The sequence below is a fragment of the Myotis yumanensis genome, unplaced genomic scaffold, assembly GCF_028538775.1.
Source record: "Myotis yumanensis isolate MYYU_CA2020_CCGP unplaced genomic scaffold, mMyoYum1.0.hap1 SCAF_13, whole genome shotgun sequence".
Classification (NCBI taxonomy): Eukaryota; Metazoa; Chordata; class Mammalia; order Chiroptera; family Vespertilionidae; genus Myotis; species Myotis yumanensis.
Window position 1 is genome coordinate 50,004,272 of NW_027223764.1, and position 285,533 is coordinate 50,289,804.

Genomic DNA, 285,533 nt, shown 5'->3' on the forward strand with positions numbered 1-285,533 from the left:
TCAGAACAAACATTAGGTGTATTAGCGTAGCACTTCTCACGACTTATGGGCATCCAAATCAATTTCCAGTCACTGGATCTGGGGTGGGCCTGAGATTCTGCATTTCCAAGTGCAGATTCTACATCGTGTCCAAACTGCTGGTCCAAGACCACATCTGGAGCAGTCAAATGCCAGAGCAGAGTTCCTCAAACTCGGCACTACTGGCCTTGGGCATTCTTTGCTGTGGTGAGCTGTCTTGTGTGTTGTAATATATTTAGTAGCATTCCTGGCCTCTACTTACTGGGTGCCTGTAGTACACACACACACACACACACACACACACACACACACCAATTGAGCAACCCAAAATGTCTCCAGACATTACCCAATGTTCCCTTGGGGGAGGGTGGCCACCTGTCCCCAGTTTACCTGGGCCTGGGGAGTTTTCCAGGACACTGAACTTTAGTGCTAACATTTGTAGGCAAAGAAATGTGAACGCTTGTCCTCTGCCTGGGAACCCTTATGTCTTGGACGTCACAGTCTGTGTGAAGTAAGTTGTAGCCTTTGTTGACTTTAAGTGACTCCGTGCCATTTGCTTCAGTATTAGATGACCCTGAGGGCTGTGATCTGTATGGCGATTACTTCAGGTCCTTGCTGTGTAATGGAAAGTCCTAGGGAAAGTGGACTGTTGGTCACCCTACCTCAGGGACAAGATGACCTTCACTTGAGCCCACAGTGCTAGATGAAAGTCAAATCTTCACATGGGTCATTAGTAACCATTTTCTTTTATACAAAACTAGAGGCCCGGTGCACGAAATTCGTGCACTGGGGGTGGGGGGAATCCCTCAGCCTGGCCTGTGCCCTCTCACAGTCTGGGACCCCTCGCTCCTTACCGCCCGCCTGCTTGCTGCTCCTCAGTGCTGTCGCGGAGGTTCCTGCCACCTCCGCTGCACTCACCAGCCATGAGCCCGGCTTCTGGATGAGCAGCACTCTCCCTGAGGAAACTCATTGTACCTCCAGGCCCTGGTTGGTGTGGATCAGTAGTTAGATTGTCCTCCCATGCACCAAAGGGTCATGAGTTCGATTCCAGGTGAGGGCACATACACAGGTTGTGGGTTGCTTGGGCAACTGATCGATGTTTCTCTTTCTCTTTCCCTCTCCTTTCCTCTTTCTCTAGAATCAATGAAAAGAACATATCCTTAGAGGAGAACTTAAAAAGAAAAAAAAAATGCTGGTTTGGTTCAGTGGATAGTGCTTCTGCAGGCAGACTGAAGGGTACCAGGTTGGATTCCAATCAAAGGCATATACCTGGGTTGCCGGCTTAATCCAGGGCCCTGGTAGGGGATTCAGCAAGAGACAACCATTTGATGTCTCTCATTTTAGTTTCTGTCTTTCTCCCTCCCTTCCACTCTCTGTAAAAAAATAAATAAATAAACAAAAAAATCAATGCAAAAATGTCCTCAGGTGAGGAGTAACCAAAACAAACAAACAAACAAACAAACACCCATTCCCAGTGTGATTATTGAAGGAGCATATGAAGTATTTGTTGAATGAACGGGAAGGGATGAGACTTTGCTTTCTAACTGTTTTAGCAACTCTGCAAGCCAGAGGGTTTATTTTTATTTTTTTTAAATATATTTTATTGATTTTTACAGAGCGGAAGGTAGAGGGATAGAGAGTGAGAAACATCAATGAGAGAAAAACATCGATCAGCTGCCTCCTGCACACCCCCTACTGGGGATGTGCCCGCAACCAAGGTACATGCCCTTGACCGGAATTGAACCTGGGACCCCTCAGTCTGCAGGCTGACGCTCTATCCCAGTGGTTCTCAACCTTCCTAATGCCTCGACCCTTTAATACAGTTCCTCATTGCAGATCCCGGGGCTGCAGGCACAGCTGCACTGGATGCCCTGTGTGCCTCCATGCCTATGGCCCCGCCCCACCCTTTGCCTGGCAGATCAGAGGGCCACAGGCAGGCTGCACCCTGGGCCTGCACCCGGTGCCCAGGATGCTGCCATGCCTGCTGCCCAGCCCCTCCCTTCATGATCACATATCCGGGGCTGCAGGCACGGCTGCACCTGGTCCCCCGGGTGCAGCCGTGCCCGCGCCTGGCCTCTCCCTTCAAGATCGCAGATCAGGGGACTGCAGGCACAGGGGCACCCAGTGCCAGGGTGCCGCTGTGCCTGGAGCCTGCCCCTCCTTTCTCCATAGCAGATCAGGGGGCCGCAGTCCAGTCAGCACCCCTGCCCTGGTGGTCCTACACCCTGACTCTCTCTTCTTCCGGGGGGGTGTCGCCTGGCCTGCTGGGCTTTCTGATGGCTATCACTGGCTGCCTTTGCCCTCCCCCCAGCTCTTGCCTGCCACCATTCTTCCATCTTTCCCCTTTTGCCTCCCATCATTATGCCTATGTATGCAAATTAGCCGCCATCTTTGTTGGTGGTTAACCTCCTTCTTGGCTGGCAGTTAATTTGCATATCGCCCTGATTAGCCAACGGGAAGGGTGGCGGTCGTACGCTAATTACCATGTTTCTCTTTTATTAGATAGGATGGTGGGTGAACTTGGGAGGAACAAATCATTTGTTGGTAAAGATGTGTGAAACACTGTGATTTGTATGTGGTTTCTGATTTACTGCAGGTAATTGCTGTGGTAATGGAAGGGTAATTTGTTTTGTTTTTTACCTGAGGTCAAGAATTGCTGGGGTCCAACCCCAACAGGTCCAGGGGTCCCCAAAGGTGTGGATGGAGTTGGCGAAGAAGGAATGACATGGAGACAGAGTTCAGTTGATCAGCAGCCTAGCCAGGATCTCCAGCCAAGTTCTGGTTAGGAACTCCAGCCAAGTTCTGGTCTGGATCTCCAGCAAAGTTCTGGCTAGGAACTCCAGAGAAGTTCTGGCTAGGAACTCCAGAGAAGTTCTGGCTAGGAACTCCAGCAAAGTTCTGTAGCCAGGTTCTGTCCAGGATCTTTTGCCATGTTCTCTTGCTAGGTTCTGTCTCTATGTTCTGTCTCTAGGTTCTGTCTCTTGGTTCTTCAGCCAGGTTCTCTCACTAGGTTCTGTTTCTAGGTTCTGTGTCTAGGTTCTGTCTCTCTCTAGGTTCTGTCTCTTGTTGTCTTGTTACATCTCTATTTATACCAGTTGATTTTAATCCTGTCAATTTCTATTCCAAATGTTAGGGCCTTGTTTCTTATCTCCATTCCAGGGAGTAAAGATTATGTAGCTTAAGCGTGATTGTTCTTAGTTAAAGTGATTGACTACCCGCCTGGCACTTAGTTAAGGGGCTTTATTCCCTCCCTAACTTCAGGGAAAAATTCCTACCTGGGGAAACAACCTTTCTCAGAGAGGTGACCTTGGTTAAAACACATAGCTCCAAGAAGGGGAGCAAACATATTAAGAACAGTATGCCATATACGCCAGGTCCCTTGAAACATATGCTGTGCAGATGTTTCTTCTCGGCAGCGACTGTGTCAAACAGCAAGGATGGACTGGCTCCCTGCAAATTGGGGGGTTGGGGCACCGCCCCCTGTCACACTCAAGGCAGGGCCGATAGGGGAGTTGGGGCACTGCCCCCTGTCATACACAAGCAGGGCAGATCAGGGGGTTGGGGCGCCTCCACTCTCACACTCAGGGCAGGGCCGATGGGGAGGTTATGGCTCTACCCCCTCACACACAGAGCAGGGCCCGTGGGGGCGAGGGGGCGCCGCACCCTGTCACACACAGAGCCGCAGGGCAATCAGGGGGTTGGGGAGCTCCCCCCTATCAGGCACAGAGCAGGGCTGATCAGTGGATTGGGGCGCCTTTCCCTGTCAGGAACAGAGCAGGGTGGATAGGGAGGTTGTGGCCCCGCCCTCTGTTAACACATAGAGCCGCAGGGCGATCAGGGGGTTTGGGCGCTGCCCCCTGTCACGCTGATCCGGTGCCAGGAGGCCTCGCGGCTACGCTAATCCCGGTGTTGGGAGGCATATTACCCTTTTACTATATAGGATTAGAGGCCTGGTGCATGGGTAGGGGCTGGCTGGTTTTCCCTGAAGGGTGTCCTGGATCAGGGTGGGGGTCCCCACTGGGGTGCCTGGCCAGCCTGGATGAGGGGATGATGGCTGTTTGCAGCTGATCACACACCCTTCAGGGTGGGGGTGCCCACTGGGGTGCCTGGCCAGTCTGGGTGAGGGGCTGAGGGCTGTTTTCAGGCTGGTGGGTGACTGAAGCTCCCAACCGCTCCTTTTTTTTTTTTTTTTTTTATTCTGGGCCAAGGCCTCTGCTGCTGAAAGCAGGTATCTGGTTTGTTTGTTTCAGTTCTATAATCGAAACACTGTATTATCTCCAGCTCTGAGATCCCGGCCGGCTGAAAGTTGGTTTCTGGAGTTTTGTTTAGCTTCTATATTTGTTACAATGTTTCAAACTGCCAGCTCAGAGGCTGGCAAGGCAGGCAGGGAACGTTGGAGTCCTCCTTCACTGAAGCAAGCAAGCCTCATGTTCGCTTCCAGCTGCCTGGCTGCCGGCCGCCATCTTGGCTGGCAGTTAATTTGCATATCACTCTGATTAGCCAATGGGAAGGGTAGCGGTCGTATGCTAATTACCACGTTTCTCTTTTATTAGATAGGATTGATTTTTTAGAGACAGAGAAACATTGATGTGAGAGACATGGATTAGTTGCCTCCCACACCAGCCCTGACAGTGGGGCCAGGGATGGAGCCTGCAACTGAAGTACCTGCCCTTGACTGGAATCAAACCCAATACCCTTCAATCTGCAGGGCAGTGCTCTAACCACTGAGCAACCAGCTAGGGCTATTGTGAACTTCCTTGTACATGTATCTTAGTAAATCTCTGTGATAGAACTATGACTTGCTAAATTGAAAATACAGTTGATCCTTGAGCAACACAGGGCTTAGGGGTGTTGACCCTTCACAGTAGAAAATCCACCTCTAAATAACATTTGATTCCCCCAAAATGTTACTAATAGCCTACTGCTGACCTGAAGCCTTACCGTTAACATAAACAGTCAATTAACACATATTTCCTATGTTTTATGTATTATATACTCTACTCTTACAATAGAACAAGCTGCAGAAAAGAAAATGTTATTAAGAAAATCATAAGGGCCGAAACCGGTTTGGCTCAGTGGATAGAGCGTCAGCCTGCGGACTGAGAGGTCCCGGGTTCGATTCTGGTCAAGGGCATGTACCTGGGTTGCGGGCACATCCCCAGTGGGGGTGTGCAGGAGGCAGCTGATCGATGTTTCTCTCTCATCGATGTTTCTAACTCTCTATCTCTCCCCCTTCCTCTGTGAAAAATCAATAAAATATATTTTTTTTTTAAAAAAAGAAAGAAAATCATAAGGGAGAGGAAATATATTTACAGTATTTATTGAAAAAGATCCAAGTATGAGCAGACCCATTCAATTCAAACCCATGTTGTTCATGGGTAAACTGTATTTGCATTTTGGGAGGCAAAAGACATAAACAGACATTCACCGAAAAGTATGTACACATGACACAAGGTGTGAATATACATTCAGCATCATTAGGGACATGCAGATTAAAATCACAGTGATGCATTACTCCACACAGTTCAAAAGTGGTGACACCCCTGACAGGTGGCTCAGTTGGTTGGAGCTTCATCCCGTATACCAAGGGTACAATCCCTGGTCAGGGTTCATACCTAGGTTTCAATCCCAAGAGATCAATGTTTCTCGCTCTCTCTCTCTCTCTCTCTCTCCTTCCCCGTTCCCCTCCCTCTAAAATCAATAAATATATCCTCAGGTGAGGATTTTAAAAAATAAAATATAAAGTAGTGACAACAGTAGTGATGATGAGGGTGAACTGGATAACTCATACTTGGCTGGTGGGAATGTAAAATGGTACCATTACTTCAAAAAATAGTTTGGCAGTTTCTTATAAAAGTAAACGTGCAACTACTGCCTGACCCAGCAATTGTTCTCTTGGCCAGTTATCCCAGAAAAATTAAAACTTATGTTCACACATAAACTTGCATGCAAATATTTATAAAAACTTTATTCAGAATAGGCCAAAACTAGAAATAGCCCAGATATTCTTCAGCAGGGGAAGAGTTAAAGAAATGAACTATTGATACATGAACTTGGACGAATCTGAAGGAAATTATGCTGAGTGGAAAAATCTAATCCCAAGAGGTTATATACTATATGATTTCTCTTGTATAATGTTCTTGAAAAGACAAAATTCCAGAAATGGAGACTAGATTAGTGATTGCAAGGTTAGGAACAGGGCTTGGGGGAGGAGGGAGAGGAATGTAGTGAAGTCCCTCTTCCCTCCCCGGGGCGTGTGTCAAGGTCAAGCCAGTGCTTGTGCTGCCCCCTTCTAGTGGACATATTCTTTCAACCGGGAGCGGAATGCCTTCCCTCAAGGGACAGCATTCCACCCCTCTCTCCAAGATAAGCACTGTGTAGCTCACTCTGACCAAGCTTGCTTTGCTCTTATTGAGCAACTGAGACTAAATTATGACAGGCTGTCTTACTTTCCCTGTCTCCTAGTTCTTGTGATTGGCAGCTCTCTTCACCTGACCTGTCTGTCCATTAGGGCAGCTGGTGGGTGGAAGCAGTAAGGGATTCAGTGCTGAGGATGTGGGAGGTGGTCAGTGACCACAGCTTGAGTCCAGTGCAGGGAGAGATGACGGCAGAAACAGAGGCAGGGGAAAGGCCAGGGGAACAGCAGGTGCAAAGGCATGGAGGCAGGAGCAAGGCTCAGGGTGAGAAAGGCTGGGGGGAGGGGGACTTACAGTGAATGGGAGGGAGAAGCCTGGAATAAATTCAACTTTTATTTGCTTAGGAAATTAAGGGGGCGAGTACATTTTCCTACAATAATGCCTGCCTTAGAAGTGACTTTCTTGGCAGGACCATTTCAAAGAGCTAGAATCTGTCATGGAGCAGGTCTTCCCCGAAGCTTGTGTGCTCATCACACTTCTAGGCTCTTCTAAAGGGAATGTGGAAGTTTCCACTTGCCACTCAAGTTTATTCCTCCACACCTGGTTAGGAAAGAGACAGACATGGTTTAAAAGCATTATCTTAGTTATTTGACTTACGTTGGATGTTTAATATGTGCCAGGCACATCGCATTTAATTCTCACAGCGCTCCGAGAGTTGGGCCCTTTAAAAAGCCCCAGGCACAGATGAGGAAACCACCAAGGGTCAAAGGTTAATGGCTGGCCTGGGGTCAGACTCCCAGGAGGTGGCACTCGGGCTCTCTGTCAGGAGCCCACACACCTGAGCGCCAGGCCCCAGGCCGTGCTGCCCATGCTTTCTAATAAAGGACGTCTAACTCCCGCGTCCGCTAACATGTTGGTCCAAGTCAGTTAGTCTTTTTCTTACCTCTTAGACTTAGATGAAATGAAATCTTCAAAAAGCTTCCTAAGGCTCATTTCCAGAGCATTTAAGTTCACTTAAGCATATTTTTTTAAATTATTTTTAGTTAAGGTATTACAAATGTGTCCTCATGCCCCCCCCCATTAAATCCCTATTCTCCCCGCCCCCCCCACACACACACACACACTCATGCTCTCATCCCCCTGTTGTCCATGTCCATTGGTTAGGCTTATATGCATGTATACAAGTCCTTTGGTTGATCTCTTCCCCTTGCCCCCTCCCTCCCCTACTTTCCCTCTGGAGATTAATAGTCTGATCGCTGTTTCTCTGTCTTTGGATCTGACCCTGCTCATCAGTCTGTTGTTCTCTATATTCCACAAATGAGTGAAATCATGAGGTATTTATCTTTCTCTGACTGGCTTATTTCACTTAGCATAATGCTCTCCAGTTCCATCCATGCTGTTGCAAAAGGCAAGAGTTCCTTCTTTTTTACCACAGCATAGAATTCCATTGTGTAGATGTACCACAGTTTTCTAATCCACTCATCTGTTGATGGGCACTTAGGCTGTTTCCAAATCTTAGCTATGATGAATTGTGCTGCTTTGAACATATGGGTGCATATATCCTTTCTGATTGGTGTTTCTGGCTTCTTGGGATACATTCCTAGAAGTGGGATCACTGGGTCAAATGGGAGCTCCATATTTAATTTTGTTGAGGAAACTCCATACTGTCTTCCATAGTGGCTGCACCAGTCTGCATTCCCACCAGCAGTGCAGAAGGGTTCCTTTTTCTCCACATCCTCTCCAGCACTTGTTGTTTGTTGATTTGTTGGTGATAGCCATTCTGACAGGTGTGAGATTATACTGCATTGTCATTTTGATTTGCATCTCTCGTATAATCAGTGACTTTGAGCATGTTTTCATATGTCTTTTGGCCTTCTGTATGTCCTCTTTCGAAAAGTGTCTATCTAGGTCCGTTGCCCATTTTTTGATTGGATTGTTTATCTTTCTATTGTTAAGTTGCATGAGTTCCCTGTAAATGTTGGAGATTAAACCCTTATCGGTGATATCATTGGCAAATATGTTCTCCCACGCAGTGGGTCTTCTTGTTTTGTTGATGGTTTCCTTTGCCGTGCACAAGTTTTTTATTTTGATGTAGTCCCATTTGTTTATTTTCCCTTTAGTTTACATTGCCCTAGGAGCAGTATCAGAGAAGAAATTCCTTCGGCATGTTTGCGATTTCGCTGCCTGTGGATTCCTCTAGTATTTTATGGTTTCCCGTCTTACGTTTAAGTCTTTTATCCATTTTGAGTTTATTTTTGTGTATGGTGTGATATGGTGGTCTAGTTTCATCCTTTTGCATGTATCTGTCCAATTTTCCCAACACCATTTATTGAAGAGACTGTCTTGACTCCATTGTATGCTCTTGCCTCCTTTGTCGAATATTAATTGGGCATAGTGGTTTGGGTCAATTTCTGGGCTCTCTATTCTATTCCATTGATCTACATGCCTGTTCTTGTGCCAGTACCAAGCTGTTTTAAGTACAGTGGCTTTGTAATATAGTTTGATATCTGGTATTTAGATCCCACCTACTTTGTTCTTCTTTCTCAGGATTGCTGCAGCTATTCCGAGGTCTTTTTTTATTCCAGATAAATTTTTGGAACATTCATTCTAGATCTGTGAAATATGCCGTTGGTAGTTTAATGGGGATTGCATTGAATCTATAGATTGCTTTGGGTAGTATGGAACTTATGCATATTTTATTTTCTTAATTATCAGCCAAAATCAGCCAAGGCTCTAAGCCAGTTGTTCTTAACCTTGGCTGCACATTAGAATCACCTGGGAAATCCTGATTTCTGGGCCTCATCCTCCGGAAATTCTGTTTCTTTGTTACTAATGTTGTGGCCCCACCCCATAACAAAGAAACAGAATTTCCGGAGGATGAGGCCCAGAAATCAGGATTTTAAAAAGATTCCCAGGTGATTCTAATGTGCAGCCAAGGTTGAGAACCACTGCTCTAAGCATTTATAGTCCCAAACAGGATACTTCAAAAATTCATGTGAGGTCTTTCCAAGACACAGTTATAACCATGTAAGTGATGAAGTCCACATATTCAAGTTCTTCCTGGTGACAGAATAAAATCTTCCAGTGAAAACATTCTTTAGAATAATTACTACTGAGTGATATCATTCTTATGATCCTTATGTAGATTGTAAATACTTTTTTCTAAAGGTTGAATAATATCTTGTGGAAAAATAAACCACCTTTTTCTATCTTTAGGAAGGGAATAAGAATAATATGACTTTTGGGAAACTAATACAAAAGCTGTGATATCACACCAGGTATTTTCAGAATCTGAGAATAAAATGGCTACATCAACTAAAAATGTAGCTATGAGAAGATGCTTGTGCCCTAGCTGGTTTGGCTCAGTGGATAGAGCATCCACCTGTGAACTGAAAAGTCCCAGGTTCAATTCCAGTCAAGGGCACATACCTGTGTTGCGGGCTCATCCCCTGTAGGGGCCATGCAGGAGGCAGTCGATCAATGATTCTCATCATTGATGTTTCTCTCTCTTTCTCCCTCTCCCTTCCTCTCTGAAATCAATAAAAATAATTTTTTTTAAAAAGAAGATGCTTGTCAGCAAAGAAAGACTAGTGAGGGGTTTTCGTGGCGGGACTAATATTTGTGGTTTGTATGAAGGCAGTTCGAGGCTGGAGCCAACACAAGGATGGCTCGCAGCTGAGCCAGGGGCACATTTCCTATTAAAGGGGAAGGTTCTCGGGGTCTTTCTGCTTTCATGTTTGAGTTCTGTTTGCCAAGAAGAAACATCTGATGTCTTTCAACAAAAGGCAAGTCCAAATGCATGGAGGGAGGAAAATCTCAGGAAGGGTCCCCAGAAAGCCATGGTGAGAGTCGTGCTGGCACTAACTTGGGTCTGCTGTCCTCTACCATCCTGATCAAAAGGTACCACTTCCCAAGAAATTGTTAGAAAAGGAAACATTCTTCAGTTGCGATCATCAGAAAAGATGACCCTCTGAAATAAAATGACAGGATCCAAAGATCTCTTTGTCTGAAAATATCACACTTGTGGATAAGTTTAGCTGAAGTGGAATGGAATAATGAAAAAGATCAGGAGACGTACAGTTCACAGATGAGGTTATTGGGGCAAAAATTGCTTCACAAGAGGCACCAGAAAAGAAAGGATCCATGTGTAATTCCAAGAAAGGAGGAACTGGTGAGAAATCATTGCCCCTAGTGACGAAACCCAGCCATTTTCAGCCAGGCTACAGTTACCTCCTCACCGCCCCACCCCCCAAAGTCACCACTTGAGGGACATATTCCAAGACCATCCTGGGCCAGAAGGCAAAACTTCCAAATCATTTGTCTGGAGAAATTAACTCTGTGGATGCAACTAGCTGAGGAGAGACTGCAAGAATTATCCCCAGGGAAGGTAAATTCTTCAGATGCGCCTGGCCGAGAAAATCCCTCCTGAAAAATGACCCATAGAAAGCAATGTTATGAGAAAAGCTAGCCAGAGGAAAATTCCTCCTTGTTCACCACTGTCACCATCAGTGCATAAATCAGTGTTTATGAGACGCCTCAAAAACCAGTTGCTCAAAAAAGAGATTCTATGAGTAAAATCAGCCACAGAATAATTAGCCCAGGAGGGTCCCTTGAAGGTCTGAGATCTTTGGTTAACTCTGCAAGACAAGGCTCTTTAAGATTCAGACAGAAAAACCTACTATAGGAAGGAAGTTTTAGGATGCTCACGTCAGCCTAATTTGAATTAAGGAGCTTTAGGCAGGAGCCTTTTAGCTAGATACTCCCTGTATCATGGTTTCTTGGGTCGCCTGGCAATAATTTGCCTGCCATGTGTGTTCTGCTCTTCCTCAATTATCTGTAAATTGCCCAATTCTCACTTCTAAAAACTAAGACCCCATCCCCCACCTTTATTCCTTTGTCCAAAATGTCATATATACCTAATGTTGCCTCACTGTCTTTGCAATTTTCATGCTCATGTGAATTTCCCATGTGCATGTATTAAAATTTGATCAAAAAGCAATGCTTAAAATATATAAATATATATTTATATAATACATATTTAATATATAATTTTATTTTTCATTTATATAATTTTTAATAAACATATACTTAAATATATATGAATATATATATTTGGCTCATTATACATGAGCTCATTGAAAAAAAAATAGACCCCGGCTGGCTCAGTTGGTTGTGCATCATCTTATGCTCCAAAGGGTCACAAGTTCAGTTCCTGGGCAGAGCACATACCCAGGTTGCAGGTTCGAGCCACGGTTGGGGTGCATACAGGAGGCAACTAATGTTTCTCTCTCACATCAATGTTCCTCTGTCTCTAAAATCAATAAAAATAAAGAATAAAAAATAATTTTAATTTTCATAAAAGGATAGGGGCACATTACTCAAGTGATATCAATGGCTATCTCATCAGTGGACAAATGGAACTGGGGTCCCATTCCCCAAGCAGCTTTTTCAGGGGGATTACCATGTAGAAAAGAGATTGACCCAACAAGTGATTCCTCACACCTATTCAAGAGCACTGAGTCAAATTGACAGAGAAATCCAGGGGGAAAGTCCCCAAAAATTCTGGTCTGGAAGAAGCATTTCCAGTGCTACGTTTAGAACATAATTACTGAGAAAACGGCCTTAGAAAGATGTTGGGGTCCAGCCCCAGCAGGTCCAGCGGTTCCTAAAGGTGTGGATGGAGTCGGCAAAGAATGAAGGACACGGAGGCAGTGTTCAGTTGATCAGCATAGCAAGGTTCTCTTTATTCTCCTATTTCAGCTATATTTATACCATTTGACCCTATAACAGGGGTGGGCAAACTATTTGACTCAGGGCCACAATGGGTTTTTTAACTGGACCGGAGGGCAGGAACAAAGGCATGGATGGAGTGTTTGTGTGAACTAATATAAATTCAAACTAAACATCTACACTAATAAAAGAGAAACATGGTAATTAGCGTACGACTGCTACCCTTTTCATTGGCTAATCAGTGAGTATACGCAAATTAACTGTCAGCCAAGATGGCAGCCGGCAGCCATGCACTGAAGCGAACAGGGAGGCTTGCTTGCTTCAGTGACTGCAGACTCCAACGTTCCCTGCCTCACTTGCCGGCCTCTCAGCTGCAACTCTAAGCAACTATGGACTATGTTGCAAATAAGAAGCTAAACAAAACACCAGAAACCAGCTGGACTGAAATCCAGCTGGACCGAAACATTGTATCGATGTTTTCAGCAGTGAGGCCTCAGAGCTAAAGCTGGCCCAGAATAAAAAAGAAAAAGAAAAGAAAACAAGGAGAGGTTGGAAGCTTTAGTCACTCACCAGCCAGAAAACAGCCCGCAGCCCCTCATCCAGACTGGCCAGGCACCCCAGTGGGGACCCCCACCCTGACCCAGGACACCCTTCAGGGCAAACCAGCCAGCCCCTACCCATGCACTAGGCCTCTATTCTATAAAGTAAAAGGATAATATGTCTCCCAGCACCGGGATCAGCGGAGCAGCGAGGCTCCCGGCACCGGGATCAGCATGACAGAGGGCAGCACCCCAACCCCCTGATCAGCCCTGCTCTGTGCCTGTTAGGGGGGAGCTCCCCAATCCCCTGATTGCCCTGAGGCTCTGTGTTTGACAGGGGGGAGCTCCCCAACCCCCTGATTGGCCCTGCTCTGTGTGTGACAGGGTGCGGCGCCCCAACCCCCGCGCCCCCCCCCCCCCACGGGCCCTGCTCTGTGTGTGACAGGGTAGAGCCATAACCTCTCCATCAGCCCTACCCCAAGTGTGACAGTGGTGGCGCCCCAACCCCCTGATCGGCCCTGCTCTGTGGGTGATAGAGGGTGGCGCCCCAACCCCCCTCCACGGGCCTTGCTCTGTGTGTGACAAGGTAGAGCCATAACCTCCCCATTGGCCCTGCCCTGAGTGTGACAGGGTGCAGCGCCCCAACCCCCTGATCGGCCCTGCTCTGTGGGTGATAGAGGGTGGCGCCCCAACCCCCCTCCACGGGCCTTGCTCTGTGTGTGACAAGGTAGAGCCATAACCTCCCCATTGGCCCTGCCCTGAGTGTGACAGGGGGCAGCGCCCCAACCCCCTGATTGGCCCTGCTCTGTGAGTGACAGGGGGCAGCGCCCCAACCCCCTGATTGGCCCTGCTCTGTGAGTGACAGGGGGCAGCACCCCAACCCCCTGATCGGCCCTGCTCTGTGTGTGACAGAGGGTGGCGCCGCAACCTCCCCATTGACCCTGCCTTGAGTGTGACAGGGGGCGGTGCCCCAACCCCCCAATCGGCCCTACCCTGAGCATGACTGAGGGTGGCATCGCAACCTCCCGATCCGCCCTGCTCTGTGCATGACGGGGCGGTGCCCCAACTCCCCAATCGGCCCTGCTCTGAGCCTGACCAGGGGCTGCACTTAGGGATTGGGCCTGCCCTCTGCCACCCGGGAGCAGGCCTAAGCCAGCAGGTCGTTGTCTCCCGAGGGGGCCCAGACTGCGAGAGGGCACAGGCCGGGCTGGGGGACCCTCCTCCCCCCGCCCCCCGAGTGCACAAATTTTTGTGCACCGGGCCTCTAGTCATTACATAAAAGGATACGGTCTTTTTTTTTTTTTTTTTTTTTTTTTTTTAGTTTTATTCATTTCAAACAGGCCAGATCCAGCCTGCTGGCCGTAGTTTGCCCACGGCTGCCTTATAAGCATGCCTCTATAATCACATCATGGTATGTTTTGGGTAACGTTCTACAGTTCCTTGTTTCTTATCTGACCTTTGCCAAAAATCCTGTCTCTATCTAGTTCTGTTGATTTTAATCTTGTCTAGGTTAATCTCTGTGTTCCATTACAAGGACTATTCCAAGGCCACTGCTCTACTGATAAGCTACAAGGAAGTGACTGAAGGAGATTATCCTACCCAGTAAAGGTTATGTCCTCCCAGCCCTGCTGCTTGCCTTCCCTGGGAATCCCTTGTGTCGGTGGATCTCCAGGGCTATAGGCTTTGGTGCTTTCCCTGGTGGGCAGACCCCTGGGGATGTGGGCCCAACAAGTCCCAAATTTATTGCCAACAGTCTTAGTCCAAGTTCTTCATAAGTAGTACATGGTATTTCTGTAACACTAGGGGGATTTACTGATTTATTCTCTTCCTTAGTCCTGTTAATCCCTAACCTGGGGAAACAACCTTTCTCGGGGAGGTGGTCCTGTTTAAAACACATAGCGCTAAGAGGGGGAGCAAACATATGCCATATACGCCAGGTCCCTTGAAACATAAGCTGTGCAGATTTTTCTTCCCTACAGCGACTGTGTCAAGCAGCAAGGGTGGACTGGCTTCCGGCAAATTCTCCCATTTTTATTTTTTAAATGACAGCGCGGTGTAAATCAGCGGCCACCTTTCGGATTGGGTTGTTTAAGACTCGGAAGAAGACTTGTTTGTGATTTTGCTAACAGGTCAGTCCGAGGCTTAACCCTATATCGGTTCCCCACATCGAAAGATTAGCTTCCACCAATAGAATTGGCCAGAAAGGAGATTATACCGGAAAATAAAGCCTAAAGATGAAGATATTCAGAACAAAACCTCAAAGGAGGTGGACTCTGAAGGGTGATTTGTTGACTCAATGAGAAACGATAAAACTAAGCAAATCTTGAAACAGGAGGAGTGAAACCAATGTGTCAGGGCGGCCCCAAGGCAGTGTCCTGGGATTAGTCATGGGAACAGCCAGGTGTGTGGGGGAGCTTCTGCGTGGTGATCTTCCTGAGAACATGCCTTCAAGAACATTAATATTCACCTCCAGGTCCCTTACACACAAGATATCAGAAGAATTTTCATTTTCATGGGTAAAGCTACTAAATAACAACCCGAAATAAAGAACCAACTTCTCAGCAAATGTCCCCACAGATAATAGTACATAAGCCTAGTCAAATAATGCCATGTGGAGATGGAAAGATTCAAGCATTAGATTAGTCAGGATGAATATCTTCCATGCAGTTCTTCAGAGAGAGACAGCACTGAATCCTGGGAGCCAGGGCAATCCTCCCAGCAAACGCTGCCGGGAAGTCTCTGGAGAGGATCCACCTCAGTGAGATGCCCCGGCAAACACTATTCCAGGGAAGAAACACAACAAAGAGAAAGAACCGAGGCAAAATGTCAGGAAGCAGCAGGCGTTCAGATGATACTGCGCTGGCGGCGAGCTCGCAATGCCGTTTGCCTGTGGCCCACCAGGAGGAAGTGTCCTGCTTGCTCTCCTATAGAAATGACCTCTCCTGGGCTTGGTTCCATGATCTCACTTCATGTGTCTTCAGGAGAAACAGATAACCAAGGTAAAGCAAATCCAGGCCCATTATTCCCACAGATGGCATCTCGGAAAGCCTTCAGTATTCTAAGACCCATTTCTGGACAGCCTCGAAGGCACAAAGATTTTCTCCACTTCAGGTTTAATTTGCTTACGTTTAGTGCCTCAAAGGTGCAGTAGTCCTCCCTTACCTATGGGGAGAAGGCTCCCAGTGGATGCCTGAAACCACAGATAGTACCAAACCCTGTATGTGCTATCCCTGCCTACCGATGATAAAGTTTAACTTATAAATTAGGCGCAGTAAGAGATTAGCAATAATAACTAACAATAAAATAGAACAATAATAATAACATACTGTAATAAAAGTTATGTGAATGGCTTTGGGGGCATTATTAAGCAAAATAAGAGTTACTTGAACACATGCACCGTGATACCACGCTAGTCCAACTGATGACCACGGCAGCTCTAAGGGGCGGGAACACGTACAGCACAGTGCACTGGACAAGCGGTGAGTCACATCCAGGCAGAACAGAGCCAGATGGTTCGAGATTTCGTCATGCTACTCCGAAGAGCACCTAATTTAAAACTTACAAATTGTTTACTTCTGGAATTTTCCATTTAATATTTTCAGATGGACTGCAGGTAACTAAAAGTGCAGAAATTGAAACCACAGATAAGGGGGACCACTGTCATCTCTTCAAAAATTTTCACAAAAGTTAACTGCAGACAAAGATGAACAAAGATGATCTACCTTAGCAAACAAAAGAGAAAATCACAGCATCAAAGAATGAGGTCGGTGGGGATGAAGTTGCCCGAGGAATGATTCCCAAAGACTTTCCTGTAGCACGTGAAGATGTTCTCAACGTGTTTCCGCCTTCAGAGACCAGTTGGCAGCTGAGAGAGGATGTTTACCAGATTGTCTTTCCAGGAGCGGTGGATATTGGAGGTCAAGCCAGTGAACAGACATCACTGGGAAGAAATAAATGAGCCAGCCACACTCATGAGCAAGCTTCGTCACAAGACACGAGTCCCCCGGGACTGTTAATCAAAATTGAGTTGCTTCTGATATCCCCCAATCTGAGTAAAATTCCTTCTCAAGCATGGTTATTCTATGGGGATATAACTTTTCCACTGTGGTTAAGTGATATTCCTTAGACATGAGTAATGATGGTGAAATTATCTAAGAAGCTATTGCATAAGAGATTTTCAACAGCATAACAAAATATCAGGTCTAAAGATGCATCAAATCCTTCAGAGACTCCAAAGAAAAATCAAATGACTAGATGGGGCCCTAACTGGTTTGGCTCAGTGGATAGAGCATTGGCCTGTGGACTGAAGGGTCCCGGGTTTGATTTCGATCAAGGGCACTTACTAGCTGTATGGCCCTGAGCAAGTTACCTACCTCTCGGTGCCCCAGAGGCCTACCTCCCCTAAAGTTAAGGTACTAATAGGCTTTACTATTATACTTACTATTTCCATTTTTGTTTGCTAAGATAGATCATCTCTGCTCATCTCCATCTGGAGCTGCACTGCTCACCCTCAAAGGCACCTTGTTCCCCAGAGGCAGAGTTGGTAGCATGGGGCATGTTGGCAGCAGTAGGGGAGAGAACCGCTTGCCACTTTGTGCCCCCTGTTGTCACCTGGCTATAAAAGCAGGTCCTTGTTGCCCGCAGTCTTGAGGAATTCTCTTGAAAGAGCTCTTCAGCTTCTGTTTGCAGTCTCTCTGCTCCCACAAAGGGAGTAGGTATGAGGAAAAGCTTTTTAATTTGTCAAGATGTATAAAGACATGCACGAAGCTGTTCATAAAAATATGTCTACAACAGTGAAAAACCCAAAGCAATCACAATGTCACCAACAGAGGGGAAGTGGTACAGCTAAACAATCATATGATTTTGGCATGTATATGAGTGTGTGTGTGTGTGTGTGTGTGTGTGTGTGTGGAGAGAGAGAGAGAGATGGGAAAACAAGAGGGGTTTGAAATAATTCAGTTCTTTCACCATTTTCCAGAACTTTAAATTCCAAAATTTGATTATATTCAGAATCTACATGACTAAAAGGAAACCTATCTCCCTTTTAGTATTTCTTCCTGCTGCCTAAGTAGTAACCAAGGGAGGGGAAAAGACCCACAGGACTGGAGGTTGCTGGGCCAAACCTTAACTGGTCACTACCACCAGGGGGCAGTATCAGAGAGACGAGGACAAACGGACAGGGAGGAGCTCCAAGTTAGTGCACTTTTCCAAGCCCTGCCTGCGCACCCTCCCCTCGGAGGGTTCCGTTTTAGGTAACTGGCTGACTGCGCTCCAGAGCCTTGTGGGACTCTGTCTCGGGTTCCAACCTGCTTAGCATCCGAGCTTTTCTCCAAAGATTTGAACATTTCCTCAACAACTTCACAGAACAAAAACACACAGAGACTCACAGTAATTTTGAGAGCTGATTGCAAAGAGTACTTTGATTTGGTATATAATGTCTTGTATATTTCAGATAGCTAGGTAGATAGAACAAAGGCATTACTGAAATTCATCATGGAAATATCCCACTCTGACCATTATGCAGCCATTAAAAGCAATAATGTAGAAAGATATGTGATGACAAAGCAAATGTATTATCTCAAGGTGTGTGTGTGTGTGTGTGTGAGTGTGTGTGTGTGTGCATGTGCGGGGGCATGAGAGCATGCCTAGAGAAGTATATAGAAAAATGAACATTTGAGTGATAGGATTACTGGTGAATTTTTATTTTGTTATACTTTTCTATTATCACTTAAAGTTCTTTATAATCATGAATGGTTTACAAAGTTAAAAAGAAATAGTTATTTTTACCATTGGGGAAATAAAATCTATTTTTTTAATTGATTTCAGAGAGAAGAAGGGAGAGGGAGAGAGGGAGAGAAATATCAATGAGAGAGGATCATTGATTGGCTGCCTCCTGCACATCCCCTGATTGGGGATCAAGCCCACAACCCCGGCATGTACCCTGACCAGGAATCAAACTGTGATCTCCTGGTTCACGAGTCAACGCTCAACCACTGAGCCACACCAGTCAGGCTATTTTTTTTTTTTTTTTTAGTAAAATGTATCTATATGAGTCTGTGCAGCTCAATTTCTGTACATCTGTGACTTTAGCTTTCACTGTGACTGCTAGATAGGATGCTGCATTCTCAGTCTTTGATTGTCACCAGGATTCTTCTAAATCAGCCTCCAGAATGGGACAGTAATTCTTCTGGTTGCTTTTCCCCCGATCCTTCCATAGGAGAAAAACTGGCTTCTCTGGTTGTTGAGATTGTTAGGTCCTGGGGTAACATTTCTTTGCTGGGCAGACTCACATATTAAGTGTCAGGCTGTTTGTCACCCCGCACCCCACTCCCCTTCCCCCTGTTATTCTCTTGAAGCTGTCTATACATGTCAGGATTCAGCAGATCTTCATGCTCTCCACCTGCAATTTGGTGGGAAAGTCAGGCTCGTGGTGGGAGAAGGGCAACACTACCACAACCTTCAGGTTAGCGGGTTACCTATCTCTCTAAACATAATCCTAAATAAACAACTATTCCACCAAAATACAAGAAGAGCTCACTGAAACTGCTCTCTTGTCATAACACTGCCCTTCGGACTATCCCATATAATAAAAGCCCAGCGACCATAATGGCAGGATGACCAGAACAACCACTCGACCAGTCACTATGAGGTGCACTGACCACCTTTCGGTCCCTTTCCCCGGCTGGCAGGCTCCGATTGCCGATGACAAACGGGAACCAGGGTGGGTGGCAGGGGATGCGGGCAGCGCCAGGCCAAGGCCCCCGCCCCACCAGTCACCCCACACACAGAGGGCGACCCACAGTGAGGATGGGGCCGGCGAGCGGGCAGCAACGGCCGATCTCTCATTCCCTCCCCTGGCCGTCAGGCTCCCATTGCCAGATGGCGAATGGGGGACCTGAGTGGGTGGTGGCGAGATGGCCCTGATCGCAGGCAGGCCTAGGGACTGTACCTGTGCATGATTTTGTGTGCTGGGCCTCTAATAATTATTATAATGGCCTTGGCGATTTCTGTTATCCATTGCTCATGGCTAGTCCTATGATCACTAATATAATCAGCATTAGCGAAATGCTAACTCTTTCGTACCAGGCATAGTCCTTCAGGTGCCTCAGACTCAATAAGTCAGTCTTTGGTTATTGTCCCCATGAACATCCACCTCCACCTTCCACTGCCCCCTGAGACATTTCAGTGACTTAATTCACATAAAGCACATAGTGTTGTGCCTGGGACCTAGGAGATCCTCAACAACATCAGCTGCCATCATCGTTGTTGTTGTTATGCTATACCCATGTAATTTTATTATTTTTAAAATATATTTTTATTGATTTCAGAGAGGAATGGAGAGGGGGAGGGAGAGAGAGATAGAATCAAGAATTATTGATCAGCTGCCTCCTGCACACGCCCTACTGCAATGGTTCTCAACCTTCCTAATGCCGCGACCTTTTAATACAGTTCCTCATGTTGTGGTGACCCCCAACCATAAAATTATTTTCGTTGCTACTTCATAACTGTAATGTTGCTACTGTTATGAATCATCATTTAAATATCTGATATGCAGGATGTATTTTTATTGTTAAAAATTGAACATAATTAAAGCATAGTGATTAATCACAAAACCAATATGTAATTATATATGTGTTTTCCAATGGTCTTAGGAGACCCCTGTGAAAGGGTCGTTCGACCCCCAAAGGGGTCTCGACCCATAGGTTGAGAACTGCTGCCCTACTGGGAATCGAGCCCACAATCCAGGCATGTGCCCTGACCAGGATTTGAAACGTGACCTCCTGGTTCATAGGTCGATGCTCAACCACTGAACCACGCCGTCCAGGCAGACCCACGTAATTTTAAATCTGTCTTTGTGTTACTGTTGTGGGTTCTGGAGGCCCCCACCACCGCCACCATTTTCTCTCTACAATGACAGAAGGCCCAGACTGTGTTTCCTCTCACAGCCATGTGGTGTCACCAGCACTTCGTAAACGCTCGCCTGAAAAGGCTGGTTGTTAGTAACTGATTTCAGGAGGCCTTTCAGCAGGGATTCCCTTCCAGACCACATGTCTGCTTATACAAAGAGCCAAGACTAGACAGGGCTCTTTCCGCGGATTGCAGAAAGGCTTCCCTTTGTGTAAAATACCCCTGCTTTAGCTTTAGAGTTTTTCATTAATTATGCTGAGAAGAGATAAGTAGACCAAGGGACAACTTGAAAATAACCATGGTTATTTATTGAGCACCTACCAGGTGCAGGCACTGTCCTAGGTGAGACAAGGTCCCTGCCCTCCTGGTGCGTACAGAGTAAGCTGAGGCCAGCTCTGGAGAAGCTAGAGAGAGCCCAGGAGCCACTGTGCAGACCTGGTATAGTCCAGGAGCTTATAAACGGGCAGCTCCGGCCTGGGTCTGGTCTGTGGCAGCCAGCATCATGATGCTGCACACAGATCGTCTGAAGGAAGCCAGCTGTCCTCAGGCTCACACAATGGGTGTGATTTCAGGCTTGATCTCAGGTGCAAGGTGGAAGTTTTGCAAATGCAAAGGTGTGTCAATGTGTGTGTGTTTCGCATGGCCATGCATGCATCTATCCATTCACGTGGCGATGAATTAAAACCCCAGCACTACCTTTTCCTTACTCTGTGGCCTTGGTTAAGTCATTTTCTGATCTTTAAGGGGAGGATAGTAATGCTTTGTTTAGAGGACTGATGTGAGGATACCTGAGATAACGCATGGAAAGCCTTAGCGCTGGGCCAGACAGACCATGGGCACATGGTAATTGGCAGTCACCTTCACTATTATAACAATTAAGTTAACACAAAGCCATTGTGCACCAAGCATGAGCCAGGTTCCATGCTTGCCTTTGAACACAATAGAGAAATTGATCCAACACAATCCTGGCCCTCAAAGGAGCTTCTAATCCAATAGAGGAGCAACTCAAACACTAAATAACAATCACACAAGCTGAATGGAATCAGTCCCAAGAGAGGAACTACAGATCCTAAGAGAATCCAAGGCAAATGTTGCTGTGAATGTAGGCAAGGAGAGTTAGCCTAGACCCGTGGTCGGCAAACTGCCGCTCGCAAGCCACATGCGGCTCTTTGGCCCCTTGAGTGTGGCTCTTCCTAAGCCTTAGGACAGTGATGGCGAACCTAAGACATGCGTGTCAGAGGAGACAAGCAAACTCATTTTTTTGGTTGATTTTTCTTTGTTAAATGGCATTTAAATACATAAAATAAATATCAAAAACATAAATCTTTGTTTTACTATGGTTGCAAATATCAAAAAATTTCTATATGTGACACGGCACCAGAGTTAAGTTAGGGTTTTTCAAAATGCTGACACGCTGAGCTCAAAAGGTTCGCCGTCACTGCCTTAGGAGTACCCTAATTAAGTTAATAACAATGTACCTACCTATATAGTTTAAGTTTAAAAAATTTGGCTCTCAAAAGAAATTTCAATCGTTGTACTGTTGATATTTGGCTCTGTTGACTAATGAGTTTGCTGACCACTGACCTAGACCTTTGGGTCTAAACACAGGTATGGGATGGAGGGATGGAAGCCCAATCCATGGATCCAAGACAGAGCAAAGGGAAGCCAACCCCATGGCCCAGGGTTCCATTTACTGGGTAAATCAGAACACAGCCGGCAGCCTGGCAGGAGGGCCCGTGCAATATCCTCAAGAAAGCCTTTCTTCTCCAAGGCTTGCAGTACCTGACAAACTGGGTCATAAAGGTACCTCCCTGAGGTTTCACAGACTAACGGTGAAGAGAGGAACTGTGGGATGTGCTCAGAGAGCTTCCCAACCTGCCTGGAGAAAGACTAAGCCCCTATCTCAGGTCCCAGAGTCCCTGCATTCCATGGCCACCTCTGAAGGCATATTCAGCTAGACACATCTGAAACACAGTGTCCTTAGGGCTGTGTTATAGCCAGAGTTACACAAATCAATCTCTAGGACAGGTGCTTTCCCGCTGGAAGTGTCAGTGCAGGCTTCACAAAGGGGGTGGCACTGAACCGGGGCCTTGGTGGGATCGAGGGAAGATGCTCTAGGAAGGAAGAAGAGAAAAGCAAGACGGAGGCAGGGGTTGGAATCCACAGACCATATCTAGATCTGGCAAATACGCCTCTTTTGCTGGAGCAGCAGACACCTGTGCCAAGGACAAAAGCTCCAGTTTCTAAGGGCCTCAGGGAGTACTTACATGACCTGGTCCGGGCTAAGTCTGGCATGCATTATCTCATCAAGTCCTCAGCCCCATTATCTCCATTTTTCGTTCAGATAGGCTTGGTGAGATGAGTGACTATGGTTACAGAGATAACACCTGTTAAAACTGAAATTCAATCCTGACCCAAGTCCAACCTGACGTCATCATGCAATGTCAGCTTCCACTGAGATGTGATTAGAAAAGTGCCTCAGGATTGAGTCAGAGGGGACCTTGCAACCTAGCGAAGTATTGCATTCAGCGACACCGAAGTTCTGCAGTGAGAACATTTTGGTGGCCTTCAGGACTTGTCATGGAGACTTCTTAAGCCTGAGCAGACAGGTGCATGCAGAACCGAGCCAACAAACAACCCAACAGGGAGCCAGGGAAACTCCGATTTGAGGTAAGGCAGTGTCTGCTGGGAGTGTGATTGCAGATCCGGGCACAGGAAAAGGCTTCCCAGGTGCAGCTGGGCTCACTATGTCATTCTTTGGCAAAATTCTGGGTTTCCATTATCTTCAGGACCCAAGATGACACTTGACTTGTTTCCATAGTTATAGATGTCTGTGCTCAGTAAAAATGAGCAACCCAGGCGGATGCTGAGGGTATGGAAAACAAAAGCGTGAGGCTGGTGAGAACTTAGTGCCTCACAGGGTCTCTCCCCACTGTCCGAGCTTTGCTTGGGAGCATCACAGGGCCTTAGGCTTCACCTTTCTCCAATGGAGAAGGAGGAGGGAAAACTCACCAGAACTAGTGGAGATGCAAGCTGTGGAGCAGAAAGACATCCAGCCCAGGTCACCTTGAATGAATGGATGATGACTTTGGGCAAATCTCTGTGCCATTTATAAAACAGTGGGACAGACCAGGTAATCCTGAAGAGCCTTCAGGGTTTTGTTTTGCTGTCTTAATTTATTGTGGTAAAAATGCATAACATAAAATTTACCATCTTAACCATTGTTAAGTGTATAGCTCAGTAGTATTAATAGATCTATGTTGTTGTGCAACAGATCTCCAGAACATTTTTAACTTGCAAAACTGAAACTTCATACTCATTAAACAATAGCGTCCATGTCCACCCCTTGCCCTCTGGTAACCACTGTTCTACTTTCTGTTTCTATTAGTTTGATTGCTTTAAATATATCATATAAGTGGAGTCATACAACATTTGTCTTTTTGTGACTAGCTTATTTCACTTAGCATAGTATCCTCAAGGTTCATCCATATTGTGCATGTAACAGGGTTTCCTTCCTTTTTAAGGCTGAGTGATATTCCATTGTATGTGCACGCCACATTTTGTTTATCCAGTCACCAGTTGATGGACATTTGGGTTACTTCCACCTCTTGGCTACTATAAATAATGCTACTATGAACATGGATATAAAAATATCTTTTTGAGACCCTGCTTGACTCTCAGATTTAAGATACAATCAGTTCAGTAGCATGTTTTATTACTGCTTTAATTTTTTATTTATTGATTTTAAGAGAGAGAAGGGAAGGGATATAACTGAATCCAGATTCAGCTGTCTGCCGCAACAAAAGCTAAACACGTGAGACCGGTGCTGGTGAAAAAGGAAAGAGGTTTATTCTACTGCCAGCATCTCGAGAAGATAGGGGGCTTTTCCCAGTCTTCAAAAAGCCATCTAGCATCTCAGTGAAGGAGGGAGAGGGAAAGCAGGACAAAGAGATCAGGGGAGGGGCTGTGGACATGCAGGCAGTATCCTTGCTGGCTCTGATATGGATTTCATAGTCAGTGTCCTTGAGTTGGCCATATGGTTGAAATCCTGTGACTGGGGGCCTTGAGGTCAGCTGCTCCTTAGGTTCACATGGGAACTGAAACTGCTGATTCTAGTAAAGCACACTTAGAAAAGAAACTTTTAACATGTAAGCTCTAGTTTCAAGAGGAAAAATCAGGTTAGAGTAACAAGCTGGATTTAACATTTACTAAGATTAATATGGGTAGCTTTATATAAGTATAGTGTATTCGTTTCCCTGTTACAGGGGGAGAGAGAGAGAGAGAGAGAGAGAGAGAGAGAGAGAGAGAGAGATATGGATTTGTTGTTCCACTTATTTATTCATTCATTGGTTGCTTCTGATATGTGCCCTGACTGGGAATTGAACCCGCAAACTTGGTGTATTGGGACACCATTCTAACTAATTGAACTATCAGACAGGGCCAATTATTGCTTTACCAGAGGCCCAGTGCATGAATTCATGCACCAGTGGGGTCCCTCGGCCTGGCCTGTGGGATCGGGCTGAACCAGCTCTCCAACATCCCCCGAGGGGTCCCAGATTGTGAGAGGTTACAGGCCAGGCCGAGGGACCCCACTGGTGCACGATTGGGGCTGGGGAGAGACGCTGGGAGGTTGGCCAGTGTGGGAGGGACGAGGGAGGGCTCCAGGGCATGTCTGGCCCATCCAGCTCAGTCCAGATCGACCAGACCCAGCAGTAAGCTAAACTACCGGTTGGAGCATCTACCCCCTGGGTCAGTGCACATCATAGTGATTGGTTGAGCGGCTTTAGCATATCATTAGCATATTATGCTTTGATTGGTTGAATAGACGACAGGATGACCAGACACTTAGCATATTAGGCTTTTATTATATAGGATTTTAAAAAACAAACAAACACAGAGCCTCTCAAAGAATGAACAAATTGAAATGAATACTTCAGATACTGCAGGGTGACATTTATTTAGGGAATTTTGCTCGGTGAAAGCTAAGATTTTGGCACTCAATAAACTCCTAAAGCTGCAGCCCCAAGAAGGAGCTAGAACAGTACTAAAGTTGGGCTTTGCGAAGAGAGTCCCGGCATGCTGTAGCATAATTATGAACTTCAGTCACAACATTATCTAGGAAATAAACGCTTTCAGCAGAGATAATGGGTACCTGTAAATATAAATCATTTGCTGAATGAGCATGCATTGGCTTGTTGGAAAATATGGAGATGACATGCCAGGTGTGCAGAAAAACATCCTCCAAATTCAGTTACGTGTGCTGTGTCCCCAGGGAAAAGCATTTAGAATCCATACATTTTTCTTTGAAAGAAAGGTTTGCCTTACTCTCCATGCTGAGCAGCATGGTTGAGAGATCTGGCTGAGGATCAGGCCCACAGACATGTTCCTAAATATTGGAACCTGTCCCTCCAGCACAATGACTCAGTGGGCGGTGGGTGTTTGTTCGAGGATTAAATTTTTAGTATAGGTGTGCCTGCTGATGGGGGTGCAGGAGTAACTGAAACCACTAACCACAGACTCCTTTTTAGAGAAAATTGTGGTGAAGCCTGGCTGAGCCATGGAAACTCGGGTCTCCAGGTTTATTTCCACAATCAGAATTCCTAACTCGGGGAGAGCCAAGCCACTCTTCATAGTAAGGGTGGCCAAGCCCTTGTCTGGGAGTTTGAATATGATGAGCAAGTCTCTACTCTTGAGATCCTAGTCCAGTGGGGGAGGCAGAGAGAAGCAGTGCCTGTTAGAAGGAGGAACTAACCGTGAGAGCCAAGAGAGGGGAAGTAACTCAGGCAGAGTGTGGGCAAAAGCCTCACACAGATGATGTTGGACCTGGATTGAAGGGCAAGAGTTTTACAGGCAGAAAAGCGCACAGAAGGGCAGTCAAGAAGAGGGGAACAGCACGTGTGCAAAGATATCTTGATTTGGGAAATGTGGGAGAATGTCAGTGTGGCTGAATAACAGAGGGGATGTGAGGTTGACACTTGTGAAGGCCTCTTGGTGAAGTGTGACTGCTCCAGAACAGGGCCACGGAACCCCAAGGAACCCCTGCCAGGAGTCCAGGGCAGGCCCAGTTCCACTCCTGGCCTCCCACCGCTTTCACAGTGGGCCTGCGTGCCCAGAACCGAGGATGGAAAAGCGGTGTTGCTTCCTGGGTAGCACAGGTTTCACTTTCATGGCAACTTGAGGGAGGGGAGGTAGGAGGATGCTCATTCACCGAAGAGGCTACCTTACCAGATTTGAGCCAATGTTTCCTCGGGTGAGACCAAGGTGAATGTGAAGAATACCTACCTCTCAGCTCCCTCCTGCAGTAGCCAGGTGCTCCTAGCCACCGACCTGACGCTCACCAGCATCTCTGGGTGCAGAAACAGCATCCACAGGCTCCAACCAGGTCCCCGGTGTCCGTGTCCGGACAGTGTGCCCAGGAGGGGGGGGTGGTTGTTGCTACTTGGAGCTATCAGCAAGAGAACATACAGCAAGGTGACTGGAGGCAGGAGAAGCCTTTGTCTTCTCTTTGAAGGACTAGCTGGTGGCAACATATTACTGTCCAAACCCAGTTACCTGTGGTTTGGAAGACAATTATTTATTTATTTATTTTTGTCTGAACGAAGGCTCTTCTTTCTGGGGCACATACTATCCTGAATAGGACACTGGGAAAATAGACAACAATTTAGACAGTGTTAGGTAAACCTGGAATCTCTCTGGGATGCTCCTCCCTCTAAACATTTTCAGAATAAATAGAGTCCCTTGGAAGAGGCTCTAGAGAATGAGCAGCCTGTCTTGTGAGACAGTTTCTCTTTGAGAGCTCTGAGAGGCTCTCCAGCCTCAATGAAAGTGCAGGTGATTTTTAAAATAATAATTAATAATATAATGAGAGATAGAACTGGGAAGAACTACGGAGATCTCCTGGGTGGGGAGGGGGTGCCCACAAAATGGACACTTTTATTTTTTAACATGATGTTATTTTTAAAAAACTACATTGCTTTAAAAATGCCAATAGGACTCTGCACATTGAAAAATAAAATTCCCCATCATCTTTTACCCCTGCACTTCCGCCCCCCAAAAAGGTAACCATTGTTATCGATTTGCAGGGCTATCTTTTAAACCTCGTTCTATGCACATACCATGTCAGTGTGTCCCTGTGGACCTACCCATAGCTGGGCATAGACAGAGAGAGACAGGACCAGCGCTGGGATAGAGACAGGGATAGAGACATCTGCTGTCAGTTATTCTTCCTGTTCACCAGAAGCAGGGAATCTGACGAGTTTAGCTCTTGGGAATAGAGAGTGAGGAGTAAATGTTTTCCGTTTCCAGCTGGCAAAGCAGAATCACACTGGAGCCAGTGCAGCAGGAGAGGGGCTGGAAAGCCAGGCTCATGGGGAGGCCGAGATTTCTGAGGTAACAGAAGAGATGAGATGAGGGGTACCCAACATGATGGGGGGCTGAGCCCTCTCTGTCCCTGAAGCTGCAGGATCTTTGCAGAGACTGGTCCATATGCACTAAAGCATTGAGAGTGGCTCCAGGGTCTAATGGCAAGTGTATGTCAGTGGTGCAAACTGCAAGGTGAGGTTGACAACACTGAATACTGAGAGGATGTGGAGCAATTGGAACGCATACCTTGCTCCTGGGAATGAAAATCATCATCACTCTGGGAAACAGTTTGCAAGTGTCTTATAAAGTTAAGCAAACACTTACTGCATGACCATTCCTAGGTGTTGATCCAGGAGAAATGACAATACTGTATATGTCCAAACAAAAGTTGTATAAATATGTTCCTAACAGCTTTATTCATAAATGCCAAAAAAAAAAACAACTCCCTAGAAACAACACAAATATATCCATCATCAGGCGATGGATAAACAAATTTTGGCATATGTTTTTTAGCATACAATGGAATATGTGTAAGCAATAAAAAAGGAATAAAGTACAGATGTACACAGCAACACGAATGGACCTCAAAGGCATTATTCCAAGGCAGTGATTTTTCTCAACCTGTTTCATCTCATGGCAACATAAACTAATTACTAACATCTTGAGGCATACCAAAAAAATATATTATTTGCTAATATGACCAAAAGAAAGAGAAAAAAGAAATGATTTTGATTCATTCACACCAAATGGCTATTGTTGTGTTGGCTGCTGTCATTCTTATATTTGACAAACTAAGAGAAAAAAAGATCAGTGGCCTTGACTAAACAGGCAGGCATTGCATGTTTTAAAAATTCTTGTGGCACACCAGCGTCCCTGCCACCACACACCTGTTGAAAATCGCTGTTGTAAGTAAAAGAAGCCAGACACAAAATACAATATACGCATGATTCCATTTACGTGAGGTACATTACAAAAAGCAAAACTACAGTGATGGAAGCAGGTCGGTGGTTTCCTGGGGCTGGGGGAAGGGAAATGACGACAAAGGGGCAGGCGAGGACTATGAGGCAATAGAGGTGCTCTGTGTGAGCATTGCGGTGATGGCACATGGCTGTATACATTTGCCACAACACTTCAAATTGCACACGTAATTGGTGAAAGTCACCTTGACTGTAACTTAATTAAAAAGCGTACTTACTGAAGCCAACAATTTATTTTAATTCAAGCAAAAAAAAAAAAAAGTGGGAAGGAAATTGATATCAGGATTGAGAGGATATAACTGGAAATAAAAGAGTTTTTAGAAAATCATTAGAAAACAATTTTTTTTTTAAATATATTTTATTGATCCTCTACAGAGAGGAAGGGAGAGAGACAGAGAGCCAGAAACATCGATGAGAGAGAAACATCGGATCAGCTGCCTCCTGCACACCCCCCACTGGGGACGCGCCTGCAACCAAGGCACATGTCCTTGACCGGAATCGAACCTGGGACCCTTGAGTCTGCAGGCCGACGCTCTATCCACTGAGCCAAACTGGTTCTGGCTAGAAAACAACTTTAAATACCTTAAAACTTAGTTAAAATGGACAGCGTTTTATAAAAATATGATTTAATAAAGTGAATCAATAGAAAAGTTCTTAACTGGTTTTTACTCTGCTAGCATAATCCAGATGCCCCCAAACCTACCAAAGACCGTGATGAATTTGAGGGAGATTTCCCAAGACTATCCTCACGTCTGACACCAAATGCAAGTTCGGGATCCCCTGACCACACTTCGGTTTGATGATTCACTGGAGGAAGTCATAGAACTCGCTGAGAGCTGTTATGCCCATGTTGTGGCTTATTATAAGGAAAGGATAACGATCAAAACTAGCCAAGGGAAGAAGTGCATAGGGCAGAGTGAGAGAAAGTGTCACCAGAAAGGCACCGGGCTGAGCCGGGTCTTTCCCCCCACGGTCTAGACCAGCGGTTCTCAACCTGTGGGTCGCGACCCCTTTGGGGGTCGAACGACCCTTTCATTGGGGTCGCCTAAGACCATAGGAAAACACATATAATTACATATTGTTTTTGTGATTAATCACTATGCTTTAACTATGTTCAATTTGTAACAATGAAAATACATCCTGCATATCAGATATTTACATTACTATTCATAACAGTAGCAAAATTACAGTTATGAAGTAGCAATGAATATAATTTTATGGTTGGGGGTCACCACAACATGAGGAACTGTATTAAAGGGTCGAGACATTAGGAAGGTTGAGAACCACTGGTCTAGACTGTGTGGGTTCTTCCCTTCGTGCAGGGAAGATTTTAAGACACGAGTCCAGGTGATTTGGGGAGTATGTTTATTGAAGCTGAGGACAGTGTTATAAAGCAAGGCGAAATAAACCAGTCGGAGAAAGATAAATATCACATGATCGCACTCATTTGTGGAATATAATAAACTGATGAACAAAAATAGAACCAGAGATATAGAAGCATGGAACAGACCATCCAACCTCAAGGGAAGGCAGGGGATGGGAGAGTGGGGCGGGGGTGGGAGGGGGGGAGGTAAGAGATCAACCAAAGGACTTGTCTGCATGCATATGAGCATAACTAATGGGCACAGACAGTAGGGGGGTGAGGGCATGTGCTGGGGGGTGGGAGCGGCTGGGGAGAGGTCAATGGGAGGAAAAGGAAACATATGTAATACTTTAAACAATAAAGAATTTAAGTTAGCCCTAACCGGTTTGGCTCAGTGGATAGACGTCGGCCTGTGGACTGAAAGGTCCCAGGTTCGATTCTGGTCAAGGGCATGTACCTTGGTTGCGGGCACATCCCTAGTAGGGGGTGTGCAGGAGGCAGCTGATCGATGTTTCTCTGTCATCAATGTTTCTAATTCTCTATCCCTCTCCCTTCCTCTCTGTAAAAAATCAATAAAATATATTTATTTTAAAAAAAGAATTTGAGTTGAAAAAAAACAAAAACAGAAAAGGCAAGGTCACAGCCATAGCAGTGAGCCTAAGCCAGGTTGCCTTGACCCTTTAAGAAGAAGTGAGCCAGCTGAGCTGTGTGGACTCAGGAAACAAGTTACAGAGGCAAAATGAGGGCCCTTGGAGACAGGTTCAGGGGTTAGCCCAGGATGAGCTGCCGAGGCCCACTACACCCCTGGTTGCAAGTCACGTGGGAACCTTTAGAGCAGGCATGGAGAACATCTGGCCCGTGGGCTGTATGAGGCCTAAGTAATCACTTGGTCTGGCCCTGCCAAGGCATGAGGGGTGAGTTAACTAAATGTTTCACCAAATACAGGAGGGTAATTTTTAAGTTGATGATTTTGTATGGCCCGAGAACGATGTTATAAATATCCAAGTGGCCCCTGGCAGAAAAAAGGTTCCCCACCCCTGCTTTAGAGCTTAGAAGAAAGAAAGCAAATATGCAGGCCAGAGGAAAGACACGGGGTTCGGGTGTGCTCAGGGGAAGTGCACACTCGCATCCTTCGCCTCAAGGGTTTTTATCTGTTTTCCAAGGTGGGAATTTTAGGGGAGGTCTCCGGTGGGGGGTGGGGGTAAGGCATCAACAGAATGTTAGCTTTCCAGCCTGTCCTTTAATATGCTGATGCATCAGAATGAGAGTACAGTGGGGGTTTGGGAACGTTCTCTGGTCAGCTTCACTTTTATCTTGGATTTGTCTGGCTCTACCTGAGTGTTTTTGTTGTAATGTACCCCGCGAATCACAGAAGGACGCCTCAAGAAGTCGAATTAAAGAGTCACATTTATTGCAATCCGGGACTATGAGGGGACATTCCCAAATCTCATAGTAATAAGATGGTGGCAAAACCAGACTTATATAGGCAAAAATCACAAAGGTATTGATTACATCCCAGGGTTTGGAATGAGGCACCTGGCTCGCAAAAAAGCAGATTACAGAAGCAGAATTAAGCATGTTAATTACAGTTTCGGGTCTCGGGGTCACTGAATTGACAGAAATACATTATCTAGATCCTTTGGGTAACCTGGGTTAAACTTAGGCATGTTATCTAGATTACAGTTCTGGGTCTCCGGATCACTGAGTTGATAGAAACACGTTATCTAGAGCCATCGAGGTAATTTAGAGTAATTGTGCTGTTCTGGCCTCAGGACCACTAAGTCAGGTGGAACGCACCACCTGTGGCCACTAAAACAATTTAGGGTAATTGTGCTGTCCTGTTTCCCAGGTACAGAAGAATGTGCTTCGATAACCAGTAAGATCACAATCAATGGGATAGTCATTCAATCAATAAGGCATTCAATCGAATGGGATGATTTATACAATTCAGAAAATCAAAATAACCTGTCCATTGTTAAACAAAGCAAATAGGTACCATACTTCATTTTGTTATTTATTCCCCTACTTGTCTGTTCTGGGGTTTGGCTGGTACTAATGGCACCAGCAGGGTCTGTGTTATCTATCTCCCTAAGAGTGATTGAAGCTACTCACTCTCTGGTTGGGGAGGAGAGGTGGGAACCATTTGCTCTTAAGTGTCCCTGGTTAGGGAAGAAAAAAATCTTGCGATTTATTAGCTGGCTGTTAATTTCTGGGTGGTTTGCTTAGCTATCTGCCTCAGTTTCCCCATTCCACTTGCCAAGGAATTTCCTAGCTTCTTACTAACCTGCCTCAAAAGTACCAAGCCCAGAGCTTCCTGGGTTGTTCCCTAATTGTGGCGTCATGGAACACAGTGACCAGTACACAGGGTGACAGTACGCAGAGCATCGGCAACCAGAGAAGCTCACCTGGCTCATGCTCTCCAGTCTTTATTAGGTATTAGTCAGGTCTGGCTGGTCATTTGGCTGATCTCAAAGCTCCCCACCCTAAATCATCACATGGCTGGTGTGACTCAGAATCCCCACCCTAAATCACATTGTTATTATCTGGCTAAACCAATAGCATATCAATTTGAATTACAATGACTTTATAGTAATTCAAGTCTGCTTATAAGATTTGAATTCTTGTATTAGTTCAGTTGCATTCAGTTACAAGTACACATTGTTGATATTCCATGATTGAGTTTAATTGCTGTATAGAAATCTCAAAGGTTACATTATGTTTGGACACTGAAATGAAAAAGTTATTGTGAATGTATAACTTCATGGAAACAGCAGTGGAACATAAATTTGATATCAGTAAAGGAAATTTTGTCATTAGAAGGATGATTTCATTTTCCTATTTTCTTGCAAACCAACAATTGAGCCTTTTAGAACCAAGAGAGAAAGCTACCCCCTGCCTTCCACACCCCCACCGCACACACACAAATGAAGTCTATTATGTTTTGCTACTAAGATGCATGCAAAAGTATTGTAAGGCAATGGAAAATTTGTCAAATCTCTTGAAATAGATAAAAGAAATTCCAAAGCAATGAGAGGTTGGTATTACCAATTCATGTGTTTTGAAGGACTATCATTAAGATGTCAAACATCTATTTGTCAAAACTTCCTGCTGACTTTGAGCAGAAGACAATAGTGGTGCACTCTTTAAGAAATGCTGCACTACCCCTGTTCCTAATAGCCAAATAATATTATGTGTGACAAATCCAGACTTCAGTGACTGAGTCCAAAAGATAGAGAACAGTTGGACTTTGGATGTGAAGATGTCTAAGGAACACTTTCACACATTTATTTCACTCTTATTTTTACTTTTTTTTAAAAACTTTTTAAAAAATATATTTTATTGATTTTTCACAGAGAGGAAGGGAGAGGGATAGAGAGTTAGAAACATCAATCAGCTGCCTCCTGCACACTCCCTACTGGGTATGTGCCCGCAACTGAGGTATATGCCCTTGACCGGAATCAAACCTGGGACCCTCGTGTCCGCAAGCCAATGCTCTATCCCCTGAGCCAAACCTTTTAGGGCTCTTATTTTTACTTTTAATACAATCATGTATAAGATGTGAACTAACCCATATTGAAACCAATTAGAATGCAGTAGTACCTTGGCCACAGTGATTGGCCAATCACAGTGAGGCTCTGGGCTTTGTTCACTCATTGGTTTAACTGCCTTCATCCCCATGCTGGATGCTGAAAGCCATACTATGACCAAGAGGAACCAGCCTTAACATGAAGCCAACACAGATTGCAGGTCAGAGTACCTATCTATGTTGATGACATTTCTGAACTGTAGGATCACCTCAAGGCCGTTTGAGTTGGAATTTCTGTTACTTGCAAACCAAAGCTTCCTCACTGAATGAAGGCTCCATACATGTTAATGAACAGAGCAAATGCTAGTGAGTGAGGACACCTGAGGAAGCACCACTTCCTCAGTCTGGGGCCAGAATGATCCCTCCATCCAGCCCTAGTCAGTCGGTGATTCGCCTGGTGAGCCATTGGTGGCTGTTTATTGAGGGTTTCAGAAGTAAGAGCCTAAAGGGTTTGCTGTGAGGCACACTGTGGAAGCAGAGCACCTTCATATACTTTTTAAATATTAGAAAGAGTGGAGTTCAGGAATATTGGCAAGTAGGAAGATACTTGGAGCTGACCTGTGGTCCATTCATATTTTTAGAACTTGGTTTGACTTTCATCTACAGAATGGGACTCTAGGCCTGAGACAATGAAGTCAAGCACTATATTTACCTTATTTTCACTTTCATACTAACTGCTTCCCTTTCTGTTCCCACTGAGCCCAGACACACTACAGGACATCAGCTTAAAAAATCATGTTACACCCGACTGGTTTGGCTCCGTGGTTGAGCATCAACCCGTGAACCAGGAGGTCAGAGTTCGATCCCCGGTGCAGGAGGCAGCCAATCAATGACTCTCATCATCGATTTTTCTCTTTCCCTCACCCTTCCTCTCTCTGAAATCAATAAAAATATCCTGTTATGCTACTGGCATGGATCACTGCTGAATGAGTAGATGAAGCTAGCTAAATCTAGAGGTAGCTATGATGCTGAAAGAATCCTAAGTCTTTACCCACCTCTGCCTCCTGCTAGCAATGTTTTCTGCCTGCTCTACTAGGTTTGGGAAGGACAGAAAAGTTTCCCAGCCCCTGTTAAGAGGGTAACATATCTAAGTTACCTAAATTGTCACACAGCTCCCAGTCAACCTTTATTCCTACCCCCTTAAATTCGTGTGGTCTTTACAACACCAGAATTACTTTTATCTTTAAAACTTGGCAAATTGTTTTCTGTTTTTAACCCTTGATCTTTGTAAGTTTTTCTGTGCCTACTTGCCCATAACTTAGTCTTCTGCTCTAATGACTGCTTTTTAATGAAAATGTGTGCCTTCTGGGACACATTGGGAGTGTGAGGAGTGTGTAGAGAAGTGTGATAATTAGCTATCAGATCTAGCCTAGCTTTTGAAATTCAGAGCTCTGGAATGTTGCAGAAGTGTAAATATAATCATGGCTGTTTACATTTTGTAATTATATCACAGCTGAAATCTCAGGACTCCTTCTACTCCAGGATTCTGCTACCCCTGACCCCTGAATGGTTCTGTCCTTAGTGTCAGTCTCTGGGGACCCATACCCAAAGGAAATGACTTCCTGTTTTGTTCCAAGTGGCATTGTTCCCTTCCTCACTATTTCCCAAACATCCTATTTTTAGGATAAAGAGAATGAGCCTCTTCCCTTCCCTTTCACAGGATAAGGAGGAATGAGCAGGAGTGAGAAAGGTCCTCTGAGGGTAAATTGCCTTCTTATAACTACACCAAATTGTTTCAAATTATATCAAACACTTCGGGGCCTTCAAGTCAAATACCTGGTCCTGTAAGAAGCCTACATGATCCCTTAAGCTTATTCCTCTTACCCCCAATCTAGAAACACCCTCTCTTTCACCACAATTCCCAAGTACATCTCGGCACTGGTGCCGGGCCAGGCTCTGGGGTCCCAAAGGTGAGACAAAGGATCTCACCATCTGGTTAAGGAGAGACCTCTTGAACAGTCTCCATAGATGCATATGTTTGCAAGGAAACTGGAGTCTGAGTGGGAGGTCAGGGAGGCAAGTCAGAGAGGCCTTTGGACCACCAGTAGGCTGCCCAGGTGAAGTGGGGGGAGGGCATTGCAGGCCACCTCCGATCAGTGCAGGTGTCAGCCCTGCTCTGCTGCATCATTACACACTCCCCTGTGACTGATCAAACGTGTCCCAGTGATGTTTTCAGTGTTGTATTGTGAATCAGTTCTTCCTATTTCTGAAAAGGTGTCCTCCCAATCACCTATTTTTATAAAACAGTGTGGACACTGAATATATGAGGAGTAAAAGAATGAATGGATGAATGAATGACTGAGTGGGGGCCAAACTAGACCATGTTACTCAAAATCTGAGAGGAGTCGGGCAAAATCCCAGGAGCTAGTGCTCCAGGCGGCTCCTCATCACCCTCTGCCCCCTCCCCCTCTGCCCCAGGGCCAGCATTTTGGGATGAAAGAGAATGTGGGATGGGGTTAAAGACTGGCAATTCTGAAGCTGTTCCTACAGATTGAACGGACACTCCTAGGAATGCGTTGGTCCTAAAGATTCCCCCCTACCGATGCAGGGGGAAAAAAAACAACATTAAAAAAAAACTGCTCTGAGGACTGAAAGGTGACCGTCCTCAGCTGCAAGACAGGTGTGTCCAGACCCAATTAGGACAGTGCTTTTGCTCCAGAAAGGGCCTCTAACGAAAGAATCCGGGGTCCATGGTCACCACGCACGAAAGACTAAACGAAGCTAGAGCTTCCAGAACGAGGGACACACGCAAACAGCCCTTGGGGCGGGGGAGAGCTGAAGTGCGGGCGCACCAGGCCGAGCTCCGCCCACGGGGCCGGGCTCCGCCCACGGGGCCAGGCTCCGCCCACGGGGCGGGGTCAGGTCACGCAGGAGCGGCGCGGCGGCGCAGGCGCGGACCGGCGCAGGCGCTGGGCCCACCCCGGAGCCCCTGGGGCGGGCGAGAGTTTGGTCCTCCCGCCCCCCGCGTCGGGCACCGGAGAAAGCGGGCGGGAGGGCATTGCCAGCAGGACGAGTTCCACGCGGGGCTCTGCCAGACATGTGACCTCCGCGGAGGTGGCTCCGCCTCCGCGCAGGTGAGGAGACTGAGGCCGAGCCGGGCCGGCGGTGCGCGGACGGATTAGCTGCGAGGTTTACTTTGTGCTCCGTGGGCGGGTCCTGACCTTCCCTGCCCGCTGGGCACGGCCGCACCTGCGGGGCCCGAGGGTGGCCCCACCGCGCTCGGCGGACAACGCCCCCTCCGGCCCCGCGGCGCCGGCCCACCCGCCTCGGCGCGCGCGCTCAGTGGAAAAACCCAGCGTTTGGGGCCGGAACCCGGCGCCCCTGCCTCGCGAAGAGCCCTCGGTACCGCCCATGCTTTGAGGGGGGCGGTGGCCCCGAGCTGCCTGCGGTGCTGAGACGGAGCTGAGAAAGGGGCTCTGCCCGGGCGCGTCGATCCCGCGCGCGGAGCCCGGGGTGGGCCTGGGGCTCCGATGGTTGAGGGTGAGCGGGTACCGGGCCGGCGACCTGGCGCCGCGGCTCTGTACCTGCATAGGGTCTGCGGCTCTGTACCTGCATAGGTTCTTGTGTTTTACGGGACCACGATTTCAAGCTTCTTCCGAATCTCGTGGGCACCTGATTGCCTCCCTTCCCCAAAGGTTGCAAACTCCAGACATAATTGGAAAGAGCCCACGTATACATTTTAAAACACTGAGCTGAAGTCTAGGAATGAAAAGACGAACAAAGCACCAACTCTCGGGGTTGTCGCAGGGACCGGGAGGTGAAGAAGATGGAAAAGATGGGTAAGGCCCAGCCGGAGCAGGGCTGTGTGAGGCAGCGCAGCCCAGTTCAAAGCCGACGGGCGGCCCCCTGACTCGGAGCCTCTTCCTTCCCACACCTTGCGCATTCCGCACCCAAGTCACCGAGACCTCCGTTTAGTTTTTTGGTTGTTGTTTTTTTTTTATTCAAATGTGTTTTTCTTTGAGCTTTGCAGATGGAAAAAAAGAGAGAACAGTTACTTAGGATTTATTTTGAAAAGCATTGTTCCGGAGCCAGCTTGTCTGTATCTGGGATGCTCCTGCCTTGGCCCAGCCTTGAGGACTGAGCATTGGGATTCAAAATGTGGAACTTACCTGGTCAGCAGAAACCTTCACTTCGTGTACGAACAGCATATTAGGAGGAATTATTGACCAATCTAGAAACGAGGAAGAGTTATACCTCACGTTTTTGCCACTCTTTGTAAGGTGGCTTGCAAAGCACCACACATACATTTAATCCTTTGATTCTCAGAACTCTGCAAAAGGCTATTCAGGAATTCTTACTTTTTTAAAAAATATATATTTTATTGCTTTTTTACAGAGAGGAAGGGAGAGGGATAGAGAGCTAGAAACATCGATGAGAGAGAAGCATCGATCAGCTGCCTCCTGCACACCCCCTACTGGGGATGTGCCTGCAACCAAGGCACATGCCCTTGACCAGAATCGAACCCGGGACCCTTCAGTCCCCAGGCCGACACTCTATCCAGTGAGCCAAACCAGCTAGGGCTCTTCCAGTTTTATTGATGCAAAAAACAGTGCCTTGTCCACGTTCTTATGGCTTGTAGGAATTTGAATTCGCTTTTATTACTGTTCCAGCCCTCCCCAGATCGCCCTCATGTGTAAAGCATGCCACTTAGTTTAGGTCTTCTGCATTGTCTCTGATGGGGTACAGAAGATGTTTCGGGTGATTCTGTTATCAGCTGGTATCACTGAAATGGTGCTTGGGAAGCGTGGTGAGGACGAGTGCTGGAGTCTGTCACTCATGCTCTGTCAGTGTCCCCTCCAAGGTGCTTCCCTCTGTAACATGTTGAGCAGAGAGCCCTGAAGCCTCCTTCTGCCGAGCTGGTGTGGCAAGAACTGCCTGTTGGCACTGACGGAACCAGCCTCACCTCTGAGCGCAGTGGCCTCTGGCACAGGGAGATTACAGCGAGTGGTGCCCTTTGCCCTCTCTGGTGCTGCTGGGGCGGAGGCAGTGTTGGCAGGCTGCAGAGGGAGCCGCAGGAGTGTGGGCTGTGGCTCGGGCAGTTAGGTCAGAGGGCCCCAGACAAGCCAGAGGTCCCTCCAGACCTAGACCAGCCACACAGGAGGCCGGTCTGCATGGCACAGCTGGGGTGATAGCTGGAAAGGCGGTTCGGTGTTCGTGCTCTGCAAATGGCCGATCCTCATAGGAGAATGAGTGAATCTGAGCCCTGCAAGGAGAAAGATAACTCGGCCTTACAATTTGGAAGCACTTTACTACATTTCACATTGTTCCGCATGTATTCTTCCTGGCAACCCTTCAAAGTGCCCTTGTTTTTAGGGAGACACTGAGGTTCAGAGGGACAGGTCACCTCTCCGAGTCAAAGAGTGAGAGCCCAGGGATTTTTTCCTGAAGCGCAGTGTCTTAACGGTATCGCCCTTGCCTCCCCATCCATGCCCACACAGCTTGGTAGATGAGGTGCTCAGAGCCGAGTCCGGAGGCTGTGCAAGTGAGGGGCAGAATGGCCAGATATTTCGGGGGCAGGGGGGCTCTAGCTTCAGGATCACTGGTCAGAGGGAAGGCCCTCTCCTAGCCCCACATTCCTCCCTCACCCAGGGCAGTGTCTCAGAGTTTCCCAGTAGCTGATTGCCCTTTGCTCTGCTTTTAGCATCTGTTCAGAAATTTCTGAATCTGGCATCTGAAAGGCAGGCTGGGCCAGAGCTGGGCAGCTCATTGCAAGTATCTAGTTCTATGATACTTGATGACCAGGGTGGGTGGGAACGAATTCCCTAGTGTTCCTGGGGTCCTGGGTGCCCATGTCACCAGGCTGCTTAACTGGCATTTTCAAACCTGTGTCATTATTCAGAATCGGCAGAACCTTGTTACTGTGGGTCGGAGAGATGCATAATGGCTTCTCAGCTATAACCCTTATGAAAACGTTTGGCTTTGGAGTATAAGCTGCTTGCAAAGCACTGGGCTTTCGAAGGGCTGGTGCTGTCTCTTGGCTACCAGATTCCCAGGCCCCCTTCCGGAGTCCTGCCCGCCCCCCCCCCCCCCCCCCACACACACACTCTGCTTTAGCCTCTGCAGGAATGTCCAATGCACGATAAATAGTCATGGACTGGGAGTTGGAGTCCCGCTCAGTCACTGATCAGCTTCCCCCATGTGACCTTGGACTAGCTACCCTTCTCTGTGCCTAGTTTCCTTATTTACTCAGTTGGGGAAGGGCTGAGCCAGAGCTCTGAGGGGAGGAGAGAGGAGCCCAGGAGAGCGGAGAGAGCTGAAGCATCCTCTCCAGACTTGTTCCCCGAGGGCCCGAGGCGAGGCGGCCCACGTGCACCCTTAGCTCCCTTTGTTCCTCAGCACCCCTTCTTCCTCGTGCCCTGGCTCTGCCTCAAGCCAGCTCACTCTGAGGAGGGAGGATTCCCTGGGTGGGGCTGCACTGGGCAGGTGTCCCCTCCGTGTTTAGAATACGATGTTGTCTCTACTTGTTGCAGGCATGAATTAACCCACCCAGCGATGATACTTTGTTTTATTAAGACTTGATCAGTTCCTGCCCGGAGATGGATCCTTGAACAGGCAGCAGTCGGGGGCGGGGAGGGGGAAAGGCAGGGATTGGGAATGCAGGCCCAGCAGCAGAACAGTAGCACAGTGTCCCATAGCTTTCTAGACGTCAGAACCCAGGAGTTGCAAGCATGCGGAACTTTAGTGTCTTTGGATGTCAGAACTGAGATAGTCTCATAGGTTTTCTAGTTCCTTCCTCTGTGTGTACAGATGAGACCCAGGCCCAGAGTGCCTTCAGAGCTTATGTCGATTGCCCTGCCAATGAGCAGTAGAGTTAGGACCCAACCTAAGGCTACCTAAACCCAGGGGAGTGTTTTCTTTAATGCCTTGCCGGCAGTGCTGTCCACAATTTCCTTCCGTACTGAGCTGAAATGGTGGCTCCAACTCTGCCTCACTGTGGTGTTTAAAGGGTAAAATTCAGATCATTTTGTTAGACATTTAATGCCTACCAGTTACCAGGATTTGTGTTAGTGCTGGAGATGCAGGAATGAAGAAGTGACCCCTGCCCTCATATTGCTCCACCATACTCTGTAGACAGACATGTAAAGAACTCAAATACACAAAGTCCATTTGCTTGTGCAATGTGCAAAGATATGTGTGTGTTTGCATATGTACACATGCTATATAATCAGAGGCAAGGGAGCAGTCAGTTGCCAGGGCTTTCCAGAATGGCTTTGGAGAGAAAGTGGAATTTGTTCTGGGCCTCTACCTAGTTGGCATGGATGGCGAGGGTGTTCTGGGTAAAGGAAGTGACAGGAGCAACAGTGGAGCCTAACAACATGCTCTAGGCCAGGGGTCCTCAAACTACGGCCCGCGGGCCACATGCAAATACAAATATTGTATTTGTTCCCGTTTTGTTTTTTTACTTCAAAATAAGATATGTGCAGTGTGCATAGGAATTTGTTCATAGTTTTTTTTTAAGCTATAGTCTGGCCCTCCAACGGTCTGAGGGACAGTGAACTGGCCCCCTGTTTAAAAAGTTCGAGGACCCCTGCTCTAGGCCTTGCACTCTGAGAGGTCTGGCGAGGGTGCGGAAGTGGCAGGGCTGAGGCAGAGTGGTGGGCTGCAGCTCAGCTGGGAAGGGCTCTGTCCGCCTGCTGAGAAGGTCATTGAGAGAGTCCAACGCCAGGGAAACGTGCTCAGGTCACGGTTCCACTCGCTCTGGCTCCAGCGTGGAGAGCAAGCTGTGGAGGACCCCGCTGGAGCCCGGCCAAGCTCAGTTGTGTGGTTCCTAAAATGGGCCAGGCACGAAGTGGTAGGGGCCTGGGCCTGGACAGAAGCCTCGAGGTTAAGAAGAGCAGGCGTAGCAAACACATTTTCCTGACTGAGTGGGTATGAGCTGCGAGGAAGAGCCCAATGTGACCGTCCGTTTCTGGCTTCAGCAGTTGGCTGGATGCTGTGTCATTCAGTGAGCTGGGGAGCTCGGGAAGAGAAACTAACTCTAGTGGGGGTCACTCAGGGACGTAGTGAGCAGAGCTAACCTACAGAACACCCGAGTGGAACTGGGTCAGGAACCTGGAAGTCAGTACCAAGGGGTGGGTGAAGTGCTGGAAGTTGGTGAGGTTGCCCAGGAAGGGAGAGTGGGTTGAGAGGAGTCACTTTAAGTGGCAAGAAAAGAAGGGAAGGCAAAGGAGCTAAAGAAGAGACAGCAGGTGCGGGGCCTCCGTGGTGCCAGCCAACTTCCTGGGTGTGGGGAAGAATGGGGTGAGGGTGCAGACTGCACAGGCAGCCCGGGAGAAAGGGAGGCCTTCCTTTGATTTCGGTGAGTGGGACACATGGGCTGTATTAAGGACTCCGCTTCATTGGGCTGCACCGGATAGCAGAGAGAGCTGTTGGCACTTGATAAATGTTATCATCTGCATGACTGCAAATGACTCAAACTTTGCTCAACATTCTGAAGGGCTAGGGGGCCTTGCCAGCTTTCTGGAAATTGACTATTGGCAGCTGCAGGAGCTCCAGGGTTTCTGGGTGGCCTGGTCCTGCCCATGGAATGAGGGAGCTTCAGGCCATAGGCAGGACTCGGGAGCTCCGCCTCCAGCCCTCCCCTGCTGCCCGGCTGTGCCTGCTCACTGGATAAGCCTCTGTGCTGTCCGCAGCAGCAGGAGTGTGGACGCTGTGAATGGTGAGTGCCTTGTTCCCAGGTTTGAACTGTCCAGGGTTGGGCATCAGGGACCATGTGTGGGGGAGGGAAGGTACTTTGTGACGCTCTGGGCTGCAACGAAGAAACACTCTGCAAATTGAAATGGGCAGGAGAGGGTAGAGTTATGATGAGGAACCAATAGTGTGTAGACTCCCAAGTGAGCTGTTTTGTGTAGTCACAGGATGTCACTGGGGTGCTTCAGGAGCCTTAGCATTCACCTGACCAGCCCCTCATTTTGGAGTTGGGGACAATGAGGCTGGGGTGGGGGCAAGAGGGCTGTGGTGGTGGAATCAACCCAGCCTGGCCTCGGCAGCCTAGCTGGGTCTCCTCCCCCAGTACCATGCTCTTCCCAGACCAGAGCTGCCACTCTGAGCTGCCACAGCTGGTGTTGGTTTGTGGTCTTATCGTGCGTCACCTTCTTGTGTGGGAGAGGACAGATCAGATAAGCCCGCAGTGGAGCACTGGCTACTGTAGCTGTGTCAGGTGGGGGCTGGCTCTTCTGTAAACAACCTTGCTATTATCTTTCAGCGAAACTGACCCTTTCCTTAAGGGAAGGGGCTGGAAAGGGAGGAAAGAGAAGGGACATCTGTCACATGGTAAATTTCCTTTAGAGTAAACATGGTTTGACTGTATTTGATGACTGAAAAAATAAGTTGATCTTTTTAAATTCTCTTTAAGACAAAGGGGAAGGTACCCCTTGACCTCCAGAAACCCACAAGGGAAGGTGTGGGGAGGCAAAGTGTGACAGTAGAAAGACTTCCAGCTTTGGGGTCTCAGAGGTCTGGGTCCAGGGTGCAGCCTGCTGCCTGCTGCCTTCGGGCTGTGTGGCACCCGAGAAGGCACTGAACATCTCTAGCTCAGTGCTGTCAGCTGCAAAATAGAACCGTGTCTGCATCAGTAAGGAAATCAGAGCATGCATGTCCGGTGACATCAAGTAAATCAGTGATTCCCAAAGTGGGCGCTATCGCCCCCTGGTGGGCGCTGCAGCGATCCAGGGGGGCGGTGATGGCCACAGATGCATTTGGGGGCATATATCTTTCTGTTTTAATTGCTATTAAAATTTAAAAAAAATTAATTTCCAGGGGGCGCTGAGTAATATTTTTTCTGGAAAGGGGGCGGTAGGCCAAGTAAGTTTGGGAACCACTGAAGTAAATGCTGCTTTCCTGGCCGCCCTCTCTTTCTAGTGAGTAGCCTTGGAGACCCATGTGAAAATGCATTGTTCCATTTAGCTATGAAGGCTCCCTCTACCCCCCTCCCCTCTTTTTTGTCAGTGATTTGGGCTCAGAGTCAGCTCTCGCTGTGCAATAAGTTGCAGTGGTGCATACTCTGAGACAGGCCAGGATGGAAATTGCTTTGTAGTTCACGGGGCCTTGGCTGAGGGGCTGGACCTACATACTTTCTAGGTGTTTCCGAAGTCGGTTTTCACTGCTTTCCAGAGGCCCCAGGGAGCATATGAGGCCTGGCTCTCACCTCTGGTGCCTATGAGGTTTTCACTAACTAGTGCCACAAGGCCTGAGGATGAGGTCCACCCCTGCTCCTCTCCGGATCCCAGCCAGAGGAGGTGGTGGGGTGGTGCACATTGCTCCTGGTGGTGCTGGAGCCCACATCCTGTTGGCACCTCTTGAACTTGAGGTAGAGAGTTGGGGGCCTTGGGGTCATTCTCAGAGTGCCTTCAGCGCTGGCATTCACCCCAGCTAGCCTGCTGCTTCCCAGGTTTATTCAGCCCAGGCCCCACCTGGCTCTTCCATCCTGCCCCTGGGATCCTACATCTGCTCCAAAGACAGCTGCTCTGGGTGCTTCTGTGGCTGCCTAGAGCAGCCGTAACCAGCTCTCAGCCCGGCGCTGACACAGCCCTTGCTCATCCCTTTCTCCACTCAGTTTTATTTGGAATAAATAAATATGTGGGAAGAAATTGTGAGTCTGGTTGAGTCCGATCCCTGTGCTCTTGTGCAAATAGGCTGCATGACTGTTGATGGAGCCTGTGCCTTTGAGAGTAGCTGTGGTGTGCAGCGAGGGTGTGGAGCTGACCGTGAGGGTCACTGGGCTTCCTGAAGGGCACTGATGTGTTCCAGGAATGGAAGCAAGTCCTTTTGTAGGGTAGATGTAAGCTGGCCTTTGAGTCCTGGTGCAGAAATGTTATCAGCTCTGTGATCAGAGGCCACGCCGTGTGCTTCTGAATCATACACACATGTCAGAGAACCAGGGACATTTCCAAGTGTGTAAACATACAGCAATTGTTCCACACGCTGGGGAACCTCTTGTTTACAGCAGGCAGGTGAGAGCTATGGTTTTCCTCCTAATTGTTTTCTGAACTGTAATCCAGTAACGTGTAACTTTGCTACGTAGGAGAATTGGAAGCCAGCCTAAGAACTTTGGGCCGGCTTCCTGCTTGGCCCAAGAACTTTGGTCTTCCATAGTCATCATCTTCATCATTCAATTCTGTTGGACTCATTTCAGCGCACATTAATGGAGAGCCCACTGTATGCTACACAGGCATGTGCTGGCACAGGAGGGAACAGACAGGTCTCTATCTTGTGTCGAGCACAGGAGATGGATCATGGGTGCAGTATGGGCACGGTACCAAGGTGGGGGTGGACCAGCACCTCTCGGGCTGGGAGTGGGGGTAGGCAGAGCATCCAGGACAACTTGGAGAGGTGTTTGGGTCTTGAAGAATAGAAGGAACAGGTTAGGACGTTCCAGGCAGAGGTGTGATGTGTTCCTCTGTCACCATAGCTGCCCTCCCACAGTGAGCTGAGGGAACAAACAGCCTGCCCTCATGGCCAGCCAAGCACAAGATCCCGGCTGCTTTGCTCCAAGACAATGCTTCTGAGACTCTGTGTGCATGTGAATTGCCCGATCTGATTACAATGCAGTGTGTGATTCCTTCGTTCTGAGGCCGGCTGCAGATTCTGCGGCCCCCACGCTGCCAGTGCTGACCCAGGAGACCACATGTTGAGTACTGAGGTTATAAGACACTTCTCTCCCAGCTGAGTCCCTGCATCGGAGATACCATAGCGGTGTCCCTTTCCCCAACACACACACACCAGCCTCCCCCCTCCCCCCTCTCCCCTAATATACCGGATGCCAAATTCTTCTTTCTTAAATGCTGCTTTCATTTGGTCATTCCCCCCCCCCCCCCCCCAAAAGTTCCTTTTTATTTCTTAACTCAAATCTGAGCTTCCCAGGCTGGCCTAAACTCTAGTCTGACCTACCTTTCTTTTCCCCAAGTCAGCACTACCAAGTTACTCCCAGCCCCACCTCCTGGCCCTGGCGGGTCCCTCGCAGCCCCTCCCTTGGCAGTGGTATGCAGAGTTCTGGGCATTTGCTTAATCCTTTGGAGAAATCCTCTCCCCAGCCAAATCCAGCAGGGAGAGCTAAGTCTTAGGTAAGGAGGGCCTTACACACACACACACACACACACACACTGTCTATACCTGCTGATCTCAGCACAATGAGCTATGCTGGTATTCAGGAAGGAAGGCTCCAGTGTAAGTCTGATCCTTAGGATGGTGAGAGGGCCATATGGAAAGATAGATTCTGTTATGTGGTTGTCATTTGAAGGAAGGCTGGGTGGATACCTGCTGCTGTTTCGGGGTGGGCTGCTTCCAGGAGCTCACACCCCTAGGCACAAGGCTTCCCCCCTGGAGGAGCCTTAGGGAGGCACTGGTGCACGAGCTCAAAACCAGGCTGGACGGTTCTGCAGGACCCGCTGGAGCTCCCGTTCAGTGGCAAACCCCTGCCTGGTGCAGACAGCTTTTGCCCAGGCCTCTGCAGCAGACCCCAGCGCTGTGCTCTTCTTACACGTGCCCACTCTCAGGCTCTGCCCCCATTGATTCGACAGGCGTCTGTGCAGTTCTGTTCTAGGGAAAAACTGTCAGATTACATACTGGTGTCTAAGGTGGTCATCTCTATTCAGCTGTCAGTGAAAAGATGGGGGTGCTCTGAAGATCTCTGCGTTCTGGTCGACTATAGTTTTGTGATTGCTTCTTTTTTTGCTTTTGTTTTGTCTTCATCATGAGCCTGTTTTATTTGTATAATGAGTAAAAAGTAAAGCTATTCTCAGATGGGAGAAATGCACCGAGATTGCCTGCCTACCACAAGGGAGGCCCTGCTGGGAACTGTCGGGCTGATGAGTAGGATACGGTCTCTATTTCTGAGGGGTTCTCAAAGAGGAAGAAGGATAGGGTACTGGGGCAGTGTGATCCGTGGGATGTGGTAAGTCTTCTCTGATCACTGAAGAGAAGACTGCCCTCCATGGGAGATGATAGCCCAGACTCCTGGACAGTGAAGGAAAGGCAGGCATTGACGGGGCGGGGGAGGGGGGGGGAGGCAGCATGGATGAGCAGCACAGAGCTGGGAGGCCTGGGCCTGGGTGAGGGAACACAAGAGGAGCATCTAAGGGGGCTGCCATTTCTCTCATCGCTCCTGACTCACTGGTGAGCTCCTCGGGCAGGAACCTCCATGTGTTGGTTGCATCCAGCTCTTGGGGTGGCAGATGCTCAGTCCCCTGTCTGCTTCCGCGGCTCCCCTGCCCCTTGCCTCTGGCCACCTGGTGGCTGCCCGGCTGAGCCCTGCACTTTGCCAGATCACATTCCTGCTGTCTTGTGAGAGCATTAACGTCATCTTCCTTCTTCTCAATCTCCAGAATGTCTTTCCTCCTGGATCCAAGCTTCCTCTCCGTAGGGATGTGGTCGATCGGCGCGGGGGCCTTGGGGGCTGCTGCCCTGGCACTGCTCCTGGCCAACACGGACATATTTCTGTCCAAGCCCCAACAAGCAACCCTGAAGTATCTGGAGGAAATAGACCTGAAAACTCTGGAGAAGGGTAAGCAGTGACCCCTCTGCCCTCAGTACTTTTCCAAAGCACTGGCATGCAGGCTTATTTTTTCTGTGTAAAATAACTTTTTTTTATTGAAAAGATAATATAATAACGTTAGGGAACATTTCATAATTTTTTAAATGGCTGCTAACTCCATTACCTTAATGGTACTTGTTTTTAGTTCTGCACATTTTTTGCATGTTTACTTACATATTACTATATATTTGTGATCTGGGTGTACATGGTATTTTACAGTTTAGGGTTTTCTTACCAAACTGATTATTCACTTTCTATTGCTGTCTCTCTAACTATACTGATACTTGCTCTGTAATATTTAGTGATGTTGTAGCACCAGTTACTAAACCAGCTGTTCCCCAGTATGTGCTCAGGACTCTGGGCTCCAGGATCTTCACAAAATAGGAGCTCCCAGCCAAATACATCTGAGAAACACGGTATCCAGTCTGAGTTCCTGGGGCTCAGCACCGGGATTTGCTCATTGAAAGGAGGTGCCTGGACTGTTGCTGGCACAAGCATGCCAGCCCTCACCTGTGGTGCTCTGCACACACGGGGGAGCCCAGGGTCGCACTTTTGGAACGGACCTGCCTGTCTCCCTGGAGTCCCGGTGGAGGGCTGAGGGCCACACGTTTGCATGTGGCAGCTCCGTTGCCTCACTGTGCTCTCAGCTGTGGATCTGGAGCTCGGGGGTTTCAGTCATGCCGATAGTGTGGGTAGAGCTGGCATGAGAGTTTGGTGTAAGTTGGGGTCACTGACTGGGCGGTCTCCAGGTTGGCCCCTCAAAGGGAAGCCTTTGTCCTCTGCTCAGTACGTGAGGAAGTTTGTCAGAGGAGGGCAGGAACTGTGACTGCGATTTATGATGTAGGTGGTCTTTCTAAGGGATCAGGGAGTCCTGCTTTGTTCATCCCAGGGATTCCCAGTCTCATCCTCCTCTCTTTTTTTATACAACATCCCACAGGGACGTGGATTTCTCTAAGGAATGTTAAAATAGTAAGGGTTCACACTGATTGACCCCTCAGTAACTATTATTAGATACTGTGGCGAGCACTTATATAGCCATCTGTTTATACTCCCTGCAGCCCCGTGCTGGACATCTGCTTTTATGACAAGGAAACTGGGGTTCAGGGGGAGACCCAGCTGGTCAAAGTCCCATGGCTAGATGCAGACTCGCTCTGGCCCTGGAGCCCGGCTTGAGCTACACTACTCTACCACCCCAGCTACCCCCAAGGGGTTCCTCGTTAGGCGTCTTCTACCCTCCCTATGGATAATATTGTGGGGTAAAAATATTTAAAATTTCTGTTGACTTAATCCCTTTGAATACTTTTTTAAGAGTTGGGATTTGCTTAGCTGCCACTTTTCCAGAAATGTTTCAGTTTGGGATGTTCAAGTTTGCAAATAATTTTTTTTACGGAGGAGGGGCGTTTGGAGTATATAGTAGGATCCTTACACTATATGAATTTTCCTCTGAGGATGACTATTCCCCATCTGTGCTTCCTGTTTGCTTTCCCATGTGTGAAATGCAGGTCCAGGCCCTCTGCTAGGCCTGGTACCACTGACGAACAGCTGAGCTCTAGGGCAGGTGGGCGGGGTAGGGCAGAGAGGATGCTGGACTCTTTTCTTTTCCCCAGAACCAAGGACTTTCAAAGCAAAGGAGCTCTGGGAGGAGAAGGGCGCTGTCATCATGGCTGTGCGGAGGCCAGGCTGCTTCCTCTGTCGAGAGGTGAGTGCATTTGGAGATCTGTTCAAAGAAGAGGACCCCAGAGGGTGGGGCCAGGGCACTCCAGCCGGGACCCAGGACCTGCAGGCCCACTTTGGCCTTTGATCAACACTGGTCCTTCTTTTGTTATTTGCTCTAGGATTTCTTTGGACTTACTCTGTGTTTCTGCTCATTGAACCACTCACCATATCCTGGGGTTAGCGGCACACTTGACTGTCCTTTGTGACTCCCAGGCCCTATCACTCTTGCACTGTCGGAGTCCTGGACTACCTTCCTATTGCATCAGGACAGGGACCAGGCCCAATTCCCAGTTCCTGGGGCTCAGCACAGGGATTTGCTCATTGAAAGGAGGTGCCTGGACTATTGCTGGCACAAGCATGCCAGCCCTCACCTGTGGTGCTCTGCACACACGGGGGAGCCCAGGGTCGCACTTTTGGAATGGACCTGCCTGTCTCCCTGGAGTCCCGGTGGAGGGCTGAGGGCCACACGTTTGCATGTGGCAGCTCCGTTGCTTCACTGTGCTCTCAGCTGTGGATCTGGAGCTCGGGGGTTTCAGTCATGCCGATAGTGTGGGTAGAGCTGGCATGAGAGTTTGGTGTAAGTTGGGGTCACTGACTGGGCGGTCTCCAGGTTGGCCCCTCAAAGGGAAGCCTTTGTCCTCTGCTCAGTACGTGAGGAAGCTTGTCAGAGGAGGACAGGGCCCAGCCTTGTCGCTTTACAGACAGGTAAACCCAGGGCTGGACTAGTTTGGTCACACAAGTCAGTCAGTGGCAGAAGACGCAGGTCTGAGATCCGGGCCCTGCCTGGGGAGAGTGGGAGTGACGCGCTCCTGCTCTTGAGACAGCTTTGCTTCTCGATGGCGTGGCCGCGTCCACGCTGTCCTCCTCCTCCTCTGGCTGGGCTCCGTGACCCTGAGGCGTTCCTCCGCCTGGCCCGTCTGTCCCCTGCTTGTGTGGTCGGGCTGGCAAAGAAGCTGCTTCCGGCGGGACAGGGTGTGCTCTGCTGCACCTGCATTCAGGGCGCTGCCACGCCTGATACTCCATTCGTGCCCCACCACATCCCTGGAAAATACAGCTTGTTGTTATTGTTCTCGTTTTGTAGAGGAGGAAATTGAGGTACAGGGGCTGTGGCAATGTCACACCGCTGAGGGTAGGCATGCTAGCTTCCTATTGCTGCTTTCACAAATTATCACAAACTCAGGCTTTAAACATTATAGATTTATTATCTCACAGTTCTAGAGGTCAGAATTTCGAGATGGGCCCCATAGAGCTACAGTCCAGGTTTCAGCAGGTCTGTGCTTCCTCTGGGGGGTGTAGGAGGGAAACAGTTTCCGCCCTCCAATAGCTCTGAGAAGCCACTGCAGCCCTGGCTCGTGGCCCCTCCCTCCATTTTTAATGCCAGCAGTGGCCGGGCGAGTCTTTCTCACATTCATGACGGTGACACAGACTCTCCTGCTTTCCTCGTCCACATTTAAGGACCCTGTGATTCCACCTGGGAACCACTTGGGTAATGCAGGATAGTCTCCTTTAAGGTCAGCTGATGGGCAGCCCAGATTTCACCGGCTGCCTTACTTCCCCCTTGGCTTGTAACAACACATATTCACAGGCTCCTGGGATCAGGATAGGGCCCTCTTCAGAGGTCCTCCCATAGTTCACACTCAGAGCTTTGATTCCAAATCTGTGAGACCTCCAAACACCAGCATGAGGCCTGCTGTGACTTGATTTCTCACGCAGGTTAAACCCAAAGGCTGCAGCCTGCTTCCTGGGCACTAGTCTCTGCCCCAGCAGAGCATTTTGTGGGAACTTGTGTTTCTAAAAGGATGGTCCAATGGCAGTCTGAGCTCTTTTGAGTGGCCTGGGGAGGAGGTCCGTGACTGTCCATTCATAGCTTTGCACAGGGACACACCCAGAGTAGAGAGCCCAGGAAAAGTGAGTGAAACTTCTCATGTTACACACATCAGGCCTGCAGTCCTCTCTGTTCCAGGGCAAAGCTTGCCATCACCAAGCCTCTAAAGCACTGTAATGAATTCTGCTTCGTTGGCTGTCCTTTTGTTGTTGTTCTAGAAAATAAATGAAAAATTAAACATTGTGCCACTGTACACCAATGTGTTTGTATGGGAGGCGAGTGAGCTGCATTTGGGAGGGTTTCATGCTATTTCTTTCATTCTGACACCAAATGTGAAAAAGGAATTTGTTCTTAGCTTCAAAGCCTTCCCGTGACACAGGCAGTTCTTAGTCACCCAGGCGCGGTTCCTGGGAGTCCAGGACGCCGTGCTCCTCAGCTCAGCTGCGTTCTCTGTGTCCACCTTCGCCTTCGGCTCTTCCCACCTGGTACCTAGTGTCTTCTGTGCCCCCCGCCATGCGCTAGGCACTGAGGGGTACAGGAAATGGAGTCGTAGTTTCTAGCCACAAGGCACCCTGGGAATGAAGAGCCAGTGCTCAGCTTAGTGGTAACACACAGACTCAGTAGGGGAGTCGCCCAGCAGGAAGGGTGGGATCTGCCCAGAGAATCAGGCCTTCACCCCAGGCCGGTGGGCAGGGGGGTTTTTAGAACAGGGCTCCCTTCCTGGAGGGTAGGGGCTGAGTTGCAGAAAGGAGGCAGGTTATTGCTGTGAGGGGAAGCCAGCTGAGCAGAGTGTGGAGGACAGCTTTTCAGTGTCTGCTCAGGCTCCGCTCAGAGGCTATCCCCAGGCCTGCTTTTTGGTCCAATAGACCCTTGTGCTATTTTGGTCTAGTGCAGGGGAGGGGCTAGAAGATGAGTTAGGAGAGAAGCATCGTAGTAAATGACCATGTTTGGCTGCAATCTCTTAGTTTTTGGATGCTCCCTGGGCAGCGGTTAGGACACCCATAACAGGAGCCTGACCCGTCCTCCCCACGTGCAGAAGACAAGCCTGTGCTGAGGCCTCATGCCCATGGATCAGTGTTGTGCTGGGCTGCACAGGCCTTAATTGTTTCTGGCATTCTGTCACCTTTGTTCTTCCGCATTCAGGGCCAGCCGTGCTCTGGGCTGGAGGGAAGTGGGTGTTGGTTGGCCACAGAGCCCTGACCTTCGCTCTTTTCTGCAGGAGGCTGCAGACCTGTCCTCCCTGAAGCCCAAGTTGGATGAGCTGGGCGTGCCTCTCTACGCCGTCGTGAAGGAGCAGGTCAGGACCGAAGTGAAGGACTTCCAGCCTTACTTCAAAGGAGAAATCTTCCTGGATGAAAAGGTGTGTCTGTGAGCCTGTGACGGACTGCAGGGGACTGTGCTAGGTGTGGGGAGCTTGGTACCGGAGGGTGTGTGGCCTGGAGCTGCAGGCTGGGCTGGGCTCCCTGTCAGCTGCCCTGAACTTGCAGGGCCTTCCCAGCCTCTGAGCGGAGCCTGAGCAGACACTGAAAAGCTGTCCTCCCGCGTGTTAATTGAGCGCTTCCTGAATTGTCACTTGGGAAAGGTTGCCTAGGAAGTGGCTGAAACTCCACTGGTTCTCCCCACCCGCAGGTGGGGGCCCAGCACAAGCCCCTGTCCCTTAATTCATTGCAGTCATATTTGTTTTCCCTCTGTTCTCCCCTCTACGAATGTGGGACTGAGTCACCCATCAGGCCCAGGAGCCCTGTAGTCTAGCAGGAGGTCAGAGTCAAGGCTGAACACTGTGGGCCAGGCCCTCGCAGCCAGTGCTCCTGGGGGAGGGGTGTGTGTGTGTGTGTGTTGGGGGGACACAAACCAGCAGCCTTTGAGTCTGAAAACCAGCGCCCTGCTGGGAGCCTGTGCCCCCTGGGGAAGGTGGGCAGCCAGGTACTCAGAGGGTCTGTTTTCGCTGTTACAGAAGAAGTTCTACGGCCCCCAGAGGCGGAAGATGATGTTCATGGGGTTCCTCCGGCTGGGCGTCTGGAGCAACTTCTTCCGGGCCCGGAGCGGAGGCTTCTCTGGAAACCTGGAAGGCGAAGGCTTCATCCTCGGGGGCGTTTTTGTGGTGGGATCAGGAAAGCAGGTAATGCCTGGGTCTGTAGGTGTCGGTGTCTGTGGGCCTGAGGCCCCGATGGGGGCAACTTTCCCTACTCAGCCTCCCAGAAAGCCGGGCCATGGGGAAGGGGAAGGGGAAGGGAGAGGAATTGCCATTTATCATAGATCTCACGCCTCACAGTTCGCAGGCAAGGGAGTGGCCACCGGGGCCTGAGCCAGGCGTTGTGAGGCTGAGTTCTGCTTTCTGTGCCTGAGCAAAAGCATAGGTTTTCCTGTCGACAGTGCACTTCTTTGTGGTATTCCCAGGTCCACAAGGGTGGACAGTGGAGAAAAGGGAAGGAGAAAGGATTCAAACAGACCTGATGAGGGGAAGTAGCAAGGAGATGTAGGAAGACACCGCTTCCCGCTGAGGGGTCCTGGGGGCGGAGCCGCCCCTGGTGGGTAATATGCTCACCGCACAGGCTTCTCAGGCCCTGGCTGTGAGGATCCAGAGTAGCTCGGGGACCCCAGGGTTGTGTGTGGGGAGATGAGGTCTCTGTGGGCCCTGGGGGGAGGCATGTGGGTGAGTGCTCCATGTCAGACCTTCGGCAGCCTCGAGCCATGGTGGTTCCCCTGCACCAGAAGGCAGTGCCCGCAGCGGCCAGGAGGACGCAGAGCAGGGAGGGCATAACATGGGTGCAGGCTCGAAGGCCTGGCAGAACCTGGAGACGGGGCTTGACTTCAGCCTGGTCTCCGACACCCTTAGCATGGCATTAACTCGTGGTCTCATCTGCCTTGGTGGACCTCACAGCTAACGCTGATAATTCACAGTACTTTTCCTAATTTGGGAGGAATAAAAGCAAATGGGAATAGAAATATTTCCATTTCTAATCCCTCCTTTAAAGCTTGGTAACTGCTGTTGCTGGTCTGAATTAGAATCTGGTGAGTTGGTGTCCGATTTAACATAAACCTATTTGCTGACTTGCTGCCAATACCGGAATGTCGTGGTGACATGACTGCCAGAGAGGGACTGACTCCTTCCCGGAGCTTGGCTCTCATGTCTTCACAGCCCGGCTGGGGCGTTAGGTGTGCTATTCCCACCCACGTGTCAGGAAATGGGCCCAGAGACATGAGCCCAGGCAGCAGCGTGCAGCTAGTAAGGGGTGCAGTGGAAATGAGACTCGGGACTCCGGTCTGTCCTGCCCCCGCACCTGCCCTTTCCTCACTGCAGCCTCTCTTTAGCAGTGCTTCCCAAAGGCCCTTCCAGATGCCCTTACACTTGGGCTGCCCACTTCCTCAGAGGATGGCTCAGCCTCTGCCCCCTCTGGCCCTCTGGAATTCCTTCCCCACCCTCCCTCCTTCCCTTGGCCCCGGGGCAGGGCTTGGCTCACCTGCCAGCCTTCTCTTGCCTGGCGGTGACTCATGGGGTGCTCACGGGCTCCCCATTCCTGGCTGGCGCGCCGCTGGAGTTGCTAGGCGTGGTGTTTGGCTTTGTTGGTGCTCCCTGGAGCTCCCGCCTCCTTCCTTCCTGCTGGAAGCTGAGGGGCTGGAAGCTGAGGGGCTGGAAGCTGACGCTGGCCGAGCCTTGGAACTGGCCTCCAGGTTCCCTCGGTGCAGAGCTCTGCAGTCCCTCTGTGCCAGGTGCCTCAGTGGGGTTTCCTTTGTAATCATCTTTAAAGCATAATTACTTTAAAGAAGGAATGTGTTTTCCACATAAACAGTTTGAAAATGAAACAGCGTAAGATAGGGAGAGCGTCCTTTATGCTCGGCCTCCACCGAGAACCTGCTGGGACAGAGCGGAGCTGAGCAGCCTTTTGTTTTGTTGTTTTCAGAAGGTGAAATGACCTAAACCAGATGTTGTTCTTCACCTGACGGCGGGTCATGAACATTCCCCATGTCATGTATGCCCCTCTGCAGCACTGCAGTGTCTCATCCTGCTTTGCTGGCAAGTAGATAGTTTCCTGGTCAGCTTCCCTGGGTCACCTGTGTGCCGGGACTTTCCCCTTGCGAGTTTGACATGCTTGGAGGGAGCTTTATAAACAACGGTACAACGAATACGTTTACAGCTGTTTACTTTTTAAGTTTAAAATGAGTTCCCAGATGTCATGTCATGGGTCAAAGAACGCTTAACAAGGATGCTTTGCTTCTGACCCCAAACACATTATTTTATCTTTCTTACCACTTCGGGGAACTGTGGGGTACCCTGTGTCTTAGTGCATTTTCCATCCCAGCATCGGAAGGGAGGGCCCGTTTCTTAGGAAAACTTACGTGAAGAGAGGGCCTCTTCTCAGATGGTCATTCAGCACCTGCCGGGGCTGACCTCTGAGCTCCGCTCCCATGCTTTCGGGCTCTTTCCGTTCTCTTGGCCTGGCACGTTCTTTTACCTCACCTCTCCCTGTGGACATCCTGGTGACTCTCCTGCTTTACCTGGGAAGTCTTCCCGATCGCTCGATGAGATGTGATCACCCATGACTTCCCACTCCCGGAGGCTGCGGTACAGTCCAGACATTGTGGCCTGGCTGTCCCCTGATCCGCCCCCCGAGGACTGAATCCTCAGGGGGAAGAGCCAGCCTGATTCGGCCTCTGTCCCCTGCTGCCCGAGTGCAGGGCATAACAGCTGCCGCACGGCATGGTCTCGTGAATGAACGACTCGGGATGAGGACTGATGTTCCCTCTCCTTTCCTTCCAGGGCATTCTTCTCGAGCACCGAGAAAAAGAATTTGGAGATAAAGTAAACCTAGTGTCTGTTCTGGAAGCTGCTAAGAAGATCAAACCACAGACTTCAGCTCAGGGATAACTAGGGGCTCACCTGTGTCCCCAGGATGCCTGGTTTCCACTGGTGTCACTTAGGCCATCTTCTTAGACTAGATCATTCATTGGTTTAACATTGTGCTCTGTTTAGTGAGACAAAATAGCCCCCAATAACACTGATAAAAACCTAAGACGTTAGTGAGGGGTATTTCAGCTAAAACCTGGAAAACACGAGGCTTAAAATTGGCTGGAGCACCGCATTACAAACGTATATGGTGATTGAGGTGCTGTTATTTGAAATGAGTTTACTTTCATGTCTTTAAAAATCTAGGGAAATTTAGTGATTGGCTAGAAGATTAAGAATAGAAGGCTTTTGGCTTGTGTGTTTTCTATAATGACTTGTTAAATAACATTAAAGTAATAACATAAAGGAACTGATGTGCTCTGGATGGCTTGATAAAGGTAGATCATAAAATGAAATCTGTTTTTTGTCTTCCTTTCTAACCGCAGAGGTTTGTTTTTCTAGAAGAAATGATCATCTCTGGCTTTACTAAAATTATGCAGCAGAAATTGCCTGTAATACAAGTTTTTCTGATGAAGCCAACAATAAAAAGATTTACCATAACGATGGCTGAATTTACATCGTCCGTGCCAAAGACAGTGGATGTGAAAAATCAGCATTTCCGCATGTGTGGGGGTGAGGTGGCTGGTTCAGGGCTCAGGCGGTGACTGGTTTGACTTCATGTGGTGGAAGCGGCGTGTGTGTACACAGGCCTGAGAGGGGCTGGGCTCCTGAGCCTCCAGGGCACGCTCTTCAGGACTTCACCTGGGTCAAAGGGTGACTCATCCCCCAGGAGCTGGGGCCCCTGGGACTCCAACTACTGAAAGGATAACTCAGATGAGAATTCTCTGGTGCCTGGGAGACCCTTGATTCTGAAATGGCTCTCTTGCAGCTAAAGAAGGGTCGACCCTGTGAGGACGTTGCCGCAATGGATGCATAAGGGAAACCTTGTTATGATCTCCCTCGCCAGCTGTTTTACTCCTGCAACCTCGAGCAGTGGGTCTTCCTTCTCTGACTGGTGTGGCGTTGTGCAAAGAGCAGCACATCGAGTTGTGAGATGGGCTCACGTTCTAGTTTAACTGTGGGACTTTGAGCAAAGCTCTGGCCCTCAGCTCTCTCACTGGTAAAAGGAGCATCATCATTCCTGTCTACCACAGGGGCTATTGGTTAAAGTCATTGAGGGGATGATAAATACTGTGAGGGGATGATAAATACTGCTGCTCAGACTTTGCTGTACATGCAGATCACCTAAGGGCTTGTTAACATGGAGACGGTAAGAAAGCCAGCCCCTGGTTCAAGGCAGTGAAGGCAGGTTTTCTTCAGTAACGGGAGCGGTAAAGGAGAGGCCTCTATGAAACAGCGCAGCTGGGCTCTGCGCAGAGGTGATGGAGTTTTAAGGGAGAAGGAAGGCGTGGGGAGGAGACACGCAGGGGCTCACACAGAATCGGGGAGGTAGGAAATCACAGAAAGCGGGCTGGGGGTTGCTCCATGTGATCAGGCCATCTGTGTCTGCTAACTGGCCATCACCCTAGGCCTCTCCCCTCCCACAGAGGCGGGGATGGGCCCTATCTGTTCTGATGATTGCATTTCAAAGGGATGGCTCCCAGTCCTTGAGAAAGACATGCCTGGGTTTCAGGCGATACAGACTGACACATCTCAGAGACAGAGGATTCACAATTGTATTTTAAATGAATGCTCTTAAGAAAAGGGAGGTCAGAGACCTACAGTCAGGTGTTTGGCTTGAACAAGCCAAGTTCTTTTGCCAGCCTTGAGCTTTCCCAGGCCAGGGACTGGGGGAGGGCTGGGTCGTCCCAGGGAACAGCCTTGGGCTGCTTTGTGAAGTCTAGTGTAGGAGGTGGGTGAAGCCATTTGTGCGGCAAGTTTCGCAGTTTAGACGAGTTTCTGCATTTCTAACAAGCTCCAGTGGATGCTGACTGTCTACTGGTCTAAGGCTCACACTTTGAGAAAGGGAATCTCAATGACCCTACAAATCAAAGACAGTGTCTGTGGGCTTTGGGCTTGAAGCTTCAGCAAGTCTCTGACAAGCATTGGCAGGTTCCTTTTTCTTTATCTGATAAACAAATTGAGAACCCGAAATAATGCAAATACCGGGAGAATGCAAGAGAGAGTCTTTGCTGAAAAGCCAAAGGTTCTCAATTTCGTACACAGTGGAACTACCTGGGGATGGATGTTCACAAAAATCCTGCCCAGGTCACACCCACAGGTCCATTCAGTCAGCATCTGGGATGAGACCCAGGCAACAATATCTCAAAGCTCCCCGATGCTCCAGCATACAGCCAAGGCTGAGAACCATCCTAAAAGATCTCAGTGTCAAGTATGCTATGCCAGAGCTCCCACCTCAACTTACCCAGAACCAGGCTGCTCCCAATAATCTCTGATGAGTTTTAGAAAATAGTCCGTTAGGTGACAAGGGTCAGGGATGGTGTGGACATGGATGTGGAGGGATCCCGGTCTGGAGCTGGACCTTTAAAATAGAGACTATTTGGATGGATGCAGAGGGTAAGGAGGTCACTTCAGGCAGGATCGAGGCCCTGAGCCAGGATATGGCTGGAGGGGGAGAACAGAGATACGGATGGGAGAACAGGGAGGAGCTGGGTTCACTTTGTTTATCTGATTGGGTGTCCTCTTCCCCCGTACACTGAGTTCTCGAAAGCAGTGCCCTTTTCTCATGCAGGACTATTGTAAAGTTAAAAACAAACACCAATGTTTCTCTCTATCCCTATCCCTTCCTCTCTCTCTAAAAATCAATAAAAACATTAAAAAAAAAAAAAACACCAATTTACTAAGTGGGAAAAAGCAGTTCTCTGGCTACTTTATTTCTTTTTTCTTTTTTAAAATGTATTTTTATTGATTTCAGAGAGGAAGGGAGAGACAGAAACATCAATGATGAGATAGAATCATTGATTGATTGCCTCCTGCACATCCCACACTGGGGATCGAGCTCACAACCCGGGCACGTGCCCTGACTGGGAATCGAACCATGACCTCCTGGTTCATAGGTCGATGTTCAACCACTGAGCCACGCTGGCCCCGCAATTCTCTCTCATATTTTATTTCTCTTTTGCCAGAGCCAGGCATCCCTTTGGGGTGGGGTTGGGAAAGGAAGGTGAGCTGGGGGGAAGAAATCAGAGGGTCCAACTGAACACTTCTCAGCCCAGGCCACCTTCCCTCATTCTGTTACTAATGTCCCATGGGACAGGTAGGCAGGTATGACTGTGAGTTTATGTTTGGGAGGGAAGGGGAAAGGTTGCCTTGTTCTGCTTTAACCCCTCAAATCCTTTCTAGGTTTAAAGGAGAACGGTCTTTTGTTTAGAAGGGATCCCTGGATTGGGGGGAGGGGGGGAGGATGATCCTTTCAAAGACATGCTCCTTTCCAGGTACCTCTGATCACCTTTCTGTGTAATCTAATGATGGTCCAGGCTAACCCAACAAACTAATAAGAGTAGGAATCAATTTTTCCTATAATTCAGGACAAGCACAGGGAGTAATGCCGACAGGTTGACCAGGGAGGACTTTTTCATAAAATGGACACTTGGGCAGAGACCTGGAAGCAGTAAGGAAGTGGGTCTTATGAATTTTGAAGGAATAATGTTCCAAGCAAAGGGAACAGCAGGTAGAAAGGCCCAGAGGTGGGGGTGGGATTGTTATATTCCAGGAACATTTTGAAGGAAGTGTGGCTCGAGCAACATGAGTGAGGAGCAGAGGTAGGAAGTAAGATGCGAAGATGGTGAGATGGTAGATGCACACCATGTGGTCTGGCAGGCCATGGTCAGAACGGAATTTTACTGAGAGAGATGGGACTCCACGGGGGAGTCTGGTGAAGAGGAGCAGCCTGATTTGATTTACATTATTCTGACTGCTTTGAGACAATAGAGTGTAGAGATCGTAGGTTCCAACAGGGAGACCACTAGAGTGCTATTGCAATAATCCAGGCAAGAGATAGCAGGAGGTAGACCAGTAGGTAGCAGTGGAGGTGATGAGAAAGTCAGATGCTGGATATATGTGAAGGCAGAGCTAAGAGGATTTCCTGAATGATGAGATGTGGATGGCAGAGAAAGAGGAGTCAAGGATGACTGCAAGATTTGGGGCCTAAACAACTAATGGTGCATGAATTTTGCACTAAAGGGGAGCAGAAAATGATGGGGTAAAGGGAAGGTTTTAATGTGTTACAATGAATATACCGGAGGTGTCAATATCAATTCGGGGTGCATCAAAACAATGTTAGGGAAAAGAATAAGCTTAGAAATGGTACACTCAGGATACGATTTGCATGAAGTTTTAAGGCACGCACAACAGTATTGTTTAGAGCTCCATGTATATGTGGTAAAGTGTAAAAACATATGGAATGATAAACAATGTACATCCAGGGTTGCGCACCATCTCTGGTTGCTTCACACTTAAAAAAAACCAAAAAACAAAAACTATTTCCCGGGCCAGGTCCTAGTCCAGTTAAACCAGAATCTCTGGGGATAAATCCAAGTGTCAGTGTATTTTGTAAAGCTCCCTAGGGCATTCTAGTATGGAGGCAGGGTGAAAAACCAATGCCTTAAATTGAGAAACAACTGTAAAGTCTTAGAGAAGCACAAGGAATTTCCCCTTTTATATTTAGGCCTTGGACAGAGTATGTGTGTTGGAGTTGGGCAAGAGACATAATTTTCATGTTTCAGCCAGGAAACATGAAGAAACTCTCCCAAGAGACAGATGAGCCCAGACTGTGGCCTTTTCATATCCAAGGAGCTCCTTGGAGAAACGGCTGATTGCAGGTTTGGGGCAGAAAATGTACAAGATGAGCCTGGAACATATTGTCAAACTAGATATTAAGTAAGCTCTTAAAGACCACTGAGGCTGGTAGAAAGAAAGGATCCAGGATCTACCTAGAAAAGGTTCTCTCTTGCTAAAGATGGGACAACTTGGACATCTTTAATTGCATTGGATTAAAACACATTGGATATGTTCAAATCGATGAGTTCAAAATGAACTTTTAGAAATATATATTTGAATGATGTTAAAAACATCAACTCATTTTAAAACCTGGAAAATAAAGAAAAAGAAATAAGCATTTATCCTGCGTTTTTGTTACCTCAGAGTAACCAAAGAGTTGATGAGAGAAATTTCTCATTACAGAAGTACTCTGAGCCTGTCTAGCCATAGTTAGAATGGGAGAGGTCAAGGCGTGGCCAGTGGGAGGGGCCGAGTCCCTGGAAAGGCCTCGCTGGGTCTGTCCATTGGTCTGTCCATTGGGCAGCTCCCTGCAGAGCTATTCTCCTGGCAGGTGATGCCTCTAACTCACTGCACTCTCTTCATCCAGCTAGATATGCTGGTCCCACTTCCTGCTCCAAATGCTCCTCCGGCACAGACTGAGTTGTAATCTTGGGCAAGAGCAGCTTTTTGATAAAGAGAAAAGAGCTCTGAACTAAGTCTCCAGAGCTGTGCCGCCATGAAACCCTGGGCCAGTCTCTCCCTTGACTGAGCCTGTCTCTCTGTACTATGTAGGTGCTGCTCTAGATTTGGTGGCCACAGGCCCTAGTCTCTTCATCAGGACCAAACTTGGAGTCCAGATCTAGGTTCACATCTGGTGCTGTTGTTACTGAACCGACCCTCCTTGCCTCAATGGACTGGACATTCCAGGAAAGTAGGGACATGTTGGGCTTATTCTTCCTCATCTCCTTAGCGCCCAGCACTGAGCCCGGCCCTCAATAACTAACACAGCTTGGATGGCAAAAGCAACCTTAAGTAAAGTCAAAAGACCAACAAATAACTTGGAAACACATTGGCAACTCATACCACAAAGGGCTGCTTTTCCAAATACCAGCTTTTACAAAGCAAGAGAAGGATAATCGTGAGAATTCCAGCTTCCTGCCTGTCTGTATGAGCTTGGAAGTTAACCCCCTCTCCTAACAACTAGTACAAAGGTGAACAAACTAGAAAATCAACAACTCTTAGATCTGTAAGAGAAACGAGGAAACAGGGCAGCCTGCTGTCCCCAAAGCTGGAGAGACCAACAGGCAAATACTGAGAATCACAACTTACCAAAGAGAAATCCGTATGAGATACTTCTGTGAGTACCAGTCCCAGTGGGAACACCTGTAATTGATGAACTGCTGGGGGCTCAGTGTGGACAATTCCGAGTCAAGAATGCCAAGGGGACTAAGTCATAGGCAGGCCCCACACTTTTATGAGTTTTACCTCCAGAAGCTTGACCAGGTTCTCACAATATTAGAAAAAAATCGCCTCGTGCTTCTGGCAGGGGGAGAAGAAAAGCAAGTATTCTGAATATGTGACTATGGACCGCTTGTGTGTGCGCACACACACACACACACACACACACTACTAAATTTTACCACTGTATTACTAAAGGACTACTAATGGCAATTCCTTTAACTCAGTACATCACGTCCAGCAATCAAGAAAAAAATGAAAAGTATACTAAAAGGCAAAAATATCATAGTTTGGAGCTTCCAGTCCAGATGGCAGAGTAGGTAAATGCTGTGCTTGCATCCTCCCACAACCACATCAAAATTACAACTAAACTACAGGACAAGCACCATTCAGAACCACCTGAAATCTAGCTGAACAGAAGTCCTACAAAGAAGGATATAAATAAGGGACAGAGTCTCTGAACAGGCTGGATTAAAATCGGGAGGGCTATCTCGGCTGCAGACATCCCCCGTGAGAAGCGAGGCATCCTAGCCCCATACCAGGCCCCCAGTTCAGGGTTCCAGTGTCAGGAAGAGAAGTCCCCATAACTTCTGGCTGTGAAAACCAGTGGGGATTGTGACTGAGTGAGATGGGCTTCTGGAGTCCCAGGTGTTCCTCTTAAAAGGACTGCTCACGGGCTTACTGGAACTCACTAGCCCTGAGATCCAGCACTGGGGCAGTAGCTCGAAAAGCACTAGGGGACATATAAGGAAACACTGAATTGTTTGGCATCAGCTTTCTCCCAGACAGAAGTGCAGGCAGAGACCATTGTTCCTTTGCTGAGCCCTCCCCCGACCGAACCAGCAGGCAGGTGCCATATCTGCGTCTCCACCAATCTTGATAACATTGTTAGCCCTGCCCTGGCGATTCCCTGAGAACCTGCCCCACCCAAATTTTGGGCACACCCAAACCATTTCCACTGGCTTTTCCATACAGATGGTCTGTCTTGGCTCATGCTACAAACTTTCCTAAAACTCCCAAACTAGCAGTATCTGGCCTCAGAGTGCCTTGTACCTCTTGCTAAGTGGCCCCAGGCCTGGCACTAGTGGCAGCCCACCTTGATTCACAGATTGGCCTCTCCTTCTCCAAGCCCAGCACAAGAAACAGACATGCAGATCACTTTGCAACTCATGCTGGGTGGCCCCGGACAGGCCACAGATGGTGGCTGACCTTGGCCTGCACACCTGGTAGACAGCTTCAGAACATGCTGAAGCACCACCTAATTGCCCCCACAAGCAACACACTCAAGGGGCAGACTCAGCAGGCACCAGAGCCTCACTGAAGCAAGTCCTGCTCCATGGAGTCAGCCTCTGCACAGCAGCTTCTCTACAGTGATAGTGATCAGTCATCAGTCATCACAGCTGAATGGCCTGGGGGGGAATCCCTCCCACAGACATACCAACAGCAATCAAGGATCAACTACAACAGGAGGGTGTATACAGCCCACTCCGGGATGGGGGTGCCGGGTGTGCATCTGAAGCACAAGCTCAGGTGACCAGGGAGGCTGTGGTGCGACTGAGCCCTACAGGGCACCTACTACATAAGGCCACTCTACCAAGACCAGGAGATGTAGCAGCTCTACCTAACACATAGAAACAAACACAAGGAGGTAGCCAAAATAAGGAGACAAAGAAACGTCCCAAATGAAAGAACAGAACAAAACTCCAGAAAAAGTAATAAACAATCACCAGATGCAGAGTTCAAAACACTGGTTATAAGTATGCTCGATGAACTTAGGGAAAGTACATGATCTTAGTGAGAAATGCAACAAAGAGATAGGAAACATAAAAATGATGATAAAAAAAGAACCTGTCAGAAATGAGAAATACACTAACTGAAATGAAGAACATATTACATGGAATCAGCCATAGTATAGGTAAAGCAGAGGATCAAATCAGTAATTTGGAAGGTAATTAAGCAGAAAACACTCAATCAGAACAGTAAAAAAAGAAAGAAAGAAAGAAAGAAAGAAAGAAAGAAAGAAAGAAAGAATCCAAAGAAAATTAAAACAGTTTAAGGAGCCTCTGGGATAAATTCAAGCAAACCAAACATTCACATCATGGAGGTGCTGGAAGGAGAAGAGAGATAGCAAGGGATTGAAAATCTATTTCAAAAAAATAATGACAGACAACTCCCCTAACCTGATGAAGGAAATAGACATACAAGTCTAGAAAATGCAGCATGCCAACAAGATGACCCCAAGAACCCCACACCAGATACATCATCGTTAAAACACCAAAGGTTAAAAGCAAAGAGAGAATCTTAAAAGCAGCAAGAGAAAAGCATAACCTATAAGAGAGCTCCATAATCCTATTTCCTGATTTTTCAACAGAAACTTTGCAGGCCAGAAGGGATTGGCACAAAATATTCAAAATTATGAAAAGCAAGGACTTACAACCAAGATTATTCTATCCAGCCCAGCTATTATTTAGCATTAAAGGACTGAGAGGTTCTCAATAAGAAGAAGCTAAAATTTCATTACCACCAAATCAGTATTACAAGAAATGTTAAAGGATCTTCTTAAAAAGAAGAAAAAAAGATTTAAAAAAATATGAATAATAAAATGACAAGTATACATCAACCAACAATTACTTTATTATTTTTAAAATTGATTTTGAGAGAGAGAGAAACATTGATGTGAGAGAGAAACATTGATCAGTTGCCTCCTCATGTGCCCCAACCGGGAGTCAAACCCACCACTTTTCAGTGTATGGAATGATGCTCCACCTAACTGAGCCACTCTGGCCAGGGCAACAATTACTTTAAATGCAAATGGTTAAATGCTCTCATCAAAAGACAGGGTGGCGCCTGGCCAGTGTGGCTCAGTGGTTGAGCATCCAACCATGAACTGCGGCTCGCGAGCCACATGCGGCTCTTTGGCCCTTTGAGTGTGGCCACGAAGTTTCAATCGCACTGTACGTGCGCGCCCGCATGTGGTATTTTGTGGAAGAGCCACAATCAAGGAGCCGCAGTTTGCCGACCACTGAACTAGCAGGTCAGGGCACATGCCCGGGTTGCGTGCTTGATCCCCAGTAGGGGGCGTGCAAAGAGCAGCCAATTGATGATTCACTTTCATCATTGATGTTTCTATCTCTCCCTCTTCCTCTCTCTGAAATCAATAAAAACATTAAAAAAAATACATACAGTGGCTGAATGGATAACAAAACAAGACCCTTACTTACATATGCTGTCTACAAGAGACTCACTTCAGATTGAAAGACACACAGACTGAAAGTAAAGGGATGGAAAAAGATATATCAATGAAGTATGGTAGCAATCATCTCAGGTAGAAACTATAGTTTAACTTTAACCCTGCTGTTTGGCTTCTGTACTTATTTGCTTTGTTTAACAATAGGAAAGTTATTTTAATTTTCTGAATTATTTAAATCACCCCATTCGATTAAATACCCTATCGATTGTAATGTGACTATCCCATTGGTTGTGGTCATACTGGTCTTAGAAAGCGCATTTTCCTTTACCTGGGAAGGACAGCACAATTATCCCAAGGTCAGAGGGCTCCAGTTAATGTGTCCCTGTTGACTCAGTGTTCTGGAGACCCAAAAACTGTAATTTAGCTGGTCTTTGGGAAGGATGGAGTGGGCGAGGGGGACGGGGTGAGAAGACGCTGAGGTCAGAGCAGTTTTCAGAGCATTAAAGGGGTGAGAATGTTGGCCTTGCGATCTAAAGGCTCAGTGAGGGGGGGGTCCCTTCGCCATGTCACGTCATGGAGGAACTTTGCAAGAAGACTACAGTTGTGAACCCAGAGGCGAGAGTTCCCAGTGAACCTGAGAAAGAAGAAGAGTTCTTGTTCAGAGGAGGGGACAGTCTTAGCGGAGATAAGGAGATAAGGTGTTTACAGCCCCAGGAATGGCGCAGCCTTGTGGGGTGAGACAGTGAAATTGAGGTAGGTGACTGTGGTTTAGGACAACTGGGCTTTAAGAGGGGATACATAGTAGCCCTGGCTGGGCACCAAGGTAGAATGAAAAAAGAGTGAATGGGGGAATTTAATAAGATGCAGTGTAGAGTGAGGTGGCTAATGGCTGTGAGACTAATCCGTCAACCCCCATAATAGAGACTGAGGAGTGGACAAGGGTCCCAGCGAATTCGAAGAGGGCAGAATAAGTGGCCCTAGTGTCAATTAAAAAGGAGATTGGTTTACCTGTCACCACAGTCCTTACCCGAGGCTCTGTCCTGGTGGTGTAAGTCTGTGGGGCCCTGTCAGGGCCTGGGCAGCTTCTTTGGTGGCCAGTCCCAGGAGGTCTGGGAGCTCCAAACCGGATTCAGAGGGCGGCCATGCTGGACTGGCTGAGGCCTGACCTGGAGGGCCAGACTACAGTCCGATTTCCAGTGGCCTTTCCTTCCGCACCTTGGGAAGGGCCCAGGCGGGGGTCTCGGGTTTGAGCAGGACTTGGCTCACTGTCTTTCCTTGCTGCTTTTGAGGCATGGGCCCGGAGGAGGCTTAGCCCCTGACTTACCCGCAGTTAGAGGACCGGCATTTCGTTTGGGGTTTGAAAGCGGTGGCTAGGAGCTGGAAGGCCTCCTAATGGGCCTCAGCCTTGGCCTGATCTCGCCTTTGATTTTGGATATGGGTTTCCTCGTCTCTATTATTAAAGACCTTAAAGGTTAACGAGGTCTTCTTGAGGGGTTTGTGGAAGTTTGCTGCGCATATCGGGGGAGTAAAGGTGGTCAGGTCAGTGGAAAAAGAAACCTGAGATGCCTCTCAATCTGTGTGAGGCTTGACATAGAGAATGGGACATTTACTCAGACTATGCCCTCAGTTCCTGCTGCCTTCCGCGGGTAGAATGGACGCGGGAATAGAAGAGGCTGTTGAGGAAGGCAGTCTGTGGGTGACCTGAGAATGAGTGTTAGATGGGAAAGGCTGTTTTAGAGCTCACATTCTCAGGATTTGGGCTCTCAGAGACTGGGGAGAAGGCGGCTGCTGGTTAGGAGGGTCTGAAGAGAAAGAGCCAAGGTGTTTTTCGATTTGAGAAAGATCAGAGAGTGAGAGGGGAATGGCTACCCGGGTAATACCCTCCCCTCTGTGACTTTCAAGCAAAGGGAACTGGCCAGCCACCTGAATTCAGTTGCTGGAGGTCACGGGGGGGGGGGGGGGGGGGGGGGGGGGGGGATTCTGCAGAGAGCGCACAGGAGCAGGTGGGCAGTTAGAGGTCTCAGAGAGCATGGGATGAAGGTTTCTACGGCAGGGCTGTAAGGATCAGAAGACAGAGAAAGGAGCTGAGAATCAGTTTGAGAGGGCAAAGAGGACTTTGCGAGGAGGATCCGATGAGTGGAACATGAGAAGTAAAGCGAGGAGCGAGAGCAGAGGGAAAAAGAAGCCTGTTCGTAAGGATTTCGAAAGCTTTCCCTGTCCCGTGGCAAAAATCTAGATCTCGGAGGATATTGGAATCAAAAGTGCCGTTTTCAGGCCACTGAGAGAGTTTATATTGTGGCCAGGTAGAGCTTCTTTGGTTTGATGTAGCCAGAAAGACCAAGGGTCGAGAGATTGGCGAGGAGACACCCTAAGGGTCTGTTTCGAGGGGGTTTGGACTGAGAGGTCCCTATGACCGGAGGGAAGGGCGAGCGGAAGTTGGAGAGGGAGAAAGGAGCGTCCTCCTTTTCCCTCAGCCAACCTGTAGCGAGAGAGAGAGAGAGAGAGAGAGAGAGAAGAGAAAAGGTTCCAAGGTCGTCACCCCAAGACCTTTCCCGCGGAGTAGAAGAGAATTCCCGGCCAGGTACCTGGGCTTTCGTAGAACGCACGAAACGTGTAGCCGAGTAGACGGGAAACTCTGTAGGCCCTAATGCCCCTCCAGGTCACAGGGAGTGAGAGGAAAAAAAAGTATGGCGGGAGAGGGGGGGTACGGCAGGGTTCGAGAGGTGTCCGGAGCGGGCCAATCAACTCAGAACCGTACCACGGAGCAGAGCCAGAACAGGAATCAGAAGCTCGGGCCTAGGTTCGAGGATCGTCCACGCTCCCGTTCACCTCTCCCGGGTTTCAGCACCAAAATGAAAGATCAGACGGAGGCCTAAAACCAGGACTACAGGCTTTGTTAGAGGAGAAGCACCTGCCGGGCTGTCTCGCCAGGGGAGGACAGCAGCACGTGCAGGGGTGGGCACGCCTTTTGAGGGGCGGAATGGGAAAGGGTGGGGGCTTAGTGTACTCGGCGCACACTGATTGGTGGCTTACTGCATGGTCCATATAGGACAAGTGCTTAGGGTATTTGGCAGGTGTGGATTGGTGGTCCAATGTATAGTCTACATAAGGTACCTGGTTAGTCACTCAGGTATTTCTGGGCTGCAGGGTATGTCATACCCCGCCCACCAGTTGGGGGAAGGGAGGATCTATCATACAAAACACTAAATTGAAAGATATATACATCCATATATTCATTACAGCATTATTTGTCATAGCCAAGATATGGAATCAACCTAAGTGTTCACTAATAGATAAATGGATAAAGAACAAGTGGTGCATATATACAATGGAATATGACTCAGCCATAGAAAGAATGAAATCTTGCCATCTACAACAACATGTGCTGAGTGAAATGCCAGATAATTTCACTTAAATGTGGAATCTAAAAAAAATAAAATAAAATAACAAGCAGAACAAAAACAGACTAAAAAATACAGAGAATATTCTGATGGTTGGCAGAATGGTGGTGGGTTGGGGTAATGGGTAAAACAGGGAAGGGATTAAGAAGTACAAATTGGTAGTTTTAGAATAGTCATGGAATGTAAAGTGTAACACAGGGAATGTAATCATTAATACCATAATAACGATGTATGGTGTCAGAGGGGTACTGGATTTATCAGGGTAATCACTTCCTGAGTTATATAAATACTATCTAATCATTGGTTTGTACACCTGAAACTAATATAATATTGTACATCTACTGTAATTGAACAATTAAAAATTATTTTTTAAAAATCATAGTTTGAAGAGACAAAATGAGCATCAGAACCAGACTGAAATAAGGCAGGAATGTCGGAATGATTAGATTAGGGATTTAAAACAACTATGATTAATATGCTAAGGGATCGAATGGGTAAGTTCAGCAGCAGCAAGAATGGATAGACAGTGAGCAGAGAGACAGAAATTCCAATAAAAAATAAATCAGAGCCCTGGCCACCGTTGCTTGGTAGATACGGCATCAGACTGCACCCCGACAGAGGTGAGAAAAAAAATCTCTGAGCTGGAGGATATCTCAACAGAATCTTCCAAAACTGAAAAGCAAAGGAAAGAAGACTAAAGATAATAAAACAGAATATCCAAGAATTGTGGGACATCTAAATATTAGATATAAGATGAATATGGGAATACCAAAAGGAGAAGGGAAAACAAAATAAATATTTGAAGCTATAATGTTGTGAATTTTCCCCAATTAACGTCAGGTACCAAGCCATAGGACCAGGAACCAAGACAATACTAAGCAGGATAGATGCAAAAGCAAAAAACACAAAACAAAACAGAAAGTGCATGTAGGTATATCATATTAAAATTTCAGAAAAAATGAAAAATTGAGGAAAAACATTTTGCCTATAGAAGCCATGCAAACAAGACGAGAGTAGGGAATAATTTTTAAAGTGTTGCAGAAAAAAAAAAAACACACAAAACCCACCAACTCAGAATTCTGTATCCTGTGAAATTGTCCTTCAAAAATGAAGGAGAAATAAAGAATTTCTCTGACAAACATAAATTGAGGAGCTTTGTTGCCAGTATATTTTCTTGGCAAGAAGTGTTAAGTGTTTTAGAGAGAAGCAAAATAATATAAGTCAGAAACTCAGATCTACATAAATAAAGGAACAGCATCAAAGAAGGAATAAGAGAAGGCAAAATAGAAACTTTAAATTTTTTATTCTTCATTGATCTAAGTTTGTCAAAATAATAATAGCAACAATACACACAAACACACATATATACACACATATCTATGCTTATGTATGTTTAGGTATAAGTAAACTGAATGGCAGCAATGAGACAATAGATGGGAGGGAGGATTTAGAATTATTTTATTGTTATAAGATACTCACACTGCCCATGAAATAATATAGTGTTATTTGAAAGTAGACTTGGATTAGTTGGAAATGTATACTGCAAACTCTAAGGAAACCACCATAAATAAAATAAATACAAACAAACAAACAAACAGTACCCCCTCCCCCCCCCAAAAAAAAGATAGCTGATACACTAAGAAAGGAGAGAAAATGGAATCACATAAAAGGCTCAGTTAAAATCACAAAAACAGCCCTGGCCGGTTTGGCTCAATGGATAGAGCGTCGGCCTATGGACTGAAGGGTCCCAGGATCAATTCCGGTCAAGGGCATGTACCTTGGTTGTGGGCACATCCCTGGTGGGAGGTGTGCAGGAGGCAGCTGATCAATGTTTCTCTCTTATCGATGTTTCTAACTCTCTCTCCCTTCCTCTCTGTAAAAAAATCAATAAAATATATTTAAAAAAAAAATAAAATAAAATCACAAAAAGAGAAAAAAATAAGTGGAAAACAAAAGGTGGAACCAAAAAAAAGGCAACCAATAGAAGGCAACAACAAATATGGTTGGTAATAATCCAACTATATCAATAATCACTTTAAATGTCAATGGTCAAAATACACTAGTAAAAGACAGAGATTGTCACAGTTGATCAAAACCAATACCCAACTCGCCGAAACCAGTTTGGCTCAGTGGATGGAGTGTCGGCCTGCGGACTGAAGGGTCCCAGGTTCGATTCCGGTCAAGAGCATGTACCTGGGTTTCGGGCACATCCCCAGTGGGAGATGTGCGGGAGGCAGCTGGTCGATGTTTCTCTCTCATTGATGTTTCTAACTCTCTATCTCTCTCCCTTCCTCTCTGTAAAAAATCAATAAAATATATTTTAAAAAAAAACAAAAACAAAAAACCAATACCCAACTATACGTTATCTACAAGAAACTCACTTTAAATTTAAACATTCATGAATATTAAAAGTTAATAGATGGAGAAAGATATATCATGCTAACACCAATCCAAAGGCAACAAAAGAGCTCTATTAATTTCAGACAGAGCAGACTTCAGAGCAAGGGAAGTTATCAGGAATAAAGACAGGCATTACATAATGATAAAAGAATCAATTCTCCAAGAAGATAAAACATCTATTGTGTCACATGTGCCTAACAACAAAGCATCAAAATACACAAGGCAAGCACTCAGACAGCAAGGAGAAACAGATGACTCCACTATTGTACAGTGGGGCCTTGACTTACGAGTGTCCCGACTAACAAGTTTTTTGAGATACCAGCTGTCTCTCGGCAGATTTTTTGCATTGAGTTGACAGAGTAATTTGAGTTAACGAGCTCCTTAACGAGCTCCTTAAACTCGTAACTCAAGGCCCCCCTGTATTTGGACCGGATTCGTGCACCGGTGGGGTCCCTTGGCCTGGCCTGTAGGGATTGGGCCGAAACCAGCTCTTCAACATCTCCCAAGAGGTCCCAGATTGTGAGAGGGCGGTTCTTGGGTGATGCACCCCGGAATTGGGCTCCCTCCTTTCTGGTTCTGGGTGTGTCACCCAAGAACTGCAGCTGCCAAGTCACTGCATCTTGGCAGCTCCTGCATTGAGCATCTGCCCCCTGGTGGTCAGTACGCATTATAGCTACTGGTCGGCTGGTCAAATGATCGGCCGATCGCTTAGGCTTTTATATATATAGAATAGATAGATACTTCAACACCTGTCTATCAATAATAGACAGATCCAGCTGGAAGATAATCAGTAAGGACACAACTGCACTGAACAACGATTATCAAGCAACTGGATATAATGGACATTTATAGACTACTTCATCCAATAGCAGTAGAATATATATTTTGCTCAAGTTCACATGAAACTAGAAGTCAATAACCCCAAAATAGCTAGAAATTTCAAAATACTTAGAGATTAAATGGTATACTTCTAAATAACACATGGGTAAAAGAAGAAATCGCATGATAAATTTTAAAATAGTTTAAACTAGAAGAAAATAAAAACAGAACATCAAAATTTGTGGAATGCAGTGAAAGCAATGTTTGGAGGGCAATTTATAGCATTGAATGCATATATTAGAAAAGAATAAAGATCTAAAATCTACCTTAGAAACTAGAAAAAGAAGAGCAAATTACATCTAAAATAAGCAGAAGAAGTAAAAATTAGACCAGAAATCAAGTAAAATTAAAACAGAAAATCAATAGAGAAAATCAGCTAAACCAAAAGTTGATTCTTTGAAAAGATCAATAAAATTTATTTAGCCAGGCTAAATGAGAGAGAGGGAGAGAGAGAGAGAGAGAGAGAGAGAGAGAGAGAGAACAGAAATAAAAGAGGTGACATTGCTATAGATCCCATGGACATTAAAAAAATAAGAAGGAAATACTAAGAACAACTCTATACCCACAAATTTGATAACCTAGGTGAAATGGATCATTTCCACAAAAGACATAATCTGCCAAAACTCACCTAAGAATAAATAGACACTTTTAATAGGTCTGTATCTGTTAGAGTAACTGAATCAATAATTAATAACCTTCCAAAACAGAAAGTACAGGCAGGCCCAGATGGGTTCACTGGTGAATTCTTCCAAACACTTAAGGAAGAGAGTATACCAATTCTCTATCATCTCTTTCAGAAGATAGAAACAGAGTGAATGCTTCCTACCTCATTCTGTGAGGCCAGCATTGCCCTAATATCAAGACCAGACAAAGACATTACAAGAAAACTACAGACCAATATCTCTCATGAACATAGATAAAAAATGCAAAAACCCACGACAAAATAGCAAATCAAATCCAACAATGTATAAAAAGAATTATATACCCCAACTAAGTGAGATTTATCCCATGTATGTAAGGCTGGTTTAACATTCAAAAATCAGTTCATGTAATCAATACCATCAAAGGCTAAAGAATAAAAGTCACATACATAACCATATCAATAGATGCAGAAAAGCACTTAACAAAATTCAAACCTCTTCCTATATAATAAAAGGCTAATATGCAAATTGTCCCCTCAGGAGTTCGACTGAACGGGAGTTTGACCACTCAGTATGACATGCACTGACCACCAGGGGGCGGTGCAGAATGAAGGGAGGTTCAGGCTGGTGGCCAGCAGCCGAGGGAAGGGAGGCCCCAGCTGGCAGCTGAAAGGCCCCAATTGGCCCTGATCACCAGCCAGGCCTACGGACCCTACTCGTGCATGAATTTTGTGCACTGGGCCTCTAGTTGATAATAAAAACCCTCAGTAAACAGGAATAGAGGGGAACTTCCTCAACTTGATAAAGAGTATCTATAAAAACCCTACATAGACGATCATGTCATCTGCTCTCTATTCCACTCTATGTGCCTGTTTTTATGTCAGTAGCATACTATTCTGATTCCTATAGCTTTGTAATGTAGCTTGAAATCAGGAAATGTGATGCCTATAGCTTTGTTCTTCTTTCTTAGGATTACTTTGGCTGTTCAGGGTTTTCTGTGGTTCCATATAAATTTTATGAGTTTTTTAAATATCTGTGAAAAATGCCATTGGAATTTTTATAAGGATTGCATTGAATCTGTAGATTGCTTTGGGTAGTATATACATTTTTGCTATATTAATTCTTGCAATCCAAGAACATGTGTACAGGTTTTTCACTTCCTTGGTCAAATTTATTCCTAAATATTTTATTGTTTTCGATGCCACTGTAAATGGAACTGCTTTCTCCCACCCCCATTATAATCTTTTTTATTTCTGAAAAGTTGATAATAATGGCCCCTCTTTTATTTATGATTTTAATAAGTTGAGTATTTTTTTGCCAGTCTAGCTAAAGATTTGTCAATTTTGTTGATATTTTCAAAGAATCAACTTTTGATTTTGTTGATTTTCTCTATATGTTTTTTCTACTTTGTTTCGTTTATTTTAGCATTAATTTTTATTATTTCCTTCCTTCTGTTTGTGTTGGGTTTGGTTTGCTCTTCTTTCTCTAGCATCTTAAAGTGCAGGGTTAGGTTACTGATTTGAGATCTTTTTATTTTTTTTTATTTTTATTTTTTAAATATATTTTATTGATTTTTTACAGAGAGGAAGGGAGAGAGATAGAGAGTTAGAAACATTGATGAGAGAGAAACATCGATCAGCTGCCTCCTGCACAGCTCCCACTGGGGATGTGCCCGCAACCCAGGTACATGCCCTTGACCGGAATCGAACCTGGGACCTTTCAGTCCGCAGGCCGACGCTCTATCCACTGAGCCAAACCGGTTTCGGCGAGATCTTTTTAAATGTAGGTATTTACAGCTATAAATTTCCACTAAGCATTGTTGGTTATATAAGTTTTGCTATGCTATGTTTTCATTTTTATTCGTCTCAAAATATTTTCTAATTTCCCTTGTGATTTTTTTCTTTGACCTTTTGTTTATTTAGGGGTATGTTGTTTAATGTCTACATAATTGTGAATTCCTCAAATTTCTTTCTGTTAATGATTTCTAATTTCATTCCATTGCGGTCAGAGAACATATGTTGTATGATTTCATTGCTTTTAAATGTTTAGGACATATTTGATTGCCTAACTGCTAGGCCCTAACATATTATCTATACTGAAGAACTTCATGAACACTTGAGAAGAAGGTGTATTTGCTGGTGTTGGGTGAAGATGTCTATTAGCTTAGTTGGTTCACAGGATTGCTTTCTTTATATCTCTCTCAGTTTGTTGCTAGTAGATAAAAATGCAACTGATTTCTGTATCTTTATTTTGTATCCTATAACTTGACCTAATTCATTTATTAGTTTTAGCAGGGTTTTTTTGTGGAGTCTTTAGGGTTTTCTATATCATCTGAAAACAGAGATAATTTCATTCCTTCCTTTGGATTCCTTTCATTTCTTTTTCTTGTTTAATTGCTCCAAGTAGGACTTCCAGTACTATGTTGAATAGAAATGGAGAGAGTGGGCATCCTATCTTGTTCCTAATCTTAGAGGAAGTACTTTTAACTTTATACTGTTCAGTATATTAGCTGTGGGCTTGTCACGTACAGTCTTTATTATGTTGAAGACTGTACTGATGTTGCCAGTGGAAATGGTGTCCTTTCAAGGGGTCGTGAGAAAAGCATTCCAGGGAAGAAAAGGCTTAGTGGTGAGGTTTATTGAAGAAGCTGGAGCAACACAAAGGACTGTCCGGGGTCAGCTCTGGTGTCCCGTCTCCACCCATCCTGCCACGACTTTGTCTTCATCAGGCCAGGAATAGGGCCAGCGTCCAGACATTTTGAGCCATTGGTTCAGTCCATGTCTCTGTCCTCATCCAGCCAGCTTCGTCTGTATTCCCAGCTGTGCTCCGGCCAGCTCTGTGCCCAGGCCTACATGGCCACAGGCCCCAGGCAGCTGCAAGGGCCACATGGCTGCTATGGAGAGGAAATGCACGCTACTGAGCAAGCGAATAAGAGAGAGCTCTTTGGTTATATTATCTCAGGCTTAGGACAGGCTAGGCATCACTTCAAACTAACCAATCAACTTCTCAATCCTTAGCAGGCTAGCACTGGGTCCTCCCTCAACCAATCCATTTCCTAGCTCTTCCAGGGCTCTGTGTTCCTTATCAACCTGACCCTTTCCCCAGGATAGATGAACAGGCCTTTATGGTCCCCATCTTGGCTCCTTTAGCACAGGCCTCAGTAGAAGCACCTCCCCTGTGCCATCTTGGCTTCTACTGGGCATGTGCCGGCAGAGGAATTCTCCTGTTTTTTTTTCTTCCCCTGGTAATGATCCTTACTCCCCGCTTAGGGCATTAGGTCCTGAGGGTAGAGGATGCCCTGGGGAGTATGTGGAGCTGTAACTTCCTAGTGAATCCAGCAGGCTTATTGTCCGGCTCAGTTTCCTATTTTATTATGCTTAATAATGTCTGATTCCCTTTGCTCCCTTTCTTTATTAATACCTAGCTATCTGTGCTAACACCTCTGCATCTAGTGTGATGAGAGTTTTTATCATTAAAAGATGTTGAATTTTATCAAATGCTAAGTGTACTTTTCCCACACATCAACTTTGCTTACATTCCATTGGGCAGGATTCAGGGCTGAACTTGATTGCAAGGATGGCTGGGAAATGTAGTCTTTCTCAGGGATGGTTTTGTATTCGCTAACCTTTGGTGATTCTATCACTTAAAAAATAAAACAATGAAATTGAAGGTTCAACCAAGCAGTGTCTGCCATAAAATATTGATGGGAAAATACATGAAAAACTAGTAACAGTATTTGCCTCTAGGAACGGGGTGTTGGTGTCTGGGGACATAGGTAGAAGGAAAATGTCCCTTTATGCACTTTTGAATTATATAATTTGTTCCATGTGAGTGAACTAACTAATTAAACATTTTAAATAACATGATAAAAATAGCAGCACCTTCTGTGCTTTGGAAGCATCCACAGCTGGCTCACTGACCAGAGTCTGTCTGTGCCCTCACGCTCATGCCCTCAGAAAGGGTTATGACTGTGGTGTGAAACTCAGGCCACATCAAACTACAGAAAATCGTTCGGTTTGGTTTGGTTTGTGGAGCTGGGGAAGCCCCAGGGGCCAGCAGGGGCCGAGGCCTGGGGAGAAATGCAAATTCAGATAAGCATCTGGGAAGAGTTGCTCCCTGTGGACCCAGGTGGCCTTCCCATGCTGGTCCTGACTGTGCTGGGCTGGCTCAGGGGAAAAAGGCCAGTTCTGCTGCCAGGCTCTTTCCCCAGCGCTGCTCATGCACAGAGGGAGGAGGCCAGTACCCCCTCCACAGGAGGGGATGGGGAGCAGGGCCTGGGGACACAGCCACTCCTGAGTGGGCAATGCAGCTTGCCCTTTGAAGCAGAGCCTTTGAAGCTTCTGCCAGGCAGAGGCTTTTCCTGCCCTTACCTGGCTCTCATCTCTTCCTAGGCCTTCGGAACTCAAGAGAACCTGGGGGCAAATTTCAGTCCTGCAAGGGGGAGGGCTGAGAGGCCAGGGCAGTGAACCCCTTATCCCAGCGCACAGGGCCAGCGCCTCCCACTGGCCCCAGCTGGGCTGTGGGCAGAACACAGGACAGACACCCTCCCACCCCCTGGTGCACAGACAATACAGGTTCTGCTCCCGCCATGGACTCCCAGCACCCCCTGGAGCTCCCCAGGGCTGTTCTTCCGTGTCCAGGAGCTCTGCCCAGAGAAACATAGCCAATTCCACACCTTGTCCAATGTGCAATACAGGAAAACTGAAACAGTTAACATTTCTCTAAATATGCACATACTATTTCTACAATAAATAAATTGAAATTTTATAATTTTTAATTAAGTAGATTTCCTTGAACATTTAAGCATTAAATGTAATCAATTACATGCTTCCTAATTCTAATGATTCTGTCTCACAAATGTTTCAAACACCTTTAAAATTTGCCAAATAGGAATGTGATCATCACAAAACCAGATCTGCATACTCGTAGTAAAACTGGCTACAAATGCTAATCCGTGCACCTCAGTTTGTTTCTTTATAATTTGCAGTCAGCAGCCCTGGCAGCAGGATGGATAGACATCCTGTACCCATATGCCACGCATGACTGCCCTCTCCTGGGGATCTGAGCGCAGGCCATGCTACACCTCTTATCAGGGGCGCCTCTGCAGAGCTCTGTCCCACAAATCCTCCGTCCTAGGACCCGCGACTGGACCCGGGAGGGTCCTGGCCTCTAACTCAGGATCTCATGGGCTGGCCAGGCACCTGCCCCAGAAGGGATGTGGACGGTGACAGCTGACCAGAGTAATCAGCAACTCTTGGGGCACCTGAATGTGCTCGCAGAGAGGGGTTAGGGCAAAAGCCAGTGACTCACAGAGGAGGCCAGGCAGGAGCCCTCCCCCATGCAGGACTGAAGTTTGCCCCCAGGTTCTCTTGAGTTCCGAAGGCCAGGGAAGAGATGAGAGCCAGGTAAGGGCAGCAAAAGCCTCTTCCTGGCAGAAGCTTCAAAGGCTCTGCTTCAAAGGGCAAGCTGCATTGCCCACTCAGGAGCGGCTGTGTCCCCAGGCCCTGCTCCCCAGCCTGCTGTGGAGGGGGAACTGGCCTCCTCCCTCTGTGGGGGACCAGTGGGCCGGAAGCAGCTGGAACAGTAGAAACAAAGTGAGACACCAGTGCTGTCATTAGCTAGTGATCAATATTAGTAAAGGGAAGAGAGCAAACGGAGCGTCGGGCATTGTTAAGCATATTCAGCTGGGGAGCATAAGCCTGTTTGTTTCACAGCTTCACGCCCAGGGATGCAGCATTGTCCTCCAAGGGGATTAACACCCCTCCCCCATCAGTACTGGATTGTTGGGGTGAGAAGGGGGAGATAGGCACATGCGCAGTTGAAGTCAGGGTGGCACAGAGGAGGTGCTTGCCTGTCAGTCTAGCCTGGGGAACAAGGGATTGGCCAGGGGGTGGACCCCACCAGAAGTGTGCAAAATCTTGGAAAGTCAATTGGTTAGTTAGGAGCAGCTCCTGGTAAAATCCCCAGACAGACTTCCCTGGCTTCTTCCTCTCCCTTGCTCCAAGACCCACACTCGCCCTTGCAATCACACGTTCTCTCTCCACAGCCATGGGGCCTTAGCAGCCACAGGGCCCACGGCTGTGAACATGGCACACGCAGGATGCTGGACTGGCCCGGGCTTTAATATGGACCGGAAACTACGGGCGGTGGCCTTTACTCTGGCCCTGTTGAAGACACGGTCAGACTTTCACATGACAGGATGGAGGGAAATGGGACAAGTGGAAAACCAGGAGTTTGTTTTCATTTGAATAAATATCACTTATCCTCCAGTTCGAGTCTCTGGAAATTCTTTTCCTCGTGACATTGCAAGAACTCCACTTCCACCAATAACATGGGGAGCCGGTGACGTGGGGACACCTCCAGGCTGCTCCTGAAGGGTTTGGCTGAGGGACTAGGCTGGGTGGTTTTCGACTTCCCTGCGTGTCCTCACACAGGCAAAAGAGGTTGTAAGAGGAAGTGATGGCATGTGTGGAGGCCAAGGGCACAGGAAACAGAAGCTGATCCAGAGATGTGTGAGCAGGAAGTGAGGGAAGCAGGATGGGGTGAGAGGAGAAATTGAACTGTCAGGCCATTTCAAGGGAGGCTTCAACTGACCCCACCAGGCGCCTGGAGCTGGGATCACTCACCAGTTGTCCTGAAAAGAGGAAAGGGGCTTTGGTGAGCCTTGGGCAAGGCAATTCCCTCCTGAGCTATCAAATTCCAACACCTGGTCTTGAAGGGTGGTCCTATGCTAGGAGGTGACAGGCTGAGTCACCAAATATGACGGGGGGGGGGGGGGGGGGGGGGCGGTGCTGAAAGGTTAACATGGTGGTTGGCCATGTGCAGGCGGCTAAATGTATTTAAGGGGAGAGGATGGGGGAGAGGATACCCAAAGGGAAGGGGACATTGGGTCGATGCTGGCAGCAGCCAGGAGCTGGAGTTTCATCCTTGTATGCAGTCACTAGCGGGGAGCTGTTGTTGTGAGTGGATTCGGGGCCGAGTCCTTGGGCTTGTAATGTGGGCGGAAGGCAGGTTGCAATCAGGTGCCCTCAGGACAGTTTCAATGCCTTGTGTGGTCCGACTCCTGGTGTCCAGCAAGTTTTTCTTGGTCTTTCATTCTCCTGTGGTGGGAAGCTTACAAAGAAAGGGCCTAGGGTTAGAGGTGTGGGTACAGTGACCAGGCCTGGCCGGCCTCTGTAGACTATCCAGTGACATGAACTTCTAATAGTTTGGGGCAGGGGGGCGATGGGATCAGATTTTCATTCCAGGCTGGGGCTGGAGCTCCGGAGAGAGAGCAAGTTCCGTGATAATCATGAGGTGTGGCCAGTAGCCAGACGATACCTAAGGGCACAGGAGTGGCTGAGACCTCAGCGGGCTGGCAGAGATGGCGTGGGGGTGTTTGTGTCTGTGCGTGTAAGGGGGGCGTAGTGCTGAGAGGGACTAAAGTTTCACCACCCCCAAAATATGCTTCTGGCAGATTGATTTTAAACTGGTTATTTTTAAGAAATAAAAGACTCAGAAATAACCTGTGACCCTCCCCTTTACGTGCCTAAAGGAATCCAGGTAGAAAAACCTGCTTAAATGAAGGGCGAATCAACTTATCATCATACTATAAAGTAAATGTTATATTACTTTGCCACAAATTCCCACGGTAAACAAATTTTGCTCTTCATTATCTACCTGTAAATTGCTGGCTTTCCCATTGAAATCCTAGGCTCCAGAATGGCAGATAAGCCTCCTGTCCAGAATGGCAGATAAGCCTCCATTGCCCAAGGCATCCTTGGGTCTCTTATTCTTATGGCACTCCCGCATGTGCATCCATGATAAAATTTGGACGTTTTCTCCCGTTAATGATCATGTTAACTTGAATATCTTAGAAAGGTGGGAGGAAAATTAGTGTTTTCACCCCACAGTGCAGAGTCTTGGAAGTGCAGCAACACTTTCAGGGGGACAAGATCAGGATACTCAAAGGTCAGGGTACTCAGAGGAGTTGGGTGTGCAATACGGGGTCCTCCCTGAGTGGGTAAGTGGAGGAGGAGAGACAAGAGAACGCGTGTTCCAGGGAGGAAGGAGAGATATACAGTGTCAGATCAGGACTGAAGAGCCCTGCTTGCCTCCCCCGCCGCCCCCCCCCCCCGCCCCCCAGCCCCGTGGCTTGATAAATGCAGTCATCTATCCCCTAGGTGGCACTGTGCGCATGCGGTGGCAGCAGCCCAGCAAAGCTTCCGGAGAACCTTTAGCCAGGTTCTCCCAAGGAACCAGCTAAAAGTCCGGAGCTGTAAGAACAGGGAGGGGCGCCTGTGATGCCTGCAGCACACCAATGCTCTGCTTCAGGTACCTCGCTCCCTCCGTCCTGGGTGGGGGTGGGGTGGGTCCTATCTGGGTCCCTCCTGGCAGGGCCTGAGTATAGAGGTCCCGGGGACTTAGCTGATCCCCAAATCATGATTCCCCAGGGCACTTTCATGTGACAAATGGAGACAAATAGAAGACTCAGGTCTGGACATAGAACTGATAGTTCTAGTTCTACCACTTACAGCTGGAGTGACTGCCTCTGAGCTCCTTTTCACATTTATTTTACAAATTCAGAGCTTTGGGAAGGTCAGTTCACATGAGATTATTCCAGAAGAAACAGTTTTTATCTTGTCAAGTGACTTTCGCATGTGTGCATATCCCTAGCTCCCTGAGTGGGCATAGCTTTCGGGGGCAGAGCTGGGGTTGAGCCCAGCAGTCTGACTCAGGGATCCCTGCCCTTAACCTCTCTGATTGGCTCCCTCCTGCTGAGGTCTTATCGGGCCACATTGGAGACTTCCTTTTTTGGCAGAACCATCTTCTCCCATTTGTAGTAATTGACTCACAGTCAGAGCTGGAAGGTCTAACCTTCTCCTCTTCCACCCGTGGTTTATGGATGGGACAACTGAGGTGAGAGAGACGATGGGTCTCCTCGTCACTACCATCTGTTATCGTGTTAAAATGTGCTCCACTGTGTCTTGGGCTCACACATATCTATGCTCCTATCACAGATCTTTACAGTCTTGTAGGGAGCATGGTCTGAGGACAGAAGGCTCATGGCTGAAGATGCAAATGGGAGCAAGAGGCCCTTGGAAGTTTGCAGAGTCTTTAAAATAGATTGTTCTGGGACAAATAGGGCAGGCATTGGGTGGCAGACTATAAAAATCAATTTTTTTCTGTTCACTTTTCCCCAGGGCTCTCTGACCTCTTTTTCAAGACAGGCAACATTAATGCAAAGCCGAGCTTGGAATGAAAGGTCTACCAAAGACATTGCCATCTGGCTCCCTGTCATTGCCTGCGCTCCATACGCTCCTGGGGTGACCCATTCTCACATTGGCCTCTTGGTCCTGATTCCTCACCTCAAGGGCCATTGATCCCATCATTCCATCTCAACCACCCACTCCCATGGATACAGACCTCTGTCTGACCACAGCTATCTTCTGCAGTCACCGAGGCACCCCCAGCCTACCCTCATCGCCTTCCTCCCACCTACTGGCCCCTCCAGCTGTCACTTCTCTTTCTTACCAGCCAAGACTCTTGATGCAACAACTCAAGTGCTTTCTTTCCAATACTGTTGAGTCCTCTGTCCCACTGTTTTTCTATCAGGCCTTCCTGGTAAAACCCCAAACTCTGGTCAATCTTACTGTGTTCTCTGCATCTGTACTTAGCCCAGCTGCCGAGTACTGATGAAGGGTCTCTAGTCTCAGCTGGGCTCCCGATCCTTCCTCAAACCCTCCTGCTTGCCCCTACTTAGAAGCTTCTCTCATTTTCTCCTAAGTTTCTCTGAAATCCTTGGATCTCACCAAAATCCCACTTATATTTTCCCTGGAAACCTGTTTCCAGAAGAAATGGAAGCCTTCATTCAGTAACTCACACCAAACTCACAAACATCTGCATCCTCACAGAACTTTTCCTCCTTCTGTCTCCATCTGTCCTCCTCTGGCTGCCCTCTTGGTTCTGAACCCCAATCTTCCCACCTTCTCCAGCAAACATCATCTCGCTTTTCCTCCAGACCCTTCAATCTCCCACTTTCTACTGCTGTCTCCCTTCATCATTTAAACATATTCACATCTCTCCTTTCTTCAAAAAGTTCTCTCCCTCAGCCTGTTACCCTCATCATCTTCCAGCTAACAACCTGTCTCGTCTTCATTTATTCTCCAGCGCACTGTTAAATGGCTTTAATCAAACAATTCCAATGAGCCAGTTCGTGGGAGCTGCCAAACCCAACAGTCATTCTTCAGCCTTATCTTGTGGGCCCACCCTGTGGCACTGAAAGGTTAGGACCACTGCTTCCTTCTTCAGACATTTGTTTCCCTTGACTTCCATGCACACCACCCTTCTGGCTCTCCTCCTACCTCATGACCTCTCTTTCTCAGCCTCCTTGGTCCCTCCCCTCTCTCCCTGATCCTCCCTGATTTTGTGTTCATCAGGATTCTGCCTCAGTCCTTTTCCCTTCTCACCTCCTAGTCTCAGAATAATTTCCTCTACTCCCATGATTTTTATTATCGTCCATATGCTGCTTTCTCAATATCCACTATCCTCATCTTCCTTCCACACAGGCTCAAGGTCCTAATTTTTTAAAATTTTGCATTTCCTGCCCTAGTTGGTTTGGCTCGGTGGATAGAGTGTCGGCCTGTAGAATGAAGGGTTCTGGGTTCAATTCCGGCCAAGGGCACATGCCCGGGTTGCGGGCTCGATTCCCTATAGGGGGCATGCGGGAGGCAGCTAATCAATGACTCCCTCTCATCATTGATGTTTCTATCTCCCTCTCCCTTCTTCTCTGAAATCAATAAAAAGACATTACAAAAAAATTTGCAGTTCCCAGCCTCCCTTGGATCTAAGGCTTGCCTTGTGACTAGATTTGACAATGGGGCATGAGTAGCCAGTCTGTGGGGATATCTGGGAAAGTGTTGCTTTCCACTAAAAGGTGCTGCTCCTTCATCCTTTTTTGCATGTTCTGTCCGTCTGGAATGCAGGTGGGAAGCTGGAGCTGGAGCAGCCATTGGATTACCACAAGCTGACTCCTAGGATGAACGCTTCCCAGTGAGGACACCCAGAGCAGACCTACACAATGGACAGGGACTAAATGACATGGTGGAGCTGCTGAGCAGCCCTGCTCTGTTTACCTTTATTATTATTTTTTATTTATTTTTAAAAATCTTTATTGCTGAAAGTATTACATAGGTCCTCCTTTTCTCCCCATTAAACTCTTCCAGCCAGCTCCCGTTGCCCCCACCCAGGCCCTCACTATCCCATTATCCGTGTCCATGGGTTATGCATATATGCATACAAGTTCATTGGTTGATCTCTTCCCACTCACCCTCCCCTCTGAGGTTCAATGGTCTGTTCATGCTTCTGTGTTTCTGGGTCTATTTTTTTTTAAAAATGTTTCTATTGATTTTTTTTTTTAGAGAGAGAGAGAGAGAAAGAGAGTGAGGGAGACATCCATTGGTGGTAATTGAACTTGCAACCTGGGTATGTGCCCTGACCAGGAATCGAATCTGTGACCTTTTGGTGCAAAGGACAACAATCAACCAACTGAGCCACACAGGCCAGGGTTCTGGGTCTATTTTTGATCATCAGTTTATTTGGTTCATTAGATTCCACATATGAGTGAGATCATGTGATACTTATCTTTCTCTGACTGGCTTATTTTGCTCAGTATACTCTCCAGGTCCATCCATGCTGTTGCAAATGGTAAGAGTTCTTTCTTTTTTATTGCCGCGTAGTATTCCATTGTGTAAATGTACCACGGTTTTTTTTATCCATTCATCTGCTGATGGGCACTTAGGCTGTTTCCAAATCTTAGCTATGGTAAATTGTGCTGCTGTGAACATAGGGGTGCATGTAACCTTTCTTTTTTTTAAAAAAATATATATATTTTATTGATTTTTTACAGAGAGGAAGGGAGAGGGATAGAGAGTTAGAAACATCGATGAGAGAGAAACATCGATTAGCTGCCTCCTGCAAACTCCCCACTGGGTATATGCCTGCAACCAAGGTACATGCCCTTGACCGGAATCGAACTGGGGACCCTTGAGTCCGCAGGCCATGCTCTATCCACTGAGCCAAACCGGTTAGGGCACATGTAACCTTTCTGATTGGTGTTTTTCGTTTCTTAGGATATATTCCTAGAAGTGGGATCACTGGGTCAAATGGCAGTTCCATTTTTAATTTTTTTAGGAAACTCCATACTGTTTTCCACAGTGGCTGTACCAGTCTGCATTCCCATCAGCAGTGTAACTGGGGTTCCCTTTTCTCCACATCCTCACCAGCACCTGTGGTTGTTGCGTTGTTGATGACAGCCATTCTGACAGGTGTGAGGTGATATCTCATTGTCGTTTTGATCTGCATCTTTCTTACCTTTAGAGTTTTTGTTATGTCAGAGTTTTTCAATAGCAGCAGAAAACAGCAACAAAAACCATTTGGCTAAAGGCAATGTAGTTGGGCTGCTGTTATAGGAGTTGAACACAAATCTCAAATTTATAGCTTTTGCTTAGATGTCTCTCCTGAACTCCAAACAGCAAACTGGGCTTCCCTCCTCTATTCAGGGACACTTCAAATGGAAGAAGTCCAAGCCGTCACACCTCACCAAACACACACACACACAGACACACAGACACACACACACAGACACACACACACACACAGACACATACACACACAGACACACAGACACACACACACACACACACACACACGGTCACTGGATTCCTTGTCCCAGTGAACAGTATCACTGTCTATGCAGCCAGACGATGATGTCTCCTTATTTCTCATCTTCCTATCCAATTAGTCACCTCCCAATTCTACCTCCTAAATGTTTTTTTAATCTGTTCACCTCTTTCCATTCCCTCATCATCAACTTCCTGAATCATTGCAACTTCCTTCCTAACTATTCTTTACTCCAATCTTGTTCCCTCCAGTCCTAAAGCACAAACGGAACAATTTACTAGTCTGCTTAAACCCTTTCAGTGATTGCTCAGGGCTTAAGGAATAGCAGGCCTACACAGATAAGTCTCTGTGAGGAATTATGTTGCTCCTACACATCCAACTATTTTCTTTGGCATAGGTGTTGCCCTATGTGTCGCAGACCTGGTCCAGCTATGGAATCCTCTCTCCACCACAGTGATTGGTGCAGGAGTGGGCATATGACTGGAGTTAGACCAATCAGAGTCTTTCCTTGGAAGTTAGAGGATAGAGTTATTCAGTCCCATCTCTTACATGGGGTAAACTTGGAGTGTTAGGAGAGACAGAGAGAGGGGCTCCTGGTCGGGGTAACCTGTATGATCAGACCCCTAGTTTCCTGAGTCACTCTGCTTCCAAGTTCTTTTGATTCTGTGAGTGACGTGAGTATCCTTCCAGCAATCTCCCCTCCTTTGGCCTAAGCTAGTTGGAGTGGGATTTTCTTACTTGCAATCTAAATACTCTGACTGATGGGAAGATCCTGGGTAGTTTGGCCTTAATAAGGCATCAATCCCAGATAACAAATAGAGTTCCTTACAGCTTACCTGATGTTTTATAAACATTCTTTCATTTGATTCTTACTAGAAGTTTGTGAGGTGGGTTTTACTATTATCTTAACTTTATAGGTAAGACAACTAAGGCTCAAAGATGTAAAGTGTTTTGCTTAAGATTAAGAGGCTGAGAATTAGGAGAGGGTAAACAGCAAGTCCTTCTAATCAAGCTCCTCCCCCCCCCCCCCCAACCCCCACCCTTGGCCAGAGGTGCTGCAGAGTGGAGCCCAGGATGAGTAAGAGCAGCGCTGGGAAGGGACCAGACCGGGACCAGGACAGAGGGTAAGGAGGAAGTCAGAGGAAGATAAAGGCCAAGCTCCTCCATTTAAAATTTTACTTATAGTCTGGCTGGCATGGCTTAGTAGTTGAGCATCGACCTATGAACCAGGAGGTCACAGTTCGATCCAGGTCAGGACACATGCCCAGGTTGCTGGCTCGATCCCCAGTGTTGGGTGTGCAGGAGGCAGCTGATCAATGATTCTCTCTAATCATTGATGTTTCTATCTCTCTCTCCCTCTCCCTTCCTCTCTGAAATCAATAAAAATATATTAAAAAATAAATTAAAAAGATAAAATTTTATTTATAGCCAACTCCAGGTCCAGGAAAAATGGAAGAAACTCTCAGTTTCTTCCTTTTCCTCCTTCCTGTGCTGTTTTTTGTTCCCATAACCCACACCTCAGGCTTGCAATCTGCACTACAATTCAGCTACATTCTTATCAATTACAATTCTAGGGGCTAGCCTGGAAACTACGTCGCCACTGTAATATAGCCCTTTTAGTTGGGGCTGTCCATAGCTCACTCCTCTTCCATTTTTTAATAAAGGAAAATAAAATGGACCTGCTCTGCTTTGAATATCCCTGATGCTCTCTGAAGTCTCCCCTCCCCCTCCGTGCTGTAAAAATGGGTCAGGTAAAGCTTAGTGGGTCGCATATGGCAGCTGGGAATGGTAGGCAGGTGTCACAAGTGACTGTGAAGTGAGGCCTGATTGGAAGTGGGGTGGAGGCCATGCTGGCTTTCTGGGCATTTCCCTCACCCTCTTCATGCCTGTGGCAGTATGGACACCTGATCGAGAATGGAGCTATCTCAGGCTGGCAAGACCTCCAACATCACCTAGTTCATGATTCACAAAATTGGCTTTCCCCTCTCCTTCCTTGTTCTAAGCTCACGACTCCTTCACATCCAGGAGTCAGTAGAAATCATCAGGTGTGAATGATCATCTTTCCAACCCCAACCTTTACTGCAGACATCTCTGCCTCCATCCTCCCTTCCTTAGTAATACGGAGGTACCTCTCCATCACAGGTGTCCTCTCCCTTAGTGCTCACACCTCATCTCCTTTCTCCCTTTCTTCAGAATCATCACTCCTGCTTTCTCTCCTATCCCTCTGCAACCCTGGTCTAGTAATCTCCACTTTTAACAAAACCCTCTGTATTCTAACAAAAATAAGCATAGAAAACAAAGGATTAAACAAGACATAAATTTCTTTTATATACAAAGTCAAGAGGTAGGTAGCCCAGAGCAGGTAGGCTGGTTCCCTACCCACAAGGAACCAGATATAGACTAACTAGTTCCACTGACATCCTGAACCATGGCTTCCATTCAAAGTCTAATGTGGCCACCTGAGCCCCAGCTACATACTTAATATTCCAGTGAACAGGAAAGAGCAATGGCTGAAGAAAACACACCATTGCCGTTTCAAGCTAGTTCTCAGAAGTTGTACATGGACACATCCACTTACCTCCTGTTGGCTGGAAATGAGCCATATGACCATACCTAGCTGCAAAGGAGTCCGAGAAACTTGCTTTTATTCTGGGAAGACATGTGGCCAGCTAGAATTTGAAATTCTATGCTTAAGGAAAAGAGGGAGAATGGCTATTAGGGTCATTTAGCAATTTCTGCCAAACCTTCTGATTCCATATCCTTTTCTAGAACCCTCCCTGTTCCCTGTTAGACAACTTGTGCAAACACGATAGCTCTACAAGGTCTGGCTCCCACCCCTCTACTCCAGGGACACTGCCCTTATCATGTTCACTACTTTCACATAGCAAGTCAATGGCTCCTTCCCTGTCAGTCATCTTACCTGATCTCTAAGTAGCATCTAACACAGCTGACCATTGCTTTCTGGAAACACTTTCCTTTCTCAGTTTCTGGGACACAGCTCTCTCCTGGTCCTCCTCTTGCCTCCCTGGCCTCTCTTTCTCAGTCTTCTTTCCTGCTCTGGCTCCTTTGTCTGACTGCTCTGAGTTCTTCTTGAACCCTCTCCCTTTCTGTATCTACTAGAGGGCCGGTGCATGAAATTCGTGCACTGGGTGGGAATCCCCTCAGCCCAGCCTGCACCCTCTGGCAGTCTGGGAGCCCTCAGGGGATGTCCGACTGACGGCTTAGGCTTGCTCCCTGTACATCAGTTGGACATCCTTTGTGCTGCTGTGGAGGTGGGAGAGGCTTCTGTCACTGCTGCTGAGCTTGCCAGCTATGAACTAGGCTCCTGACTGAGTGGTGCTATCCCTGTGGGAGCACACTGACCACCAGGGGGCAGCTCCTAAATCAAGAGTCTGCCCCCTGGTGGTCAGTACACGTCATAGTGACGGGTCGTTCCGCTGTTCGGTCGATTTGCATATTAGCCTTTTATTATATAAAGGATCTCCTCACCCTAGGTCAGTGGTCGGCAAACTGTGACTCTCGAGCCACATGTGGCTCTTTGGCCCCTTGAGTGTGGCTCTTCCACAAAATACACGTGTGGGCGCACACATACAGTGCGATTGAAACTCCGTGGCCCATGTGCAGAAGTCGGTATTTTGTGGAAGAGCCACACTCAAGGGGCCAAAGAGCCACATGTGGCTCGTGAGCCGCAGTTTGCCGACCACTGCCCTAGGTGATCTCAGATCCTATGGCTTTCATTGTCTAAGATGACGCCTCCCAAAGTCTCACCTCCAGCCAGGCATCTCTTCTGAGCTTCCAGTGACTGGACAATCAAATGGGATCTCTGACAGGCACCTCAAACTCAACAGAGCGAAAACAGAATTCTTAATGTTCCTTTCTGAGATGTAGTCTCTTTCCTCCAGGCTACCCCATCCAACAAATGAGGCACTGTCCATTCATTTATTACAGCCAGAAACTTGGAAGTTATCTTTGGTTTTCCCATGCCCCGCCCCCCCCATTCATCCTATCAATGTGTCCTGTCAAGTCTATGTCCAAAATAGCATCTCTCAACTAATGATCATAGTGTGGCCACCACTTCAGTCCAAACCACTATCATCTTTGGCCTGGAAGGCCACAACAATCTGTCTCCTTCCTTTTATTTCAGCCTGCCACCCACCCAATTTACTCTTCACACAGCGGTAAACGTTAGTCTCTGTGTAAAACCCTTCAGTGGTTTAATGACAAGTCTCCATTCCTTGACACAGTCTTGTATGCCCTGGCCCCTGCCTGCCTCCCCACATCATCCCGATTCTCTTTCCTAGGCTGGCTATTCTAGTCACATTGACTTTCCTTCAGCTCCTTGACACATCCAAAGCTTACCTTTTTCCGGGCCTCAGCACATACTGACCTCTACCTGGAATGTCTCTGCCGGCTTTTCCCAAGGCTCTCTCCTCATTCTTTTGACTTCAAATTTAGCATCACCTCCTCAAAGAAACTTTCCCCGGCAGCTCCATCTAAAGTACTAGTAGCTCTTATTCTCTTTCCCAGACCCTTGCTTTTGCCCCAGCATTTACTTCAACTTGCAATTATTTGTCTTTCCTACTAACAATAAGCTTTATGGAGCAAGAGGCCTCAGCAGTCTTGTTTATTGCTGTATCCCCCATCATCAAAACAGACCTGGCCCAGATCAGGCACTCAATCTAGCACTCATTATCTGCTGACATGAGTGAGTGGATAGGTTCCCCAAGGGGGTCCCTGAGCTATGTAGGATGTCACAGACAGGGTGCAGCCTTAATAATAATAATCTATAATAATAATAATCATAATAATCTATAATAAACTAGTCTATAATAAAAGCATACTATGCTAATTAGACCAGACGTCCTTCTGGACGAAGCTGGGGCTGTGAGGGAAGCCTGGGTCCCGGGTGCCAGAAGGAAGCCGGTGCTGGGGGGCGGGGGGGGGGGGGCGAGGGGGGGGGAGGGAGGCCTACTCTTGTACGAAATTCGTGCATCGGGCCTCTAGTAATAATACTAAACACACACAAAAAACTGGCAATGGACTGAATAATCTCCTTTTCAAGATATCCTCTTTACATTGACTTAATTAACCTGCTGGTTGCTTGTACTAGAATGTGGTGGAACCAGTTTTAATAGACCTATATTTTCTGTTGCCCAACAGAGCAAACCACCTCTCCCTCTTCCCCCCGATAGTGTAAGAGTCATAGTGATCTGGTGCCTCATGTTACAGGTGGGCTAAGACCAGAACCCAGCCGGCAGTGTGAATACTCTTCCTCCCAGACGGTTCCTGCAATGGCACTCCTCCTGCCTCCAGAATCCTCCCAGCCACCACTTAGGAATGGAGGTGAGGAACAAATCTCAGCAGGCATCCAAAGAAAGATAGGTATTTTTAGCCCCAAGGCCAAAAGCCGGAGGGAGTCTTTACTGCCCAGTTTGCAAAGAAATAAAAAATGTTAATTTATTACCCTTTTCTTGAAGCCTGCCGCCCCACCCCTGCCCTTCCAGGCCCGGAAGGATTGCCAATACAGCCATCTTTCTGATTCCGCGCCCACCTCTAACCGGCCACCCCCGCACTCCTCGAGATGTGGCCGCCCTCCGCCCCCCCCACCCCCCATCGCGCTTTTCCGAGGCTCGGGTCGGTCCGGATCGGAGGCGGGGCCCGAAAGGCCACCGCGCAACACACCTCGGCCGAGCGCTCGCGGGGGCGGGTTCCCGGTGCGCAGCGCCACCACTAGCCCGCCCCCGGCCCCGGCCCCGCCCCGAGCAGCACCAGGGGCGGCCCGGGACGGCCCACCGCCTCCGCCGGCGCGCGGGCGGGGGAGGGGCGAGCGGCGGGCGCGGAGGGCGGGGCTGGGGCGGGCGGGGCGCGCGAGGCGCACTGGGCGGCGCCGGGAAGTGGCGCCCCCTCCGCCACCGCGCCCCCGGCCCCGCCCTCCGCGCCCCGCCCCGCGCTCGGCCGGCCGGAGTCGCGCCCTCCCGCCCCGCGCCGCCGAACTTGCTCCAACTTCCTCGGCCGAGCCCGGCCCCGCCGCTGCCGCCGTCGCCGCCGCGCCCGGGTGAGTAGCGCGCCGAGCCCCGCGGGAGCGTCGGGCCCTGCCCCCCTCATTGTCTGAGGCCGACCCTCCGGGGACGCGGGCTGCTCCCCAGGTCGGGCTCGGTCCCTGGGGTTCCCTCGCTCCTGCTCGGGCGGCCCTGCGGGCGGCGCTGGCTTTGTTCGCCCCGATCGCCCGCGAGGGGCTGGAGGCCTGGCCCGGACCCCGCGGAGACGAACTCGGGCGCCGGGCGGAGTGAGCCACCGCGGGCCCCCGGCTGGCAGCCGGGGTTCGGTCGCCGTCGCCCTTTCCGCGTTTCCGGACGGGCGCGCGCCGGCCCGGCTGGTGAGGGTGGAGGGGGGGCTGGACCGCGCGCTCCGGGTCTGCCCGGGTCCCAGCTGCGAGCCCTGGGTGGGCGCTCCTTTGGCCGCTCACGGACCTCGGCCGCGCCGCTAGGGCCAGGCGTGGAGGGTGGCAGGGACCTGGGAGGGCCGTCCCCCTCCTCCCCCGCCCCGCCGTGGGTGCCACAAGTCGCCCAACGCGGGGGTGCGCACCACTCTGCCTGGCACGGGCTTGGAGTTTGAGTAGGTGGTGACCCAGCTTCTCCGTGTTGGTCGTTTGGGGTTGTGCCTGGGAGTGAAGTCCGACTCCTGACCTAACTGGAGCTTCGGTCGAGTTGGGTCTGTGGCTACTGAGTTGGCTCGGAAGGGAAGGGATGCCGGTGGCTAGAAAGTGTGTGTGTGTGTGTATGTGTGTGTGTACACACACACACTTTGGCTCTGGAACCGCTGGGACACGTATCTCCGGGAAGTGAAGTTGGTCTCTGGCTAGGAGCAGTCATGCTGGGTGTGTGTAGGGGCCTGGCTGGGTGGGTTGGCCGAGAGCAGTTGTCCGCCCTGGTGCTGGCCTGGTAGCTAGCTGGCTGTCCAGTGCCATGAACGCACTGCATTGGAGCCTCTGTGGGTGCCCTCTCTCCTGTGGTCTGCTCCCTAGGGGTCTTCTCCCTTCAGAGATGGGGCTGCCCTGGGGCTGATAAGAGTGGGTTGAGCTGTCTGTCAAATCCTCAAAAGTAGCCTTCCCCCTCCCTCTTGACCTCAAAGTAGGGGAATTTAGTGCCTGCTGAGTGCGAGGGCCACCTTTCCCTATTTGTGAAGAGACCTGGGGCCTAGGCCATCAGAGCACCCCCCAGCACCCTCACATCCCCTCTACATTCAGCCAGCCCTGAGGTGCCTTTCCCTTTAGGGATCCTCCTGGGCCCTGCCACTCTCAGAATGAGGCTCATGTTCTTCCATCACCGACTGATCTGCTCTTCTGGCGTCTCTGCCAGCTGTCACCGAGTTTCGTCCCAAGCTGAGGATCCATAAGGTCTGGAAACAGGCCTTGGAAGCCCAGACTACCAATGTGGTTTCCCTCTTACTGCGTCATCCTTTGTTGCACCCCACTTTCAGATCTATTCATCCCCACATCTCTGAACCCCACTGCTGGGTCACCAGAGGTGATCATCGATCTGTTTCACAAAGCATGATTGAGACTGTGGGGGCCAGGGGGCCAGGAGCTATTGTAAGCACTGTTCCAGGCCCACAACTGCCTGCTGGCTGTAAGCTCCGTGTGGTCTTAGAGCCCAGGCTGGACATGGAGTCGGTGCTCATAGTGTGGATCTCAGCTTGGGTTCAGCTTCGCAGCAGCTTCCAGGCCAACAGGAGTTCAGGCCACTGCTGCTCTGGAGGCCTGTGGCTGCCTCTAGAAAGAAGGAGCATGGGAAGGGGGGGTGGGCGGGTGCAGAAGGGTTGGCTGCCCAGGAAGTTCCCCTTTTATCTGAACACCTGTGCCAGTCGCTCAGGACAGGTGAGGGTGCCTCTCTTCCCATGTTTGGGAGTGGGAGGGCAAAGCTCATGCTCTTTGTGGGAGGGGAGGGGGCCACTGTGCCTGTCTGTGGTGGGGGTGAACTCCCCCCCGAAGGCCAGGGAGCAGGGAGTGCAGGGAGCCCTGGGTTCTGGAACATCTCCTGAGGTCTAATGCTAGGCTACCAGGTCTTGAGATTTGACTTGTTGCTTGTTTAACTTTGAGGTAGAATTCAGGTTGGCAGTGCCTACGGAGTGCCATTGTGCCAGTCCAGGGAAACCTCTGCTGGGTTTAAAATCTCGTGGAGATCATGGACAAGCTTACAGCAATTATGTGGAAGGTTTAGCGTTTAGTCATAGTGAGTTTCTTGAGACTTATACCAAGCACCATCCCAGAAACTTCACTTGTATTAACTCACTTCATTCTTGAAAACACAGAGTACGGTAGATAATGTGAATGCCCCGTTTTACAGACCAGAGAGGTGACAGTGTGAGCTGGGTTTCCTCATTTCTAATCTAGATACTGCTGTCTTCTCGGAAGTGATTAAAGTTGATTACTACACTGAATAAGCCTGGCCCACCCCGGGACTAGTAAGTCTAGTGCAGGTTGCCCTTATATCCCCTGCTTCTGAGAGGGCACATAGCAGGTACCCCTGAAACCCTGCTGATTGGCGATAGAGTTTTTTTCTCGCATACTGGGGGGCTGGGGAAAGGGAAGACGTGCGCTGCACAGAAAGTTGGCGAGTGTCTGTGACTGTCTAGATAGGTCAGGGTTTACTGTGGTATCAGTCCTCAAATTTCAGGGGCTTAAAGCAACAGAGGATTATTTCTTGCTCACACCACACCTATTGCATATCTGCTTTATGTTCTCGCTGTGGGACCCATGTGGATTAATTGAAACATTCCTATCCACATGGACAGAAGGACAGAGAGAACGCTGAATCTCATTCAAGTCCTTAAACCTTCCACCTAGAAGTGGCATTTCAGTGCCCAAAGCAGTCACATGGCTCTACTTAACCTACAAAATGGGGAGGGGAAGAGGATTGAAAACATTTGGTGAGTAGCATGAATGCTGCCATCTGCCTACCACTGTGCCTTCCACTGGGACTTCTTCCTGAGGTCCATGTGTTACATGTTCCTGTGTCATCAGGAACATGGATCATGAATTAATCAAGAAATATTGTTTAGGTCAAAGAGGAATTGAGGTGCCACATTTGAACAGCAGAGATGTGGTGGACAAGAATGTATGTTAGGGTACTGAGAGATAGTGTGCAGAGGCAGCTTGCTCCTGGGCCCTGGGTGTAAGTTACTTGAGTTCTTAGGGTCGTCAAGTTCCTTGGGTTATCTTGTATTCATTCATTCATTCATTCATTCATTCATTTGTGGGCCCAAGGACTAGTGGTGTGTCCCGGGCCAGGAATTCTTAACAAGCAGGTGCTCAGCTCCTAGCCTGGGGCTGTGAACTGGGATGAGGATCCCTGTTCCTTGGTGGCCTTTAAAGAGTGAGATTAATGCCCCTGGGAAGGGAAGCAGGCTCCTGTTCCCCTCCCTGCCCTGGCACATCAGACCTTGGACTTCCCTGTGCTCTACTTGTATGTGGCCATGAGGGGCCTTTCCTAGAAGCAGGAGCATGAAGAGGCACCCCTATGGCTTTGCCCTTCCACTTCCACTTCTGGGTCTGGGCCTGGGCTTGCAGGCCTAGGGGTGCGGAAAGGAGGGGTGGTAAGGTTACAGAGGATGGAGTCACATGGAGAACAGGCTGGCGTGCAGGGCTCGTACTCTGGCTTGTAGAAGGGGGTTGAACCCCTTTGTTAATTGCATTTTTCATTTGGATCACCTTTGCGGGTAGTAAGGAGCTGGCCACGCTCTGGACCTTGCTTTTGTGCTTTGTCACTGCTTGGTGCCATCCAGCAGGGCCCGGAAACGCTGGTGGAATGGTGAGGCCTCAGGTACTTCTGTGCCGTGGGCTACTCAGTATCCTTATATTTCCTTTTCTCTCAGGGGCTCTGTTTTGTCATCTGGAATAGAGGGAGAGGTGATGGTTGTCTAAACAGTGGACCCATTCTTGGTTGGTCATCGGAGTCCCCAGGAGACTATGTAGAGCAGGGCTTTGAGAATCTTTGGTCTAGGTCAGTGGTCGACAAACTGGGGCTCGAGAGCCACATGCGGCTCTTTGGCCCCTTGAGTGTGGCTCTTCCACAAAATACCGACTTCTGCCCATGGGCCACAAAGTTTCAATTGCACTATACGTGCGCGCCCGCACGTGGTATTTTGTGGAAGAGGCACACTCAAGGGGCCAAAGAGCCGCATGTGGCTCGTGAGCCGCAGTTTGCCGACCACTGGTCTAGGTGAAAACCAGCATTGCTGGTTTGTCTTAGCTTCCATGATAGCAGAGTCCTCTCTGGCCGAATGGTGTGGGGCACTCATTGTCTCCACATCCATTTCCTCCCTTAACACCATATTTAGTTTGGTGTCTGATGAAGCAAGGGTGGCTGTGCTGGCGCAAAATAGGACCTGCTGCGGAAGTGTTCCGCGCCTCGGCCAATGGCACGTGAAGATGAATAACACTGCTCTCTTGTAGAGTGGATAGTGGTGAGGCAGCTTTTGAGCTGTATCTACTTTCTGGCCGAGTGACCTAGGTAAGCCTTTGATTTTTATTTACTTTTCCTCCTGGACTTGGTTTTCTCATCTGTAAAGTGGGAGGAATCTGCCCTTTCTGCCTCTCTTGGGGTCACTGTGAAGCAGAGGCATGCCCTTCAGGTTTGAGAAGAAGAAAGTGGAGCCCTGGGTTAGGCCTGGCACTGGGACTGCTGCCGCCCCACTTGCCGACTCAGCAGCGTGCTCACCAGCAGCTGATTTGGAAACCCCACTTCCTCTACTCTTGGGCTGGGTGGGCTTAGGGGGTTGGGCCAGGCTGGGCAGTGCTCTGGTCTTCAGTGGTTCTCAACCTTCTGGCCCTTTAAATACATTTCCTCATGTTGTGACCCAAACATAAAATTATTTTTGTTGCTACTTCATAACTGTAATGTTGCTACTGTTATGAAATGTAATGTAAATATCTGATATGCAGGATGGTCTTAGGCGACCCCTGTGAAAGGGTCGTTCAACCGCCAAAGGGGTCGCGACCCACAGGTTGAGAACCGCTGTCTTAGAGGCAGTAGGCCTGGTATTCTGAGCTTCAGCGGGTCTGGGCAGGCTGGAGTTAAAACTTCACTTCTTGAGGTCTGTTCTGCCTCCCTGAGCAGCCGGGGAGAGCCCTGGCGTCCATCAGCCACTTAGCTGAAGGGACCGACTCCTCCCTCCGTGGGCTCTGTCAGCCTGGGCTGAGTGGCTGAGAGCCAGTGGCTCTAAAGTGGCCTCTGGGATCCTGGGTAACAGGTGAGTTCCTGGTGTCACCTCAGACGCGGTGTCCCTGGAATTTGGGAGAGCTGAGGCTGGGCTTTCCTGTTCTAGTAAGGCTTGGGAGGGGCAGGCCAGGGCAAGGGGCCGGGCAGGAGGGGATCAGAGGAGAGATTTGGTGAACCTCCTCCCTGGGTTTTCCCTGTGTACCAGCTAATGGAGCCTGTGCTGGTCTACTCTGCAGAGCCCAGAAAGCATCTGTAAAGAGGCTTTGAGGACTTCCTAATCCTAAAACCCCAAAGAGGGGCCCTCACAGCAGACAGAATTAAATGAGAGTCCCCTTAATCTCTTTCATCTATAGCTTGGGGTCTGAACGGTGAGCCAGGGAGGGCAGAGGGAGCAGCTTATCCAGGACAAAGACCCAAGGTGTGGGGTGAGGGGCCTGCACTTATAGCATTAGAAACCCGCAGGCCACCTCAGGACACCTGGGATTATTGGAAAGCGGCAAGTGGAAATAAGCAAGTGAAAACCTTAGCTTCAGATTTGGGCCTCACACACCTACTGCAGCAGAGCCGCTGTGATGTGACTTTCCTCAGCAGGAGTATTTTTTTAAAATATATTTTTATTGATTTCAGAGAGGAAGAGAGAGAGAGAAACATCAGTGATGAGAGAGAATCATTGATCGGCTGCCTCCTGCACACCCTCCACTGGGGATCGAGCCCGCAACCCGGGCATGAGCCCTTGACCGGACCGGAATCGAACCCGGGACCCTTCAGTCCGCTGGCCGAAGTTCTATCCACCGAGCCAAACCAGCCAGGGCAGCAGGAGTGTTTTGATCCCCAACCTGGACCCTGTTCCCTCTGTGCCTCCCCGCTTACACCAGCTGTGCCAAGGAGAGGCCCTGGTTGCCCACTGAAGGACCGTGGCCGGAAAGAGACCCCGTTTCCTCTCCAGGTGACCCCCCTAGAGTCTGGCTGGCCTGTGGATTGGATGTCTGGTTTCAGCCCCTCACCCCTTGGCCAGGGAGACAGGGTTTGTCACTAAGGCTTGGTGGGGAGGCCAGCCCCAGCCCAGGTGGTTCTTAAACTCTGGGTGAGGGGTTCAGGAAGACTTGGAGCTCCATATGATTAAAAAAACAATTATTATGACACTTGGTAAAACAATAAGGCAGACTTTATTAAGGACGATTGTGACATGTTTAAGGGCTACTACAATGGGGTTTTGTAGTGGAGAGAGATTGGGCTCATCCTCAAGTATAACAAACAAAAGTGGGAATTTATAGCCAAGGAGCAGAGTGGGACGGGTCAATGGATGGAGATTTCTGAGAGGGTAATTCTCTGCTAACTGACCCAACAGGATTCTTGCCTATTCAACCTAATAGGCAGGCCAGGGATTACCTGGGGCATATGCCATGAGGAAGAGGAGAAATTTCGTCAGAACGGAGGGTGATCAGAATGGAGGGTGGGAGGTCCTGGCTAAACTGACTTAGCAGGATTTTTGCTAAGAACTGGACTCTGCCAGGACTCTGCCCCTAAGGTCGGCCTAGTCGAGCAGAGGGCTCAGAAGTGCCCGCCTAAAGTTAGGTCAAGGAGAGACTCAGCATGTGGAGGCTAGCTGCGCCGGCCTTCAGTGTCGCCCAGGGCTCGGCCACTGACCTGAGCCCATCACCACCACACTTGTCCCCCAGGAGTGGTCTCCTTTCTGGGCATCACCCCCTGTTTCTGGAAACCTTTGTCCTTTTCCACATCTGCTAGCTCCTTGTCCCTTGGCTCCCTCACTCTGCTGGCGGACTGCCCCTCTGCACCCAGGAATCTGAGTGGGCCTGGGGTCTTGGTTCCCTGGGGCCCGTCGGCGCTGGCTCCCGCTGCCAGATCTGTTGCCAGACCACAGCCACTTGAGTCTGGACAACCCTCCCTGCTTGACCCTCCTTCCTTGGCCTCTGTACCTTGTGTTTCCTGCTCTCCCTATTCTGGGCAAACCTGTCTGACAACTTTATGGATCTCTCCCTCTCCCACCCCCAGGGACTCATTGTCTCATTTGTCTGAGCGAGAGCCCAGGAAGATCTTCTCCCCCTGCCTGGACTGTGCCCTGCAGGGGCCTTCTGGCCGGATACCCCTCTTCCTTCCCCTGTCGGAGGCCTTGTGATCCCTGCCCCGGCCAACCTCCTTCCTCCCCCTCCACGCCTGAGGCTCCTCCTGGCTCTCTGCCCCTCCTCTCCTTGGCCAGACCTGCACAGTTGACCCTGTTTGGTGTGTCTTCTGCTCCTGTCTCAACAGCCAGCTTTTTAGGAACCTGTTGTGAGGAAAAAGGGTGTGTGAAGAAAGCCTGTTGGCTGTGGGTGGGGCCCTTCCCGATTTCCCAAAGGGTTCACTGGCTTCAGCTCCTGCAGGGCACAGTGGTGGTAACAGAAGCTCGCTCTGTGCGGCCGTCCTGCCTGCCAGTCATTTTCTGCTGTCCCAGCTGCTTCCTGTGAAATACTAGTAATGCTATAAACTCAGATAAGTTTGTGAGGGTGCATGGCAATAAAAGAGTTGGTGTTAGTGGTGGCTATTCATTCCCAAGGGAGCAAGGGGGAGGGAGTGGCATGTTCCCAGGTACAGGGCTGGGGTGGGCAGGCCCGCAGCTCTCTGTGGGAAGACGGGTGCCACCTGAAGTTGCAGGATTTGGTTTGTTGAGCATCAGCGCCCGCCTGGGTGTGGAGCCCTGCCCACTCACGCGGGAAGAAGGTTGGGGGGGGGGGGGGGCGCTGGTCTCGGTCTGATGGAGGGTTGTAGGATTCTGTGCACGAGCTGCTGAGGGTTTTGCACGGCAGTGGACCTGGTGTGTGATGGGGGTGGAACTTATTCCCAGCAGCCGAGGTCTGAGGGCTCCAAGTGCCAGTGTGATTCTACTTGTGAAATCTCATTTGTGCTTCTTAATTTGGGGGTTACTTATTGAACACTGAGCAGTCGCCAGAAAGCATCTTACAAGATAGGTGAGCCAAACACATACTTTCTTTCTTTCCAGTCTCTGTCTCTGTGGCCGGGGCAGTCTGTGAGCCTGAGGTCATAGACCTTAGTGCCCACTCGGGTGACCTGGCTGGGCGGGGTGGGGTGTGGGGGGGAGGGGGGGAGAGACAGAGGAGTTCTGCTAGGTAGAAAGAGCTCCACTCTCACTCCCTGCCCCCCAAATGGCCTCACCCTAGTGGCCAGGCCGGGCCTGGTTCTAGCAGGCATTGTCATAGCCCAGACAAGGGGGCGGGAGACTGGGATGGTTATTGTATTGTTCCTTAGAGGGAAAATCACTTGGAGGAAGTACATCAGTGCTTCTAGTGCAGCGTATTTATTGATGCGCCGGTTAAAGGAAGCTTTCAACAACATACATGCATCCCTTAGTAGGGAATAAATACAAAATCCATCTCAGGACTGCATTCTGCAGCTTCCATTTCCTGAAGGTACATGGATTTCATTGGTTAAGGGATTGGGGTTTTGAGCTGGGATTTTGGAGAAACTGTTTTTAGCCTGCTCTTGGAGTTGGGCCAGGCCTAGAAATCTGTGGAAATAGCTGTCTTTAGCTGCTGAAATTGGGCTGGGCTCAGAACCTTAGGACCTTGAGCCTCCTCCCGACTGGGAGAGCCCTGAGGAGGGTTCCTGCAGAGGCCTGGGTTGCAAAGCCTCCCCACCCCTTGCCCGAACCTGGGAGTCGTACAGTCTCCCCACGGCTCAGGCGCAGATGGTCCTCCGCGTGGAACGACTTCAGCCTTTGTCAGAATCTGTTCTTGGTCTTCCTAGGAAAACCTTCTATTTTGGGACTTGGGGAGGAGTTGTGGGTAGGGAGCTAGTTCGCTCTCTTGAGCTGGTAAGTCTGTTCTGGAGGCTGGTTCTCCCTTTCCGTCCGTCTCCCACCATTCCCTGTTTTGGAGAGACACCAGACACTGCCTGCAGAGAGCTCCAGGTAAAAGTTTTGGTGTCTCCAGCCGTAAACTTAGGGATTTTAAATGTCAATTTAGGTTAACATTTTTATTTAAAAAAGTGAAAATGAGTATTGCACCCCTGACCCCTTCAGTTCTGCTCCCCTGGGGCTCCGCCCCCAGATGCTGGGTGCCTAGTCAAGCGTCTCTGTACGTGGCCCTGGTTTATTCCCTTGCGGGTTTGCTAACTATGCTGGTCTGCACTTACTGGTTTTCACTCTAAAGTTTACGTTGGGGTTGCCCCATTTCAGCACACACAGTTAGGCCCTTCCCTTGAAGAGCGGCATGTTATTCCTCTGTAGTAAACTGCGATTCACTTTAGCCCCCTGCTGATGGACATGGAGGCTGCTTCCAGTCTTTTGTTTCAGGGGCCGAGCTGTGGGAAGGCCTTGCTCGTACGTGCTCATAGCTCTGGCGTGGAGATGGCTAGCTAAGGGTTTCAGGCGTTGAGTGCTTAAGGGGAAAAGAAACACACTGTTTTGGGTCCAAAAGGGGGAACGATAGATCCCGAGTTTTTCCTTTGGCGGGATCTTGTATGCCTGCAGTTGGAGCCTAGAGCTGGAGGGACCACAGTGGGTGCGAGGGTGCCGGTTCCCACTGCGCCTGTCTTTGTTTCAGCTCAGGTCAGCCAGTCTCCGCAGCACCTGCTGTGTGCAGCCTGTGGCTGTGCCCTGTGGGCCATGAGGCCTGTGCATGCAAAATTGTGATAGAAGAGGATAAAGAGGCAGCCAGAGCCAGAGAGGGATGGGTTGGGAACGAGCTTCTCATTATGTGGATTTGAGCAGCTGCAGGAGTTTGCAGGACTTGGGCAGGACATGACTGGGAGTCCTGGCTGAGAAACAAGCTGGAGCTGGGAATCAGCTTTTAGAAGAGCAGTTTCAGGGGTTGGTGTGAGGGTCAGGCCTCCCATCCTGGCCTCCCAGGACCTTCCGCTGCCCTGGGATTCCCCATCTCCTGCCTCTCTGCGCCGTGGCTTCAAGCTGCTTCAGGCTGCTTTGGGTCTGATTGCCACCCTGTGACTTTAAAAGCCTGGGTAGAAGGCACGTGGTGTAAATAGTAGATGGATTTTTTGTTTTGAGCAGGCAGCTTCCTTTCAGGGCAGAAGCCAGGGGTGAGGGCAGATGAGTTTATCTTCCTAGGATGGGTTGGGCGAGGGAGGGAGGCCTGGGAGGAGGGGGGGCATATGTTGGAGCCATCTGCTGCGATCCTCCTGGGAGTCCCGGGAGCTCTCTGGCTGTTTCCACATCCTCGCGGCCCCAGTGTGCCTCTGAGATGACCATAATCTCCCTGTGTGGCTCTGGCGGCCCCACGTCTGAGCAGGGCAAGGCCAGAACCAGGGAGAGTTTAGGGCTGGCTGGCAGATACCCCCCTACACAGAAAGGTGGCTGACATGACCCTGACCTGCTGGGTCTGAGGCCTGTGCCCTGGTCTGTCTCTCCCACCGTTGCTGTCACATGCTGCCCTGTGAGAAGCCTGGGCTTCCCATGCCCACAGCTCTGTTGTGTGGGCTTGGGGCCTTGGCAGCACAGAGGTTTCTATTGTGGTGGGGTGGCAGCTAGGACTGACCTGTGGGGCTGAGGAGGTGGGGCCTGGGGACTGACAGTGGAGCTATTCATGGGCTCTGCCCTGGTTTCCTGCTGCCTCCCATTGTGGATCTTTGGGGGAGGGGAGGAGGGGAGGGGGGCAGTGTTGCTATTGTTGCTGGCAGCAGGAGCCTATTATGCTTAATCCAAGTCCTTTGGTGGAGGGATCTTAGCCACTCCAGGGTCCCTCATGTGTTCTCTCATGCTGGGTGAGCTGCCCTGCCTGGGCCCTGCCCTCTCCCACTGTCCCCTGCACCCCTGGACATTGGGAGGGGCCCTGTTCTTTGCGGGTACCTCTGTTAAGATCTCTCTCCTGCCTCCACTTTCCCCCCACCCCTGTCTTGGGTCCCCATGCTGTGCCTGGAACCCCCCTGGGTAAGAGTTCTGAGCAGCTGGGCAAGGAGCAGGAGTGCCCTGTCTCTGTCTTGTCAGCCACCTGCCCGCTGCCTCTGGGAGTGGGTTCTGCCTGAGCAATCCCAGCCCAGCTGCGCCCTTGGGTGGGGGCCAGGCGCGTGCCTGGGTTGTTGTAAGTCTTACAGGCCCCCACTTTCCTTTGTACCTCCGTGTTCAGCTCAGTGTCCCCTGTTCCTCTCGAGCACTCAGCTGCAGAAAAGCCTGCTTGCTGGCAGGCTGGCCTGTCACCTCCCCCACTGCCTGAGCCACAGCCATATTCCTTTGTTCTGCCCTCTCTGGGCTCTTGAATCGCAGGCAGCAGGCAGCAAGCAGCAGGCAGTGGTCTCTTAGCACCGTGGGAGCCCTTAAGACTTAAGACATGAATCTTCCCACTGAGCCACTGGCATGCAGTCCCCTGGCTGCACCCTCAGTCCCCCCAGCTGTAACCCCATCTCCCCAGTGGTGCCGAGATTTCTCTTTGTTTAGCCCTCTTATTGGATCTGAACGATGGTGACATGTACAGTGGGGCACAGAGAGGTCTCACCTGTTTGGTCACTGAAGGTGCGTGAGAGAGGGAGGGAGACTTTGAGGGGGGGCGGGTGAGATCTGGGGAGGGGGGAACTGCACCGGCCCCTTTGGGAGCAGTAGCCACCTGGTCTTTGGCAGAAACAGCCACTCCTCGGCACAGAGAGCGCTCTTCTTTTACCTCCTGGTCCTTCTACCTGATGCCTGTGCAGGTAGAGTTCTTAGCATCTAGACCAGTGGTTCTCAACCTTCCTAATGCCACGACCCTTTAATACAGTTCCTCATGTTGTGGTGACCCCCAATTTCATTGTTACAAATTGAACATAATTAAAGCATAGTGATTAATCACAAAAACAATATGTAATTATATATGTGTTTTCCGATGGTCTTAGGCGACCCCTGTGAAAGGGTCGTTCGACCCCCAAAGGGGTCACGACCCACAGGTTGAGAACCGCTGATTTAGAGGCAGGGGTGGATGAGAAAACGATTTCTTTTGGTTTTGGTCTCTGTGTGGTTGTGGGAGTTTTTCTCCAGCTGAGAGGAGCCAGACCCTGTCCCGTTGCATCTGATGTCTCTCTTCTCCCCTGGTTTTTGGTGGGCATAATGAGCCTCCTCCTGGGGCCCAGTTTCACCCAGTATGTCTGAGGCAGAAGATGTAGCTGAGGACCACTCTCTGGCATCCCTTTCTGGAGGTGCCCACCCCATCCCCACCTTCTGCTTTCCACACTGCAGCCAGCCTGCAGTAGTCACCTGCCTTGGGCATAGAGTTGTTTTTATTTCACCCTTTCAGAACCCATTCATCCTGAGATCAGCCTGGCGGTCTTATCTGACTCATCAGCCAAGTCTCACAAATGAGGATGACCCTTTGGGTTGCCCTTATTTCAGCGACGCTTTCACAAGACTCAGCGAAAAGAACTGTTCACTGTCAAATGCATGGAAGCACCAATGCTGTTTTTAGGGTGGTTGGCCCCAGAAGAGCGAGGTTGGGAAATGTCATGACTGAGGCAGCGTGGTGTCTCAGAAAAGCACACGAAAGTGGAAGGCTGGGGTTGAGGCCCCGATGGGCCCCTGGACTCTGAGCGACCTTGGCAGTTCACTTCCGTGGGCGTGGATCTGGGAAAAGGAAGGGTTGCTTAGAGGAACTTAGGAAACTTTCTAGCTGTGTGACTCTCAGTTCTATGAATCCAGCTCCAAATTGGCTGGTCACTTCCTTCAACCTCTCTTCCCAGCTCAGCGTGTCTTTTGTAAGAGGTGTCTCGGGTCTCTCCTTGGGGCATTTCTTCCTCTGGTTCGGAGGGTGTGGTGGCGGCAGTGATCACGGTGCAGAAGTGTGCGGTTTCCACGTGGAAACCCACCCGCCGTGACCCGGCCCTGGCAGTTCTCAGGGGCCGGGTGTGGCACCGCAGCCCCCTGATAAGTCGTCTTGCCTCAGACCTTGGCATTGACTCTTTTCTTGGAAATGCCACATTCCCTTTCTGGTAAAACTGAACCTGGGGGAAGGAAGTACAGCTCTTTATTTGACCTCCTGCCAAAGCGAGGGCAGGATGTTAAATGTAAAAACAACTACAGTAAGATAGAGATATACCCTCTGCACTTAAACATCCCCTTTCCTCCTCCTGGGGCCTGGGTTTCAATTGTGTCTGTTTTGTTAGATTTCAGAGGCAAAACCATCCTGTCGCTGGAGCCCCTGTGGGTGTCCGGCCCTTTATTTGCCTTTCCCCACCCAGCCTCCATCCGGGGCCTCCTGGGCCGCGGTTTTCCTCCCTTTGTCTGCTGGGCCAGGCTTAGCTCTGTGTTCAGGGCCCTGGGCTGTGTGCTTCTGCCATGTGTCACAGGAGGCCTGTGGTCAGGGAAGACGCCCCAGGGAATCCAGCCTCCCTTATCGCTTATCGTTTGGTCAGAGCCGCTTCCACAGCTGTGAAATGGGAATAAGAAGAACCCGTGCAAATGCAGTGTGTGTGTGTGGGGGGGGTGGGGGGTGGGGGTTACTGAAGGAATGACAGGCTCCACAATTACAGCATTCCTCCGGGAAAGCTGATACATCCCGTGAATCAACGCCCCACAGAGGTGGGTGGGCTTTCCGCCCAGGGCTCCTTAGTGGTGGTTTTCTGTCCTCTGTGCTGTTGCTTTGCTCTTAAGTATTTCACATCCTCATGATTCAAAGCGCAGCCCACAGCCCGTTGTGGGCAGCATTGCATCACCATGGGGCTTGTTGAGAAATGGGATCCGGGGGCGGCGGTCTCACCCCGCACCTGCTGCAGCAGAGCACAGTTAACAAGATTTCCAGGTGATTTGCATGCGCTTTCAGGTTTGAGAAGCCCTGGCTCACACGCCTTTGTCCAGCGCTGCCCTGTTGCTCTCCAGTCTGTGTTGTGGTTTTGCAGTCTTCGCTCTCTTGCTCTCAAAGTTGGCGACTTTGACGGTGTCTGACAGCTCTGACCTCAGGGCCCCTACCCTCTCAGGTGCGCAGTTTACAGCAGGTATCCCTGGGCACTGGGGTGTCTCCGAGGTGGGTCTGGGGACCGGGAAAGCGGCCTTGGCTGGCAGCTGCGGGCACCTCCCCGGGGCTGCTGGCAGGGTCATCTTTGGAGCACAGAGCCGAGGGGTAATGGGAGCCCTCCTTTGGGAAAGGGCGCTGCCGAGCCGCCCAGGCCATCTGATGCCACTCGCCCGCCCAGTTGTCCCAGCTGGATGACAGCATCAGAATCAGGTGGAAATGTTGTTTGCTTTTTGTCCAAACAAAACATTCTGTAAAGGTGTTTTGGAATATGTTGAAGTTCAAAGAACTGGTCCAGCAGGGGGACTGTACTGTATTCTTAGTGTTTGCAGTATTCTGTAGTGGAGGAAGGTTTGAGATGCCGCCTCCCTGGCTTCCCCAGGAGCGCCTGCCCACCGCTGCTCTCTGGGGGAAGTGGGGGGCTGGTGGGAAGAGCGGGAGCCTCCAGGCCCGGGGGCAGGAGTGCTGGTGGCTAGAGGAGCCCTAGGCACCCCTGCTCAGCTGCTGCTGCCCTCTCGCCTCCGGGACAGGGACAGGGACAGGGACACTGTTTTAGGGACTGAACTGCTAATCTTGAGCTGACTCTCTTTCCAGGTTCTGCTCAGACTTTTTCAGCCGTTTCCCACCATTGATTTGCGTTTAAAAAAAAAAATCTCTTCCTCCCTCCACCCTCATTGCTGTTCTCTTGACATTTTCTATGCACTTTGCTTTATTTATGTGTTTTTCTCCAGCAGGCTTCACTTTCCATGGCTTGTTTGGGAAGTTGGTTTGTTTTGTTAGCTCTGCGAACCTTTCCCCCCAGCTGTTGGCATTGCTCAGAGGAGGCCAGGAAACAGGCTCTGCCTGGGCTAGGGAGCCAGCCCCGGTCCTGGGCTGGATTTGGGGGTGCTCCCAGTGCTGACCTTGGAGTGGAGTAGGCTGTTTGCCTTACAACACAGTACATTGTAGCAGACTGCAATTTTGGACACAAAGATTTTTAACGTCTTCGAGTCACAATCTTCGTGCCTTTCAGGCATGGGAAAATGGAAGAAAAGGAGTAAATGTGTGTAATTCTAAATTCTCTTCTGCAGTTTCTTTGTGTTGGGGGAGAGGAGGGTGGGGGTAGGGCAACTCCTACAGAGAGACCATTTCAAATCCGAATTAGACATGCCAACCGGATCTTGCACCTACTGGAGCCACTCCCTCACTGGCTGCCGAAGACCCAGCTATTGGAGACTCATTTCTCCCCAAGAGTGGCCCACTCGCCTCTCAGAACGTCTGTGGTGTTCAGCAGTGGCTCCCACCCCAACTGTGTCAGCCCTGCAGGCGCGGCCACACTGCTTGCATCTTGGAACCGCCTACAGAGCTGGGGACACACTGGGGCTCTGTTCATAACCGGGTCAGACAGTATTGTTGGCTGCTGTCACGAGAGGTTGCAGTGTGGTGTCTCCATCTCAGGGCTCGGCCGCTCCTCCCAAGATGGTGTGTCTACATGTGGAGTGCTCATCTAGTTCATGTTCAAGCCATCCGCTCCGTGCAGCATTTCCTGACCAGCTTCCCACCTCCTCCTTCCTTCCGGTGCCCGGGCCTGCCCTCCAGCACCTACCTGACCCCCACCCCCCAGTTAGTAGAGAGCATTGTGTCCTGAGTCAGGCATGGGTCTTACGCCACCTCTTCCTGGTCTCCACAGCCTTGTGCTGGGTGCTTTGCTCGCTGGTGCTTGAACACGTAGAAACAAGTCCCGAGGTGTCTCCCACAGCACAAGCCTTTCCGCCTGGGGCCGAGCAGAGTGGGTGTGTGCGGACGGACCGCTGTGCAGGTGTCTTCAGTCTTGCTGGTCTCGGGAGCCCGTGGCCCTCAGGTCCGGAGTTGAGAATTTCAGAGTGGACAGAAGGCCCAGTCTGGCCCGCCTGGGCTTTGAAGGTCATGGCACATTGGCCCCCTGGGTTCTTGTCCACGTTGGGGATGTCCCTGCAAACTGGGCCCAGATTTTCCACATTGTGTACAACTGGCTTCTGGGTGTAGGCATTTCATGTGCAGTTAGGTTTTCAGAAACAGCCCTGCTGTGGTGATCGGGGCACAGGGCGCCATGGCAGCCTGGGCTCTCCACCCTTCCCTGAGCTGGCAGCTTCACCTTCCACAGCAGAGTGAAAGCAGCTGCGAAGCCAGGCCGGTGCCAGGCCTCCTTTCACCCAGCTGCCGGCGAGGTTGGGGGCAGCTCCCTAGGGTGACGAGGCCGTGCCTCACTGGGTGAGCCGGGACTGCCTGATGCTGCTGGTGTCCTTGAATGAGCTGCTCCATGAGTCATTCTCAAGATCTGTGTTTGGGCTCTAGCCTTGTTTGTTGCCTGAATGTTTTATCTCATCTCCACCTCCACTCCCACCCCCTTTTTAAAAAAGTATATCTTTATTGATTTCAGAGAGGAAGGAAGAGAGAGACAGAAACATCAGTAATGAGAGAGGATCATTGATCGGCTGCCTCCTGCACACCCCACACTGGGGATCGAGCCCACAACCCGGGCATGTGCCCTGACTGGGAGTTAAACCGTGACCTTCTGATTCATAGGTCGACGCTCAGCCACTGAGCCATGCGGGCCGGGCCCCACCCCTTTTTTAAAGGAAAATGACCACAAACTACATTTAGATTTGAGGCCAGTTATTTTGTAGAGTCTCCCTTGTTAGTGCCCCAGAGCTCCCCTGTCCCTCCCACCAGGTGAGGAGGACCCAGGGAACCAGGAAGAGGGCCCTCACCTGACATGCTGCTGCCTTGCTCTTGGACTTCCCAGCCTCCAGAGCTGTGAGAATTAAATTTCCGTTCTTGTGTTATTTTGTTAGAATAAACTAAGGCAGAACCCACTGATGATTCTTTTTTTTTTTTTTTTTAATATATTTTACCAACCCTCTACAGAGAGGAAGGGAGAGAGATAGAGAGCTAGAAACATTGATGAGAGAGAAACACCGATCAGCTTTCTCCTGCACACCGCCCACTGGGAATATGCCCACAACCAAGGTACATGCCCTTGACCAGAACCGAACCCGGGACCTTTCAGTTCGCAGGCCGAGACGCTCTATCCACTGAGCCAAACCGGTTATGGCATCCACTGATGATTCTTAACAGAATTTCTGTTCTGGTTGCTGATGGTGGTGACTTAATTTGATTAATTCCTTCTACGTTTATTATTTGGCCTTCTGCTGTAAAGAACTTTCCCATCTCCCCCACTTGTTTATTAATCCAGCTATTTGCATATTAGAAGGGACTCATGGATTCTTATTTTATTTATTTATTTTTAATCCTCACCCAAGGGTATTTTTCCATTGAATTTAGAGAGAGTGGAAGTGAGAGGAAAAGAGAGAAACATCGATGTGAGAGAAACACATCCATTGGTTGTCTCCTGCACACACCCTGATCAGAACCTGGGCTGAGAGGAGCCTGCAACCGAGGTACATGCCCTTGACCAGAATCAAACCCGAGACCCTTCAGTCCGAGGTCCCACGCTCGATCCACTGAGCCAAAGCGGCCAGGGCTGTTATTGTTTATTTTAAAGGTCAGATTGTTCCAGATTTGGCCAGTGGTGGTCCCTTCAAACTGGTTGCTGTGAGGGACACCTCTTAAGGTGTTTCCAGGTCTGTCAGCCCCGTTGAGGTCTCCATGTGCTGTCTTGGAGAGGCTGTGAGAGTCTGATATGCTGTGGAATTTGGGACCAGCCCCGCCAGGCCCGTCTTTTTCAAGTGTGCACCTCACAGATCCTCCCTCTCCCCCAGCACCTGAAGTGACAAGTGACCTGTTCTGTCTGCCTCCATGCTGGGTTTTTGGGTCAGAGTTGTTTTTGGACAAAGGCTCCTGTAGCTTAAAAAGTAATAAAAATAGCAAGTTTGAAAATCACTGGATTAAGTGACCTCCATTCCAGGCTCAGCATTTCTCCCGCTGAGCTGTTGCCTCCCTCCTTCCCTCCTTCCCTCCTCTGACCCACATCCCTCCCTCCCTCTGCTTCTTTCCGATTACAGCACTGAGGTAACAGGTCTCCTCACCAGATCCACGAGGAGGCCCTCAGCGCTCCTTTAAACTCCGCAGGCTGGGGGCTGTGGGTTTTGCTGGTGGAAACTCATGAGGCTGTGTTGGCTGCGTTCAGTTTCCTACAGGAAGCCAGGCACTTAGAACCCCAGGGCTGTCGGGGAGTCTGGTGGGGCTCAGAGCTGGTGGCCTGGGTTTCCTGGACCTCCACGTGGAGGTCATCCCTGGCTGGCGGTCAAGGGCCTGAGGATCTCAGAACTCTGGAAACCTCCCGCTCCCCACACCTGTGCGGCCACCCGGACCCCTGTGCAGCTTTGTAGTGTCTTCTTGTGAAGAGCCAGACTTTCTGATCCCTGGGGGTGGTTGCTGCCACCCTGTTCAGTGTCCAGTGTTTCGGATAGACCAGCCGAGGGCAAACTACGGTCCGCGGGCCGGATCCGGCCCGTTTGAAATGAATAAAACTAAAAAAAAAAAAAGACCGTACCCTTTTATGTAATGATGTTTACTTTGAATTTATATTAGTTCACACAAACACTCCATCCATGCTTTTGTTCCGGCCTCCGGTCCAGTTTAAGAACCCATTGTGGCCCTCGAGTCAGAAAGTTTGCCCACCCCTGGGATAGACCCTGGGCTCAGGCAGTTAGGTCCTAAGCGGTATGGGTTAGAGTAGGACACAGACAGCTTCGACGCCGAGGGTGAGTCAGAGAGTGAGGGTGAGTCTGAGAGAGAGGATGAGTGACTCAGTGGGACACTCCTGAACCTGGGCTCCTTCCCCTCTCAGAGGACGCTGGTGCCTGGGGCTGAGGCAGTGCATCTGTCCTCGGGGTGAGATTCTCAGGGCAAGGAGGCAGCCTGCTCTCACCTGCCCTTGTGACCACTTCTCCTTCATGGGGAGTGGAATCCATTCCCCTTGCATATTCACCTGTCCCCTCCTAGATTTCCTTGGGCCTGTGAATGGTCCCCAGCACCCGGTGGACTCCGAGGACTCCCTTCTTGGATGGTAGAAATGTCTAGGGCCTAAGTTGTGCTACTCGGAGGTGCAGCAGGATGCCCAGCTCCCTAGGGAATATGGCTGCCCTTCCCTGGGAGGGGCCGGTGACCAGCTCAGGTGTCAAGACTGAAGCTCTCAAAGACCTGGCGGAAGGGTTGAATCTTGCTGAATGGCTGACTCTGGACAGTGAGGGGCAGAGGATAAATTGGGCTGTAGCTTGGGACATGGGTGATGGGGTTGTCCAAGTACAGTATGTTCAACTGAGTTCTCTGCTTAGGGTCTCACATGGCCCATGTCGAGGTGTTGGCAGGCTGCGCTTCTTTCTGGAAGCTCTGGGGAAGAATCCCACTTCGAAGCTCACTCGGATTGTTGGCAGAATCCAATTCCTTGCTGTTGGAGGACTGAGGTCCTGTTTCCTTGCTGTCAGCCAGACTACCTTTCACTCCTGAAGCTTCTGTCTCCGACCCGCAGCAATGCATTACATCTTTCCTGTGCTTGCAACCTCTCAACTGCTGCCCTCCGCTGGGAGAAGGCTCTGCTTTTAAAGGCTCACACAATTACATTGCAACAACTCAGATAATTTTCCTACTTTAAGGTTAATTGATTAGTCACATTAATTTATCTGCAGTCTTTTTGCCCTTTTATAGATTATAAAATATACTCCTTGTGTCTTTTTTTTTTTTTTTTTTTTTTTACTTTGCTCAATAAGAATCTGGCAACTAAAAATATTTTGAAGATTTCCTAGAGACCTGGGTAAAAATGATGGATTGAGTGGATGTCCCTAATTTTGCTTTATCCTTAAACCCCACAAAAGTGAAGATTAAGGATTTTTTAAAAAAAGGAATCAATCTACAAGGACAAGGAGAAGGGGGAAGGAGACAACAGCAAGAAACATTGCAAGCCTGGAATAGATGGATGAATGACCCCATTTAAAATGTAGGTGTTGGAGTTACCATTTTATTATTTTATATGGGGGCGGGGGGGGGGGGGGTAGCTTCAGAGGTGGCTAAATGTGAGAATTGTTTGAAAGCAGTTGGTACGGTTAGATGCTTACATCCCTTTCCTTCATGGTTCTTGGTGACTGCCTCTCCTCTAGCTGGACATGGGGGGGTTATTCTGCAGAAAGGAAAGCCAAGGGCCTGGAGGAGTTCTTGGAGGTTTACACGAAGACCGTCTTCATTCCCCAGTCTTCTCCCTTCCCTTGGCTTCTAGAATACTGTCAGCCAGCCCCTTACCTTCCAGGAGGAAAGAGATCTCACTGGGGGACCTGACTCGCCAAAAGAAAAGAATTAACGATGCTGCAAACTGGGCTTTCCCAGCACAGGGCCCAGCCAGGTCACCCTGCGCAAGGACTCAGTGCTTCGGGCAGCTCTTAGGCATTCACTCTTAGTCATGAGGATTACCAAGGTTTACTAGCATACGAAGAAAGTGCCTAAACAAACAGGAAAAACAGCAACTTAAGGTGTTAACTTAAGAAACATTCAAACCTGTAAAGAATTTCTGTGAGTTTATTTGAGGCAAACTATTGACAATTGCCAAGAAGCACAATCTCAACATGTTGAGATAATGCTCCAGAGAATGGAGTTTTTTCACCTTGTTTTATACAATCAAAGGAGGAGACGGAAGTGGGTTACATGAAATCCATTGGTGATTTACTCGGGAGGTGGGAGAAAGCAAATGGGGGGGGGGGGCCTCTGGGATTGGATAAAAAGTAAAATGATAGACACATACTACTTTTACTAGGTGGGAACTGGATAGTTAACAATAACAATGAACAAGATAACAATATCAATCAGGGAATTTGTCGTTTCTGCCCTGGCACATTGGTTGTATCTGAGGGGTCCAGAAAAAGGGAAGTTACAAGTTACCCTGACATTACACAGGTATATTATCTTAGACAATAGTCTAAGTAAAGAGTGAAGTTGATCATTGTCAGGGAAGATACTGGCCTAGGACATGACTACCTACTATTAACTGCTTTTTAATGAAAAGATTTTAATTTCAGACCATCCTTTGTGGTTACTTTAGGTCTCTGAGTTTGCAGCACCGCCATGCAGGCCTTCCTCGAGTTAGTCAGGTTAGCCTGTGGCCCCTTTATGTCCACAAAATAAATAGTCAATTTAGAAAGAAGGGCATCTTGAAAAAAATTAGACATATTCTCAGAAGAGTTAAGAGAAATACTATATTCATGCAATGAAAATAAGATACTACAAAAATTTAGAAAACAAAAAATTATTAAAAGCTAAAAACAAATAAGGTCAGAGCCAAACTGTTGACAGAATCCTATATAATAAGAGAGGAATATGCTAATTAGCTGTTACTCCCTGAGATGTAACGACCAAGTGAGTCACGGCCAGATCACAGATCAGCCGGAGGGTGGGTCAGCGAGGTACAAGTGGGCTTTGAATAGCTACAGGAGGGGGGAGGGCAGCAAGCTATGAGGTGGGGGAGGGGGTTGGGGGGAGCTACAGGAGGGCGGCAGCGACCTACTGGCTACAAGCAGGCCGCAGAGAGCTACAGGACAGGGCAGGGCAGCAAGCAAGCGGGAGGTAGAGAGAGCTACAGGAGAGGGCAGGGCAACAAGCTATGAGCGGGGGTGGGGGGGGGGAGCTACAGGAAGGTGGGTCAGCGGGCGGAGAGCTACAGGAGGGCGGCAAGCAACCTACTGGCACACGGACTCGTGCGCAGGGCTAAGAGTTATCTAATAAAGAGGGAACATGCAAATTGACCATCACACCATAACGGTCAAGATGGCTGTGCCCACAGCGGAAGCAGGGATTCTGTAACACAAGATGGCTGTGCCCACAGCGGAGGCCAAGTTCCCATAATGTGCCTTAACGAGCAATCATCAGGGACCTGAGACTGCGTGGTGCTGGGCCAGGCAGGGGACCCCCTGCCCCCTGCCTGGGGGGGCTTGACAGGGGACCTCAGGCCACGCCCCCTGCCCTGGTGCCAGGCCGGGGGACCTCAGGCCACGCCCCTTGCTCCGGCCGGGCCAGAGGACCTGAGGCCGCGCCCCCCGCCTTGCCAGGGCTTGACGGGGGACCTCAGGCCGCACTCCTTGCCCGCAGGGCTTGATGAGGAACCTTAGTGTGTGCTCCCCGGCCTGGGCAGCGGGACCTCAGGCCATGCACCCTGCCCCGGGCCAGGGAACCTGAGGCTGCACCCCCCGCCTGGTGGGGCTTGACGGGGGACCTCAGCTGCACCCCCTGGCCTGGGCCAGGGGACCTCAAGGCTCACCCCCTGGCACCAGGTCAGGTGACCTGAGGCCGCACCCCCCACCCAGCGGGGTTTGACGGGGGTGAGGCCGGCTGGGTCTGGATCTAGCCCCATGGGGTTGGGGCTGGCTGGGGCTGGGTCTTGCGCGATTTTGAGGCGCATGTAGGTGGGCAGGGACTTGACTCTGGTTCCCATGTCGCGCCCCAGACTCTGACAGGAGGAAGAATTTCATATACATTTTACTAATTTTTTTCCATCTCTGAAAGAAAAGGCAAATAGCAATATTAAAATATTTCCTTTAATTAATTCCCTTTTAATGTGCACAAATTTCGTGCACCGAGTCACTAGTTAGAAGATAAAGGTGAAGGCATTGATCCTAGAACCATGGCCCAGTGGTCTGTGACCTTGTGGAAAAGGCCCTGCACTTGTAAAGGCTGCTGTCACTTACTGGAAGCTGAGCCTCCGTTGGCCACATCTGGCATGAGGCCAAGGTTGAGCTGGTTCTTCCAACCCCTGCTGAGATCCCTGCAGCTGTTTGGAGCTTGAAAGCAATAGTCACTAGTGCTCAGACTGGTATCATCAAACAGCTCACAGTGAAGGAAGCTGGTTGAGTGGTTTGGTGGCCATGGAGGTGTGGATGTAGTTTTATGGCATCGAGATCACAGGCCAGCATGACCTCATTGGCTATAATGTTTGAAGACCAATCTTTCATATCCGTTTCTTTTTGGGACCATGTTCTTGGACCATGAGTGATCCAAATGGTACTTGAATACAAAAAGATATGTCAATAGAAACAGTGAAGGATGAAGAAATGGATAATAGAGCAGAATAGGTAAGAAAATCAAAGGATCAGCCAGGGTTCCCATATTCATTAATAGGAAGGAGTTGCAGAAAGAGAGAACAGAGAGAAACGCAAGTGGGAAAATGATCAACAGAAAGTTTCCTGGAAGAGCAGGGTATTGGTTTCCCTGTCAGAAGTGCTCATCGGATGTTGAGCCAAGTGGGTGGAGATAGGCCCAGAGCAGTTGTCAGTGTGCTGGGGAGAAAGGAGGTAGCCTGCAAGTTTACACAGAGAGAGAGCAGGGCAGGTGCAGAGATCAGGGACCTGGTGGTTTGGGGCTTCTCAATACATTGGATTAGAGACGATGCTAAGAGGGTGATGGCTTCATCATTCAGTGCAGTGATTTCTGACTTGAATTCCATACTCGGCCAAAGTGTTATTCAGGGAGGATAAAGCTATTTTCAGACACACAGGATCTGAAAAGCTTGCCTTTTGCACTGAAGGATTTTCCCACAAGGCGAGCAAAGATTGGATCTCTCATAGGCTGTATCCCAAAGGACGTGAAGGGATGCTGCGCACCGGTCCAGGTGGAAGCAGCTCGGAAGGCCAGGAGAGGTTTCTTCTGGAAGAAGCAGAGGTAGAACATCTGATGTGAATGGACTTATTGAGAGGAAATAAATTCACAGAAAAGTAAGCAAATAGAAAAATTAGAATGATTAATTCCAGAGAATGGAATGTTGTACAGGAAAAGTAATTATGGTTTATATGGCTTGCTCACGTGGCCATAATAATGTAATCTCTGAAAATTTCTCTGCCCAAAGCTATAGTTTAACTGTTGTAGGCGGTGGAACGGCACCAGGTTGTCTGACCAGTGGGGTCTGACCAAACCTGGGTTCTACAACCTGGGTAGTTTCTGGCTGGGAAAGAATTCAGAGCAAGACCCAAACTGTAAGAGAACATTTATTTGGTAAATCACAGAGGTAGAAGTCATTCCCAGAAGAAATGGGCTTAGGAAACAAGTATGGAGGTAAAGGAAGGACCCTCAGAGCTTGGGAGTGAGGAAGCTAATGGGAAGGAGCCTGGGGGGGAGAGGGGGGAGCGGGGAGGGAAAGGCATGCGCCTGCTCCCTGGCGGGAGAGGGCACTGGGTCCTCCATCCTAAGGGTTTTAAGGTCTGAGATTTTAGGGGCGGTCCCAGGGAAAGATCTGAATAGAATATTCAGTAGCTTTCCAGGTGTGCCCAGTCAGGGTTATTGGTCTCTACTGATTGATTGGCTGGCATGTCCTGATGGCAGCAGTGGCTGGTTTTGTTGCTTATCTGGGCCTGGAGCCAAAATACAATGGAGGCCTAGATGTTATCTCCAGGGAGGAAAGGTCAGGGGTCCAAACCTCAGGACGAGCCATCTGCTAGGGGAGGAAAAGTCACCCTGGGGGCAAGGTCCCACCCTACAATTGATTGTCCATTGCTAGGCACCTGGGCTTCCTGCCCGCGACCTTCTGCACCTGGCCCATGTCCTTGCTTTGCTCCTGTCTGTCTAACTGCCTGCAGCTTAACTATAATTGGAGTTCACTATAATTGGGAAAGAAGTGTGAGGCGGTGATTTAGGGGAGAGGTGGTTTGTAGGAGTGTAAAGAGAGTTGTTATATTCTTGTTTTCCAGGGTAGGAAGTGGATAGGTAATAACTAACACTGAAAAAGCAGGGGTAGTAATACAAGCATATTATATACAGAAATTTCTAAGAGATATTTGGGGTGTAAGCATTATTAGGAGAAAGCAATTCAACCCAGTGAATTTGAAGATTTAATTGGCTTTATTAAGTGATTCATGAATCAGGCACCATCCAATCCAGTAGCTAGAAGGGTGCTCTGAGGCATTTTACAAAATGGAAGGTTTTTATGGGAAAAAGGGTGAGATGAGGGAGCTATTAACAAAAGGAATAATTATTTTAGGGCTTAGAAACCTTTTCTTTGGGGGAAGAGAGAGGGTTTTTATCATGCAGATTGCCTCTGCCTTCTATGGGGGAAGGGAGGGGCCCATGTGACAGATTACCTTACTGGTGCTTGACCAGAAAATTCAAGCCTGGTTAATTAAGATTATGTTTCTGGCAGGAGTAGAAACTGCAGTTAGATCAGGTGTTAACTGTAGGTTTGGTGTCAGGGGATTCCAGCACAAGTGACGGCATGCTGGGCCTGTGATTTTGTCTTGGACAACATCAAGATCAGTGAGAAGCTGCAAGTGTCCCTGGGAAAGGGGGAGGCCTGGCCTAGGGCCTCGGATCTGCTCTTTTTCTCAGCACAGCTTTTACAATAGTTGATTCTTAGATTATATGCAGGAATAATTTTTTCTTTGAAAAAAAATTCAAACCACAGCAAGTCTAGAATGCATGCCATGTGATAAGGAGAAGTATTGTTCCTTATTTTCGTTGAGTATGCAAGTACGTGTGCACTGGATTGATTTTGTCAGGGTTGCTTACTGTGGGCCACAGCAAAAATTTAAGAGCCATTTTTAGTGTCTTCTCATTGCCAGTTCACCTTTCACACTCTGTTCTTTAAATATTTTATGATTAAACACATGCTACTTTTGTAACTAAAATGGCAGGAAGAGCCCTGGCTGGTATGGCTCAGTTGGTTGGGAGTCGTCCCGGAGCATCTGAAAGGTTACAGGTTTGATTCCCGTACATGCCTGGGTTGTTGCAGGCTACATCCCCCAGTAGGAGGCATGCCGGAGGCAGCCGATCAACATTTTGCTCTCACATCAATGTTTCTCTCCTTTCCTCTCTCTCAAAAAATGTCAATAAAAATATTTTGTTAAAATGAGAGGGAGAAGAGGAGGAGAAGTTTTATCGGTTAACATAATCCCAAGGTAGACAAGCCCTATTCACAGTGACTGCTGAGGTCACCACACTGGGGGGCCAGCATCCTCCAAGTGGGCATGCCCGCCCCCCTCCCGCAGCAGCAAAAGCCTCAGTGTGCATTGATAATACAAAGGTGTAATGGTAAGTGTATCAATGGAAACCTTTTTAGAAAATCACTTACCACCCCATGCAACCGTGTTCATGCTTTCATCTTCCCATGCTGGCCTTTAACCACATGCCTACAAATTGTTTCATAATTGCAAACTGTGATGTGCAGATTTCATACTTAATGCGTATTCTTTTTATTCTCTTGGTTTATTTTCTCGAGGCGTATTCTTAGTCATGCATTTATTGGATTGGGGGTATGACCATTTTGGGGAGGAGGGGGTTGAATGTCTAACCGTGTTGCTTACTAAAGGGTGGTAACAGTTTCGTCTGCTGCCATGGAGGTATGAACATACCAGCCGCACACGGGTTTGCCAGCCGCAGTGGTGGTTATCTTGTTAAATTAAAAGGTGCGAAATAACATCTCTGGATTGCCTTTGAGTTTTATTTCCGGTGACGTTGCATATTTTTTCGTCTGTTAATTATATTGCCCTTTTATTTCAGTATAATATCCATTTTCTTTGTTGTTTCTAAAACTGAAGTGTTTTATTTTAAGTCTGAATTTTTATGTTGTAAATATTTACCCTTTGTTAAATTGCTGCCGATAACTTATCATTTGTGTTTCCTTTTTTATTTTAATGTTCCTTTTAATTGCATGGAAATTTTAAAACTTTTTATGTTTTATATTGATATTTTTGTTCTTTGGATTCCCCCCCCCCCCCCCTTTGACTCAAAAGTGAAGATCAACAGAGGCCTGAAATACCTATTCTTTCATGTGTGCATGGGTGTGTGTGTGTGTGTGTGTGTGTGTGTGCTCGCGCGCGTCCACATGCAGCCTTCAGCATTTAGATGGATTCTGGCTTATTATTCAGTTCCAGCTATCTCAACACTTAAATGATGCTAACTTTCCCTAATGTTTAGAGAAGTTGATTTTAAACACTCGCCTCCTGTTTGCCCCATAAATGCTTTATTCTGTTTTAATGTTTTGGATTGAAAGACAGTTTGAGGATGTGAAATTACATTTTTCAGAGAGTTGTTTTTTAATGCAAGAAACCCCCACAAAATAGCTTTTGGAGAGCCTTCTGTGTTGGCGGTGGTAATTAGTTCATGCATCTTCTTTTAGGAAGCGAAGACTCAGTCTCTGTGTGTTTTAAGGTAAATGGATCTGGTGTTAATTGAATTCATTAGTTGGTAGAGAGCTAAGTTCCTCTGATGTGACTCAGTTTAGCAAATGAGATGAAATGTCAGGGACGACAGCCACTTTGGAGTCGTTTTAGCTGAAGTTTGGGTCTGATCTGGTTGCAGTTTCAGCACCACTGCCTTTATTGGCTTCTTGGGGTTCTTTGTAAATGTGGCTCACACCTCAGGTTGGCAGCTCAGGAGTGCTCATCAATCTTTTATCCTTCACTGAGGTTCCAAAGGCACTGAGCCGAGCTCGGCGTTGGCTGTATTCCCTACGAACCGGCCAGCGGGCCCGTGTTGGAGAATGTGGCCCGGGCTGGGGTCCAAACAAGTCGTCTCCTTGCCTCCTTCAATTTAAATTCTGGGCAGTGCTTATGTGGACACTAGGCCCCTCTTGTGTGTGATGCTGACGTTCAGGACCTGCTTCTTCAGCCCTGGCCTGCAAAACAGAGAACAGAGCGGGAGCAGGAGGCAGCCTTTCCTCGCAGCTCCAAGGTTACGTGGGGGTAGGACTGGGGGTGCAGGCTGGGGGCAGCTCGCCCCACCTGGCTAGTGAGTCGAGTACCTTCTCTTTCCATGGGGAGGAATCAGCAAGTAGGTGAAGAACCTCTAGAGCAGTGGTTCTCAACCTTCCTAATGCCTCGACCCTTTACTACAGTTCCTCATGTTGTGGTGACCCCCAACCATAAAATTATTTTCGTTGCTACTTCATAACTAATTTTGCTACTGTTATGAATCATAATGTAAATATCTGATATGCAGGATGTATTTAGGTGACCCCTGTGAAAGGGTCATTCGACCCCCAAAGGGGTCGCGACCCACAGGTTGAGAACCACTGCTCTAGAGTGTAGGACCCTGAAACCTGTGTTTATTTATTTTTATGTTTTTGTTGATTTCAGAGAGGAAGGATGAGGGAGAGAGAGAGAAACATCAGTGATGAGTGAGAATCATTGATCAGCTGTCCCCTGCATGCCCCCTACTGGGGATCGAGCCTGCAGCCCGGGCACATGCCCCCACTCGGAATCAAACCTTGATCCCTGACCTCTTGGTTTATAGGTAGATGCTCAACTGCTGAGCCGCACCGCCAGGCTGAAGTCTGTTCAGAGCCAATCATTCTGTGCTGCCGGCTGGTCTCCTCAGCACCAGTGACATTAGGGATCAGTCGCTCAGGCCCTGTTTCAGTTGAGGATGCTGAGGCCTGGGGAGGAGGGGGGCTTGCCCAGGGCCAGGTCATGTTGCTGAAGGAAGGAGTTGGCATGGGAGCTCCTGGTCCTCTCACTGCAGCCTCCTTTGTGGCCCAGGCTGTGCTCAGGCCTCCTGTGTGCCCTGGTGTCCAGTAGTTCACACTCATTCTTGGAGGGGACTTTTGTGGAAGTGCTGTTCTTTTTTTTATTTTTAATCCTCACCAGAGGATATTTTTTTCATTGATTTTTAGAGAGAGTGGAAGGGGTGTAGGAAGGGAGAGGGAGAGACATCAATTGGTTGAACTTGAAACCCAGTACGAGGTACGTACCCTTGACCAGAATCAAACCTTCGACCTTTTGGTTCAAGGGCCGGCACTCTAACCACTGAGGAATCTGGCCAGGGCTGTAAGTGCTGTTCTGATGGCGGGATGGGGAGGTGGGGATGGGCTGCGGGGTTGTTGCTCTCTCTCTGGCTGGTTTTTAAGACTAGACCAGCCTCCTCCCCGCCCCCCCACCCGCCACGCCCCACCACCCCGCAGGCCATTGACCATCTCCCATTCCTCTTGGAGGGAGGGGCTGGGCGAATGGTGGTGTCCAGCTTGTGCCTGTGGATCCCGTTCTGTGGGAAGGGTGGTTGAGCAGTCATAGCACCCGTTTCTAGAGGGATGTGGTTTTCATGTCCCTGCTTGGCACCACTTTCTCAGAACAGCGGCAGTCCCTGGGGCTGCCTCGCAGGACGGTTCGCAGCAGCCACTCGGCAGTGTGGCAGGAGCTCGCTTCTTACTGGTGGTTGTGGGCGGTGGTGTCCTCACTGCCAGTGGCGTTGTTTGTTGTTGCCTCGGTTCTGGTATGTGATGCCCCTCTTCTCACCCTGGGAAGTGGGAGGCTGGGGTTGGGGGGGAGCTTTCCCCTGTGAGCCTCAGGTCCCGCCTGCCCTGTGGGTCAGCTTGAGGCACCGTCCTCCTTCCTCAACCTTCAGCCACTGCCTTGGCGTTAGGGGTTCACCTGGTCACCACTGGGTTCAGAAAGTAAAGCAGTAAAGGTGGGTCAGGCCCTCTGAATTTCCCTTTGGGGTACCTCCCTTTTGCAGGTTCTCTGAGAGGCCTTGGGGGATGGACACAGATAAGGAGTGGCCCCTCCCTTCACCCTGTGCAGTTCACAGAATGTTTGTAGTTTAAGGCCAAAGCAGTGATCTTGGAGGGGAGGAGTGGGAAAAGGTGGAGGGAAGGGGAGGTCAAGCAAGGGAGGAAGAAGAGGAAGGCGTGGGGTGAAAGCTGGGCTCATGGGATCTCCCGCCCAAGCCAGGGTGCTAGCCTTCCTCACCTCAGTGAGGGCTGAGCTTGGGAGGTTGTCTCTGAAAATCTTAGATGAACAAATATGGAGCCTTAATTTTGGCTGTTCTTCACTGGCCACTGCTACCTTATGTTCAGCCTTGGCCTTTGTCTTCACTTCCCAAAGTGGTCAAGTCCCCATTTCTCCCTGGGTTCTCCACTCCTGGCTGCCCTGCCCCCGGTATGGTAGGCGGAAGAACATGGGCCGTGGAATCCTGTCCTTGGTTCAGATCCTGGGGTCTGTCGTTTTTTTGTTTTGTCCTTGAGCAAGTCACATGACCTTTCGGAACTCCTGTTTCCTCCGCCATGAAGTAGAAAAATTAATACCCAAAGGAGAGGGGATGAGATGAATATTTGAAAAGGCACCAAACAGAAGTGCTGATATTTAGGAGTCTCTTAAAGAATCACCATTCTCCATTCTTTCAAACTTCTGTTATTTTTTGGGCTGTTTTCACAAAGTTGACTTAACCTGAGTTTTGCCTAACTTACAGCTGGCATTGATAGTAAATTGCACCGGATGAGAGAGAACACAGGGAACAATTGGAGACTCCGGAGTCTGGGAGCCTTACTGTTGCTCTCTCTCTCCTTGGGGAGCAGGTTGGGGGAGGTGTTTTGAAGCTGAACCTGCTGCCTCATGGCTCCCACGTCTCTCCACAGGTCCTGCTTCTCGGAAGATGCACTATTATAGATACTCCAACGCTGAGGTCAGCTGCTGGTACAAGTACCTGCTCTTCAGTTACAACATCGTCTTCTGGGTGAGTGGATGAGAGCGGCCGCCTTCCCTTGCTTCGTGCTTCACTAGTAAATCATGGTTCTTCACGTACTTTGGGTTTGCCAGGCCCTCTGAGACTCTGCATGGGATGGTGGGCAGGGTTGATGAGCCCTGCTCTAGCAACAAGTTATAAAACAGACCCTTACGTGCCGTGATAGGGAAGGTTCAGGTGATTGAAAACCAGACTGAGTGGTCCAGGTATTCTGGTGATTGAATACCAGGCTACCCCAGCCTGGGGGGTTCAGGATGGCGTGGGGCTCTGGCCCAGATATTTGGCACCCCCATCCCTGCCCCAGGAGTGCCCCAGGGAGTCATCCGGGCAAGGTGTTTTGTGTGCATCAGCCTGTGGGCTAGTTCCTGTTCTCACTCTGGAAGTTAAGACTGGGCAAGGGCAATAAAGCCTTGCCCTGTGGCGCCGTGTTTAACCGAAAGTGGTATTAGCTCCTGAGCAGTGCAGCAGGGAGGGAACGCTCCTTGACTGGGGTGCTCGGAAAAGGTCATCCCGAGGAGGGGACCTGCGGACTGAGACCTGGATATGGGTGACGAGGCAGCCACGTGGGGGTCTGGGGAAGAAAGCTCCAGGGCCTGAGGCAGGAGTGAGTGTGGCATATGCCAGGTACGCAGAGAAGGCCACGTGGCTGGAGCTGAGTACAGAGCAGAGGAGACAGGTGAGGACAGAGGCACGAAGGAGCCGGGTCCGGTAGGACCGTCCAGTTCTCAGTGAGGATGGAATTATGTTCTACTTTCTGTAGTGCCTCTTGGTAGGTTGTAAGTTGGATGGCGTGATCTGATTTTGGAATGATCCTGCAGAGTGAGGGGATGGATGTGGGACCGTGTTCTGAGGTGGAATTTTGGGGTAGGAGGGATTGAATGGTCTCTTAGCCAGGTATATAGAGATGTCACTCTCATGTGTTAGTGACCATTCTGGAGTCTAAACCCCCATCTCAGGAAGGGGTGGAACGGATGAGGATGAATCCTGTTGACTGAAGGGAGCTCTGGCTGTTGAGCCCTGGGATGCGGAGGCAGGGTTTGGTGGCAGGTCCACTCCACCGCTGGCTGTGTGTGAGTGGCCCGAGGTAAAGGGAAGATGAGGTTTTGTGCTGTGCAGCCCGGAGAGGGAGCCTTTCAAGTAGGAAGGAGCAATGAGCTGTTCCCCTGGGGGATGGAATAGGAAGAGGACATAAAGTTGACGTTAGCTTTGACAAGGTGAGGGTTGTTGGTGACCTTGACCAGAGCTGCTTTTTGCTCTGCGGGGGCTGACACCCACCTGGAGTTGGCCGAGGAACCAGTGGGACATGAGGAAATGGAGACGGTGACTTAGGACATTTCTTTCAAGGACTCTTGCCTAGAAGGGGAGCAGGACAATTGGGCACTGGCTGGAGGTGGTCCAGGGGTTAAGGAAGATACAGCGCAGGTGTGATGCCAGTGGGATTGGTCAAGAGAGACACAGTCATTGATTCTGCTGTGCAGGAGGGCGAGGGCGCGATCATGAAGAGGCTTGTAACACCGGAAGCAGGTATTGCTGACCAGTGTCTGTGGGCAGATGGAGAAGGAAGGACAGAGTGAGCGGCCACGGTGCCACCTTTCACCTCCACGGTGGATTTTGGCATTTCCTGTTTAGATTGGAATTTTTTTTCCCCTCCATACCAGCTGGCTTCCTTAAACTTATTTTTAATTGTAGTGGACACTCAATATCGTATTAGTTTCAGGTGTACAGTATAGTGACTCAACATTCATATACCTCATGAAGTGATCACCGCAGTGTCTAGTGACCGTCTGTCACCGTCCACAGTTGTTAGGCCTGAAACTCTTGAGAGCAAGGCAGACTTACCAACACTTCTCCGGCCTCCACCCTTGATTGTACAGCATCACCTCCTGACGATGTATCTCAAAGTTGCAGGGGTTTCTGTCCTGGAGAAACAGGGTGGAATTCAATGGCCGGGCGTTCACCCAGGTCTTTCCTGAGCTCAGACAACTTTCACCAACGTCATCATTGCCCTGAAGTCGGGCAGGGCCCGGCATTGGACGTGGTTCCTTAGTAGACACATCTCGGGGCCCTTCCTCATGGGGGGACTGGCTGTCCCGTCCTCGAGATGTGTGGCTTCCAGACCTGCACTGCTCCCGGCCTGGAGAGCCCCAGCCCGCTGTATGGCGGAGAGCCACCCGCCAGGCTGGCAGTCTCCCACTTTGGCCACTTGTACATCCAGCTGTCATCATCCCGCCGGCTGTGCTCCTTGGCCTTGTGCCCTGACCTCGGGTTCTCATCCTGATCTGTGCAGCTGGAGGGAACCTCTCCCAGTGCTGCCGGGGCTCAGGGTCCTGATGTCCCCGTGTCATCAGAGGCTTTTCAGAACAGATTCCTTGCTCTTGGGAAGCTGTGCTCACTTGCCTGATCGTACCTTTGCAGCACCAGACTCAAGTGGTGGAGCTCCTGAACCCAGAATTGTGGCCATCTGTCTGGTGGCTGAAGGCTGCTGCAGCTTGCTGGGCGTTTTGCAGAGTTGGCAGTGCGCGTGGTCGAGAGTTAATCATTTTTCAGTTAGTGTGCACTGGGGCAGAACAGGAACGGACAAAAAGGAACAGTCAGGAAGGTGAGGCCTGGGAGAGCGTGGTGGGGAGATTTGGGGGGCGGGGGAGGGAAGGAGCAATGCCAGGCCCCTGGCTGGGGAGGCTGCCTGGCCCTTCCCTGCCGAGTTCTTGGTGGTGATGTGTTGTCTTCATCTGCCCAGGAGCTGGGAGTCTGGGTGAGACCTGAGAATTGGGCTGTAGAGCCCTCAGGGACCCGCGTGGGGCCAGTCTGGACTCTAGAACTAGTGACCTTCTAAGCTTCGTGTTTTCATTATGAAATACTGATCTCACCTGCTTGCTGCTTGCCCACAGGCTGCTCAGAGTGTCTAACTCTAACCTGGTATGCAAAGCTCCCACCTCCTCAGAGTAGTTCTCTTTTTTAAAAAGAGGATAATGGACGCCCATGTTCCCATACCCTAGCTCAGTGATGGCGAACCTATGACACGCGTGTCAGAGGTGACACGCGAACTCATTTTTTTGGTTGATTTTTCTTTGTTAAATGGCATTTAAATATATAAAATAAATATCAAAAATATAAGTCTTTGTTTTACTATGGTTGCAAATATAAAAAAATTTCTCTATGTGACACGGCACCAGAGTTAAGTTAGGGTTTTTCAAAATGCTGACACGCCGAGCTCAAAAGGTTCGCCATCACTGCCCTAGCTCCAAAAATTACCAACTCATCCAATCTTGTGTCGTTTCTACCCCCCACACCCGCCCCCGGATATTTTGAAGCCAAGCACAGATAGACTGTTTTTGCACAGAGAGTTTTTATAGTGTTTGGTTTGTTTGGACGAGATAACAGTGAGCGGTGGAGCTGGGCCTGCCCGGGCTCCGCAGGCCGGGTGGAGTATGCAGAGGGCAGCCTGCTGTTGCTGTGACCACTTCCAGGTGCTGGAACCAGCACAGGTTTCATTCAGCAGTTTGTCCCCTTCCGCATTATTTTCACAGCCACAGTCTTTATAACAAACACCTGTAACACTAGCAGTTTTCTTAAGCTTCTCTCCCTCCAGTTTAGGGACAGATGGTTCCAAGAGGCCGGGAATGGTGATCCTGGGTGAGAAACACGGATGCGAGTGTCTGTGTCTGTTCTGAACTGCACGGGGCTGGGCTTCATGGGTTCTGATCACAGGTGTGTCAGGAAACAACGCTCCCAGCCAGCATAGCATATTGAGGGCACTAGCATTTCTTACATTTAAGAAAAATCATGTAATCATTATTTGTTTGTGTTAGACCTGTTTCTAGTGCAAAATCTCACTTTGACTTGGGGAAATGCAAATCAAAACCACAGAGACACCACTTTAAACCCATGAGGATGGCTATTACGGAAAGAACCGAACATGACAGATGTTGGGAGGGTTGTGGAGAAATTGGAACCCTTGTGCACTGTTCATGCGACTGTAAAATGGTGCAGCTGCTTTGGAAAATAGTGTGGGTTCCTCGAAAAGTTAAAAAATAAAACTACCATAGGATCCAGCAATGCACTTCTGGGCATATACCCAGAAGAATTGAGAGCAGGATCTGTAGTGATATTTGCACACCCATGTTCATAGCAGTTTTACTCATAATAGCCAAAGGTAGAAACAACCCAGGTATCAACTGCCAGATGAATGGATAAACGAAATGGGGTCTAAGATGCAGTGGAATATTATTCAGCCTTAAAAAGGAAGGCAGTCCTGCCACCTGCCACAGCGTGGATGAGCTTTGAGGACGCTGTGGTAAGTGAAATACGTCAGACACACAAGAACAAATACTGTATGATTCCATTTATGTGATGTACCCAGAGCAGTCAAATTCATAGAAACAGAAAGTAGAATGGTGGTTGCCAGGGAGTGGGGGAGGGGAGAATGGGGAAGTTATTGTTCAATGGGCGGGGTGTCAATTTTGCCAGATAAAAAATTCTGTGGCCCTAGCTGGTTTGGCTCAGTGGGTAGAGCAGACTGAAGGGTCCCGGGTTCGATTCCGGTCAAGGGCACGTGCCTGGGTTGCTGACTTCATCCCCAGTAAGGGGTGTGCAGAAGGCAGCCATTCAATGATTCTCATAATTAATGTTTCTCTCTCTCTCTCTCTCTCTCTCTCTCTCTCCTGAAATCAATAAAAATATATTTTTAAAAAAAGTTCTGTGGATGGTGGTGGTGGCATAACCCTTTGAATATGCCGAATCCCACCAAGCTGTACACTTAAAAATGGCAATTTGATATTACGCCCACTTACCACAGTTAAAAGTGCTTACACTCTGCCTGGCTTGCCGAGGAAGGGAGGCAGGTGGGCCGGGAGGGGTGGCGGGCGGCCCTTTGCTCACTGGCTCCCCAGAGAACTTCGCTTTCCTGGTCCCCCGGAGTGAGTCCTGTATAGGGGTCATCAGATGGCGTCTGCAGAGCCAGGATGGCTTCCCACCACACACACTGAGGTTAATCGGCACGGGGTCGGGTGGAGGCCTTGCCTGCATCTACTGCAGAGGACTGGTTAAAAGTGAAGAGCTGAGGCCCCTCGTGGGCACACACAGTGCCCTGTCCAGAGAGCAGGGACCCTGCCGTTGCTGCCTCGGTGACTTACAGAGTGCAGGGTCAGCCTCTGAGCCCAGCATGCAGCCTGTTGCTGAGTGAGAGGCGCCTCCCTTCACAGTGACAGGTGCCTCCCGTGAGTATGGTGTCGTACATGTAATTTATGGCCCAAACTGGGAAACCTGAGGTGACGTTGCTAAGAGAAGTTATTAAGAATTTTGCCGGAACAACAGGTGTCCCCAGGACTGTCCCAGGCAGACCAGGATATGTGGTCGCCCCCCGTCCCCCCGCACCCCTCCCCCAGAGGCAAGGCCAGCCTGGTGGGGAAGGACTTAAAAGCGGCTCCCTTCTCCTGCCTGGTCACGGCATCTTTGTGAGTGGAGAGCCTTCTTCTCTTCCTGCGGCCTTTATCTCGCTCATTCTCCCACGGGGGGCAGTCAGTACCTCCTACACTGGGCTGACAGAATTGCCCATGTGTGAGCTGGACCCCGTGTAATGTCAGAGCCCCAGGTCCGAGTGCAGATGTTCCTCCCCTTCCATCTTTGGGTAACTGATGCCGTCAGAAAGCGAAAGGCTAGTGTTTTTTCATGTAGCGTCTTTTCATTTTCACTGCTGAGAAGAAGTGGTTCCGTTTTCTCTTCAAGTTTTATTTCATAAACGTTTGCAATTGCATGGAAACTCTGCACGAGACGCCCCAGCTGCACCGCATTCCCTCCTCGTGCTCCACGTTCCCTCCTCGAGCTCCGCTCTCCTGCCTCATCACCAGGGTCATCCGGTGGCCCGTCCTCGCAGCCTTGAGGCCTGCGCTTTCATGCGCACATCCCCACACATAGCTCATCCAGGTGGCTGCAGTTTTCCTGAGTGTACTTTTGGAAATTCCTGTATTGGGCATTTAGGTTGTTTCCATTTCTTTTACGATCCCAGATAAGGACGCAGTGGTTGGTTTTGTGTAATACAGATTCTTCTGTGTGGGGGAGGACAGGGATGATTTGCTGGAGTCGAGTCCCGGGAGGGAGATTAAATGGGTCAGAAGGTGTGTTCGTTGTTCCGATGGCCTGACATGTTTATGTAGTCCAAATTGCTTCTCCAGAAGGGCTGTCCCAGTTCCTAAGAAAGAGATCAGCTAATCACACAGGTGTGCGTGTTTCTCCAACGCTTGCCAAGGCAGATGTCAAGTCAGGGGTCACTTAATCTGAGGCTCTCCTGGCTACTTGCTGCCTGCGGAGCTGGCCTGCAGGGCCTGGGTGCTCGGAAGCTGATCCCCGGGGCGGTGGGGGGGGGTTTCTGAGGTGCACTGCTCTGCGCCGGGCACCTGTGACCGTTCTGGCTCACAGGTACTCTCAGGTCTGTGACTGGAGTGCGTGTGGCTCAGCATCTCTGCCAGCACCTACTCAACTCAGCACGGCCCGGCTGCTGGAGCCACTTGTCTTCTGCGTGGGAGTCTCATTCCCATCTTGTTCGTACCTTTTCCCCCAGAAATGCTTTTTGAAAATAACACCCCTGTTGAGGTGTAAATGAGACAATAACATTTAGCCATTTCAAGTGTACAGGTGGATGTGTTGACAACTGGGTGCCCATGGAACCACCATCATCACCCAGTGAAGACAGAAAACATGTCCCCCACTTCGGAAGCTGCCCTGTGCCCTCTGTAGCTGGCCCCCCTTCTGCAGGCAGCTGCCCGCCCGCCTCCTGCCACCGTAAAGCAGGTTTGACTCGGGGATCTGACTTCTCTAGGTTTTTCTCTGTTTTTTTCTTTTTTAACTTCATTGATTTCTTTTGAAATAAAAAAAAATTGTTTTTATTGATTCTCTCATTTTTATTATCTCCTTTCTTCTACTTTGGAATTATTTTGCTGTTTTTCTAGCATCTAAGGTAGAAGATTCAGTCATTGATTATAAATCTTTTTTCTCTAGTATCTAAAGTATTTTATGTATATGCTTTCTGCATCCCATTTTGATATATTTTCATTTCAGTAGTTAAAATATACTTACATAATCTGTATGTAATGTGTCTTTTCTTTCCTCCTTTGGCTCACTTCAAGAGTTTGACTTTATTCTATTTCTTTCTTTCTTTTTTTTTTTTTCCAGAGAGGGGTAGGACATGGGAGAGAGAGAGATAGAAACATCAATGATGAAAGAGAATCATTGATCAGCTTCCTCCTCTATGCCCTCTACTGGGATTGAGCCTGCACCCTGGGTATGTGCCCTGACCAGGATCCAACCTGTGACCTCCTGATGCATGGGATGATGCTCAACCAACTGAGCCACACTGGCTGGGCTTTATTCTATTTCTAATAGTTTCATTTGGGTCTTTTTTTATATTTTCTACTAGAGGCCCAGTGCACAGATTCGTGCACAGGTGGGATCCCTTGGCCTGGCCTGTGGGGATCGGGCAGAAACCGGCTCTCCGACATCCCCCGAGGGGTACCGGATTGTGAGAGGGCGGTTCTCGGGTGATGCACCCCGGAATCGGGCTCCCTCCTCTCTTGTTCCAGGTGCATCATCTGAGAACCGCAGCTGCCAAGTCACCGCAGCTCGGCAGCTCCTGTGTTGAGTGTCTGTCCCCTGGTGGTCATTGCACATCATAGCTACCGGTCAGATGTTCGAATGGTCAGATGGTCGCTTAGGCTTTTATATATATATAGATTTCTCTCTTCATTCTGTTTATTTTTTCCTTTAAATCCCTGAGGCTATTTACCATATCTGTTTTAGAATCTTTGCTAATTCAATTATCTGTCATACCTGTCTTTTTCTAGTTACTGGTCCCCCCCGTTATTATAGGTCACATTCCCCCCCCCCCCCTTTTTGCCTCGCTGGTAACTTTGACTAGATGCTGTGTACAGCTCGTCCACCTAAGTATTCTTCTTGTCTTGTTCAGCTTGGGCTGACATAACAGGGTACCCGAGGCAGGTTGCCCTAACAGGAACTTATTTTCTCACAGTTCTGGAGGCTGCAGGTCTGAGGTGAGGGTGCCAGCATGGGCACATCTGGTGAGAACTCTTTTCCTGGCTTGCAGACAGCTGTCTTCTGGCTGTGTCCTCACATGTCAGAGAGAGTGCTCTGGTTCCTCTTCCTCCTACGGGACACTAGTCATGGAGGCCTCACCCTCTGACCTCCTCTAGCCCTAATCACTTCCCCAAAACCCCACCTCCAAATGCCATCCCAGTGGTTAGGGCTTCAACTTGTGGATTTGAAATGGGAGCACCACAAACATCCAATTCCATTCATAGCACTTCCTTACCAGTATTATATCCTTTTAGTCTGCCACCTTTTATTAACTATTGTGTGTAAGATTCATTCATGCCATTGTGTGTAGTTGCAGCATTCGTGTTCATCGTTGTGTAACGTTCTGTTGTGGAAATGTACCATTTGGGTTATTTACAGTTTTAGGCTATGAAGTCGGGTTGGAGTGATATGAAGACATACCAGGGTTGTGGACCTGAACTGGAGGGATGCTCCCGGGGCCCACATGGCCGAGCTGAAGGAAATCCTGTTTTGTCTCCAGCTCCAGTTGGTGTCGGTGTGATAGCCGAGGGCAGGACACACCTGGCTCTCGGCCTGCTGTGCACACACAGCTTCACTGGGACACAGCCCTGCTGTGCGTTTGCGTTTCATCTGTGGCCGCTTTCCTGCTCCCACGGCGGAGCTGAGGACTTGAAACAGTAGGCAAAGCTGCAAGTGTTCACTCCCTGGCTCATACAAGTGTGGACCCTGGCTCAGGGTCTTGGTTTTCCGCCCACTGTGGGTCACTGAGCTGTGCCAGCGATGGCAGGGGCTGGGTGGGGTGGCTGGGTTGGGGTTCCTCCTCTCAGTTGCTTGAGGAGCTGCTTGTCACCTCCCCTAGATAAGCCTGTCTTCCTTCCTTCCTTCCTTCCTTTCAAAGGCTTTGACGCAGTCAGATTCCTGGGCGGGGCTTGGAGGCGGTGGGCTCTGTTATCAGGGAAGGCAGAGGCGTCTGTAGAAGCTCCCCTGTCCGAACGCCGGGGAGTCCTGCTTCTCGGGCTGTGCTGGGCAGGGCACAGGCGCTGCTTGCCCAGCACCGCCCTTCCGGCGGGAGGAAGGCCGCTGGGTGACCCTGTGCGAGGCACCGTCCTGGCCTGGCCCCGCTTCTTTCTCCCCAGTGAGGAAGCTGGGCCCCAGCGTCCCTTCCGGCTTCCAGAGTCCCACTGGGAAGTGGCTTGGTTTAGACTACTTTAATGTGGGACCATTTTGAAAGGAACGTTCCCTGCTCTGTGTAGGGTTCAGAGTGGCCACAGTCCTGAGGGCAAGGCCTTCTGACCCCGCAGACACCCTGGTGTTCCCCCTGCCCACTGGGTCTCTGGGCCAGGCTAGGTGTGGGCTCGCCTCTCTGGCGTCCTTTCTGGCAAGTATTTGATTGTTGGCTTTTCAAGTGGCCACAAGCATGTCTGGTGTTCTCCCAACTCCCCGGGCCTGGAGTCAGGGTTCCCCATCTGTAGCTGCCAGAGCCATGGGCTCCACCCGCCCGATTTGGGGTGACAGTTTAGACAGCAAGAGGTGCGTATGCTGTTGGCGATCACTGGCCAGTTGGCGATCACTGGCCGTCGCCGCTGGATTTTGCGGATTGACAAACTGAGGCCCAAGGCAGGGGTGGCTTGCTCAAGGTCACGGTGAGTTAGCGACAGAGGTGACTGTGCTAGCTTCTCCCCCCCACCCTTTCCTTCCCATCAGTCTTTCCTGTCCCCCTTGGAAAGCCCCCAGAAAGCTGTTCCCCTCAACTCTGATGTGCTGTTGTCTCCAGAGACCTAAGAAACAGATGCCTCTGGAAGGAAGGTCCTTATCTTAGGACGAAGCCTAGTGCGGGGAGTTTTTCTGGCGGGGATGGGGAGTGGGGAGGGCGCGGCAAGTAGTGTTTCCCGTCCAGCCCATGCTGGTGGAGTCTGCCCCTCCATGCCTGTGCTCTGTCCCCCCAGGAGGCCGGGCCGCTCAGAATGGCACTGTGCCCCAGGCTTACGTACATCACCTATGACACTTCCCTCTCAGTCCTACTGCCCTCCTGTGACCCAGGGAGGGAAACAGGCCTAGGGAGGTCCCCCAACTCGCGCAGGTCCCCACACAGGTCCTGTCTCTAGGAAGCTGCAGGGTGGAGGGCGGAGCCGGGACCCCTGCCCTGTGCTATGCTTGTTCGTCCAGCCTTTTCTTTCTTGGGGGTGCTTCTGTTTTTTTCGAGGCTCCCCCAGGCGGCCCAGGGGAAGGGAAGGGCTTTGTGAGTGTCAGCTTCCCGCCAGAGGCCGCAGGGCAGCCCGAGGTGTTGGGCTATTGCTGGTGGGTTGTCTCCCACGTGTTGAGCAAAGCCTTCTGGGCCCACAGGAGTGGCCTAAGTATGTTCACACACTGGAATGACATTTCGCAAGGAGCCTGGCCACTAAACTGCCAGTGGAGAGGGGCTGTTTTGACACCCGTGGTTTCGTGGTTTCGGGACCTCCTGCCGTCCAGCAGGCCCGGCCGGGGTGGGAGCCTCTGGGGTAAAGCCCCCCAGTGCGCTCACGGGCGAGGGGGTTCTGTGCAGCCCCATGACCAGGCAGGGCGGGACCATCCTCCCCCTTCCTTCCCAGGCTCCTTCGTCTGAGGTGGGAAGGCTGATGCAGGATCTTTACAGGGGCACCCCCTCTCCCTCCCAGGAGGCCACCTGCCCTGGTTGGGACTCAGCGATCCCCACCACCTGGCGGACAGTGGGGGGCCTTGGCTTTAGAGTCGCACAGCTCAGAAGCCCCTTCTGAGAAACGTCCTCACCTCTGGCCCCTTGACCGGCCCCTCCTCCTGGCCAGGGAGATAAGGGAGGTCAGGAACTCAGGTTTGGTCTTACCTCATGGCCACCAGCCAGCCAGCCAGCCAGGTGACTTTGGACAAATAACCAAGTTGTTCTATATCTGTTTTCCTGTTTGAAAAATGGGGGTAACAGTGCCCGTGTGATGGGTATGAAAGGGCCTCTTCGGGGTGTTCAGTGATTAACACGGGGCCTGGCGCTCAGGGAAGGCTGGTACTACTTGCCACTGTGCCACTGCGGTGACGTCCCCGCGGCCTCCCTTCGGGCTGGGGGAGCTGGGCCTCAGTCTCTGGGAGGGAACTGCCTCAGGGTTTAGAAGAGAGACTAGGAAGGCTACTCCCAAGCCGGTCGGCCGGCTGAACCGTCTCCCGGTGAGGATGGCCCAGCCCCACCGACGGTCGGTGCGAGAGTTCACGGCGAACCGGGCGATGCTGGCGGTCCTGGCTGGTCACCGGGCTGCCCCGTGAGCTTCCAGACAGGCCACTTCCCCTGTCTGATCCTTCCTCAGTCAACTCGTCTCTAAAACAAGTGCTGGGCCCAGACTTTCTGCCGGGTCAGCATCATTAAACCCAAGGTCTGACATGTGACCCCTGGTTCCTGTCTTTCCTGGTGCAAGTTAACTTGAGTCCTTCCTTTAAAGAAGGAAGGAAGTGCGAGCCCTTCGTCTGGGAGCGCAGCCCTTGTGAGAAGAGAACTGTGCCCAGTGGCGGGGAGCAGGCAGCTCACCGGGGCCCAGTGAGGGGTGGTAGGGGGTGGGCTTTCCTCACCGTCCCCCATGGTGCCAGGCAGTGGGCCCGCTGCCGTGGAGTGCAGCTTGGTGGGCTGGGATGCTTGCTGGGGCCACTGGAGGGGGTTGGGATGACAGCCTCCAGGCCTATCCTGCTCTGACCCTAATGTCCCCGGGGGGGCCTGGCCTTGGACCTGGCCAGCCTGGCCTTGCTTGGCCCGCTCTTGCTTTGAGTGCATTTGGACTGAGACCCGGGAGAGCGCTGGGAGGCGAGCAGGCAGGACCACGGGCAGGACTGCTCCCTTTGGAGGCTCTGGCGACTCACGCGCTCACGCCTGCTCTATACCTACAAGGGCCAAGTCCTCGCCAAGTTCTTGGGGTACAACCCTGAACAAGACCGAAAACCTCTCTGCCTTCAGAGAGCTTAAACCGGAGAGACACTGGACAGGTAGCTCGTGTGACCTTGGCTGACGGCCGGAGGAAAAGCAGGCACGGGAGGTGGTCAGGATGAAGGTGGGGGCTTGTCCACCTGGGACAGGACAGGAGGCACCTGAGGAGGTGGACTGTGAAGAGCCTGGAATGAACGGAGGGACGGAGCCAGGAAGGGAGAGGGAGGAAGGACATTCTAGGCCAGTGATGGTGAACCTTTTGAGCTCGGCGTGTCAGCATTTTGAAAAACCCTAACGTAACTCTGGTGCCGTGTCACATATAGAAATTTTTTGATATTTGCAACCATAGTAAAACAAAGATTTATACTTTTGATATTTATTTTATATATTTAAATGCCATTTAACAAAGAAAAATCAACCAAAAAAATGAGTTCGCGTGTCACCTCTGACACGCGTGTCAAAGGTTCGCCATCACTGTTCTAGGCCAAGGGAACGGTGTCACGGCTGTGAGATAGGCTGTGTTTGCTGCGTTCAGAACTGGTACCAGTGCCAGCATGGCCTGGTGTGGGGTTGGGGAGGGGAGACGGGCAGGAGGTGATGGTGGAGGCCTGGCCGTTTTGGTCCTTGTGGGCTGTGGCAAGGAGTTTGAATTTTATTCTGAGTTCAAGGAAGTCATTGCAGGGTAGGGAGTCGTGTGTTCGGTGTTTTTAAAAGATCATTGCTGTTGCTTGGGGACCTGTGAGGAGGCGCCGAGGGGGTGGACATGGACAGGTGGCAGCAGGGGCAGGGGGAGAACTGGCCACAAGTTTTGGAGGGAGAACCAGCAGAGGGTCTGGTAGGGGGAACTTGGAGTTGGAGGGAAAGAGAGGCATCAAGCATGCGGTCAAGGCTTTCTGTCTTAAGCGAGTGAGTAGGTGCCATAATGTAACGAGGGTGGAGTTGGAGAGGAGCTGGTTGGGGGAGGGTGGGGGGGGCAAGGTCCAGTTGAGGGCACGTGCAGATTGAAGAGTCCTTCGATCGCTCAGGTGACGAGTCAAGTAGATGCTGAGTGTTTGACTTGGAGCAGCTGTGGCTGGAGACGGGTGTGTGGTCAGCAGCGTGCAGCAGGGGTCCTCAAACTACAGCCCGCGGGCCACATGCAAATACAAATATTGTATTTGTTCCCGTTTTGTTTTTTTTACTTCAAAATAAGATATGTGCAGTGTGCTTAGGAATTTGTTCATAGTTTTTTTTTAAACTATAGTCCGGCCCTCCAACGGTCTGAGGGACAGTGAGCTGGCCCCCTGTTTAAAAAGTTTGAGGACCCCTGGTGTGCAATGTAGATGGGATCGAAAGCCTGTGAACTGTCATTGAGAGAGCTCGGCGGTGGGGTAGGCCTGAGTGTGAGGCTCACCAGCATTTAGAGAGCTCTGAGGAGGAGGAGGAGGAGGAAGGGGAGGAGGAGGAGGAAGGGGAGGAGGAGGAGGAGGAGGAAGAGGGGGAGGAGTGGTGACAGGGTGTGTGGACAACGACGCCTGTGAATGTGTTCCTCGTGCCCAAAGCTGAGTGGTCTGTGGAGAAGGGAATGACCAGCTCTTCGGAGCCCAGATGAGCCGAGAAGAAAGCCTCCACCTCCAGCTTTGAAGAGGGAGTGAGACAGCCAGGACTCGGGGATGGTGGGAGGGAAGCCTCCGGGATCCAGTGGGCAGTGACGGCTCACCTTCAGGCTCGCTTACCACCTGGGACACTGGGGAGAGGAGGAGGTTGTGCCCTCCTACCCCACGGTTGGCATTCTGCTTGGCCCGTGCTCCCCTTAGTAAAATAGAGGGATCGGTCCCCCCAGGGCTTCTTCAGTTGGGGTCCGCAGGCTGTGAGGGAACCAGCAGTGAGAAGTCAGCCCTCAGAAGTTCCCTCCGAATAGTGGGCATGCCCATGTTTTCTGAAATTGGCTGCAGAAGAGGGTAAGAACGCCCAGGGCTTGCTTTCCAGGTTCTTCTCTTCCCGTCCGCAGGCTGGCGGTGGGCTGCACAGGCAGGGACGTCCTGAAGCTGGAGAATCCATGTGGGAGAGGTGAGAGCCATGGAGACACCGGCTCTGCTCTTTCCCACGAGGACCTGATAAATGGCAGCTAGTGCCTGCTCGGTGTAAGGGAGTGAGACGGGAGGCTGATGATCTGCAGACCAGGAGGTGTTTGTTTCATGTGGGAAAATCCTCCCAGTTCGGGAATCTGTGTGGTGTTTGGGGGGTGGGGGTGCACTTGAGGCAGCCTAATCCCATTTGGTTCCTGCGGGTGGCAGGTCAGGGATGGGCCTGCTGCTTTTCTGGGGTGGGCACGTTGCTTAGCTCAGGCCTATTTTAATTTAGTAACGAAGGACCCGGCATATCCCAAGCACACGTGTGCCCCGGGGGTGGGGTGGGGGGCAGGCTCTGCAGCTGCTCGAGTCTGTCCAGGCCTGAGGCCTGAGGCGGGCGGCGGGGTGGGGCGGGGCGGTGCCGGGCTGTGCAGTGCCTCCACTGCACGGAGCCTATGGAGGCACCTGGGCGATGTCGTAGACACAGACCACACTGAGACGGGGTGCTTGTGGAATGGGACAGTGGCCGTGGCCTGCCAGTGTCGTAGACACAGACCGCACTGAGATGGGGTGCTTGTGGAATGGGGAGAGCAGCCATGGCCTGCCAGTGTCGTAGACACAGACCGCACTGAGATGGGGTGCTTGTGGAATGGGACAGTGGCCGTGGCCTGCGGGTGTTATAGACACAGACCACACTGAGACGGGGTGTTTGTGGAATGGGACAGCGGCCGTGGCCTGTGGGTGTCATAGACAGACCGCACTGAGACGGGGTGCTTGTGGAATGGGACAGTGGCCGTGGCCTCCCAGTGTCGTAGACAGACCGCACTGAGACGGGGTGCTTGTGGAATGGGACAGTGGCCGTGGCCTGTGGGCTCTGACTCCGGCGTCTTGGCAGGGCAGTGTGTTCTGGGGGCCTCTGCCTGCAAGTGGAGCTGGGGGGCTGAGGAGTTTGTTTAAATGCTCAGGGAAGGTAGGTGTGGGTCATCCAGAGCCTTGCTGGCGCCTTGTTCCGGGGTCCAGACCCTGTCATCTGCAGGGCCCAGGGGCTGCCGGCCCTGATCCGCCAGGATGGACATGAGCCATTGCCCCTCTCCTGCTGGCCGTGTGGATCCTTCTCTGAGAAGCACGTTCATGGTGCTGGCTTCCAGCCTAACTCTCTCTCTCTCTCTCTCTTTCTCTCTCCCCCCCTCCCTCCTCTACTCAGTTGGCTGGAGTTGCCTTCCTCGGAGCTGGACTGTGGGCATGGAGCGAAAAGGTAAGTAGCTGTCACTAGGACCCTGAGCATCGGACAGCCAGAGCCAGGTTGGTTCAGCGTTCACGGTCCCTTCCTCCCTGACAGGCGTTTCTGTGCCAGGTCGTGATTTGCAGTCATTCATTTTTCCTGAGCCAGTTCTTGGAAACAGTTAGTGAACTTAGAAAACCGCTTCCTCGCTAGGGCCGGGCTGCCGGGTATTGAGCTCTGAGTGTGGAGCCCTCTTTCCTGTTCCTGAAGCTCCAGGTCGCCCTGGGCTGGTTGGCAGCTGTGTCCGGGGCAGGTCCGTGCCTCTGGGAACAGGAGGGTCCCTGTGTTTATTCCTGAAGCTCTGTCCAGGGAGCAGGGCTCTGTTATAGGCCCCGTGGGCAGGGGCAGGTCCTGTGCCCTGTGCACCTCCTTGCCCAGCCCATAGAGGAAGGTGAGGAAAGAGACAGGCTCTTACTATCCAGGACAAAGGACAGTGGGAGCTCTGGGGAGGGTACTAGAGGCAGTGCGTGCCTTTTGCTCTGTGGGTGGGTGGGTACTGGGGAGGTGGTGAGGGCTGAACAAGGCCCAGCAGGCCAGGCCAGCAACAGTGGGAACTTAAGGTTTCACCTCGAGCCTCGGGCCCAGGGCTCTCTTTCTTCAGTGGAGCCTCCAGAAGGAGAAGGGAGGATGGGAGGGCTTTCTTGCCTTAGGAACTGGATAAGGCCTGCCGTTGGGTTTGGGCACCTACAGGGTGGCCTGTGAACCCCTAAAGGGCAGGAGCTGAAGTGCACTGTCCCTCTGTCCTAGTGACCTGGAAACAGGTGCAAGTCATAGCCCATAGCGCCACCGTGTGGCCACCTCTGGAATAGCAGCAGCTCAACCCGCAGGGCCTGGTTACCCAGCTGCCTAGTTCCCCGGGTGGCCTGGTCTGGCTGCTGTTTTCTCCTTCCTCCTTTGAATCCCATAGAATTGCTGTGTCCATTTTGGTTGCCAGTAATCACATGTGACTATTTATATTTAAGTTAGTTATAATGAAATACACATTGAAATTCATTTCTTCAGTTCCCCTGGCCACATTCAGGTGCTCAGTAGCACACGTGGCCGGTGCTGCCATTTGGACACTGCAGGTTTGGTGCCACCGTTGCCACGAAGTTTCATGGGCAGCTGCCTCCTGGCCTTGTTTCCACGGGGGCGCTCACACCGAGGCCACTTTCCTCTCAGGATAGTGGGTTCTCCGTCAGTTGAGTGCAGCCAGTGGCCAGATGTCTGGAGGCCAGGGCGAGGCTCTGGGACCGGATGCGCTGACCACAGGTCTCAGGGCCCCTCGGGGCTCCCCTCACCCCAGGCCTAGATGGAGACCAGGAAAGCTGCATGTGAAGGGCCGGGGGCTGAGGTGGGCAGGGATCTGCTGGGCAGAGAGGCCTCTCAGGGCAGGAGGCAGGGGCCACACGCTCGCCCGGCTTGCTAATGAGGTGATTGAGCCTTGCAAGGCAGGAGCCTGTCCTCATTCAGGTCTGTACACAGCCCAGCCCTCCACGCCCGACGCCCGGGACTCCCTTTGAGGCTGATCCTGCCCTGCTCTCTGCTTCTTTCAGGGGGTGCTGTCCGACCTCACCAAAGTGACCCGGCTGCATGGAATCGACCCCGTGGTGCTGGTGCTGATGGTGGGCGTGGTCATGTTCACCCTGGGGTTTGCTGGCTGTGTGGGGGCCCTGCGGGAGAACATCTGCCTGCTCAAGTTTGTGAGTGGCCCCAGGGGCGGGTGGGGGACGCGGGGGGGCCTGCTGGGCAGACTTTTTCCTTATCTGGGCGCACTGGTCGCAGCTCTTACAAGCCTCCTTGGGCCCTTTGTGCGCTGCCACCCCAGATGGTAAGATTTCAGCAAACAATCCGCGGAGCAAGCTCCTCATCCCAGGAGAAAGAAGCTGGCCCCTCTGTTCTCAGCTCCCAGGGGACGGAGTCTGCTGCCCACGCCCTCCCCTCCCCTTTTATCTTCCTCCCCAAGTTCTAAAGGAATTGTTTGTTTGCTGCTCACCTTTGCCCTTCCTGGCTGAGATCAGGAGATGTTGTCAGGGACGTTGGGAAATCACTTCCCTCCTCCAGGGTGTATTGCATGTGCTGGCGGAACAAGTCCCCAAGAGTTTAGTTTTATATTTAGATGCTCTTTCATTTTGAAATGCATTCCGTTAAATAGCATCTGATGGGGAAACGACAGAGTTGTGTTTTACAACATTTATTTGTTGAATTCATTAGATCAAGCTTCCTCTTTCCTGAGCTTAACGTAAAAGGCAAAATTTGTGTGGTTTTTCCTAATTTTTAAAAAAAAATATTTTATTGATTTTTTACAGAGAGGAAGGGAGAGGGATAGAGAGTTAGAAACATCGATGAGAGTGAAACATCAATCAGCTGCCTCCTGCACACTCCCCACTGGGGATGTGCCCGCAACCCAGGTACATGCCCTTGACCGGAATCGAACCTGGGACCCTTGAATCCACAGGCCAACGCTCTATTCACTGAACCAAACCAGTCAGGGCTGCTAATTTTTTTTAAATATATTTTTACTGATTTCAGAGAGGAAGGGAGAGGGAGAGAGAGATAGAAACATCAATGATGAGAATCATCGATTGGCTGCCTCCTGCACGCCCCCTACTGGGGATCGAGCCTGCAACCCAAGCATATGCCCTTGACCAGAATCAAACCCACAACCCCTCAGTCCGCAGGCTGACGCTCTACCCACTGAGCCAAGCCGGCTAGGGCTAATTTTTTTTTTCTTTCTTAAAAGCATTATGTTTTGTATCTTGCTTCTGTGTGACTGGAGATTCCATTTTGGGAGGCCTGTGTGCATGTGTGTATGTGAGTGCATGCATGCGTGGTACCCTCTGTTCTAGGCTGCAGTAAGGCCAATGAACAGGTGGGAGGGAGGCATGTGGACCTGCGGCTGTGTGGGCCCTTCCAGAATGTCACCACCACTGTGGACAGGGGCTTTGTGCAGTGGACTGTCATCTACTCCCGACCGAGCAGCGCAGAGCCCTGCCAGGAAACTCACTGTCCTGTGCGAGTTCTGTGCCCTCAGGCAACCTATGTGCCTGTGTGAGCCTCGGCTTCCTTCAGAGGAAATGGCTGACACAGTGGCTCAGAGCTTTCTCACAGTTCTTCCCATGTAGCTCTCCAGCCAGCAGTGCCGTGGTGTGGGGAGGCACGAACTAGTGATGAGGGTCTCTGGGCAGGCGGGTGGGTCCGGCCGAGGTGCAGGGTGGTGACTCCCGCTCTCGTCTGGTCCCCAGTTCTGCGGCACCATCGTGCTCATCTTCTTCCTCGAGCTGGCCGTGGCCGTGCTGGCCTTCTTGTTCCAGGACTGGGTGAGGGACCGGTTCCGCGAGTTCTTCGAGAGCAACATCAAATCCTACCGGGACGACATTGACCTGCAGAACCTCATCGACTCCCTTCAGAAAGCCGTAAGTCTGCTGCGGTGCCCCGGGGGCCGTGCTTTCCGGGCATGCGTCTGTGTGCTCCTCGGGAGCCAGGCTGGGGGAGCCTGGAGCGGGGCCTGGAGGGCCGCCTCACCGCCGGTCCGCTCAGCTCTGCCTGCTCATGGTTGCCGGGCAGTCCAGGCTGGCTCTTCGTGTGCCCTCTCCCCTCTGGTTTGGGCAGGTAAGTCCAGCTGTCCCCGTGGCCAGCGTCCCCCAGGAGCCCAGACCTCTCGATCCCTGGCCACGCAGGTGGCTGCAGTCCCCTGGGCACTGTGGGTACCGAGGGCCAGGGCTTCTCCTCCCCAGACAGGGGACTCACTGTCAGGCTGTTCCTATCCCCTTCCTGTTTGAGAGGCAGAGCTGCCTGGAGGAAGCTGCCTCCGATGGAGAGGGATGCGACCTGGAACAGGTCCGGGGGGTTGCCTCAGCCGCCCCAGGCCGGCCTTTCCCCCACTGGCCTCTGCGCCCCGGGCTGTGCACCTGGAGGCTGGGACGGGGGACCACTCCCCGCCTCACCAGCCTGTGCGGGGCTCCCGCGTGGTCTGTGCTCTGCCAGAAAACCTACTTCTCAGGCACGTTTTGTATGGAACACATTAGTTCTGGGAGGAAAACGAGTTCGGACGCATTAAAAATAACTATGATCTGCTCTTAGTATTTACCTAAACTTGTTTACCCTTATTTCACGGATCTTGGGATATCGCCAAACCCCGGTCACATGACCAGAGAGCCTTCCTGTGTTGTGCAGGGTGACCTGTGTTAGTCTGTGGAAGTCACCTTGCCCCGGCCATTTTCTTTTCTTTCTTTCTTTGTTTATATTTAAACAAAGAAATTGTTTGGCCATGGGTACTGGGGCACGCACCCCGTCTTCCTCTTCCACTGCGAGGTCAGGGAGCCCCAGCCAGGGTGCCTGGAACCTTCTCCCAGGATCCTCAGGCCCAATGATTCAGCCACTTATAAAAAGTTTTGATAAAAATGTACAGCTGTGGGACCTGTTGTTCCTGCATCTTCACCAGCAGCGGGGCCTTCCCACCCTGGTGTTTCTGGTGTAAATGACTAAGCTCTGCGCTTGGAACCGAGTTCACTGAGTCCTGAACTAGGAGCTCCCGCAGGGCTGCCCTGGTCAAGGAGCCATGTTCTCAGTCCCAGCGACAGTGGCCGGGGCACACGCTGGGAGTTGGGAGCTTCCTTGCAGAGTCTGTCCCGTGTTACTCTGTCAGACAAACTGGGATATTAATTGTCCCGGACTTTGCCTTTGGACCACGTCTTCCTCTTGGCCTCGCCCCAGGGTAGCTCACTGGGCCTTTGTTTCCTGGCCGACTTCCCCACATCTTTCTTCTTGTCCTTGGGCAGCAAGCGAAGCCCAAAGGGCAGCTGCTGCCATGGCTGCCTCGACAGGATCATCCCAGCCACTTCCCGAAGCCCCTCACCGCGCCTCCCGCCAGCGCCGCATCCCCTCTCTTCCTTTTCGAGCGAGCTGGTGGCTCCTCCCCCACTGGCCTGAAACATGGTCGTTTCTCCATTGTCTTCCTTTCCTTTTAAAAATAGAATGTCCCTGAGGTTTTCAATGAATCATGGAACTCCTCCTGGTGAATATCACGTGATCGTTAGAGTAGCTGGAGTCAGGGACGTGGGGGTGGGAAGGTGGGCTTTACCTTACGAATAAGAACCCGGAAGCCGGGGGTGTGTGAGCTGTGATCACGGCCACGGCCACCCCTGCCATGGCCACACCCGCAGCAGCTGCCTGCCAGCGTGGGAATTTCTTGGGGAGGGGACATCCCGCCCACGAGGTGTTCCTTGGAGGAAGAGGACCACACCAGGGTGCAGAGGCGCCTCTGAGGACAGCGAGACACCTGCTCTGGGCCGAGGTGGGAAGGGAGGGAACGCTTGAGGTGGAGGGGGCACCGGAGCTGGGCCTCTCTGCGCTGGGCCACGGCGGGGCACATGGAGCCAGCCTGTGGGATCCAGCGTGTGGCCGCAGTTTCCTTTGTAAAGGGCCGCCTGGCATGTCGCTCAGCATCTCTGCGCTGGTGACGTCCGGGGGCTGGCCCTCAGAGTGACAGGTAGAGGCGCACTTAGCCCCGCGTTGCTGAGACCGACCCTGTGCTGGCGGCCACAGCCCTGGCCCGGAGCCCTCATGGCCTGTCTTTGTGCTGCAGAACCAGTGCTGTGGGGCATACGGCCCCGAAGACTGGGACCTCAACGTCTACTTCAACTGCAGCGGTGCCAGCTACAGCCGTGAGAAGTGTGGCGTCCCCTTCTCCTGCTGCGTGCCGGACCCCGCGGTGAGTGGGCCGCGTGCTCTGGGCTGCGGCTCCCCTGCAGATGGACGAGTGCAAGGCTCGCTCTCTGTGCACGGATAAATTCCGGAACTTTCCTGCACGCCCACCCCGGCTCCAGGGTTCTGGGTGAAGCAGGAGAAAACCAGTATTGTTCTCCCTGAAGGCTCTGACCTGGGTGCCTGGGCATGATGTTCTGAGTGTATCCAACCTGGTCCGCCCTCTTCCCTCTCCCTCTACAGAGAGAACGCTCAGTTCTCAGATAAAGCCGCTCAGTTCTTAGAGAAAGCTCACAGGCGCATTCTGCTCTGTTGTTTCTTATTCACCTGCTTTCATGCCCAGCCCACAGCCCAGCCCTTGGGTGTCAGAAACCTGGGAAGGAGCAGGGAGTGTCTGCCAGGCTGAGCCTGAGCGGGACTGAGCCCTTCACAGAACGAGGTTGTCACCACGGGCCTGGTGCGGCTCCAGGGCCTGGCCGCCGGACATCCTCCCTGCTGAAGGGCCAGGTTCCCAGCACAGGGAGGGGCGAGCTGACCGGTGGGCAGGCCTGGCCTGCCGCCTGCTTTTGTGTGACCTTCAAGCCAAGAATGATTCAGCCACTTATAAATGGTTGAAAATTTTAAAAAGGATAATATTCTGTGACACGTGAAAATTGTATGAAATTCAAATGTCAGTGTCCATGCTCCAAGTTCGATTGAGCTGTAGTGGCGCCCGTCGCCTTTATGTTGGCACCGGCTGCTTTCCTGCCACGTGGTCTCGGCTGCACGGCTGCCACAGGGGAGCCAGGGTGCGGACCGTGTAGCCCTTCGCACGGGAGGTTGGCCCGCCCTTCCCAGCAGGAGAGGCTGGTCCCAGCAGGAGAGGCTGGTCGGCAGCCATGCTGGGATGTGTAAGGGATTTGCTGTGTTTGGCTGTGACTCTTCCAGAACCTCTACCACCAGCTTCTCAAGGGAACAAGAATGACCGATGTTTTCTGCTTTTCTTGCAGCAAAAAGTGTTGAACACACAGTGTGGCTATGATGTCAGGACTCAGGTGAGAGCCCAGATAACTGTGCGTTCTTCTGGTTTGCTCCCCATGGTGCAGCTTCCTGACGTAGCAGGTGCAATTGGAGAGGGAGGACGAGGGAGAGGGGCGCGGTGGCTGGCACACACGCCCTGAGGGGCGGCGGGGCTCCCGGAGCAGCATGGCTGTGTTTTCAAGCCCCGTGAGCTGTCATCACAGAACCTCGCAGTTGCTACATTAGTGGAAAGAGAGCAAACAAAAGTTTGGGGACAAAGACTACATCTCAAAAGAGATTTCTTGGGGCCCCAGGGTGTCTGTTATTGAGGGGTTCAGGATGCAGCTGCAGGAGCTGGAGGCGCGTCAGTCCTCGGGGCTTTCTGCAGGCCACAGGGCGTGTGCGCCTGGCTGTAAGGAAGTGAGTCCCACGCCAGCCCTTGCTGCGGTGGCCTTTGGTGACGGGAGTGACGGCCCTGTTGGCCATGGGTACTGGAGCGCGCACCCCGGTTCGAGAGCCTGAACCCTTCTGCACTGACCTCCCCTTCACAGAGACGGGCCCGTACCGACAGCAGCTTCCAGTTAGGAATTCAGTGGCGTTAGGTGCCACTGGCGTTAGGTGCTCGGGCTGCCAGACCACAGCAGCGCAGGCTCCGTGGCTTCCAAAGCGCATTGATTTTCTCAGTGCTGTGGCGGTTAGAGGTCCAAGACCAAGGGCTGTGTCTTCGGAGGCCGTCTGCTCCTCCCCGAGTCCTCGCCTGGTCTTCCCTCTGTGTCTTGGTGTCTTGATGTCCGTTTCTTCAGGACACAGTCATATTGGATTAGGACCCTCTCTAGTGACTTCATTTTAGTAGATCTGCCTCTTTAAACACCCTCTTCAACTACAGTCACATTCTGAGAGTTAGGACTTTAACATGAACTGTAGGGGGACACAGTTCGGCCCCTAATATCACTAAAATGAGTGAGTGTTCCATCAGTGTTGCCACAGTGGAGGCTGATGGGTGAGGGCAGGGCTGCTTGCTGCATGAGGAGGGGGTGTGGGGTGAGGGAGGTGGGGGTGAGTGAGGGCGAGTGAGGACAGGTAGGGGCGGGGTGTGCATGCTCTGCTGAGATCCCCGTGTGCTTGCCGAGCCTCCACTAGGGCTTGGGACCAGCACAGTCAGAATTGGGGGCAACCTTGGTTTTATGATGGACTCCAGGGCTGTGCCTGTCCCTGCGGGCTCCGGCTTCTGGAGCCACTAGACTGGGACTGAGGGTCACCCTCGGAGAAGCCACTGTCCCTTCTCTAGCCAACGCCTCTGACTCGGAAGCCCCTGAACCCCCTTCTCCCAGTTTCTTTCTAAAGACACAGCTTCCTCTCCAAGCATGCGAGCCCCCCCTTTCTCAGGCATGGGCTGTGGGGGGCTGCACAGGTTGGTCTTTAACTCTGTGGAAGCCCAAAGGAAGGGGTTAAAGGTCATGGCCTTGGCTAGGCAGGTTATTGACACACACTGCCCAAGTCCACATTCCTCCTGGGGTTCTGTCTGCCCTGGGCACCGCTGCCTGCTCCCCGGGGGGCCCTGTGCAGGGTGGGGACGTCCGGGTCCTGGGCTCAGGGGACTGTGCTATCTTCCTGCAGCTGAAGAGCAAGTGGGACGAGTTCATCTTCACGAAAGGCTGCATCCCAGCGCTGGAGGGCTGGCTGCCGCGGAATATCTACATCGTGGCTGGCGTCTTCATCGCCATCTCCCTGCTCCAGGTCTGTCCCGCTGTCCCTCGCGGCTGCACCTGTTCCGTTGACCCAGATTCCACAGGTGGGAAGGTGGTGGTGACCAGGGGGCAGTGAGAGTGGGGTGAGCAGGCTGGCGAGAGTCTGGGAGAACTGGCAGCAGAAAGTCAGGAATTCATGGAGTCAGAGAAAGCAGTTTTCCCTGGTGTGCCCAGAGCTCAGGCGAGCAGCCGTAGCCCTGGCAGCCTCTGGGACCAGCCTCTGGGGCTGCCGCTGCTGTTAGGTGCGTAAACGCACCTTTTAGAGAGCGTTTGGCTCTGGCCTGGCCTTGAGGCGGGTGACTGAGGGGGCCTGGGGCCGCCAGCCGCCTCCCACACACTCCTCCCTCCCTCAGCAGCGAGGCGAGTGATCTCAGCGGAAGGCTGGGAGACAAGCATCCAGAAAAGGAAAGACAAAATTTACTTGTGAAGTGGGCAAAAGAATCAGTACAGAGGGACCGGCTCATCAAATACAAATCACAAGAATTCAAAGGGGAGGATAAAAAATAGAACTTCTAAGGTGACCAGGGTCACATTCGGTGGAAAAACGTCAGTCTTCCCACCTGTCTACCCGGCCCCGAGGTCAGCCTCAGAGACCCGCAGTCGGATCAGGGCCGCCTGGGCTTTCTGGGGAGCTCGGGTTTACGGAAACGTTCGGGAGTTATTATCTGGGAACCAGAACCAGTCGGGGAGCCTGTTTTTTCTTTGTTTAGCCCCGGGCACAGGTGTTCCCTTTGCCTCTATGGTGCTGCTGTTCGCCCCTTCAGGGCCCAGGGGTGCAGCCACACGGGCCCAGGGCTCACTTCACTGGTGGGCTGGTCTTGCTTTGCCTTGCCACATGCCCCGCGGTTACTCTTGTTGCGTCCTTGGTGCCTGGGCAGGAGTGGCAGTGGTTGCGGCACCTGCCTCGCCCTGCTCACGGGGCCTGCACCCCCTTGGTCCCACGCTGACGCTGCTGCCTCTGCCGGCCTTGGTTTCAGATATTTGGCATCTTCCTGGCGAAGACCCTGATCTCAGACATCGAGGCCGTGAAGGCCGGCCACCACTTCTGAGGAGCAGCGGGGAGCGAGCAGAGCTGAGCCACGTGGAGGCCAGAACCCTTCATGTCCACTTCACGTCCAGAGGGAGCGAAGTGGCCGCCCCGCCAGAGCCAGCACCGTCTTCAGCATCAGTGTGGCGTGACCTCTGACCCTGCTTGCTGGTGCTGAAGACCGAGGGCCTCGTCTTCACCCTCTGAACAGAAGGAACTTGTGACCGGGCTCCCTGTGGGGGTCGGCCCAGAGACAGAATAGTCTTTAGGTGGGGGTGGCGACCGAGGGACCGGCTCCTGTGGCTGCCAGGAGGGTTGACCGGGCCTCCTGCAGCCCAGTGTCTGCAGGCGCCCTGGCCCCTCACCACTCGCAACATCAGTGCTGGCCTTGTGGGCAGCCGTGTTTTCTGTGAGTGGGACTTGGTTAGGGGACCAGCAGGCATGGATAGGGCTTCTCCCCGCAGCAGAGGGTGCTGCCTGTAACGGGATGGGGTGGCAGGTGCACCTCGGAGGCTGGCGGGTCTGCAGGACCCTCAGCCGTGTCCAAGCGCAGGAAGCCTGAGAGGTGCGGTGAGCCTGGCCTGCTGCCCTCCCTCCCTCCCGGCCGGCCGGCCAAGTGCTGCTCCAGTCTCCTCTGCATCACAAGGACAGAACTGGTACCCGACCTGGAGGCTTATGCCCTGGAGGCACGAGGGACTGGGACAGGGCTCTTCTCTGAGACTGCGCTCTCCTTTTCTTAAAGCGTGTAAATAGTTTATTTATAGGGGCAAGAATGTTCTCACTCCATCTGTATTCCTCGGGCCTTCTCCTCCGAGCAGCCTTACTGTGTCTGGGACTGAAGCCATCCCTTCTAGTTCCTATGAGTGTCTCCAGAACCATCCCCGTCCCTCCAGCTGCTCCTCTCCATCCCCACGAGCCAGGTGCACCCAGCCGCACCCACTGCCCTCCCCGCTCACTCGGCCTCACTGTCTTCTGGTCTTGGTGCTACTGAAACTGTCACCTGGAACTTGAATATGACTCTTCCACTGCGAGGTCAGGGAGCTTCGCCCGGCTCCTCAGGCCACACGCTGAGGCCGCTTCCTGCAGAGAGCTCGGGCCAGGCCTCTGTGCCCACCCCGGCTGCAGCTGGGGAGAGGCTCAGGACATTCTGATGCTAACTTTTGAGGCGACTCCTTTCTCCCCAACTGGGATACCTGTGGCCACCCCGCCCGCCCCTCCTGTCAGGGCTGCTCTGGGCCTGCTCTTGGATATGAAGTCGTCAGGTGTGCAGAGCCCAAGGGACAGCGGGCAGCTGCGGCTCGGGCTCCTGCTCCTCTGGGTCGGGTACCGGTTCTGTCCTTGTGCAGCGACTGAGTGCCGCCTCCACCGCCTGGCCAGGCGCGCGTGCTGCTGTGGTGGGTGTTTGTTGATGATACTGTTATAATGTTTTTCCCTTTTTTTTTTTTTTTTACAATTTTTCCTGTAGACTAGGGGAAGAAGAATGTGTTTGGGACGTGTGATGCTTTCTTTGACTGCCAAGCTCTTTTATGGAATATATCTTTATAATAATGCTGTGGTTCTGGTGGTTCTTGTTTGGGTCACATCACATGGCATAGGCAGGATCCGCAGCTGCCAGGGCACCCGGTGGGGCAGGGTGTGGCGGGACACGACAGGAGGTCGGGGGTAAAGGCACCCATCATTGGCGCACCCTGAAACGCGTTTTACCGGGTGGTTTAAGACTGCTGTCCTCCATGGAGGTTACCACTGCCACCGGCAGCTGGTGGTTAGCTCTGCCTGCGAGAAGCCCGGTGGAAGAACTTGACTTTGGAGGCTAGAGGAAATGCTGGTTTAGGTCACTCTGTCCTGCCCCAGGCAGGATGGGCCAGGCTACCTGGCTGGGGCACGGAGGTGGACTCCGTGCCTGCTGGCCTCTCTCTGGCGGGGTCACTGGCGTGCCCACCTCACCAGGCACCTCGGAGCCAGCCTGCCTGGGGAAGTGGAGGCCCCAGACCTTCCCTGTTGGTGTGTGGCACCAGCAGCTCCTGGCCGGCTCCGTGGTCCCGTTTATTCAGGTAGACCTGAGGGATAGACCCCTTACAGACCACAGCCCCGTTCTCAGGCAAGGCTAAGGCTGGGTTTGTTTTCCAGTTAGTTTATTCAGCATTGAGGCTGTTTTTAGCCACCTTATTGGACTCTGAGTAGATGGATGAGAACAGAAAAGAAGCCTAGAATAAGGGGTACACATGTGGGGGTCCCCAACAAACACGGGTTCTGTCTGCAAAGGGCCTAAGCAGCCCTCTGGTCACCCTCCGACCCAGCTGCCCTGGGTCCCCACCCACTCCTGTCCTCATAGCTGTTTGCAGAATGTTCTACAGCTTATTCACTTCCTACGGCTCAGAGCGCCCCTGCGGGTGCAGCCCGTCCAGGGGGCAGCCCGCGGTCACACTGCTTCGCAGGACTGACCGCACGCACGAGTGACGCCCGGCTCTGTGCCAGGAGGGAGTGTTTACAGCCCAGGTAACAGAAACCCGGTTCAGATGGTCTGAACAATGAGAGGAGGGTTTTGGCTCCTGAAACTGGAAAGTCCAGAGGTGGGGTGAGTTTCGGGCTTGGTTTGATCTGAGTGGCTCGGTGACGCCAGCAGGATCTGGTTTCCCATCTGCTGTGCCTTCCATGGTGTCCCCATCACCCTGGGCAGAGGGGAGCCCTCCGCGGACAGCCTCGGGCCTGTGGGGGGGCGCTTGTGGTGCGACCCCGTGCGTATCCGCCCACTGAGCCAGGTGGCAGGGGCCGGGCGCCAGGAGGCCGCCAGCACCTGTTCTGCTTCGATGGGTGGATGTTTGCTCTTTCCAGCAGTTATAAAAACCCTATAGGCCCAGCCAGTGTGGCTCAGGGGTTGAGTGTCCATCTATGAATTAGAAGGTCACTCGTTTGATTCCTGGTCAGGGCACATGCACCGGTTGCAATCTCGATCCCTGGTGGGTGGTGTGCAGGAGGCAGCCGATCGGTGATTCTCATCATTTATGTTTCTATCTCTCTCTCCCTCTCCTTTCCTCTCTGAAATCAATAAAAATATGAAAAAAACCCAATAGTTTTTTACTATTGGAATTACTTTTTAAGAGGGTTTGTAAGAAAAACATATTATTATTTTGTTAATCCTCATCCGAGGATATTTTTCCCATTGGAAGGGAGGGAGAGAGGGGAGGAGGGAGGGAGGGAAGGAAGAAGGGAGGGAGAGAGAGGGAGAGAGAGAGATATCAGTGTGAGAGAGACATATCTATTGGTTGCTTCCTGCACACGCCTGACCGGCAAGTGCCCTTGACTGGGATTTGAATCTGCTACCCTTCTGTCAGGCTGGCGCTCTAACCACTGAGCCACTGGCCAGGGCAGGAAAACCTGTTTTTAAAGGAGTTCTCCTGGAAGGTGGGCTTATATTATAATGAATGGGTACTCAGGACTGGGCCATAGTTGGTCTGTGGTGAGGTTGCCCTGAGCATCTTTGATATACAGGCTAATTCTGGGCCTGGAGGGGGGGGGATTGGGAGGGGGTGAGGCCTCTTTAACCACCACCCCCCCCCCCCCCCCCCCCCACCTCCCGTGACCTACAGCAGCACAGACTCCACAGGGAAGCTGAGCCAGACGGACAGGGCGCCCGAGCTCTCCGCCTTTGCCTTGGGAGATGGCTGGTCACGAGCACAGTGATGTAGATGCATCCTCTGTGTAGTGAGGACACGACTCAAGTTCAGTGCAGCTCTGAGGTTGTAAAGGGAGTGAGCTGCAGAGCCCGAGCAGACACAAGCCTGGCACCTACCTGCGAGCAGGCTGTAGTTCTAGGGTGTGGCGCCTGTGTCCTCGAGAAGCCTCATGGCACTGATGCCCTAGTGCCCTGCGATGGGCCTTTGGGATCCAGACCGCTCCTTGCCTGCCCCTGGCCGGTTGGGGAAGGTGGGCGCCGCCTGCCTGTGTGGCCACTTCCCCGGAGAGCCAGGTGCATGGTACACGTCAGGGAGACCCAGGTGAGGGGAAGGGAGACCCAGGTGAGGGGAAGGGAGACCCAGGTGAGGGGAAGGGAGCGGGAGGCCCCGGCGCTGGGCGTGCCTCCCACGGGAGACGGGTGAGGCCATGGAGGACCTTCCATTTGCTCCGGCTCCAGGTGCATCCTTTGGGTTAGGGCCTGTGCTGGGGGGAGCTGGGGCCCTAACAGAGCCTCCAAACGCTTTCGTGCTTCAGTTTCTTCCTGGTAAATGGAGAGCATTCTCTTGACTTCACAAGGGCTCCAGGAGTGTCAGTGAGTGTGAATGACAGAGCTTGGTAACTGAAAGGCGGTGCCAATCGATCACCTTACTCACCAGCCCTGCGGCCTTCGGCAAGGTATTTCACCTCGTGGAGCTGTTTTCATAAAACGGGTAATGATACCCCACGTTGGTTTGTTTTGAGGATTAAGTGAGATGAGGTGGTTAAGCGTTTAACACAGGACCAGATTGTTTAGTGCACATCCCAGCATTATTGCTGATACCACTGTTGAAGAGGCTTTATCAGTAGATACCACTCCCCCTGCACTCCACCTCTGGGGCTGGGCACCTGGGTTCCATGTGACACAGCTGGGCTCCCAGCCAGGCTGAAATAAACAACCCCTTCCCTGTCCTTGCAGGAACAAGGCTTTGAGGTCTGCGGGAGCCTCCACAGGCATCTGGTCCTCAAGATCTGTTTGCTTTCCCACGTGGGAGGTGGGAGAAGGGTTGCTTCTTGCCTGGAGTGGATCCTGCAGGAAACCAGCACAACAGGAAGTTGACCCTGGAGCCTTCAGAGGGAGCAGGGTACTCACCTGCCCAGGGGCCCTGGGCATCTGCAGAGGCCGGACAAGGGAGTCAGCCACGGGGGGCCACCATCTGCCTTGGGGGCAGGAGGGGTGGTTGGTAGGAGAAAGGGGTTCGGTTAGAGTAGCTTTGAATGGGAAAGAGAAAAGGGCCTGGAAGCAGGCACTGCACATGCTCTGAAATGGCAGGATGTGTGTGTGACACACACACACACACACACACACACACACACCCCAGCTCATAGGCCCGGCAGTCCTTGCCCGCGCCTCCCTCCACCTTCCTGGAAAAAATCTTTATGCCTAAAACGTGCTGGAAGTCCCCCAAGGTCAGGAAGTCACCCAAGTAAACAGTCTCCATCCAGGCTCTGTTCTAAGGCAGCGTGAGCCCAGCGTCTCCCCTTGGTGGCCCGTCCCACCCAGCCCAGCCCTCTTCTCCCTGGGCCTTGGCAGGAGCCCAGGGTTGCTGCCCTGTTTGTGGCTCCTTCGGGCACAAGCAACCTTTCACCTGCAGTGTTGGTGGGGGGAGCGTTGTGTTTTCTTTCAGTTTTATCTCTCTGTTTTTCTTTTGTTTTTTAAGATCCACACAGCTGTGGTCCAACATGGGAAGAAGTGGTGGCCTCTGGGAGGGACCCTCCTGTTTCATGGGTGGGGCTGGGAGCAGCTGCTCTGCAGGGGCCACAGCAGGTCTTCTCTGAGTCAGTAGTCCTTCCTGTGTCCTCTGTCAGAGGTAATTTTCCAAAAAAGAGGCATCACTCGTATAAATATTACGTATGCACATGTCAAATAGTTCATTTAGCCCAATAACTAAATGAGGGAGCTGGCAGGATTAACCTTAGAGGAGGACTCACAGTGAGCCTATGTGGAGTAAAGGAAGGTTGCGACTGCCTTTTTTTGGAGGGGGGGAGGGGCAATTGAGTCTTATTGGGACGTACTATGTGTGTGTCCATAGACAAGAAGTATTTTGCATGAACTCTATAACTTAGAGCAGGGGTGGGGAACCTCTTTTCTGCCAGGAGCCATTTGGATATTTCTAACATCATTTGCCGGCCATGCAAAATTATCAACTTAGGCCCTAACCGGTTTGGCTCAGTGGATAGAGTGTTGGCCTGCGGACTCAAAGGTCCCAGGTTTGATTCCGGTCAAGGGCATATACCTTGGTTGCGGGCACATCCCCAGTGGGGAGTGTGCAGGAGGCAGCTGATCGATGTTTCTCTCTCATCGATGTTTCTAACTCTCTATCCCTCTCCCTTCCTCTCTGTAAAAACTCAATAAAATATATTTTTTAAAAAAATTATCAACTTAAAAATTAGTCTGCTATATTTGGCCAAACATTTAATTAACTCACCCCTAATGCCTTGGCAGGGCCAGGCCAAATGATTTCGGGGGCTGTTTATGGCCCACCGGCCAGACGTTCCCCACTCCTGACTTAGAGACTTGTAGATGAGGGCAGTGAAAGTATAGAGTCAGAATCAGGTAAGTGGAAGGATGTGCTCTAAACAGTGCGATTTTCCACCAGACACCACAATCCTTTTGCTTTTCCAAATTCCCCTCCACTACTGCCACTTGGCAGAGCTCACTTTTCAAAAAAGGACCCAGGCAGCGAATCCAGAGTTGCCAGTCTCTCACTGCAAATCCAAGTGGAGCCTGGGGGCTAGTGCCCTAGGTCGGGGCCACTGTGGGAAGCGTCCTGGGGGCACTGGCTGCCCTCTCAGTAATGAGTGGGTGGGTGACTCAGGCTGTCTGCTTCCCAGAGAGCCCGGTGGCAGCAAAGCTGCTTTAGACGGTCCCTGTCCACTCGTGTAGACACTCAGTCCCTGGATCCGTCTTCTCTTCCCAACCCCAACTGTCACCCATACCCCAACCTGCTCTTTCCGTCTTCCCCATCTCGGCCAAATCCAGGAGTGTGAGTATCACCTGGGCTCTGAGGATGCGATCAACTCCATCGTCAACAACACTAAGTCACCGGTTCTAAAAGTTAAATGGAGATAATAAGCCCAGCCCTGCAGCTTAGGTAGGAGGGCAGTGGTTCTCAAAGTGTGGTCTCTAGACCAGCAGCCTGGGAACTTGTTAAACAACAAGTTCCCTCCTCCAGGTCTATGGAGTCAGAAACTCTGGGATGCAGACCGCACTCTGTGTTTAATGCATGCTCAAGCGTGAGGACCATTGTATAAGGACAGAGTCAGAATAGACTATCCCAGGGGTGGGCAAACTTTTTGACTCGAGGGCCACAATGGGTTCTTAAACTGGACCGGAGGGCCGGAACAAAAGCATGGATGGAGTGTTTGTGTGAACTAATATAAATTCAAAGTAAACATCATTACATAAAAGGGTACGGTCTTTTTTTTTTTTTTAGTTTTATTCATTTCAAACTGGCTGGATCCAGCCCTCGGGCCGTAGTTTGCAATACCCCTTAAACTTGGGTGGCTTTGAAAAATAAATGTTTTGTTTCTTGCTCAAGTCACAGTTGCTAGTGGGTTGTAATGCTCTGCTCCACACAGTCTTTCAGGGACCCAGGCTCCTTCCATCTTGTGGCTCCAAACTCCTATAGGTTTTTGGAATTGGCTCTAGTCAGCTGGTGGTTGGGTAAGAGAGTGAGGCCTGGATGGCCTGCACACCACTTGTGTTCACATTCATTGGCCAGGAATCCGAAGCCACACTGAACTGGCAAGTGTCTAGCTGTGTGCCTAGGAAGAAGAGGAGAGGTCAGGTATAGGAGGACACCAGTGGTCTATGCCCCAAGTCCCACAGCTTAGGGAAGTGAAGACTGGACCTGGATTTCCTGACTTCTGGAATCTCCCTTTGTAGCAAAACTGAGGGCCCAGTCTGCAGTGGGCTGGTCTGCCAGCCCGCAGCCTCTGCTGAGCCTTCTCCTGGCTCCAGAGTGCCCTGCAGGCAGTGGGCACCTCATCTGCCTGGCGGAGGTGTGAGCTCTCACAAGGCCAGAGCTATGGTCTGAGTAGTGGGGGGCAGATGGCACACTAATTCCTGTCAGTGCCCTCAGGTTTGACATGGGAAGTGTGGGCACAGCTGTGTGACCCTAGGATGACTGTCCAGCTCAGAACAAGAGCCCGGGTGGAGGGGAGGGCAGAAACCTGTTAGGGCTCAACAAGACCTGGGTTTAAGTCCTGGATTCAGTAGCAGCTGTGTGACCTCGACAAGAAAATTGACCTTGGGATAGTTCAAATGCCTGCTTCATAATCTTATTCTGAGAATTAAATGAGATACAGAAACCCAGCCGTTGGCACGGTGCCTGCTGCCATGCAGTAGGTGTGTAGGGAATATTAGCTGTTCTTCCCTGGCTGCTCCCCTGAGGAGGGCGTGGGGGTGGGGACAGGGCTCCGCTGGGGTAAGGACCTGCTCTGGAGCCACACTCACTCTGGGTCTCAGCTGCCTGCAGGGCAGGGCACTGCTGCGTGTTTGGTCCTATTGGTCGGGCGGGCGGCCTGGGGCCTGGCTGGGCCGGGCCTGTGGTCAGCTGTGACTCTCAGCTGAGGAACAGTTGGCAGGGCTGACAAGTTGTCTTTAGTCGGAGCCAGGGGAACTTGGGAGGGCTTTGTGGGCGGCTGCCCAGAGTGTAAGCCTGCTTACCACCTGGGACCCCTGATTGCCTCCTGCCCTTTAGTTAATAAGAACCAGTCCTGGACTGAGGCAGTCAATCTGTTAGACTTTGCTGAGCCGCCCCATTCCAGCAAATTCAGGTGGAGTAGAGTGTTTTTTAATTAGCAGGTCTGGGGCTCCTGGAGAGGTTCATGGGGCAGAAGGTGTGGGCAAGGGCAGGCATCTGTGTAGACTGCTGGGAGAGAGACGGCCACCAGCTCAGGACTGCCTCCCGCCCCCCCCCCCCGTCCCCCCTCCCCTCCCTCTACCCCCACCCCACTCCCTGGCGGGACCAGGGCTTCCTACCCCACTAGCTGTGTATAGGCAGAAGGGACTCCACATCCTCGGAGCAGGGGACTCCCCCTCTAGAAAATCCTTTCTTCACTGCGTTCCCGAGTGAGGCTAAGGAAGAGGGGCTGGGGCGGTGAGGAAGTGGGTCGGCTGCATTCAGAGATGGGGCCTGGGAGGACTGCCTGGAGGGGCGTGGAGGTGGTCTGGCCCGGGTGCCTGAGCTTCTTAAGTGTCCGTCCTGTCCATCTCTGCTGCATCCTTGGCAAGACAGGGAGAGCCAGGCCACTGGGGTGGTCAGGACACGGGGGTCACAATGACCTTAACTCAAGGTGAAGCAAAAAGGGTTTACCTGCCGCTGTGGCAGGGAGGACCAGTGATGTTCACACAGAGAAGCCAGGCCTGGGGCTAGAATGGATTTGACACCACCAGGTGTTTCTCTCCATTGGAGGCTCCCCCCCACCCCCTCCCCGCCGCCCCCGTCCTCCCTCCTGCACACAGACCCTGCCTCCTGCAGGGAAATGAGTGGCCAGCAGCCCCAAGTTAGCAACTGAAGTAGAAAATTAGCCTATTTCTCCCAGGGGTTCTCTGTCAAACACAGGCTCAAGCCACAGCCCAGCACCCCTACCTAATATTTTGATTCACCAGGTTAGTGAGGAACCAGGTCCCAGATTAAGGAGCAGGAAAACAGAACTCACATTGTCACCGACTGTCACCCACTGAATGCTGACAGGCCTGCACAGCACCGGGATGACAGGCAGACACACAGGGAAAGGAGTGGTGGAGACTCACGGCGGCCAGGCTGGGCTGGCTGCACCCCTGGGCTCAGAAGCTACCACTGCAAATGCGCAAGTCTGTTCTGTTGTCTTTTGTTTGCAAATGTCAGTGGCCAGTTGCCCTTGCTCTTTACAGGTGCTCCGATCCCACCGATTCCTTGGGGTGAAAGCCCTGGGCCCTCTCCATGGATTCTGCTAACTCCAGGGACTCGTGTCCTTGCAGCCCACGTGCCTCCCACTCCTGCCCCCTAGCGGTCTCTGTCCCTCCTCTGAATTGCCAGAACTGGGATAAAGTTCTTTGTCCCCTAAATAAGAAATCTACTCACAGCAAGTGTTTTGTGTGTTATGTCATGTTGGTGAAGATTTGGTGGGAATATAAATTAGTGCAGCCACATTGGAAAATAGTATGGAGGTTCCTCAAAAAATTAAGAATGCATGGCTCAGTGGTTGAGCATTGACTATGAACCAGGAGATCACAGTTCGATTCCCGGTCGGGGTATATGCCCAGGTTGCAGGCTCGATTCCCAGTGTGGGGTGTGCAGGAGGCAATCAATGATTCTCTCTCATCACTGATATTTCTATCGCCCTCTTCCTCTCCCATCCTCTCTGAAATCAATGAAAATAAATAAATTAAAAATAAATAAATTGTCCTAATACGTTAGAAAATAATTAAGATTAGACCTACCACATGACCCCACAATTCCACTTCTGGGTACGTATCCAAAGGATATGAAAACACTAATTCGAAAAGATATCTGCACCCCTATGTTCATTGCAGCGTTATTGACAGTAGCCACAATACGGAAGCAGCCCAAGTGTCCGTTGAGGAATGAATGAATAAGGAAGGTGTGGTGCGTTTATACAGGGTCCCGGAAAAAGGTATACACCCTTTCCAGTTGATGTTTCTTTCTTTTCAGACTTAACCCATTGGAATTAATAATCATTGAAAGTGTGTATATATTTTGGGGGGGACACCCCATATACAATGGAATATTAGTCATACTTTTGGAATTTTCACTCTTATGACTAATGTTGTAGTAATTAACCTTATCCATGCCACAGAACCCCTAGAGAGCATAACCACTGAGGGAGGTCCTGGCAGGGTCACAGGTCACAGGTCACAGGTGAGGATCTGGTTCATTATCCCTGCTCTGCTAATGGAATGAGCACCCCCCATCAACCGCCATTTTGATCAGATACTAAATAATTGCACATATAGTATTTGGATCTGTGTCTGGGCTTTCTCACTTCCATCCTCCTGTTCTTGTGTCAGAACTGAAATGTTTGATTTTACACATTTGAATACCGACAGTAGAGTTCAACATTCCTCATTATTTTCTGGGCTGTTCTCATGTTAATTCTCTTGGCTAACTGGGGGATTATTTTATCACGTCTCTTCCCCACTTCGAAGTTGATTTTCAGATTTGGCTTGAAATTGTATTAAATGTATAAATTAATTTAATATTTTATTACTTACGTGTTGATGCTTAACAAATTGCCTGGAAGTTTAGCAATACATATATTGAGGGTTATAGGAACAGCCTTGCTGGGTGACTCTGGCTCAGTCCCTTGTGGGGTTTCAGTGAAACTGTTGGCCAGGGCTGCAGCCTCACCTGCCCAGAGCCTCTGCCACCCTCACCCATCTGACTGTTGGCAGGAGCTTCAGTTCCCTGCCACGGGGTCTCATGACATGGTTTCCCCAGAGAGAGTGATGGGAGGAGAGAGAACCCAAAGGGGCCCACGTGTCTTTATTGCCTAATCGCAAAGGGGACAGGTCATCACTTCCGGCATAGTCTATTGATCACACAGACCAACCCTGATGGGAGTGGGAGGGGCCACAGAAGGCCATGATGTCAGGAGGCAGGGCTCTCGGAGCCTCTTGGAGGCCCCCTAACAGAGATGAACCGAACACTTTACAGCGTTAGGTCTTTCTGAATGTGCCGTGTTCCTCTACCCACTTAAACCCGACGTGTGTTCTCAGGGAAGATTTCCACTTTTCTTCACACAGCTCCCCACTTTGTTAAACTCATTCTCAGTATTTCATATCTATTTGGCTGCTATCGTGAACGGGATCTTTCCCACTTGGTATTTTCTAAGTAATTGTTGTGCTCATACAGGGACACTATTGATTTTTATGGCCATAATTTTTCAGTAGAGCTTAACTGGTGACAAGGCGAAAACCACTGGCCTTTCACTGAGCCTGGGATTTTGAAACTGAGAGCAGGTGAGATCCCAAATGTGCTCTAGGGAGCAGCTTCCCCACGTGACTCAGTGCAGGGGAGGTGGGCAAAGTAAGGAGAGCCTTCCTGTAGCGGATCTTCACGGGGTGGCTGTGCCCAGGGGTTTCCAAGCCGAGGCGATGGGGTTCTCCGGCCAACCCTTGACCCTGCCTTGGAGGGAGCCTGTGGTAGGGTGAGAGGACAGCCGTGGCCGGCAGCCTAGGGCTGCCTAAAGCCCGCGGATTCAGCCTATCTGCCCATGACTTCCAGGTCCCCGTCTCCAGCAACCTCTGTCCAGGATCCTGTTCTGGATGCCTCCCCGGTGTACGCTCAGCTCTAATGAACTCCGCCTTGAAAGTTCCTTCATCCATTCTCTCTTCTAATAGGCATTTATCTGGCACCTGCTGAGACCAGGCAGCATTCCGGGCAGAGGGCGTCAGTGGGGCACCTGCCCTGCGGTGCTTGTCATCTCCTCAGGGAAGAGAGGCAAAAACACAAATAAGTAAGATGATATTTTACAAAGTAAGGGATGAGGGGGAAACTGAGGAGGAGGATCAGGAGTATAGAGGAGCTAAAGGTTTGAGCAAAGACTTGAAGGGGGTGATTGAACCATGTGGGTTCCAGGCAGAGGGAACGGCCAGTGTAAGGCCCTGGGGAGGCAGGGTGCCTGGGGTCTGCAGAAAGCCAAGGACACCAGCCGATGGAGCCAGGGAGGGAGGGAGCGTGCTGGTGGTGGGAGGAGCTGCCTGAGGAGGTGAGCAGAGGGAGGCAGATCATGGGACCGTGCAAGGACTTGGCTTTGACTCAATAAAATGAGCCACTGGAAGGATTTCAACCGAGATCTGATCTGATTTTAGTTTTAAGAGGATTTTAGGTGGAAGCAGAGATGCCTGAGAGGAGGCTCTGGGGTTCTCCAAGTCGGCCCTCCGTGATTCCCGCTGGCAATGCCAGCACGGACTTATCGCCTCTGTCGTAGGCTTGGGCTTGGGCCGCGGCCATAGGCTTGGGCCAACGTTTGCCACCATTCTCCTGCCTCCTGCTCTTCAGTCTCTGTTCCTATCCAGCACCAGAGCTGTCTGAGCAATGCCTTCTTCAGCTTTGAACCCCCGATGACATGAACGGGATGGACAAGACGGGGCCTGCCCCCCGCACTTTCAGAGGCCAGTATTTGGGAGTCACATTTTTAAAGGCCTTTTGAAATATATTTTATTTCAGTCATACGAATTATGTAGCTTACTCACAGCATTAAACAATATGGACTTGTCTAAAGTGGCCTCCCTCCCTCTTCCCAGAAGAAAGCAAAGAACCATGTGTGTTCCCCGATATTTTTTCCTTTGTCTACACAAAATAAACACGGACTCTAAAAAATGGATTACACTGTGCACAATATTATGCATGTCGCCTTTTCATTTTATCTGCCCTGGACACTTCTCCTCGCTACGCCTTTGTGAAGTGTGGCTCCACAGTGGGCAGCCCCTACCCCACCGAGGGGACATTCTTCCGGTGGTTTCCTGTCGCTCGCACAACCTTGAGTGTGCGCACCGCGGCCGCAGAAGAAACCGCGTCATCATGCAAAATCCAGCGTACACATCGGCCAGCAAAAAATGAAAACAGCATAAACCCAGCTGAAAGGCGGCAGAAACCCATGTCTGAAAACCCCAGGTGCCCGGCCCCATTTCAGTCCCCAGGAGTTCCCTCGAAGGAACCGCCGCAGGCTCCTTTCGTGCGCGGCCCCAGCCACTGCGGTCCGGGCCATTACCAGCCGCCGTGTCCCCCTCGCTTGGCTGGCCAGGGGTTCCCCTCTCCTCAGGTCCTGGCACGTCCCTTAGCCTCCCACTGCGTCCCTGGGCGCTCGGCCAAGTCTCCCCACATAGGCTGTCCCGCTCCTCGAGGCCGCCAGGGGGCGCCCCCGCCCGGGGCCCCGCGGCCCGCAGCTCCAGGGAGGGCGGATCGGCGGGCGGCCGCCCAGCGGGAGGTGGCGCCACGCGGGCGGAGCAGCTCCTGGCCGCGCCCGCTGGAAATCAGACCCCGCCGGCGCCCCGCTGCCCTCCATGGCCTGGCCTCCTGCCCCACTGACCTAGGATTGCCAGGGAGCACCCCGCCCCTGCGGCACAAAACGGGGTGCTTCCCGTCTGACCACTGACCACCTTCCCCGAACGGGGTCACCGCCGCAAGAGTGACACCATCCCCCTCCGCGCGCACCGGGACCTCCGCCCGCAAGCGGTCTGCCGGTCCTGCTGCGCGCACAGTGCTCTCTGCGCCCTCTTCGTGTAGGGGCCTGGGGGACCCAGGAAAAGGGGGAGGCAGCCAGCGCTTTCTGCGCGTCCTCTCTCCCCTTCTACTCTCTGGGCTCCGGCCCCACCCGCCACAGCTCGCGTAGGAAGGAGAAGAGTGTGTAGGAGGCAGGAGGAGGCTGGAGGAGGTTCTGCGTGCGAGAACCTCGGGAGGCCAGCACTTGGAGGTGGGAGGACAGAGGAGAGGGCAAGGGCCAGGCAGGGTCCAGGGCCGGCGCTGTGTGCAGGAGCCTCTGTGTGGGAGCTCCAAGGTCTGGGTCATACGGGGACAAGCCCGCTAGACCTCGGGAGGGCAGCCTGGCCTCCACGCTTCGTTGTGATGCTGTGGCTTGAAGCTCATCTGAACCCCCTTAATTTTTCTTCCTGTTCCCTGTGGTCCATCACTCTTGGGTGCCTGATCCACCTCCGTCCTCATAGAGAGGAAAGGGACACGGAGGTCACCGATGCCACCAGGCCACAGTGCCGAGTCCTGTTCATTTTCTCCTCCTTGCGTTACATTTTTTAAACCATCAAAACAGTCATAGTTGCCAGTGGGTGTTAAATTTGAAATCTGGGTGGGGTCCCAATGTGGCAGCTCATTGATTGGGTAGCCATAGGCAAGTCACCGACCCTGCACCCCAGCTTCCTATGGGAGTACAAGGGCAGCTGTGAGCAGCTCTGAGCACCTGTTAGGCGGGTCCGGTCTCAGTGACAGTGGCTCCTGCCCACCTGACAGCTGGCGACATCAGCTCTGTCCGGGTGCGCCAGATTCCGGGCTCCTGGACGCGCAGTTCCATTCTTTTTGGTCACCTTCAGACACCTGCAACAAACAACAAAAAGATCAGCGACAGCCACCAAAACTGCGGGTTCACCTGTCAGCCCATGCCCAGCCCAGAACCTCACTGTCGGGAAAGGGAGAGGCTCTCTGCCTCCGTCTGTCCTTGAACTCCACGGAGAAGCCCCTTCCGTGGTCCCTCCAGATTCCATGTTGTTTTCTTTCTTGGCTCTAACACAGAGGAAGCTCTCCCCTCCCCTCAGGCAGAGTTTAAAAGCATTACCTCAGGATGCCAGATGTCCTGGAGAAGGTTGGAAATGTGGAGCCATGGCGGGAAGGCTGGGGAGCCCAGAGGCTGCTGGCTGGCTGCTCTGGCCTGTTTGAAATTGGCTCAAAAGACGTGGAATTAGTAGGCAAAGTCGCCTCCGCCTCCTCCTCTTACCTGCGGAGGAGAGATCGGTTCCTGGCTGGCCGGGGCAGTGTCATCGATACAGCTGGTGTCATCGTTACCTTCCACTAACAGATCACTCGACACCCGTGGCCCCGGCAGGGCTGTGCCTGGTGCTGTCCTGGGAGCTGGAGCTTTGACCCTCCCATTGCCCTGAACCCCAGGCCAGCCGGCGAGGCGCTGCTGCGATGCGGCGCTTGGAGACCCAGCAGGACTAGATTGTTCCTGGTGCCTGCCTCCCCTTAGGGTCCCAGCCGCCTCTCGGCTTCCTGCTGCTGGCCCGGCCCGTTGCTGTCCGGGCAGAGAAGTGAGTTTGCTGCTTGCTGGGAGCTCAGGCAGAGTGACATGCTGCCTGGAGAAGGGGCTCTTGGGGGGGCCCTGGAGTGAGGAGCCGGGTGAGGAGCAGCCTGGGGTGCCCGGCCGTCCAGGCTTTGCTGGTGTGGGCACCCGGGTGGCACCATGCTGCAGCAGATCCTGCACGACATGTACATCGACCCCGAGCTCCTGGCCGAGCTCAGCGACGTGCAGAAGCACATCCTCTTCTACAAGATGCGCGAGGAGCAGCTGCGGCGCTGGCGGGAGCGCGAGGCCTGGGAGGCCCTGGCCCAGGCGGAGGGCCTCAGGCCCCCGAAGGTCAAGCGAGGTATGTGCCAGGGAGTTACTGAGGGGCTCCTTATTGATGCCAGGCTAGGTTCTGCTTTAAGGCGGGCACTGGCAGGATGCCAGGTTGGAGCTTGAAACCTTTGTTCTGTGAGCGTCTGGTCCCAGGAGCACAAGCCTTGGTTTTTTGTCCAGGTCTGCAGGGCCCCAGGGCAGCAGAGGGGGCTGCCCAGGGACATGGTGGTGCTGGAGAATGGGACGTGCTTTGTCTTGTGGGAGCTCAAGTCCTGGGAGGGCACCGTCGGGACCTCAAATGGTCTTCGACACTGTTGGTGACTCCTGGCGAAGGTGCCGGTGCAGCCAAGCTGTGCAGTTGCTCCCTGTCTCGTGTGGGAGGCACACTGGTTCTGGGCGAGGCCAGCTTTGGGCACTGGTATCCTCCGCCCTACCCTCGTATGAGAGGATCCTCCATGGGCATCTGGAGGGGGTGCTGGGGAACGTCCTGCCCAGAGTCCCAGCCCCAAATGGCAGCAGCAACTGCAAACGGCAGGCAGGGCCCTGCCCACATTTCAGGTGTTTGCTGCTGTCATGTGCGGTCAAGCACAGGGACGGTGCCCGTGTGAAGGAAGGCACCCTGAGGCCGGCGGCTGCTAGGCGGGGGCAGGACCCAGGGTCTGGGGGTGGCCCTCCGTGCATGCTGCCCACAGAGTGCACAGCACCATTCATTCCTCTTCCCTGTTCTCCCCACCGGCCTAAAATGGCCTCCATCTGTTCTCCGGAGTGAAGTGCAGACTTGATCTGTTTAAAGTTTTCAATCAGGATGAAGTCCTCTTTCTGTGCTGGGCATGCTGGCCCCGTGGGCACTTGTCTCCTGCTCTCTACCCCGGGCTCACTGGACAGTCCCTGCTGTGTGCCACAGGCCACCCTCACACCACCTGGGCAGCTCGCTCCAGCCTCTGTCTTTGCACAAGTAGTTCTTCTTATTGGAACGTCCCCCTGTCTTCATCCTCTTGACAAACTCCTTCAGGACCGGTCCCCTCCCCTGGAATCTTTTGGGGATGCTCCTGGCACAGGGAAGTACTTATCCTCTGCAGTGGCTTGGCGTTGGGACCCACCGCCCTACACTTGCCACACTGTCATTGGCATTCGTCATCTCCTTGCTTGGCTCCCCCGGGGACTCAAAGAGTGGGAGGCCTTACTCCATTGTCTTCCATCCCTGGTCCAGCCCAGAGCTGGCACAGAACGTTAAGTCCTCGTTCTGCACAAGATGCAGCAGGACCCTGGGTGCAGAGCTATGACTTGGCTGCGCATGGCTGGTGCCACAGCTGGACCGATGGCCGGGCTGTGCTGGCAGCTGCATCGCTAGCCCCACCCGGCCTGGCCCTGGGGCCTCACATCGGCTGTGCAGTCACTCCTTGGGGAAGAAGACAGATGCCTGAAAATTAACTGCAAAAATATTTTTACGGCGATTTGTCACACGCTGACATCTACATTCTCGTGTATAAATTATACATTAAACTCATTTGGGTTTCTGGTGCAGATGACTCTTTTCCGGGTAATTAATTTTCTGATTTATAAAGAATGGAAAAAGAGGAGAAAACACAGAGGAATGTGTGTGCTCCAGGTCAGGATCCCATTCAGATCTCAGCTCTTTGCTTCGGTCCTGCCTGTGGAGCTGTCGGGGCAGATAAGGGGGAGCTCTGGGGCCAGCTGTGCCCCAAAGGCTGCGCAGCTTCCTGCTGCCGGTCCAGGAGGCACGGTGCCTGCTTCCTGCTTCCTGCTTCCTGTCCTCGGGTCATGACGCAAGTTTCAGCAACTTCTCACCTCCTCAGTGAACTTCACGTTTACCGGGTGCCTGCCCCCACGGAACACTCTCATAGCCCGGGGACCCCGTTTCAATGAAGCCATGGCTCACAGAAGTGTTTCATTCCATCATGTAGATACTAAGAAATGGAGTTGGGACACATATCCCCTGACTTTGACCATGGGTGCAGTTACTGATGTTTTTCTCTTCATTCACTTTTGAATTATGACTCAAGTTCAACAGATCATCCGTGCACTCATTCATTTTTTTCATTCACTCTCTTATCCAACATAACTAAGTGCTGACTTTGGTCAACTGGACAGAGCTTTGCAGATCCCAGGAGACACAGCCGGGAGCAAGGCTAGGTGCTAAGCAGCCACATGGTGGCTCAGAGTGGGAGTGTGTGGGGACAGGCCCCGGGGGCTGGACCTTTTCCTCTTCCTTACCTTCGTAGGCACTCCCTCCACCATGTTTGCCTGAAGGTCGCATCTGCTGTGCCCTGTTGGGCTGTGTGCACCTGGAAGGACGCTTCGCCTCCTCCTGTCCATTGGCCCCAGTGCGGCTTGTCTCCTAAGGCCTCCACCCCACCCTCTCTTTACTGGGGACATTTCCCAGCTCCTAGCAGGCCTGACTGGCCGTTTCTAGGGCTCAGGTGCTGAGGGCCGGGTGGGGCCAGGCACACCTGTTGCTGTGGTGTCTGCTCTCCAGTGGAGCCAGGAGAGGGTAGGAGCAAACACTGGTGATGCAGACCGTGCCAGGTCACAGAACTGATCCTGGGGTGCACATTTGGGGCCGCACAGACATCGCTGGGGTGAAAGGTGACAGTTATGACGAGAAGCATCACTCCCCTGATGGCACGGCCTGTCTCTTGTTTTCGCTTTATATTTGGTGAGGATCTTTGGGCGTCCTACACGCTGTGGAAGACACACATCTCAGCGCAGGCGCTCTCTCACCTGCCGTCACTTTTGCTGCTTTGCCACATTCCTGACACCATTTGATGTCCACAGGAACCGGTGTGGTTAGGCTGAGGCGGGAAGGCAATCACATTACGTTCCTGCTGTATTTCAGCCAAGCCCCAGCATGGTCATGACCTTGGCCACCTCTTCCCCTCCTGTGCTCTTTCACCAGCACAGGAACCCACACCCCTGTCAGGGGCGGCAGCCTTCACAAGCTCCGGCCCCTCTGCTCACTCAGCTATCCCCGTGTCCTGGGGCTGAGCCGGTGTTGCCTGGGACACAGGGCACGTGTGTTTGAACCGCTGTCGTGACCGAGAAAGCTCCTCCCCCCTTTCTCCTCCCTCCGCCCCCCGCGCCCCCTCCCCGCCCCCGGCCTGTCAGTTCTTCCGTTGTGATTGGCAGTTTCTGTCGGTGTTAGATCTGTTGCTCGGTGACCACCTCCCTATCCGTCCCTACATCCTTTGCCTGGGACCAGACACCTTTCCCACCCTCTTTCCCACTTCCTTCTTTAGCTGCTGACCACAGCCACACTGCGACTCAGGCCTGCACACAGGGAGCTGCTGGCTTATGTCCTCTGTGCTTCTTGCTCACACAGCCACCCCGTGTTAGCGTCTCCCCGTGCCTCCATGCTGGCCCCTGGCCTGGACCTTGCTCCAGCCTATGGAACGCTCTCGGTGCAGCTGGGTCCCAGCCCACTGCCTCTGATCCCCACAGCTGGGGTCAAGAGGTGGCTTCCTCCCTCCTAGCACCCCCTCTCCCTGCCGGCTCAACCTGGGCAGCTCCCAGAAGCAGCCCTGACCTGGGCCTGAGGGAGACACCTCCTCAGCATCCTCTCTGTGTCGAAGCATTAAGCTGCTCCTGCTGCATACCTGCCCAGGCTTTGGTGCCTCATGTGGGCCTAGTCTGTGCCCTGAAGAAGCCGTGGGACACAGTCCTAGCTGTGCAGCTGCTTTCATTCAGTAACCATAACAACCTTCCCTGGGGCCTAAGCCCTCCTAACCTCACTGTGTTCCCTTTCCCAGCGTGGAAGTCCTGACCGTACTTGGCTGCAGACCTCCCTAATGCAGCGCTGTTCTCACACTGACACTGTAGGACCCTTTCTCCCAGTGCCCTTTCAGCATGCTAATTAGCTCATGCCCGTTCCTTCCTCAGTGGCAAAGAAAATGCAAATGCCTTTCACTGGCTCTGCCCACTCTCCAACCCATTTCCACCCAGTGGGGTCCCTCTGCTCTTTCCCGAGCCCTCTGGAGGCCAGTTCCCTCCAGCATTAATTTCTCAGTACATGGTGAGCTTTTCACTGACTACCTTCCCAAGGAGCCCCATCCCAATCTCTTTTCACGGCACTCTGCCCAGTTTTCTTCACAGTGAGATGCGATTTTAAGCTGTTGGGTTTGTTGTCTCCAGAAATTTTGGAATGAATTCACAGATAAGGGAGGGGTAATCAAAAGGGAGAGAAATTTATTAAAGCGAAAGTAACAAGGCTCTCGGCATGTGAGAGGGTCCCTCCCAAAAAGGGTTGCTGCAGAAGCTCACCAGTCTAGGGGTTTCTATTTCCTGCACTTGTCTTCTATTGGCTCTTTTGAAAATTTCCTTCCTTATCACCAGCCAATCTCCTCTTGCCCTCGCCTTCCTGCTTTTAGCTCCTGCTCTTGGGTTGGGTGGAGGGGTGGGAAGGGCAGCCCTACAGTTGGCTGATACATTCTGCCGATCTTGCTCACATCCTGACCATCCTCTTGATCTGCTGTCTTCCCTCTCCTGGGCCCTTACCCTAAACTGCCTGATCCTAACTCCTCAACAGCAGATACTTTTTAATAAAAGAGTATGCTTTTTTTTAAACAAAACAAAAAAAATTGTGCTACAATCCACACCACATAAAATTTACCATTTCAGTCCTGACAGGTTTGGCTTAGTGGATAGAGCATCAGCCTGCAGACTGAAAGGTCCCAGGTTCGATTCTGGTCAAAGGCATGTACCTTGGTTGTGGGCACATCCTCAGTGGGAGGTGTGCAGGAGGCAGCTGGTCGATGTTTCTCTCCCATCGATGTTTCTAACTGTCTATCCCTCTCCCTTCCTCTCTGTAAAAAATCAAGAAAATATATTTAAAATTTTTTTTTACCATTTTAACCATGAAGAGCTGTGCAATCTAGTGATATTTAATACATTCAAAACTTTGTGTAACCACCACCTCCATCTTGTTCCAGAACATTTCTGCATCCATGAATCAGTCACTCCCCATCCCCTCCTCCCCTCAGGCCCTGGCACCACTGACTCCTTTCTGTCTCTATGGATTCCTCCTTCTCTCCCTCCTCCCCCTCCCTCCCTTCTCCTCTCTTTCCCCTGCCTCTTCCTGCTTCTGAATCTGTTTGCTCAGTTGAGGCCAGTCTCCTCCATGAGCCTGAAAGTACCATGAGACCATGGGTGTTGCTTGCATTGTTTCTGTCCGGACTGTGAACACAGCCTAGGGCTTTGGTGGGTGTGTGGTGGGCGGGTGAGTAGCTGCTAAGACCCTTGCAGCCTCGTATGTCATTGGGGCTCAGTTGGCGGGACAGGCGTTACCGATTTCTTCTTGAGTGAAAGACTGGGTGCTGTGCTGTGTGACTCCGCCCTAGACCTTGAAAATCTTTAGTGGAAGAATAAAAATCACCATATGCACGTGTATGGGGATATATTGTAGAAGCCAAAATACAACCTGTGATATACAAGTAATGGGCATTCTGTCACCTTTTCCCTCATACTTCTAACTCATTTCATTTTCATTTCTTGTTTTAGGATTTTGACTTAGATTTTAGTTCCACGAGTCCTGCTTTTCGTCTTTGCATCTGCTTAGTGTATACTGTATTGCCTAAATTCTTTCTTTCTCTCCGCCTTTTGTCCCTGTTTTGTTTTTAGGAGGATCTATTGGAAAATGTATGGCATATGCTATTTTAAAACTTGTTTAAAGAAAGGCACTCAAATTTATTTTCTCCACCGTTATCAAGATTGAAACATTATTTACTAAAGATGAAAAAGATAAAGGTATTTTTCAATTCTCCATTATTTTGTTGGTATAATCAAGGATTTTTAAAAAATATATTTTTATTGATTTCAGAGAGGAAGGAAGAGGGAGAGAGAGATAGAAACATCAATAATGAGAGAGAATCATTGATTGAATGCTCTCTCACTGGGGATCAAGCCTGGAACCCGGGCATTTGTCCTGACCTGGAATTGAACCATGACCTCCTGGTTCATTGGTCAGTGCTCAACCATTGAGCCACACCGGCCGGGCTAATCAAGGATTTTAAATAGATTTTGTTTATTTATATCATCTTTCAAGATTTGTTAAAGTCAGTAATTATTTGGACATTAACTCTACTTTGCATTGGTTTCATTGCTCCCTGCATTTTTTCCCTCTGAGGGGAAAGTGATGCAGCACCAGCGATTTGGCCAACCCACCAGCACCCCCTCACTGTTAGGATTTTCAGCGCATCAAGTAGAAGTCATTCAACACCAACAGAAACCCAGGCTTGAAGCTGTCTTCTGCCCACCCCGTGTTGCCAGACGTGGTGTGGGCTCCGTTGATCTCGGCATGCTGATTTTCTTCAAGCTCCTGCATGAAATTTTCTGTTGGTTCCAACAGTTTTCTAGTAAATGCACTTGGATCACCAAGTTGCCAATGAACACTGGGGTGTCAGGGGTGGGGGTGCCCAGATTTCTGGAGCTGTTGCTCAGACCCCTTTCCTGGGTACTGGGGGCAGTGCTTCTAGGGCAGTACCTTGCCGGGGGGGGGGCCTTGGGGAGACCACTGACAGAATCTCCCCAGTGCCTGGCAGGCGTGGGTGTCCCCAGGGAGGAGGGTGCAACTGTTTTGGCTGTGGCGAGAGATCATCCTTTCTTGGAGCCCTTACTTGTCAGCTCTGAGCATTGTCTCCAGGAAAGAATGGAAAGCATAGCCTCGTCCAGTGTCCAGCGGAAGGCTTTGGGAGGGGGAGCCTCAGGGAGTCCCCCAAGAGGGGCCGAGTTCTGGATGCTAAGGAGGAAGGGGCAGGCAGCAGGCAGAGCGAGGTGGAGCACCTCGCGTGGGGCCTTCCTGGGTCCCTTCAGTGCCTTCTTTTACCTCTCCCCTTAGGGACCTGGGAGTTGGGCCCTTTATGTTTCATAAAATCTAAGATATCATAGCTAGAAAGATAACTATTTTTATATGCTGCTTAAAAGGAAAAAAAAAAAAAAAGCTGTATCCCTAGCTGGTTTGGCTCAGTGGATGGAGAGTTGGCCTGCGGACTGAAGGATCCCGGGTTAGATTCTGGTCAAGGGCACATGCCTGAGTTGTGGGCTCAATCCCCAGTAGGGGGCATGCAAGAGGCAGCCAATCAATGATTCTCTCTCTTCATGCTTCTATCTCTCTCTCCCTCTCCCTTCCTCTCTGCAATCAGTAAAAAAGCTGTAAATTAAACCAGATCCACCATTGTTTGGTCAAACGAACTCAAAGAGTCTGGAGGCATTGGCTAGAATTAAGTGACACAAATTATTCATGGTTCTTAGAGTTTGCAAACTGGACACATATCTAGGAATAAAGCCAGGAATAATCCAAGGAACAAGGGGAAAGCATTCGTTTGTAAAATGTGACTGAATCACATGAAAGAAACAGCTCAGTATTCTCGGCCCGTCGCTGTGAGTTCACTAGTACCGATAATTACGCTGATGAATTTCAGGGGGTTGTCTAGTGGTCCCGCAGACTCCTCTGAGGAGGTCTCCCGCTGGGCTGGGCCGAGTCCAGCACCGGGCATTCCGTGCCGATGAGTAGCCGTAGCCGTGAGTAGCCGTGCTGTCTGATGCAGGGCTGGGAGCTACAGGGAAGTTCACAAGTTGAAATGTCAAGATAAATTTATTGTTTTTCCACAGGCTTTAAGTTCTGTTAATAATGTAGGAGTAAGGCTGGGAAGAGAACCCATTGCTTTTTCCTAACTTCACTCTTTCCTCATTTATAAGGCGTACCCTGATTTCAGAAATGTTAAAATGTGTCTTCACACCAGTGAAATAAGTTATTATTCCTGTTTGCATTGAAAGAGAAATATGACTAGATTTTTAAAAATCTTCATGATAAAGATATGAAACTTAGTTTTAAAAAAGAAGAAAACAGGAGATAAAAAAAGAAAAAATATTTGCAACATATTAACAGACAAAGGATTAGTGTCCAGGGAACTTGGAGATGCTCCAAATCAGTTAGCAAAAGCTAAACAACAGAAAAATGGGAAAAGAGATGAAGGAGCAGTTCACAGGAGTGAAATTTCAAATCACAATGAGGAGTTCAACCTCACCAGTAAACGGCATCAATGCAAATTAAACAGTGAGATTGGCGAAAGTTTAAAAGGTTTAATAGTAGTAATGTTGATGAGGAACATAAGAGCTTGGGCACAGGGATGGGGTAGACACAGGCCAGTGGCTGGGCCATACGCCTGTTCAGTGGCCAGTGGCCCGCCGAGAACTTGAGTTTCAGTGTATACAGTGCCCTCTCCTCCTCCTGTCCCCTTCCCCCACTTTCTCCTGGCAGCCGGGCTGCCAAAAGCTCCGGGACTGAACAGAGTGAGTTTTGCTCAGCTCTGGATGGAGGGAAGCCACTCTTCTGCTGGGTGCAGGGCCCCAGGGGGGATGCTGGGCTGAGCAGGCCAGGGCTCATTTCTCTCCCCTGCCTCAGGGGCTGATGGCTGCCACCTCCCCGCGTCCCCTTCCTGCTGGGAGTCTGCAGGGCAGTTTCTGAGAAAGGCTACCTGCTGGTTATCTCCTGACTCCCTGTAACCTGACCCCAGGTCCCCGTCCAGCTGCTGCTCAGAGTAGCTGGGCTGAGAAGTAGCAGGTTACCAACCGCTGCCTGTCCCTAGGCTGTCCCTCCCAGTGGCCAGCATGGCTGCTTTCCAGGTTTTTCTCGAGTAAAAATTAGCAAAGCTTCTTAGGATTTTCCCAATTGGAACCAGATTTTGTGTTAGACCTGGGGTTCTAAATTCTTTGGGTACAAAATTACACCTCTTTAGGTCTCAGGGTTCTTTTATGTTTACCCTCTCATTTCATCCAAGTGCTTATCTTTTGGCCACCCTGGTTGGGTTCTCACACCCAGACTCTGAAATGCTAAAGAATTAGGAGGTCTGGTCCCTGCCCCCAGTACATGTGCAGCCCTTTCATTTTATTGACTAAGTTGTGAGACGTTGTTCCAGAGGAGAAAACGGAGCTGGGAAGGACAGCAGTAAGCCTGGTCCAGAGACTCTCACTGGACATTGATTCTGCGGTGTCTCAGGACTGAAGGGAACTGGGTTGGAGGCAGGACACTTGGGATTTCCCAGTGATCACTGCAACGAGTGCCAGCACACACGGGGCATATGCCCTAGTGGAAGATCTTGGGTTTGCCCCTTGTTCTATACGTAAGAGAGGCAAGGCTTCTGCAAGAGACGTGGCCTTGAACTTGGGGAGCTATTTCAGGAGCCATTGTACAGTCACAAGGTTGGAGGGAGTGAAGGGAGGATGGTTAACGTGACTGACCGACCCCGTGTCTGTGTTGCTGACTCTCAGTGAGTGGTTCTGAGTACAACAGGAAACGGCCCGGCGTTCTTGACAATGACTCTCACGCCCATACCGTGCTGGCTGTCGCATCCTTTGTGCAAGAGGCAGTCGTGCAGTGGTCAGCGCGCCTGAGTTCACATGTTGGCTTGGCCTCTTCCTATTTTTCATTAGTTGATGTGAGGTTAGCAAGTTACTCAAGCCTCCCTGAGCCTCAGTTTCCTCTTATGTAGATTGGAGATGATGATGAGAGACCTTATCTCAGATTTGTGGGGAAGATGAAATGAGATGGTTTCAGTTAAACCTGGTATGTTGAAGGAATCCGATAAACATAAGCACATTTATCACGTGCCTAGTTGAGTTCTTCCCCTCCCCACCCCCAGAAGGTTAAGGCTTACCACTTAAAACAAAAGGCACCTAGCTAAGAGAACACAACAGCTGCTGGGCAGCCACTCCCTGCAGGATTCACTGGAAGGCACCATTACATTGGAAGTGGCTGGTCCCTTAGGAGATTCTATCTATCTACCTACCTACCTACCTATTATCTATCTATCTATCTATCTATCTATCTATCTATCTATCTATTATCTATCATCATCATCATCTATTATCTATTGTCTATCTATCTATCTATCTATCTATCTATCTATCTATTATCTATCTACCTACTTACCTATTATCTATCTATTATCAATCTATCATCTCTCTATTTTAAGGAATTGGCTCACATAATTGTAGAGACTGGGAACCTCAGCTGCATTAGTATGTCTTCACTTTCTCTCAGCAAATGTTTTTGCGATGAGACAACACATTTTGTTAAATTTGTCTCTTTCATTTTTTTAAAAATATATTATTATTGATTTCAGAGAGGAAGGGAGAGAGAGAAAGATAGAAACAACAATGATGAGAGAGAATCATCGATCAGTTGCCTTCTGCATGCCCCACACTGGGGATCAAGCCCACAACCTAGGTATGTGCCCTGACCAAGAATTGAACCGTGACCTCCTGGTTCATAGGTTGATGCTCAGTCACCGAGCTATGCCAGCCAGGCTCGAATTGTTTTATAGGGCTTATTTCTCTCACAGGACCCCGTAGAGAAAGATTGTTCTAGACATTAATAAGTTGATACATATAAAATGTGTTGAACTGCGATTAGCAGATAAGCCCTCTGTAATTGTAAGCTGTTATTATTGCTTTTATTAATTGTTACAATCACTTGACAGTTATGTGTATTCAAATAGCTTCTATCATTTGCTGAATTTTAATTGTCTCCATGGTGTGTTTTCTTGTATAGAAATTTTAAACTTTAATCTGTATTCAAATTTATCAACAGTCTCTTGCAGTTTATTCTTTTTATGTCTTGCAGAAGAAATTCTTCCCTTCCACAAAGTTATAGTGATATGCTTTTATATTTTCTTCTAAAAGTTTCCAGTTTCCAAGCATCCCTTTCCACAAACTCACGAGCCCACTCTTATCAAGATCACCATGACCTCCATGTTGCTGAATCAGTGGTCAGTTCTCAGTCTTACCCATCCACCCTCAGCAGCCTGTGACACAGCTGGTCTCTCCTAATTCCTGAATTCTGTCGCCCCCTGGCTTCTGGGGTAGCGTTTTCTGTTGGCTGTTCTGCCTCACAGGCTGCTTTGTCCTTGCTTCGATGTCCCAGCAAACACATCTACCATTCGTTTTTAGACACGTTTCACAGGTTGTCTGTACTTCTTTGCCTCTTCACCTCTATGCCTCTCCCTTTCAACTAGAGCAGCGGTCGCCAACTGGTGGTCCATGGACCACTGTGGTCCGTGAGATCCGAAAGGTTGGTGGCCGCTGAACTAGAGTACCTGTCTTAGGCTCTTTGTAAAAGTAAGTGTGAGAAGATGGCATTTTCTTTTTTAAAAAAATGTATCTTTATTGTTCAAAGTATTACACATCTTCCCCACCCCCCCCCCCCCCCCCCCCCCGCCCCTTGACCCCTTCTTAATGTACTCATGTTAGCCTGGCTCCTCTGCAGAGCAGAGACAAGGATGGGATTAAACACACAGGGATTTTACTGAGTAAATGCCTGTGAGTGAGAAAGGGCTGGGAGCTGGAGGAGGTTGGTTGAGTGAAGGAGATGGGAGAGTCAGGTTGGGTGGAGGTGTTCTGGGCAGATGTGTAATCCAAGGAAGGTCTGTCTAGGCCTCATGGGAGTTGCCCACCAGAGGAGTCTGCTGTCTCCCAGGAATAAGCCTGCTGTGCTCAGGCAAAGGCTAGGCGCTGCCTCTGTGAGCATGGCCTTGGGCAGACGTGAGAGCACAGGAACGGGAGTGCTGGCTGCGTTATGCCCCCTGGTTGGGTGTCTGGGTGCATTCTCATGGCTGCCACAGGCTCTGTGCCCAGCTTGCTTTATTCACCTGACAGGTTTTATGGGGCTGTCACGCAAGACCTTTAAAAGCCCCATCTCTTGCAGTTCAGGCCCTAGAAAGAGGTGGTTTTCCCAATCATACAAAGTCCCAAATTTCTGTATTCTCTCTATTTCTTTTCATTTCCACTTGCAAGGCATTCAGTTCTTTCTCAAACCAGTTTCTTTCTCTTAACACCTTCCCACTGGCAACCAGCACACACTACCGATTTCCTATTCTCCAGTCTCTCCCCTCAGAGTGACGCGTTCAGAGGCAGGAGGGTCTGCCTTTTACATTACAGCGCCCACCAACTTCACCCAAAGTTTTGCTCCTGCATAACATGGCTCGCCAGCCATTCAGCCTGCTGAACATCACTGGGCACCCAACTGCTTAGGTAATGACCCGTAGTTTCTGTTTCTGTCTCAGGGGTACCCAGTTTTGGGAGAGATTTCCATTTTAGTCGTGGTAATCAATAGGATCTGTTGCAATAGGAAAACTGAAAATCTCAGTAGTTTAATGAGACATAGGTTTTGTTCTTGCTCATGTTACCGGTGGATGTGGGTCAGGGAGACCCAAGGCTTAGCTGCTTCACCTTGCAACTCCACCATCTCCAATTCCTTATTTTCAGCCAGTGGACAGGAGGGGTGCTGGGAGAGAGAGGGGGGAGAGGACAGAGGAGAAGGCTCACTGGCCCCTAACTGCCTTGGTCCACGGGTGGCACAGTCACTTCCTTCAGGGGGTGCTGCACTGTAGCTGATGTTCTCTCTGCTGAAGATGTCAGGGTGCTCACCCTCAGACACAGTCCCAGACTTGGACACCCGCTTCAGCAGGCTGACTTGGCTGCTGTGTTGCTCCCCAGAGGGAGTGGGAGGGAGAGATGGCCATGGACCTGCACTCAGGCCCGTGTCTCTCTGGAATCCTCTTTGTTGATGACAGTACTGTAGAGTGGTTATGTACCATCGGCGAAACTAGGCCCTTTCTTACTACTTAGAACTCAGACCCGTTCTTCTTCCTTTCTTGTTCCTCCTCATGTTGTGAAGCAGCGAGTGACAAGCACATCCAGTGGCTGCTGGGGGAAGATGGCGAGGTCTGGGTCTGGATCATGGGAGAAGGCCCTGGCGACAAGCCCTATGAAGAGATCTCTGAGGAGCTGATTGCAGAGAAAGCACGGCTGCAGGCACAGAGGGAGGCCGAGGAGCTCTGGTGAGAGGTGCCAATGGGTGTCGTGTGGGGCTTGAACTCAGAGCCTTGGGGTGGGTCCCAGGTAAAGACAAGTGGTTATGGGTCAGAGGGAGGAGGTGCCAGGCAGTTGGCTGGCTGTTAGGTGACCAAACCATCAAAGTCTTGCTTCAGACAGACCTTATGGATTCAAATCCTGGCTCCACCGATTAGAAGTGAGCTATGTGGGGCCTCAGTTTTCACACTGAAGTATGGGTATAACAACACTGCTTCTATTGGGATTCAGTGAGACAATGCATACTACATGCTTTTGCTTTTCCTCTCACTGAGTGGTTCCTGGGACAGTAGGCAGTTTGGGTTCACTTTTGTTATCTGCTTGTTTTTCTTTCGTGGACATTTGAGTCCCCAGTGAGACTTGGAATCAGAATTCTTTTATAAACAACTTTTAACATCTTTTTGCCAAACTTGGATGCCAACATCCCCTCCCCCACCACCCAATTGTTAGTGACATTGTTTTTTGTTTTTAACCTCTTTATGCTTTAGTGTCCTAATCTTTATTTTATTTCATTTTAAAAAAATATGTTTTTTAAAAATTTTTTAGAGAGAGAGGAAGGGAGAGGGATCGAGAGACAGAAACATCGATTGAGAGAGAAACATCATTAGTTGGCTGCCTCCTGCACCTCCTCCACAGGGAATGGAGCTTGCAACCCGGGCATGTGCCCTGACCATTGAATTGAACCTGTGGCCTCTTCGTTTCTGGCTCGCTCAACTGCTGAGCTACAGTGGTCGGGCATAGTGACAGAGTTTTAACTGTAAAATTGTTAACAACAACCCAGCATCTGCCACCTAAGATAATCACAGTGAGCATGTAAGCAACAGGTGCTCCTTGACTTACAATGGGGTTTTGTCCTGATGTACCCATCGTGAATGGAAAATATCGTAAGTTGAAAATGCATTTGCTGCACTGAATGTACCGAACATCACAGTTTAGCCTAGCCCACCTTAAACGTGCTCAGAACACTTACATTAGCCCACAGTTGGCAAAGTCACCTAACACAATGAATACACTAGTGTGGGTTGTTGACCCTGTGATCTGAGAGCTGTGGCTCTCCAGAGAGTATCTCACAGCATATCAACAGCCCAGGAAAAGAGCAAAATTCAAAATTCAAGGTACTGATTCTACTGAATGTGTATTGCTTTGGCACCACTGTAAAAACAAAAAATCATCATCAAACCACCAGAAGTCGGGGACTGTCTATACATGCTCTGTAAATGGCTTTATTCACACAGGGATAAATTGATTAGTATAGATTCACAACATTATTTAAGATTACTATAGAGTGTTCCCCTTAAATGGGAAACCCAACTTATTGGTCCTGTTGATGGACATTTAGGTTGTTCGCCATTCTTTATTATGACATCCTCTGATGGACACCTTCTACCATTGCCTTTGTAAACTTGGGTGAGAGATGGGCTTTGGAGTCTTTTATTCCCTGGCTTCCAGAACAACTCTGCTGACTGTACAGGAGAATGCCTACTTCTCCCCACCTTTGCCAACACTAAGTTTTGTTGACCTTAGACATTTGTCATCCTGACAGAGTAAGAAATAACTGTCTGTAGTTTTTATTTCTGTTGTTGAAACAGACAACTATTGGGTCCGGGCTGCCTGTCACTACTTGAGCCAATTAAAGCAGAGACAGGGTTGAATCATATGTGAGTGTTTATTCCAGTACTGCTGGCAGTATGGGAGAGCAGCAGGTCATCCACGAAAATCCACTCTACCCCCCTCCCCTCCCATAAGCCAGCTGCTTATATTGGGTATAGGACATAGATTACGTGGGAAAGTGGGTAGAAGGAATTACAGGCATCGGGAATAGGCAAAAGGAATAAGAATGGGTATAAAGGCTATAGGCAATGTGGGCTGGCAGAGCAAAGGGTGGGTGCTTCCAGGACAGGATTGTTTCAGCAACAAGGTTGTTAATCTTCCCATGATGGTAGACAGTACTGGGAAAAGGAGAATGGACTGTATTTGTGTGTTAACTCCCATGTCCTGGGGCGTACAACTCCCAGCCATGTTAGAATGCACTTTCTTTAATCAGAACAGAACAATCACAGCTAACAGACCATGGTTAATATTTCTTGTAACTACAGCTAGTCCCACTATTCTATTTCTGCCTCTAACATTGTTATGTAGAACTTCAGTTTCCCACATGAGCTTATACCTTCTGGTGTTCTCTTGAAAGGAGACAAAAGGAGGCAGAGATCACCAAGAAGTTCCGGGATGCTCTGGCCAATGAGAAAGCCCGGATCATGGCGGAGAAGTGGAAAGTGGAGATGGAGGACCGCAAGGCTGCCAAGGTCCTGGAGGAGCGCATTCACGAGGAATTCAAGGTGAGCCCGTGCGTGGGGCATCTGTGAGTGGTCACCTGCTTTAGCCCCTAGGCCACTGGTCCTTGGTTTAGATCAGTCCTTGGCCGTTGGTCATTTCTGCTTTATGAGAACAGAAATCTGCCCTGTCTCTGAGGAGGAAGGAACTTGCCGTACCGGTTGGGCCAACCCACTTCTCATTGTACAGTGGAGAAAACTGAGGGTCAACAGGGAAGAGGCTTGCCAAGGCCATGTGTAGTTAAGGATAGAGCCAGGATCAGGACTCAGGCCTTCTGCCTCCCAAACCGAGATTCCTGAAATGAGGGCAGGAAAGAGCAAAGTTTGTGGTCAGGTCAACCTGGGATGCAGTTCTAACTCTACTGCTCACTGCTGTGTGACCTTGGGCAGCTTGCTGAACCCCTCTGAGCCTTCACTCCCTTGTTTCTAATATTAGGTAATAGCATCACCCAGTTGTGGTTTTTGGAGGATTCAAGGAAATGAAGAAGGTATATTTCTGGCCTGGGTAGGGAGCTGTTGGTAAACTTACAGGCCCACTCATTCTGGGAGAGCTTGGAGCCGATAGAGCAGCTTTAGTCCTCTATAAGAAGCTTAGGTAGCCTGAAGATTTTTTTTTTCTACAGGAATTATACATTTTGGGGGGCAGTAAAAGACTCAGAAAATGCATATAAGCAAAAAGAAGAAAATCATAATCATTCTGAATCCCAACAATTATACTATTTTGTGAAGTGTAGATTAATGGCATTTGGCCATTAAAAACAAAACAAAACAAAACAAAACAAAACAAAACAAACAAACAAACAAAAAACCTCCTCAGAATGATTCCATAGTGAGGACATTGCCCCCACAAGATCATTTATGTTGCAAATATTTTTCTTAGTGTTGTGTTGTTTTTTTTCTTAAATTTGATTGTCGTCCTTTTAGATGTACAGAAGATTGAAATTTTTACTAGCTAACTATATCACTCTTTTTCTTTTTACTATTTGTTTTATGCTTAGAAAGATTTGGGCCACCACAAGCTTCTAAAATACTGATATACATTATTTTTATCGCTTTCATGAATTTGTTTTTTTGCACTTAATTTTCCTTCACTTGGAGTATGGTTTGATATAGGGCTCTAACTTCATTTTCTCCCAAGTGGTGAGCCATTGTCCCAGCCTTGTATAATAGGCAACCCACCCTCTCTCCTCTCATGGACTTGCTGCCTTGATTCTTACTTCTTGTCATTTTTATTTTTAAATTGTGTTTTATTGCTCAAAGTATTACAAAGAGTATTACATATGTCTCCTCCCCCCCTCTTGACATTCCCCCGGCCTCCCCTACCCTCCAGTGTCTTATGTCTATTGGTTATGCTTATATGCATGCATACAAGTACTTCGGTTGATCTCTTATCCCCCTCCTGCCCCCCAACCCTCCCCAGCCTTCCCGCTGTAGTTTGACAGTCTGTTCGATGCTGCTCTGCCACTGTATCTATTTTTGTTCATCAGTTTATAATGGTCTTTATTATCCATAAATGAATGTGATCATGTGGTATTTTTCTATCATTGACTGGCTTATTTCACTTAGCATAATACTCTCCAGTTCCATCCATGCTGTTGCAAATGGTAAGAATTCCTTCTTTTTTACAGCAGCATAGTATTCCATCATGTAGATGTACCACAGTTTTCTAATCCATTCATCTACTGATGGGCACTTAGGCTGTTTCCAGATCTTCACTATGGTAAATTGTGCTGCTATGAACATAGGGATGCATATATCCTTTCTGATTGGTGTTTCTGGTTTATTGGGATACTAGAGGCCCAGAGCACAAAAATTTGTGCACTTGGGGGGGGGTCCCTCAGCCCGGCCTGTGCCCTCTCGCAGTCTGGGACCCCTCGGGGGATGTCCACCTGCTGGCTTAGGCCCACTCCCCAGGGGATCGGGCCTAAGCTGGCAGTCAGACATCCCTCTGGCAGCCCGGGAGCCCTCGGGGGATGTCCACTTGCCAGCGGGGAGCAGGCCTAAGCTGCAGTCAGACATCCTTAGCTCTTCTTAGGAGGCGGGAGAGGCTCCCATCACCACCGCTGTACTGGCAGCCGTCAGCCTGACTTGTGGCTGAGCAGAGCTCCCCCTGTGGCAGCACCCTAACCACCAGGGGCAGCTCCTGCTTTGAACGTCTGCCCCCTGGTGGTCAGTGTGTGTCATAGTGACCAGTCATTCCCAATCGTTCTGCTGTTGGGGTCTATTTGCATATTACGCTTTTATTATATAGGATAGAGGCCTGGTGCACAGGTGGGGGCCAACTGGTTTGCCCTGAAGGGTGTCCCGAATCAGGGTGGGGGTCCTGCTGGGGTGCCTGGTCAGCCTGGGTGAGGGGCTGAGGGCTGTTTTCAGACTGGCCACAGGCCCTTCAGGGTGTGTGGGGGGGTCCCCACTGGGGTGCCTGGCCAGCTTGGGTGAGGGACTGATGGCTGTTTGCAAGCTTGCCAAGCCCCCCAGAGGGTACCCTCACCCCATGGGGGTGTGGCTAGCCTGGGTGAGGGGCTGAGGGCTGTTTTCATGCTGCCCACAGCCCCTCCAGGGACGGGGAGTCCCGCTGGGATGCTTGGCCAGTCTGGGTGAGGGGCTGAGGGCCATTTTCAGGCTGGCCATGCTCTCCGGCTACCCAAGCTCCCAGCCTCTCCTTTTTTCTTTCTTTCTTTTTTTTCCCCCTGGAATTTATTTATCTTCTATAATTGAAACTTTGTAGCCTTGAGCGTAGCCCAGGGCCGGCCAGGGCCGGCGGAAGCTTGGCTTCCTCCATTGCTGGGGGCAACCCAAGCCTCCTGCTGCTCCAGCTCTGTGGCCACTGCCATCTTAGTTGGGTTAATTTGCATACTTGCTCCTGATTGGCTTGTGGGCATGGCTTGTGGGCATGGCTTAAGCATAGCTGAGGGATGGTTAATTTGCATGTTTCTCTTTTATTATATAGGATATTCCTAGAAGTGGGATCACTGGGTCAAATCAGAGTTCCATTTTTAACTTTTTGAGGAAACTCCATACTGTCTTCCATAGTGGATGCACCAGTCTGCATTCCCACCAGCAGTGCACGAGTGTTCTCTTTTCTCCGCATCCTCTCCAGCATTTATCATTTGTTGATTTGTTGATGACAGCCATTCTGACAGGTGTGAGATGGTACCTCATTGTTGTTTTGATTTGCATCTCTAGGATGATTAGTGACTTTGAGCATGTTTTCATATGTCTCTTGGCTTTCTGAATGTCCTCTTTTGAAAAGTGTCTATTTAGGTCCTTTGCCCAATTTTTGATTGGATTGTTTGTCTTCCTTTTGTTAAGTTGTATGAGTTCTCTATAAATGTTGGAGATTAAACCCTTATCGGTGATAACATTGGCCAATATGTTCTCCCATGCAGTGGGCTTTCTTGTTGTTTTGTTGCTCTGCAGAAACTTTTTATTTTGATATAGTCCCATTTGTTTATTTTCTCTTTAGTTTCCAATGCCTTGATTCTTACTTCTTGTATATCTCTTCCCAGATTGTTCTTCTTTGATTATTCCTGAGCCAGATTTACTTACTTAATTATTGTAGTTTTAAAATAAACCTTAACATTGTCATGGTGAGAAACTTTTATTATTCTTCATTTCCAAAATGACCTTGGCTAATCACACCCATTTTTCCTACTAGAAATATATTTGAGTGATTTTGTCATTGTTCTTCTCTTTCCAACAACAAAAGCCACTTGATGATTTTCATTGGAATTGCATCAACCTCATAACTGTATTTGTGGAGGATGGACATTTTCACAATATTAAGTCGTTGACTCTTCTTGTGTAGGCATGTGGTATGTTCTTCCTGTTACTCAAAGCTTCTTTTTGTCTTTGATAAAGTTTTTTTGTTTGTTTTTTATTAACACCTGCAAATGCATTGGCCAAACATTCACAGTATGCTTATGTACTTCATATTCACTTATGTCAGTGGTTCTCAACCTTCTGGTCCTTTAAATACAGTTCTTCATGTTGTGACCCAACCATAACATTATTTTCGTTGCTACTTCATAACTGTAATGTTGCTACTGTTATGAATCGTAATGTAAATATCTGATATGCAGGATGGTCTTAGGCGGCCCCTGTGAAAGGGTCGGTCGACCACCAAAGGGGTCGCGACCCACAGGTTGAGAACCGCTGACTTATGTGCTTCTATTTTTTGGAGTTTGGTAAAATTTGTTGTAATATTTAAATACTCCACAATTGTTTTTTAGTTAAACCTTAGGTTTGATATTTTTTGTTGCTATCGTGTATGAGATTGTTATCATTACCTTAAAACCATTGTAATTGCTAGTTATATATTTATATTGTTATTGATCTGCTTGTTTAATTTTCTATTGAATTATATTTTTTAGGAGATTCTCTTGAGTTTTTAAAGTGAAGTAATATTTACTCTTAAAACATTTTATGAAAAATATTTTCAAACTTGCAGAAAGGTTAAAAGAAAAATAAAACAAATACTCACATTCTCTACTTAAATTCACCAATTATTAATTTTTGCCACATTTGCATCCCTTCTCTCTCTCTCTCTCTCTCTCTCTCTCTCTCTACACACACACACACACACACACACACACACGTACAGGTGACACTTGAGCAACATAGATTTGAACTGCGTGGGTCCACTTATATATGCATTTTTTTCCATAAATAATGTAAATGTATTTTCTCTCCCTTGGGATTTTTAAAATAACATTTGCTTTTGTAGCTGACTTTATTATAAGAATATAGTACATAATGCATAAAAATCTGCATTAATTGACTGTTTGTGTTAAGGCTTCCAGTCAGCAGTAGGCTATTAAGTAGCTACGTTTTGCGAAGTCAAAAGTTATATGAGGATTTTCAAATGTGCAGACATTGTCAGCCCAACCTCCACATTATTCAAGAGTATATGTGCATACATATATAAGGTATCCCCAAAATGTATAAACACACTTTGAATAATTACAAAGGCAATGTTTATTAAAATACACTTCATTTTCAAAACCGAGCTACCAGCTGTTCAAGTGTGTATACATTTTTGGGGACACCGTGCATATGTATAAATATATATATACACACACGCATATATGCAGTTTTTTGTTGCTGTTGTTTTGCTGAACAATTAGAAAGGAAGTTGCAGACATCATACTCTCACTCAGGGGTGAGCAATCTATTTTCTATTCAGAGCCAAGTGGTAGCCCTAACTGGTTTGGTTCAGTGGATAGAGCATCAGCCTGCAGACTGAAGGGTCCCAGGTTCGATTCTGGTCAAGGGCATGTACCTTGGTTGCGGGCACATCCCCAGTGGGGAGTGTGCAGGAGGCAGCTGATTGATGTTTCTCTCTCATCGATGTTTCTAACTCTCTATCCCTCTCCCTTCCTCTCTGTAAAAAATCAATAAAATATATTTTAAAAAAAGAGCCAGGTGCTAAATTTTGGGCTTTGTGAGCCATATTGTCTCTGTCACAATGACCAGACCAGGCCACTGAGGCACAAAAGCAGCCAGACACCGTGTAAACAAAGGGGGTGGCTGGTCCAATAAAGACTTCCTTTTAAACAATTGATTGAATCTTGGCCTGGGAGCCTTGGTTTGCTTACTCCTGGTCAAACCCTACGTCCTCCAGCGGGCATTGCCCAGGGAAGGATCTTCCCTGCACAGCCACGGAAATCATTATCACTCCTGTTGAACAACGATTCCATAATAGTATCTAAAACCCAACCCACAGTGAGTGATGTTTAGCTTATATTGCATATGATTACTTAAGTCTGCTGGGGGAGAAAGCTGGTACTTTTTATATATCTCTGACCTGTTCCAATCTCTGCCGCCCCTTCCCAGAGGAGGGCTGAGCCGCAGATGCTGGGGAGGCTCACTGCTGTGGGGGCCAGTGTACAAGGAGATCACAGAAGGACCGAGTTTCCGGCAGAGATGTTTGTGATCGATGGTCTCCTTCAGAACCTCAGTGCTGAGGGATGATAAATGGTGGGCCGTTCTGCATTAGGGTTCACGGAGAGTTTAGTAAACTCAGGCCCCCCTCAGGTTCACTGAGGGACCCAAATGTGGGTGTTTGGTGCTATTTCCAAGGAAGGTTATTATGGCCATTCTGTGTTCATTTGTCATTTATTTATTTATGTATTGATTTATTGAAATATTGGGGTGCCATTGGTCAACATGAACATCTAGGTTTCAGGTGTGAGTGTCTATGTTACAATTGTTTTTGTTTTAAAAATTAGTTTGCTAAGTGTGACTGCTCAGACTTTGGTACACTTAGTACTTGGCAGGTCTGCATGTTGAGGGGCCCCAGAAATGCGGGCAGCATCTGCAAGGCAGGGGCTGGGGGCGCGGAGGTGGGGGGCTGACAGGGTACGGATCAGGTTCCTGAGCTGGGATATTGCTGCCAGTGCTGTCTGTAGATGCGCTCCCCTTGTGTCACTGTGAGCTCTTCATCACAGGAAGTGGTTAAACACCGGCTGACAGCGTCTGAAAAGGATTCTGTGGGGGATTAAATATGGCTGGCGGCCAGTTCCTTGCGGTGCTCCTTTGGGTCTCTCCCCTCCGGTGCCCCGTGGCGGCGGGGACCTGCAGCATGCGCTTTGATCTGTGAACCTGGCCCTGTGGCTTTTGAGGCGATCAGGGATCTGCAGCTTCGACTTCTGCCCCTTTGGCAAGGTCACTTTGGAAGCTGCCTGCGAGAAGCCCCTCTGCCTTCCATCACAGGCTGTAGGTAAGGAAGCCGCAGCCAGCAGCGGAGAGAGAGGCCGGAAGGAGGCACCGGACACGGGAGGGAGCCTTCTTGGCTCTGGACCCAGCCCTGTGGCACAGAGGGCCCCAGCTAAGCTCTGCTCGAATTATTAACTACAGAATCACGAGCCAGGGACATGGGTGCTGCTCTAAAGCACTCAATTTTCTGGTGGTTTGTTAATCAGTAATACATACCCGAGACAGCTTTGTGAGAGGAATTTATGCATCGGCTTAGAGATGGGCTTAGATCCCTTTTATTGTGTCTTTCGACACTAAGACGCTAGCAGCGTGAGTGTAGCGTGCAGCAGCGCACTAACAATGTTTGTTTTACTTCATTTTCTTCTTTTCTGAGGATGTAAGTGCAGATGTTTTGGGTGGAGGTGGTAATAATTGACTCCCTACTCTCAAAAGGCTTACAGGGTGCCTGGGAGAGAGGGACCACTCTGTGAGCAAGCCTAGCCCCAGCCACACCCTGGGGGCTACAATGGAGGGCAAAGGAGCACCTCCAGGGCCCGGGCACAGCAAAGTCAGGGATGGAAGGAGATAAGTGGAGTGATGAACGCTGTGCTGGGGGAGAGAAAAGAGCCCATGATGCTGGAGGCATAACTGTCCCTTATGTTAGTGAATGACTTGTATAAATTGAAACTGCAAATTGTGAACACTGGAAAGCACCATTGTGACATAGAGTAAACATCTTAGTAATATATTAAAATGAATGTAAATGGAGGTTAAAATTACATTACTGTGAAAACTCATCTTCCAACTCTAAGTTAAGCTGTGGAGATTTGTATTAGTAGGTAACTGTTCAGAGCTTTGAAAACACTGCACATTTCTGTACAAGTCAGAGTTATCATTTCTTTGTAACTTATTCAGCTTGGCAATTGCTTTTGATTTGGTTGGTTAATAACATGATATAATACATTTAACTAAGAAGAATCATTTCTACACACTGTTTTTAAAAATCATCTAGAACTGAAATCTACAGTTAAACTACCTGTGCTGAAATTTGGGGAAGTTTAGGTTCTTTTTTAAAAAAGTATTAATAATCATTGACTATATCTATGATAAAGTGCTTATTTTGGTTTACTTAGATAATGCTGCAGTTGGTGGAAATGATAAACATTTAAAGTGTTAACACACTGTGAATGCATTGGATTTAAGAGAATAAACATTTTATAAAAATGATTTTTTTTATAGGAAGAATTTAATTATCTATACATGTAACTATTCCAAAGTTGAGTTACAGTTGTTAAAGCTGCAGGCTTATATATTTATATATTTTGCATTCGTATCCATGGAAATACTGAAGCGCAGGGGAGCGCAGAGGAGCGGTCCCACAGCCACATGAGCGAGGGAGGGCTCTACGCAGCCAGCACAGTCTCCAAGGGGGAGACACACAAACAGGTCCCTACGGTTAAAAAGTCGCTGTTAGAACTGCTACATTGTGCTTGGGCTCCCCGCCCGTGCTGTGGGCTGTCGGCAACAGGCATTTATGGAGAGCTTCCCACTAGTGTTTAGAGAGACACACAGGGCTTCAGCTATACCTACTACAGGCGCGGACCGTGCACCTGTCCTCTACGCTGTAGAAATCCACAGTCTAGTTAAAAAATGTAGACATTGGGCCAAAACCGGTTTGGCTCAGTGGATAGAGCGTTGGCCTGCGGACTGAAAGGTCCCAGGTTCGATTCCGGTCAAGGGCATGTACCTGGGTTGCGGGCACATCCCCAGTGGGAGATGTGCAGGAGGCAGCTGATCGGTGTTTCTCTCTCATCGATGTTTCTAACTCTCTATCTCTCTCCCTTCCTCTCTGTAAAAAATCAATAAAATATATTTAAAAAAAATGTAAACATTGGAAATTAATTGCAGGGAGACGTCTATACATTCTTTCTTGCCAAGAAAATTACTTGTTCAAAGTAAGTCATTCCATGAAAAGTAACTGGGAGAAAACGCCATGTAACAGACATGAAGAGATTGTGTATATATTGTTGCTCGTGACAACCTCGATGGCATTGTCTACTGATTATGGTATGAAAACACGCAAAGTTTAAAACCCAAAACAGAAAACACCAACTCAACCCGGTAAATCTGAGACTGAACAAAAGCCCAGGTGCTTCTCATGTGGCTACAAGGTCACTGTGCAAAATAAAATCAATGCAATTGGACTAGCGCATCGTACAAGGTAATAACGTTAGCCATGGAAGGAACCAACCTCAGAGGTTGGCTGTGGAGCCCTGGGACGCTGCATAAAGGGGTGGACTGTCTCTGTGGATGAAGCAGAGCTGTGAGGATCTCAGTACAAAGGAGCACACGGTCAGATCACGTTCTACGAGGCCAGCTGGTGGCGATGGTGTGATTCAAGTGACGGAAGTCTCGGGGGGAAGGACAGGCCAGCAGGAGATTTTTCAGTGGTCAAGGCGGGAAATGGCGGGTCTGTGACTACGGGGAGAGGTAGAAGGGGAGGGACACAGAGCAACGGAGGTGATGAAATCGACAAGGCTCCGCATCACGTAGGTGTTGGGATGAGGGAAAGCGGAGAGCACAAGTGTCTGAGCCCCAGGCTGCGGGACGGGTGCAGGCGCCACGCTCTGCCATGGAGCTGGAAGGAGAAGCAGACTTGGAGGAAAGAACGTGCTTGACTGGGTGTCCTGAGGTTTCACCGCCCAGAAGAGGGAGCAGAGGGGGATGGAGGAGAAGAGACACGCTGGATGAGAAGCTGGTGGTGGAGGGAGCAGCTGGGCAGCCTGTGCTGAGGAGGAAGGCAGGTTCTGCGAATTCTCCTGGTCCCAGGAAAGATACCAGGGCAGATTTCTTTGAGAGAGAGAGAGAGAGAGAGAGAGAGAGAAAGCAGAATCTTGTATAGGGATAAAGATGGAACTTCAAAATAGAAGACACAGACAGCTGGAAACCTGTTTTTAAAAACCATTCTGTTGTGACTGGTGCCATTTAAATGCAATTTACATGTGTAGGAAGGCATTCCTTTAGAAAAAGGGGTCAGGAGGCCAGATAGAATTTGCATTTCATTTTCCTGCTTTCTTAACTCATGAGATTGCTTTTTGGGTGCTTCCTCCTCTGCTTAAGACCACAGAACATGGACAGCAAGGACCCCACTTCCCACCTCCCCCACTTCCCCTGACGAACAGCAGACACAGTTGACACAGTAAATTGTCCTTTAATTTTTCTCCATTTTCTGTCAAAGTCATTTCTCTCTTCTTTTTGCTCTCTCTTTTAAAGTTGGGGCTCCTTTTGGCCACTCACTGACCTCCTCTACAGCTCTAGAAAGTATCCCTGCCTCTTTCCCAACAGAATCACAAGTGGTTGGAAAACTTCCCACCTTTCCATTTTCTCTTGAAAACTGTAGCCTTTATCTGAGTGTCTCTTGGACAAGGCTGCCATCAACCAGACGACGTGATGTGGTTTACCCTTTCCCCATCACGGATCATCACAAGCCCCATCTTATCTTCTCCTGTTCATTAATTCATTCACTCCTCCGGGGAGTGTTTATGGAGCACCTACTAGCTGCTGGGCCCTGTGCTGGGAACTGGTGCTGGAGGAGTGAAGGACACAGGCCTGGCCCTGCCCTGTGGGGTGCATCACCGCACAGAACATAGTGGTGTTATTGAGGCCAGGCTAACAACAAAAACCGCTGTGCCTTCCAGAAAAAGCATCTGTCTCGGTGATATTTTCCACTGGGCGAGGCGGGCTCCTCCGTGGGCTCCTGCGGTGTCTGTTACCGATGGGTTATCAGGAGAAGGGGGTTGAGTAAGCTGGACAGTTCAGAGGGCCTCTCTTTGCCAGAAAAGGGCAATCGATTCCTAAGGCAGAAGGGGGAGTGTTTGCATACCTGCCTCGTGGCTGCATTGGCCTTTGGCTGCGAAACATAAGAGGGACTTTTCTTGGGTGATCTCAGTGGGCCAAGGATTCTGATTGCAGCCACAAAGGTGAGAGTTTTCAGCAATTCAACCTGCGAGGGTTGAGCACTCTAGCAAGACCATGAGAGGAAGAGGCAGCGCTCCTTACGGGCAGCTGCACAATGTTTTCTTTCATCATCCTCTTCGCTGTGAAGAGCTGGCTTTTGTCGCAGGAGAGCCAGTCATTTCCCTTTGAGATGGAGGCTGCTGCAGGCTCTGGCGCCGAGTGTTGTCCGGCTGGCAGCTGAAGAGGAACGAGGGAACAATGGCCCTGCCAATTCTTTATTTGTTTATACACTTATTTCAGGTGATTTCCCCTTACTTTATTGATGTTTAATTGACAAACAAAAATTGTATATATTTGCCTGGCTGGCGAGGCTCAGTGGTTGAGCATCGACCAATGAACCAGGAGGTCATGGTTCAATTCCCGGTCAGAGCACAGGCCCAGGTTTGGGGCTCGATCCCCAGTGTGAAGTGTGCAGGAGGCAACCGATCAGTGATTCTCTCTCATAGTTGTTTCTACTCTCTCTCCCTCTCCCTTCCTCTTTGAAAGCAATTTAAAAAATTCAAGGTGTAGCCTTCGCTGTTTTGGCTTAGTGGATATTGCATCGGCCTGTGGACTGAAGGGTTCCAAGTTCTATTCCGGTCAAGGGCATATGCCCGGGTTGTGGTCTCAATCCCCAGTAGGGGGGCATGCAGGAGGCAGCCAATCCATGATTCTCTCGCATCATTGGTCTTTCTATCTCTCTCTCCTTCTCTCTCTGAAATCAATAGAAATAGAAATGTTTTTTAAAAATTTAAGGTGTACATTATGTTTTAATATGTGTATATATTGTGAAATGACCACAGTCAAGCTAATTAACAAATCCAACACCTCACCTAGTTACCTTTTTTCTGTGTGTGTGGTGGGAACACTTATGATTTACTCCCTTAGCAAACTTCAAGTATACAGTACAGAATTAACTAGTCACCATGCTGTACATTAGATTTCCAGAATTTATTCTCTGACATAACCGAACCTTTGTACCCTTTTACCAAACACAACCTAAATGCTGACTGATGAATGGATACAGAAAATGTGGTGTATAGATACACACACAATAGAATATTAGTCTTAAAAAAGAAAGAACTTCTGCCATTTGCGACAACACAGATGAATTGGAGGACGTAATGCTAAATGAAATAAGCCACACACAAAAGACAAATACTGCATGATCTCACTTGTATGTTGAATCTATTTAACTGGTAGAGGCAGGGAGAAGAACAGTGGCTGCCAGGGGTTGGGGGTGGGGCAATGTGTGCTGTCCTTTAACTTGCTGCTTTTACGTTAGCCGCAGCTGGTCGGAATGGGAACACTGCCTTGTAATTTGCAGCGAGTGGTCAAATGCCACTTGTCCATTATATGCCAGTCATGACCTTTCTCTGGGGTACGGTCTCATTCTTATGGGCTGAATGGTGTCCCCCTAAAATACGTATCAGAATCTCAGAATGTAAGTGCATTGGAAGATAAGGTCTTTAAAGGATGGTAATTACATGAAGTCTTTAGAGTGGGCCCCAGTTCATTAGCACCGGTGTTCTTATAAAAGGAAATTTGGATAGAGACATGTGACTGACGAAGGTCAAATACAGCTTTGGGGTAAAACCATGTGTTCTGCATTGGAGTCGGACTCTGGTTTCCATTTTGCATTAGTCATTAACTCTCTGTTCTAGTATTTTCCATCTTAAAACCAACCAACTCACCCCAACTCACCCCATTTCAACATCTCCCCTGGCTGCTCCTTCCTGTTTCTATCCTTTTACCGGAAGGGTCAAAGGTTGTCTGTAGTCACTCCCGCTGCCCCTACTCTGCCACTGCCTGTGCTCCTCCCCTCTGCTAGGACGGCTCTCCCCACACTCCGCATGGTCCTGCGGCCTGTCCCTGCGTCCCTTGTGGCTTCTTCGTCCTTATCTTTTTCGATGTCTCAGCACCTGCAGCTCACTTTACTCCCTTTTACTCGGAATGATTTCTTCTCTTGGCTTCCCCTACAGACATCGCCCCTTCTGGATCTCTATCTTATGCCTTGGCCTCCTTCTCAAGCTGCTTTTCTGATTCCAACTCTTCCTCTCAAGTTTAGATGGAGGATGTCCCAAACCAGCTGGGTTGTTTCTCTTGATCTGTGCTCTTTCTCTCATTGGCTACAGCAAGTCCATGGCTGAGAAGCGTCCTCCTCCGCAGAGGGCGCCTCAGTCAGTGTTTCCGCCTGAACTGCCCTTGAGCCCCAGGCTCATGCAGCCCCTGCTGATGCTAGGCCTCTTGGACATCCCATGTCATCGCAAACTCATCAAAAATAGAATTTTGCCTTTTCCCCCTCCAGCCACAGAGGATAATTACACACTCAAACCTGCCAAACCCACTGGCAGTTCTGGGCCATTGCACTTCGGTTCCCTCGGCCCGGAAGTTTCTTCTCCCTGACCTTCGCTCTCAGCCTCCTCCTAATCTTTAGGTCTCAGATCTCGTCGCCCCTTCTGAGAGGATGTCTGGTCATGAAGCCTACAGTGGCTGCCTGTTCTCTCTCACTCACCCTGTCTTCATTCTCTGCGCACTGCTCCCTCCAGGTGACTACATCCTCCCTCTGACCAGAAGGAGGTGGGGAGCTGGAAGGGAAAGGTTTGGGGCTCAGCAGGTCAGACCGAGTGGAGAGAGCAGGGGAGGGGCAGTGTGGGAACAGGAGGATTAAGTCAAGGTCTGAGCTCCCAACAGTGGGACCTGCAGCCAGGGTTGCCCTTAGGGTTCACAGGGTCAGCATATACTTTTTTGTAATGTCTTTTTCTATAACAAATTAACAATTTGAGCCACATAGAATCAGCCTCTTATACGATCCTGTGACAAAGATGCTACGCTGGCCAGTAGGATTCATTTACTTGCTAGGGCCACCATTCTGGAACCATGGCCTGAGCTCTGGGCCCCCAAATGACTCCACAAATATGAATTCTAGCTCCTTGGGACATTTGGTTAACCCTTTGTATGGAGGAGAGGGTCAGAGAGCACTTTGTATGGAGGAGAGGGTCAGAGAGCCGGGACATGGTCTGGGCTTGGGACACCTTACCTGCTGCCCCTGCCCATCCTGGGAGGACTCTTTCTGGCCACTCCTGGTAAGACTTGGGGGGAAATTTGCATGAAAGGCACTTCAAAGCCTGGTGTTCCCATGAAGGGGTTCAGCCTGCTTGGGTCCGAGTGCTGTCCGGCTCACAACCTGCCTCCACCACAGACTCCTGGAATGCTGGTGGTCAGACACCACCCAGTAGGACAGAGGGACGGGCACTGAATAACCTCAGAAAGGACCCCTGGTTCTTACGCTGGAGGGTTCCTCGGTGAGATGGCTGGTGCCTCACCCAGGATCCCAGAGTGAAGCCACCGCTCCCGGAAGTCCTGCCCACACACTCCGAGTCTCCCATTTGGATCCTTGCTTTCTCTCTTGAATGGGGTCAGGAAACATCTGAGGAGACCCACCCGCATGAATGACAGCAAATAAAACAAACTTAAAAGGAAAATACAGAGGAAAAGACATAAGTCAGAATATGGGGAAGGAAACGCTCCAAAACCCGCAGGAATGGGCTATTGCACTCAGGAAACGAGCACAGGTGCAACGAAGCGAAAAGGAACAACCAAAGAACCAGAAAGAGGCCTTGGGGGTTACAAATGCAGCGGCTGAAATAAAACATTCAGTAGAAGGTTTGGAAGATAAAGTCAGTGAAATCAACCAGGGAACAGAACCAAAAGAGACGAGACATGGAAAATAAGAGAGAAATGATAAGGCACTTAGAGGATCAACTCAAGAAGACCAGTTTTTAACAAATAGGAGGTGTAGAAAGCAAAGAGAGAAACGAGAGAAGAAATTGTCCAAGAAACCCTAAGCCAAGATGTGTTAGACTGGGAGGACCTGAGACTCCAGGTGAAAGCACCTCAGATGCCCAACCGAATCAATGAAAGACAATCCAAGCCAAGGCACCTCATTGAGAAAAGTTCAGAACATCCACGATAAAAGGGAAAACCACTCCTTACGCAGAAGAATGAGAATGCCAGTGGCAGTGCTGGGTGGAAGAAGACAAGAAGGTTCAGGCTCCCAAATTCTGCAGGAAGCAATTATTAATCAAATTCTCTGAGCTCAGCCAGGTTAGCAGTTATAGGTGAGGGTAGCATAGAGATGTTTTCAGACAAGACTCAGAAAGTGTCCCGTTGTAAATCCTTACTTGTGGAAGCTCTGTAAGCTCTGTTGCTGCCTAGTGAGGAAGTGGCCAAGAAAGAAAACACAAAACAAAAAGCAAGGGCTCCACTTCAGGGAAGCTGAGAGGCGGGTCCTGGTGGGGGAATGGACAGGAGACCTAGGCAGCAAGCGTTTGAGATGAGAGAAGAAGGTGAGATGGTGTCTGGGGCGGGAGTGTTCCTTGGAAAAAGATAACTGCTGTATTATCTGGTATAATAAAAAGCACTCGGTTAAACACAGAGAAATATTTGAGAGCAGTTTGGGATTTCAGAGACCTACTTAGAAAGTTAGGAAATGTACTTCTTAGAATTGGTGGAAATATCACCCTATTTGGCTTTACAGTGAGCCATGTTTACACTGCTTACTGCTTTAACCACAAATTGTGATGTATATTGTGTGGATGAGGGGAGGGAAAGTATGGGTGTGTTCCTGTTTGGGAAATATAAGTGCTACATACTCATGTACTAAAAAAGAAAGGCAGTAGTTGATGCTAGAATGGATAAGTCAAGAATTGGCGGCATTGTTCAGACAAATGTAAACACATGAAGGAACAGCGAAAATAGCTGAAAACGGCGGCCTGAGGGCACAGACCAGGGTGGGGTCAGTTGGGATGAAGTGGTTTGGAGAATTGCTGTGTTTTATAACAAGGTTGGGCTTATGATGCATGTCGAACATACGTATGTTACTTTGATGTAAACAAAGGGGGTGGGGGAAAACACACGCACGACCTTTTTGGAGCTTAAAAATGGGACAGAAATTGGAGATTTGGGGCCCCACACCTGCTCTCTCTTGGAGACACAGGGTGAAGACATGACCATGTCCTGCTCAGTTGCCTCTAGGAAGACCAGATGGAAGTGTGGCCCAGGACGGCCCAGCATCCTCTTATCTTTGCAGAAAGCTTGAGTTTACAAATTGTTCCACATATTTCAACCCATCTGACCTTACCACAGTGTGCTGAGGGTAACTATTGCCCTTTCTAGTTGCAGACGCTGAGATGGGAGTGGCCATGCTGGCCCACCCCACCCCACCCCACCCCTCTCGGCTCAGCTGGCCCTGCTGCACAGTCACAGACGCCCTTCTCCTCCCCAGGAAGTGGCACTGTCACCTAACGTTATTCTGTCTCCTGGACATTTTAGAGGAAAGAGGAAGAGGAGCGGAAGCGAGGGGAAGAGCAGATCCGCCGCCAGGAGGAGCAGAGGGCCAGGGAGCTGTACTGGACACTGAAGCAGGCCCAACTGCAGAGCCAGGCCAGCGAGAAGGAGGAGCGCGAGTGGGAGGAGCAGTGTGAGTAGAGCTTGGTCCTCAGGGGCCAGACCCACCTGCCTTCCCCACCCTCCCCTCCCACTTGTTTATTTGCTCAGCCTCAGTCCAGTTACTCACTCAGCCAGAGGTCTTACCCAGGCCAACCCAGTGCCTGTCCTGCTAGGAGAGAGGGAAAGGGCTGGCCCACAGGAGCTTGCATGCCTTAGAGCAGTGGTCGGCAAACTGTGGCTCTCGAGCCACATGCGGCTCTTTGGCCCCTTGAGTGTGGCTCTTCCACAAAATACTGACTTCTGCGCATGGGCCACGAAGTTTCAATCGCACTGTACGTGCGCGCCCGCACGTGGTATTTTGTGGAAGAGCCACACTCAAGGGGCCAAAGAGCCGCATGTGGCTCGTGAGCCGCAGTTTGCCGACCACGGCCCTAGGGCAGTGGTTCTCAACCTTGGCTGCACATCAGAATCACCTGGGAATCTTTTTAAAATCCTGATTTCTGGGCCCCACCCTCCGGAAATTCTGTTTCTTTGTTATGGGGTGAGGCCACAACATGAGTAACAAAGAAACAGAATTTCCGGAGGGTGGGGCCCAGAAATCAGGATTTTAAAAAGATTCCCAGGTGATTCTGATGTGCAGCCAAGGTTGAGAACCACTGCCCTAGGGCCATGGTCGGCAAACTGCGGCTCACGAGCCACATGCGGCTCTTTGGCCCCTTGAGTGTGGCTCTTCCACAAAATACCACGTGCGGGCGCGCACGTACAGTGCGATTGAAACTTTGTGGCCCATGCGCAGATGCCGGTATTTTGTGAAAGAGCCAGTATTTTCTGGAAGAGCCACACTTAAGGGGCCAAAGAGCCGCATGTGGCTCGAGAGCCGCGGTTTGCCGACCATGGCCCTAGGGGGATTTCTTGCTCCGAAACAGAAAACCCTGTACTTCCTGAATTACTGATAATTCCCTGGCTCTGTGCTCAGTCCTGGGGACCCAGAGATGAGGGATCAGGGTGTTATCTCGGAGGCAGACATGCAGACTAAGGGCTCTGAGGGAGTGTCCTGTGCAGCACTGTAAAGTGAGGCTTGATGGTGGCGTAGGAATAGCTGAGGCAGAGGCCGGAGAGGACGCTGGAGATGGGGTAGCCAGCATGTGTGACAGCATAAAGGCATGTGGTGTGCTGAGGCAGTGGGAGCTGTCTGGGGCCGGTATGCAGCTTGGAGAGTGTTGGGTGCTGAGAAGGCAGATGGGACAGGGAGGTGAAGTCAGGATGGAGGCGGTGTTTGATGTGCACCTGGGCTTGCTGCAGTCAGGGCTGGTGGGACCTGCAGACACGGAAATGACTGTCTTGCAGGGGGAAGTTTTTACTCCCGGTTCCTAGAAACAGAGGGATTGCCACTCAGGGCCACACAGGGAAGGCCCAGAGTTAGTCAGGAGGCAGAGGGAGTGAAGGGAAATGTGGGCAAGAGCTTGTGTGTGGTTTCCGTGGGAAGGGAGGGAAAAGGCAAGCAGGCTAAGGCCTGGCTGGTTTGAATAGTTTCCGCAGGCTTTGGGATAAGGAGCTGTCTCCAGTGGCTGATATCTGGCCCTGGGGGTATATTAGGGCAGAGTGTAAGAACTAGCTACAGGAAGTGGTGAGATTGGTTTGCATGTGGAAGACACACCTGTAAGCCAGTCCTTTATAATCCTTAGGAACTCGCTGGCCCTGGGAGGGGTGGTCCCAGATGTCAAACATAGAAATACAGAGAATAGAAAGGCATGTTACACAGGTGTGCAGTGGGAAGATTCTAAAGACGAGTGTCGTGACTGAGGCTGGGCGTGGGAATGAGAGGGGAGGCGGCTGCAGTGGTGCACTTCAGAGACCACCGAACCAAGGCCTCAGCAGGGGGAGCGGAGATGGGAGGTGACGTATGCTCCTAGGCCTCTGGTCCTCAGCCTTTCTTAATCACACGTCAGATTCATCACACGGACTTTTTTTTTTTTTTAATATATTTTATTGATTTTTTACAGAGAGGAAGGGAGAGAGATAGATAGTTAGAAACATCGATGGGAGAGAAACATTGATCAGCTGCCTCCTGCACATCTCCCACCGGGGATGTGCCCGCAACCCAGGTACATGCCCTTGACCGGAATCGAACCTGGGACCTTTCAGTCCGCAGGCCGACGCTCTATCCACTGAGCCAAACCGGTTTCGGCCATCACACAGACTTTTAAAAAACATCCCTTTAAAGTGTACAATTCAGTGGGTCACAGTCTATTTACACAGTTGTGAAACCATCACTGTTATCGAATTCCAGAGCATTCTCATTGCCACAAAAAGAAGCTCTGTACCCACTGGTTACTCCTTCTGCCACACCCCGGGAACCACGCATCTACCACGAATCTAATTTCTGTCCCTCTGGGTTTGTCTATTTTGGATATCCTATGTAATAAAAGCCTAATATGCTAAGTGTCTGGTTGTCCAGTCATCCATTCAACCAACTAAAGCGTAATATGCTAATGATATGCTAAGGCTGCTTAACTGCTCGCTATCACGTGCACTAACCACCATCGGGTAGACAGTTGACCAGTCACTATAATGTGCACTGACCACCAGGGGATAGATGCTCCAACTGGTATGTTAGCTTGCTGCTGAGGTCTGACCGATTGGGACCGAGAGAGATGGATCGGACACGCCCTGGAACCCTCCCGTGGTCCTTCCCCAGCTGGCCAACCTCCCGCATCCCTCCCTGGCCCCAATTGTGCACCAGTGGGTGTCCCTCGGCCTGGCCTGTGCCCTCTCAAAATCTGGGACCCGTTGGGGGATGTCGGAGAGCCAGTTTTGACCCGATCCTGCAGGCCAGGCCGAGGGACACCACTGGTGCACAAATTCGTGCACCGGGCCTCTAGTTTCATATAAATAGAATCATATATTATGTGGTCTTTTGTGTCTGATTTCTTTCATTTAGCAAATGTTCAGGGTCCACCATGTTATGGCATTTATCAGCACTTCCTTTTTATGGCAAAATAAAATTCTAATGCATGCATATACCACATTTTTTGTTTATCCAACTTTGGGTTGTTTCCATTTTTTGGCCTCATGGATAATGCTGCTCTGCACATTTGTGTTTTTTGTGTGTGAACAAATGTTTTCAGTTCCCTTGGGTATATACCTGGGGGTGGAATTTCTGGGTCATATGGTAACTCTGCTTCACAGTTTGAGGAACTGCCAGCCAGTTTTCCAAAGCGATTGCACCGTTTTATATTTCCACAAGCAGCATATGAGGGTTCTAATTTCTTCCCATTCTTGCCAACACTTGTTGTTTTGTCTTTTTGATAGTAGACATCCTAATAAACAGTGAGATGCTATGTCATTGTGGTTTTGATTTGCATTTCCCTGTCGATTAAAGATGTTGAGCACCTTTTCATGGACCCATTGGCCAGCTGTGTTTTTTTTTTGAGAAAATTTCTAGTTAGGTTCTTTGCCCATTTTTAAATCAAAGTATTTGCTTCTTGCTATTGAGTTGTATGAGTTTCTTATATATTTTGGATATTGACCCCTTATTGGATGTATGGTTTTTAAATATTTACTCCCATGTTACAGGTTGCCTCTTTCATTTTATTGTTTCCTTTGCAGTAATGTTTTAGCTTGATGTAGTTTGTGTGTGTGTGTGTGTAGTTTTTTTTTATTTAATAAAGTTTTATTTTTCAAAATGTACAGCTGTGGGACCTATTGTTCCTGCATCTTCACCAGCAGCGGGGCCTCCCCACCCTGGCGTTTCTGGTGTAAATGACTGAGCTCTGCGCTTGGAAATGAGTTTACTGAGTACTGAACTAGGAGCTCCCGCAGGGCTGCCCTGGCCAAGGAGCCGCGTTCTCCGTCCCAGCGACAGCGGCCGGGGCCCACGCTGGGAGTTGGGAGCTTCCTTGCAGAGTCTGTCCCGTGTTGCTCTGTCAGACAAACTGGGATATTAATTGTCCCGGACTTTGCCTTTGGACCACGTCTTCCTCTTGGCCTCGCCCCAGCGTCGCTTACTGGGCCTTTGTGTCTTGGCTGACTTTCCCGCATCTTCTTCTTGTCCTTGGGCAAAGAGCAGCTGCTAAGATGCTGGACCAAAAAAAAAAAAAAAAAAAAAAGGTACTACCTGTTTATTTTTGCTGTTGGTGTCATTACCCCCCCAAAAAAATCATTGCTAAGGTCAATGTCAAGGAACTTTCTCCCTATGTTTTCTTCTAGGAGTTTTATAGTTTCTGGTCTTACATCAAAGTCTTGAATCCAATTTTGTTCTTTTGCATGTAGATATACTGTTTTCCCAACACTATTTATTGAAAAAATGATCCTTTTTCCATTGTGTATATTTGGTGACTTTGTTGAAGTTTAGTTGACAGTATATGCATGAGTTTATTTCCGGACTCTCTGTTCTGTTCCATTGGTCAACATGTGTGTTTTTATGCCAGTACCAAACTGTTTTATTATAGCTTTATAATCTTATTTCATAATAATTAGCAAATTAATATTACTAATAATAATTATCAGGTGAGATGCCTCTAGCTTTGTTCTTCCTGCTTAAGATTGCTTTAGTACTCAGAATCTTTTGTGGGTCCATAGGGTTTTAATGATTGTTTTTTCTATTTCTGGGGAAAATGCCATTGGAATTTTGACAGGGATTGCATTGAATCTCTAGATCACTTTGAATAGTATGGATATTTTAACAAGATTAATTCTTTCATTCTGTGAACACAGGATATCTTTCCGTTTATTTGTGCCTTCTTCAGTTTTTGTCATCAGTGTCTTATAGTTTTTAATGTACAGGCCTTTCACATCCTTAGTTAAATTTATTTCTAAGTATGTAATTCTTTGTGATGCTATTGTAAATGGGATTGTTTTCTTAATTTCTTTTTTGAGTAGTTTGTTGTTAGTGAATAGAAAGACAACTTATTTTTTTGTATCCAATTTTGTTGATTTTGTATCCTACAACTGTACTAAATTTGTTTATTCTAACAATTTTTTGGTGAAATCTTTAGGGTTTTCTATATTCAAGATCATGCCATCTGCAAATAGAGATAATTTTACTTCTTTCTTTCTGTTTTGGATTTATCTTATTTCCTTTCCTTTCCTAATTGTTCTGTCCAGTATCATGTTGAATAAAAGTGGTGAGAGTGGGCATTCTTGTCTTGTTCCTGATCTTAGAGGAAAAGCTTTTATTCTTTCACCACTGAGTATCATGTTAGTGGTGGACTTGCCATATATGGCTTTGTTATGTTGAAGGACGTTTTTTTTTCTTTACCTAATTTGTTGATAACTTTTTTCATGAAAGGATGTTGAATTTTGCTAAATGCTTTTTCTGCATCTGTTGAGATGATAATATGATTCATATTCTTCCTTTTGTTAATGTGGTGCATCACATGGGTTAATTATGTTGAGCCATCCTTGCATCCCAGGAATAAATCCTGCTTGCTCATGGTATATAGTTATTTTAATGTACAGTTGGCTTTGATTTGCTAATATTGTGTTGAGGATTTTTTTCATCTATGTTTACCAAAGATATCGACTTGTAATTTTTTTTCTTGTATTGTCTCTATTTGGCTTTGATATGAGAATAATACTGGCCTCCTAAAATGAATTTGGAAGAGTTTGAGAAGGACATTTAAATGTGCAGTAGAAATTATCAGTAAAGCAATATGGTCCCGACTTTTCTTTCTTGGGAGATTTTTGATTACCGATTCAAGTTTCTTACTAGTAATTATCCTGTTCAGATTTTTTATTTCTTAATGATTCAGTCTTAATAGGTTGTATGTTTCTAGAAATTTATCCATTTCTTCTAGGTTTTCTAATTTGATGGTGAATAATTATTCATAGTTGTTTCTTATGATCTTTAATATTTTTATGGTATCAGTTATTTCCTTTTTCATTTCTGATTTTATTTATTTGTGTTGTCTCTTTTTTTCCCTTTGTCTGACTGAAAGCTTTTCATTTTGATTCAGCTTTTCAAAAAACCAGTTCTTAGTTTTATTGATCTTTTCTATTGTTTTTCTAATGAATAGCTCATTTCTACTCTGATTTTATTCTTTTCTTCCTTCTGATAACTTTGAACTTAGTTTGTTCTTCTTCTAGTTCTTTAAGGTGCCAAGTTAGGTTGGTAGAGATCTTTTCTTCTTAGAATAGCTTTTTCTGCATTCCATGTTTTGATATATTATGTTTCCATTTTCATTAATTTCAAGATTTTTTTATTTCCTTTTTGACTTCTTTGACCATTTCTTGTTCAGAAGTGTGTTGATTTTGTATCCTACAACTGTACTAAATGTGTTTATTCTAACAATTTTTTGGTGAAATCTTTAGGGTTTTCTATATTCAAGATCATGCCATCTGCAAATAGAGATAATTTTAATTTCCACATATTTTTGAATTATTCAGTATTCTTCCTATTCCTGATTTTTAGGTTCACACTATTGTGGTCAGAAAAATATATTTGATATGATTCCAATCTTTTAAAAAATTTTAAGACTTATTTTGGGACCTAACCTATGACCTATCCTGGAGAATGTTCTATGTGAGTTTGAGAAGAATGCACATCCTGCTACTGTTGAATGAAATATTTTGTGCATGTCTGTTGGTTCATTTGGTCTTAAGTGAAGTCATATCCAATGTTTTCTTATTGATTTTTCTGATTGAACGATCTATTCATTATTAAAATAGGCATCACCTATTATTATTGTATTGCTAATTATTCTCCCTTCATAATTAGCAGTGCAATAATCCTGAGATAATATTTACTTTATATATTTAGTTGGCATATGTATTTATGATTGTTATATCTTCTTAATGAATTGACCCCCTTATCATTATATAATGATCTTCTTTTCTCTTGTTACCATTTTCTTAAAATATATTTTTATTGATTTTAGAGAGGAAGGGAGAGGGGAGAGAAAGATAGAAACATCAACAATAAGAGAGAATCATTGATTGGCTGCCTGTTGCACGCCCCCCCCCCCCCCCCCCCCCCCCACAGGGGATCAAGCCTGCAACCCGGGCATGTGCCCTTGACCGGAATAGAACCAAAGAACCCTCAGTCCGCAAGCCAATGCTCCATCCACTGAGCCAAACCAGCCAGGGCCTCACCATTTTTGGCTTCATGTTTATTTTGTCTGATACAAGTTTAGCTACCCCTGCTCTCTTTTCATTTCCACTTGCATGGGATATCTTTTTCCATCAAGAAAGGTGAGCATTTGGAAAGGCCTGTGGAGGAAATGACATTTGGTTTGGGAAAAGTGGGGAGGCAGAGAAGGCAGAGAAGGGCATTATAGCAGAGGGAACAGCACCACGCAAAAACAAGGTCATTGTGTGTATAGGACATGGCACATATTTTAATGTTGCTGCAGCCTGAAGTGCAATGATGAAAACGAGGCTGGAAAGATAAGATGGTCAAGAGCTAAGAATAATTCATTCATTTAAATTCAGAACAGAAGGGAAAGAAGGGCAGAGGTTGTACTGAAAAATAATGGACAATTACAAGTGGAGTCACATGAGGCTACGATGGTGGGGGAAGGAGACCCCGACTGGCAGTCGGGTCCTGGCTCTGCCCCTTACTAGCGTGGCTGTGGCAGGTTCTTGCTCAGTTTCTCAGGCTCTTCATTGGTAAATGGGGGCTGTCATTTTGAGTTGAGCTTGTTGAGGGTGAAATGCCAGGGAAGAAACCAAGGTGCGTTCTAAGTTGTTTCTCGTGAAGTGCTTCCCTTTTTGTAGCTATCGACGAGATGGAAAGTTTATGGGCGGGGCTGCTGTTTCGTTGGGATGGAGAATGGAAATCATTTGGCCCGAGCGCTGCCTGATTGCTAATTAATGTGCTGCGTGGCAAGAGAAAGTGGAAAAACCTCCAAAAACCAGAGGGAAGACATGGTAATACAGGTCCCACGATTTTCATTCCTCATTTTATGCTTTCTTAAAGAACGGTGAGCTAAACTCTGGAGCCTGCCATTCAGGTTCAGCAAAGCCATTCTGCACTCAATTAATTTAATATGAGAGATATAGTAGGCCATTAATCTACTGGGAGCAGCAGTTTTTGATAAAAAAACCTAAATTAAATTCTTCAAGTTAGAAAAAAAGGGGAATTGTTCTCTTTCGTATCACTTGAATACAGACTTAGTTATTCAGTTCAAACAGCAGAGCAGGCTCTGGCTTCTGAGAAGCAGAAATTCATTTAATTATTTCTCAACTGTGAACTTGTTGGAGTGGGGAGTTCAGTAACATCTAGTTGCTCAGAGACTTAGAGATGAGCCAGGATGACTTGGTTAGTGATATTATTTACAAAAATCGGCACTGTATTATTGTGTGCTTTAAAAAAATATATTTTTATTGATTTTAGGGAGGAAGGGAGAGGGAGAGACAGATAGAAACATCAGTGATGAGAGAGAATCATTGATCAGCTGCCTCCTGTACGTTCCCCTCTGAGGACTGAACCTGCAACCTGGAATCAAACCATGACCTCCGGGTTCATAGGTCAATGTTCAACGACGAACCATGCACTGTATTGTTAACCCCTTCCCTTCCTCCTCTGTGTGGTTCTGGCTGTGGCTCCTCACCCACAGCTGCACTCCAGCTGCCTCACCCCCGCTGGCATTGTCAGAGCTGAGAGAGGACATGTGCCCAGGCCTAGCACAGAGGCCAGTGATATGGGTTCCACTCTTTTCCCTCCTAGAAAGGAGTGTGCTGTGGAATCTGGGTTAAATGTCAGTGATTCTAACGTGCCATTTGCTGAGACAGGCCGAACCCGAGGGGACTGTGAAGATGCCGTGTGGTCTGGAGATGGGTGGGGACAGAGCAGAATTCGGGGCTGGAGGGAAAGCTGAAGGATTCCACAGGCGAAGGGCCTTCTCTACCCACTGACAGGATGGGTGATCATGCCCTTTCTCCTTCGACACAACCCATGCAAACTTGATGCCACAAAGTAGCCACTCAGTACACTGGGCTGGATAAATGTGCACACCCTGCCCAAATGTGTCATTAAAAGCGTGGGACACCCTGCCTCCCGCAATGACGAGCCTGGTTGTATCTCTGGAGCTCTGTAACTGCTCACAGAGACGCTGGCCAGAGGAAACCTGCTCCGTCGTCTCCTCCGTGTTGGGGAACCGAGCAGGAGCCGTGGGCAGATGAGGAAATGAGTCCAGGACTGCCTGGCAGTTTGGGCGGCCCTTGGATGAAGGGTGCTGAGACCCAGCGGCGTGCAGACTTGTCCTAGGCTAGACAGTTAGGAGCCACACCAGGCACAATGCTCCCCTCCCCTCCACCGTCCTCCTCCCCAGCCAGAGGCAGCTGAAATTCCCAGGTCTGATATGGGTGAGGGTGACCCCAAATACTGTGAGATTTGGGTTTTCTTACTGAGCAGGAGGGTCCAGCTGGCTATCCTGGAGAGCCGGGTCCCAGTTCTGAGGACGTGCCCTCAGGCCAGACAGGTGTGGGCGCATCCCTGACCGGAGGGCAGAGCTGGAAGGGACCTCTCCTTCTCACCTGCAGATGAGAGATGCGGGGTGGAGGGTGGGGGGAAGGGGAGTGTGGGGTGTGTGTGTGGGCGAGTGCGAGGTGGGCCCACAGCTGGACACATGTCTAGCTAACAGTGACACGCAGCTGCACTCCGGCCTCTTGATTCCCAGCCAAACTGGGAGGTTATAGAATGTCCATTCTTAAAATTTGCGTTAAAATATATAACAAAATGTACCATTTTAAGCAGTGTAAGTGTAGAGTTCAGTGGCACTGGGTACATTCCCATTGTGCTACCATCACACCATCCCCAGAACTTTTCCATCTTCCCAAACTGCAACTCTGTCCCCATTAAATATTAACCCCCCTTCTCCCTCCCACAGCCTCTGGCAGCCACATTCTACTTTCTGCTGATGACTCTAACTACTCCAAGTACAATGAGTGGAATATAAGCAGAATCATACCTTATTGCCCTCTGTGTCTGGCTTCTTCACTTAACAGTGTCCTCACGGCTCATCCGTGTTGCAGTACGTGTCAGAATTCCCTTCCTTGTAAGGATGAACAACCTTCCATTGTATGTGTACACCACCTTGTGTTTCTGTGTTCACCCATGGATGGACATTATGCTCCGCCTTTTGGCTATTGTGAATAGCACTGCTGTGAACATGGAGTGCAAACATTTGCTCCAATCCCTCTTTCAGTTCTTTGGGGTCTATATCCAGAGTGGAATTGCTGGATCATACGGTAACTGTATGTTTAATTTTTTATGGAACTGCTATACCATTTTCCACAGCAGCTGCACCATTTTACATTCTTAACAATACACAAGGGTTCCGATTTCTCCATGTCCTTGCCAACACTTGTTACTTTCTGCTTTTTTTTTGTTTGTTTTTTACTAAAGATATTTATCTATAGTAATCATTCTAATGAAGGTGAAGTGCTACCTCAGTGTGGTCGGTCCATTTTTAATATCTAAATCCAGCCTTCCTCAGAAGTCTTCAGTGTTTTCACGCTTTGTCGTCCTTCCGCTATTTCTGTGAGACGAGGCTGACTCTCCCTTTGAGAGATGGAGAAAGGAGCCCCTGGAACCCCCTTAGAAGGAAATGGCCCTGGCTCCCTCTGCTCTGTGTGCCAAGCGGCCCTGGAGTGCCTGCGGGACAGGCCCGTGGGAGTCCTCGGGCCGAGTGAGGGCTGTGGGAGGAGGCAGATGGCTTGGTGTGAGCCCTCACGGCTGCAGTGGGTCCTCAGGGAGGGAGGACAGCTCAATCCTTCCTGGCTCAGGGCAGACGCTGCTGTGACTGCTCCCAGGGTGGCTCCTACTGCTAGTTTGCTGTTTTCACTGGGTTACATGAGAAAGCACTCCATGCATTCTGGCTTCTCACAGCAGATTCGTGGGATACAGGCCAAATCCTTCCCTGATCCAGAGAAGGAACTAAAAGCAACCTTTTAAGGTTTTGAGTGTAATTTAAGGGAAGCTAGTTACAAATTGTCACAGGACAGATTCCACCTGATGGACGGGCAAGGGTGCCCCCTCCTGGACGGGCCAAGACTGTTCATGGCTTTGTTGTGGACTCTGCAATGCCAGGGCTAATGAAAATAAAAATTTTAGTTAACTTACCGTGGTGCTTACTGATTCTAAGTGGCTTATGTTATTAGCTTTCCTTACCCTCCTAACAACTTCATGAAATAGTGACTGTTAGCATCTCCATTTTCCTTATGAGGAAATGGAGGCCCAGGGTGATTAAGTGACTCATTCAGTGTCACGCAGCTGGTAAATGGTGTTGGGATCAGCACCCGGGCACCTGGCCCCACACTTTGGGAGACTTGGGCTCAGATGCCTCATTTAAGAAGACGTTGCTTTTCCGAAGCATTTCATAGTGTTTCTGTGAGTTTCATTTAATCTTTATAACAACTCAATGAGGCAGACATCCATGTCATTCTCATTTGACAGAGGGGCAACCTGAGGCCTGGAGACTCTCATAGGGAAGCTGTGGAGTGTTGGTGAGGATGAGGAGGAAAGGGAACCCTTGTGCACTGTTGGGGGGAATGCAAATTGGTTCAACCACTGTAGAAAACAGTATGGAGGTTCTTCAAAAAAAGTTAAAACTACTATATGGTCCAGCAATGTTCTGGGTATATAACCAAAGGACATGAAAACAGGATATTTAAAAGATATCTGCACCCACATGCTCATTGAACATTATTCACAATAGCCAAGATAGGAAAACAACCCCAGTATCCAACAGACACACACACACACACACGCCCGCATACACACGCACAATGTAATATTATTCATCCACGAGAAAGAAGGAAATCTTGCCATTTGCAACAATATGGTTGGACCTTGAGTGAGATAAATCAGACAGAGGAAGACAAATACTGTATGTTCTCATGGATATGAGGAGTATAAAAAAACCTAACTCATAGAAACAGAGAGTAGAATGGTGGTTCTCAGAGGCTGGAGGTGGTGGTGGAGGAACTGGGTAGACGTTGGTCAGAAGATGCAAATTTGTAGTTAAAAGATGGGTAAGTTTTTGCCTGGCCGGTGTGGCTTAGGGGTTGAGCATCCAGCTACGAACCAAGAAGTCATAGTTCCAGGAGGTCACAGTTCGATTCTGGTCAGGGGCACATGCCTGGATTGCCAGCTTGATCCCTAGTGGGGGCCGTGCAGGAGGCAGCCAATCAGTGATTCTCTCTCATCATTGATGTTTCTATTTTTCTCTCCCTCTCCCTTCTTCTCTGAAATCTATAAAAATATTTTAAAAAAAGATGGATACGTTTTGGAGATCCAGTGCACAGCATAGAATCACAGTGAACAATACTGTATTCTATACTGGAAAGTTGCTAAGAGACTGGATCTGAAACGTTCTCATCACAAAAATGAAATGATAATCATGGGATGTGATGGAGGTGTTAGCTAATGCTACGGTGGCAATCATGAAATTACGTAAATGTATCAAACCAACACATGTACACCTTAAACTTACACAATGTTATATGTCAATCATATCTCAAAAAAAGGGGGGGGGGAATGTATGGAGAGAGAGAGAGAGAAGAAAGCTGTCTGACTCTATGAACCCTTTGCCGTACTCTGGGCTGGTGGCAGGGTTGGCTTCGCCACGGCCAAGGCAGAGTCCTGCTTCCTGCTGCAGCATCTCAGTGCCCTCAGGGCTGCTGCTGGCATCTCTGAGCTGCCCGGCTGCCCATGCAAAACAGAGGAGACTTTGCAGAAGGCGGGAGTGGGAGCTTGGCGTGACCAGAGCACCGAGTGTGGGAGGAGCTCAAAGCCCTGGTGGGCTGGGGAAGAAAGTGGGTGCGTGGGACACCTCTAAGGGACCACGGGGTTGCCCTTTATCCTGTACAGTGGGAGCCACTGAAGGCTTTTGGGGAAGAAGCGGTGGGATTAGTGCTGGGCTGGGGGAGGCTGGGTGTAGTCTCTATGTGACCAATGACTCAGGGCCTGCCCTAGTCTGAGTTCCTAGTCTGCGTATGACTTCCCTCTGCACCCTGTCTGTCTGTCTGTCACTGAGTGCTGCTGTCTCTCGGGGGCTGTAAACTCTCCGAGGCCCTTGGAGGACACATGTTTCTGTGTTCAGTTTGTAGCCTGGTGACTGCAGAGCCCATGACGGCCCTGGGCCCTGTCTAAGCCTCTCAGCACGACAGAAGTTACAGGGTCTCAGGATCAGGCACTTACAGGCACGCCCACTGGGCTCCGAAGCCTAGGTTCCCTCTCAGGGATGGCTTTGCCCTCTCTTCTCTCTGAGAAACTCCCACCGACCTACCCCTGTGTGGCCGGGACGTGTCTGCCATGAGCTAGTGCAGAGGAGGCATGCAGCCAGGGCTGGCACGGAGAGCCCCGCAGTCAGAGTGGGTGATCACAGTGGTGTTTGCAGGTGCTGGCCACTTTGCCAGGTGCCCTTGAAGCCGGGTGGGTGGGCAGCGGGAGTGAGTAGCTGCTCTGAGCAGGGCACTGCAGGAGGAAGTGCATATGGAGACGTAAATTTCCACCACAAGGCTTCCTGCTCATTCTGGAACAGGGCCCAGGAACAGCCTGAGGCCCTGAACTGAACTGTCATGAATGTCCTGACCCCCAGGGACAGGCTAGTTCACGGCTGCTGGTTAGGGCTGGTGGCCTGCATTCCCGGCTCTGGCTCCGGGCTTCCATGCAGCCGAGTGGGGAATCCCGTGGGTCCTGGCTGCTCAGTGTGTGGCCTGGGCTGCGGCTCTAGAATAACTGCTCTGTCTCCCTTCCCAGTGCGTCGGTCCAAGGCCGCTGACGAGGAGAGAAGGCGCCGAGCCCAGCGCGCCCGGGACGAGTACCGGCGCCTTTCGCTCCGTGCCATCCAGAAGGGCACCGTCGCTGGCCTCAGCTTCATGTTGCAAGAGCTTGGCCAGACCCATGAGCAGGAGGCCAGACTCTACCACCACTTTCCGGGCCCGGGGCCGCTGCTGCCCCTCGCGGTGCCTGTCAGGTGGGTCTGGTGGGGATGGGGGCTCGGCAAAGGGGGTGCTGGCGGGGACAGGGCCTTGGATGGGGCATGGGGCACTGGGGGTCCAGTCCTGGTTCTGCCTCCAACTTGCTGCGAGATTTTGGGTCAGTCATTTCCCCTCTGTGGGCCTCAGTGTCCCAGTCTGTGGAATGGGACAGGAGGGGAGGAGGGGTGGGGGTGGGAGATTTCTAGTAACTCTGGAGTTCTGGGAGTCTTAGCTTTTTTGGGGACTCGTATTCCTTTGAGAATCTAAAGGAAGCTGTGTACCCCCTTCACTCCAAAATGTGCATATATAAATAGTCCCAACAGTTTGCATGTAATTTCAAGCTCTTAAGGGTCCACAGATCACAGGTTAAGAACTGGTGCTATAAGACCTCAGCTGGAGTAAATGCTGCCCAGTGGCCTGGAACTCAGGGCTGGCTGCCTCTGTAACCACAGGCAGTGCTGGTGCATCCTGGGTTCTGGTAGCAGCTTTGCAGGTGAGCGTGGTGGGATGCAGGAGGCTCACACATGCTGGTGTCACGGGAGGGGCTTGGCGAGGGCACTTAGGGGACTGCCCATGATTGCCAGGACCGAGGGGGAAGTGGCTGCCTGGAACATTCCGCCTTCTGCCCGTGCCCATCAGTCCCAGATTTGTGCCCCCATCACTACAGAGCCACTACCTCCCCCAGTGAGGGCATCGAAGCTGGGCATGAGTGCCTGCGACTCTCTAAGCCATAGCTCACCTGCAGAGAGTCCACTCCCCCAGGTGATGGACAGCTCCCTGAGCCACAGCTCACCTGCAGAGTACACTCCCGCAGGTGATGGACAGCTCCCTGAACCACAGCTCACCTGCAGAGTCCACTCCCCCAGGTGATGGACAGCTCCCTGAACCACAGCTCACCTGCAGAGTCCACTCCCCCAGGTGATGGACAGCTCCCTGAACCACAGCTCACCTGCAGAGTCCACTCCCCCAGGGGATGGATGGTTGTCTGAGTTTTGCTTTAACTGGGATTTAGGATTGCTCATTCCCTGTGTCTCCCTCTCCCTGCAGGCTGGGGAGAGCTGACCATGTCTGAATTTCTTCCTTCCTATCCTTCTCCCGTTTTCCCTTCCTTGTCACTTATGTGATTCACAAACCAGGAAGTTAAAAAAGACACATGGAGTAAAGAGCGACCCCATCCTGTTCTCTTCTATTCAGTGCCCCCTCCCCCAAGGGAACTACTCTTCTCAGTGTGCCTGCCATTTCCTTTTGCAACTTCCAACATGAGAAGTCATATTCTCTCTTTTTTATTTTGCATAAAACTTTTCATGTTCTACACAGGGTTCTGCATTATGGGTTTTCTCCCCATTTATATTTTGGGGATTTTTTCATGTCAGTTCTTAACTATTTAATTTTATTTAGTTTTCTTTTTATAGTATAGTACAGTATTCCATTGCAAGGATGTGCTATAATTTACTTGTAAAAAATCTACTAATGAAATTGGAGTTTGAAATCTTTGGTTGTTACCAACTGTGCCCTAATGCATAACCTTGTAGACATTAATTGTATACACATACCACCATTTTCTACAAGAGCGGCTCCTCAGGGTGGGATCATGGGTTAGGGCCTGTGTGCACTCACAGAGGTGAGAGTTACCGAGCCTGCTCCTCACAGCGGGGTGCAGTGAGCCCGTCACCCTGCAGCCTCGCCACAGTGCTGTGAGGCTCCTGCTCCGTGTGAGGAATGATGCTCACTGAAAGCTGGGAATTGATTTCTCTTCATGACAAGGTCAAGTATTTTGTCTCTGTTTAAGGACCACTGGTATTTCCATATCTGACTCATCTTTCCTCCACCTGGTTTTTCTTGTGTTGTTATTTTTCCTCATCCCCCATTTCTCAGAACTCTTTAAGTGTTAGGGAAGAGGATCCTTTTGTTTGTGATAAACACTTTTTTCCTCTTTGCCATTTCTCCTTTGCCTTTTGCCATGAAGTTTTCTGTCATGCGGGAATTGTTGATTTTTCTGATGAAGTTTTCTGTCATGCAGGAATTCTTGACTTTTACCAGGTCAGGTTGTCTTTCATGTTTCCTGGCTTTGGAGACATAGCTACAAAAGCCTTCTTGGCATTTTCCCAGGAAAAGGATAATGCGTCATTTTAAAGGAAATGGATGATTTGTCCTGCAGGCCCACGTGTTGGAGCTGCATGGGCCGTGGTGCAGCCGGCCCCAGGCTGGCTGCCATTGCTCTCAGTAGGGGAGCATCGGCTGCCGTCAAGGGGGGCAGGGGCCATGCAGATGGGGCGGCAGACCCAGTGCCCCGAGAGGCCCTGCGTCAGCCTCCTGCTGTGGCTGCCCCAGAGGCTCAGTGCCCTGACCACACTGCACTCGGCGCTGCCGCTTGGGCACACCAGGTCTGGCTGTGCCGAGGGCAGACACGCTGTTGCTGGTGCAGGAGTCAGGCTTCTGGCCAGGTGACTTCCCGCAGCACCATCCCAGCATCCCTGATCTGGCGAGTCTGCTCAGAACAGAGGGACGGAAGGGAACTCGTCTTTCTTGCTGTTATTTATAGCCTCCTTTTGCCTTCTAAGGAACATGAGTCCTAGGAACCAGACACGGTTTTCCCTGGAGCAGTTATTTATTGGGGAACACAAGTGTGAAGGGAGAGGCTGGGGCAGGGCTGCCGTGTGCTGCATAATAGAGAGGCAGGGCCTCTGGGTTACTGGGAGGGGAACCCCAAAGTGTGGGAGCAGGAGAGAGCTGGTAGTGGGGGTGCAGAATTGCCCAGGGAGGCAGCGGGGGAAGGAGGGTGTTTTGGGAACAAACTCCACGGCTGGTGGCGGTAAGCCGTGCGATGGAACCTCACCATCTGGCTTCCGTGTGACCCTTTCACACTGTTCGCTGCTGTGTATGTGTGTAAGTGGGTTCATTTCAGGGCAAGTGAAAATAGGACCTCACCCTGACCGGTTTGGCTCAGTGGATACAGCGTTGGCCTGCGGACTCAGGGGTCCCAGGTTCGGTTCCAGTCGGGTGCATGTGCCTCAGTTGCGGGCACATCCCCAGTGGGGGGTGTGCGGGAGGCGGCTGATCGATGTTTCTCTCTCATCGATGTTTCTAACTCTCTATCCCCCTCCCTTCCTCTCTGTAAAAAATCAATAAAATATATTAAAATAAAAGAAAAGAAAATATGACCTCATCCTGGGGTTTGCAAGGAAGTGCTGAACGCAGCATCTAAGTGTTAGCTCAGGGCAAATGCAGGACACGTGAGGGGACAGCTCGTTTTATAAGAAACGATGACGACAGTGGTGAATTCTAAATGCCAGCACTATGGGTGGGCGGCAGTGACAGAGTAAGAATTTCCCAGGTTGCTCAAGCCGGGCCAGAGGCTGCTCGACAGACGCTGTGCTCTCACGTAGATATCATCACACAGACCAGTGCACGTGGCCTTGCTACCTAGTCATTCAGCAGGTAGCTGGCGTGTGCCTGTTACGTGTCCTGTGTCATCCAGCTCTAACTGTGCTTCCTGTCGGTGTAGCTCCAATATAACAGGGCTGTTTCGGCGGCCTAGCCTCCATACGCATTCAAGAACCACAGTTCAGACACAAACACATTAAAATCTTGGCTTGATTGTGAGAAAATATAAAAAATATGTAACTCGTGCCTCATAAATTCTTCAAGTGCCTCTCCTCATCTCACGCTCACTATCTTCAGCCCCTCCCCAGATCCCCTTCAAATCTATCAAGTCAGCCAGCACAATGCTCTGTCCCCCATCCTCTGTCCTCCCAAATTTCCTCTGTCCTATCTTTTTCGTTTCTTGGTGGTGAATCTCAGCCACAGCTACAGCCACAGCCAATTGGGGTTCTCGGTTTCTCTCTGTTCACTGTCCTGATTCTGCCACATGGAAGCAGGGAGCAGCTGGCGAAGGCAGGTGTCCCCTGAGAAGGCTGGGGGAGGGGCCACGCTGAGGGACAGACCGGAATTCTCTTTAGTGGGGTGTGGGTGGGGGACAGAGGACACTCACATGTTAATCATTTTGCTCCCGTTACATTAGGGTCCTTCTTCGTGGACGCTCACGCTCACACCTGGCCATCCTTGAGGGAAAATGTGCCTTTTCTTTCCCCCAGACACCCTCGCCTGTCCTCTTTCCCACTCCCACCTGTGTGGCTCTTTTCAAAGCAAGTGATCACAGTGTTCTTTGGGGAACAAGAATCACAGCTGGTACATTAGAATCTGCAAAGTGTCTTCAAGTACCTGGCTCATCGCATCTTCTCCGCAGGCGTGAGTGTGGGCACCGTGCTTATTCATCCGCTCAGTGGCCTTCCTCCCTCCGTCCCCTCCCTCCTGACTCTCCCACAAGCCCTCTCTCTTCTCTGCAGGACTTGGGAGCGCCCTCTGCGTCCTGTCTCCAGAGAAATCATAGTCCGCTGGTTCAAGGAGGAGCAGCTGCCTCGCCAAGCTGGCTTCGAGAGGAACACCAAAGCCATCGCCCCCTGGTTCCATGGTAGGACAGCGTCTGGGTCCCCCGCAGACACCTCCCACAGGCCCACCTCTCTCTGAGACTCGGAAGGAGGTCGGGAAGGGCTGTTGCAATCAGGGGAGTAAAGGACTTGCAACTGCTCATTTCACTTTCCCACAAAGATGGGCCGTCTCCCAGGGGTGGGGTCAGCTCTCCTGGCCCCCTTGGGTGAGAGAGAGTGGACCGAGGTCCCCTTTCTGTCATTTACCTGCACATGGCATGTGCTCAGCTCAAGGCACACGTTCTGATTTCCCCGGGGCATGTGCTGAAATACAGTGACCTTTGTCCAGGCCTTAGGACACCAAGGCCGATCTCTGAGCAGGAGCCCGGAGGCTGAGGCATCTGGGCACTGAACGTGCAGCCCTCTTTCTGCTGGGAAGGATGAACATGACTCTTGCCCATTGCTCTCACCTCACAGCCTCCTTGGCCACCAAGGCTCCTCAGAGGCACCCTCTTTACACTCACAAGACAGTGAGCTCTCAGTGGACCACGAGCTCCCGGTGGGCCGGGTCTGCATCTTATTGTCTGAGCCTGCATCCCTAGACCTGGCTGAAGCCTGGTCCACAGCAGGCTCTGAGCAAATGCTTGCTGAGTAAATGACAGAATGGCTGCACGAGGAGGTCAGAGTTATCCAAACATAGAACCTGAGAGCAGGGAGGCTCCTGGAAGTATTTTGTTGCTTCATACAGATAAGAAGACAGGCCCAGAGAGGGGAAGAGGTTTTTCTAAGGTCACAAAGAAACTTGTAAAGTCAAATTCATAGCTCATGACCCAGTCCAGTGAGCGGAACATGTAGACAGGATTCAAACAGGGAAACAGGATTGTGATGCTAGTGGAGGCCTGCTACAGGGAAATAGGAAGGGCCGCTGACCGTCATACCCTCTGTATCAGTCAGTGATTGCTGTGTAACAAATTACCTTCAAACTCAGTGGCTTAAAATAAATAAGCATTCATTATTTATGAGTTTCTGGGTCAACTAGGCAGTTCTTCTGGGATGGGCCAGCCTCAGATGATATGAGCTGAGCTTGCTCATGTGTCACCAGGCAGCTATCAGGTCAACCGGGGCTGGCTTATCCAGGGTAGGCTCCGCTGACACAGCTCTTCTCTGCTCCATGTGGTCTCTCACTGTCCAGCAGCCTGGCCAGGCTGTCAGGTTCTCTGGATAAGTTGCATCTTGGCCTTGCTCCCTGAGTCTCCCTCCCTCATCACTGTTGAACTCAGGTTTGCCTGAGGATTCCCCCGGTCAGGATTGATCTCTCTTGCCATAATTAGCACCTGTCTGACCTTTATCTGCCTCTATTTCCCTTCTACTGGCCTCCTGGAAGCTTGACTGGCCTCCACATTGCCCTGTATTTCCCCTGCATTTGTCTTGATTCCTGGCCAGCTTCCAGGTGTCCTCAGTCCCATCCAGATGGAGGGATGAACCCATTGTCACGGGAGGCACTGGAGACTCTGGGGTCTTGAGATTCCGGGAGGCCCACACAGGCAAGTTTGGGACGTGGCTCTAGCTCAGTGATGGCGGACCTATGACATGCGAACTCATTTTTTTGGTTGATTTTTCTTTGTTAAATGGCATTTAAATATATAAAATAAATATCAAAAATATAAGTCTTTGTTTTACTATGGTTGCAAATATCAAAAAATTTCTATATGTGACATGGCACCAGAGTTAAGTTAGGGTTTTTCAAAATGCTGACACGCCGAGCTCAAAAGGTTCGCCATTACTGCTCTAGCTCCAGGAAAGGCAGCTGGAGTGATTAGAAGGAACCATGCAAGGGCGAGCAAGGCCATGTGCGCCTTCATTCCCACCTCCAGGAGCCCGAAGAGTTTGTGAACTATGAAGAGCAGACAGTAGGCCCACTCTGCAGATGGGATGACTGAGACGTAGCACTGATAAGGAATTGCCCAAGGACACGAAGGTTACAGAGCACCGGCAGGCTGCAAGAGTGTCCTCACTGGTCTGTCTCTTTCATTCTGGCCCCTGTACAAGTCACTCTCCGCACAGCATCCTGAGACTCTTTTAACCAGAAACCAGGTCCTGGCACTCCCTGCTCATTACCCACTGCTTCCCTCCACACCTGCAAAGAACTTCCAACTGGATGCTGGGGCCCACGAGGTCCCGATGACCGGTCTGCTTCTGGCCTCATGCCATAATTTTTTTCCTTGCTTTCGCAGCTCTGGCTTTTTCCTGTTCCTCAAAGAAGCCATTTTCTTTCCCACCTCAAACCCTTTGCACTTGCTGTTTCCTTAGTTTTTTACATACCTTACACATTCCCATTTTTCATCTGAAATATCCCCTCCTCAGAGACGCCTTTCCTGAACCCCTTACCCAAAGCAGCCTTCACCAATTTCTCTCAATTCACTGTGTTTATTTAATATTATTCACCCACTGGTATTTATCTCCTTATTTCTTGATATCTGCTCTCCTACCTAATTGTAAGCCTGTGAAACTCAGGCCATTGTCCATCTTCCCTAAAGCCTGCCATAGGAAGTATTCATGAGGATGGGTGAAGGCAGAAATGAAGGGCCAGAGTTGGGATGAGACTCCTGTCTTTCAGATTCCAAAGAACAGCCCTTGCTTCTCTGCATTGGACCCTGGTGGGTGTGTGAGTCCCCTCAGGGACTGGTGAGTGAGGTTGAGCCAAGAGCAATCAGAAAACCCAGAGCCACATGTAAGAGGTTAGGCTAGTCTTCCTAGGTGCCATGTGCTCACTGGGGCCAGAGCCCTACCCATGCGTTAGCATCTCTGTATTCAACCCTCACCTCTGCTTTTCTTTTTAAATTTTATTTATTTATTTATTTTTAAAATTAAATTTATTGGGGCCTAATAAGTGGTGATGGAAGAAGATTTCAACTCTGCTTTTCATTTGCTCAAAAACAAGGGCAAGACAAACTCACTGTCTTTCTCTGTTGCACTATTGTTGAGCTCTCCAACTCAATTCATGGCGTCCCCATGTGTCAGTCAGGTTATGCATGGTTCTGCCACAGTAACAAATAATCCCAAAGTCTCAGCGACTTCCACCAACCCAGAGGTTTCTTACCCATGTCACACACCCATTCGCTTGTGGAGTTTGATATGGGCCTCAGACTGAAGGAGCTGCCTCTGTTGGAAACGCTAATGGTTTGTTGGAAACTCAAACGGTCTATTGGAAACTTGAATGGTCTATTGGAAACTCGAATGGTCTATTGGAAAGTCTAGTGGTCTCATGACAAAGGGAAAAGAGAGGCAAACCTCATGGCGGCTCCCAAGGCTTCTGCCTGGAACTGACATGTGCCATTGCTCCCAGGTTTCTTTGGCCAGAGCCAGCCTGGCACCTGTGGTGTGGGAGTAGAGTCTATTACATCCACCACCCGCTTTTAGACCCCTTCTTACTCCCTGGCCTCCACACATCCCAGGAGATGGAGTGGCTCTTTATGCTCAGAAAGAAGACGGTCCACTTTCCTAAGTGACTTAGCCACGCTTCCCTGGAGCTGGTCCGGGATTCACTGCCTCTCACCTCTGTCCCCTGATGTGTCCCTGTAGCCCTCAGAGAGCTCCTGCTTGAACCACCGCTTTCTTTTTCATCCACACATTCTTATACTCTTGGAAGCACAGCGCTAGCATCTTAGGCACCTGTGTAGCACAACTAAAAGTTCTGTGGGGTGAGGGCTGGGCAGGACACAGGTTGCTCTGAGGCTTGAGGCAGACAATGGAGAAGGAAAGACAGAGGTGCTTACATTTATCTTTAGCTTTTTCTTGTTATCCTCACCGGCGGACATGCTTTTATTGATTTTTAGAGAGAGAAACATCAATGTGAGAGAGAAACATTGATTGCTGCCTCCCATATGCAACCTGGCTGGGGATCAAACCCACAACCTTTCAGTGTATGGAATGATGCGCCAACCAACTGAGCCACCGGCCAGGGCTTTAGCTTTATTTTCTATCCTGATTAAAAAAAAAAAAAAAATACAACTCCAAAAAAAGCCCCAAAAAGTTTTATATTGGCCCAGACCAAACAGACCATGATTTCAGCTTCGCAATTTATGTAAGTGATTTCATGTTCTTTTGGCAGCTCCACCATAAAGCGTGCAGGCAAATTACTAATATGTGGACTGGAGCTATTTAGTTTTCATTGCTCTGTGACAGGACGAAAAAGAAAGGCTCACATATGGAGGGTGGCCAACTCTCTCTGCTTGGCAAGGACTAAGTCATACTCTACGATGATATTCCTTCCTCAGTTTAGTGTCAACATGTCCTATATTTCATGGCTTGATGGCACTAGTAAGCAGTAGTTATTTTTATATGTTACCTTTGCTCAGAAGCAAAAAGGTAGCAGCTTCAGGTTGGATTCCCAGCTCTTTAGAGTAACTTCATTCAGACCTAAAATTCCAGAGTCTGGAACCACTGGTTCGGTCCGACTTCTTTCCCAGTGTGGGAATTCCCTGATAGCATTCCGTTAGGACTCCTGTACTGATTCTTACGGAGAGGAAGCCACCAGCCGGCTGCTGGGCAGTCTCTGCTGGAGGTGGGCTGGGGCTCTGCTCCCGCCTGGTGGTGGCTGGGCCTCTTGGCTGGTGGCTCTGCTCCACGCATCTCTCGTGCGCCTCCTGGGACCAGGCGCTGCCAGGCGTGCTCTTCTCAGGGGCCAGAGGGCAAGTGGCTGCAGGCTAGACTCGTGCAGTCTGGTCTTCAAAGCAGCACATGGACTCTTTCACCTCATGCCATTGTCACAGTATGTCACAGAGTTGAGGAGTGGGAAAATATATCCTTCTCCTTTCGTGTGAGGAACTGCAAAACCCTATGGCAAAGGGTGTGAAGCCAGAGAGGGGAGGAGAATTTGAACCAATAATGCACTCTGTCACAGTCCTAATATCAATGCTTCCCTCCCCCCCACCCCCCCACCCGCCCCGGGTAAACCATGCCTAGTTCATTTAGCTGGGTTTCAGATGCAGGGGACTTATATTTCCTTCCCGGCCCTCTCACCCAGTTGGATGTGCTGTGGTGCAATGCAAAGGGCAGTGTGGACAAGGAGCTGCCGCTACGGGCCCACTCTAGAATCGAGCAGCTCTGTGACCTTGGTTGTGTCCTCTAAATTCTCATCTGTGAAACTGAGATGATAGCATGGACTTCACAGGGTCCTTATGAAGATCAAGTCCACAAACGCGGTTTGCCCCCCTTCATGAGCCATGTCAGTGTGAGAGCTGACCTCTCCTGGCATCGGAGGCCAACCGCCAGGAGTGGGGTCACTCCTCTGGGGAGCAGAGTTTAGGGAAATGGGCGGGGATCTAGCTTCCCGCTGCTACCTCAGGGTTCTTGATAGTTTCCTCTGTTACGGTCCAGGGGTTATAAGAGAGACTTCTGGTAATTTAAAAGTGCTCCGGAGAAAAGGGAGTGCATGTAAGCTCTGAGCTGCCTGGCCCTTTTAGTTTGGCTGTTCTGATGAGCTCTCTTTGGTTTCTGACCCACTGGGTGGGTCACTAAAATGTGGAGAAGGAACAGGGGTTGGGGGACCCAGATGACTTGGATTTCATAGAACTGATTTTTTATCTTCTGTCTGGATTTTAAGAAGCAAGGGTAACAATAAACAAAGCTGTGATTTCTGTGGGTGGAATTGCCTTAATCATCTTCCGATCACCTCATCATATTTCTGGTGACTACAAAAGCCTCCTCTTACCTCCCGGACTCCGGGCAGTTCCTATCCCAGGTGCGACCTTCTTCACCTCCAGGAAGCTGCCTGGGCTTTCTGTGCGCCAGGCCCAGGAGTCTAATTCCCTCCGCCCCCCAGGGTAAGCTCACCCCAGCCCTGCCACCCAGGGCTCCAGCCCACCCAGGCCCTTGGCCTCATATTCTCGTGAGGAGGCCTGGGGTTGAGCAGGAAGGCTTGTGGTGGGGGACACAGCCACTGTCGTCAACCACTAAGGTCCTCCATCCTGTAAGGGGCCTCCGGGCCAGGACACGGAGTGCCTGGTGGAAGCCGCCAGGTGCCGCCTTTGGTTCAGTCTGGCCTGTTAGCCCTCGGCTGCCCTGAGGTGGAACACACTCCCTCTGGGAGTTGTGAGCACCCACTGCCGGGGCGTGTAACCTGAGGCTGGCAGCCCCTCAGCCAGGCCCACGAAGCTGTGGGTGGTCCAGTGTGATGGGCGTAGAGCAGATTTCAGGAATCTTCCCTCCCCGCCTGCCCACCTCCTTCCCACCAGGCGAGATTCTCTCTCTACTCATCCAAGAAGCACACACAGTGACCTTGACGTTCGCTAGAGCACCAAGTCCAGCCCTGCAGTGGTTGAGGAGCCTTTCTGAGGGTGAGGACTCATGAATATTTATACCAATTGTTCAAGGTTTCTCAGACTCAAAGCACCCTCTGTTTAGTAGCTGAGTTCTTTATAGATCCACATGCCAGAGCCACCTGCTGGCAAGGTCCATGACAAATAATGCTGCTGCTTTTGAGCCTTGAGCCACACTCCTCTCGCCAACCCCTGGGGTGCACAGGCAGGAGGAGGCCCTACCCAGGGGTCCTGCAGGGATCAGCATGGCTCACATGTGTAACCGATGCGTGTTTTCTCCTGCAGTCATCACGGATACCCTGTCTCCACTGCAGACGGTGGGTGCTACCAACATTTGTGCAGCCACATTGCAAGCTCATTTCAGTGCACAAAGAAATGCAGTTCTACCATTTTCTACAATTTCTCTGATCCCATGTAGTTATCAGCTCCCCGCTCTCCCCTGCATGTAGTTGGGGAGAAAATAAACTCGAGTCTCTTTTAACTTCATCCTCTTCCATGGCTGAGTCTGTTTAGTTAACTCAGTCCCTCCGGGGAAATCTAGGTCGTTAATGTTTCCTCCCTGTCTCCCTGCTTCTCTGCCAGAGGCATCTGACCGTGGGAAGGTGGCGAGGGGCAGGGCTGCTGCAGGGGCGCAGACTCGTCCTGCATGAGGGGGTGTGGCTGAGGGGATGAGAGAGGCTGAGACCCAGCTCCCTGCTCTGCTCCCAGCCCTGCACCCTGTCTGGGGCTGCGTCCATCTGCAGGTACACAGAGGTCACCTGACCTTGTTCCACTCCTTAGGTGTCCCTGGTAGGAATCCATGGCTGTGATGGATTGACTGCACCTGTGGGGTCACGCTGGCTTTTATCTTTTCACTGATCATTTATTGGACATTACTTTGCGCTGACCTTGTGTCAAGTGAACATGAAGCTTCCAATATTGCATTTATTCCTCACGCTACTCTGGGAGAGGTAACGATACCGTGCACGGACACTCTTCTGTGTGCTTCACACACGTTAACGTATTTAATCCTCACCATGTCTCTCTGCACTTGTTACTAGAATTAGCCCATTTCCCAGTTGAGGGACTGAGGCGCAGAGAAGTGAAGCTACGTGCCTGTGGCTCCCTGGTTGTAAGTGGGGGTGGTGGGATTCAAACCCTGGTGGTCTGGCTCCAGAGTCCATGTTCTTATCCGTGATGCAATGCAGCCTCGAGGCCATCCCACAGGTGAGGATTAGAGACCCCAAAGGTTAAGTAACTGCCCTGGGGCACACAGTGCTCGGGGGAGGGAGGGTTAGTTTTTCCCTGGTTCAGGGTGTCTCCCTGAGGATGAAGAGATGGCTGTTCCTTTGGGAGACACCCAGCCACCTCTAGATCATGGAGCAGCTGTTTTGACTGCTGTGCCTTATTCCTGGCGGGGCAAGTGTCTGTTTCTCCTGAGGTCAGCACCGCCCTCACTTAGAATTCCTGAAGGTGTGGTCACCCACTCTCCAGACACCGCCCAGTCCTCATGCAACAAGTGGAGTGAAACAGGGACTTGCAGTATTTGGGATTTTTGAGTTACCTGGGCAGGAGTACAAGGAGACAGGCTCCCTGTGTAAGGCATTTAATAATTAATTGGCTGATTATTAAAAGTTTCTGTTGTGTGTTAGGTACTATGCTAAGTACAGGGTATGTGATGGAGAACAAAATTGATAACTTCCCTGCCCTTGCAAAACTTACATTCACTTGCAATTAACAGAAAATCAAACCAATATAATAAGTCATAGGACTGAAAAAGCCAAAGGTCAGTCCAGCTTCAGGCCTTGCTTGATCCAGGCAAAGGACCCGGCCTCACTCCAGCTCTTGGCTCTGTCACTCCCATGTTGTTTTCATTCTCAAGCAACACGTCAGCTGTGGCTCTATGCCTGCATTCTCCTAGCTCAAGTCCAGCAGAAGAGAGAGCACACTTTTCTTTCAGGATTCCCAATATCAGTCCCAACATTCTGGCTTGTTGGTCTGGTTTGGGCTCATACCCACTCCTGAACCAATCACCGTGGCCAGAGGAATTAGCTCTCTGATTGGCTAGGCTTGAGTCACATGACCATTGATGTTGGGCAGGGTCCATCCATGGCAAGTGCATAGACTGAGTGAGAAGGTGTGGCTTTTCAGAAGGTCACCATCCCCTATCCAGCGAAGGACAGATGGTTCTGAATGGGCAAGACCAGTCGATGTCCACCACGGAGAGGGAAAGAACCTGTCCTGTCCCCTAGTGCCGTGGTCGGCAAACCTCGGCTCGCGAGCCACATGCGGCTCTTTGGCCCCTTCAGTGTGGCTCTTCCACAAAATACCACGTGCGGGCGTGCACGTACAGTGCGATTGAAACTTCGTGGCCCATGCGCAGAAGTCGGTATTTTGTGGAAGAGCCGGTATTTTTTGGAAGAGCCACACTCAAGGGGCCAAAGAGCCGCATGTGGCTGGTGAGCCGCGGTTTGCCGAGCCGCAGTTTGCCGGCCACTGCCCTAGTGAAACTGACAGCACGGTCAGCACGAGTCAAGTGCTAAGCTCACACTGCCAGTTGAGGGTAGGGCTGCACAGGATCCCGTGCAGGCAGCTTCAGAAGTCATTTTGCCTGTAGTTGCAACCCTCAGTGATTTGAACCTGGCATGTCAGCTCAGAGCAGGCGGTCGCGGGCATGGATATTGCCTCTTGTGCATGAATATATCTGGAACCAAGACGCGTGTGCAGGGCAGCCCTGCCTCGGCAGTGAGCCGCGGTTGAGTTTCGTTTGGAGTTATAAAAATGAAGGCATTCCAGCTCATCCATCACTATCTCCGTGGCTTTCGGATGCCTTGATAAGCTCTTGAGAGTGAAGAGCTTAATGATTCCAGCCTCCTTAATGATCCCGTCTGCAAAGCATGGCAATAGGAAAGAAAAGGCACAGAAACGAATGAGAAATAGCTGAGCAGTAACGGAGGCGTTGTCAGCCAGTGAGGCGTAGCCGCAGTGAGAGTGGTGAGAAATATGCACATCAGATAAATTGAGGCCCATCAAAAGTGAAAGGTCGTGCCTGGGCTGCCTGTGTTTCTTTCCTTTCGGGGAGAAGCCCTGACAGGAATCAGAGGGGCTCACTTGGTTACTGAGGTTCAGCTCTGAGCTAATGATTTCAGGGACCCGCATGGAGGCGGCGGAGGGGCTGGGGACCAAATCCCAGGCCTGCTCTAGCTTTTGCTAACACGTGGATTTATGGGTTCCTTATAGGACAGTGTCCTTTAAACATATGCTTAAAGTGCCTTCCCTTCCCTTCCCTTCCCTTCCCTTCCCTTCCCTTCCCTTCCCTTCCCTTCCCTTCCCTTCCCTTCCCTTCCCTTCCTTTCCCTTCCCTTCCCTTCCAGGGTCTGCTCTTGATTAGCTCCGATGAAGTAGCTATTTTGATAGCAAATGTGAAGTTGCTGGCAGTGTTTGAGAGCATCTGTGTGGGCTGCAGGGGGTGAGTGGGGAGGGGTCAGGTAGAGCACTGTGGACGTGTGTGTGTGTGTGTGTGTGTGTGTGTGTGTCACAGCAGTAGCAGAGGGGTCAGAAGCTGCTGGCTGCAAACAGCCTGCCTGCGTATTCATGTGTGACACGGAGAGTGAGCACAAACCTGCACTGGCCATGCTGGCGCTCATCTTCCTTTCTGTGTTCCTCGCCTTCTCATCCTCACCACGTGCAACCACGGGGAAGGGCTGCTGCCCTCGGGCCTCTGTCCCCTGACCTTGGCCTTGCCTTTCTCTACAGAGGCCCGACAGGGGGGCAGCAGTTAGTCGGACTGCCTCTGATGCCGGGAGGAGCCTGGGGACCTGCGGGCTGTCTCAGGTTCCCCCTGCCCCCTTTAGCCCTCATCAGGAGCCCTGATCTGTATGCTGGCTTTCTGCCTCAGTTTCCAGATTGCAGCTGTTGGCTTCTGCCTCAGCCCCTCGACGTGCATGGCTTAGGCCGAGGCGGGGTTGGTTTTGTCTAGCTTGGCAGCAGCAGCCACTGTGGTCGAGGCTGCCATTGCTTTCCTGGCGTTCTTTCACTCGATTTGGCCAGCTTTGTGAATTCACTAATGTGAATCCATTTTATTGTCCACGGAAGAAATTCCAAACCTAAAGGAAGGTTTAAAGCGTGTATGTGAGCCGAGGGCTGAGGAAGCACAATCTCAAAGGACGGAGAAAACGCTCCCGGAAGAGCAGCGCTGCAGTTCTTTCTATACAGTTAGAATCAAAGGAGAAATAAGGAGGCGTGAAGTCCACTGGTGGTGGCTAAGGAGGCAGGAGAAAGCAGAGCAGGGAAAGCTCCACGTTCGGATAAAAGGGGAAACGGAGAGCGAGTGGTTTTACATTGGTGGGCGCCGGATAGTTAACATTGAACAATTACAAGGAGTGGGAGTAGAGATGGTGTGCGGGGAACAGATAACACTGAGTTTCCGTAGTTGTTCTGAGGCTGACAAGGAAAATTACCGACATTTGACACACTCTTAGCCAAAAGGCTGAGAAGCGATCTGACGTTTTAAAGGTGTGTTATCAGTGCACAAGAACAATGGACAGGGCTTGCTCAAGGCAAAGATTAACGTTTCACTAAGGAAGCTCAGGCCTGGGAGGGGAGCCTGGGAGGTGACTTCCCTCCCGGACTTGCCCAGGTAGGAGGTAATGGCCTCTGTGGTTACCTCCTGTGGTTGAGCTTATTTCTCTTTGTTCAAATACCATTGAAGAGAGATTTCCTTGCTCAAGGTCAGGCCAACTGGGGGTGTGGGTGGGGGGGGTGGGGAGGTGGGCAGAGACCTGATTGGAAACTCGGATTTGCCTGGTTTAGCGCTGCTTTCCCCGATGGTTTACTGAATCCTGTGGGCCCTGTCAGCCTATGCCCACCGCAGGATTTCTGTTTGCAGCGGTGCGACTGCTCCCCACCCGCAGGCCACCTGGGGTTCGGCCTGATGAAACCACTGCTTCTTGAACCAAGGTTGGTGCCTGCAACCTGACCATGGCGCCTGGGAACAGCAGTCCCCCGAGAGGCCTCGCAGGCTTCACGGCTGAGCCCTCACGGTTCTTGCTGTGAGCACAGGAAGCCCTGTGCCAGGAGCTGGCTGTGCCCAACCACACCTTGTGCACACTTTCTTCCAGGGCCCCGGCTTGGGAAGCTGTGGACAGGGGTGGGTATGGACACACACTGTAGCGGGAACACACGTAGGGAGAGCAGTGCAGGGCCACAGGAACACAGGCCTGGCCCACAGGACTGACACTGGAAAGGAGGCTATGCCTCTCCCTACTGCTTCCTAGCGTGAGACCTCGGGCACGCACTCAGCCCCTGCAGCTGAAGTGCCCGCTCCGTGAAATGGGGAGGATAGAAGTGCCTCCAGGAGAGAGTTATTCTGAAGATCGGATGAACCAGTGTGTACGAAACTCTTCGCACAGTGGTAGGCATAGTGTCAGCATCCCATAAATGCTAGACCTGGGTTACAATCTTCACTAATGATTTATTCAACAATATCGAGGGCCTACTAGCTTCCAGACACAAGGCTCTAGTACAGCCGTGGGCAAACTACGGCCTGCGGGCCGGATCAGGCCCGTTTGAAATGAATAAAACTAAAAAAAAAAAAAAAGACCGTACCCTTTTATGTAATGATGTTTACTTTGAATTTATATTAGTTCACACAAACACTCCATCCATGCTTTTGTTCCGGCCCTCCGGTCCAGTTTAAGAACCCATTGTGGCCCTCGAGTCAAAAAGTTTGCCCACCCCTGGTCTAGTAGGAACAAAGCAAACATCCTTGCACTCATAGATCTTTACAAAATGATGATAATGTTTGTATAAACTGTTGTGGAATTCACCTTTTTTGCATAAATTATATCGTACGCTACTATTTTCCTACAACTCTTATTCTACAGTTATCAGTTAGAGATCTTTGAGGTCTACCTCCATGTCAATGGTTCTCAAGGGGATTGAACTGCAACCGGGCATGTGCCCTGACTGGGAATTGAACGTGACCTCCTGATTCATAGGTTGACGCTCAACCTCTGAGCCCACCGACTGAGCTCTGTGGCTAATTTTTATGTGAAATTAGTTTTCCTGAACTGTTCAAACGAAACAAGGGCCAGGAGAGTGTTTTGTAGTCCACAGAGCCGCCTCCTCTGTTGTTGGCAAGTCTTCATAAACTGGGCAGCTTGCTTCCGGGGACAGCCAGGCTCTGCTCCCTACCCCCACCTGGGTCTGAACCTTCTCCTTCTTTCTTTTCTTTGTCCTTATCTTCCTGAATTTTGATCCTATTCCCGTGGAGTGTCCCACTGTGGGCTTCGTGTACTCACCCAGGATGGGAAGGGCACAGCCCTCCCTCGTTCCAGCTGTGTTTTCTCACCCTGGTCTCCTGCTCCCAGCGAGTTCCTGTTCGCTGCTCTTCAGTCCCTCCATCACCCTTGTTGCTTCTTCTTCCTCCTCCTGCCTAAGCACTTGCTGTCTTGAAAGTCTTGTGTTGGTGGTTTGTTCCCACCATCCTTGGCATTTGGGGCTCATGGAGATCCCTTGGCACCTAGTTTTGTTGTAAACATATCTGTGGACTTTTGGTTTTGCTCTTTAGCTGCTCTGCCTGTTTTCATTTGGGATTTGAAGAGATTGAAAACCGATGCTGCCACCACCACCAATTCCAGAATCCACCCCTCATACCCTGCACTTACATAGGTGTGCATGCAAGGCGAGGAGCGTTAAATATCACTTGTGTTTCTTTTTTTTTCTTTAATAAAGGTGGATCTTCACTCCATTTTATTTATTTATGTGTTTTTTAATCCTCACCCAAGGATATTTTTCACAATGATTTTTAGAGAGAGTGAAAGGGAGAGGGAGAGACAGAGAGAAACACTGCTGTCGATTGGATGCCTCCCACACACCCCCAACCAGGGCAGGGAGCCTGCAACCGAAGTACGTGCCCTAAACATGAATTGAACCCGGGACCCTTGAGTCCTCAGGCCGATGCTCTATCCCCTGAGCCAAACTGGCTAGGGCTCACTTGTGTTTCTTGGCCTCACTGAGCACTTGCTATGAGGTCCATGCTCCGGGCACCTCTGGTGTTCTAGTTCTAATTGTTGCACAGTATTCCATAGGCCGCTGCCACCTAATTTTGCCCAATCCACTCCCTGAGTCACAGATGCTCAGATTGCCTCCAACTCATCACCACCACAACTTACTCTAAGTATCAGTTAAGTTCCTTGCACTGGATCCCTATGGGCCTACATAAGGACTTCTTTATAAGCGATCACAGGATAATGTTGTTGGGCCAGAGGATAGGCATGCACTTCATTTGACTAGTGCTGCCAATGGCTCTCCAGAAGGCTGAGCCAGGCTCTGGTCCCAGCAGCCACACAGGAGGGATGCTCTCCCTTCATGTTCAAACCCCTCACTAGAACATGGCAGGAATCCTGGGTCCCCTCCGTGCTCACAGGAAGCTGGATCTGGCAGTCGCCATCTTCAGACGGTTCTCTCTCCATACACACCACTTCTGCCGGGCTGTGGCTTTGTTACGCAGACACAGCACCTGCTAGTTCTCCACAAAAACTGGGGCACAGGACTCCTCTACCGTCTCAGTCTCTGTGGGTGCAGAAGGTAGTCAGGGCACTCCTTCCAGTCCTTCTTGCCCTCTGCCCAGCCCAGCCCAGCCCAGAAGAGCGCTTTCTCTCCTGGCGGGGACTTCTCACAGGATCTACCCCCCACCCCTCTGAGGTAGGTCTACAAAACCCCGCCCTCAAACCTCCACTCCTCTGAAAATACAGGGAGTTTCTAGAATGCAAAAATCACATTTCAGTTCTTTGTCTATCCTAGCTCTCAGCGAATCTCAAATCCGGCTACGTCTTAGAAGTGCATGAGAAGATTTTAAACATTGCTGGTTCTTGGCGTGCCCCAGAAGAATTAAACCGGACTCTCTCAGGGTGGGCTGGTGCTGAGGACCAGGCTCCAGAGACTCGGCCAACTTGGACAGTTAAAGCTCATTAGTGACCATTTATTTCCACATGATAACCTCTCCGTTCGCCAAAGCACATTGACCGATTTGGAATGACTGTCAGAGCAGGGATATGTGGGGAGCTGCAGAGCAACACTATTAAAATATTTTAAATGTTAAACATTGACTATATACAGTGTTTGCATCTGCATGTGAAGGGAATAAAGAAAGTGTAGGAAGTGGAAAATCAGCTCTCCTTGGACGCCTCTGTGTGCTCCTCACATTGTAGCCCTCTTCCTTCCACCACATATGATCCTTATCCTGATTTTTTTGTCCATGATTTCATTGCTTTATTTACTGTTACTATGTTAATCTCCAAAAACCGTAGAGTTGAGCTTTGTGGGCTTTTCTATTTAATACATGGAATCACAGTGTATTTATATTTCAGTTACTTATTTTCAGTCATTAGCTTGTTTCGTGCATCATTGAAAACAATTTTCTCATTGTAGTTTTTCGTCTCTGTTGTTTGGAGGTTATATCACACTCAAACCTGTCTTTTCATGGTTTACATAGATAATTTAACATGCGTACTTAACATATTCTAAATTTAATATATATCTTTACCCTCTTCCTAACCCAACCGAACTTTTTAAACTCCAATCCTTTTTCTCCTGATAAGATGGTTCTAGTTTTTTAAACTCTCAAATTATCCATTACAATCATTTTGTAAGTCAATATGTATATTTTTTAAAAGTTGACCTATAGTATCTATGCTTATCATTCCTTCTAGCATCTCAGTTTTTCTATCCAGGATCATATTTCTTCTACCTGAAGTACATCCTGGAATTCCCTTAGTCGTCAACTCTCAATTTTTTTTTCTGAATATGTGTTTATTTTGCCCTTCTCCTTGAAAGATAGTTTAATTAAGCAGTTATTTTTTTCTTGGCACACTGAGAATATTATTCTATTGTCTTCTGGCTTCAATTGTTGCAACCAAGAAGTCAACCTTTAGTCTAATTGTTTCTTCTTTGTAGTAATCTGCTTTTTCTCTCTGGTTGGCAAAATGAGACATTGAGTAGTAGCTTTGTGCAGTTTCATGGTGATGTGTCTTCAATTAATTCTCCACCACTCACTCTCTAAATATTGCCTCCTCTCCATTCTCCTCTCCTCTCTGGGATTCAGAGTATACATGTGTCAGAACTTTCATTCTATCCTCCATGTCTCTTAATCTCCTGAGACTTAGATTAAACTTCTCTTATGTTACATTTGTATAAATGGCCCATGGATGTGTCATTCTTTTTTTTTAATATGTTTTATTGATTTTTTACAGAGAGGAAGGGAGAGAGATAGAGAGTTAGAAACATCGATGAGAGAGAAACATCGATCAGCTGCCTCCTGCACATCTCCCACTGGGAATGTGCCCACAACCAAGGTACATGCTCTTGACCGGAATCGAACCTGGGACCTTTCAGTCTGCAGGCCGACGCTCTATCCACTGAGCCAAACCGGTTTCAGTGATATGTCATTCTTAATCTTCACTGTGACTCTTCACTCATCGATTGTATCCCTTCTTCTCACCTTTCACCTCATCACCACTCCTTACTGCTCACAGCGTCTACCTGGTCTTCCAGGCCCCCTTCCCACCCCCCTTTGTTGCCTCTGCAAAGCCTGTCCTGACTTCTGTTGGCCTTGTTAATTCCTTCTTGTGTTTTTCATAGCGCTTACTGTCTCCTGCATGCGATAACATGGTGTAGAGCAGAGAGCACTGGGCTTGGAGTTCCAGGAACTGAGTTCAAATTCTGGCTCCACCTTTCATAGCTCTGTGATCTTGGCTTAGTCACTTCTCTTGTTGAGTCTCACTGTTCTCAGTTATGAACTGATGACGGTAGGGTCATCAGGACGACTAATGGGATGAGGGCCACAGAGTTCCCAGGTGGTGCCCAGTGCTGGCTCTGGCATAAAGCGTCTCCCGTGACCCTTACTATGTCCTTTTGCCACTGTCTCTAAGTGAAGCCATTTCTGGCAGCCCAGTGGCCCAGGAGCTGGATTTCAAGGCCACAACTGCGGGAATGTAGCTGTGAAGTAATCCTCAGAGGAGGAAGCCCTCCCTCACTGGCTTGAGATCCTGGCTCATACGCCTCCAATTCATGCCCATTGAATCCATTTTCCACCCTTGGACATTCTCATATTCTTCCATCCGGGAAGCATCCGTCTCTCCCCATTGCCCTCAGCATGATGCCTGTACTTCTGTTAATGGTAAGGAGAGTGCTTTGGGGCCTGACCCCTGCCTATCTCCATGCACTTTGCCGTTGCCCAGCTGCTGCTTCAGTGCTCCATCCAGCTGCACGGAGCCCTGTGCTGATCCCTTTTGCAAGCTGCCCTCCGTGCCATGCCTGTCTGTTTTAACCTTTCTGTCCTCAGCCTGTCTGTCACTTCCATCCCTGGGCTCCAGAGCAGGCTGGGACACCTTCCCTAGATACAATCACTGCGGCTAAGGCCTTACCCCATGCGGCCTTGATCACCATGGTTACAGCAAGGCCCCCCCCCCCCCCCCCCCGCCCTTTTTAAAAATTTACACCAACCTTTCTGTCTGGAGCCAGAGGTTTTGGGAGGCAGGGACTGGTTCTCATCTAGTGCTGATGTCCAGGTGCCCAGCCTGGGGCCTGGCTCCTAGATTGTGCCTAATAAATACTTATTAAAGGGAGGGAAGAGAAATTGAACCATGACCTTCTAGTTCATGGGGCAGCGCTCAACCCCTGAGCCATGCCAGCTGGGCTGTGCTGTGATTTTAGTCCATGCACTTGTTCTCTGCTCCAAACCAGTCCCTCTGCATCCCCAGCACTGGGGGTATAATGTCATGGTTTCAGTGTCCATTTGGGTCTCCGGAAAGCAGAAGTGCATGAGATTTATTGGAGGAAATGCCTGGGAAGACAAAGAGGACACAAGGCAGGAGAGGGTGGCAGAGACTTCAGATGGGGTGCAGGTCTGACTCCTAGGAAGGGAGCGATGGAAAGAAGGACCCTTGGGAGGGAGAGCCTGGTACTGGGGAAAATCCCAGTCAGGCTGGTGGGAAGCCCGGAGCAAAGATTGATCACTAGGGGAGACCCCGTTGGGTAGGAATGGCAGCTCTGTACCCGTGTCTCAGTCACGGAACCCCTGTGCTCTGAGTCAGGGTTCTCGGTCTGGTATCCCCTGCGTGGAAGCAGCTGGGGGCAGCATGCCTCAGCACGGGCCCTGAAGATGCAGCAGCTGGAGGCTGCCAGCTCCCCACGCTGCTCCCGGCAGCAGGGTCTGTCTTGAAGGGAGGCCTGGGCCGCATGCTCCCACGGCCACAGGCTCTGTCCTTGAGCTGTCCACAGCCTGTTTACTAATATTCTGTAGAGTTTGGGCAGGATGTTCCGAAAGCCCCAACATGGGCTCTCCCTGCAGCCTCCTGGGATAGAACCATTTCCTGGACGGTTAACAGGCTGTACCCTGAATCAAGGGACCCTGCCGAGGGGCGGGCGAGACCGGGGGTGGGTGGGGGTGAGGGGGGTAAGAGGGGGAGGCTAGTTGGGAGGAGGGACTGAAATACAGAACTGTGAGCTTTGCCATTTGGGCCCAGAGAGGCAGCCCTTTCTAATTCAACCACTCAGAGGGATTTATTTTTCTTACTTCTTGTTACAGTGGGTAAAGCCAAATTGTGGAGGATTGCAGAATTGGAGAAAGTTTGTTCTTTGAGCTGAAGGGAAGCTTAATTATGTTCCATCTATTAAGAAATTGTTAGCCTACTGTCCATAGGTAGACAGAGGAAGTCTTTTTACTTCTTAAGAAGAAATACTGTTTCCAGGTGCTCATTATAATGGGGGGGGGGGGGGGGCGGGCGCGCAGTAAAGGTGGGGGAAATCATGAGGCATCCAGTCTCATCATCAAAGGCTCTCTACAGGGCAGTGCTGCTGACTTGCATTTGTAATCAATGGATGCTACAATTCTGGGTCATTACTAATTCTCTGTAATGGATCCAGATGAGTGTGGCTTAATTTAGAGGAAAGTGTGCTAAGCCCAGGCCTGTGGGAACTCTGCCCAGGCTGACAGCTGGCTGCTCTGGACCAAGATGGCAGCTCAGTGGCTCGAGGCAAGAGCTGGACAGCCCCGGTGGCCCCTCCCTGCCTTTGACACTGGCTGAGGGGCAGGAAGAACCTGCTGACTTTTCCTCTTTTCTTTTTTAAACCAGGAATCATTAGCCGAGAGGATGCGGAAGATTTGCTCGAGAACATGACGGAGGGAGCGTTTCTGGTCCGGGTTAGTGAGAAAATCTGGGGCTACACCCTCTCCTACCGCCTGCAGAAGGGGTTCAAGCACTTCCTCGTGGATGCCTCCGGGGACTTCTACAGCTTCCTGGGAGTGGACCCCAGTCGCCATGCCACGCTCACCGATCTCATTGATTTCCACAAGGTAGTGCTCTCAGTGGAGCCGATCAGGGGATAAAGCTGGTAGAAACTTGAGCTGCAGGGAGATCCAGGCTGTAGGCATTCTATGAGCTGGGGATGGAGAGTGAGCAGACGAGGACACAGGGATATGGAGTAGAAGAGCCCAGAAGTTGTCCAGACCAGGCAATGCAGGTCTTCTCTTTGGCTTACCCTCTGACCCATGTGGGCTCCCCAGGAAGGTCCCTAGCCCTCCTCTCACCTTGAGTACCTGAGTGCTCCTTACTGTCAACACACAGGGGCTGGTTGGCCAGCCTTCTGTCCAAGACCAGTTCTCATCCCCGACTCATCTCCAGGATGTCCCTCTTGGGGACATTCTAGAAAGGCCTCTTGTAGTTTTGTAGAGTTAGCTGAAGCCTAACAAGCAACCCCATGGTTAGAGAAGCGTTCCTTGTAGAGTTGCCATATCTCTTGTTCCAACTACAGCTTTACCAGGGAGTACGTGTGTGACCTTGGGCAGCTTCCTTAGTCTCTCTGAGCTTTAGTTTCCTGCCCGGGCCAATGGATGTGATAATACTTAGCCCAGATCCTCTGAGCATTAAATGAGGGATGTACTTGTATGTACCGGGACTCTAACTACAAAGTGATAGGGAGTCTCGTTCCCCAGAGCTCTTTCTGCTGAGGACCTCACATTGAGAAAGATGTTGCCTTCTAAATAAGATATGTAGAAAGAAGCAATTTCTGTGTTATTGTGGCTACTGGCATCAACAGTAACTGAAAGGAAGACAAAGGTGGAACTCGGTGACTTGGAAGGGCAGGACCCAGGGATTCTGAGACAGTGCTGTGGTACTGTAGAGGGGTCTACCCTCTACCTGAGCTTTGCAGGTGTAGAAAGTCCTGCAGAACTACTTGACTGCCTCACTGGGCTTTTCTATAATAGGGACTCTTGGATTTGTGTTGCTTTTTCTTTATGGATGCCCCCAAGCTCTAGGGACAACTCTTAACCTGATCTTATCTGTAAAGCACATAGAAAACCACTCCTTTCCCAATACCTAGACACTTGGAGGAGAGTACTGCCTGGGAAACTAGGCTAACCTGGATCAAGGCAGAGTTCTACTTGTGTTGGGAAGAGCCTTCTAATAACCGTAGGAAAGAGAGAGGGAGGGGATGTGAGAATGTTGGCACCTTCTCTGTGTCAAGCGCTGTGCCTGTTGCTCTAAGTACATGTTCTCATTTAATCTTCACCATAGCTCTGTGTGGGAGGCATATCAGTCCCATTTCACAGATCTGGAAAGGGAGCTTGAGAAGCTTGTCTAAGTTTTCATGGCTGATACAGCTGGGTCTAGGAGTTAAGCCTCAGGCCGTGTATCTCTCAAGCTTGTGCTTTTCCCACTAAACCACATTGCTTGCTTTTCCTGTCCAAGATAAGCTGCTTTGAGCAGCGATGAGCTCTGTGTCCTGGAAAGTAATCATGCAGAGGGTAAATGCTCATCTCTCAGAGATGCTGTGGACAGGATTCTGAATAGCAAAGCTAACGCAGGTGTCTTTGAAGGTGTTTATTCTCTCCCAAATCTAAGGTTTGAGACTGACAAATTTAGTTTCTAACACTGAAGAGAGAGCTCATCTAGGCCCATGTGGAGATCTGGTGGCCAGTTTTACAAGTTAAAATTTTAATTATACAATTAATTTATGATTACATTCTAAGAAATGTCAAATATAATACCAAGTGTAAATGTTCATTTCAAATCCGAGTTTCCATCCTCCACCATGTACCTATCCAAGTATTTCCTGGGCATTAATACAGAAATGTATGTATAAAAAGACATACACAGTTTATTTTTTATTTTTTATAAACTGGACTAGAGGCCCAGTGCATGAAATTCATGGACTGGGTGGCGGGGAGGTTTGTCCCTCAGCCCAGCCTGCACCCTCTCCAATCTAGGATCCCTTGGGGGATGTCCAACTGCCGGTTTAGGCCAGATCCTTGCCCTCCCTTCCTGGACTGGTCACCCCTAACTACCCTCCCCTGCCAGCCTGGTCACCCCCAACTGCCCTTCCCTGCTGTCCTGGTTGCCCCTAACTGCCCCCCGCCCCCCCGCTGGCCTGATCACTCACAACTGCCCTCACCTGCCAGCCATCTTGTGGCTGTGGGCACCGCCATCTTTGAGGGTGTGACAGTCAATTAGCATATTCCCTCCTTATTGGCTGTAGGCACTGCCATCTTTGAAGACAGGGCAGTCAATTAGCATATTCTCTCCTTATTGGCGGTGGGTGCCGTCACCTTTGCGATGGTGTGAGGGTCAATTAGCATATTCCCTCTTTATTAGATAGGATAATCCTTGTCTAATAGCTCAGTGATTCGATTTTAAACATGCTTAATATATTATAGAATATATTTTGTAAAATCATGGACCCTGGAATCAGGCTGCCAAGTTTTAAATCCCAACTCTATGACTGTATGTGACTTTGGGCAACTACTCACACACTTGTGCCTTAGTCTCCCTCTGAGTAAGATGGAAATGTCTCATGAGATGTGAAAGATATGGCATATGTGCTACCGATCCTGTGCCTAGTGCCCAGTGCACTCACCTCTTAGGGTCACTGCGAGGTCCCAGTGAGACATCACTGTGAAGTACTGGATCGATATACCTGCCATTTGTGAGTTATCGGGACACTGGCTGTCACTGAGCACTGAGGTATCTCCATGCCAATCCACGTGCACATCCTTGTAAAAACCCATGGTATTCCATGGCATGGATGTATATTACAATTCAGTTTTCCCTCCTCCCCCCCCCCCCTTTTTTCAGATCATGAACATTTTCTTTTTTTAAACAAAATTAAATTCTTTATTGTTGAAAGGATTACTCCCTCCTCCTTTGGATGAGCACTGGTGGAGCTTCCAGGTTTTGATGGTCACACACAGCACCGCAGAGACTGGCTCGTATATATCAGTTTGGGCACATGTGTGGTGATTTCTCTAGGATGGACCCTCGCATTGGAATTGCTGGGAAGAAGACTATGCACATTTTAATTTGAAAATATCTGCCAGATTGCCTTCCAAAAATGTAGCGCCAACTCATGCTCCTGCCAAAACTACACGAGGCTGTGTCCTCACACGGCTGCCAGCACTGGGACTGTCAGTCATTTACATCTTCCCCATCAGATGGGCAGACACTGGATCTCACTGCTGTTTAACTTGCATTTCTCTGATTACCTCTGACGCTGAGGCTCTTTTCATATGTTTAATGGCCTCTTGGATTTCTACTGTGAATTGTCTGTTCAGATCCTTTGTCCATTTTTCTTCTTAGGTGTCTCTTTCTTATTGATGTGCTGGTTCTACCAGCGACTAAATTGCTCTGTAGTTATGTCCATTCTGCTCTTCAGTTCTTCTGTTGAGATTTTCCTTGTGATTTAAATGTGGATCCTTGTCATGTCCAGGCATTCTCTAATTGGTTCTTTTTGAATAATAGCCCATTCTTGTTTCATGGATGCTTTATCTTCTGAGTCCACCCAGGAGATTAATAAACATCTCTTAAAGGTTCTTTCTGTTTGTTTTATACACTTGATCTTTTCCTGAATAGCAATTAGGAGCCCATCCTTCTCATCCCAAGCATTTTGATCTTTATACTCTTAAAGTTCTGTTGTTGAGGTTGCCATTTTTCTTTCATGGTTATGATTTTCCTTAAATAGTTACAAATTTTGAGCAAGGAGGTGATTTTTTTGACTTTGAGTTTCTTATTTATCCATCAGCAGATACAGTTCCTGTTTCCCAAATCCATTCTCTTTATGCTGTCAGGGTTGGAGTTGATAGTGAGCAGTTCATCTTTTGGAGGTGGGAGTGTTTGAAATTTGTGGGTCTCTTTGCCCCGCTAAGGAACTGTGTGCCTCTCCTTACTCTCTACCTTACCTGAGACAAAGACCTCTGTGTTTTGGGGGTCCCCAACCTGTCCACTGACACTTGCCCCACAGTAACGCCTCTGAAAACCTCATCCTGTATATCTTTTGGTTTTTAAGTACGCCTCAACATTTTTGATTTGTTGATTGCCTTTCTTATTTTCCCATACTTTTATGCATTTATTTATTTTTTAAAAGCAGATTCTCCCCCCCACCCCCCCCCCCGCCGTGATTTCTTGAAATTTGAATGAGGAGGAGGCAGGTACATATTCTTAGTTTTTCTATCTTGAATTAGTTTCTCTCCGGTGGATGCTTATTTCCCTTTGTTGATTATAAGTGAATATTTCTATTTTTTTTTAAGGAAGAAATCATCACTGTTTCGGGAGGAGAGCTGCTGCAGGAGCCCTGTGGCCAGAGGGACAGCCCGCCAGACTACCATCTGCTGTTTGAATGACGTTTCCCCCTTAGCCACTGGACTCCTTTAGGTATCCTTTTTTTTGAACCCAAGAACTTCTCAGCTCAAATCCCTATGGCCTTCTGGAAGATTCACCACCATCCAGAGGATTAAGTAGATTAGAATGTCTCAAGAGATAAGGAAGATATGGCCTATTGTGCTGCTGGCCCCTGTCCCATTGCCCAGGGCAGAAATGGCTACTAGTTGATGCAGATCTTTCATGAAGAGTTTGGATAGGTTGTCAGAAGATGAAGCCCATTTGTTGTGGCTGCTCTAAACTCAGCTCCCATAGCCCATGGATCATGTTTTTATAATCCAAAATAATGCCAGTGCCGAACTCTGAATTCAACATATGGTGTCCATTCAATAAATGTTTGTTGAATGAATGTACTTTTTCTGAAAGTTTTCAGCACTAATCCCTGATTTCCAGTAAGTGATTTCCTACTTGTCACTGTTTATAAAGTCATGGAGATGATAGAGGAAGCACTGTAAAGGATTTATGTGGGAAACATAGATGCTGCATCTTTAATGATGTTCATCATCACCTCAGTGACATTATCAGTGGAATTGCTAAGGTTTCTGAGCCCCAGCTTCTAGAGCAGGTGACTGACACTCCCCCCCTTCCTTACTCACCTCTTCTTCTGCCTTCCCTCCTCTGTCTGAAACCACATCTTGGCCCTTGTTTTGCAATATAGAGGCAATGGTGTTATATGTTCTTATAGCTGTCCTCCAAACCTGGGGTGAAGTATAATTTAAGAACTGTCTGTAGACATCTGGAAAGTTCTTTGTTCTCTAGGATTTGGCCCTTTCCTGCAGGTTACTCAAATGATTACCTTGCCTTCACAGTCCTTTTATTTATGATTCTATTGTCCACTTATTTTAAATATGTTCTTCCCATTAAGAAGAAGACTCTCCCAGTAACATCTCAACTGCTCTGAGGGATGGGGTCTGTGTGTGCACATTCACGTTTCACACTTGAGAACATATACACAGACATGGCATTGTGTTTGGTAAGAGTAAGATGAATGGACTCTGTGGGTGTCAATGACCTGGTTTACCTTACTTGACAGGTGTCAAACATCCCTCATGCTCTACTTCACCTCTTGCCTCATCTGTTCTTCACATCCTTGACCTCTTGTTTCACCCCGGGCTCCACCGCTGCAGCCAATGTTGCACGGGCTCTGCTCTCCCCACTGTGTCTGTCAGCTGCATGTGAGCATACGCCAGCAGCACCTTGCCCTGTGCGGTGCTCTGGGCCTCTTGTCTGCTGTTGCTGCAGAGGCAGGAGACACCATGCAACCAAGAAGGGCTGGGAAGTGAACTCTCCATGCGGTGAACCTTTATCAATGGGAGACAGTGGCTGATAAGTCAAATTTCTCTCTTTCTCCTCCTGGAGGGACTTTTCTAACAGTCCTGCATGATCAGCAACTAGTCCTAGAGAAGCCAAGCGGTGGTCAGATCAGCGCCCCGCCCTCCTGTCTGTTCTTCCTCCTTCGCTGCCTCACTCCCCTTTCTCTTTCTCCTGCTCCCCTGGGATTGCACTCCTGCACCAAGTAGCAGCAGGTAAGCACTTACCGTAGGCTCTGCCTGTTGGGGGAGCCGGGGAAGGGCCCATCACCCAAATGTGTTTAATAACACCACTTGCACTCTGCCTCTACAGCTTCCCTCCACGGCTTCCTAAGCTCTAAAGTGCTTTAAAACCATAGCTGATATTATTAAAATTACCTCTTTTCTATGGGACTCAGAGGAACCGAATTTTAGCTTTGGTTATACTACCTACCCACCGCCTGAACGCTCGGCAGAACTGAGAGGAGAAAGCTCTGTGTGGCCATCGCTAAGGTTTTTGGCAGATCAGTTCAATGTCCAAGTGAGAGGTATTGCTAATTGCAACACTACAATAGCGACAATTATTTCGTGCTCAGCAGTGAGGTGGCCAGGGGATAGGATGTGCTGAGTTTCCAGGTGTTAGAAGGGAGTTTTTTTTTTTTTTTTTTAATATATTTTATTGATTTTTTACAGAGAGGAAGGGAGAGAGACAGAGAGTTAGAAACATCGATGAGAGAGAAACATCGATCAGCTGCCTCATGCACACCCCCCACCGGGGATGTGCCCGCAACCCAGGTACATGCCCTTGACCGGAATCGAACCTGGGACCTTTCAGTCCGCAGGCCAACGCTCTATCCACTGAGCCAAACCGGTTTCGGCTAGAAGGGAGTTTTAATTCCAAGAAAGAGCAGCAGCTTGGAAAGCAGACCAAGCTGGGTTGAGAACCCATGGCTCTGTCACCCTAATTAATATGTGAGAGACAGTAGCCAAGCTGTCCGTGCCTAACACCTTGGTTTCATTTTACTTGGGGTCTGCACTTACTGCATTCTCATATATTTTAGGTTTTACCTGTCCCCTAAAATAAATTTCTTGTACGTTGTCCTGCAAAAAGAATTACATTCTGGAAAACTGCAATTTCATCTTGAGAATTTTAGTATGATAATAAATGTCAGGAGTCTCAAATAAAGAAATTGCCTCTTTTCCCCGGAGCCCTACAGATATAATAAAAAACAGCCACTACAAGCTCAGGCAGGGAACACTTACTATCTGTAACCAGAAGAGAAGTGGTAAAGAACACTAACAAGTCAATGGAAGATACATTTCAAGGGACGAACGAGGAGCTTTGGGTACAGACTCAGGGAGGTCCCTGTGTGGCGAAGTGGGGAGCTGTGCCCTGGGGAGTGGGGTGTCTCAGAAGCATGGGCTGAAAGGGGCCACTGAGAGTGAGCCGTTGGAAGGGAGATTGGACACGAAGACTTGGCGCCCGGGGACTGTGTCCCCCTTTTTACCATTCATTACCCTCAGTACTAAATTTGGGGACAGAAAGACCTTTGTTCTGTGACCTCGATTTTCTGGGCCACAGTTTCTTCTGTGAAATGGGGTGAACAGTGCCTGTCCCAGAGGGTGGCTGTGAAAGTAACATAGTGTGAGCTTTTGTAATAGTAACCACAGATATTATTTCAGCTCTTGTGTGTGTGTGTGTGTGTGTGTGTGTGTGTGTGTGTGTGTAAGTCTCACAACCATGCCAAGGGAGACAATGCTGTCATCTCCATCTTGCACACGGGGAAACTGAGGCACAGAGAAGCTCAGAACTTCCCCGGGGCCGCTTTTCTGGGAAGTTGTATTTTATCAGTCTGTGTAGACCATAAGCCAGTCTTCAAACTGAGATGTGCAGATCAACACAAGATGATGTTCTTAAGATGCAGGTTCTCCTTCTGCTGACGAGGGTGGGGCTTGAGCTCTGTGTGTCTAACAAGCCCTGGGCGCTGCTGCTGGACTGTCCCCACGGCCTGGACTGCAGGGCTTGCGGACGACAGCGTGGGCCACCCTCGGCCTCTGCCTGCGTTTCCCAGAGTGAGCGTGGTTCTCACATTTGCAAATGACTGGAAGAAATTAAAAAGAAGAATAACATTTTATGACCTGTGAAAATAAAATTATATTACTTTCAAGTTCCACTGTTCACAAATAAATAAAGTTTTATTGGAATACAGCCATGCTCATCTGTTTACATCGGGTCTTTGGCTATGACCTGCAAAGTCTAAAATATTTATGATGTGGCTTTTTACAGAAAAGGTTTGCTGACTCCAGCTTCAAATGATGGCGCATAAATTAGGAATTGTCCTGCTTTCTTTCTCTGCTTTTTAAAAGTCTAGTTGTAGGAAAGATTCCAACACCATTATTTCCACTTTAGAGACACCCAAGTAAACGTGTTCCGTGTTCCAGCAGTGCTCTCATTTTAAATTTAAATTTCATCTCATTTCTACTGACCAAAAAGGGGGCGTGTTTCTTAGTGAAAGGATTTTAACCAAGTGCAAGCGGGTCCTGTTGCAGGTGTAGATACTTTGTATGGGGATAGACTCCTTTGCTACCTGGAATCTATCATACTTTCCGACACTTACCTGTGTGTACCTGTTGCCCTTCAGTCTGTGAGGGCCTGGAGGTCGACAATGCATGTCTACCTTGGGTTTCATGGTGCCGGCACAGTGAATGTTGAATGCCATTTGTTATAGATCCAGGACAAGTGGACTGTGCAGATTTCAAAGCTCTGCTTTAACCTTCAGAGGAGCCCTGCTGGGAAAAGCCCTGGCGGAACCCACTCCTTTCAGTTGTCAAGGGGAATAAACAAACAACCGAACAAATAGACAAACAATGAGGCCAAACAAGTCAAAGACAACTCTGCCAACAGCCAGCCTGAGATGGGGCGCTGAGGCTTGAAGCAGCAGCCACATCTTGACAAAGGTCCCCTGACTAGCGAGACAGACGCAGTGGTCCCCTTCTCCGCAGTTTCGCTTTCCGCGGTCTCAGTTATCCGCGGCCACGTGTGGTAAAACTGAAAGTCTAACATGGAAAATTTCAGAAGAAAACAATTCATACGTTTTAAATTGTGAGCTGTTTGGAGTAGCATGATAAGATCTCGCCTGCCGGGACGTGGCTCATGCCTGTGCCCAGCGTTCCTCGCTGCACATGCCCCTGCTTACAGTGATGTGTAGCCGTCTGGCTGTCAGATCCACTGCCGTGTGGTGTTGCAGGGCCTGCGTTCAAGTAAACTCTACTTTACTTATAATGCACATTCCCATAACCTTTTATCACGGTATATTGTTATAATTGTTCTATTTTATTATTACGTATTGTTCATCTCTTACTGTACCTAATTTACAAATTAAACTCTGTCATAGGTATGTACGCATAGGGAAAAACATAGTATATATAAAGTTTGGTACTATCTGTGGCTTCAGGCATGCACTGGGGGTCTGGAGACGCATCCCTCGAGGATAATGGGGTTACTGTAAACTGCCCTAGGCCATAGCCTGCAAGGGAAACCGCCCACCCTCAGCTCCTTCAACCAGCTATGCAGACCCATCCATTCTAATAGGACTTCAGATGAACGGATTTAGTAGTAACTTTATGAAATTTGCTTATTGTGGAAAAATAGACATAAAATCTACCACTTTAACATTTTTTAAGTGTTTAGTTCAGTGGCATTAAGCACATTCATATTGTGCAACCGTCACCGCCATCCGTCCACACAACTCCTCCTCTTGCTACACTGAATCCTGGGAACGAAACGATCACTCCCCATTCTTTCTCCCCCAGCTCCTGGCAGCCAGCATTCTGTGTTTGTCTGTACTAATTGGATGGCTCTAGGTACCTCAAATAAGTGGAGTCATACAGTATTTGTCTTTTTGTCACTAGCTTATTTCACTTAGCATAATGTCTTCAAGATTCATTCATGCTGTAGCATGTATCAGAATGCTTTTATTTTTTAGGCTGAATAATATTCCACTGTATGTGTTACCATGGTAACTATTTAGCTAATATTAATAATAGAAAGAGGAGCAAAGGGAAGGCCAGACATCATGAGCATGGTCATCTGGGCAGCTGCCCCAGGAAGCTGCAGCTCTACTCTCCCCAGGGAACCATACGTACATTCCTTGCAGACCCCTGGGGGAGGGGTCCAGCAAAGGGGAGATGGACGCATGCGCAGTGAAGTCAGGGTGCCCTGGGGAAGGTGCTTGCCTGTCAGTCTAACCTGGGCACAAAGAGCATCGTCTAGAAGGGCAGAGCCACGGCAAGCGTGCAAATCCTGAAGGCTTCATTGGTTATGCGCCTAGTTAACATCCCCTAGACAAAGGAATCCTTCCTCTCTCTCTCTCTCTCTCTCTCTCTCTCTCTCTCTCTCTCTCTCTTGTTCCTCTTGCTTTGCTCCTGCTTCCTTGCACTTGCCTGTGCTCCCTCCATAGCCAGGAGGTGCTAGAATCAGGAAACCTCACACGCAATGGACTACAGCTGGGAGCACAGCGAGGCCAGCCAGACGCCCGTCTAGACTGTGCTTCACTGTGGAACGGAGGCTCGGGCGTGGCTTTCATCCGAGCTCTGATGGAGATGAAATGGGGCTTTTTCCCATGGTGGGGTGGGGGAGATGGGACCTTGGAAACTCAGGGGCTTATTCCACAGAAATAAAACTTTCTATGACACCTCACCCTCCGTGGGGCCTCTGGCAATTCCTTTTCCAGTAGCACCCTGAGGAGCCCACTTCCACCTGCAGCCAGGGGGGACACGGAAGACACCCCACTGACAGAGAACAGATGTATACAGCACATTTCATGTATCCGTTCTTCTGTCCATGGGCATTTGGGCTGCTTGTACCTTTGGCTGTTGTGACTAATGCTGCTGTGCACATGGGTGTGTGTCTGTAGGACTCGTGTGTATGACTCATGTGTGTCTTATGACTCACACGTCTGTATAACTTGCGTGTGTCTGTAGGATCTGCGTGTGTGAAAGACTCGTGTATGACTCGCGTATCTGTAGGACTCATGCGTGTCTCTAGGACTCCTGCATCTGTAAGTCTCCCTGGTGCTCCAGCAGCTCCCGACATCACAGATTCTGACCGGTCTCTGCCAAGGCCGTTCTGTGGTCAACTCCAGCTCCCCAGTCTCAATAAGCCACCTTCCCTGGCTCCCGCCCTCTGAGACACCTCAGTTCCTCTGGCACGTGCTCTCCTGTGCTGCAACAAGCAAATGAGCCTGACTTTGCTCACATGTGTGTTCCGGGTGGGCGTCAGCTGGTGGGCTTAAAGCGTCAGGTCCATGGCAGCCGCTGAATGAGAGCTGACTGTCTTCTCTCCATTGGCCACGCTAAGAGCAGCTCCGCGAGTCCCTGAAGTGGGCAGTACTTTTGCCCATTTGTATCCTCATCTCAGAGGATGAGCTCCTGGGTCTGCTGGACTGTGTGCTCATCCCCAGGAGACTGTAAAGCGGAGGGTGATGAGGCTGCAGAGACAGAGACACACTCCAAAAGGGCTTTGCTCAGTGCCCTTCTGAAGGGGAATTTTTTTTACCCTGGAGGCACCCATGTCAGAGGCCCAGCAATCAAAGGGACCCCCCAGGAGGGCAGCTGCAGGAGAGGAGGCCCCAGGAGTGTCTGGGCTCTGTGGAACGAGGCGGCCAGCAGAGCTGTGCAAGGGGGACCCGTAACCATTCCACGGGCTTCTTCCTGCAGGCAGGAGGACGCAGCAGCATATGGAGAGAAGAGTCATTCTTTGGGGCTCATCGATACAAATCTGAATCTAATTGGCAGGAGAAGAATAGAAGAGGTTTCTGGGAGAGAAAAACCACCGGCAGGAGAAAAGGTGTGGAGGCACGAAGGTGCATACGTGTCTGTGTGTGTATGTTTGAGGGCAAAACGCCTTAACCATGATCCACAGGGGTCCTGCAGACCCAGACCCGTGTGTGTGTGTGTGTGTGTGTGTGTGTTACACGCTTGTTAGCATACTATACCCTCCATTATCATACAAACTAAACATGTGCACAGCCAAATTCATCACAAGGCACACATTCTGCCCAGGGTCTCGGCCCAGCCAGCGCCTCGGACACTTCTGGAAGCCTATGGGGCAACAGCAATTTGTGTTGCTAACTGGGTGTTGACCAAAATGTCAGCCTAGAGCTTCCATAGCGTAGTTTGTTTCCGGTACATCTTCTCCTGACTATGTCTTACGCTGGCGCATCTCCGGTTAACCTTCATGGTTTTTTGGTGACTTTTCCAGTTGGCTTGTTCTAATTGCCTATAATGATTGCCTTTCGTTTTGCCATTCTTTTTCCCGGGTGTGGCATGTGTGTGTTCCAGCCTCCTATTTCCAATGGTAGTTGGCTGTCGAACAGAACTCCACAAGGTTCTTTGGGATAATTGAGTCTGTCCTCTCACTTCCAGTTTCTAAGGATTTATGAAAAGTAAGAAGCACTTGTGGCTTATTCGAAAACAAAACAAACAGAACCACCAAAATATTATACCAAAACACCAAAATGAATATTCTAATAAATAGCTAAATCCATAAAAGCATCCAGGAGCTGGCAGCCCAGAGTCTGACGCTGGCACACGGCTTTAGGAACAAATCAGACACCGCCCCAAGTCTGCCTAACAAAGCATCGTTTTCCACTCACAGCTTAGCAATTTGTTCAAGAGGCACGGAATCCCTGAACAAATGGGCCATCGGGAAGCTAATTAATGACACCGGGAGAAACATTCTTAACCTTAAAAAGCAGGCACCAGCTCAGCTGAGACAGAAACGCAAAGTCATTTTAGCAACAGCTTAACTTTTATTACTTGGTACACCCGGAAGGAGGGATACTTTTTATTGTAAGCGCTTACCTGACACGTCTATAGACAATGGAGCCCAGGCTGATGGGCGTAGCTCACAGCGCCGTTAAAGAGAAACCGTCAGTATTCGCAATAGAGATTTATGTTCGCAATTAAGCTATTCAATTATTGGTTTAAGGGAGGTGCCACTTCTCCCAGCAATTTTCAAAGCCCCTGGACACAATTTTTAACCAATTGTACTCAAAAGTACAATGGTGGCTCAAACGGAGAAAAAGCTAGAGACACATTTCAAAGGCTCTTACAAGCCTCTCTCTCCTCTTGTCTCTGTCTCTTACTTCCAGTGGAATAATTCTCCTGTCCCCTTGACTATGTAACCTGTCTTTTCCACAGACCCCTGAGAACAGTAGAAGAAAAACGTTGGGGTCTGTATTAGCCGGGACCCTGATAGAAAGGAATGGGGCCCTCCACAAAGGGCCATTTAATGAGGCTCCATTTACAAAGGTGGGGTGCAGGACCACCTGGCCAGGCAGCATCTCAGCTGGGATCCCCGAGGCCCCAACGACAGGGAGAGAGCAGTTATGGTGTGAGGAGGGAGACACGCAGGCCTTTGGCCATTTTGTGGGGTCAGGACTGTGTCCAGGGACACAGAAAGGCAACCAGGGCAATAAATAAATACATACCTCGAGTTCACCCACCTCTCTGTCTAATCTCTGCTGGGCAGCCCAGTGGCTGAGCCAGCCTCAAGCCAGAGGGGCTGCAACTCTTGTGCCAGCTGCACAGGTCCGCCTCCCAAGGCGGAGGGCCCAGAGTACCCTGGGATAATGGAGTCTGTCCTCTCACTTCCAGTTCCTAAGGATTTATGAAAAGTAAGAAGCACTTGTGGCTTATTCTCAAACAAAACAAACAGGACAACCAAAATATTGTACCAAAACACCAACATGAGTATTCTAATACATAGCTAAATCCATAAAAGCATCCATGAGCTGGCAGCCCAGAGTCTGACGCTGGCACACGGCTTTAGGAACAAAGAGGTGGTGGTGGTGGTGGTGGTGGAGGGGCGGGGTGCGCGAAGCTAGTCCGACAGTGTCCCAGCTTTCCCTGCCGGTCCGAGTACTCTCACTGTTCAGAGGTAGTGTCTCTGCCTGCTCTCCTGTCCCAGGTCCCCTGGCGAAGTCTGAATGGGCCCCTCTATCTTGCTGTGAAGGCAGAAGCCTTTTCATCACTGAGCCCCGGCTTTTAAGCTTGGCTGTGGGGTTTTGGTGCCCCCACCACCAGGTGCCCCTCGCCTGGCCATCGGTGCTTGTGCCCGGGGATGGCAGGCTGCCGCCTCCCCTGCACTCTGACACCCCTTTCATATGCCAGTTTTGATCAATTTCCAGAATTCCTCTTGGCTTCATGTTCAGCAATGAACCCATTCTTGGTAGCTTTCTGTCCTGGCTGTGACCGTTTGAACAGTCTAATACAGATTTATTTCACTTCTACTTTCCTCACTTTTCCCATGGAGTAGATTCTCTGCTCTTTTGGGTCTTCAAAGACAAGGTAACAATGGGAAACTTGTGAGATTAGAAAGGGACACAACCGAGTCAGTACACTCAGCGTTCCCAGGGCTTCTCACCTGGGCTGTAGCTGAGGATTCCCCACAAGCCTCTGGGAGGCTGGCGGCCAGGGCTCTGCTGCTGGGAGGACACGGAGACCTTGGGGCCCACACCCCGCTCTCCCCCCCCCCCCCCTCCGGCAGCACCTGCCAGGCAGCTCCATGTCGTCGTTCTATGGTTTGGGAAGAACGAGGGGATGGCTTTAAAAATGGCTGTTGTTGCCCTGGAATCACAGGTTTGATTCCAGGTCAAGGGCTTGTGTCTGGGTTGCAGGTTAGATCCCCAGCCACGGTCAGGGCATGTGTAGGAGGCAACTGATCCATGTGTTTCTCTCTCATCGATGTTTCACTCTCTCTCCCCCTCCCTCCCTCTCTCCCTTCCTCCCTCCCACTCTCTCTAAAATAGCCATGGAAAAAAATGTCCTTGGGTGAGGATAAAAAGAAAGGCTGTTGCATTTCCTCACCGGTAGTTAACCTGAGCATGGGATGAAACTACCAGTGTGACCTCTGGCAAATTAGAAGGAACAAGTACAATTTAAATATAGTTCGGTCTTGAGGCTGAGTCTGATATGGCTGTATTTGGAGCCGCAAGAACAGAAGAACAGGAAACCAACGAGGCAAAAGGGACAATCCTCTACAGTCTGCTTATGTCAATCCAGCCTGTAAGTTGTCTGCACGCAGGATTACAGGCAGTGGAAGGGGAAGACCTGAAGGAGTTTCAGTGGTGCTCACATGAGAATCAGCAGGGACCTTAAAACAAGCAGACGAACAAACGGAGAAGTAATAATGCTTCTACTCTAGCCCGGCTGCCGCCATGGGTCTGGGCTGGGCTCCTGCATCAGTATATTTCAAGGACATGGGGACTCTATATGTTTCTGAGGTGAAGGGTCCCTCTGAGGCCCTGGCTGGTATAGCTCGGTTGGATGGAGCGCCTTCCCATACACAGTAAGGGTTGCGGGTTTGATTCCCGTCAGGGCACATACCTGGGTTGCTGATTGGATTCCCGGCCGGGGTACATACGGGAGGCAACCCACGTCTCTCTATCTCCCCCACCCTTTTCTCTAAAAACAAAAACAACAAAAAACCCCCAAAACAGTAAAAATCATATCCTTGGGTAAGGACTTAAAAAGAAAAAAGAGTCCCCTGTGTGGGCACAGGATAGTGTGAGCACGCTGTCTGTGTGGATGATGACATGTGTAATTCCCTCACTTAGGTTGCTGTGCAAGAAATGCAACTTTAATTCTCTGTACTCGAACCTAATTTATATCAAGTTCCCATTCTGCTGAATAAAGCTTGGTTTACTGCAAATGAAATCCAGTTATTTCTCATGCTCTTTTTCTTTCTGGGGTGGGTTTACGGAACCAGGGGGTTTGTGGCTTATCCTGGCATGTGATGGGCTGGTGAGGGGCCTACCTTTCAGGAACTGTCCCATCCTGGTCAGCATGCACTGCTACCCGTCGACCTGTCTGATCTCTGGGGTCTGTCCTGCGCTCCTGCTGGGCCTGGCAGAAGTCCCTACCTCCTTCCCAGCCATCAGTGGAGAGTCTGCACCTGTTGATGGTCTTGTCCTGGCTCCAAGCTCCTGCAGGTACACTCTCTCAAAACTGCACCCGAAGAGGTCTGCAGCTTGCTGAGCTCCTCTCCAGACGTGTGGGCGGCAGGGGAGGGCAGTTGGGGACAATCAGACTGGCAGAGGAGTAGTTAGGTGTCGATCAGGCTGGCAGGGGAGTGGTTAGGGGCGATCAGGCAGGCAGGCAGGTGAGCGGTTGGGAGCCAGCAGTCCTGGATTGTGAGAGGGATGTCCGACTGCCCATTTAGGACCGATCCCTGTGGGATCTGAGGGGTCCCAGATTGGAGAGGGTGCAGGCCGGACTGAGGGACACCTCCCCACCCCCCAGAGCATGAATTTCGAGCCCTGGGCCTCTAGTATATATATAAATTACAGTGTATTTTACTTACAAACAAGCATTTCTGTAACATCCACTGCCTTTAGCTTCCTGGATCCTTGGGTCCTGGAACTGCCTGTGGAGAAAGGGCTCTGATTTACCTCACACAGGAGGTGCTTGGGCAAGGTGGACGATCATTTTCAAAGCACTTCACTTTCTTGGTCTAATTTGGATGTATTATTGTCATCACCTCATTTTGCAGAGGGGGCTGCTGAGGCTCAGAGAACTTCCAAGGCTTGTGGCGGCAGCCCAGCGATGCAGGGGTGCCAGTGGGTAATGCAGGGCTTCTGGCTCCACAGCAGCGAGTCTCCCTGCGCTCATGGAAGATTTCACTTGCGGGTCACGTTCCGGTGTCTGCCCAGAGCACGAGTGAAATACTACTCGCCTCCAGTGTGGCCATGAGGCATCAATCTTATCTCTCGTGGTCTGTCCAGCGTGGGCGTGAGAGAAGAGGTACATTCATCAGGGACGCCTGGGACCACTGCCTCTCACTGACCCAAAGCCTCAGGGCCCGCAGTTGTAGGGGCCTAGCCTTGGCAGCGAGGGGCTCATAAAGGAGGCAGCTGTCCATACACTTGAGATGCTATGATTTAAATGCTTGCGTGGATCAAGCCGTTTACTAGTGCTCATGAGCAATGGGCTGCTGAGGACACTCCTAATGGGAAGGATTCCCCCGAGGGCAATGCTCACCATGTCCTGAAGGTCCACTAATGCCGGGCACCATCCTAGGTACTTACACACGGCACCTTACAATCCACTCAAATGCAGTGAGGCAGGTGTGGACATGCCCATTTTACAGACTTGGAAGTCAAGGTTCAAGATGGCTAAGCCCTGCTGAGAGCACACAGCTGGCACGTGGAAAAGTTGGGATTCAGACCATTCTGACTCCAAAGGCCACACACCTTCATCCAGACTGTGATCCTTGAACCGGCGGCATCACTTCACAGGAGACGTGTTAGTATTGCAGGATCCCAGGATCCACCCCAACCCAGCCAATCAGAATTTGCGTTTGAACAAGATCCTTGGGAGATGTCTACTCACATGCAATTTCAAGGCACTGCTCTGGGTTATGCTACCCAGGCTCCATCCTTTCTGGATCTTGTGACTGGAATGCCTATGACCACAGTCAATTGAACATGAAGAAAACAAGTCTCATGGAACATTTCCCTTTCTCTCTATGTGGAGAATTGTTCCACGTTAGCTCCCTATCTTAGGCACAGGGTTTAAACTTACTCTGGAGACCAGGCCAGAATCTGTAAAGGGGAGGGCGGCCAGGCCTGTGATATCCAGTTTGGCCAGCAGGGGGCATTGCAGCATTTGCCACAGCAGCCTTTTTAGCAGCAGGAAAGATAGGTGGGAAGTTGAGACCCTGGGGGACTTGGAGGGTGCTCCCGGGGTAAATCAAGCTTTGGTGAAAAAGCCTTGTTCTCTGCTTGCTTGGCCTGGGGGACCCGCCTTTGTAGCAGCTGGTGCAGAGGTGGAGGGGGATTTTGTCCTTACGTGTATTTCAGAGTAAGTGATGGGATTAACCTCCTGGAAAAGCAAGCGCACCTCTCCAGCCCCTGCAGGCAGGAGCCTGTGGACAGGGCGCAAGGGGCCTGGAGGCGAATTCTGCCTCTGCCACAAGCTCACAGTGTGGGTTTGGGACTTGGTTCCTTTTCTGGGCCTTAGTTCCCTCAGCTACCTGAGGAATTGGGGGTGTGATCACCTTGAAGTTCTTTTCCAGCTGTAGCATTCTATGAAGCCATAATTAAAATGCCTCAGGAGAACATTCTCTATTTAAAAGGTTTTTTTGTTGTTAAGTCAAACTGTGCAAAGCTAATTATCACTCCTAATTCATCTATTTTATAACTTTCACTGTTTTCTGCCTAAGTTTTTTAGGTACAAAAGTGAAATTAAAATATGAAAAGAAATCACAACAAAACACAAGTGTAAGTTGCCAAATACAACAAACATCCTCCAATCCAGAAAGATGGCATCAGATGTTTACCAAATACCTGCCTAATACACCTCTGAGTACTTTTATCTTCCTACTTTTTTTGCTTCATACTCTTTTAGAAGAATTTTATTGATTTCAGAGAGGAAGGGAAAGGGAGAGAGAGATAGAAACATCAATGTTGAGAGAGAATCATTGATTGGCTGCTTTCTGCATGCCCCACACTGGGGATTGAGCCCACAACCCGGGCACGTGCCCTGATTGGGAATAGAACCGTTACCTCCTGGTTCATAGGTCGACACTCAAACACTGAGCCACACCAGCTGGGCTGGCTTCATACTCTTTGATTATCTCTCCATATAACTGTCATTTTATAAAGTTTTTCATACAAAGAATTAAAAAGATAAGTTATTGTTTGCTCTAACAGGGTTAATAAAAATTTTATTCTTTTTTTTCAATCCTCACCTGAGATATATTTTTATTAATTTTAGAGAGAAAGAGAGAGGGAGGGAGGAAGAGAGAGAGAGAGAAACATCAATGTGAGAGAGAAACATGGATCAGTTCCCTCCCATACACATCCAGATGGAGGATTGAACCCACAACTCATGTATGTGCCCTGACCTGTAACCGAGCCTGAGAACCTTAGGTGCATGGGACGACACTCCAACCAACTGAGCCATACTGGCCAGGGCCATGATTTATTCTAGATTTTGGGAATATATAAACCATACTAGAGGCCCGGTGCATGAAATTCGTTCCGGGGGGGGGGGGGGGGGTCCCCTCAGCTCAGCCTGTACCCTCTCCAATCCAGGACCCCTCAGGGAATGTCCAACTGCTGGTTTAGGCCCGATCCTGGATTGGGCCTAAACCAGCAGTCAGACACCCTCTCACAATCTGGGACCGCTGGCTCCTACCTGCTCATCTGTCTGCCTGCCTGATCACCCCTACTTGCCCCCCGCCAGCCTGATTACCCCTAACTGCCTCTGCCTGCCGACCTGGTCGCCTCCAACGCACTCCCCCCCCCGCCCCCGGCTGACCTGGTTGCCCCTCTGCTCCCCTCTGCCGGCCTGGCTGCCCCAAACTGCCTCCCCTGCTGGCCTGGTCACCCCAAACTACCCCCACTGCTGGCCTGGTTGCCCCTCATTGCCCCCCCTGCTAGCCTGGTCACCCACACAGCCTGCTATAGGATTGTGCTTTTCAAACAGGAAATCTAAAAAAAACACCATATTCCATCCAATTCCCATCAACACAGAGAAAATATGTGGTGCATTTATAACTTTAGTATATTCTTGAGAGGAGAAAACTTCCATTTTGACTAAATGTCAATGAGAAGTCTGGCTTCCACCATCCATCGTATACGCCCGGTGATTTGAAGACTTTACCAATTGGCTTCTGGCTTAGTATATTTTACAGCTGTTTCTCCTTCATTGTCAACTTACCTCTGGAGGGAGGTGCAGTAGGACCTGTCCCTAGGAAGGTAGAACTGGTGGTCTTGTCCCTTCACGAGAAGTTGTCCAATGAGTCAGAATGTGGAGTATTCCTGGAAGCCACTCCGACTCTCTTCTTTCTCCAAAGCTCTGGAGAAATCGGGCTCCATTGTTGCTGTTGAAGGATTTTCACCTTAGGGGGCAAGGCAGGCCTTGGCTGTGGCTGACAAGGCTTTGATCCTCCCCAGGAAAGGTTTCAGTGGAAGATGGGATGACTGGAAAACATATTTCCTTGTTTTAATTTTTCTTCACCCTTCAAACCCCAGTGTCATGTCCCTCCTACCTGATGTGTCCTTTCTTCCCATTAACTATTTTTCTCACCGCATTCCCAAAGTTGGAACAATTAGTAGGCTTGGGATAGAAATAGTTGCATCCTACTTTCCCCTGTCACTTCAAACTACAAATGGAAGGATTAATATAAAATGAAGCGAATGTTCTGGTTATTCTGTTCACCTAGAGAATACTTCTCAGGTAGGTCTTTCTGCCTCTCAACTGTGCTGGTGATCTCTGCCTAATTTTTAAAAAATGTAAACTTCATATGAGTATGTAGTGAGCCAAATTCACAATGAGCGACACTCCACAGGACAAATGACCTGTCTTTTTTAAGACAGAAATGCCATGAAAAAGAAATAGGGGTGGGAAGTAACTTTTAGGTGAAAAGAAACCCAAGAGACAGATCAACCCAATGCAATGTGTGGACATTGTTTGGACTTAGATTTGAACAAATCACCTATAAGTAGGACATTTGTGACACCTGTAGGGACATTGGACTGTGTTCTGAAAATGTGTTGATATTAAGGAATTTTTGTTAATTTGGCTCAGTGTGATATGGTGAAAGTTTGGATTATGGTCATCCCCCTACTCTCTACTATTCAAGTTCCCCAACTATAGGGACATACTGGGGAACAATGACAATGAGGCAGGATAGTAAGAAGCTAGGAAAATTCTTTGGCAAGTGGCCTGGGGAAACTGAGACAGCTGGCTAAACAAAGCTGAGCAATTTGCAGCCCGATGATAAATTGCAAGGTCTTATCTTAACCAAGGACACCCAGGAGCAATTGATTTACACATTTCAGACCATGCGAGGGCAGATCTGCCTCAGTCCCAGGCCCTCTTTGGCGACATTCTTTGAATGTAAAACTGACCAGAGAATGACCCCTCTCTACACGCATTTTGATGAATCAGTTTATTAAAGGACACATCTGGAAAACTGATGAACATTCATCTTTCCTCAGGCATATATTTTTGCCTTTTTTTTCCCTCCTAAAGCTCTAAAGCAGCGGTTCTCAACCTGTGGGTTGCGACCCCTTTGGGGGTCAAATGACCCTTTCACAGGGATCACCTAAATACATCCTGCATATCAGATATTTACATTCGATTCATAACAGTAGCAAAATTACAGTTATGAAATAACAACGAAAATAATTTTATGGTTGGGGGTCACCACAACATGAGGAACTGTATTAAAGCGTCGCGGCATTAGGAAGGTTGAGAACCACTGCTCTAAAGGTTCCCAGGAGACTTGCAACCAGGGGAACAGTGGGCAAAGGCGCTTTGTCCCGGGGTAATCCCCTGAGCCTGTCTCCAAGGGCCCTCCTTTTGTTTCCTGAGTCCATGCAGTCCAGCTGGCTCACTTCTCCCACCTCTGTGACTTTCTCAAGGACCAAGGTGGTCTCGCCTAGGCTCCCTCCCGTGCTGTGATCTTGACTTTGCTTCTTCAGGCCTTCCTTTGTTTCACTGTCCTCAGTTTTAATGAACACACTCCGGTTAGCAGTGGAGTAAATCCTTCCTCGGAAGTGTCTCATCAGTGCAGAGGCCGTAGATAAGTCTGCCCTCTAGACATGGAGTTACCCGTCCATACGATTATCCCCAGGCAACTCCTGGGCGATGGGGTCCAGTGAGTCAGAGTCTGATCACTTCTGATGTCAACATGGGCCCCCTCCCTCCCTTCCTCCCCTTCCTCCTGTCCCCGTTTTGCTTCTTGTCACTATTGTTGGTGTGGAGTTGAGTCCTATGTCTGAGCAGAGCAAATTCAACCTCAGGGCATCTAGCCACCACCATGATTGTTGGTAAGTCTGCCCTCAGAATATAGGGTAGACACATCCAAAGGACTGTCCCCAGGTGGCTCTGGGGTGACAGGGCACCACACAAGCTAGGAACCAATCACACCTAGTGACCAAATGGACCCACCCTATTTTGCTTCTGCCTTCTACAAGCACACTTTCTTTTAGTGTATCTCTCTCTCTTTTTTGGGGGATCAGATATTATTAACTTTGTTCAATGCTTAGCCTCCTGTTTTTTAAAAAACCCTCTTTGGGTTGTTACATATATAATTTTTTGAATTGGAGCTGAGATTTTCTTTGTTTTTAACCGCTCACTCACAGCCTTTGAATTTTCAGTAGCCACCCGATGGGCTGAGACCTGCCCCTGTGCCTACTGCAGCCCATGCTCCACACCACCGCCCGGCTCCTCCCGCCTTGAACCACCAGAAGTAAGAATTTTCAGTAACCACCAGAGACTCACACTGATGACAGTGACTGGCATCCCGCCTTGGTCTGGTGCCCCCCACTCACCTGCTCCACTATCCTGCTGAGGCCAATGCCTGCCATGTTCTGCACACTCCCCCTGGTGATCAGTGCATGTCATAGCGACCAGTTGTTTGGTTGTTCTGGTTGTTCCACTGTTTGGTCTGTTTGCATATTAGCCTTTTATTATATAGGATTGGCTTTATGAAACCAAGGCCAGTTATCCTGAAACCTAGGTAGGTGCCTTGACCAGAACCCATGACCTTTGGGTGTATGGGATGACACTCCTACCAACTGAGCCACACTGGCTAGGGCTGGACACTCTTAATATATGAGTATTATTATTTCCTTAGTAATATTTTTGTTTGCATGAATCCAATAAGGATCCATTCTCTTTATAACAGAACACAATTGGAAACTGGTTTTACTAACCAAGACTTTGACTGGAATGTCATGTTTGAGAGAGATATGCCTAGACTCTGGATGTCACCAGGAAGCTTTAAGGAATTAAGATTGACTTTGGAAGTTAATAAAAGCCCCTTGGAGAAATGGCCTGGTACCTTGCTTATTTACATGGTTCATGGCAGTCTTTCCAGGTAAGAAATGAAGGCTACTTTCCTGAGAGATGGCAAAGAAAGAACCTCAAGACATTTTTGGAGACCTCAAGGACGTGAGGAATTTACCCAAATCTATGGGTATTACAGACAGAGTCTGATGGCAAATATGTGGCTTGGCTTCCTCCCTTAAGGCGGACTAAAGCGCAATCTGGAGATTCCAGCAAAGCAGGTGTAAGAAAGCCTAGATGGTCAACTCCTATTCTTGTGTTTATGCAAATAATCAGGCCAAATCGAGCCTGGTCTTAATGCAGTAAACACATTGGTCTTAATTTGGATCTTTGACAAACATGAGGGTGATTTTAGGGGGAGAAATTGTGTTTCAATGGGGTCTATAACACGCAGTTGTGGATACTAGACTCTAGTTCAGTTAATTGTCTTCAAAGTTTTATTTTTCACCTACAAACTGAACTGGATCCTCAAATTTTCCAGTTTTCTTAAATAGTTAGCTACAACCCTCCCAACTAATATTTATTTTTCTCCCACCTTTTGACTTAGAATTGTTGAGAACTGAAATCCCCCCACCCCCGCCAGCTTGCAATTGCAAATTACAGCCAAAGGACTTGTTATAAACTTGAGAAATCACCACAACAGCTCAGACGTAAACAATATTAGCATCTGATGCTGTATGAACCATGCAGAATTTACCTGAGCACCTGATGGCATCCTCAGAGACATTCAAACTGCAGGCAAGGAGGCTCTCAGGTTGCCACGGCCTGCTTTCATTCCTGCAAAGGAAATGCTGAGTCTTACATCTAGAAATCTTCTTGACTGACAGCCTTCCGGCCTTAGCAACTGGTTTATAATTTGCTCTGATCATTAACCTTTGTTCTTGCTTCTGTGTTCATAGCATACACTTTATTAAATGCCTGATGGCTTGTTTACACAATATGGGTCTCACATTGCGCGCCTCTCTGCACCACCGCCTCCTGAAATGAGACTCAACATTGTAACCTTCCTGGCTTCTTTTCAGGACTAAGTAATTGAGTCAATGAAATATGGAGCAATCTTCCAACTTTGCCTCTGGAATGTAACATTTTATTATTTACCAGGTGGGACTGAAGGCGCCAAAGTTCCGCCACCTTGAAGCTGCTTTTTTGGGGATATTGATTTGAAGCTGTTTATTAGGAAACAAAAGACTCAAGAGGAACTTTTGACCCTCCCTGCTTCCCTGCCCAAGAAATTTCAGACAAAAAACAACAAAACCTGCTTCAGGAAGGAGGTCTTAGGGTCCCAGTGGCTTTCTAGCAACAGCAATGACCATAGTCAAGGGGCTGGTGACAGGGTTAGTGGGAAGGGATGAGCCACAGAACCATGTTCATCTTCCTATTTGCCCCATCACCTGCTCTCCACCCAGTTATACCTTTCTTGTCCTCTTATGCCTTATCGCTACATCGGGTATGTAAGAGTTATACCTACTCTGCTGCTTCTTCCGAGAAAGCCCCCCTCCCCCCTTTGGCCTTACCTCCTCTACATTCTATGCCTGCCTCCTCCTGGAAGCGGGCCCCCCTGTAGCACGCACTGCCAGCCCTTCTCTGAAAGCCCAGTGTGCACCCTGCATGTACAGACATCAGTGTAGATGGGCCAGCTCTTGGTCATCTGCTCATCTCCCCAGTTGGACAAGGGGCTCTGTGAGGAAGGGTCAGGGCTGGGTCTGTTGTGTGCTGCACCCCTCTGTCCTAGGTGGTCAGAACAGGTTTGCTGATGGAAAAGAACACCAGGCAGAGATAATTTATCTTGGGAAATGTATTTACATAGAGAGGGGGTAGCCCCAGCCGGGCCTGTACCAACTGGAGGTGAGTTTGGAGGCAGTGAGAGTACCAGGTGGGAAGGTGCAGACCCCTGGGGGTAATGAATGACTTAGCTTTGTTTCATCACCTCCCATCCCTGATCATGGCACTTCAGAGATGCTCTCCTGAGGGAGGAGGCAGGAGTCCTGGCAGAGAAGGTGTTGGTCTGCTCCATCGTGGTGCTTCTCAACCCTGGGCACACATTAGAATCATGAGGAGGGGAGGGGTGCGGGGGGGGGGGGAGGGGCTTAAAAGGAAAATCTCATGCATGGCCCTTCCCACCTCTTGCAAGATTAATTAAAACAAAATCTCTGGGGGTGGGGACCCAGGCATCTTAGTTTTAAAAATCCAACCTGATGATTCCAGCTGCAGCTGAGGGTGAGAAGAGCCGGGCTGTGGAAATCTCTGCCCCACTGCAGAGCTGGGCTTTAATGGAGTCATTTACAAAGCTGCCAGCTGTTCCTTGTCGGCGGTGCCAACAAAGCGAACAAGCTTGTGGCATTTTATTTCTATAAAATACAGTCAATAGTCCCGACTGTAAACAAGGGAAGGTTCCCAAAGCCTATGCTTCAGAGAAAATTGGGGTCTGGGCTCAGCTGCCAAGAGGGAGAACTCAGAGGCGTGGGATGGAGGCCTCCTTGAAGAAGAAAAAGGGGTGGGGCCATCATTTCAGAAGCTTCAAAATTCCTGATTTTGGGAAGGAGGCTGGTGCATAGGGTGGGAAGGGCAGGGGCAAGAGGGCAGGAGGAAGTGCATCTACCCTTGAGGTTCAGAGTCAAAGGAAGGGCTCTGGCAGTCTAAGGAGGACTTGGCTACCTGGAGCCTGACGTCCCACCTTGAGGCTAGGGCTCTCCCAGGCCCTGATGAGACTCTGTGCCCTGCCAGCCCTGGACGTGGCTGAGTGGGGCTGGCAGAGGAGAGAAGTACTAGGCAGTTTGAGGACTCTCCTCTGTGCTCCTGAACAGGGTCTCCTTCCCTCTTAGCACTTGTTACCCTGTAGGACCACCGAGTGGGTAAAAGTTACAAAGTACTTACATGATATTTGTGTGAAAAAGTGATATATTTTCTAATTTTTCTAAAAAATGCCCAGATGTTTGAAATACAAGCTTATGCATGCACTCGCCCATTGGGTAGAGGAAGCTCATGCCTTCAGTACTGAAAACCCTGGGTTTCTCTGGGGAAAAGACAGTTATTTCTAAGCCAGGTTATACTATAACCCGCTACACTAGTTTACTTGTCTGTATCACCTGGAACCAGTTCCACTGGACCAGGGACCACATCTGTGAGTTTACTGCTACCTCTCTGCTCTCCAGGACAGAGCCTGGTGCTCAGCCAGTTGTCACGGCAAGAACAGATTGTGCCTAAAAGATGGATGGGTGGATGGGTGGATACATGAGTGCATGGATGGATGGATGGATTGATGGTTGGATACATGATGTGTGTATGTGTGTATGGCTGGGTGGGTGGATACTTTGTGAGTACATGGGTGGATGGGTGGGTGGGTGGATACTTGGTGAGTACATGGATGCATGGGTGGGTGGGTGGGTGGACACATGATGAGTATATGTATATATGGGTGGGTGGGTGGATACTGATGAGTACATGGATGGACAAACCAGAATCACTGCCTCCTGAGAGGCTCTGGACAACCAGCTTCTCACTGGGGTTTACGGTTCTTTTCTAAAGGCAGAATTGGCGAGGGACATCTGAAAGCAGGGCAACCTATAAATTCAATTTTTTAAAAGGCCAGAACCTCAGAGCCCTGTGAAGATTTATTTTAGCTATTCACGTAGCTGCAGTTTAAGATTTTATAAGAGCAGCCACTGCCGGCCTCTTTGTCTTGTGACATGCAGACCCCAGGACTGAGGAACAGAAAGGAAGGGCATTTCTAAGAAAGCCATCAACCTCAAAGGTGACCTTTCAGATACAATGGTTTATAAGAGAAGAAAATACTAGTAAATGCTGCGAGAAAAGACTAAGATTTCTTCCTTTCATTCTTTCCCAGCTACTGTTATTCCCGGAGGAAGTGCCTTTGAGCTGCCTTTTACCCCAGCACTGTGGAGGCCTCTCTGCAGCCTGAGCAGAAGGGCGTCCCCCAGGCAGAGCCACCTAAGCACTGGTGGGGGGAGATTGGAGAATGTGAGGTGGCTGTTGTCAACCCCTGTCCCGACCTGCTTCATTCCAGCCGTTTCCAACCAACCCGCAGACCTGCAGGCCTTAGCCTCCCTTCCTAGCGAGTAGGAGGAAGCAGTTCATGTCCCTGCAGCAAGTCCACCTTCGGCTGGACTCGGAGCGCTAGGCCCTGCCTGAAAGTCTGGGTGTTCAAGGGAGCTGCGCTCTACTGGGCGAGGCAGCAGGACAGGAGGGCAGGTGGGCGTTTTTGCTCCTCAGAGATCTCATTGGAGGACCGGGTTTCACTGTTCAGATAGAGCATGTGCAGAAAAGCATTAATTTATAAACTCATTCATTTACTCAAAATTACTAGCTGTCAGAGCCCGGCACTATGGATTCCTAATGGAACATAGACACTGAAGGTAAGAGCAGAAATAACAAGACTGACTCAGATGCTGATGCGACAGAATTGAAACGGGGTACAATGGGTAGTGACTGGTGAGTGCAGGCTGCTTTGGATTGGGTGGCCAGGAAAGCCCTCTTTGAGGAGGTGACATCTGAGCTGAGGTCTGAGGGACAAGAAGGAGCCAGTCATGCAGAGGTCCAGGCAAACAGAGCAGCTGTGTCCAGCCTGCGGCGGGAATGAACCTCATGTGCCTGAAGGACAGAAACAAGCAATTGAGCTTTAGTCCTAGACTGACAGGAAGTATGCAGGGGTGGCTAACTCTTCACCAAGCTCTTTTCTCCACCTGGTGCCCAGGTCTTGTGTATTTACTATATAAGACCTTGACGTTTGGTGTGCTGATCTGATTACGTTTCGGCCAATGGAACGTGAGCGCAAGTCATAGAGGCCACTGGCAGTCCTGGCCTGTGAAGTCCCGGGCCTGTCTTCCATGTCCCTTTCCTTCTGCCGGTTTGATGGGAACGAGCAAGGTGATACTGGGAGCCAGGTTTTGAAAATTTGAAAAATATTGTCAGTTTATTTTTTGGAAGCACAGATGGATTCCTGGTTTGGATACCAGTTAGACACTGACAAGACTATGCCCACTGCCAATTTAGAAGGCATATAGACTACCCTCACTTCTGACACCGGGACTTTTTAACCCCTTCATAGTTGATAATTCACTGGAAGGACTCACAGAAAGCACTGAAAGCTGTTATACTCATGCTTATGGTTTCTTGTAAGGAGAGGCACAGATTAACATCAGCCAACCACATTATAGTAGAATCCAGACGCACCACCATGGAGCTTCCACTGTCCTGTCCCTGCAGAGCCAGACCAGACAGCATCGCTCTCCCTCCGCGCTGTGTGACAATGTGCCCACAGCACTGCAACCAGGGCAGCTCATCCAAGCCTCAGCACTGGGACTTTTTATTGGGGCCCCATCACGTAGGTATGATTGATGGCTCCTTGGATGATCTTAATTTCCAGTCTCTCTGGTTGCACTGATACCACGTTACTTAATTCTCCCAGCATAAATCACATTGCTAGGCTATTTGGTGTGATCCAAGGCTCTCAGACAAATAAAGACACTTCCATTAGGCATGGCGTTCCAAGGGCTTAGAGATAACCTCCCAGAAGCCAAGTGCAAAGAATAGACTTCTTTATAGGCAAGATACCATTTTTCACTGCACAACATCTAATGCAAATGTGAAACAAACAGTTGGATAGGAGTTGGGAGCTCAAGACAAACAGCAGAGCTAGAGCTAACATGGTTGGGGGGCATTAGATATAGGGATGTTATTAAAAGCCAGTGGTACTTAGAGGAGGCCTGAGATCCCAGGACAAAGCTGGGACACCCCACCATTTGGAAGAGCCCCACAAACCCAACTTAACAAAGGACACTGAGTGATATCAGCCAATGGGGTGGGAGGAAACTAGATACGTTCAGAGAGCTTCTGAGGTACATGGTTAAAGGTATCAGTCTTAAACAAAAGAGCGTTTGAAGGAAGAACACTTACTAGTATTTAATGGAATTCTCAGTATTTGATGGAATTCTTAATATGTATTAAGGCATGCTTTCATTGTACATAACACCCTATGAGCTATCTTCTATACATTCTCCATTTTATAAAATCACTAATATTTAGTAAGTGCTTACTGTGAGTTAAGAGTGGTGTTCACTTGTGCACAAGATTCTCTGAGGAATCTTCTCTATCAAATTCTCCGCCTTGTAGAAGAGGCATCAGTCCTCAGAGGTAACATCACTGGACAAACTGGAGTCCCTCCAAGCCCATCTGACTTCAGAGCCCTTGCAGTTAAGAACCAGGCAACACAGTTTCAGTCTGGGCAGCAGGGACCGCGGAAGGAATAAGGGGTCCTTGACTGGATTTAAGAGGTGCTTTCTGCAGGGCCCCGTTTGGAAGCAGATGAAGATCTGCTCTGGTAGTAGCAGAGGGCAGATGGAGAGCCTCAGCGGCTTAGACACAGGAAGGCCTTCCGGGAGCTCGGGCTCCGAGGCAGGCCCAGCTGTTGGGGCTGGTGAGCCATGGTCAGGGAGGGTGGACCCAGGTCCTCCTTCCAGGTCGCCCTGCTGCTCCTCATATGTGAGAGGCTACCCCTGGGTCCAAGCTAGGTTTCCTTCTATGCTTTGTGGGCCACAGTCCCCTCTCGTCTCAAGTTTTTCTTCCTGTGTCTTCAGTGTTCTTAAACGGAAGGCCGCTAAACAATAAGCTGCAGTTAGGCGCATGCCTCGTGGTCATTGCTATCGGGAGCCATACTGAACACGAATGATGTGCCGGGGGCTGTGTCAGGTGCATCTCAACAACCCAGATAAAAGGGTAGGTATTATTCTTCCCATTTAAAGGTGGGAAACTTCAGAAAGTTGGCAGAGCCAGGATCAAACGCCAGCTGGCCTGGCCCCAAAGCTTGTTCACTTCACTGCTGTGTAGAGCTCTGACCAGGCCCTGCGTCACATCCCTGAGGTTGTCCAGGCCAATGTGCGAGCTTGTCCTGTCAGCTTCATTGGTTAGATATGGGATTGCTGCGTTTCCTCCCTGAGTCATTGGAGACAAACCACTAGTCTTCCCCGTGTTTTGGTGAGGGGCCTACAGCAGAAGCATGAGCTGTTTCTGAGAAACAACAGCTGAGGAATAATGTGGAAGGTCAGCTGTGGGAGTGGAGGACAGACAGACCCCTGGCCACATCCCGAGCCTGCAGTGTTTGCGCTGACCCTGCCGCTCAGCCTGGCCTCAGGCTGGAAGGTGGGTGCTGGGGTGGGTGGGGGAGTCCTCTTCCCAAATACCTTTGTGTTTGGCTGGTGAACCTGACAATGAAGGCTGTTCAGTTAGACAAGTGGAGACGAGGTTCCACAATCTCCTTTGAGCCTCCGGCCAGCCCTGCAGACCCAGAGAGGCTGAGCCAAACGCCCAAAGTCACCTCGTCAGTTAATGTAGAACAGGGACGCCCATGCTTTCTGCTCTAATGTGCTGCCTTCACAAGGGACTGAATCTGCCCAACAGCCTTGCCCAAGGGCCCAGCCAGAGGAGTGCCACCTCCTTCCCGAGGCAGAGAGGTGAGTGTGAGAAGAGAACAAATGAAGACAGTAGCTATTGTGTTTCTCTGAGAGAAACATTCTACACAATTTGATTATCCCCACATCCAGACGAGGCAGGGCAGCTGGGCTACTAGCTAATTCTGATTCTTGCCCATGCGTGGGGGCCTGTGGGGTATCGGATGCTTAGGAGGCCTTATTGTCACATTAATGCAGGTGCTTGGAGTGATTATGCTGTGAAATTTACGTGGCAGCTCAGCAGTGAAATTGCGGCTAATTAATTTTGCCTGACTTGATGGGATCCTCCTTATTCTTAATCCTCTCTCTGCGCTTTGAAGATGAGGGAGGGGATATGGATGGAAATGCAAGCTCTCACTTGCAAAATCACTTCTGTGTGCGGCTACTGGCATTTCCCCTGCAGACCACACCAGGTTTCCAAGCACTGACATTCTCTTCTCCCAGGGTCTGGGTAGAAAGAAGGCTGAGGTTCTTAGGGGTTTCATTTGTTTCCAACAGGACTGCAGAGGAATTGAAAATAAGGAATCTAGCAGAGGAAGGAGAAAGGGATTGAAGAGTCCCGCTGTGCTGATTTGATGAAGAAATTTAGAGAACTTTTTAGAGCTGGAGAAGTTCTTAGAAGTCAGCCATTCTATCCCAGCCCTGACTCATGAAACCATGGTTCTCTTTGAGTTAGATTGGACTGAGCCTAGACCTGAAAGGGGTAAGCTTGGGTAAGAACCCCTGGGGCTATTGTCCAGTGCTTGGTAAACATTTGAAGATAATTTGTGGCTGAAGGGATAGGCAGCTGGTCCATCTGAACCACAACTACTATCTAGTTGCTTTGGCAACGGTGGGGCTCCTGCACCTCCCTGGGTCTCAAGCTTAGAAAGAACAGCAGGAGTCCCTCCAGCTGAGACTGCATGTCCCCAAGGCATAGTCCTTTTGAGGAATCTTGTAGAATGTTTTGCTAATCAAAACCAGGGCCCAGAATTCTCTTTTCTTCCTTGTCTGGGCCCTGTCTATGTTAGTGTTCCCACCAGCCATTCTGACCCACAGCCTAGGTAAGAGGTAGAAGCAGGCTTTCCATCTTTCCAAAGATGGGTGCCACCATCTTTAAGGGTGGGGTAGTCAATTAGCATATTCCCTCCTTATTGGCTGTGGGCACCACCATTTTTGAGGGTGGGACAGTCAATTAGCATATTCCCTTCTTATTGGCTGTGGGTGCCGCCATCTTTGTGATGGCGTGAGGGTCAATTAGCATATTCCCACTTTATTTGATAGGATGGCACCTTTGTCATGTTGAATGAACCAATATGTATATATTATTATTAACTGAAGTCCATACTTGATTCAGACTTCTGATTTTTACCTAATGTCCCTTTTCTGTTTCAAGATCCCATCAGGGATACCATCTTATATTTAGTGGTCATGTCTCTTCGGCTTCCCTTGGCTGAGCAATTTCTCAACCCTACTGAAGGGTTTTAAATAGGGGTGTTATCTGGTTCTATTTGAGTTTTGAAAACTCTGGGACTAGAGTGATGGAGGGTGGTTGCCCCTTAGAGATGGGTCTCAGGGAGTAAAGGATGACAGGTGGGCTTCCTGGTGTCTTGGTTCAGACCCTTGGTCTGTGGGGCAGGGGTGTGGGAGGTGGGTTATGCTGCTGGATCAGGGCCACGCTCTGCCCTGCACTGTCAAAGGTCTGTTCCTTTTACCTGGGTTTTTAGGTTTATTAAGGTAGCTCAGTTCTTTTATTTATGTCTGTTCACTTACATTGGTCAGCAGGTATTGCCCATTTCATTCTATTGTTTATTTATTTTAATTTTTCCTCTTTTGTCTTAATCAGTTTTGTCAAAGTTCTGTTTATAATTTCTTCAAAGACCTTGCTTTTGGTTTTATAAAATGTCTGTTATTTTGATAAGCAATTTTATTTATTTTTGCCTTAATTTATCTATTATTTCCAGCTTTCTTATTTCTTTTCTTTGCTCTGCTATATTTTTTTGCAACTGCTTGAATTGAATGTTTGTTTTCAATTTCTATTTTTCTTGATGAATTTATGAATATCTGAAAAGTTCTGCTTTAGCTATTCCCACAGATTTTGAAATCCAGTGTCTTGTTACTGAGTTTTAAGTATTTATTAACTTCAGCTATAATTTTTTTACTCTAAAAGGTATTTAGTAACATGTGTAATTTTGCTTTCTGATATGTGGGATTTTGAACTTAACTTTTTGTTGGTAATTTCTATTGCCATTGTATTATGAGTAGAGAACATATCTCTGTGATAGTGAGTCCTTAGAACTTATCAACACTTCCATGACCTAGTTCATGGTCATTTCTTGGTATATGCTAATTGTTTAATTAAAAAGAATGCAAAAAAGAATGCATACTCTATATTTATTGGGTATGAAGCCCTCTATATTCAGTAATTGCATAATTCAGATATTCTATATATTTTTTCCAATTTTTATTGTTTTAGTTACCAGTTTCTGAGGGGGTATTAAATTCTCACCTGTAATTGTTGATTTATGTATTTCTTCCCACAGTTCAATGAGTTACTGCTTCATAAATATTCATAATTATACTTCCTTACTCTATTATTCCTTTTGATCAATATGTAACATTACTCTTTGTGCTTTGAATTCCACAAAGATATTAAGATTGCTGTTCCAGCTTTCTTTGGCTTCATATTTGGTGTATATTTCCCCATTTAATTTTTTTAGTTTTTCTCTATATTTTGGTTTGAAACGTGTCTAAGACAAGATATTGGTGGGTATTGTTTTCTTTAATCAATGCTGGAGTCTCATTTCAAATTGGTAAGTTTAACCCACTTGGATTTTTTTATTATTAGATTAGAACTTACTTTTGGCATCTTATGCCATATTTTCTACTTGTTGTGTTTTTCCCTTTTTCCTGGTTTTCATTGGGTAGTTTGAGTTTCTTGCCACTGATATAAAAGCCATATACTCTATTTTGCCCTTATTGTAATTTCCTTCTCTGGTCTAACTGAACTGGCTGTCATTGCCAGTGGTGTTAGGTAAGAGGAGTGAGAATGGGCATCCTTGTATCCAACTGTAGAAAGAACGCCTTCAAGTGATTCCCCATTAAATGTAATGTATGCTGCAAAGAACTATATTCTCTATATTATCAAAGTTAAGGATAATACTCATTTCCCTTCTCTTCACTTGACCCCAGTTCATGAGGAATTTAAGTCATTCATTTCATACATTCTTACTTGCCAGGCCTGTTAACCATTACTTAACCATGGGGATATGTTCTGGGAAATGTGTTGTTAGGCGATATTGCCATTGTGAGAGCATCGCAGAGTGTATTTACACAAACCTAGATGGTATAGCCTACTACACACCCAGGCTGTGTGATATAGCCTATTGCTCCTGAGCTCCAAGCATGTTACTGGCCTGAATCCCATAGGCAATTGTAACAGAATGGTAAGCATTTGTGTATCTAAACATAGAAAAGGTACAGAACAAATGTGGCATAAAAGATTAAAAATGGTGCACCTGTGTGGGGCACTTGCCATAAAAGGAGCTCTGGGTGAATCAGTGAATGAGTGGTGGGTAAATGTGAAGGCTGAGGACATAACCATCTACTACTGCAGACTTTATAAACACTGTACACGTAGGCCACAAAAATTCATAAAAATATTCTTGCTCAATAATAAATTAACCTTGGCTTTCTGTAATTTTTTAACTTTATAAACTTAAAACATTTTAAATTTTCCACTTTTTTTTCCAATAACACTTAGCCTAAAACAAACAGTTGTGCATTTTGTACAGCTGTGCAAAAATATTTCCTTTCTTTTTAAAAAAAATATATTTTATTGATGTTTTAGAGAGAGGAAGGGAGAGGGATACAGAGTTAGAAACATCGATAAGAGAGAAACATCGATCAGCTGTTTCCTGCACACCCCCTCCTGGGGATGTGCCCACAGCCAAGGTACATGCCCTTGACCAGAATCGAACCTGGGACCCCACAGTCCGCAGGCTGATGCTCTATCCACTGAGCCAAACCGGTTAGGTCAATATTTCCTTTCTTTTTTTTCTTTTCTTTTTTTTTTAAATATTTTATTTATTTCAGAGAGGAAAGGAGAGGGGGGGAGAGAAACAGCAATGATGAGAGAGAATCATCGATCGGCTGCCTCCTGCACGCCCTCCACTGGGGATCGAGCCCGCAACCCAGGCATGTGCCCTTGGCTGGAATCAAACAGAGACCCCTCAGTCCGCAGGCCGACACTCTATCCACTGAGCCAAACCAGCTAGGGCAATATTTCCTTTCTTTATATCCTTGTTTGATATGCTTTTTTTCCTATTATTTACTTTTTTTTTTTTTTTACTTTTAAAACTTTTAAATTAAAAACTAAGACACAGACACACACGTTAGCCTAGGCCTACACAGAGTCAGTATCATCGCTATCACTGCCCTCTGCCTCCACATCTTGTCCCACTGGAAGGTCCTCAGGGGTGAGAACACGCATGGAGCTCTCACCTCCTATGGTGACAATGCCGTTTCCTGGAACACCTCCTGAAGGACCTGCCAGATTCCTCTTGGGAGGCTGTCACTCTTTTCAGAAATATGTCATGTGGTTTGCTTGATTTGTTTTTTTTCCATCATAGATTTGCTCATAAGTAGATAATGTACCATGAACATTATTTCTGTGTTAATGAAAATCTTTAGGGCCCGTATTTTTAGAATTTTCAAGGAGCTTCTTGAAAAGCTTCTGCTAAATCCTTCACTGTGAATTTTCTTGGAGGTCCTTCTTCTTTTTCTTCCTCTTTAGCTATGCGTTCCAGTTCCAGCAACTCCTTATTAGTTGATTCCTCAGGAACCACCTCTGGGCGCTCCTCAGTGTCATCCTCACCCACGCCCAGGTTAAAGTGTTCGCCATCTCAATCACAGCCTGGTTGATTTCTGCAACCGCTCATCCTTGGCAAATCCTTTGAAGTCATGGACGAAACTCCTAGGTGTTGTCTTGCAGCTGCCATTCATACACTCCTTGGTGACAATACCCCAACCCCAAGTAAGGCTCTTGATGCCATCTTAGATGGTGCAATCCTTCCAGACTTGTATCAATGTTTTCTGAGTGTCTTCCATAGTTGCAGCAACAGCCTGGCCAAAGTCATTCTCAAATAGTAGGCTTTAAGAGCAGCTATAACTCCTCAACCCATTCATGGGTAAAAGAGATGGTGTTTTTTTCTTTAAAAAGCTCCCAATATAGTAGTATTTATATTTAATCCTCACCCGAGGATATGTTTTATTTATTTTAGAGAGAGAAAGAGAGAGGAAGAGAGAGAGAGAGAGAGAGAGAGAGAGAGAGATCTGTGTGAAAGAGAAACATCAATCAGCTGCCTTCTGTAAGCGCCCCAACCAGGAATCAAACCTGTAGCTTAGATATGTGCCCTGACTGGGAATCGAACCCGCACATCTTTTTGGTGGATGGGACAACACTCCAACCAAATGAGCCATGTGGCCAGGGCAAAGAGGTGGTGTTGGAGGGAGAAACATCACTTTGATATTGGGATAAAGATTAACAAGAAACAGAGGAAGTCCAGGAACATCATCAAGAACAAGCAAAATTTTGAAAAGTATGTTATTCATTTCACTGGCATAGCAATTCAGGGGGCATCTTAGAGGAAGAGCTGGTCATCCATGACTTCTCAGTGCCCCTGTAGCACACTGGCAGTGTGTGCTTACTGATCGGCTTAAAGGCCTGCGGTTCTCACTGCGCCACATCACCAAGAGTTTCCATGTGCAGTCTGCAACACTGCCCCCAAGCAAGACTGTTATCCTATCCTTAAAAGCCTTGAATCCTGGCACTGACTTGGCCTCCTTATGAATGAAAGCCCTTTCAGGCACTCATTTCCAGAATAGAGAGGTTTCCTCCATACTGAATATTTGCTCTGGCAAGTAATTCTCCTCCACAATTATCATCTAATTTCCAAAAATTCTTCGGCTTTCTTCACATCAGCACTTGCAGACTCACCACTCACTTTTGCATCATGTAATGGATAACAATTCTTGAACCACTGAAACCATCCAGAGCTAGCAGTAAATTCAACATTCTAGTTGGGTCCAGACTTTTCTTTCAACGTCGCAAATAAACTCTTTGATTTGGTCGTGATCATCGTGGTGCTGAGAGAGATAAGCTTCAATCCAGGCCAGTAGAAGTTTCTCCATGTCTGATAGCCCTTATCAAATTGTTGTTAGTCTGTTGCCTTCAATAAAGCAGATCCTTTAACAGCTTCTGTCCCTTTGTTCTTGTTCTTCAAGATGGTAGTGTGGAGTGGGACATGCCTGAATACCATCCAGGATTTTTCAACTTTGCACCTTGAACTTTGTTTCCAGGTCAATCAGTTGAAGTGGCCTCTCTCTGGCAGTATTAGCAGTGGATGTTGGACACTTAGGGGCCATGATGAACTCAACAATATGAGATTAAGTCAAGCAGAAGAAAAATGATGCAATCAAGAGACCCAGTTAATGCCAGGGTAACAGGATATATTGTTTAATAGCAAACAGTGTGTGGTTTTTAAATAAATAGAAAGAGTACACTCTAAAATAACAATAAAAGCTGTAGTAAATGCATAAGCCATTATCATTGTTAAGTGTTTTGAACTGTACATAATTGTATGTGCTATACTCTTATATGACTGGCAGCTCAGCAGATTTATTTACACCAGCATCTCCATGAGCACGTGAATAATGCCTTGTGGGATGATGTTACAATGGTTAAGACATCACTAGGTGATAGGGATTTTTGAGCTTCATTATAATCTATGGGACCACCATTGTATATGCCAGTGGTTCTCAACCTCCCTAATGCCGAGACCCTTTAATACAGTTCCTCATGTTGTGGTGACCCCCAACCATAAAATTATTTTTGTTGCTACTTCATAACTGTAATTTTGCTACTGTTATGAATCATAATGTAAATATCTGATATGCAGGATGTATTTTCATTGTTACAAATTGAACATAATTAAAGCATAGTGATTAATCACAAAAACAATATGTAATTATATATGTGTTTTCCAATGGTCTTAGGCGACCCCTGTGAAAGGGTCGTTTGACCCCCAAAGGGGTCGCTACCCACAGGTTAAGAACCACTGGTATATGCAGTCTATCACTGACCCACATGTCATCATGTGGCGCGTTACTATAGAGCTTGGAACTTTTCTGAATGAGCATATGTTAATATGTAAATGTATACATTTTCTTTTGCAGAAACAGTGTTATATTAATACTAGAAGCCTGGTACACAAATTCGTGCACATTGAAAGGAAATTAATTAGAAGAAATATTTTAATATCGCTATTCGTCCTTTCTCTATAACAGAAGTGTCAACCTAATTCACAATCGACAATGACAGATGTAAACACACATGTGCGATTGGCTCCAGTGAGAGCTTTATATCCACACTAATAAAAGACAAATATGCAAATTGATCATACCTTCACTATGCCTTAAGCCATGCCCACCAGCCAATCAGAGCGACTATATGCAAATTAACCCAACCAAGATGGTGGCTCTGAGCTCCACTTGAAGCAACAAAGTTTCAATTATAGAAGGTAAATAAACCCCAGATACCTGCTTTCAGCCAGCCATGGCCATGGAGCTGGAGCAAGCAGGAGGCTTCCCTCCTGCGCACCCTGGCTGGCTCTGAGCTCCTCTCAAAGCAACAAAGTTTCAATTATAGAAGGTAAATAAATCCCAGAATAAAAAAGAAAAAAGAAAAAAAGGAGAGGCTGGGACAGCCGTGGGCAAACTACGGCCCGTGGGCCGGATCCGGCCCGTTTGAAATGAATAAAACTAAAAAAAAAAAGACCGTACCCTTTTATGTAATGATGTTTACTTTGAATTTATATTAGTTCACACAAACACTCCATCCATGCTTTTGTTCTGGCCCTCCGGTCCAGTTTAAGAACCCATTGTGGCCCTCGAGTCAAAAAGTTTGCCCACCCCTGGGCTGGGAGCTTCCGTCCCCCGGGTGGCTTGGCCAGCCTGAAAACGGCCATCAGCCCCTCACCCAGACTGGCCAGGCACCCCAGTGGGGATGCCCACCCTGAAGGGGGTTTGACCAGCTGCAAACAGCCATCAGCCCCTCACCCAGGCTGGCCAGGCACCCCAGTGGGGACCCCCACCCTGAAGAGGGTGTGACCAGCCTGCAAACAACCATCAGCCCCTCACCCAGGCTGGCCAGGCACCCCAGCGGGACCCACACTTTGATCTGGGACACCCTTCAGGGCAAACCAGCCAGCCCCCACCCATTCACAAGGCCTCTATCCTGTATAATAAAAAGATAATATGCAAACTGACCCTAACAGCAGAAAGACTGAGAATGACTGGTCACTATGACACACACTGACCACCAGGGGGCAGACGCTCAATGCAGGATCTGCCCCCTGGTGGTCAGTGCACTCCCACAGGGGTAGCTCTGCTCAGCCATAAGCCGGGCTGACGGCTGCCAGGACAGCAGTGGTGGTGGGAGCCTCTCCCACCTCCTCAGCAGCACTAAGGATGTCTGACTGCAGCTTAGGCCTGCTCCCCGCTGGCAAGTGGACATCCCCCGAGGCTTCCGGGCTGTCAGAAGGATGTCTGACTGCCAGCTTGGGCCCGATCCTCCGAGGGGTCCCAGACTGCAAGAGGGCATAGGCCTGAGGAACCCCCCCGAGTGCACAAATTTTTGTACACCGGGCCTCTAGTATATAGATAAACTTGCTTAATTAGACCTGCTTTCTGATTTAGCTAAACTTTTTCCAGCCCACTGAGGCACCCCAACCTCTCTTTTAGGTAATTGTCAGCAACACAGCAGTAAATATGAACATGAAGCAGATTATTATTGCATATCACCAGGGAGAACAAAGGGTAAAATATTTAACTGCAGCAGTGTTTGACTATATTCTGTGCAGTGAGAAAACCTTAAGTCATTTTCAAGGTCCACCATTTCTTACTTCTTTTCAGTTGGGTCAAGTTTCTAAACTTTCAAAATCTTCATTTTCTGGCTAATGAAAAGAAAATAGGATTCTACCTAGTCTCCTATATACCTACTCCAGGACTTCTGTGAGGATCAAATGAGAGGAGGCACGGGAAAACGCTTCACAGACATTTGGTTAAAGTGTAAAATGTTTGCACCTGGCTATAAAGCAAGCCGTGTTCCTGGGCTGAAGAAACTCCAAGGAGGCTAATCATTAAGGAGAGGAAGCCTGGTGTTGCTATGTTATGTCATTACCTGGTGCCCTCAGCCATCATTTCAGGGCTGGGCTGGGCTGTGGACTGCATTTTGTGCCATGGGGTTGTGGCAGTGTCTGTTGCAATTTGGTGGGGTGTCTCTCCTGGGTAGTGGTGGGGCCTGTGTCCCACTTGGGGGAAGCTGAGTGTTGCTTTGTTGGCTCCAGGTCCATGGTGTTGTTTCTTTGTAAATGGCCAGTGAGTGTCATGGCAGTTCCTGCGTTGAGCATCTGCCCCCTGGTGGTCAGTGTGCATCATAGCAACTGGTCTAACAGTCGGAGGGACACTTAGCATAGTAGCCTTTTATATATATAAGATAATAATCATGAAGTAATCATTATATTTAATATTAAGTATTGTGGAAGTGTCAGTGAGTTGTTTACCCTAACATCCATTTTCATTTAATAAAATCTTTGATGTTTACCAGAACACATGACTGCATTGAATAAAGATTAAACTTCCCATCATCCTTCACATTTAGGGGAGGCCATGTGATTAGATCCCAGACAATAGGATAAAGTGGCATTGCTGTGTAATAGCTTCTGGGGTGCTTTGCCCCTCTTCCTCTCCTTCGTTTCTTGCTTCTAGATATGGATGTGATGACTGGAGCTTCATGTTGGAACATGAGCAGGAGGGTTGTCCCTTAGGATTGGTGGTGACTGATGATTCTGTGGACACTCCCTCAGCCCTGCCTGCTTACTGTCGGACTTCGAAACAAGGGAAACATAAACATCGATCTGCTTTAACCCACTGTCATTTTGTGTCCCTGTTAATTGCAGCTAAACTTAATCCTAATGCTAGAGTTAAGATTTTGGGGGTTTATTTCATTGCCCATCATTTTATGTTATGACTTTTATGTCATTTTGATTTAACATTTGGTCTGGGTAGCTGGTCTTTGGCTTAGTCAAATTTAAGTTTGAATTCTAGTTTTGTCATTTATTAGCATAAAACTAGGACTATTTTTTATTTTCAACCTCATTTCTTGATTTGAAAATGGTTAATAACACGTATCTTGCATGACTATTGTGAGATTAACTCTTTGTAAAGTGCATAACAGAATGCTTATCACATAATAGCCACCTGATGCATTTTTGTCATTCTCTTTATTCTCCATGTTGAGGAGTCATATCCTGCTCCATAGAATAATATTCCAAAATATTTCCCATAAAAATGGTTATATTTTGTCACTGAGTGACTTATCCTATGATTTCTGCCCCACTTAATAACTTCTCGATCTTTCCCTGTTAGTCTCAGGGTATCTGTGCCATTTGTCAATATCTAGGGTGGGAGTGAGTTATTGTACCTTAACTTAAAGTATGTCATGATCTATTACCTTTAAATATAATTTTCAAGGAAGGTAGAAAAATACATTCTCAAACTCTTTTAGCAAAGTGACGAAGTTCAAGTTTCTGTAGCGAGTTAGTTTGGTAGAATTTTCTTCTGTTTCTTTAGTGGGACAGGCCCTCTGGATACGTGCTGAATAGATCACTGAGAGGTTGGACACAATGTCAACACGTGTGCTGAGTGTATACACCCACAGAGGAAGGACTGGTTGGTGACAAGCGGAGACTGCAGGTGTAAGGTAAGTGCTCATGCACCAGACTGTCCCTGAAGAGGAGTTTGAAGAGGAGAGGGCTTTTCTTGGTAGATGGTTGGAAACGTGCTGGGTAGACCTGGGAAGGACATTATATGGAGAGAAGGGCCTGCTGAGGATTACAGGTGTGAAACGGCCATGCTGCCTGAGTACCTGGAAGTGGCTCTGAACTGGTCCAGTACAGGCAGGAACATACATTTTGTGCAGTTCTGAGGCAGGATGGACTGAAAGTTATAGGGAGACACCAGCAAATGCAGTGTTTTCAGAGGCTTGAGTTGGTATTTCCTAAGACCTCTGAGGCATCAGAGTGGAGGGAGGATTGGATTATTCAAGGGGCACTTACGCCCCCCCCCCACCCCCCGCCCCCATAAGGCAGGAAGCTACTGCAGTCAGCCGCCTGAGAGGCAATAAGGGCCGGAGTCAGATAATGTCACCTGGGGGTAGAGAGAAGGGAGTGTGTTTGAGACATATCACGGGGACAGAACGGACAGGGCTTGGCTACTGATTGGATAAGGAAGTTCAGGGCTGACGCTCACTTCCCAAAGTGAGTGACGGAGTGAATGGTGAGGCCATTAGCCAGGACAGAGCATCCGCAGGAGGAGATAGTGGGGAAGACACTGAGCTGACTTGGGACACGCTGAGATGGTGCTGTCTCTTCAGAAACCCTTTCCTCGCCACCCTGCTCCTCATTTTGCAGGTGCTTCTTGAAACCAACGGACGCGTACCTGCCTCTGCTGTTGGCGTAATAGCAGCTCAGTTTCAAACGTGGTGACTGGGGAAAGGATTTCCCACGCCAGGAGGAAGCTCAGAGTAGAGCGGTGTCTGAGAACTGGCACAGGAGGTTAGGAAGGCAGACTCAATGCGCGAAAGTTCTTGGGCTCAAATCCTCAGGAAATTCCTTGCAGGAAAGGCACGTGACTCTCCGTGGCCAACACCTGCGGAATCTCTGACATATGGCAAGCGTGTGGGAACAGACGGGAGGTGGAAACCATGGCCCAAACTCATGTAGGACAGTCTGTGACATGGTGGGAGCCCCACGGCCTGTGGTCAATCCCTGGAGGAGGCTGACTCGAGTCGGAGTGATTTCCCTGTAAGAGCAGCCAGGGGGGCTGAGTCCTCAATGCCTGCCCACTGCCCCAGTTGGCCCTCAGGACAAGGACAGCGCTATGTACTCCTGGTTCTCCTCCCACAGGAAGTCACCACATTAGGGGGAAAGTAAGGCTGCAGGAAGGATGAGCCCAGGAAGTCTGTATCATTGCCTGTCTGCAAAATGAGCTGAATTCTTGATTTGTAGTGGATATAACTCGAGTGTGTTTTTTAATGAAATGTATTGGGGTGACATAGGTTAGTAAAATTATATATGTTTCAGGTGTACAGTTCTCTACATCATCTGTATATGGCATTGTGTGTTTACTAGCCAAAATCAACATCTTCTGCTATCATGTATTTGATCCCCATGACCCTTTCTGACCGCTCCCTACAATCTGTGTTTTAATAAAGGTTCTATAGATATGATTTCACGGTGGCCCCTTCAATTTCCAGCCACTCTCCTAGGATTTTGGTGATTTTAGGTGCTTTTATGGTGTGGTGGGGCATTCAGCCCTGCACCAGAATGTCCTTGTTTGGACATCTTGTTGACCTTTAAATTCTGTGGTTTTTCAGCTGAGAGTTGGTGTGATGTTCCACAGATCAACTGCACATACTGCTCTATTCAGCTAGTTGAAGTCAGGGCGTTAAAGCACCTTTTGCTGCTCATCATTGAATTGATTAGGGAAGTCATTTATTTGTGAGGATTTCTTTAGCTGTAGCATGAGGGCTGGTGTTCTAATGAGGCAGTCACAGGATAGGGGGTTTTCTACATGTCGGGATATGTGGTGAGGCGCAGGGGCATGGGCTTTGCTTCTTGGTGACCTGGACTGGAATCCTGCCCCATCAATTATTGGCTGGGTGACTGTGACAAGTTAGTTGGTCTCTCTGGATCTCAATCACTTCACTTATAAAATGGGGGCGATGACACCTGCTTTATGGGGCCCCTGGGCGGATTACATGAGGTAAAGCATGTCAGACACTTGGAACATAGTAGGTGCTTATTCAAGGTGACTTTCCCTCCCTCCTAGAGGGGCTGGATTGGAAGAAGCACAGCAACTAGGAGCCGAGAGCCTGGATCCAAATGCTGCATCCACTCCTCCCAGCTCTGAGAAGCTCTGATTCTCTGAGCATCACTTGCCTCCTCTGTGAAGGAGGATTCATGTAACTATATCTCTAATTAATTCTCTCAGATGCTCTGAGGCCCCGACTAATATTGCTGAAAGACCTTTAAGAGCCACAAAGCCCTGAGTTATTGTGATTGGAGAGGCTGTGCAGGAGGGTCAAGAAGAAGAGCGGAGGGCATGTTTGTCTATATCGGTCTGTGTGGGCAGGATGTTCATTCAATACTCAACAGACGTTTGCTAGTGTGGGCTCAGCTGTGTCCACATTAGGTGCTGGCACTGTCTGCAGGGCTGTCTGAAGTGGGAGCTGACCTGGAGTTAAATCAGAGGAAGAGACTCCTCAGGGGAGACAGCATCCTGGTGCATATGCCGGGCTTCTGGCCACGGGTCACTGCGGCAGGAGTGAGCAGGGATTCCCGGCAGGACTGTCCTCCACTCAGGCCCTTTTGACAGATGTGTGAGCCCTAAAGTAAATGAACCTCAGTGGGCTATATCTTTGTGATCTTCTGCAAACTAGCAGGGGCCCTGGTAGTGAGCAGACCCAAAGAATGAAATCTGCAAGAACATGGATGAACCTAGAGGGTATTGTGCTAGTGAAATAAATCAGACAGAGGAAGACAAATACCATATGATTTTACTTACATGTGGATTCTACAAAACAAAATAAATGAACAAGCAGACCAGAAACAGACTCACTGATACAGAGAATATTTTGACGGTTGCCAAATGGGAGGGGACTTGGGGGGATGGGTGAAAAGGCGATGGGATTAAGAGTTGGTTGTTACAGAATGGGTCATGGGGATATAAAGTGCAGCCCAGGGAATACGGTCAATAATATTGTAATAACTATGTATGGTGTCAGATGGGTACTAGGTTTATTGGGTGCTCACTTTGTAAGTTATATAAATTCTAATCACTGGTTGTACAGCTGGAACCAATACAATGTAATTTTCAATCATAATTGAAAAATAAAAATTATTTTAAAAAATCAAAGAAGAAAGAGAAGCACGGCTATTGTGTTAGACCCTGCTCTAAAAACTTACATAACTCCCAATTGCCCCCTTGTCACAAGACACCCTCTGTTCTTATATTAAATAAACACCTCTGTATTTTGCCTAAAAGTACGTGCGCTTTTTGGTGTGAAACCAAGAAATCATGACTAACATAGGAAGACTATCCAGAAGTCATCATTCTATTGTCACAGGTGCGCAGGCTGGCGAGCAGACTGGTACTTCCTCTGACCTTGTCTCTGAGCAGGAGGTCCAGCTCCATCGCCCTCTCCTCCTTCTTTTCTTCCCTTCAGGGCAGGGCACGTAAAGTTCACCAGATTACAGAATAGCTTCGCCTGAATTGAAACTCATTTCTGCTGAATTCCTCCCAGAGCATATCAGCCAGTCCTCTGGTGTCTCCCATCTCTACTTGGACACCTGAAATGATGGGGAGCTCACCATTAAATGCGACAAGTTCATATTTTAAAGAGTTCCAGTGGTTAAAATGTCATTCTTTTATCTTTCTTCATCGAATCCAGATTTGCACTCTAAGATGACCCAGAACAATTCTGTTCTCTTTTTGACATTACCTTTTAGCTATTTGAAGTCAGATACAATAAGTGTTTAGTTTTTTCTCCTGTAAACGGAACTTCTGGGCTTTTAAATACAATTCTTCACATTATTATTTTGAGTTTGCTTGACTTCTTGGTTGCTTTTTTTTGGGAAGACTCTAGTTTGTAAGGGTCTGGTTAGTATTGATGACCATTTCTATTACTCTGGTATTAAAAGTTTGTTAAGCTAAATGTAAATGTGTGTGTGTGTGTGTGTGTGTGTAATACATATACACATATGTCACATTAGCTACTGTATGAATACTTTGACGCTACATTTTTTGAGTGGTTACTTTGTAGCAGGTGCATCACAGTGTTGACTCACAGCCTCTTCTAGTCAGCCAAAACCCCTCACCCTTTTCACAAGTACTGCTCACCAAGCAGGTCTACCAGCTAACACTCTCCGTTTCCAAGGCGTCCCAGGTCTTTCGAGGAACAGCAGGTAGTGGAATTTCCTTTTGCAGGAGATCAGTCTGGAATCAGCATAGCACCAGGTTAGAAGTCTGTCCTTGGTCTGGTCCCAGCTCTGCCACGGCTCACACTGTCCATGGACTCCACTTTCCTCTCACTGGGCCTCAGCATTTTCTCGTCCATAACGCAGGAGGCTGGGACCATCATATTGGTGCCCGGCCAGCCTCTGGGGCTTGGCAAGGGTCTATAGAAAGGGAAGGGGTACTTAAATGATATAAGTTTTGCACAATTTGGTATATTTTAACGAAATTGTACTATTTTCAATATAACATATTTTGAATGTGTAATTCACTACTATTGATTTCATATAAATACATTTACAAACGAGCGCCAATTTTATTTATTTATTTATTTATTTTTTTTACTGTATTGTGGTAAACAATGCAGCTGCTCCGCCTATGGAGGGATGGCCACAGCACCCACGCGGCTGCGGCTTGATCCGTCTGCCCCAACCCGACCCTCTCCAGCCGGAGCCTCCGCTCTCTGCCCGGGAAGCTGACGTCAGCAGATGGAGGGCACTCTCAGCTCTAGAGGAAATTCTCTCAGAGCCCGGAGCAGTCTGAGAAACAAATGCTTCTGTTGTAAACATCGCACACAGCCATGACTTCCCTCCCTTAGAGCGCACGGAGGGGTGCCCCTACCCTCTGGGACCCCCGCAGGGGGCCCTGTGCTTTATGAATGGTTTCCTTTGCAAGGGGATTGGTGAGTCTAGCGAGGGTGGAGAGAAGCAGGAGTCCAGGCAGCATCTTCCCGGCCCTCAGGCACGGCTTGCTCAGTGTGGATGTTTTGGTTCTGGGCCCAGAAGCATGGTGGGAAACGAGATGGGTAGGTCCCAGCAGGCCCGGCCCTGCTGTAAATTCAAGTTCACGCCCAGGCTGAGCCATGCCCCCTGTCTGACCTCAATGTGGACAAACGGCTGGTGTCACTGAGCAGCAGCGGTCCGCATTGTACGAAGACGGTATACCAGTCTGCAAGGGCTGCCATAGTAGCATGCCACAGCCTGGGTGGCTTACCCAACAGAAATGGAATGTCATACAGTCTGAGGGCAAAACGTCCCAGGTCACGGTGTTGGCAGTTGGGTGGGTTCTGAGGCCTCTTTCCCTGGCTGTGCAAGGCCACCTGCTTCCTGTGTCCTCACGTGGTCGTTCCTCTGTGTGCGCATTCCTGGTGTTTCTGTGGCCGAATTCTCTCTTCTGTTTTTGTCCCCTTTTTGTTTACTATGACGATAATTATACATAATGATTTCATCTCTTTTCAAAGCACACTTACATTAACTTTGCTAATTATATACAGTCATGTCACCAGCACCCTAATCGATGTAAAGAACAGCCTCCTATCCTAACAGATCCCTTGTGCTGCTTTGCTCTTGGTCCCATTCCTCTGCCCCCTTCCCCCCAGACAGTGACTGATCTGCTTTCTGTCACTAGTGTTGCCTTTTCTAGAATTTCATACAAATGGAATCACTTAGTATATAATCTTTTCTATTTGACTTAATATATATATATATATATATATATATATATATATATTTAATTTCAGAGAGGAAGGGAGAGGGAGAGAGAGATAGAAACATCATGATGAGGGAGAATCATTGATCAGCTGCCTTCTGCATGCCCTAAACTGGGGATCGATCCTGCAATCCAGGCATGTGCTTTGACCAGGAATTGAACCATGACCTCCTGGTTCCTAGGTGGATGCTCAACCACTGAACCATGTGGCTGGGCTCTGTTTGACTTTTTAAATTTAGCATAATATTTTTGAGATTCATTGATGTTGTTGTATGTATTCATTTTTTGTTCCTTTTATTGGTTTGTGTATTTGTGTGTATATATATCTACTAGAGGCCTGGTGCACAAAATTTGTGCACTTGGGGGGGGGCCCTCAGCCCGGTCTGTGCCCTCTCGTAGTCTGGGATCCCTCGAGGGGATGTCCAACTGACGGCTTAGGCCTGCTCCCCTTAGCAGTAAGACATCCTTAGCACTGCGGCATGAGCCCACTTTCTGGCTGAGTGGCTCTCCCCCTGTGGGAGCACACTGACCACCAGGGGGCAGCTCCTGCATTGAGCATCTGCCCCTTGGTGGTCAGTGTGCATCATAGTGACCAGTGATTCTGCCATTCGGTCGATTTGCATATTAGCCTTTTATTATATAGGATATATATATATATCTATGATGTGCTGTTCCCAGTTTTTGGCTATTATGAATAATGCTATTATAAATATTTGCACACATGTTTATATGGAGACATGTTTTATTTCTTTAGGTTGAATTCCTAGGAATGGGATTGCCTGACAGTATGGTAAGTTACATTTAACAGCACAAGGTATTGCCATATTGTTTGCAGAACGGCTGTAACATTTGCATTCCCACTGCCATGCAGGAAAGAGCCCAGTTGCTTCACATCCTCACCAACTCACTGACTCTCGGTATTGACAATCTTCTCAACTTTGTCATTAAAAAACTTTTTTTCAATTACAGTTTACATTCAATATTATATTGTATTAGTTTCAGGTGTACAACATAGTGGTTAGACAATCATATACTTTTCACAGTGTTTCCCCGATACAATCTTTTAAGCTTCAGTCATTCTAGTGAGTGTGTAAAGGTATTTCATTGCGGTTTTAATGACATTTCTCTGGGGACTAGTGACATGGACATCTTTTCATGTGCTCATTGGCCACTTGATATCTTCTTTCGGAAAACGTTCCCACCTTTTGTCTGTTTTTATTAGTTCTTTTGGTCCCCTCATTGAGTTGTAGTTCTTTACACATTCTGAATGCAAGCTCTTTGTCTTGAAAACTTTTGTTTCCAGTCTGTGGCTTAACCTAGTGTTTTCAATCTCTTCTTATAAGGGCACCTGTCACATTTTGAGATATCTCCAAATACAGTGGCATTTTGAGATAGTGGGGGTCAGGACTTCAACATATGAATACTTTTGGGGGAGGACACAATTGAACCCACAACAGATCGGAAAAACAGGTTTGTAGGGAATAAGGGGCAGAAGAGGAAAGGGAAGCAGAGTAGAGTTTGGTGTTTCAGGTATAACCTCATGGTTCCGCTAAGACTCTGCGAGTCACTGATTCATAGTCATTTATTATTTTGCTGGGACTTTGATTTGAGTCTCGCACCCTGTGAGCCAGGGACGCTGTCCTCTGTACACGCCTTACAGAGGGGAGGGGATACTCCAGCACCATGTGAGACCTTGAGAATATTACGGACACAAGGGCCTGCTGGGACACATCCTCTGCACATGTCGCATTTAGGCAGGTGGTAGCCGTCACTGGTCCCTGCCCCACCCCGCTGAGTGCCTGAAACAGGTGCATTCTCTAGTTCACAGCAGCCCAGCATCTCATAGATGAAGAAACTGAGGCTGGAGGGTGTAGAGAATTAGGGTCCCTAATGGAGGGGTGATGTGAGGATGTCTAGGAGGGGAGGTCAGAGCGCTGAGGAGCAGGAGGAGGCAAAGCAGAGCAGATAAATAAAAGAGCAGCCCTGCTGCTGACTGATCCCCTGGGAGGTTTAGGTGCAGATCCCTGCCCACTGCACCAGCTTAGCTTTCGGTTGAAAGCTTCTCTCTGGCCAGGTTTAGGGGTTGAGGAGATAGGTGAGGAGGGTTGGGAGGTGGGAGCAGAGAAGTGACCGCAGGAAACAGCGGTCATTAACGCTGCGGCCAGAGAGGAGACTTTTCACTTTTTCCAGCAGGTGGCGCCATCCAGCCGATTATCCGTGGAGAGCTGGCGCTGCCTGAGGTCTTCCCAAACTGAGGGTGGTCAGGAGCTGCCAGGGCACCAGGGAGGTGCCGGCCTGGTGCTTTCTCCCCTGCGGAGTAAGGAAGAGGGTATTTGTCCTCACCTTGAAAATCTGATCTCTGCATGCCGGTTTGCTGGAGAGAAGGAAAGCTAGTGTGGCCCCTGGGCTTGCTGGCCGGGGTGGCCAGGGGGCAAGGCTTCCAGAAGGCTCTCTTCCCCCAGCAACTTGGCGCTTTCTTGGGAACAGGGTGAAAGGCTCCCAGTAACACCTTGACCTCTCCCCCAGCAGGCCAATTCCATTTGCTTCCAAACTGCCCTTTAGATGTGGGAATTCTTGAGATAAACTGATTCTAAGCATTTCCCCAAATATGCCCATTTGGGTCGGAATTCCTGTGTCTAAAGGGCTGGGAGGACTGAGGTCTTCTCCGTCCTGATCTGGTACTCACCCCATAGCATGGCAGGTGCCAATGCCGGATTTGAACGCAGAGACTTCCACCGCTTGCTGTGTGACCTGGGCCAGTTTCTTAACTTCTCTGCGCATTCCTGGTGTTTCTGTGGCCGAATTCTCTCTTCTGTTTTTGTCCCCTTTTTGTTTACTATGACGATAATTATACATAATGATTTCATCTCTTTTCAAAGCACACTTACATTAACTTGGCTAATTATATACAGTCATGTCACCAGCACCCTAATCGATGTAAAGAACAGCCTCCTATCCTAACAGATCCCTTGTAAAATGGAAGTGGTAGCAATTCATGTCTCGTGTGTTTTCTATGAGGATTAATAAACATAAAGCACGTAGGGACAGTGTCTGATGCAGTTACATCTCAGCAGTTGTCATTACCATCAGCTGAGTGGAAGAATTTTCTCAATTAGGCCATGCCACACTAACACCTGGCCTGCAGTGGGTTCCCATGAATGAGGAATTGGATTTATATAGAGCAGTGATGGCGAACCTATGACACGAGTGTCAGAGGTGACATGCGAACTCATTTTTTGGGTTGATTTTTCTCTGTTAAATGGCATTTAAATATATAAAATAAATATCAAAAATACAAGTCTTTGTTTTACTATGGTTGCAAATATCAAAAAATTTCTATATGTGACACGGCACCAGAGTTAAGTTAGGGTTTTTCAAAATGCTGACACGCCGAGCTCAAAAGGTTCACCATCACTGATTATAGGGGAAATGGAGCTTTTATCAGGGAGTGGGGAGTGGGACAGCCCCTGCTGGTGGCTGGAGGGCCACCGGGGTGCCCACCCCTTTCCCAAGAGGCACCTGCTCTTCAGGCAACTGAGACTCAAGACTCAAGGAAACTCTGACAATGGGAAAGGGAGAAGGAGAGGGAGGGAAGGGTGTGAGCGCCGCTGCTTACAGCTGGGTACCAGCAGCAGATGGGGGCATCCATCTGGGTCTGTGCATGAGAAATAGGAACAGAGCCAGCCCTAGGAGCTGTGCCACCCAGAAGCATGGCCACCAGCCAGCGGGGAGAACCCAGAACCAGAGACCAAAGCTGGCCAGGAGCCAGGCCACACCTGGTGGCCCAGGGAAAGGGATTCTGCTGGGCACTTGGCGGCCCTGAGGGCTCCAGCCTCCTTTGTCACCTCTGACAGCTGACTGGGAATAACAGTAGCCACCTCTCGGGGCCCCTCCCGCCAGATCAGCAGGTGCCTCTGAAGCCGCACACGCAGAGGGGGTCACCCCTTCACTCAGGGGTGGGGAACCTTTTTTCTGGGGCTGTTTGGATATTTATAACATCATTTGTGGGCCATACACAATTATCAACTTAAAAATTAGCCTGATGTCACATGCTGTGCTGTGCCACTGCCCTCAGTATTTGAAAACAAAAGTTAGCGTGCTCTATTTGGTCAAACATTTCATGAACTCACCCCAGTGCCTTGGCAGGGCCTGACCAAATGATAAGGCCCGGCAGTCGGACGTTCCCCACCCCTGCGGCTTAATTGCTGGACCCACGAGGGGGTGAGAGGAGCACTTCTCAGGCAGGAGACTAGGCAGCTATGTTTTTGCCGGTATTTCAAAAATGTCACAGACCAGCACGTCCATGCTCGACCCAGCTGTGCCCCAGCCCTGGCCTCGCTTCCCCATCCCTGTAGCCACCTGAGTCTCACTGGCCCGTGGAGAGTGCTGAGGCGTGGGCAGCTGGGTAGGCTGGGAAGGCAGGCACGGCCTGACCTCTGCCTGTTATCTTATTCCCACGGCACTTGGAGTGCGTCTCGGACAGGAGAGGGCCTGCTGGGGAAGAGCGAGGGTCCTGCTCTCTGCCTGCTCGAGTTGGAATTATGATTCCACAAATTCTAAGCTGTGTGCCTTTGGGCAAGTTACTTGTCATCTCTGTGTCTCAAGTCCCTTCTTTCTAAAATGAGAACATTAGCAGTGCCTCCCTCACAACACACTGTGAGGATTAACTGAGGAATGCATGCCATGCATTTGGAATAGTTATAAGGATACATACAATACCTAGAATTATTCAACAAGCATTGCCTGTTATCACTAAGCACACATTAAATCACACCTCAAACCATATCATTTGTGGCCTTCAGGACATATAGACACTTGGGAAGGGACTGTGAACTCTATGTCATCCTCTGCCCTGAGGGGATGAGCTGGTGAACCTGGGATCTGGAGGGAAGTGTTGACCCAGGCCATCAGGATGATTCATGGCAGAACACGGCGAGCAGTCAGGCCTCCTGACGTGAAAGAGTCTTATCTTCTATGGGTACAACTCTTTGCTATGGCAACCGGTTTCTGGTCTGCCCTCTTCGCCCAAACAGAGGCTTGAGTGCCAGTCTCTCAGGATGAGAGAGACCTGGAAGTAGAAATGACCAGAGTCCTTCAGGGTGTTATTTCCCAAGGTATTAGCCTCAAAGAGCAGGAGATTGGAGGCAGACAAGAGCATCTTGGACAAACCATGTGGGAAGAAGGATTTGCCCTGATTCTAGGGGGATCTGAGGAGAGAGGCGGAAGGGCTGGTTAGAGAGTGGCTGCGGGCCAGCACCGAGGCCATGGGCCCCACGGCCGGCCATGTTTCCCACGAGCTGCATTTCTGCAGGCCCAGTGGCTTCTGTGGCTATTTGTTGCTGCAGAGATCCAGCCAGTGCAGGAGCCTTCCCGGCAGAACACAAGCAGCAGTGAACGGCCCCAGCCCCAGGGCCCATTCCAGACCCCTCTCTCCCTGCACTCCCGGCACGAAGGGTTCTCAAGACCTCCCAGCTCGGGTGGGGGCGGGGCAGCAATGAACCTGCCACCTGTGACCTGGAAGCCATTTCCCACCAAGTGATTCATTCCCTTTGTTGCCCCTTCAACCATGCACTGCAGCAGCCCAGGGCTGGCTGTTTAACCATCTGGCGTACACACACACACACACACACACACACACACATGCATGGTTTGTTCATGCCTTTGTGATGACCTGGCTTGGACTTGTGTGCTGGGAGCTCATGGGCACTGCTCCCTTAGTGGAATTGTTATAAGGCTTGGGGATGCGGGAGGGGCTGGGCTCCAGCTCCATCATCTCAGTCCCCAGAGCTGACTTGCACTGACCTTCAAGCTTGCTTGCCCCAAGTCCATACAGTCATTACTATTTGTCACCTGTCACTCAGCATGCATATATATTTTTAAAAAAATATTTTTATTGATTTCAGATAGAAAGGGAGAAGGAAAGAGAGATAGAAACGTCAATGAAGAGAGAGAATCATTGATTGGCTGCCTCCTGCACGCCCCCACCAGGGATCGAGCCTACAACCCAGGCATGTGCCCTGGTTCATGGGTCAATGCTCAACCCCTGAGCCATGCCGGCTGGGCAGCATGCATATTTTAACCTGATTCTCTCTGGGACCCTTAGCAGGGAAAGAAAATGATAACACTGGACTGAGCAGACAGCCAGGCCTCCGGTGGGATGGAGTGGGGGTGAGGCACACCAGGTCCCTGAGGAGCCTAGAGTGGAATCGATGTCTGAGTTCACAGCCAGGGTTGCTGAGGAGTCCCAGGCCCTCAGAGGAAGCAGGGACAGGCCAGCTTTAAACTTGATTCTTTAAAATGTTGCAGGTCCCTTACCTTTTCTTCTGCCCGTGTTTTCAACAGTGTGTAACAGTGATCAGTTCCCCGCTCAACCTCCCTTTATGTGTCATCTTAGAGTCTAGACCAGCCGTGGGCAAACTACGGCCCGCAGGCCGGATCCGGCCCATTTGAAATGAATAAAACTAAAAAAAAAAAAGAGAGACCGTACCCTTTTATGTAATGATGTTTACTTTGAATTTATATTAGTTCACACAAACATTCCATCCATGCTTTTGTTCCGGCCCTCCGGTCCAGTTTAAGAACCCATTGTGGCCCTCGAGTCAAAAAGTTTGCCCACCCCTGGTCTAGACTCTAGACCCAAGTGGGGTGGGGGCTGGTCTGTCCTGGAACAGACCTTGTGGACAGAGCTGATTGCCTGGCTCTGGCCCCTGAGCAGCTCTGCTCTCCTTACCCCGGACAGAGGCCTCGGGGAGGAAAGGTGCTGGTGCTGTGGGCAGGCCTGCTCCTGGGCGGCCGGTGAGGTGGACAGGGCATGAGGAGGAAGGAAAGATACTGGCTATCAATCCCCTGTTAGTTGCTCTACCCATGTTTAGAAATAACGAGATCAATACAGCAGCTGGAGTTTTATTTGCTTTCATTTTCTCTTTGGGAACAACATCAGGTCTAAAAATAAGAACGGCAGACACCGCCCGCCGGGCTGGTTACAGAGGCTGTGCTGGCCGTGGGTCTGGAAGGTCCATGTCGGAGGAGAGAGAAACAGGGGTCTTGTGAGATGCAGTGGGGGGAGGCGGGGATCAGGAAGAACCCTGCGGGGGACCCTCTGGGCCATCTCATCTGTTTTGTAACCATAAATTTGGTAGCCTGGTCCTGCCAGGAGGGAGAAATCGATGGTGCTGGCTGCACACCGGTGCCTCTCAGCTTCTGACCACTTTAACTTTCATAAAGAGGATCGAGGAGGATAAACAGAGCCCAGAGGTGGGGGGCTGGCTTTCTCTGCTGTGAAGTGTCTGTGCCATCGGAAGGGACAGTGGTCCATGCTGGATGCTTGAAAACCATGCTGAAGGCCAACGCCTGTGCATCTAAGGCAAGAATAAAGAATAAAGGCTGTGGCTTGGATCAAGTTCTTTCTGACACACAGGGAAAGGGGGTACTGAGGTCTCCTGGTTCATTCCAGCGCCAGGGCACTGAGAACCCGAATCACATCGCTGTGCACATTACAAAGTGCGTGATACCTCTTGCCCCGTGTGATATTCAGAATATTCTCTGAGTTGCCTATGTTGTTGGTCACGGATAGATTTACTCATTCATTCACACATGCACACAAACAGGTACTAGGGAATGGCCCTGTTCCACTCACTCTTCAGTGAACCAAACAAAATGCATGCCCCCCACAAATGCCAGCCTACTAGGCAGAGGCGAACAAGCAGCTATCTATCTGTGAGTGGGTGTGGGGCTGCGGAGAAGGGAGGAGGGCACGGGGGCCAGAGGTGGAGCTGGGGCTGGTGGTTTTTGATACCAGGGCTCGGGAATGCCTCTCCGAGGTGGGGGTGTTTGAGCGAGACCTGAGGAAGGGGAGGAGTAAGTTTCAGACTCCTAGGGGAAAGCACTCCAAGCAGAGATTAAAGTTCAGATCTCAGAGGCATGGGCGAGCTGTCCTTTGAGGTTCACAGGAGGCTGGCATGGCCGGAGCACAGAAGACAAGGGGGAGAGGGACAGGCACTAGGAGACTACCACCTGGGGGGCCTTCTGGAACATGGGGAGCATGATGTTCATACAGCAGAGTGAAGTGGTTGACTTATGTTTAAAAAGAATCATCTACTACTAAAGGCCCAGTACACAAAATTTGTGCACTGGGGTAGGGGGGTGTCCCTCAGCTCAGCCTGCACCCTCTCCAATCTGGGACCCCTCAAGGGATGTCCGACTGCCTGTTTAGGCCCGATCCCACCAGGCAGTTGGACATCCCTCTCATAATCCTGGACTGCTGGCTCCCAACCGCTTGCCTGCCTGCCTGACTGATTGCCCCTAACCACTTCTGCCTGCCAGCCTGATCA

At 49.3% G+C, this 285,533-nt stretch overlaps 3 protein-coding genes across 8 annotated transcripts; all 3 read left to right on the plus strand.

Annotated features, from left to right (window-relative positions):
* Window positions 1-23,092: 23,092 nt before the first annotated feature.
* PRXL2A (peroxiredoxin like 2A) lies at window positions 23,093-56,357 on the plus strand. 3 transcript variants are annotated; one of them, XM_070433098.1, is made up of 6 exons: window positions 23,093-23,221; window positions 47,162-47,340; window positions 48,978-49,069; window positions 52,131-52,271; window positions 52,866-53,030; window positions 55,671-56,357. In XM_070433098.1, the coding sequence occupies exons 2-6, from the start codon at window positions 47,163-47,165 to the stop codon at window positions 55,776-55,778; spliced, it is 684 nt and encodes a 227-aa protein (XP_070289199.1). In that variant the 5' UTR covers window positions 23,093-23,221; window position 47,162; the 3' UTR covers window positions 55,779-56,357. The 3 variants fall into 3 exon arrangements, with proteins under 3 accessions (XP_070289199.1, XP_070289200.1, XP_070289198.1); XM_070433099.1 differs by lacking the exon at window positions 23,093-23,221 and adding an exon at window positions 36,737-36,913; XM_070433097.1 differs by lacking the exon at window positions 23,093-23,221 and adding an exon at window positions 42,391-42,498.
* Window positions 56,358-91,118: 34,761 nt separating this feature from the next.
* Window positions 91,119-148,023, plus strand: TSPAN14 (tetraspanin 14). Of its 3 annotated transcripts, none has more exons than XM_070433100.1 (9): window positions 91,119-91,199; window positions 121,597-121,694; window positions 136,939-136,989; window positions 138,552-138,698; window positions 140,241-140,411; window positions 142,583-142,708; window positions 143,691-143,735; window positions 145,318-145,437; window positions 146,426-148,023. In XM_070433100.1, the coding sequence occupies exons 2-9, from the start codon at window positions 121,614-121,616 to the stop codon at window positions 146,495-146,497; spliced, it is 813 nt and encodes a 270-aa protein (XP_070289201.1). In that variant the 5' UTR covers window positions 91,119-91,199; window positions 121,597-121,613; the 3' UTR covers window positions 146,498-148,023. The 3 variants fall into 3 exon arrangements, with proteins under 3 accessions (XP_070289201.1, XP_070289203.1, XP_070289202.1); XM_070433102.1 differs by having other exon boundaries at window positions 138,552-138,620; XM_070433101.1 differs by lacking the exon at window positions 91,119-91,199 and adding an exon at window positions 110,990-111,219.
* Window positions 148,024-162,105: 14,082 nt separating this feature from the next.
* Window positions 162,106-235,337, plus strand: SH2D4B (SH2 domain containing 4B). Of its 2 annotated transcripts, XM_070431969.1 has the most exons (9): window positions 162,106-162,289; window positions 174,950-175,112; window positions 177,332-177,479; window positions 193,500-193,647; window positions 207,322-207,538; window positions 210,978-210,980; window positions 211,889-212,013; window positions 230,406-230,626; window positions 234,854-235,337. In XM_070431969.1, the coding sequence occupies exons 1-9, from the start codon at window positions 162,106-162,108 to the stop codon at window positions 234,944-234,946; spliced, it is 1,302 nt and encodes a 433-aa protein (XP_070288070.1). In that variant the 3' UTR covers window positions 234,947-235,337. The 2 variants fall into 2 exon arrangements, with proteins under 2 accessions (XP_070288070.1, XP_070288071.1); XM_070431970.1 differs by lacking the exons at window positions 210,978-210,980; window positions 230,406-230,626.
* Window positions 235,338-285,533: the final 50,196 nt, after the last annotated feature.

Coding starts and splice junctions, on each gene's coding strand:
- TSPAN14 (XM_070433100.1), top strand. CDS start 121,614: ATGCACTATTATAGATACTCCAACGCTGAGGTCAGCTGCTGGTACAAG. Junction 136,990..138,551: donor TGTGGGCATGGAGCGAAAAG/GTAAGTAGCTGT, acceptor TGCTTCTTTCAG/GGGGTGCTGTCCGACCTCAC. Junction 143,736..145,317: donor GCTATGATGTCAGGACTCAG/GTGAGAGCCCAG, acceptor ATCTTCCTGCAG/CTGAAGAGCAAGTGGGACGA.
- SH2D4B (XM_070431969.1), top strand. CDS start 162,106: ATGCTGCAGCAGATCCTGCACGACATGTACATCGACCCCGAGCTCCTG. Junction 193,648..207,321: donor GCGCGAGTGGGAGGAGCAGT/GTGAGTAGAGCT, acceptor CTCCCTTCCCAG/TGCGTCGGTCCAAGGCCGCT. Junction 230,627..234,853: donor ATCTCATTGATTTCCACAAG/GTAGTGCTCTCA, acceptor TTTTTTTTTAAG/GAAGAAATCATCACTGTTTC.
- PRXL2A (XM_070433098.1), top strand. CDS start 47,163: ATGTCTTTCCTCCTGGATCCAAGCTTCCTCTCCGTAGGGATGTGGTCG. Junction 49,070..52,130: donor GCTGCTTCCTCTGTCGAGAG/GTGAGTGCATTT, acceptor TCTTTTCTGCAG/GAGGCTGCAGACCTGTCCTC. Junction 52,272..52,865: donor AAATCTTCCTGGATGAAAAG/GTGTGTCTGTGA, acceptor TCGCTGTTACAG/AAGAAGTTCTACGGCCCCCA.